General features: G+C 38.5%; 8 protein-coding genes across 15 annotated transcripts in view; 3 read left to right on the forward strand and 5 right to left on the reverse strand.

Moving 5' to 3' along the window:
- Nucleotides 1-2,043, reverse strand: part of slc17a6b (solute carrier family 17 member 6b) — a 22,095-nt gene extending 20,052 nt beyond the window's left edge. The window contains exon 1 of the mRNA XM_036584206.1: nt 1,298-2,043. Within this exon, the coding sequence (XP_036440099.1) occupies nt 1,298-1,383 (86 nt within the window). The 5' untranslated portion in view covers nt 1,384-2,043. The remainder of the gene's footprint in view (nt 1-1,297) is intronic.
- Nucleotides 2,044-4,085: 2,042 nt separating this feature from the next.
- On the reverse strand, nt 4,086-56,257 carry ano5b (anoctamin 5b). 5 transcript variants are annotated; one of them, XM_036584201.1, is made up of 21 exons: nt 55,965-56,257; nt 43,774-43,818; nt 40,838-40,896; nt 28,718-28,825; nt 27,018-27,086; nt 25,420-25,704; nt 24,213-24,332; nt 23,987-24,102; nt 21,812-21,946; nt 21,460-21,565; nt 19,719-19,779; nt 19,016-19,167; nt 18,051-18,125; nt 17,645-17,873; nt 17,288-17,460; nt 15,533-15,630; nt 13,132-13,262; nt 11,933-12,138; nt 11,099-11,298; nt 10,520-10,625; nt 4,086-7,479 (listed from the first exon to the last, which is right to left on the reverse strand). In XM_036584201.1, exons 1-21 carry the CDS (start codon nt 56,038-56,040, stop codon nt 7,249-7,251), a joined length of 2,781 nt encoding a protein of 926 aa, XP_036440094.1. In that variant the 5' UTR covers nt 56,041-56,257; the 3' UTR covers nt 4,086-7,248. The 5 variants fall into 5 exon arrangements, with proteins under 5 accessions (XP_036440094.1, XP_036440095.1, XP_036440097.1 ...); XM_036584202.1 differs by lacking the exon at nt 43,774-43,818 and having other exon boundaries at nt 7,082-7,479; XM_036584204.1 differs by lacking the exon at nt 43,774-43,818 and having other exon boundaries at nt 7,082-7,479; nt 40,838-40,926; nt 55,965-56,032.
- A 1,267-nt stretch (nt 56,258-57,524) lies between these two features.
- tssc4 (tumor suppressing subtransferable candidate 4) lies at nt 57,525-60,525 on the forward strand. Of its 2 annotated transcripts, none has more exons than XM_036584207.1 (4): nt 57,525-57,579; nt 58,640-58,783; nt 58,890-58,956; nt 59,246-60,525. In XM_036584207.1, exon 4 carries the CDS (start codon nt 59,280-59,282, stop codon nt 60,198-60,200), a length of 921 nt encoding a protein of 306 aa, XP_036440100.1. In that variant the 5' UTR covers nt 57,525-57,579; nt 58,640-58,783; nt 58,890-58,956; nt 59,246-59,279; the 3' UTR covers nt 60,201-60,525. The 2 variants fall into 2 exon arrangements, with proteins under 2 accessions (XP_036440100.1, XP_036440102.1); XM_036584209.1 differs by having other exon boundaries at nt 57,555-57,627.
- A 4,855-nt stretch (nt 60,526-65,380) lies between these two features.
- ano9b (anoctamin 9b) lies at nt 65,381-90,195 on the forward strand. The gene is made up of 24 exons (XM_036584210.1): nt 65,381-65,633; nt 70,833-70,904; nt 71,833-71,970; nt 73,149-73,288; nt 73,445-73,494; nt 74,883-74,941; nt 75,125-75,210; nt 75,424-75,558; nt 75,673-75,766; nt 77,139-77,199; nt 77,294-77,376; nt 78,674-78,778; nt 79,021-79,185; nt 80,482-80,518; nt 80,763-80,874; nt 82,320-82,377; nt 82,532-82,629; nt 83,172-83,368; nt 83,565-83,717; nt 86,303-86,450; nt 86,734-86,850; nt 87,871-87,964; nt 88,240-88,352; nt 88,450-90,195. Exons 1-24 carry the CDS (start codon nt 65,613-65,615, stop codon nt 88,490-88,492), a joined length of 2,379 nt encoding a protein of 792 aa, XP_036440103.1. The 5' UTR covers nt 65,381-65,612; the 3' UTR covers nt 88,493-90,195.
- A 7,032-nt stretch (nt 90,196-97,227) lies between these two features.
- pkp3b (plakophilin 3b) lies at nt 97,228-125,161 on the reverse strand. The gene is given in 14 exon segments (XM_036584211.1): nt 97,228-99,721; nt 101,792-101,860; nt 101,862-101,880; nt 102,859-103,054; nt 104,398-104,551; nt 105,216-105,398; nt 105,706-105,870; nt 106,144-106,261; nt 106,651-106,825; nt 108,927-109,131; nt 109,755-109,878; nt 111,022-111,689; nt 114,522-114,610; nt 124,713-125,161. Coding segments are annotated over 14 exon segments (2,406 nt in total). The 5' UTR covers nt 124,912-125,161; the 3' UTR covers nt 97,228-99,679.
- Nucleotides 125,162-128,382: 3,221 nt separating this feature from the next.
- cd81a (CD81 molecule a) lies at nt 128,383-170,782 on the reverse strand. Its single transcript, XM_036584213.1, has 8 exons — nt 170,594-170,782; nt 159,116-159,230; nt 136,245-136,342; nt 135,154-135,228; nt 133,877-133,993; nt 133,437-133,532; nt 132,898-132,981; nt 128,383-130,667 (listed from the first exon to the last, which is right to left on the reverse strand). Exons 1-8 carry the CDS (start codon nt 170,657-170,659, stop codon nt 130,605-130,607), a joined length of 714 nt encoding a protein of 237 aa, XP_036440106.1. The 5' UTR covers nt 170,660-170,782; the 3' UTR covers nt 128,383-130,604.
- A 7,570-nt stretch (nt 170,783-178,352) lies between these two features.
- kcnc1a (potassium voltage-gated channel, Shaw-related subfamily, member 1a) lies at nt 178,353-231,998 on the forward strand. 3 transcript variants are annotated; one of them, XM_036584215.1, is made up of 4 exons: nt 178,353-179,768; nt 211,924-212,854; nt 224,764-224,949; nt 230,852-231,998. In XM_036584215.1, exons 1-4 carry the CDS (start codon nt 179,202-179,204, stop codon nt 230,959-230,961), a joined length of 1,794 nt encoding a protein of 597 aa, XP_036440108.1. In that variant the 5' UTR covers nt 178,353-179,201; the 3' UTR covers nt 230,962-231,998. The 3 variants fall into 3 exon arrangements, with proteins under 3 accessions (XP_036440108.1, XP_036440109.1, XP_036440107.1); XM_036584216.1 differs by lacking the exon at nt 230,852-231,998 and adding an exon at nt 227,739-229,798; XM_036584214.1 differs by lacking the exon at nt 230,852-231,998 and adding an exon at nt 225,627-226,331.
- Nucleotides 231,999-247,674: 15,676 nt separating this feature from the next.
- Nucleotides 247,675-258,548, reverse strand: tph1b (tryptophan hydroxylase 1b). The gene is made up of 11 exons (XM_036583902.1): nt 258,395-258,548; nt 256,892-257,026; nt 256,284-256,467; nt 255,766-255,866; nt 254,893-254,960; nt 254,578-254,774; nt 254,009-254,144; nt 253,461-253,587; nt 252,310-252,405; nt 250,937-251,070; nt 247,675-249,047 (listed from the first exon to the last, which is right to left on the reverse strand). The coding sequence occupies exons 1-11, from the start codon at nt 258,482-258,484 to the stop codon at nt 248,873-248,875; spliced, it is 1,443 nt and encodes a 480-aa protein (XP_036439795.1). The 5' UTR covers nt 258,485-258,548; the 3' UTR covers nt 247,675-248,872.
- Between the last annotated feature and the right edge of the window lie 1,678 nt (nt 258,549-260,226).

Raw genomic sequence — 260,226 nt, forward strand, 5'->3', positions numbered from 1 at the left:
CAAGCAGCTCGATGATCCGAATTTCCAGCAAAAAGCGGGAAGATTAGATTAGCGGACGGCTGACTGTAAACGTGAGCGGGGGGTTTGGTGTATGCATGTGTTAAACAGTCGCACAAGCAGTTTATGTGTGCAGACAAACGAGTCTGTGTGATGAAACTGTTCAATCAAAAATATAACGATTATGAAACGAAATGTCGATCTTAAGACTCTTTAGGCTCTTTTCGTTCACGCCGCATTGCATCCTATTACATATTCTTACACTGGATGAATTATTAACAGAGAACAGTGATCCAGAGGAATGTTAGCGGTTTTCTAAACAGCTGGATCATCTCATGTTCATCGAAATGCGCTTCTGGTCTTACTAGCAATGTAATATATTCGAAGCAATAATAAAACAATTCAGACTGGAAACGAAAAAAAATGAAACTGTCTGAGAAGGCTGTTTCAGGGGAGATTCCTGAATGCTGGAGCAGTGGACGGTGGAGCGATGATCATCTACAGTTACTCAGTCGAAAAAAAAAGAAAAGAAAAACCCACACCGCTGTCTGTTTCAGGCTAAGGGGAAAAGTGGGAAATAAAACTGTAACATCTGGAGCAGAGGTGAAGTGATGAGGAGAGATGTTCTCACATGATGGTGATATTTTTTAGTGTGAATTATTTAAAGGCCCCTCTGGAGGGGCTCCAAGAAGACGCCACTCAGGGGGGTGTAGAATTTTTTCCATTTCTTCCATCAAACCATTACAGCTCAATCAGCAGTGTGGTTCTTCTACTTCTACTTGGATCTTCTAACTTAAATAAAAAACACTTAAAAAAGATGGTTCTTCAAGGGTTCTTTAGTAAAAACAGAGGTTCTATATGGAACCATGAACACTCAAAGAACCGTTTGCATGCTTAAATGGATTTTTGCATGGTGCTTCATTGATTGAGGATGTGTGGTATATGGTTCCTTTTAGAAACTGGTTCTATACAACAGCACCAAAAAGGTTTCTCCTATACATACATACTTGCATGTATACATATATATATATATATATATATATATACACACACACACACCACTACTTATATTATATATACTGTACTGTAAGAGATATGTGTGTCTGTGTGAAGAGGTGTCACTGTCTGTGACCGTCTTCTTTTCTTTTTAAACATGCTGCCATCCTCCTCCTTGTTTAAAGCTTATTACAGGACCAGCACTGAATAATACAGTAATAATACAGTAATAATACAGTATATTCAAGATTCGCTTGCTGTCTTTTTTTTTCTTCCTGAAACTGCATGCATTAGCTTGGCTTACTTGTACATGTGTCCCAGGGTCTTCCCCGCGAGCTGCTTCAGACCCTCCTTGTTGGGAGTAAAACCGGCCTCCTTCGGAGTATCCATGTTCAAATGTAATAATCCCTCGGCGCGTTTATGTTTGTTTTTTTATTTTTATTTAATATTTTTATTCTGTCGCTGTTACAGGAACGAGCTGGTCAGACATACCGGACAGAGCGCGAGCGCATGCGAGATGAAGGCAGACAGATGAGCACAAAAACCGACGAGGGTCTTCAGAAACAGACGGAGCGCGCGGAAAAAAACCGCCTACATATGAGAGAAATCAGAAGTGGTCTGGCCCTCTCCTCACACTGACGGAGAACGCGCTCTTCGTGCTCACTGCGAGAGTTCCCATCTCGGTGCACAGCCAGCGAAGCTCACTTCAAACACGAGAATGAAGGAATAATAAGTTTGTAAAATGAAGAAGTCTAAATCTAAAACCTTAAAACAAAAGCACTGTGAGTGACGGAACAAAAACGAAGGGGAGAAGTTTGCTTTTTGCTGATCGTGATGCTTCTCTGAAGGCTTTTCAGCACCAAGGTCAGCGACCAGCCTCGTGCTTCAGCGCAGCGGCGCGTGGTGCCGCTGCCCGCTAGGCGGACCCCCCCATTACTCGTCAATCTCGCAGACTGTCGGCTGGATGGGGAGGGGTCAGAGAGGGTGGGAGACACTCGCCAGAGGTTTGGGCTTCAGACATCGCCTGTTTGTATCAATGTGACATTAGAAAGAAAAATAAGACGCAAACTAATTGAGTTAACGCGCTCAGGACATCTGATATCACACAATATCAGCAGCGCGAGCGGCTCCGCTTTAAAGCTCATTGGTTGTTTTTATATAGTAAAGGCCACGCGAGCCTCCTGGGGGCGGTGCTATGGTAACCGAGCGAGGCGCGATCGAGATCATGCTTCTGTGAAGGCATAAAAATGTATTAATAATTCAGCGAGTCTCTCTCTCTCCTGCTTCTCTGCTATTCTGAAACTGCAGTACAGATTCTATCGATACGCGAAGGCTAACATGCACTGCATGTTTCTATTACACTGTCAATGTATCACATTTAAACGCTCGAAACAATGAATTAGGCGACTTTGTTTGACATGAGGCTTCAGCGTTAAGTACAAAACGTGTGCATGCTGTGCTCTCACAGTCTGAGTGCAGGAGCACTGATCCACACTATAGGCACAGCGAACAGGTAGTCGGACCTGCTATAAAGTGAACAAATGGCGCCATCTAGTGGCCAACAGACACGACACAACTCGCCACGTTAGTTCTCCAAACCTTTTTTATTATTTGGCACATTTCCACTGGAATGCAAATTAAGATTTTCCTCAGAAAGAAAAAAAAGAAAAAGTGTAGGTCTGTTTCAGAATGAGTCATGCAACTCAAACAACTGGGACACAGTGACACTCAACATTTAAGGGCAAGTAATCATTTATATTCTACTGATAAAAAAATGGTTAATAGCACCATAATTAAAGGGAAATGTCACCAACTTTTTAAACCTTCTGCATAATTAAATGGTTAAAAGTAAACACTCATTCAAAGTGGTTTGATATGAAATGCTCTGTTCTAGAGAAACAAATCTAAAGCCAGAATTGCTCACAGTATTGGTGAACAGAACCAGATACCTAAAGAGTTTAACACCTCTGAAAGCTCCCTCACAGGAAGATAAGTGAAATAATTATGAATATGCTACCTGATGCCTGAGATACTGGGTCTTCCTCAAATGCCTGAGTGTAAGCCTAGCGCTGTGTCCTTTGAAACAGCATTTGCTGCTCTGGGTGTCATTTGAGACAAAAAACTTTTTCTTTCCTTTTTCAGATTGTCCACTTTACCATTATCAACATATATATATATATATATATATATATATATATATATATATATATATATATATATATATATATATATACACACATAATACACATGTAGGTTCACTGATCATTTTGGACAGTAAATAAAATGGCTATTTTTTGTGCTGTAGACTTTTTAGTTGGTAAACTCTCCACAATGCACCATTTCACAACAAAACACTCTGAATCACTTTCTTTACTTCTCCACAATTGAATTGTGCAGAAATTTGGAAAACTGGTGGAATTTCCCTTTAATATACTCTATATGTCCAAAAGTGTGTAGACACCCACTCATCCAAAATACAGTCTGAAATCATGTACAATAGTGAGTTTGACTCCCCTTTGCTGCAGTAGCAGTCTCTACTGCTCTGAAAATGCTTAACACCAGTTTGAAAATTGCTGTGAGGATTTGACTATTCAGCCACAACAGCATTAGTGAGGTCAGGTACTACCCTGGATGATTAGTTCTGGGTCACAAATACCACCCCACCTCATCCCAAAGGTACTGGACAGAGCTCCATCACTCCAGAGAATGCTGTTCCATGGTAACCTTGGACTCATGTGTAGCTTCTCCAGAGTGTCCAGTTCCAGTTCTAAGCCATGTGTGCAGCAAATTCACCAATTAGAAAGGGTGTCTACAACCATTTGGACATGTGTATAAGCAAGTCTAATTACACAGGAGTAAACACATCTTTCAAGGCAAATGTAGACATGTGGTCCCAATTTTACACAGATAAATACAATACTGACAGCCCAAGTCAGTCATTTCTAATCATGGCCCTGTCATAGGATCGGAAAAAGCCTGAGATAAATATTTTTTGCTTACAAATTGAGTTTACACCACATCTTGTTTGAATTCTTCTACTTCTATAACTTAAATTGAGCTTAATATTTCAATAAAGGGTCAAAACAAATACATTAAGAAAATTCTTTTAAAGTCAGATAAGTCACCCTTCAGCAACAATACAAAAGGAACATATACCTTATGTTCAAAACAATACAGATATGACTGCCATACCATATATACAAAATAACAGATTCATATAAACATGATACATTTAATATACACAGAAATATGCAACTAGCAGAGCAAAAATTGCCAATATATTGGAACTGATATTGTCTCTCACAGATAAATGGCAAACTTAACAGTATACTCAGTGATTATGAAATGTACTGAAACACAATACAGTCTTATAGGCACAATACTAAAACACAGACTCTTTAGTGTTTGCCCTAGTCTCCCCAAGGCCTGTGAACAGATCATGGACTGATGGGTGATCTGCTGTACAGTCATATGCAAAAACAGGTCAAATGACGTTTTGTTGATTTTCTAAGTGAAAATACGTTAACACGTCTTTTACAGCAGCGGTCACCAACCCTGGTCCTGGAGATCTACCTTCCTGTGCACTGTAAATCGAACCACAATCTGCCCCACCTGCTTTTTGTTTATATATATATATATACACACACAAAAATGTGTACAGCTTGTTCCCTGTAGAGAGACATGGTACTTTTTTCACTTTAAAAAAAATCAACTAAACGTGTAATTTGACTGAGGGTGCATAAGATAAAACTAAAACTAAACTACGGAAGAATGAATAAACAAGAAACTACTACATGATCAGACGATTTAGACTGGGAGAGGGGAAAATGCAAATGCCTCTGGACCTGATGTTCAGAAATGCTTTAAGACCTGATGCTTTCTGTTCATACTGGACTGGTATAACAATATTAAATTGCTATTCAATAAATAAAAGTTATTCACAAGATTCAGAGTATATACCAGGACTGTATATACAGTATTGCACAAACGTTTTTGGCACATGAGAAAGTGAGATTTGAAAAGCTAATTGATTGGGCAGTAAGCATTTATTTGCTTGTAAAACCATATATTAGAATCAATATTGCTGTTGTCGAAACAAAACCTCGTATCTCCAAAATGGTAACTTTACAGGAGAGGGAAAAAACATACTTTTCTTTTAATGTTAGTCAATGCAACCAGACTTTTTCCCCCCAAGTAATTCTGGGCCATTTCTTTTGGTCCACTTATCATGAAATGTACACACAATGTAAATGACAACAGGCATTTTCAGATTATATCAAAAACTGACGAAACAACAAAAATGGAGAGACAAGGTTTTGTTCCGACAACAGCGATATACAACAAATCTATACAACGCCTGCGGGCATTAAAGAGAAATCTAGAAGCAAACATTGTTCTTCTAATCAACTCGGAAGTTGTCAACTACTTGTTCAAAAAAACTTACACACTTATTCTAATGTTATACTTACTGCAGAGATAAATAATTTTAAACAATTTACTTCAGTGCCTTGGACTTTTGCACAGTACTGTATCTCCTGTTCAATCTGAATGTAGTGCAATAGATAATGTTGAGTTTACTAAGACTTCCTGAACCAAGTTAGGCTGCATTCTCAGCCTCTTTTATGTCACCTGAGGATCAAATATCAATATCAATATCAAATATCCTGTAATCCTCATTGGTAGCACTTCACTGTAAGGCAGTGTTAAAAGGACTACATGACACCTGCATAAGCCCTTCATGACAACTGACGAACCTACATAAACATTTATAAACACTTTTTCCAATAGGTGTCGTGTCATAAAGCTTGCATTTGCCAACTTTAATGTGCAGTTGACAACAACTATTAATTTCATGTAACATTGATTTATTTCTGATATTAGGTTTTGTCAGACATTTTCTGGGGTGAAATGAACAATAAGCAAATTTAAAGATGATTCACACAATAGGTTACAAATTAGGACACTCCACTGATGTTGGAGGGATGAAATGCACAAAATATGTAGAAAAAAAAGGTAAACAGTTTATATGCTAGACTTGCTGTAGTCCAGCGGTCACCAACTCTGGTCCTGGAGAATTTAGTTCTAACCTCCATGTAAATATGCTGGTTATATGATGCCCTACCTGACACTAATGCACCTGATCCAGCCAATCAAGGACTTCTGAAGATGTTAATCAGCCGAAGCAGGCCTTGGTTGGAAATTAACTACGCAGGCGAAGGCAGATCTCCAGGACCAGGGTTGGTGATCACTGCTATAGTCAGTTCAAAGACAAATATGATAAAACACGCACTTCCAGTGTCACCATTGTGGCAGGAGTGTTTTGACTGACATTAGGTTTCTCTAGACGGGTTTCCACTGAAGTAAAGCTGATCTGAAATCAGGGTCTAGAGTGTGAGTGTTTCTCAACCTTAATACTGGAGGCCCACTGCCCTGCACATTTTAGTGCTTTTCCTGCCACTTTAACTCAATAATGGGCTGTTTATGAGCTGAATAATTGGATCGGGTGTGTTGCGAGCAGGGAGAACACTAAAAAGGTGTATGGCAGTGAGTCTCCAGGACCAGGGTTAAGAAACAATGGTCTAGAGGACTCTGTAGTTAAAAAGAGAGGAGTTGCAGTGTTGATGAGCCAACAGATGTCCAAAAATAGCTTACACTCATGCTCAGAACCTTTCTAATCAATCAGCTCTAGAACGAAGATAAAACAGGTCATGCAGCCTCTGTCTTGCTCTAATACCATTCAGTCAATTGGAACAATGCACTAAGACATCTCGGTTGCTTCTTCTGAAAAGGGAAACTGCAAAATAGCTGCAGATAAAAAAATTGAAAAAAGCTTAATTGTCTTTGAAGAGTCTTTAAAAGGTCACATGATCATACTTTCCTTTTGAACGCTGTTGGTTTATATGGCAAAATAATGAACAATTCGATTCATTCATCATTCAGAAGGATGTACTGTCCAAATGATGGCATTTGCCAAAAACCATGCCTGCCACAAAAGTCAGCATAGATCACTGCATGCTTAGGAGAGACGAGTCAGATAAGTGCACTGAGGATGAAAGTAAAGCACAGAAACCAGGAGAACCGCAGGATCCTGTGTTGCTCTCAGAGATGTTCCAGAGTTAAGTAGCGTTCCAAGAGAGGCCAGGCTAGATCTTTGCTTATTCATGCAGTACAACATGGTTCACTGTCTACAACTTCTTGATCTGCTTGTCAACCCAAGCAGGGGTAGACTGGGTGGGCCCAAAGCCTCAGAGCTCATTAGATACATTCGGACAGAACTTCATGCTTGTCTGGGCTGGAGGGAAGCAGCGAGGTCGTCTCTGTGGTTACGCAGAAGCTCTGGCTCAATTGCAGCTTCAGCTTCTCCACCTCATAGGTGTGCAGGTATTCCTGCACCAGGTAGCGTTCACGCTTTATCCGGGCCTTTACTTCTGACGGCACGTCAGGGATCAGCCACGCCACGAAGAACTTCACCACGAACACAACATGCTGGGAGGACCAAAACAATCAATGTAGCACTTCAGAATTAGCACACAAGCCTAATTTATGTGTCATTAACTACAAGTTAATCTACCCTGGAGAATGCCTTAGTTTTCTAAAACTGTCTTTTAAATGTATCGTGTGAATGACATATTATTTTACTGTTTTCTCAGTTTGTTCAAACCTGTTTTAACCTGTTTGGTTAAATTCTAAATTTGCACTTAAATATGTTATATGTGTGAGTAACAATTAGGGATGCGCTGAAATTACAGCTACTGAAACATTTTGCCCCAAAATGGTCAAAAGTGGCACAGTTTTTCATTTGAAAGAGAAAAAAAGGCAAACAATTTGGCCATAAAACATAAAAGATTAAGTAGGACTACCACAAAGTGTCAAGAATCTAAGACTTTCCAAATAATTTTAATAGTAATGGAAAAAAGAAACAATTGACAACATGTTCTTTTTCCTTTGCTGGTCAGTACAAGTGGGGGAAAACAATGGGGGGGGGGTGCTGTATGGAACTATTTCATGGTTTCTATGAGGGAACATCAGACAAGCAATTTATCATCTCTGCTCATATCGAATATCAAGAGGAGGTACATTGCTGTAGGTTTGACACCACTTGAAAAAATTCACAAATGACAGGCAAAATGCGACACATAACTAAAAATAATGGAATTCATTGCCTTGAATGACCAACCATTCTCTGTTGTTGAGGACATTGGATTTTGTGGCACACACACTGTAGCCAACATGTTTCATATTTCTACATCATTTTAGTAAAATAATTTTAAACTGTTCTTATTTACTATCAGTTCAGTTTCGTCTTATTGAAAGCAGATTTAATCGATAATATAAAGTGTATTTTTTATTACCTTATAGTTTTATGTTTAGTATTTTTGTTCAAAAGCAAAAATAAAATGGCAGGAAAAAAACAAACAAACAAACAAACAAAAACTCTTTCAGTTTTAGGTTTCTCATCTTTGGCCAGGTATGTCTTGAATTACAATTTTGGTTTCCTCCATCATTTTGGTGCATCACTAGTAACAATGGCATTTATATGAGACCACTGCGTCCTCCTGCTTACTAATAAAATATAATCTTGATGCAGAATTTTTAAATCAGATTTTTGTTTTTTCAGAAGTGGTGGATTTAAAAATGTCATAACTTGGTTACTGATTGAGATATTTTCATCATCACACAATATCAGTTATGAAGGTGTAATTGAAAATACTGAAAATATAATACATGCCTTGCAATTTGATAACACTGTTCAAATTAGTTCAAAATTTAGGAATTTCAAAATTTGAATAGAAATTAAAAGAAAAAATATAGCCGCAAGCGGCAATGAGCGGGTCCAAGCACACATAAGCCCAAGAAGCTCTCATGCACTTTGAGCCAAATAGGCCTAATAAGGCCTAACTCAGTTTGGGCCTTCGAGGCAGAGAGGCTGAAAAGAAGTCTGAGTTTATCAACAGGCCTTCATTTGTCATGAACAATGAGCAGAGGATTTTAAACCTAATATATGTTTACATTTCAATTTACTGATCTACAAAGGTTTGAAGGAATACATGAGTAATGGTAAAATTTCTGTCTTTTTTGTGTTTGCAAAGTATTTTGTTTCTCCATGTTAAAGCCTTTGATAAGCAGGACATAATGAGACCCAGTGCAATCATAAGAGTCCTTTTAGCAAAAAGGACCTTAGTGAAAGTAGGTCAGAATTGGTCCAAAGGTCTCCACATGTTATGAAAATTGATCAGGGACCTTCATCAAAGATGTTCACCAAGTTTTGTTCAGACTGACCTTTTGATCTTGGTATAATAATCTGTAGTCTTTGAATGAATAATTCAAAATACCAGAGAAAGAGTACAATTTATGACATAACATGTAATTACAAAGTTATTCAGATCAGTGAACTGAATCAGAAGACACCTCTTATTTATCCGTAGACTTTGTAGTATTGTTGGAACAACATTTTTAAAGATTTTAGATGTTTTTGAGTGCTAAAGCGCCCCCTATTGGCCAATCAGGATCAAATTTTGCAAGCCACATCAGAGTCTCAATTTACAGATATCTCTACAATTTTGAGATGATCGGACCAAAGACTGATGAGTTATAGCAATTAAAGCTAGCAATGCTATGGCCGCAATGATTAAGTCCTGGAGGGAGATGATAATGAGCAAAAAATTGAAAATGTGCTGGATAATTATTTACCTAGAGAGGCTACAGAGTATTTCTAGACCGGTTTTGAGAAGGCAGCTTAAAATTCCACGGACTAGTTCGAAAAGTGCTATTTTCAAACAATTAACAATTAAAAAACAACTATACACTTTTTTTAACAAACTTATAATGACAAAATGGTTTGGAACTCTGTGCTGCATGAGGTCATCTAAGTTATCTGACCAAAAATGACAATCTGTACAAGATTTTTTTCAGTAACAGCACCCCTCCAGGCGGAGCTTAATGGTCCAAATTACAAAGTTGTTTTGTTGGACCCAAGGAATCAGGAAAAAAATGTTTCTTGTCTGTCAAAAATCAGGGGAAGGAGTTAAAGGGCCAAACGCATTGTGTTGCGTAATAGCGCCCCCTTTAGGCCGATTGGGCTCATGTTGCGCGCCTGAGTAGCGGGAGGGACTACTACCTATTGACCTACTGATTAAGTTTCATGTCTCTAGGACTTACGGTTTGGTCTGGGCGATTTGTTTTATCGGAGAAAAAGTATAATAATAAGAAAAACTCTAACAAAAACAACTAATTATATATGTTGTTGCATACCAGTGAGATTAGAGCTTGGAGCAGGAGGCCTGGAGCTGGGAATGCAACATGCAACACTAAATGTGCTAGCTGATTACATTTATTGCTACCTCTGGATTTCAACCAATGCAACTACATTAGATGATATATTTAATAGAATGCAGCTGATATCGTCCCTCTCCACAATGCACATTACACACTGCATTACTGTGTATTGTGTCATGATGCACTGTTACACCTGTATTAACAGATTCAGAGTGGTTTGAACATATTGAATCAAACTTATTGTCCTTACCTCCATGATGATGATGAAGGCCATCTTGGCTGCAAGAATATGCCAGAACTGCATAGTGTGTGTGTATTGCCTCTCATGGCCTGGAGGGTAGCGGTAGTCTCGATATCTAAAACAGTTCACATGAAACTCAAATGTGATTGTTATGATGTTATTGCGATTACATACAGTCGTACGCAAAATTTTAAATATCTCCAGTTAAACTATATGCTTTGTTGATTTTCTAAATAAAAACAAGGTAACATCCAAAATAGGGAACAAAACTAGCAAAATATGGTATATTTCTGCATAGTTTAGGGTATGATTTATATTTATTTGCTGAGTTTAACACAGTGGAAAATAATGAAACATAAAATATAAAAAATGTCCCATAACTTTTGCACAGGCCACATTTCATGCTTCATTAAAAAATGTAATTATGCATTAAATTGTGCAGAAGTGTATTCTCTGTAGAGGACGTACTTATTTTCACTTATGAAAAGAAAAATGAATAAATAAATTAACTTTGTGCCCAAACCTTGCATACGATTGTAGTAAACGTCACACATGTACACACATACACAAGTACACATACACACTTACCTGCATGTTGTGATGTTGCTATTGAACCAGGCAGGGTGCTCCTCAATGTCTGTTATGTTTTGTATATGTAGCTCGTTGATTTCATACACTGAGAGGCTGTTGTTAATGTAGCCTTCCATGGTAGCCTTTTCACCAGGGTGGTAAGCATATAGATAGACCAGGCGAGGGATCATATCAGAGGTGAATGCCATGATGAAGGCCTGCAAGGAAAGACACAGTGCAACAACACTGCATGTTACCATAGAGCAAAGTTGGACAAGCTTTTCAGAGCACTGGCAAAAGTCTCATTTCATCCATATTAAAAAACTCTCTATTTAAAAATACTTTCTATTGAGTTGAATTTCAACTTGCAAAAATAATACTACACATTTTTTAAATATTTTTTTTCAATGTAATTTTAAAAAGATCTTTCTGAAGTAGAATTATTTAAAATAATCCTAAGTTTAATTTTTAACTAAAACATTTTCAGAACATGCTGGAACACTTTTTTATGTGACTGCTGAAACACACAGAGTTTAGTCTACAGGTGCATTAAAACTCCTTGTCCCAAATTCTAAAAATCGGTCTGTAACCTTAAGAACTTTCAATTCAGAGACACATATTTTATGCAATTAATTATTTTTAAGTTTTTGTGTTTTAATGAAAAACATCATGATTTTGTGTTATTAATTAACTTTAAAAAAACCAAAACAAAAATCAGATACATCACTATAATATATCAGATATCACTATAAACATAAGTTTTCTTCAACCTTTTATCATGAAATGACTGAGGATATTTTCTCAAACACTGCTGTATTGGCGTAAAAACACTTTTTTGGTTTTGCTACTCACATTTGTGACGACAGACAAGATAGCCACCACATTTAGGATGTCTTTCCAGGCCCCAATGTTGCGTGCCTTGGCTGCCACAGGCCGGCGGAATTGTGTGGTAAACTTCCACGCGTCCACCCTGACCTCCAGTATGTTGTTAAAGAGAGCAAGGAGTGGAGCCAGAGGGAATGAGGCCACAAACAGGGTGATGAAGCCAAACTGGATCACTGTTTAAAAAACAACAGAGAGGTCAGATGAAGGCTTAGCATTCTTAGACACACCCTCTACCCCAATTCTATGAGGAGCTATAAAACAGAGCAGGCCTAAAACATAAAGTCACTGTTTCCTATTTGTATTTTTACAGAATCGCTGAATGACAACACGTGTTAATACTAAGGATGGGCATTGTAACCATTTTTGCTGTTTAAGAATCCTCATGTTAAAAAGAATGCTATTTTAATAGCCCTATGAGAAACATAGATGTGCACAGCTTGTATAAGAGGTAACCCTTGTGATGTTTTACCGGCTGACTTAACAAGACAAGGTATATTGTCTTGTATATACCTTGTCAACTTACACTGTACAAATGTGTCATGTTTAATACATTTCCATATCTAGCAGTGTGTAGATGTTGCCATTTTGCTTAAGCTGAGATGCTGTTTGTAAACTCACATTCTCTGCACACTTAGTAGAGCTGGGCAGTAACGCCTAAACTGCTATACCTTGATACAGACACACCGTCATATTGCTATTCAGTTTTTACCAAATACATTTGACAGATAACAAGAATTACATCTACAATACAATGACCATAAAACAGCAGTGTTCCTGCTGCCTTTACACATTCCATCAGATTACTGTTCACAGTACGGTGTAAGGTTTACACTGGTGACATTTTAATAGAAAAAAAAAACAAACAAAATGTTTGAAAAACATATCGCATCATACCATGTGATACTGTGATATATTTGGAAACTGACACTATATCAACAGCACCCATTTCTAATGCTCAGTTTGAAAAATATTTAAAATATGACAAGACTATGAAGAATTCATTCTTTTTTTTTGTCAAAAGTAAAGGTATAATAAGATGAATTTGGATATCTGTACAGTTGCACAACCGTGCCCATCTTTAGTTAGCACATGAATACACATGTTTGGCTCAGTTACACAATGACTCAAACCCTCAAATCATTACAAAGTGTGACACAGAAACATACCCATCTCCAAGTACTCATAGAAGAGACCAAACTGGCTGAAGTTTTGCAAGTCATGGTCCTGCTCCCATCGGCTGTACCGGCCATCTGGATGGTTCCGTCCTTTCCTGCTGATCCACCAGTTCCTCAGTAATCTGCCATCAGAGAGATAGATCAGATTACGCTTTGTGTATGTCTTATATGAAAAGTAAGAATAACATTCTTCTAATGATTTTTGATGTTGGCAAAACATAACTGATGACATAATTTTATCATTATTGTGATAAAACAGTAGCTTTAGTGACAACATGGAGAATATCATTAGTAATTAGTGAACACTGACCAAATGCATGTTCTATCAAAAAGTAAGCATAATTAGGCCTGTCTGACTGGATTACAGTGGAGTACAATATATGAAATGTTCAAAAATCATTTCACCTAGAGTTTCTGATGGCCGTTTTTAAATGTGGCACTACTGGTGCATTGTGTCTCTGTGTCTAAATACTGTGATGCACAACGTGTATCATGAAAATGTTTTTAAGCATTGTGATATGATATTTTTGCCATAGCAGTCACCCATAACTTGCAACTGTTTCTATAGTTTTTATGAGTCATATGTCATTTCCGTGTTTTTTTTTTAGATCTCAAAATACAGGGTCCCAAAAAAATTTACATCATTTCGTAGTCTAATAACAGCCAATTCTCCCTCAAATGATCTGATTTTTTATGTTTTTTTTTTTTCAGGTTGAAAAATGGCGTTCACTAGAAATGAAAAGGCATTTTGTGTGTTAGAATATGCTCGAACACAGTCAAACAAGAGTGTGCAGCGTGCATTTTCAAGAAAATTCAATAAAAATGCACCAACTGGAAAGCAGATTTGGACATGGCACAAAAATTCAAAGAGGAAGGCTGTCTGTGCAGGGCAAAGGGATCCGGAAGACCACCAGTATCGGAAGACATTACATTTGTGAAGCTTTGTGAAATCGGTTATAAAATCTACATCCCTCTGAATTTCTTGTTTGAAATTTGAAAAATAAATCTTGTATTGTTCAACATGAAGCCTATTTAATTTCGTTTGCCTGGACATGTAGTTACTCAGATATTCACATCTCAAATGATTTTTTTGGGACACCCTGTATATCTCAAAACATGCCTAGCTGTTAGCTTCACTGATCCAAAACTTGTGGTTACAATTAAGGCTGACAATATTTATTGTCATCGTAATAAATTACAATACAAGAACACCTTCCAACTGCACGTTTGATTACAAAGAGAGAAAAATTTGTTCTGTTTAATTAAATTTAGTGCAGCAGTGTGTAAAACATTGAATTGCTTAGATTATTAGTTTTTGAATCATTTTTAAAATGTAGTACTACTTTATTGGTTCCAACTTAGCAAATGTCAGATAATATAAATATTGTGACATATATTGTTAAAACATCTAGAAATATTGTGATTAATTTTTTTTGCCATAACACCCAGCTCTACCTATAAGAACCAAAAATGTATTAACTGAATATTAACTGAACTTAATGTAATTCTGTATCATTACATTTATTTCCACAAACAGTAATTATAATGCATTTCCTGGCACTTAGAAAAGAACAGAAAACCAGCTGACTTGAAACTTATAATAGAACACAATGTGCAGTTGCAAAACTCAATGAATAACTTTTGAAATTCAAGACTGTATAACAAGAATGAACAATACTGGTGTTAGGATGAGACAGACATGAGAGGCTGTTTTACCAAAGCTGTTCTTATAAAGTTTAAAGCAACTAAAGTAAAAAAGCAATTACAGTTAATCTTGCTTTCCATACTGTTTTTAAATATTCATGGAAAAAAAAATAGAAATAGTCCCATTTCTCAACGAAGAAAAAATACAGATTTACATTTTATTTTTGTAAAACACTTTCATTAAGTTCTGACTAAATAATTCACCAAAGTGTTCTGCAACAATATGTGCAACGCAATGTTGAAAGTTAATGGTGAAAAAACTGACACTACAAAACTGGACTGCATGTTACTATAGTCACATGTCCCCTATAGCTACTTATTAGTAGGAGTACCAGGTAAATTGGCCGATGAGTACAGGCACAAGGTAGGTGTACCTAATAAACTGATCAATCAGTGTAGTGTCAACCTACTTTGCCATTACTAAACAAGAATGACTTAACCTGAGTAGGTTGCAGAGGGTGTGACTAAGAAGACAGAAACAGTGTGACTAGGCTAATCATCATAGCTATACTTTCATTTGTGCTATTCACACTGCACATGAACAAATTTTTACACATGCCAATTTATGCTTAATTATGTCAAGGACTATTGTCCATGGTAACTGACGGTATGCCACAGATGCAGCAGACAAACTTTAGGTTGAAAAATGCAGGACTATTCCTTTAAAAGCTGTTGTGAAGGCACTCACGGTAGCAGGGCCTCCTGGATGTTCCCCACCAGCTGCTTCCCTGTCATAACAATCACCAGCTGAGTGGTAAGCTCTATCAGGCAGCCCCCTGGAGCACACTGCAAGAGGACCACACACTTAGGTTAATGCTTACGCTGGCAACACTATGAGGAAATTCAAACTGGGATGTTTCTTGGCAAAGGCACCATATTTTAAATGAAACTGCTGATCAAATCTTGAGAGAACTGCTCATTTTTGACTGACCCTGTGACCCTGACTACCTGCAAGCTGATTTAGAGTATTTTGATTCTCTACTTATTAAGTGATCACATTTGACATTTAATTTGATTTGGCTTACACAACATCCACTTATCATAAATGCTTTCCTTTCATGTAAACCCCTCTTTCATTTAATCCAGTGTTGTTTGCAGGTCATGCCAGACACAGGTCAAGAACAATTTGATCAAGGGACAGTCCGCACAAGTTGCCAATAAGAGTGCATGGCCAAGGCAATTTCCATAAGATGTTTGTCCATTTGATATATTTTCCAGTCTAATGCTAGTGTTTAGAATATATAATACAGATATAAATTACAGAAATGCATATCAGTTAATGTCAAATACAATGTAATTTCATGTACAGTATCTAAAACGTCTTGCCTTATTGATTGTTTGACATCGTTTTCTAGTTTAATGTATCATCAGCCTTATTTTGTAGTAACACTGACCCAGAGAGACACTGCTGAAAAACTGCAACAATAGTTTTAAAGACTAGAGAAGTTTCAGTCTAAATGTCACAAAAACATTCTCACGCTAAACTGTATGATAACACCATTTGTAGTTAAAAAAAAAAAATCTTAAGTTCAGAGAGTGCCTTTTATTGCCATCCTTGCTCTGTGTTTTGGAGCAAATGTAGCACTCTTCCAAGTACATATTTGAAATGTAATAATATTTATTTTGTTCTTAATATGTTTGATGGTACTGAAATTACAATTAAAAACATATATAAACAAATTAGGCAATATTGTAAATGTCGCACAATTGCAACAATGGCCTTAAATTGTAGGCTTATGTTTTTTAAGCATTATCCACACAGTGGCACCATTCACTCCATTATGATCAAGGGGTCCAACTCCAGTTTGGTGGACCCTAGTCCTATACATTTTAACTATTTTCCACCTCAACACACCTGATTCATCTTATCAGGTAATTTTCCAGCTGTTTATGTGTTGGATCTGGTGTTTTGTGGCACAGAATACATGAGACCGCAGGGTTGTGTGTATGCTCCTCTATTATATTCACAGAATATAAAATCATACAACTTAAAATACTAATTTAACTTACTTTTTAGATTTAAATATGCCATATATATCTTTTCGAGTTACAGACTCACTAACAGCAGATTAAAGTCAAACTCAAACTCAAATTCAACTGTGAGAACCTCATACATCAGAACCTAAACCCATAGTTGCAATTTTAGAAAAAAAATCCTCCAAAATCCACCTCAAAAGCAAAACATTTTAAAGCATTATACTTTTTGAATGGCCAGTGAATAATAGGTAATAATGAGTAAAAAAAAGAAAAGTTTACAGTCCAGAGGCTTTATTTTTATAATCACGTTTTAAATCCACATTGCTGGATATTATTAGTAGGATATAGTTATGTTAGATATTTCTTTTAAAAATTACAAATGGTATTAACAGATGATATTTCTCCATAAGAAACAGTGTTTTCATCTCAAGATAATAGTGGCAAAGCACTGAAGAAATAATCTCACCTCCTCATTTCTTAGTTGACTCCCAAACATGTACGTGTAGTTGCCTGGGTAACCCACAAACTTGCCTTTAAAGAAGGCGACGTAGAAGCAGGAGGAGTAGTAGTTCACAAACTGAAACATGAACATTTTCATGGTCAGCTTGTTCTCATACTCCAAATGGGTTTTAGGAATCTCTGTTGGACAAATCAAACAGACATATTATAATATTAACAGATGTCTGACACTAATAACCTAAAATAATAATGAAAACGTGCAGAAGTTGTCTGTATATTAAGACAATTGATAATGAAACATAACATTCATCACAGGAGCCATGGTACACAATGTAAAACATGAAAATACCGTCGCTGACCATACCCATGTCTGTGATCCAGATAGCCACATGCTCATAAAGGAAGTTGAGAATGAGGATGATGACAAAGTTGATACAGGATGCAGTGACAGACGTGGCCAGCTGTGGGTTGATCAGGGACCCCACCAACTGGATCTTGCTGGTGGGGCTGTCCTTCATGAGGCGGGCGAAGGCTGCATACACTGCTAACCTGTACGCTATTACTCCCATGACACAGGCCACGATCAGACATATCTTAGGAACAAAGAAGCAAGTGAAGCAAGACAGCAGTTAGAACAATGGCTTTTTATGACGTCTGTGGGGTTTGGTGTTGGCAGCTGGGGTACACATGTAGATCATTTACTCTTTACTGAGGAAGAAGACATTATAGATTCTCATTCTTTTTGTTTTTCCAGGGTGTCAGTAACTTACCCAAAATAGCACTATAGCTCCAGACACAGAGAAGCGTGCACACTTGCTGGTGAAGGGCAAATATGGCTCCAGTTCCTGCCAATCAGAGTTTGTGTGTCATTAAGAAAACTATCACACAGGTACTGGCTATTCTCTATGCACTCAATACTAAAAACAGTTAAAGTGGAGTTCTACCGATTTTTCAAAAAGTGTGCATAAATAAATTGTTAACATAATGTAATAAACAAATCATTCACAGTGGTTTGATGCAAAATACTCCATTCTAGAGAAATCAAAACTGTTCGCAATGGTACTCATAGGAACCAGATGTTTGAAATGCTTAACACCTCTAAACGCAACCTGGCAGAAAGGTTTTAAACCAAATAGTTATGAATATATTGCCTGATGCCTGAATGGATATATGGATTTATTTTAATCCGTTCATGGTGGAAACTACATGCAGGGTGTTGTGATACAAAATAATACCCAAAAAAACCTTTTTAATTTACCACTATTTACCACTATTTTAACATCATCGTTACATATGCACTTTGAGAATACATGTCTGGGTTCACTGGTCACTTTGGAAAGTAAATAAAAAGGCTACATTTGCTTTGTAGACATCGAAAATGACTTTGTTTACATATCAATTTTGAAAAATTAAGTTATTCATTTCAATTTGCTATTATTATTATTATTATTTACATAATTATATGATTACACATTTTCTTCATGCAAACTATCTCCTCTTCTGCATTGGAACATAAAAGCAGTATTGATAAAAAGTTTTGAATCAGTGTTTTGTCTATTGTTGCAGGGAGCTATGACCAAGAAATAATGAATAGTGAAACCTTTTATTATCACTAAGGGTTCTAAGGGTTGGTAAAGTTTTAAAAAGCAAAACCCAAGCTACAGACACAAAATATTCTTATAATTAGCAACTACAAATAAGTGCTTTTGTAACTGAAAACACTACACTGCCACACCTGTGTGATGCGGTTGCGACGCTTGCTTGTGCACTTCAACTCGAACTCAGGTCTGATCTGAAGCTGCTGCTGCTCCTCTTCAAAATCCACCAGATCCCACTCATACTCCAGCCTGGCCTGCCTTCGCTTCCAGAATTCCAGAAACAGAGTCACTGCAAGACGGAAAGAGAATACAAAAGAAAAGACAAACAACAGCAAGAAAGAGAGAGGTAGATCAAGTGAGGGTGCGATTAGTGAAATTACAACCCATGACATAACTCAGTTGCTCTATGAAATACAAGTACAGAGCATCTCAAATATCCAAAACTAACAATAATAAACCAAATTTATTTTAATTGCTGTTGAACTTCCCAGCATTTCACCTGCAAAATAACTGCTTGTTTTTATTACTGGGAGAATGGGTACTCTGAACCCTCTAATTAAGAGTCTCATCACGCACTGCTTTAAAAATTACAATGACCTGCTACGCATGCTGTGCTTTAAAATGAAGCAATTACTCAAATTCATTTTGTTGTCCTATGAGAACAAAATAATCTGACAAACATTTATCAAATTATGTCTGCTTGATCCAACTCATTTAGAACCTGTTCTCCCGAGACCACAGGTTATTAAACAAGTCTGATATTTACAGTCTGTTGTAATGCTTTTTCACCATTAGGTGGAAGTGTTGAGCTAATTTTTGGTGTCATGAAGACAAACTCACCCCAGATTCCCATAAAAATGGCAAAAAACACAGTTCCTTCATTGTCAAACAGATGGGCTTGCTGGAGAAGTAAAAGAGAGAACATGTAAACACAAGGAAATGATACAGCGCCATGAAAGAGATAAGCTGATCAGGCCATGGAGAATAAAATCACGGTTCAAAAAGGCAAGACTGACTGTCATTGTCAATTAAAACAAGTCTGGTCCTTGTGACTGGGACTAATGACGTGTGCTAGGTTTGTGCCTGCAGCAGTGACTGATGTCTTATTTGACCTGCCGCAGAAGCATTTTCTGCTAGTTCCACTGACTGATAGAGAAGGACAATAATATGCAGATAGGTAAATACGGCATTGCAGCTACAAGGGGGCACACGTATGTTCCCAGAGACCTATGCTCAGCTCTTTTTATGATGCATTATATCTCAATAAGATACATTAAGGGAATCTATGCAAGGGTTCGTCATGGGTTCATCAAAAGTCATACACAGAACAACAAGGAGATTTTTTCAATTGGAATGCACTTGTCCTTCACAGCTAGCCAAGCCTCAATGAGCTAATTAGCTAATAAAGCAAACTTTGTAATTTATATCATATTTGAGAATGTCTGGCTTAAGTGTGATGCAATGCTCTTTTATTGTTGTTGCTAACTGCGTAACTTTTAGCAGAAGTTTAGCAGAATAAAGTAAGAGTTTGAATGGTATCAGGGACACCTCAAAGGAGAAATGGTTAGGGCAAGTTCACAAGGGCATGCAAGGCAAGTACTGAAATAGAGGGTAGATGTACAAAGAAAGGATGTGCTCAAAGATTTCACTGCTACCATAAGTGCCATCTTTGGTAATGTTTTGCAATGTTGCAATGAAGTACAACTAAAATAATAACTAAAAACATTTAAACAGTGCATATCACTGAATAGACTCTCTTTCTTGTTCATTGAAATGAGTTTAAACAAGGGGATTTATTTGAAAAAAGCACGTACATGAACACGGTTTCAGATTTTATTTAAGGAAATTACTCTTATTTTCATGTTTAGGAAATATTATTGAGGCAACATGGAAACATAAAGCTATTTCCCATGATAATTTCAATGAGGCAACATATGGGACCCTGGGAATATAGGGCTGCTTCAAAAATTACAAAGCCAGAACACAGGGCCTAAGGAACACAGGGCAGTTTCCTAAAAATGTCACTGTGAAAATAGAGAGCCTGGGAAATATAAGGCCATGGGAACAAAGTAATGCCCCTCCCCCACCCCCAAACAATCTAACACACTACCCCGAGCTAAAATGCTAACCCTAAACCTATACCTCAACTTATGTGGTAGCCACAAAATAATATTTAGCGCCAATCTAATACGCTAGCCCACAAGCTAATACGATAACCCCAATCTAACTTGCTGGCCATGAGCCATTACATTAACCATGAACTTTACTTCAGTTTGCTTTAAATTAACTTGAATTTGCTTTAAATTAACTTAGCTTTGCACAAATTTGAATAATGGCCTGGAAGTAATGCATAATTCTGGAAATATGTCTTCATTTTACTTGTTATAACTTTATTTTTTTACGAATTCTAAATATGTTTGTTTATTACTAGGTTTAAATAAAAGAATGTTTAATGTTTTCTCAGACTTTTGGACCTCAATGTATATAATATATAGGCCAGTTTCCAAAGCATGGACCATTGACTAGGCCTTGACTGGACCATTGACTAGGCATTGACAGGACTGTAAATGAGCTGACTCACCCAGGATGAAAGACATGTTGAGTTGAGCTTCCAGTATGTGCACTTCTTATCACACAGAGGACACATCACGATTTTCCCACCAATATTTGGGTTACAGATCTCCTTGCTGAACAACACGTGGGGGTTGACAGAGAAGAAAGGCAGATATCACATCACATTTGGAAAACTCTTATTTTTAAAACTGAAACAGCATCTAATTTGACCATGCAAAACAATACTGATCTTTTTTGTAGACCATTCTAAACATCGGACACAGGGCAATCAATGTGATCCAATGTGAATGAAGGTGAATGAAGGTGACAACTTTTTTAATCCCATGAGACATATAAAAAACAAACAGGACAGTGCAAACCTAGTGATGTTATCATCATAGCTGAGCAGGCCATAGACGAAGCAGATGACGCCCATCACAGCAGCAAAGAACAGCATCTCTGTGTAGAAGCCCAGCCAAGCAAAGTAGATGCCAATCTTCTCACCATAGTACTTCCTGTTTAAGGCATAACAGGAAATCACTTTCTCAACACTGTAGATGTACTGCAGCGGTAGTGACAGCTTACCAGCATGATTTGTTCATATCATGTTTTGTGCATGTTATGTACAAAGTGTAGACAAAATAATAGGAACAAAATATTATAATAGATTTAATTATGAAGTTTTGTACTTCTAACATTAGGTTATATCAGTCAACTGCCTGGGATACAAGCAGTTTCCCAAATGGCAGCCCTGCTGTAATTTCTCATAGTTTTTGCTGAGAACGAGTGACACGGGTGCTGATTCAATTCTGCGGTCATTTTTAAGGGTGTAGTTTTGTGGCATTCAGCAACTTTTCCTGCTAACTGTCTGTCTAAATCAGTCAGTGACATTCAACTCATTTGCCTGCATTTGTCTTTCTGGAACTCAGCTTATTTGTTTCACATTACTTTGAATTCAAAATGCTAAGTGTTAGCCCTCTTTTAGTAGGGAGGGAAAAATAATCAGATTTTTAATTAATCCATGATTCTCCCTGAATCAATTCACAAAATGTCATAAGCCCAGAGACATTAGATACTTTGGCACAGCCCAGGTTGCAGCTGGAAAGTAAATGCAGGATCTTTCTGATGTACACAATGTCATATGCAAAAGTTTTAACTCCCCTGGTCAAAATACAATTTATTGATTTTCTTTTTTTCTTTTTTTTTTATTTTCTAAGTGAAAATAAGTCAACACATCTCTACAGAGAACAAATTTCAGAATTTCTTTGCTGGGTTTATAAGGAAAAACTCAAATATAAAATATAAAATTCCATTACTTTTGTACAGATCATATTTAATGTTTTAATTTTTCTTGCAGTATGTAAAATTTAGCAAATACACAGTAACTGTGCAGTAAAATGTGCAGATTTGTTAATTTATATTTGTTTAGAAAGTCAAGAAAATGTGTAGTTTAACCAGGAGCACCCAAAAATTTGCATACAATGGCACGTTTGTAGTCAGGAATTGGTCAAACATTTTGTGTATATGAAATAAAAGACACAAAACTATAGTAAACATATCGTACGTAGGAATGCAATGCTTTGTTAACAAACCAGCTTGAAAGACGCTAACCAGCAAACAGGCTTATCCAGTAATATTCAAAGGTTGTCTTTAAGCTGTAATGTTTACTGAACTATTAAGTATGAAGTTATAGTTATAGCATTCAAGAAAAATAATAATGATAAAAAAGTGGTCTCCCAAAGTGTGGCACACCATATAAGGAAAATTCTCAGCATTTTCAGCACAGTTTAGATTCTTCATGGTTCAGCCAAGTTGTAAAAATATGAAAATGTAATACTTCCAACAGCCACCTATAGCTGAATTCCAGAGTGACTCCAGTATGAAGAAAAAACACCCCTTTTTTAAATGCGTAAAGCACGTGTACATATCTTTGGAAGTCACTCATTTACTCAAGTACAAAACATGTAGCAGTCTCCAGCAGAGAGTTACTGTTAGTGCACAGGACCCTTTTGTGTCCATCATTTAAAGTGAAGAAACAGCCACAAATGCATGTGTCTGCAATAACAACTTTCAAAATAATATGTGAAATAATTTTCAGAAAGTGTTGAGTTATTCAGTGTTATATTAATTAACATATGATTTTCATTCAAGCTTTTCAGTTCTTTTTATAATCGCATCTTGGAGCCCTGAACTGAAGTCGAATCAAGGTGCCTAGTGATTTCCATCCTGTACTACATTACATTAACTTTGTAACTTGTGTAGCTGACTTTATTGATTTAGTAACTTCAAAGTTTAAGTCCTTTTACATCTGGTGTTTGTTATTTTGGTTACTATCTGTCCTATCATATTCTCTTATGAGTTTAACTAGTCTCAAAAAGACACAGCTGAATTATTTGACTCACAAGATTTGACCAGAAGGAGAAATTTCATCCAAAGCTATTTCACATTAAAGCTTGAAATATTTGTGCAATCTTACATGCATATACTGTAAGTAAACTGTAAACTGTATTAGATGAGAGTTATAAAAGGCTGAGACAGTCCAAAGATTTTCCCACCTGATAAGGTTGAGTGGTTGCTCCTTGTAGAAGCAGAGAAAGCGAGCCCAGTGCTCATAGAGGTGATATCTCTCACTCTCACACTGAGTCTCCTTCGCTTTCTTCCAATAGCGACACTGCAGAACAAACCAGAATGATGAATATGCAGTGAAACATCTGAAAAAAAGACAATGGAAAGAAAATGAAAAGCACTCGAAAAAAGTGCATTTATAAAGGCATTTCTTACGTCATGGAGAGGGTAGGCAGAAGTGTAGGTGCCATTGCTCAGCAGTCTCTTAATTCCTGTCTTGTCTTTCTCTTTACGATCCTCCTTATAGTACGAACAGCGTGTGAGGATGTAATATACCTGAAAGGGAGATGCAAACCAAAAATTACACCGATAGATCTCCAGAAGGAGAACTTTCATCCAAAGCTATTTCACATTAAAGCCTGAAATATTGGCGCAAACCCGACTTAACCCAGAAGTAGTAATGATGTCAGGCTCAGACTTTTTGACTGAGTTTCTCATAACCAGTCTTCCTTAAGGAGTTATGACCAGTATTTATACTCAAACTTCACTTTTTCTCTTCACTTTAAACTACTTTTGTTACATTTTACTTTTTTGGTACCTAACTACTTTACTGATGAATAAATGTGTTAAAGTTCCCCTAAAGTCATAAAGTCACAGGCCTTCTTGCTAAGATAACGCTAGCTTCTAGTGCTAACATCTAGTGACGAGGCCGCCGAACCGTAGAGTTTGACACCGGTGGCATTGTTGTGGGACGTGAGGGCGAGGGCTGAGGCAATGGAAGCTCATGCTGCCCTTAATAAGAGCCAGTTGATGTTAATTTGAAATTGACAGTGCAGGCTCATGTTTGGGGCTCAGACGCTGGGCTTATGCTGCCTCTCACAGCTCTTGTTGGGATCTGTTACATCTTCCCATTACCATATTTTAATGTATTCATTATACGAATTACATTCAACATTCATTGTATCAAATCATTATATGCCATCCAAGAGCAGTTTACCATTAAAAAGGAAAAAAAAAAAAAACATTGTGTGCAGGGGGTCATTAAAATATAATTTAAATTACATGATTCGTTTTCAAATTTGGTATATCCATAATAACTATTGTTGCTACTTAAATTAGCACTCTCGCTAACATGGCATGGTCACTAGAAGGCACAAGTTATCCGGGCTCTTGGTAGTGGTTTGTTTTGGGTGGGGCCAGACAAAATTTTGCTGGGCTGAGGACCGATTAATACTCAAAACTCATGCTGCCCTTAATGAGAGCCAGTTGATGTTGATTTGAAATCGACAGTGCAGGCTCAAAACTCAGCACTGTGGTTTAAGCTCCAGTTTACATCAGGCTAGAAAAACATATACCAATTTCTGTATATCGAATTTGCCAATAATTGTGTCCATGTGATGATATTCAGTACACTGGAACTTACAATCCTGTTACGGGTTGAGGGTGGAAAGAAGGTTTCCTTGTCTTTAATGAGGAAGAAGTCAGCCTTGCTCTTGTCGAAAGGCGCAGTGAAGTAATCAGGGTCAGGCTTCATGATTTCTGAAGGCAGCCGGAAAGGCCGCGTGAGCCACTGTAGCGGGGCATCCCGACCTTTGGGAATGTCACTGGGCTTGAATGGCACCTTGATCTTCAGTACATCTGCGTAGGTGGCCAGCACCTCCCAGGGAGCATGGATCTTCAGATAGTATGTTTTCCGGTCATCCGACTCCTTCAGGAAAGAGATGCAGTGAACAAGGATGAGAAATGAAGTGCCTTAATGATGTGTCTGATGACCACATATGTCTGCATGATATGGACAAAATTCCATATTGCTACTAAATTGCTGGGTATTGTGAACTACCTTATTTAAGCAATAGAACACAAGAGGGAGCGCGTTATCACAAATAACATCATGGTTGTGATCATCTACAGTGAACCAAATCACAGCCATGATGTTATTCGTGATAACATGTGACCTCGGATGCTCTATTGCTTTTATACACTAGTTCTGCAAAACAGATAAACAACTGAAGCAAAGAAGCCCTGAATATTATATCAAATGGGCTTTTAAATTCTTTTTAAATTCTTCCACCCAAAAAAAGTATCATTAGCATCCTTTGGCGTTATAGACAGCGCAGTAAAGTGGGCTTTGTATTGGATATTCAACTTTATCTCTCTTTATTTCTGAAATAACATTCAAAAATGATCAGTGATCAAATGTTGCGCTCACTGATATCATAAACGTACATGAGACACCATTATAGTCCTATAATTAGTCCTATAACTTGAGCTTAAAAGCACTCAAAACATAGCAGTGTTGAAATATGTGTTCAAAAATGCATTGTTAAATATAAAAAAAAACAAAACATTTAAGCATTTACAAAGTGTGACGCTGCAAAAAAGTTCCTTAGAAACCCATTAATTTTGGACTCACTCAGAAGTGCCCTCTATCATTTGACAAAACTGAAAGACATTACTGAGAGGCAATTCTCCTCACTCTTTACTGTTATAACAAATAACAGCGTAGGTAGAATGCTTCTTGATCAAACAGATTGTGCGGTCGGGACTAACTGTTATACAATGTTCAGTAACATTTAAAAAGCGATATGTTGCAACACTGGTTTATATATTTGAATAGAGATGGCCAATATGGTAAAAATGTAACAGCAAGGATACCCAATGTATATCATGAAATTTACTTTTTCTAATATTTGATTAGACAGAAAAGCCCCAGCAGTGCCATCTACACTCTCTTTGTACTGAAACATGTAAATGTTCAATGTTTAAAAAAGCCTAGTGGTGTAATTTATCACAATAATGATAAAATATTATTTTGTCCACCACTACAATTGAATATATAAACATACAGCAATAATTTGTGAACTACAGCAGTCTAACCTTCTATGCATCAATGTGTAGAAAGTATCAGTGCTAGTATTTTGGGCATCTGAAGTCAAACATAAACACAAGTGAAGTGTAATGGCATGGCAGATTGTCTGCTTGCTCACTGACCCTTAGGGGCATCTTAGTTCATATTCTCACCGATTTATCCTCAGTCTCCAGCATCAGACCAGCTTTCTCAAGGTTGGCCTCGAATGCTCTTCTTCGCTCCTGCACAAATATGCACAAATACATACAGGAACATGAATCTTACACTGACTTCAATCACATAGTCCTTAATGTTAATCCAAACCCTAATCACTCTGGGGGAAATGTAATGCCTCTTTTAGTAAAGAACAAAAATACCAGATGAGCATGAAGTCACTCAAGTAACACATATTCCAGGTCTTGAAGCCTGTGAAAAGGCTCACATGACGAAATACGACTACACACAGCGCAAATTGTATAGAGGCCCTAGGAAATAAAGATCAGTAGTCTATTCCTGGAGCAGGCTAATGTAATAACACCACACAGCACACCCTTGACAAAGGCCGTTTCAAATTAAGAGTAACCAGACAAGCTGGTTTGCAGCAGCCACATACAGTGCGCAGCATCTCACAAGCAGGTTAGCCAAGGATTTCCAGTGCTGGATGTTGCCTGAACATGCCAGGCCACTAAACTGGAGGCACCTCTATATATTATGCAAGGGAGAAACAATATTTCAAAACAAGTCAGTCTTCATATCTCAAAACAAATATAGTGAGGTGACGAGATGGGATTTACGGTCATGAAATTAATCCTCTTTTTTTTTCCACACCACTAATCAGAGGTGAGCTTTCTAAAACCATAACAAAACAAAAGGTCACAGCAATTGATTACTGAGGTCCAGCTGTACGTATGTGAAAAGACTGAATGTGTTTTGGGATTGAATGGGATTACGTAAACCATTAGAGACAGGAAAATACAACCAACTTCTAAGACTGAACTTTGAAGGTGTGGAAAAATATCCCTGAAGATTTCTTTGAAAAACTGAAAGTAAGTATGCCAAAAAAAATGGAAGCTGTGATGAATATAACAAGGGTTTTTTTTTTTTTGCTTTTTCCTGATGCAGAAAGACGAACGACTTGTACTTAATGGCCGTTTTGACTGAAAATAAAATAAATGAAGGGTAGTCTCTGACTTTTGTACAGTACAGTACATGGTACATGAGCTGCGTGTTTAGACTTGTAGGTCAGTTGCTTACATAATACACAGAATCCTGTCATATCTGTGCCTGAAATCTAGTGCAAAAGAATTCTGACCCTGAGACTCACTGTCTTTGACAGATAATCTCAACATTACAAAGCTTTCAAGAAATTGTTCCCACATTCCCTGTGAAACTGGACTGTATCCACGGAAACTAGAGACTGTTTGACTTGGAGGTCAATCCAAGTAATCTCTGTTCTCCTGTTAGGGTGGTGTAGTCTCCACTGTGACATGGCAAGTCACATGAAGGCTGCTGACAGTTTCTCAACCCTGAGCACCACAAACCTCATCTTACATCATCAATTTAACCCACAGACAGAGCTAAGATCATCTGAGCATACAAGCTGCTAACATAGCAATGTGCATGCATGATGAAACAACAATCATTCTGCATTCACGTTATTCCAAACACGTGTTGCTGTTGATAACATTTTAAAAAGATGCTGTTCTTATTTGCAAATATGACATTTCCTACCCAAAATGTCATATTTCATCAAAGACATATTTATGTGCTGACACTATGAAATGAATCGCTCAGTTACAATGTGAATAGGTCAGGGTATTTTTTTAAGCAGGATTATGTATTTGTGGTTGTGTTTGCTGCATAAGGGACATACCGCTTTCTTGTCTCCATCCTTGTCATCGACGTAGGACAGGACAAAATCAATGCGACGCACGCCATCCTGGAAGTACACAGAATCCTTGCTCTGCTCCAGCTTATCAGTCTAAAGAGACACAGTAAGAGGAAAACCAGGTCAAAGGCAAACACATATGTTATACAAAAAAGAGATTCACCTGTTCGACACAAAGAAGAACATCATCTGGACTTCTCAACCATGTGAGAGAATCTCTACCTCAATATCTCTACAGCAAAATCATCAAGGTAACAGAAGCAGTGGCTTTACTTAACATAGACAAGTTCACAAGATTACAATAAGGGCATTTACACACTTGGCCCATTTCAGCAAGTGCTCTCAGACTGCTGAGTCATGTGTGAACATATCAAACAAATTCAGACCTCTCTAAACGCCCCCAAAAGTGAACTGAACTCAGATCACCTCTCAACATAGCCTCAGTATGTTAGCACACGTGTTTGTGGTTCACTTTGTGGTCCAACTGATTTGTATATTGTGAAAAGAAGCCATATTGCTTTATGTCTAAAGAACCTCAAGGCTTACCGTACAAACACAGCCACAGTCCTCCAGCGAGTAGCAGATACACACAAACTACTCGGGAGAATGACTGCCCGTGGGTTTGTGTGATCTCACAAAGAGCCTGCTGCGCTGGCATATTAATGCAATAAGTCACTAGAGGCCGTGAGGCTTTATCGTGGTTAAAGGATGATGCTAGGCACGCACACAATGAAACCCCCTGCCTGAACTGAAATCACACAGCTTCAAGTGGCTTATAGCTTATTAAAAAAATAGTATAATATACACTATAATAAACATGATGTTCAATAAAAAAATGCTCAGATCAAACATTATTTCATAAACAATGGTAATCATTTAAAAGGTCCACATTAGGGAATCAGATAAAAATTTGATGTAGTATGTAATCACTGTTAAAGTTTCAAAACATACAATTCACCTCCCAGTCCATACAGACCATTTATGGAAACCAGGCTGTAAAACACGGCCTGTTTCTGAGATGTCATGAGAACCAGCTCATTTGCATTTATCTGCCTATTCAGTCTACAGTAGTTTAGCTGCACCCATTCACATCGAAGTTCTAAGTGTGCACTATATAGGGCAGCCAATTGGAACAGAGACAATTTATCATATATCAGTCTTAAAGGCACAGTAACAAAAAGAGCATGTTTAATGAATTAAAATGAGTCTGTTAAAATGAATGACTAGTTTTGGCACACGAAGAAGAAAAATATATGATATGGGAGCTTTAATGTACCCAGTACCCAGGTGGGAAATTGGGGTATGAAGAACAAGTGGTTTGAGATGCTAGTGCTAAAGAGAACCAGAAAGAGAACAGAGCTGGTTCCCTTTCAGGTTCACTTCAACAGGACTGAGTTCGGTTTATTTAAATAAGAACTCTCAGAAAACACCCTAAAATCAGGATATACAATATCACTTCCACATTAATAACCGTACATAATAGGTCTTCAGCTGTTCAACCATCAGCAGCTTGATATATGTTTTTTTGAGTGCTGGTATTTGAAATGGGGGAAAAAAAAACTTTTTGTAATATTATGTTTGACAAAAAATAGTATAGATTCAAAGCTGCCCAAAAACTGACATTTTTAATTATTCATATTTTTAATGTGTATTAAGCCCATAAACAAACATTACTCATTACTGCTTTCTAAATGTGTTGTAGCACCAGTCAGACGTTACAACTTCTCTTGTTTTAGAAGGATCCATGATGTATCTCAATGAATGCATGTTCTGCTTTCTTTTACATGAACTGACCTTTACCCAACAGATAAAAATGCACCCAATTCATTTTCTGTTTGTTTCCATGTAACGATTGTGAAAGCTAACAACTACTGCAATAGCCACTTTCCACTCATCTGCACACATCATTCTTCTAGTGGAACTAGAAGCAAACAGTTAAATGATTCACTGCTCTGGCTGTTGAGCTGACATATTTCCTGTTGTTTGTTTCCTGTCACCACAATTTGATTTTGTTATATAATACAGTTTTTGTTTCAATTTTATATGATGCTAAGAAACCAGTACACACAGATCAGGTGAAACTCCATGGTGCCATTCTAATAATCTTAATTTTACAAAGTTGAATGTTCTAAAGAAATAAAAATAGAAACATTGAGATATTAATATAAAGCACTCTTGGGAACTATTTGTTTTTGATCTATTGGAAAAAGTATTGAATAGAAACCCCACCATATCATATTGAACTAAATAATGAATTTTTGAATCGACATGCTCCTACTAAGACATCTTTCAGTGGTGAAAGGCTGTGCGTGTGTGTGTGTGTGTGTGTGTGTGTGTGTTATCAGCTCCACTTACCATAGAGGTGCATTATGTAGTTCTACAATTACAGGCCCATCTGATGCTCTGCAAACTTTATTAGTCCCCTTTTACACAGAGCAGGTCTTACTTGTGAGCTGGATCATTCTCAGCACTGCAGTGATACTGATGTGGTGGTGGCGTGTTAGTCTGTGTTTTGCTGGGACGAGTGGATCAGACACAGCAATGCTGTTGGAGCTTTTTAAACAATGTCCACTCACTGTCCACTCTGTTAAGACATCTACCTTGTGGTCCACCCTGTACATGTAAAGTCAGATACAATAGCTCATCTGTTGCTGCACAGTTTGTGTTAGTCATCCTTTAGTCCTTCATCAGCTGTCTCAGGACGCTGCCCACAGGATGATTTTAGCTGGATATTTTTGGTTGATGGACTATTCTCGGTATAGAAGTGACTCTGAGATGCTTCAAAACTCCAGCAGTACTGCTATGTCTGATCCACTCATACCAGCACAACACACTAACACCACCATGTCAGTGTCACTTCAGTGCTGAGAATGATCCACCACCTAAATAATATATGCTTTGTGATGGTCCTGTGGGGGTCCTGACCATTGAAGAACAGGGTGAAAGGGGGCTATGCAGAGAAACAGTTGGACTACAGTCTGTGATTGCAGAACTACAAAGTGCACCCTAATGGTAAGGGGACCTAAAAATAAAGTTTTTATTAAAACCTGGTTTTAATAAAGTGGCTGATACTACATATATATTATATATATAGATATATATATATATATATATATATATATACACACACCACACCACACACACACACACACACACAACATATATATATATATATATATATATATATATATTATATATATATCATATATAACGATACTACAATAAGAGTAATCCCCAACCCTGTCACTTTTTTTTGGGTTTTTTGTTTAGCTTATTACCCAGCAACACACTTGTATTAGCATCAATTTTATCAGATACAGACACAGAAAAAACTGTTTGAACAGACACAGAATTTTTTTTATTCTGGTGTGCCCCTTCCAAACAAGGAAAAGAGGAGTAAAATATCTCATATCATCACCACGGCAACCATGCTCAGAGCAGCTTTAGTGGAGCTTTAGAGTCAAGAGCTGAAGACACACTGAACTATGAACACAAACAGATCAGTTACCCCTGCAAGGAAAAGCAAATATATGCAAACGGACAGTGAACGCACACGCAAACACAAATGAAAGCTAAACAAACTGTGCACACACAGTCACTGTGTCTCAAACATTAGCTAACCTTTAACCTCTGCGCTGAAAACAGTGAATGGCTATAGCATCATAATACTGAGAAATACTGTCTGTATCAACTAAGGATGATTTTTTTGAATATTTGAACAGTGATCAAAGCATTAAAAATTAAATTAGGATTAGATTTTTGATATGCAAATTAGCTCTTCTCTACTGTTATACATTCTCATATGGAAGAGCCATGAGATGTCTGAACTCTGTATTCCACCAGAGGGCAGAGTAGAGCCTACATCTTAGGTTTCAGTCAAAGTTTCTTATCTGTTCAGTACAAAGAAGGAAGCATACTACTGCAGCTTGCTAAAGGCCACTGCCAGAGATGTTAGTAAGGAGGAGACAGGTCACTGGGAACGATAAGCTTTAACTTAATCCCCTGATGTGTTTTTATCAGTTGGGTTGAGGAAAATACATGATTTCACATACATATTGTGACATGATGGATCTTACAAAAAACTAAACCTGGTGCTCTAACATGTTTACAGGGCAGTGGTGAGTAATGCTTGTTTATTTGAGCTTGAGCCTATAGCTCATCTGACCAACTGGACCCTTTGGCTTGTACTTTCATAGGTGCATGAAATGAGCTAAAAACCACTAAATTATTACAATTATTTTTATGGCAAAAACTGTCAGCTACAAAAATATGATTGTGATAGGCCTAGAGCAGATCATAAACCCAGCTGTGTGAGATAAACCACTGAAACACCACAGTGTCCTTAACTTCACACTGTGTGTAAATTTCCCACACAACACCACAAAACCAGATTTAACTTTAGGCCGTGTTTCTGTTTTGTGGTTATGTAACTGTACAACTAGGACATTTCTAAACATCAAAATGTGAGGGAAAAAAAATCCACGAAACACTGCCCTCCGTGTTACACAGCAAGTGCGTAAGTAACAGCAAACAGAGGAAACAGGACAGTTGTGATGCATGTCTGAGGAGAGTGTTCATTATAATATGAATTATGGGTTATTCATAATAAACACAAAACAGGAAGGACAGGTGGGCAGGCAAATCTGCAGCAGCTCGTGTTCAAACCATTTCTATTTGTGAAGAAGCCTTTATTGTGCCTGGATTATACAAAACACAAGCTATGTATTGTGGGTTATTTTCTTTAATTCACACATAAGATGGAGCCTTTGTTCTAGGCCAAAATTCCTCCACTCGCTCTCATATTTAGCTCACTAGTTAAAGAGTGAAGAAAAAAATGCTATTTTATACGAAGGCATCTACTTTGCCAGTGGAGCTAAACTGCGATAGGCTGAATAGGTGCATAGCACAAAAACACCAAATTAAAAAAGGCTGTTTTTGGCAGCTTAGTTTCCATGTATGGACTGCATCGACTGGGGAGTGAATGGTAAGTTTGAAACTTTAACAATGTTTACTTACACATTACACATACACATAGTTTACATACACACAAGGGTCGGAGGACCCTGGGTGTTAACTTTATATGCTGATGACCAATGTTCTCATTGGTCATCTCAAAAAAGGGACTGGATAAGGAGTGTGGTCACTGTTCAGTGTTCAAAGCACCAGCCAAGCAGGTCATTACACAGCAATGTTTAAGGTAATTCACATTGTGAGTAGCTTTTGTTTATAGTTTGCCACAGTTAAGATTATGCTAATTTCCAGTAGTGCTCTAATGGGAGGTTATGTTGGCACGGGGCTAACAGTGGGGTATATTTACATTTTATTGCAGTTCTCTACCTTAAACACAGATATCTGAAGCTTGTAACAGACATTCAAGTAACATATCATTGCTGTCCAAAGAAAAACATGCTCAATATGGTAACTTTACAGCAGAAGGCAAAAACCTTCTTTACTTGTAATGTAAAGATGCTTTATTTCAAGTCATTTTGCAGCATTTCTATTGGTCCATTCTTCACACAATTTGTATATAATTCAAAAGATACCTGCCGTGGCCAGATAAAGTGGAAAAATACAAATTGACAAAAACAGAGACACGTATGCTTTGATATTACAGTTTGGCTGTTGACTGATTCAGTAGAGATTTAAACTTATAGCCCATCTCTGAATATTACTGGAGCCTGTTAGCTTAGCTATATGCCCAGCTTACTCTTGTGAGGACACATTATGGTTCAATTTGCCCAAAGAGCATCATTCAAAACAGTCAGCTGAATCAGTCACTAACACAAGAATGTAATATTTGCAATGTATGACAGTAACATGTATGCAAGTCAGCAAAGAAAAATGCAGTTTTATTTACTAGGCCACCTTCCATGCTAATTAATTGTAAGAGAACTAATCCGCATTCTTTTAGAGAGCCACTTTAGCTCTCAGGTTTATTAGTGCGGGAGCACTAATTGATGGCTGCACAGCTCCAGTCACAAGACCACAGAGACAGAGTATTTCCAGCAATTATTCAGAAGCAAGCTTGTGAGGAAAGTGATTGTGTCCTGAGTGGGAAGGATGTGTAGAAGTCTTGTAAAATATATTTCACATTATAAATCGTGTAATTACGCTGCAACTAAACTAATCTGTTCTATGTAATTCATTACTGCAATTACAGGTCTACATTGTGAACTCTGCCTAGTAGGTGTACAAATTAAAGTGCATGCATTTCTAAAACAAGGAGTTTCCCAAACTGGAGTTAAATAGGCAAAGGGAAAAAGGGACTCCTAACAACCACATAAGACCTGACAGGCCACCAGATAAACAGTACAAGCTTTCATTTTGGAGAGACAGGAGAAAATCAAGCTCCACTCTTGTTTCAGATGTAAAAAAAAAAAATACACAGAAAGAATGTGCAACTGTCAAGAAGCCATTATTAAGAAAAAGGAAATTTGCAGATCAAACAAAGAAGCAGCTTGTTCTAAGAACAACGGACTGTCCAACCCACAGTCCAGACCTCAACATCACTGAATGCGTTTCAATGTAGGATTGCTTAGATTATGAGATTTCCAGTGTGTGAGAACCAAGACTGAACTTCTGCGTGAGAGTGAAAGCAAGTCTCCCAAAAATAATGGAAGCTGTAATTAAGGCGAAGAGTGGTCACACTAAACGCTGAAGAAAAAATGGAATTAAAAAAAAAAGTATATATGTGTGTGTGTGTGTGTGTGTGTGTGTGTGTGTGTGTGTGTGTGTTAAATATATGCCTTCTGCTTTCCCCACCGTCACTGAAACATGTAGTTAATGGCTGTTGTGACTGGTAATTGAAGGGTTACCTCTGAGTCTAGCACAGTACTGAATAAGCAGAGCAACTGCATTTAGGTTACGACACTGTTTCAGGCAGTTACAGAAAGACTGTAAAGGCTTCCTCTCATAAACACACACACACACACACACACACAAAAACCTCAGTATTCAGATACTAACTTGCTGTTAACACTGAGGGGGAATGTGAGAGAGCAGGAGCAGGTTAATTAAAAGTATATATATTATTTGCCAATCAGTCAAATGACATGTTTTGCTGGTTTTGTACAGTAATAGATCATCTACAGGGAAAAAAAAAAACTTTAAATAAGGCATTTTCTCTGCAAATTTTATTATTCTGTTTATTTGCCGAGTTTAACATATTGGAACAAAAATAAAACATAAAATACAAGATTTGTTGGGTTAAATGTGCAGAAGTGTGTTCTCTGTAGAGGATGTGTTAACTTGTTTTCACTTAGAAAATCAACAAAACGTCATATGACCTGGGGCACCCAAACTTTTGCATACAACTGTATACATGTTTTAGAACAATCCAGAAAGTTTTATTTTTTTAGGAAACTTCACTGTACAGAGGATGAATGTATTTTGGTTACAAAATTGTACAGTTTTTAATCGTAGTCTGGTGTATTATATTGGAAAAGCGCCATCTGCCTAATGCTACAACAACAACAACAACAACGATAATAATACAACATACACACATACAAGTCATTATAATAAAAAAAAAATAAAAAGCTACACATTCTAATATTTACTATGCAATTTAACATGACATTAAGAAATGTTAAACAGCACATTGTAATTCACATGTAATTCACGAACATACTTATTATTTATACCATAAATATTCTAGTCAAAATGCACATAAAGTCTGCATTTACAGTTCTCACTTACAGCCTAAACATGAATTCTGCTTCCATACCTCAGTGTGAGCTGGCATGTCGCTCATAAACACTCCTAAGCTGACCAGTTAAACAGAGAAGATCCAGGGCATTCATGCTGCGTGCTGTGTTAGCAGGACTCGAACTGAAAGCTGGCCTCACTCACACACTGCAGATAAGAGTTCAGCTAGTTTACTCCCCCTGAATAAGTCCTCTGTAAGAGCAATGAGCCGTTAGAGCCTTCAGCATTTCTCTCCTAGCTCTGAACCAGTGTTTCTTGGCCTTATGTCACTTCTGTAAAATTCTGTTTCACAAAGAACCAAGAAGGTGTACTTAAATGCCACATGAATTTCTTTTAGGTTTAATTCCTGTAAGTTAGAAATCCCAGGGTTTGACCTCTGAGAAGTAATGTCAAACAGACAGCCAGCTGCATTCTCTAACCACAGCAGTTATTTTTATCTTCATCCAGCTTCAACCAGCAATTCAGAGGAAAAACGTGCCAAGCATAGTCCTGCCATACATGACTCACTCACACAGCTCATCACACGAACAGTACTTCAGAAATCAAAATGAACTGAGGATACTGAAAAGTCTTTGGGAAAAAATTTTGTGTCAGAAAAATCTATCACCAATAGTCATACGCAAAAAATTTCAACACCCCAGCCGATTTTCTAAGTGAAAGTAAATTAACACATTTTTTTATTTTTCTGAAAAAAAACTTGTTAAAGTTATAAGACGTGCTTCAGCATGTACAGATTTTTGAATGAGGCACAAAACATGGCAGCCAATCAGAATGGAGACAATTTACATACATTAGTCTTAAAGGCAGAGTAACAAAAACAGCCTGTTTAATTCTAAGGGATAAAGTGAGGGTGAAAATTTGTCATGTAAGAATGAATTATGAGTATTTGGCACATAAAACCAAACATTATAAGTAGGTTAGATGCAAGAAAAATGTAAGACAAGGGCCATTTAAGACTAGATTTATTGCAAAAGTACACAAGTATGTTCATGAACTATCAAGCCCTTATCACAAGCCAGCCTGAGATCCTCCACCATATGAGAATAACTGGGGCAATCACTCTGCTCCACTTATCTGCTCACAACAAAGACAAGCTGCAGTTTCAGAACAAACCTCTGAGCAAGGCCTATCTCTACAGGGCAAACAATTACTGTAGTCAGAACATGAATATATGAAAGTGCTGAACATAGTTTAGAATAAAAATAATCTTAAAACCTTCAAAAATGCTGTGCCACTTTAAAACTACAGGTTTGTGATACTAGTTCCCTAATTTTGTGAAGACACAGCTTCATTAAAAATAACTTTACAATAATTTTAGATAGATATTTAGATAGATTCTAGTGAATAACACCTATAATTGCTAGCCTTTCTGAATATACTAGCATTAGACTGAGCATAGAGAAGGCCCTCATTATAGCACCGCTCATCCGACACGCCCTTGGTTTGTACTGCCAGGCTGATATCACAGTTTGTGCCTGTGTCTGTGAAGGGGTAAAGCACTTGCTCTCTAAATCATACCACTTCACACTAACTCAATGGCATTCTGTTACACATGGCACACTGGAATATTGTGGACATGACTTTCTTCGTGTGGCACATTATTATCAGTTTAGTAGTCCTTTATAAAGCTGTTCTGTTCAAAACACTATTGAGCCAGATTAGTTTTACAAGAAGAGGCTCTGTATTGTAATCTGAAAGGGATTTGACTGATGATTTATATGGCATAAAATACCTGTGCAGTGTTCCCAAAACTGCCAGATACACGGTTGCAGTGCCAATTGTGAATTTCTGTTAGAAATTCTTTTCAGTCTAGGATTAGGCTCAATCTGGGATTAACGATATGGTCCACAGAATATACAATAACAAGCATATGGCCAGCTTTATTACCTGGTTTTGTTATTATATTACCATGAGGTTAACAGGCATTTGGGATAGCAGAGCACAAACTAATGTAGGGTGAAGTTCCCCATATACAGAGTGATTAAAAAAAGATTCATCTGGTTTCAAAGTGCCATATTTTTCCAACCACGAGGCGCCTAGGAACCAATCACATATCAACTGAAAGAGGGGGTCATAGAGTTTCTGACTGTCACCTGAAGATGGCTCTCTTCAGTCTGTGAGGAGATGGTGACCCTTGAGCAGAAAGCATTTTGCGTTCTCTGCTTCAATAAGAGTGAATCTGTGACAACTGTGCAACGTGATTTTCATCGGCAGTGAACCTCCAACAGCTCAGAGCGTTCATTGTTGGTTCCACAACACTGAATGATCTCCAAAATTGCATTGAAAGAGCCGTGAGTACAGTGACACCCAACATGCTCAATGTGATGAATCAGACTATCACGTTGATAGTCCATACAGCTGGAGGAGGTTCATATTGAGCACCTGTAAAATGACATAATAAACTTTATGCTCACTTAAACCATTTAGAATTAACTGCATTGTTCTGTAATGATTTACAAGAGAAATAAATCATTCTGAAATCAGATTAATCTTTTTGAATCACCCTGCATATTCCAAATAGCTTTTAATTATTTAATTTTGAGTCAAAACAATGGAGAAAAAACATTTTTTAGGAGATATTTCTGGGGAGATTATACATTACATAATTCACTTGGATAAAGAAGGGGAAAGTCAAAGAAAATACTAAATACTACAAAAATACTAAATAAAACACTGTCACCATCAGATAAATAGTACTTTTCATCTTTGAGAGAAATTTCCAAATTCTCACAGCATCATACATAGTTGCATAGTTTGCACTCAACGCTTCTGGCTGAACTGTTGTTCACAAATAGTTGATGCTGGAATGCAGGAAAACAAAGGTCATGTTTAATTTAAAGCACAGATGTGCAGGTTGCCTGTATAAAAAATATTAATCTTTCTCAAATATTTGTAAAATTATTTAGCAAAAACAAAATGCGTTGTGCCCGCCCTCCCCTTCCCTAATATCACTGATAGACCTCTGGGTCCAGTGAATTACAGGTCATCCTGCGTAGGAATCCCTACGCATCAGAGTTGTAAAAGCTACAGACATTGCAGATTTGTAATGGATTAAAAGCTTGGATCTCATCAGTAATCACTTACAGTACCTCTCCAGGTAAAGGTAATCCAGCTTGAATAGGGCTTAAGATCATCACGATGATGGCAATAATAGAGTAATGGCTTTTAGATGTGCATGTAAAGAGCACTGAGTTATGCTGCTTGGCAGGCAGGGCCAATGATACGGTACTGATAATGTGACCAGCATTTTATATTTATATATACTCCAATATTTTTCTCCAAGCATATATACAAGGCTAATTTCAACCATAAACATGCAAAAATCGACTGAACTGACAAAGAATAGGAATCCACAGAAGGTGGTGTGAGCGTACAGAACAAGGAACCATTACATAATGTGTCCGTTCACCCCTGCCACCAAGGGAGCCATTAGCAACAGGAAGCTATAGCAGCTGATCTTTAACCTATAGAAAGCACTGCACTGAACTAAAAGTTGTCACACATATGGGTCATGAGAAAAATCGTAAATGTTTTCGAACTTGGGGGAGGGTGGAGGTGGGGGTATGGCTTGAAAGATGCCCTGGTGCTGTACTCGGCACAAACACTTCTGTATAAAAAATACTATTTAACCTTTAGAAGTCAGTGATTATCACCAGTTATTACAAAACCATGTGTGTAATTCAATATTAATAAAATAAAAACAAGCAAGGAAATTCTAAGTGTCAGAGGTGCAGACTGTAAACTTTTCATCAATATTACATTTATGTTGCAAGTAAGATGTACAAGCAGTGTGCAATCCTTCATCTGGCTTCTTCAGGCCTGGTAGACCACCAAAACTTTCTTCATCAGATAAACAGCACTTTAAGCTTTCATCCTTGAGAGTGAGGAGAAAAATAAAGCTCCACTCTTGTTTCAGATGTGAAAAAAAAACACAGCCGTTTCTGTCCATCCTTCCACTGTGAGAAGGCAACTTAATGCTATTGATGTGAAAGGATGCATAGCTGTCAAGAAGTCATTAATAAGAAAAAGAAATAAACAAAAAGAAAGAAAATTGCAAATCAACCAAAGAAGCTGCTGGTGTAAGTTGTCTTCTCACAGTGGAAGGATATTATATATATATATATATATATATATATATATATATATATATATGTATTATACACATATATATATATTTAGTTGTTGAGGCTTCTGTGTAATTTTCTTTTAAAAATGTTTTCTGCTTTTTTCCAGATGTTAAAAATGTATAACTTGTAATTAATGGCTGATTTGAGTGAACATTAAATAAACAAAACGTGGACAGATGGGGAACACCAACCAAATAAACAAACAAGCACAAACTCACAGCTATGAGAGTAGTTTGTCACAAAGGAAGTTGAAAATGAAGGAGGCACTTACCTCCTGATGGCCTGGCAGTGGTGTTCCCCTGTCTGAGCTGGAGAGCAGACCATTGTTGTCTGTGGAGGATAGAACCAATCAGAGCCTGACTTTACAAAACATTAGACAAAAAATAAAATAAAATAAAATAAAAAATAAACACACACACACACACACACAACACACACACACACAGACACACACACACACACAGACACACACACACACAGACACACACACACAGTATGGTGAGCCATCACTCATATGAACACTCATACACTTAACACCACAAAATGTGTCAAAATCATTCATTATAAATCAGTGTAGGAATGATGTGCCATATTTTATGTAACAAAAAGAACATCAAGTCTTTCACAGTCAATGGGTATAACAATGATGGAAAAAATGTTTCACTTCCCACACACAGCATCACAATCCTCTGAAACTGAAAGCTAAAAATGGCAATTCAACACTGAGTCACACAACTGAACTGATATTTAGCTGAATGCGAAACAAGAAACAGAGCAGATGGTACACATCTTAGCTTCTGTAGGTCATAGATCAAATATTCTTTGAATCCCTGAGGGGTCAGAGTCATAAGAATACAGATTCCCAGCCACAAAGAAAAATACAGGAACATTTAGTTGTGAGTGTGATTCTGGGTTAAATGTGGTCTGTATCTTTTCTTTGCTCTCTGAACTTCAAGAACACTGAGTACATTTTTTTAAGATGGAACAATACTACCTCTAATTGCATCCAGTATCACAGTATACTGTATTGTGTTGAATTGTATTGTACTGTATCTCTGTACTGTGACTAGCATATTACCTCCTGGCTAGTGTATTAGTTTGAGCCTAACATATTACCCTGTGGCTGAAGTGTTACAGAGCATATATTTTGTTTCAAATACTGTCTTTCAGTGTTTACCACACATATTTTAGTGCACCAAGGAATATGTACACCCATGAAAGTACATTTTAACTGTTTAAAAAATGATCAGGTTTCACAGGGGAAAAATAAAATCACACACATTCAAAGAAGACACAAAGACACACATTAAACCTCTAAATAATATAAAAAAAGTGACTGACATACCTACCTAGACTTGTAAATGAAACACTGTGAGTATTTATAATAGATGGAAAAAAAAAGTCCTGTTTAAATTTCAGGAAAAAGTAAGGACTTACCTTCGGCAATCATATATCAATGAAATCTACAGCACAAAACACTAGGGCTAAAATATTCTATAAATAAAATATATTATATATATATATATATATATATATATATATATATATATTATATATATATATTACTTAAAAACACAATTTGAAAGAGTGCACTTTCCAAATCAAAGGTGCCGTAATTTTAATCACAGCCTATACTATAAACAACTTTGTTTAGTGAGGAAATTTGGATGTACTTATCTTCTTGGGCATAAAACAGGCCTTATTTTACATAAAATAATCACAATAAAAATACTGGTCAGAAAAGTTAAACAATTTAGAGAAAATATAATTGCAGTCACAAAAAACACACAATCTCTTCTTTTTCTTGTTTTTACCAGTGTACTCTGTTTTCTATATGTATGGACATAAATACACCCACTATTCTCTGGTATCCCCTGGATTACCAATAACTAGTACTGACAGGTCAGAACTGTGAGAACACTGCCTAGAAAAACAGGACTTCCTGTGAGGAAGGGTGGACTGTCATACACACACGCAGAGATGAAAATTCAAATGAGGAAATTCACTGTCAAATACACACAGCACAGTAAGCATGCAGACCACAACATACACTCAATATAGACACTGCAAGCCTACATGAGGATCCACTCACTTTTTCATAGACACAGAATATACACACCATGTACACTGTGAGGGAAGTGTCACAGACCACGCAGCTCAATGGGCCCTCATTGCCAGTCAGTAAAGTGGTGTGGGAGTGGAGTACAGATGGCCTACGCCAGACCTTGACAGAGAGCTAGTTCGTATGCTACGGTAAAAACTTCAAACTGTTAAACGCACTGTGAAAAGCTGCAGAATAAAGCTCACAGTGTGTCTGCCCCAGCTGTCATTCTAACAACAAAATCTGACCGACTCCTTGAGGCAATATTGTAGCATAGGGGCAGGCCTAGTTACAGGCCAGGACAGCATGGCACACACATGCACACACACGCACACAAGAAGAATGGGGGAAGTTACGAGGAAACGGAAGAAAATTAAATAGACGACAATCAAACAATAGAATCTGAATGATAAGGAATTCTATAAAAAATTGGTACCAAAATCAATATCAATTTTAAGGAGCTACACAGTCCAATAACAATAATATTGCCTAATACATTTTTTATATGGTCAAAAACTACAGTTTTAGTTTGTACTTTACTGATATGATTGTCATTTGTCAACTGTGAAATGTAAGATATGATTAATATGATATTAACTGACACATTTCAAAAACTTATTTAAACATCAGAAACTGAAAACGCTAAATTATATAAATAACACAGTATGGGGGTGGAGTTTTATAGAATTATCTGGAATAAATTAAAGAATGGGGCTAAAGCAAAAGATGGAGAACACATGCACGCACACACGCACACTGTTGCTGTCGAAATAAAACCTTATATCTCCAAAATTAACTTTTGGAGGAAAAAAAAATCTTCTTAACTTACGGAAGTAAATGTAAAAAAGACTTACAGAGATTACATTAATAAATAAGAAGTTATTTTGGACCACTTATATTGGTCTACTTGATGACAAAAAATGGACATAAAAGGTTTTGTTCTGACATATATAAGAGAAAGAAGGGGGCTGAGTAAGTAAAGCACAAATAGAACAAAGCTGAGTGAAGCACAGGCCTGATCTTTAAGCGGACAAAAATCCAGAATGCAGATAACAACGCAGTGGATGGACAGACAAACGGCACATGGAGGCAGTTTCTGTCCATACCTGACAGAAAGGTCTTCCTGTAGCCTGTCAACACCGCATAACCATCTTAAACAGGGAGATATTGAGAAGTAGAGGGAAAAGAAATAGACAGAAATCACACACTGGGTGTTAAGATTGTAAATACAGAAAACTATGAAAAAAAAAACAATGTAAAAAGAAGTAGGCTATGGGAATAATTAACCCAAAAATCCACAGAGTCTACAACATTAGACAAACTTGACAAATGAAAAGGCCATGAGCCTTTTCTAAATGCCAGTTTGTACTCTGAGCTTTGGAGAACGGTTAGCAGCAGAAATGCCTCTTGTCGTGGGTGTCAGTTTTCCCTTGGTCATGGTGACATTACTGTAGGTGATGAATGCTGAGAAAAAAACGACACCTGCAACAGCTGGTTGCACAATACTGTGCCACACAAGGTCAGGCACAGTTTTGCACGCAATACCTGCCAGTACCATACTTACAGCTCAGTGTCTAAGCAAAGCTTTTCACTTGACGTTCATAAGCATTGTTGTTGTGATCACTTATTCCAGTTATAAATCTAATTTACAATACAGACCTGAAAAAGGGTTTTCAGTGAGCTCTTGTGGAGTTAGCTGCTGAACACAAGTGTTGAAACATAGTTCCTCCTAGAAGATTCTTCAGAATTTCTCACAGTGGCAATTCAATACAGACTGTAGGTTCAGATCCTATCACATGTAACTACTCTATTCAGTACAGGGCAAATTCTCAAACTGTGGAGAAAAGCATGACACAGAAGTTGTTTGTTATGATGAAATGAAAGGGTTCTACAAATCATGAGTTCATGTGGCTTACAGGTTAAAATGCTTCCTCGGGTATAAGTTTTGGTGTAACTGTTATACCACTATGTACAAACAGTGCAAACCAAACTAATGTTAGCACATTTAGCTGAATGGCTGTGCCAGGGATGTTTTAGTCATGTTTTAAATGGGGAAAAGTAGCAGACCCTTAATCATTTCCCACTGTCTAGTCAACTGCATTAGAAGTAGTTCACTTTTTCGAGGTAGCCGACATAAAGGAACAGCCATTTTTTTTTAGGGCTAGTCTTAGACTAACACAGACACCAGGCCGATTGCTACACTTCTTCTCGTACCACCTGAGAACTAAAACAAGCTGTGGACCAGCTGGTACTGACAGTGTGAATGACCGCAATATTTTCCAAAATCCAGCAGTACCTGATGGTCGGAGGCACGAGTGTACGGGACACACGTATGAGACAAATGGCTTGAGAAATTAGACAAAATTCAAGTTGCCTTCTTCTTCAAAATTCCTGTTCCACCTTAAATAAGGCAGCAGTTACATTCAGACGCCTGTATGATGGAACAGAATGGAAATTTCAAACAAAAATCTGCCAATAAGAAGCTCTACCTTGTACCACCAAGGGTTCGTCTACAGGCACAAAGTTAGCAAAACCATTTTAACTCAAGCCGCTTCTTTGAAAATCTACAAATTTCCGCTTATTGCTGTATTATTACTGTACTGCAAATGTACTGTGACAGACTGTACACAAAACCTAATACAGTAGATACATCCCACCATACCACCTCAGATATGTCACTCAAATAAGTAATAAAAACCAAAAATAGGTCTTTAACTTGGCCTAACTGTCAACTTGAGGACACACCCCAAAACCACACACACACCACTTCACTTCCACACTAACGATAAATATTTGTTTATAAGATTATTCAATCATAGAGGCAAAAATAGAAATGCTCAGTCACAAAAACTCCCCAGTGGGACTGTGTTTGTCAAAGACAGGAAGACTGTAAAAACAAAGACATCAGGCACATCAGGCACAAAACAAGGTCATGGGCCGGGCAGACCAAACTATTCAACTACAATCAAACAGGCATGTTTACACAGAGGTCATCTTTTCCAGTCTGAAATGCCTTAATGTGATGAATGAACATGATCAAAAAATAAATCTCTTTAAATGACAAAAGTATACTTGTATTATGAAACTAAGCAATGACATTAAGTCCAAAAAAAGTAATGCTGGAAACAACTTCATCTTCTCATTTCCACATGAATAAAACATATTACAGCAACACAATTCTTAAGTAAAATAAACTGACCAACAAATGTGTGTTGATGTAATATATCTTAGTCATGTGAAAGTTAAGCACAAATTTGATTTAGAGGTACAGCTGATCGAATGCCAGGTATCAGGCCAATATCAGGAGAAAATGCTGGACTGGATGTTGGACAGAAAAAAAGAATTAATCTGATCTAAACTTTTAACAAATCGCACCTGAATTACTACTTCCTGTGGGAAAGTGTTTAATCCCTTACATGGCGAGGGCCTGCCGGCAGTCCCAAAGTCGTATTGCACACTTCTATAACCTAAGAATAGCTCAGCTATTTTGCATCGAAGCCCCTGTATTTACCGGATAATAAGACTTAGTATGTAATAAGCCTGGGATGATAAGGGGTTAAGTAGTTTGAGCCTGACAGTGGACAATATGGGTGGGCAATAAGACAATATTTATATGATCAATTATGTCATATTATGAGACATTTTGCTTTTCTGAGCATATCACAGATACCACCAGTACTTAAAGAAAACCAACTGAATTGCATGTTTCATTAAAAAGAGAGCCTGTAATTAGACCTGTTCAGTTGGATTTATTGTAGTAGCACATGTAACGTTTAATAAAAATCCCAGCATTCATAGTTTTTGATAGGATTTTTTTTTACTTTGCATTACTGGTTTATTTTTGTCAAATTCAACCTATCAAACCTCAGAAAGGCTGAATATTATGAACAGGGCTTCACAATATATGACAACATTCATCAGTATCATCATAAATTAGGTCACAATATGCTTCCCTGAGCACATTTTTGTCATATCGCCCACCCCTACGTGCCAGCCTACTTTTTGATTGTTAGTAAATGAAGTGCTTTAATTACAATAGCTCATTTTAAAGTTCTGTAGTTCTCCAGGAAAAATATTAAAGAAAAAAATATCGGTATTGGCAGATGCTGAAGGTTTTAATATCAGTATTAGTGTCAGAAAAGGATGTGGTATCACACAATCTCTAATATGACTTAACTAAATTCAGTGCACTACCTTTTTCAGTGCAGGTCAGAGCCATGCAGACAACACTGAAAAAAAAGTTTCTTAGAAGTTGTTATAAATTTACATGACTTTATATCATATGTGTATGCTGGCTCAACATGAATTAACATCAATAATCAAAATAACTACTATGTGTAAGTACTTAATTTAACTTAATGTAACAATTCATTTGTGTGGAAACACTGTACATATTTGAATCATGTAAATTCAACAGGTTTTTTTCCAGTGTTAGTTGTTGCCATTCCACCTTCTGTCTCTCTCTCTTCCCTATCACGCAACAGCTATCAGCCTGCGAGGATGAGGGCTAACTTGTGCGGCCTGCTTCCTACTCTTTTTCCCCCCTTGTGTAATCCCATTATGTAATCCTCAGGTATTCTCAAGTCCCTTCAGTGAACATACCTTTCAGGTTGTTTGTGAACTACCACAACCACAGAAGTACAGGAATGCCCAGGCAGGACATCCCCCACACAGATCCACTGCAATATGACGCAAAACTCTTTGACTTGAAGCCTTTGGCTGCCTATCTATGTGTTATCTTATTCAGATCACAATCTCAGCTGCAGTGAAAAGTTACAGCCAGAACAAGCATAAAGGAAAAACGTTACTGCTACTCACCATTTACCGTTCTGTTAACAGAGAATTAGGAACTCTTTCCTCTTCTCCTGTTTTTTTCATTTGTTGTTTTTCCTTCCTCGTAATGTAACACTTATTTTGAGGCCAGTTACTTGACTGAGCTGCCCAACTATCAAACAGAAAACTTAATTCCTGAGCCCCGTTACCATAGTAACCCTTGCTCTGTCTACCCCCCCCCCACCACCCCCAATCTCTGGTATGTCTGCCATAACCTCAAAGGATGAAGCTACAGTGAGCAGTGAAATAATATATGCTGTTTGATATAATCTGGGTTACTTTCATGACTAACTTATGCATGTTGAGATGTTCTATTATATTTCGTCAGAGATACAGAAATACTCTAATAACTAATATAACTTTTGCAGGGTTTTTTGATGTTTATGCCACCTCACATCACTTTTAATAGCAAGTGAGACTCACTTTATACTTCCTCTTTTAATGAGATAGCAACTGAGCAACAATTAAGCTCATATAACTTGCCACTCTGAAGTTAAAGAACAGCAGCAACTGCATTATTCCAGACTTATTACTACTATTTACAATACGATGCAATGCAATGTCAATTCAACAAGGAAACTTTCAGCTGAATGCAATAGTGAGCAACTTTTTTTTTATGCACTTATTTGCAAAAATGTTTAAGAAGACAGAGGATTATCAAACAAATGATAAAAAATGAAGTATTTTAAGTACTTAAAATACTGACCAACTGCATGTTTCAACACAAAGACAGCATAATTAGGCATAATTAGTCCTGTTTAACTGGATGTAGTGCAGTGCAGTAGGTGAAATGTGAAACGGTTTTTTGCATTTCGCATGACCCACCCTATCAAACTACAGAACGCCAAAATTTTGTGTTACATAGTGCCACTATCAGGACAATCTTTTATTTCAATTTATTTAATTTTTTTTATTTTTTTATTTTTTTTTACATTTAAACATTTAAATTGCCAACTGCCCTTTACATTGTGTAAAATTACTTAAATAAAATTGTGTCACATTAATTGTGTTTCATTAAAGGTTTTTCCTTCTTCCATAAACTTACCATTTTGGAGATATAAGCTTTCAGCAATGATACCATATATCATGAAAATATCTAGTATCATGACGTTATATTTCTGCCATATCGACCACCCACACTTTTTATTACGCAATTAAGCAGTTGCTACGTGCTGTTTGTTGTTTTTTTATGTCCTCTATAATCAGATTGGATTAACAGTGCATGTGGTTGCTCTGTGTTCTAGAAATACTGATGCTGCCAATACTACACTCATGCCATAATTTATCATAATAACATATCATCTACCCATACAATGCCATACCAAAATAATGGCTGAAACACTGCAACATTCATTAATACTTTTTAATACTTGCTTCATAAAACATTTTAGGATGCAACAGTGTAGAAGCTGTACAGACACTCACACCCATTCTCAGAAGATGTCCTAGAAACCTAATAGGGCCTTACGAATGTCACTGTGTTGTCTTTTCCAAAGAGTGTCCCATACGGTCTGTTCTGATAAGAGAAACAGTCAACCCAAAGATAAACAGGGGAAATGGGTGACAAAGCACTCCACAGTCTGCCACTTCATTTATACTTTAGTAAGTGCCCTGCAGACCATTTAACAAACATTTATTGCCTGAAATGTCTTTAAATATAAAATAAGTTATATTTTCAACACTGAGTAGTATAATTATCAAAATCACTGTTACTCAGTTTTTTTTTCTAGGACAACATTAGGTCAAATTCAAGTGGAGTGTTATAAGGATAAAGAAAGAAAATGTCAAATGGAAATTTCCTCACTGAGAGAAAAATAAATCTAACTAGTCTATTTAAAAAGCACATTGAAAGTTCACCCCACGTTTAGTACACTGGCCATTATACACTAGTGATTTAATAACATCCTTTAAATAGATTTTTATGACAAAATTGTATTTAGGATAATTGTTGCCACAATTTGTTCATTGGTAAAGTAAATTATATCAACATTTTAGCATCACTTAAAACTCATGTAGTTCTTCCTAAGTCAACATCTCAAAAAAGCCATAGACTTCCAAGTACATCAAATTAGCCATTGTACCACAAACCATGAATATTGGGCAATGCAAATTCAATGTTTGTTTTGCTTTTTAAAAATGTTACTTTCTCTGAGAAACAGGATGTGTGTCAATAAAAGTTGGTCTACTATCAGAATAACCTCTACATTTAACACACTGTACACTGAGGTTACATAGTAAAGGTGTAATAAAGCCTTTGCTTTTCAAAATTTCTACTGGGCTATTCATCACAAAAGGTCCAGATAATGTAAATAATTTTAAAAATCCTGATAAAAAACAACATTTTCTTGTGACAGCAACAATACATATTCACCTGTATTACCTGTACTAGTCAGAACTACTTCACTGATCTCAACCACTTTTAAAATAATATCAGTTATGTAAACCACTTGTTGTAGTCTCTTAACACAGCAATTCAATGGATGCCCAGGATATATGGGACTATGAAAGTTTCAAGACAGAATATGTTATGTGCTACATGTTTCCATGAACAAAGACCTCCTAACAAAACACATATTCCTGATACGTTACTGATACAAAGCTACAGGCCAATGGTAAAATACAGATGTTACATAGATTATGCAATCAGTAATAAAGGAGTGATGTTTCTTCCCTATCATAGGCACTGCAGACTCATGCCTTTTCTCTAACAACTCTTAAAAACACCCTCATGCATGACAGTGCATGATTACTGGAAACAAAAAAAGACAGCAATGGCCACAGCATATAGCAGTGCCAGGTGATATTGAGAAAATTTAATAGCATATTTTTTCCATATCACAGCACAGTGAAATACATTTTTTTATTAACACTGCTTTAAAGACCCCCTGCAATCCAAAATGTGTTTAAATGGTTATGTCCTTTTGAATGGTTTATTATGATTATATAAACTGGTATTTGTATCAAATATGTTATTATAGCGCACATTTTTCCCAGTGAATACACAGGCTCTCTCAGTGCATCCAAAAAAAATTATTTGTTGGGCACTACATAGCAGCTTAATTTTGTACATTACAAATGAGCTTGAAACTATCATGATCTAATGTATTAAAATATGCTAATGAGAGGTTTACGATGTGTCGACCGGAAACTTACAGTTACAGAAAAAGCGCTAATGTAACAAACAAAGTGTGAGATGTTTGGACTGTGAAGTTAATAGTTTGCTAAAAATCAAAAAATGCTGGTGGTATTTAAAATTATGACAGTAACAAGTTCATATTTATCTGTCAAATATGGCATAGAACTGTCATACTACAGCTTTACACGGTGTCCTTGGGAACACCAAAGACTAACATTCGCTTAATGCCCAGGCCTTACAACGCTAGTTCAGTTCTAGCTCACTGAAGCTTCACTGATGCATCTTGTGAGCATAAAGACTCAAATCCTGTTCTTCAGTGGTCAGGACCCCCATGGACCCTCACCCTCACTATTTGGGTGGTGGATCATTCTCAGCACTGCAGTAACACTGATGTGGTGGTGGTGTGTTAGTGTGTGTTGCACTGGTCTGAGTGGATCAGACACAGCAGTGCTGCTGGAGTTTTTAAACACCTCAGTGTCACTGCTGGACTGAGAATAGTCCACCAACCAAAAATATCCAGCCAACAGCCTCCTGTGGGCAGCGTCCTGTGACCACTGATGAAGGACTAGAGGATGACCAACACAAACTGTGCAGCAGCAGATGAGCTACTGTCTCTGACTTTACATCTACAAGGTGGACTGACAAGGTAGGAGTGTCTAATAGAGTGGACAGTGAGTGGACACAGTGTTGAAAAACTCCAGCAGCACTGCTGTGTCTGATCCACTCAGACCAGCACAACACACACTAACACACCACCACCACGTCAGTGTTACTGCAGTGCTGAGAAATAGATGGACTACAGTCTGTAATTGTAAAACTACAAAGTGCACCTATATAGCAAGTAGAGCTGATAAAATGGACAATGAGCATAGAAACAAGGAGGTGGTCATAATGTTATGCCTGATCAGTGTACATAAAACTGTTGCTTGTCTCCAGTGCTGGTGTACCATTAAAAATGACTGGATATTTTGGCTGTTATTGTTAGGGATGGGCAGCAAGACAATAATTTGTCATGATAATGATAAAACATGTCACAATATGCTTTTCTGAGTGTATTGTGGATATAGTCAGTACTTAAAGAACACTGACTAACTATGTTTCATTACAAAGTGAGTATATTTAGGCCTGATTAATTGAATTTAGTGCAGTTTGTAAAACACAGAATAAAAGCCATCGCAGTATTATAGTATTTTTATATGTGGCACTACAGGCCCTATTTTTTCTGTTCCAACTTACTAAATCTCAGAAATGTCATGATGCATACTGTGTAAATACTTTGAAATATTGTGATCATTTTTTGCCATATTATTCATCCCTACTCATCATTCAACAAAAATTTAGGTCGTTTCCATAAAAGTACAACTTGCAAATGAAGCTAACAGTCTGATTAAAATTCCCTAGTTCAAAGACTCAGGACAGATTAGCCAGACCCCTAAACGTTATGGCAGAAGAAAAGATTCTAAATGTCCAAATCAATCAGTGATGTATGGGTTGGGCTTAGTTCACTTAAGATTAAATTACTCTAGCATTTCTGGCAGTGAAAATAAGACTTGGCTGAAGTTTTCCCTCACATAGCATTCTTCCTCTTCACTGCTGAGCAGGCATGTCCCAAATGCTGCACGTCTTCTCTGAGCTTCTTTCCAAATAGTCCTTATTCATCACACAACAAACACAAGGGGTACATACAGGGGAGCTGCAGAATGGTCTCAAACAGGTCTGTGCAACACACACATACGTTCACGTATCCATACAAACGTACATGTGTTTCTCACAGATTTCTCCTGGGCCCTGTTTAACAAACACCAATCAATTTGTCCCAGAGTTGGAACAACAGCTTCTCACAGCTCTGTTGCTGACTCATTTTAGCTTCGTACGGGTCACTAATGGGGTTGGCCACTTATTATGTGGTAATAAGAAGAAGAGAAATGCTCTGGAGGACTTAATAGCAGAGTGTTAGTCAGGGTGTCTCAGTACCATTAAAAGAAATGCCAGTGTAGGGTACTCTTTACAGTATGTACAGTAAATAGCATACAGCTTTATCCAAGACAGCAATCTTTAGACATGACATGTCTTTAAAGGGCCCATATCATGGAAAACTGAATTTAATAAACAATAATGGTAAATTTAAGGTCATACGTGAACTTCGTTTAACTTCCAAAATGTACCATTCATTCTCCAGTCCACATATGGAAATTAAATTGCAAATACAGCCTAATTTGAATTAGATGTTGTTGTGATGTCACAAAAACAAACATATTTACACAGATGCCCATTAATGAGCATACAGCAGCTTATCCAATGGTCAACACCAAAATTATAAGCAGTGCCTTACCTCAGACTGCCTTTCTGAATGTGGCACAACACACAGCATTTGCATACATATTTATGTTTACATATATTTACTAGACCCTGTGACTCAGAAGGCCAACTTCAGCCTCACTGTATCCTAACTAACATTTTTCCTAAAGTATAGTGCACATTTGGCTCCTATTTCGCTGTAAACCTGCTGTTGTCAAAGCTTTGCGGATTCGGTTCTGTTAGCCTCTGAGAGCTAATCTTAGCTTACACTACACCAATGTCTTTGGCAAGGACTGATACTTAAAGTAAGAAGCAGAACTACAAAAGTGATTGTATGTCAGCCCTTTTAGCCTTTCCAGTGCATTTAAAAGCCCATCCGTGAAGAAGGAGGACTGTTTTGTCCTGTTAGCTGCCACGGTTGCGTAGGCTCTGGTTATTTCAATGGTTACCGCCAGACCATTTATGGTGGAATGGGAAAATTCAAGAAGCCGGCAAGAAAGAAGCTGACTTCAGCTTCAGGAGTGGCAAGGCATGAAAACGGATGAGGATGTTGCTCCGTTTCTGTTTGACAGGTGGGTAATATTAACTTATTGTGCTGTTTCAAGGAATCGGTAGGTCAGTATTTTATTGTCCCATTTGCTAAGGTTTGCAGTTAGCTTCGCAGTAACAATTGTTGTGACAGTTTGCTAACCTATAGCCCCGCTAACGTTAGTTATATTACTTGCTGTGTTGTTGTTTGCTCTGACATTATATCATGGCCATTGTTCGTACAATGTTTGTAAAGGATTTTATGGCCACATAGATCTAAAAAAAAAAAAAAATTGTTTGCCTTGGCAACACGTGTCCATGAATTTAGAAGACAGAGCTTCTGAAGTGGTGTGTTTGTTTAACTGTTGAGAATCGCTTCTGTGACTTAAAATGTTGCATCCACACCCTGTCTTTGATCAGTATCGGTTACTGGCATCTGCTCCAAAAACACTGATCTCTATGTACGATATATATCATGTACTTACATATATGTTTTAAAGGCACAGTAACAAAAACACCTTGTTTAATTGTAAGGATTAAGAGAGACTGAAAAATGGTCAGGGAAAACTGACCATTATGACTAATATTGGTACCCAAATGTCATAAGTGGAACTCAGGGGGAAAACATAAAATGCAGGGAAAATGCAGGATATGGGCCCTTTAAACCAAAGTCTCTCCTGTTTCTGAACCCTACAGTCTCTGCCCTCTGTATCTGAGCCATCTTTATTTGATCCTCAGTATCCAAAGAATTATAAACATTCTCTCTCTCATGCAATGGAAATGACTGTACTCATGACTCACTGAGGTGTTTGATAAGGGAGCTGCCAGAATTCCACATCTGGTCGAACTGCACCATGTGGTGAAATTGATCAAAATTATGAAACGGCTGGTTGAAAAAGACTCCAGACTGGTCCCAGGGTCAATTCTGACACAGTCACGTCCCTAAGGGAATCAATGAGGTTTCTTCACAGAACATACAGTATGAACGCTGTTTCATTCCTTTAAATAGACCATGACCTCACTTGTAAAACACTCTCTCTGAAGACTGAATCTTGATTTACATTCTCCGATTATGGTTTGAGTGTAATTTAATCAAGGAAATACTGAACTGGATTGCACCTTCTGAGTGATGTAGTAGTATCTAACATAGCAGAAGACAGTGAGCACACTTATTGTACTTGCCTTTCCAATGATTTTGAAGAATATAGTCTAGAAAAAGAGGCATAACACAGACCTGGCAGAACACAGAAGCAGTCTTCTCTGTGAAACTCTTCTCCTGCCATTGTCAGCGTTTTTAATTTTGGTTCAAAGCATTACATTAAAGGGGAATTCCACCACTGAGATGTAAACAAAGTAATTGAGAGTGGTTTGATATAAATAGTTAACAGCTGAGACAATTAGACTGAGATTTCTTTACAATGGCAGTGATAGGAACCAGGGGTCATGATTTTATTTGCTATGCAAAAAGATCAGTGATCAGTTGATAATAGTAAAATAATGGTAAATCTGAAAAAAAAGCTTTCTGTAGGTACTATTTTGCCATGACCTGCATGTACCACTCTGTCATCAAAGTAGTGTTAAAAAGACATTTCAGGTCAACACGTCATGCCAAAACCACCTTAAAACAATGTCTCGGACATGAGATAACGTATTTGTAACCTTAGTGTTATACTTTTCTTTTAGAGGCATTAAATACTTGAAGAGACGTTTGGTTCCTTTCACCACAACTGCGTACAATTCTGACTCGGCAAGATTTTCTACAATGGAATATTTCACATCAAACCACTCTGAATAACTTCTTTTACATCTTGATGGTTAAATAATGCTGGAATTTTCCACAATCGGTGGCTTCAAGGGTTGCTTTAAACGCAATCCAGACACAACACACTGACAACGTACAGCCTTCCTTCTTTCTAGGCTTTTGTAAAACCATGAACAGCAGTCTGAATGAATGGGGAGCTAGTTTTAAAGGATAGACTAAACTTAGTCCCAGAGTAATACCCATAGCTAAATCATATGTAAGCCTAGTCCAAAACAACAAGCCACACAGATTAAACACAGTCCTGAACCAACATGGAAAATGTAAGGAAAGTTCAGTCCAAAACAACCAAAACAAAAGCCCAACCTGTAGTAGGAGACCGCTCCCCTGAGTAAACAGAGAACTTCCAGTCTGCATGGTTTGTGAGCTAGCCTAGCATGACCATCGGGTATTTTCAGTGGTTTACGCAGTAACACTTGAGTAACTTAAGTATTTTTAGTCCAGCTAATGAATCTATTAAAGGTCGTTTTATCTAAGGAAGCGTGAAAAGCAGAAGACTAACTTATCTGCTTCTTTTCTCTCTCTATTGATTCCACCATGAACCCCGACGTGTCACTGTCTCTCACCTTTCTAAGGTAAACATTATTCGCGCCAACACAAACCTGCTATTCGAGGTTCAGCCTACTTCACATTCAGTTTAACACCAAGTCTCAAAAACTAGTTTATCCGACAGCATTTTCTACCTTCTACATGAGCATCCGCCGTGTTGGTCATCTCTATGAGAGTCGCATCTTTCGTCTTTCCCGTTATCCTCCTCATCTTTACTCACAAACTCCGCCGAGCAGCGGCGGGATCCAGGAACGGCGGCGCTTTTCTTCTTCAGCAATAAATCTGGCGGAGCTCCAATCATTAAAGCTTCACTCCATGTTTTTTTAAGGCTCGTCCAGCCTTCTACACTCTCTGAGTAGGAAATCCTTCCGACAACCTCTGGTCGCCTCTGCCTGTGCGATCAAAATCGTAAAGCAGCAGCAGAGGCGATGTTAAAGGGGAGTGGCTAAGGCGTCTGTTACTTTACGTCGGCGTACATGGCTGGGATTGGGAGTTAGGGGAGATTTAATTGGACCAAATGGTCACAGCAACCTAAGAAAGGGGCGTCTTGTACTAAAACGACCTTGATTTTAAAGAGCCCGTGTTCTACGTTTATCTTGTTTTTTAATTATTTTTTCTCTGCGGTCCAGTTGTAACACTTGTGTGGGTTTATGTACAAAAAACTGTAAACGTAATTCATTCTCACATGACCATTTTCCAACCTCTCTTTATCCCTTCAATTGAAACAGGCTGGTTTTATTAGTTCGACTGATGTGAATAACCTCTGCTCTGATTGGCTGCCTTGTATTATGCCGTCCTTAACACACCTCATTGCTTCTGTCTGAACGGGCGGGGCTAAACTTCTGTAGGCCGAATAGGCGGATAAATGTGAATACATTGGTTTTCGTGACATCACAAAAATAATGAATTCAAAACGAGCTTAGTTTCCGTACATGGACTGTATGCTCTGGGTGGTGAATGTTACTTTTTGAAACTTTAATGATGTTTGCATACTACATTAAACACATGCACATATGTACTTATCACTATTAGAGGAACTCTAGTCCTTAGGCCTTTGCCGCTGATGGTTCCTGGGCCTCTGATAATACTACAGAGCTCTGGCGTATGAGCTGAGGAGGCCTGAAACAGATCTGCTTTGTTTATTTCCCAGTGCGCCTGTAGTCAAAGCCTAGTGTACAAGTGCTATCAGTCTTTCTTTGTTTTTCTATATACATTTCACAGTAATGTCTCTGAGCCTTAGGCCACTTTAGGCCTAAAATCTTCTAGATTTGACCATTCAAAGCACAAATCTAGTTAATATCCAGATCGTATCATTCAAATGAAAAAAGCAGGCAGACTACGTGCCTTGGAAAAACATGCACAGCAAGAAACTGATCACATTTTCTAAATGCACTTATAATTAGCTGGGAATTCAATTATATTCCAGTGCAGAAATTGGTCCAAATGGCCGTATAACATTTAAAAGTAGATGCTGTTCCGGATAAAATCGTTTAGCCTTTCCATCCCATCTGCTCAGTGTACCTCTTAAATCCAAAGCAGTCTTAAAAGCCGTCTTAATGAAGACTTAAGAAGTGATATCTGAGTAAAACAGCTGGAAGTGCTCTCTGGCTGGATCTACAGAACGGACAGTGTCTCCCCCTGCTGGATAGAAAACGCACTACGCGCGCATGAGGAGCGGATCCCCGCTCCGTACAGTAGAGAGCAGTATGCGCTTTTCTTGGCACGGAGAAGAAGAGGACGAAGGAGACGGTAAGCGGAGTTGTTACGTGCTCGAGAAATTTCTCGCCCAGTATTCGGGTAATGCAGGTTTATATACATAATTTGTCTATAAAGTGCGAGTTTTGCATGTTCTCTGGCAGTTCTGACTGCTGTGGTTGCCTCATTGTTTATCCAGACGTCGTTAGGTAGTAGACACTTAGCTAGCTTAGCTTAGCTAGCTGCTAGCCTACCGCTCTGCTAGGTGGGTTAACTAGCCAGTTATTTTGCATGTTGACTTAAAGCGGCAAAGTCCGCCATAAAACAGACATTTAATATGTTATGCATTATGTTGTGTAGGTTTATATTCCCTCAGTCTAATCAGTTGTATCGTGTTCGTGTTTTCGTCTCAATACCCGGCAGGCATTATGCAAATACGTCACACGCTCATTGGCTATCCCGGTGGAGCTATAAATAAATACATACGTGATGCTGGCTAGTATTATTAAGCACTGACCTTAAGTGGTCGTCAGAGCCTTTTCTTAAAGGAATAATTAAGCCAGTTAGCGAAATTAATTCAAAAAACATGCCCACAGGTATCCACGCCAAAGCATCTAGCTAAGTTGCTCTAAAAATTTAATTCCACTTTCAAGAGGTTTTCCCAGTCTTTGAAGGGGAATTCCACCAATTTCTAAAAATGTTTTTGTAATTCAGTGGCTGAGATATAAACAAAGTCATTCAGTGTGGTTTGATGAGAGATGGTTCATTTGTACATAACTTATGGAATCAGATTTCTTCACACTGGTGGTGATAGGAACACTTTAAACATTATGCAGAAATTTTGAAAAATCGGTTGAGTTACCCTTTAAACGTGTAAATTATGCTGATACTGCGGCACGGCCGTAAGAGACTTGTTGTCTGTTTACAACAGGTGTAGCGATGGTTATTTTTTTTTTATTATTTTGAGTGTTGCCCATGTGGCTCGGTAGTGTGTTAGTAACCAAAACATTATGCACATTGTGATTTTTTTAATTCTAGCTAGCATGCATGTGAACTAAGCGAGTAAAGATACTAACCCATAGTTTTGTTCCTTCTTCGTTGGTTCTTTTGACAGGTAACTCAGAGGACCGCATTATTTCCCAGAGGGACCCACCACAACTGAACGAAATGGCTGTGCTGAGGCTTAATGACTTTTCCCTGAAATGTTTAGTCTTTTCTGATCTGGAAATCTCGCAGAACCTGTGAGTCTTCAACCCCAGTAAGATACAAGCTTGCACACCAACATTACTGAAACCTTTCATGTCAAACCTTGAACTCACACAGTTTGTATGTTTGTTTGCTTGCTTGTTTATTTATTTACACAGAGTTAAGATACATCTGCTTGTTTCTCCGAATTCGTATAGAAAGTGCCTCTGGTGCCCCTGAGTAAAAGTAAGTGTTCCTGACTCTTTCATCCTGATTTCTAAATTGTGGTTTAGTTTAGGTATAATTTTGCCATAGAATTAAATACAGCTGTTTAATTAGACTTCATTATGTACTTTTGAAACATTCTGGTCAATATGGGTAGCTGTGATTCTAAAATGGCCATCATTCAGGAAAGCTAAGAGAAAACAGTGTGTTATATCACTATTATCCATTAAATGTTTTCTGCTATGTTGTGACATTCTTTCTAATTTTTATACTTTGTCCCCTTATTTGCTGTGGGATTTTTTGCTTTCAGCGCTGACCCTTGTTGACCCCCATACAACTACACTATGAGTAAGTCAAAGGGCCAGGATGATACTCTCAACAGCCTGTCCAATAGAGATGCCGTTGATGTGCCTGATGATCTCTCTCTGAGTGACTCAGACCCTGAAGAGTCTTTAGAGACCTTCAGCAGAAAGATTGAGGACTTGTCTTCTTCCTCTGAGGAAGAAGAGAATACTAAGCATGGTCACGCAGTCCCTCAAGAAAAGCCCACTTTTAGATTGAGTGGTGGGAGTTCTGGATTCACTGACCGCAGTAGAAGCATCTTTGATCAGCTGGATAGCGCTGCAAAGCTCACTTCAAATCAGTTAGCTGATGACAACGTCCTTGACGGCACGTTCGCTCGGCCTGCTCCACCATCACCACCACAGTCTGCTCAGAGGAAATTTGGAGGAACAAAGAAAGTTTCCTCAGCCAAGAGAATACCAGACTACCTGGCTCACCCTGAGCGCTGGACCTGCTACAGCCTGGACGATGTTCCTGAGACCAGCGATAAACAGAACAGCCAAGTGGCCCATGAGTTCATACGAGGGCTCCAGGAACGTAGGAGGTCCCTGGAGGCCACCGAAGAACCTTTCACCCCAGCCTTCAACCAGGACCACAGCAGTAGCTCTGAGCATAAGATCATCTTCACCAGACCTAGTCAAGCGTCCAAAGATGAAGGCAAAACTGCAAACAAGGTAGAGCGAGCTAAGAAGAGTGAGGTTGGTCTAGGCCACCTGGATGCTGGCCAGGAGGATGAAGAAGGGAGAAAGGTGGCCTCTCTTCATCACAAGTCCACATCTGTGGAAGAAGAGAAGAGGAAAAGGAAGAGGGCGCCAGAGGACGAAGGGGAGCAAGGAAAGGCGAGTAATGTTGCCTTCAACAGTGGAAAGAAGGTGAATCGCAAGAACTTCCGCAAGGTGGTTGAAGAAGAGGATGAGGACTAGATGTTAGTGTTCACGTCAGCAATATGTGCATACATGTCTGCCTGATGTCTTGTGCGAATATATTTAGATCTTATCCTGGATCCCTTAGATAGTTATAGTGCAAGGGAGCACTTATTCCAAAATAAAAACTCTTATGGTAGATCGAGCACTGATAATTTTGTTATTTGTTGATTATGAAAAATGATTGCAGTACCAGAGGTGAGAGTAAACTGCATTTTTGTGGATTTTTCATGGTGTTCATAGTTATATTGTAAAACTGTGAAGTACTGAGGATATGTCTCATTGTCTACAAACATTTCCTTAAATAAATTTGATTAATCTGAAATTCCTTCAGTCTGAAAACCAAAAGAAAACAATTTAGATTTGTCTTAACATTTGGATGGTGTTGAAATAAAACACCTTGCCTGATAAAGGATTTGCATGGCTGCCTGCCTGAGCTGCCACTTTGTAATGCATGTAAAGTAGGACTGTAATTTAACTCTCACTGCAGCTGGTTTAAGAGGAGATACCTATTTGTATAGGCTGCAGTGTTGTTTGTTACTACATTACAGCAGTCTTTACAGGTAATGACAGATTGGTTTTTGTAGCATACAGTATATTTCAGATAGGAGGATTTCTCAATTGGGCAGAGAACTTAAGCCAAAAGCACTGCCCAACAAGAGGAGCGCTAATGGTTGTTCCTGTTGGTCAGTCCTCACATTTGGCTTATGCTTTCGAACTGAGAAATCTTGTTTTATGAGACACCCCCTCAACATCTTGTGCAGAAGCGACACTGTAATTTCAAGAATGTGTCAGTATATTGTGAACAGGACAATTAGGAGCTATTTTCAGTGAACAAAATACAGCTTGCATGGTGCCAATTTCGATCTTTCACTCTACATCATCTGGAACAATGATGGCTGGTTCATCCAACAAAGTCCCTGCATACTTCAGACATATTCAAGAAGGTTTCTTCTTGTTCTTGTTCTTCTACTTCTGTTTCTTCTTCTTCTTTAGGCTTGTACTGTTTGCACTGAAGGAATGACTCTAATCCAGCTCACAAGTAATATAAGTCTACCCTCATCTTTTAGAGTGACATCTGTTCTATTAGCCTTGTGGCTTCCAAACTAAAGAAGCAAACTTTGGACATCTACCATATCTTCACTGATTAGTGACGAAAATGTGGGGAATATTCATATTTTTCAGAAAACTAATCTTTATTCACCAAGTACCAGGTGTACATTGAATTGTGTACAATGAATTGGTGTAGTTGTCAACATAAGATTAAATCCAATAAATATAGAAAGGGGTAAACTATGCAAACAAGAAATAGACAGAACACAAACAAACTGCAAGTAAAAGGATGTGCAATGGAAAGTAAGTACAGATACAAGCGAGTACTGCAGTACTAGGATGTGCTTGTATATCGCTGCTGTCAGAAGAAAACCTTTTATCTCCATTTTTGGGGGGTGGCGTGTGTTTTTGTTATTGAGTTCCTATTTGCTCTGCAGTCTGATTAATAGTCTGATGAACTTTCAAAGAAAAGTTTTTTTTTTTTTGTTTTTTCCCCCAAGTTATGAGGCCTCAGTGTTGCACTCTATACTGATAATGACCTGTATCAGACTCTACATTTGAAAGTGAGAACAATGAAAATGCCTCATTTTGAATTTTTGAATGTAATCTTAGGGAAAAACTGTCCCCTAAACAGACAAAATATAAATGTGGGTTAAATTTAGCATATAAGTTATTTTGTCTAACACTTAAGCAGCCACAAACAGTTCAACAAAAGAAGAACTCAGCATTAAGTGAGGGTAGTTATCATCTTGCTAATGCTAAACTAAAGAGTAAGCTAGCTACCAGAGATGAAAAACGTACAGAGAAATTATACTCAATGGAAAGGATTGTTACTTGATTAAATATGTAAGCATGGAACCAAAAATACCAATATTTAAAAAAGTGTATAAAAGTAAAATGTAAATGTTTTAACACATAATTCAGAATTTTCTCTTTTTTTTGGTGGTGTTACATTGTCAACTAAAGTACAGATCTTCTAAAACAATACATTATGCTGCTTAAGTATTTTCCACCCCAGGGACACAGCAAAGGGGTGGCCAGAATTGTACAGTTATGCAAAGAGAGACAGTCGGCCATCATTAATAAAGCAGTCAACACAAAATGTTCTGCCTACTTTGTGTGATGTGTGAATTGTGAATGTTTACACTTTACTCTGAATATCTGTCATCAGCGCAGTTACTGATTAGTCATAAGAGTCGAATGATGCTGCAGTTGGTAATCAGCTTGTCATTGCTCTGATAGACAACTGAGCAAACAGATGAGTGAATTTGCTTAAAGAAACAGCTAACACTGGACTACATTAGGGAGGCAGAGCTAAAGCACCAAAATCAATTTTTACATCAATTTTAAACCAATGACACAGTGTTCAGCAGTGAACATGATCCAAGCATTATTTTTCACTAAATCTTAGGAAAATCTGTTTCACTTACGATTGAGTTCATAACAGAAGCACAGAAGAATGTTGTTAACTGTTAAGTAGTTTGCCACCCCACCAAAATACAGAAGTCCAGAGAGGCCAATTCATAAGACTTAATTATGATCTCAAGATGACAGAAACTCCTGCAAATCCGAAACGTTGCCTCTGACTTTTAAATGAGACAGAGTGACTCACAGCCGTGCATGAACTGTGTGATTTTTTTCTTCTCCTGGCTCAGTAATGCTAATTTAGATGCATTAACTAGCTAGCTAGTGCGTCTAGCAGGGGTGTAACAGGGACATAGTGAGAAGGTTTACAATTGGGTGGCCATGTTAGACTCAGTGATTTTGACACAAATGTCCAGCGAGACCATGAGGTAGTTATAATTTTCTGGACTGTTATCTTGAGATCATGACTTAATTGTCTTGTGATGTCACAATAACAAAAGTTGTTTACTTGAGATCACAAGATTAAAAAAAAAGTTGTTTTCCTAAGATCACAACTTACTTGTCTTGCCATCTCAAGATAAGTTATGATCTCAAGAAAACAACTTTTGTTAGAGAAACACTGTTTTTGCGCTTCGTTACAGAAGTCCAGAGTGGCCATGAGGTACTCGGTTTGAGGTAATAATTTTCTGGATTGTTAACTGGAGATCATGATATAACTCTCTTGTGATAACAATCCAGAAAATTATAGCAACAGCTCATGACCTCTCTGGACTTTCAAACTTCTGCAAGTCACTCTGTCTCATTTAAAAGTCAGAGGTGTTGGGTCAATTTCGAAGGAATTTTTTGGACCACATCATAGTGTTAACGTGTTAATGGGTGCGTTTACACGCACTTAACAATCTGATAACTGCAGAAAATTAGATTTTGTCAGTAATTTGTTCAACATGTTTACATGCACTTGAGTAGTCAGATAATGGGAAAACCCCAGGTTTCTATGAGGCAGTAATCGGATTTCTGTTTTGTAACCCACCGATAAACTCACAGAAGAAGACATGGCATAAACTTAATATAAAACTCTTTTTTTTTAAAAAATATCGTCAATTTAGCAGAAAATATGCACATATATCATCTAGAAGATGAAGATCATTTAAATTCATTTCATCAAGCATGTAGTTGGTTTCAGTGTCGCTTAAAAAGTGTTTTGTTGCCGTCTCGTGGGTGCTCCTTTAAATGCTGCTTGCTGTTTTCACACATTCACAGACTGAGAAAAATGAAAGAAATCAGAGTGAGGGTATACATACACTGAAAAACCCCAATACTGAGGTAAAATCCAGCTCTCTTTATCGGATTTCTAAAAATCCAATAACGCCCTTAATTTGATTCAAGGAATCGGAGTGTGCTGTTTACATGACCACTTCCAATTATGATCAGATTATTAAGTCTATGTAAATGCACGCATTGTCACACACAGAGGTTCAAAAAGAAAGTCTCAAATGCAAAATCAACATTAAAATGATGTAGTTATGATTATTTAACATCCTTGGAAGACATGTCCTTCACCAAGTTTTGAATGAGTTTCGAGCTTCAGTTTTCTGAAGCAAAATCTATGTTACAAAATGTTCTTCTGCACGTTGTGTGCCATTATACATGTCTTCCAAAGGGGTCTCCACATGCCCAAATCTTACATTGTGTAGCTTTAAGGTAAAGTTTGCCTCTGTGGAACAAGCATTTTGGCAAAGATTCTCAAGACCCCAGCCACACCCCCTCCCTCCACAGCTTTACTCCCCTATTTCTATGCAAAATCAGTGTTGATAGTGCCCCACCCTGATGGTGTAGGATTATCCCTGACATGAATATTGTGATGTTTTCCTTGTTCCAACACACATGACAAACAGTCAGTCCTATTTGGAAGCCTGTTTCCAACAGTGGGAAAAAAAATAAAATAAAATAAAATATATATATATATATATATATATATATATATATATATATATATATATATATATATATATATATATATATATATATAGCCATTTAGTAAGTCATAATAATGAGAAGGTTTTCCATAATAATGACTTAACATCTCATAATTATGACATAGTGTCTCATTGTTATGGCTTGCTATCTCAAAATAATGAGAACCTATCTCAATGATAAGAAAATGCTCATTATAATGGGATTAAGTAATTTTTATGAGATAGAATCTCATTATTATGAGATAGCAAGTCATAATAATCAGATGCTATGTCATAATTATGAGATACTAAGTTATAAATATGGAAACCATTCTCATTATTATGACTTACTGTCTCATATTAATGAGATTCTGTTTCATAATTATGACTTAGTATCTCATAATTTTGACTTGCTATCTCAAAATAATGAGATTCTATCTCATAATGAAAATAAAGAAAATGCTCTTATTATTATGAGATAGTAACTATGAGCTATGAGCTAAAATCTCGTTGTTATGAGATAGCAAATCATAACAATGAGATGATATGTTATTTTGACTTACTAAATGGCTATGTAGTTTTCTCCAGTAGCAGCAATGGGCTTCCATAGACCCTTCATAGAATCTAGTGGGAAAAGATGTATGGAAAACACTAAAATATGCAGGGTGTGGGGTGACCGGAGTCGGAAACCACTTGTCTTCAAATATAGGTTCAATATATGTGGACTGGTGAATCTGTTCGACCGATTCAGTTATTGAAGAGAGTCGATTCAAAAGACCAATTCACTCACGAGTCTGACATCTCCTGGCCAGCAACAGGTAGGCGTTTGCATACCTTTGCGCATGGGATTCCCGCGGGGAGAGGCGGAAGTGGACGGCTCCTCAACCTGTTCGCCTACTGAAGCCGCTCAGTTCTTTTAGGCTTGTTCCTGCGTGTGATTTGACCAGTGATGTCGAGGACAGTGCTGGAGTGAAACCAGCGTCTCAGTGTCCGATCGTCACGCCTGGACTGGAGCGGAGCGAGTCTCTCACAGCTCACCATGTTCTTCAAAGAGCGCGAGGTAAGAGAACGCGCGAGACACAAGCTTGTTTTCGTTGCCTCCCTCAGGTTTGAGTTCCCGAGTAGTCGGCATTTCTGTGAAGAGGGATGCGGTGGTCGAAACGCATCTTTGACCCCCAGCTCACTCGCTGCAGGGAGACTCGAGTGAGAAAGGCGCGAGACTCGAGCCGCCGCTTCTCCACCTGTAGCGCTACAGTTTCACTGGAGAACGACCGGAGACGAGTATCGGCTTAATGCGGTGTCGATTGACCGAACTGCTCAGACGCCATCGGTTCTCTGGAGGACACTTTGCTCAGAGTTGCCAGTCAGTTATTCTCAACGGAATATTAGAGAGATTATCTCGTATAACTGAGTGTTTCTTCTACCCGTGAGGGTGAAGTAATCTCAGGTCCTCAGGCGTGACGTAGTGATACCTGAAGCAGTCTTCTAGGCTGGTTTATGGCTTGTTGGCTCGCTGGCAAACATGTTTGTTCCATTTTACCTGGCTGAGTTATGTGCTGTTGTGGTATGATAATGGCCTCTTTTCTATACAGGATGGCAAACTTTAGGTCAGCATATGTATTGCTTATGTTGCAATTACTCTATTGTCATCTTATATCAATATCAGTTTGTGCAGATGTGCTTTAGTAATAATAATAATAATAATAATAATAATTAATAACAACAATAATACTAGTACTGCTACTACTAGACACATAATGCATAAATAATGTAGTTTACTAAAAAATAATAATATATTGTTTATGTTCTAACTTTACATTGGCTATTTATTTATTTATTTATTTATTTATTCGCATTATACTGCCATTTGTGTGTTGTGTTGGCTGTTTTTCATTAGTGGGCGTTTCTATGGGCACTTTGGCTGTCCAGATGATTTGAAAATAGACGTCAACAAAACATAATTTTATTTATCAGAGTCTGTAATACATATAGTGAGCTACCTTTGCGGGCAAAAGTTCAGGCACCCCCTGGTCAAATTCCGTATAGTAGGTGTAGAAGTGAAAACAAACACATCCTCCACAGAGAACACACATTTTATGGTGCGCTTACTGTTAATTTGCTGAATTTGAACATATTAGAGTGAAAAATAAAACTTAAAATGTGCTTTGTGCAAAAATTCTGGCATATTTAATACCCCAATAATTAAAACCCCAATATGTTAAATTCAGCATATAAATATGAATTGTGCTCAGAAAATTGAGATATGTAAGTCTGTTCTCTATAGAGGATGTGTTAACCTTCATTTTCACTTTATAAAAAAGTAATTTGACCAAAGATATATAATTTTTAAGTTTTAAATCTGAATTTGAGTATACCTTTACAGCCAATGGAATTTGTCTTTCCAACACTGGGCTATGGCGGTAAGGACATTTTCACTACTTTTGGGCATGGTCTGTCACATTAGCTGTGGCAGATGACTTCTAATATATTTAAATTTAAGAGGAATATGGAGTTGTGACAGATCAGGGCAGTATTTATTTAAATATATTTAGATGTATCATTTATACAGTACAGTTTCAGTTTAAAAATATGGCATTTTGTAAGTCTGTATCTGAGGTGTAAATTAGAATTAAGAAAAATGATGATGTTACACAGCTTAATAGTGAACCTAACAGAGTGGGTTATTGATTGATGCTGTTTGTAAACAATGTAAACAATGCAACTATATTTGATGCCATAATTAATGGAATGCCTGTTCTCCACAACACACACTGTCACAGCGACATCACAGTGTTGCAATGCATTATTACTCCACTATCAGTCATGTCTTTCTATGCATTGAAAGATTGAAATAACAGGTGTGGGTCAGCTGTACTAAAACTGACCCCAATTGACCCAAAATATGCTTCATACATTACATTAACTAATTACATTGAGCATTTTTATGTGAAAATGTGTTGCGACACTAATAAAACATGTCTGGGCTTCTTGTTAAACATGTGAACATGCATCCAAATGTCCACGACCAGTTGCAAAGATCTTAAGTAATTAGGTGATCCAGTGGTAAAATATATTTGTAGGCAAGTACAAGTCCTAAACCCCACTCACTGGGAAATGTTATTAAAAAGCTTATTGTTCAGTTTTTGAAGCCTGTCAATAATATTGTTTTAGGTAGGCTACTGCGACAACAGACCGTTGTGTGCTCCCAAGAGATTGCCTGACCATCCTTTGCGTCAATTGGTGCTCTGCGTTTTATGTATTTTATGTGTTTTGTGTGTTTTCACCTTAAACATGAGTACTGCTATACATCCAGACATGCAATAGTTGGGTCAATAACATGACATGCATTTTTGTGTCCAAATCCATTACTTTCCTATGAAATGATTTAATAAATCCATATTACAACATTATTCATATTCATATACACATAACATTATTCTACAAGATCTTCTTCATGTGAATACATTTTCAGATCTTCGTAATACAATAAAGTTACACATAAAAAACCCATTACCACCAATTTATATAAATTTAGAATAACATTTTTGAACATGGTCTATGATGCATTTCAGAATGTTTCTGTTCATATTCAGATTGTGTTTGAATCCTTTAAAATCATAATATGTGGCAAAATAGGGCAAGTTTAAAAGTATTAGTCTAAGTGCAAAACTTTTGTATGTAAATTCAGATTTCTGACAACTGACAACAAAGGACTTTTATTCTGAAATGAGCTTAAGAAATTGTAGGTAAGTATTGCATAATTAAGAAGATCCCAAGTAATCTTCAGGGTGCAGTGCCATAGCTGGGAGACCATTTGAGATCAAGGACAATTATTCATACAAGTGTCCAAGCACAAAGACTAGTTTATACACATTCTCAGTTCTTTAGAATACATCAGTTGTAATGAATGTGTGGTTGCACTACCTGACATTTTCAAGGTGGTAAAACTGATTATTATCATTATTTAAAAATTATGAATTTGTACCAGTTTAAACTATGAAACATATATCAGTTCATTAAATATATTCTAGCAGGTACAATGCACATTCTAACAAAAAATGCACATTGTGTCCTTTTTAAAGTTTAGATGTAGAATTTCTGAAAATATAATTTCAAAATCCTTTATTTGTCATTGGCCCAGTTATTACCAACATAGCAGAAATTGTTTATCTTGCCTGGGGAGAAATGAGAGAAAAATCCATCACTTCAGTGTTGGTGAAACTGGTTATGCTTTTGAGTCGTGGTTAAACTGATCCAGTTTGCCAAGTCAGGTGGTGTGACCCAAGCAAAACAACAAAACAAAAAAAAAGTTACAATAATGTTTTATTTATTTGTATAAAAGCAGAATAACCTTGAGGTCAAGGACAATAGTTCATATATGTGTCAAAGTTCAAAGACTAGTTTATACATGTTTTCAGTAGTCATAAATAACTTTAAAATGTAAGATTGTTAATGAATGTGTGGTTGCACCACCTGGCTTTTTTTATTTGAATTCATAAAAATATCATTTTGAAATATCTTCTTTGTCATTGACCTAGTTGCTACCAACACAGCAGAAAATAGGTGTCTTGCCTGGGGCTGTTTTTTTTTCTTCTCTGGTTAGGGAAATTAAAGAAAATCAGGTGAAGACTGACTCGGTGCTGGTTAGACAGGTTATGTTTAGAGAATTTTGTGTCACTCAGAGTTTCTGTGTTACGGTTTCATAAGGAAGAAGAGACAAGCAGACAAGGTTTTAGACGTACTCCCTCTCTCTCTGTCTTTCGCTGTCTATCTCTTTCTCTGTATAACAGACTCAAGCACGTGCTTTCAGCGTGAACAGCATTTCTCAGAGGAATCCCTGTTATAGGGTCATGTCTGGGCCTGTATTTATGTTACACCAGTGGCGGCATAATCATTCTTCTTCCGTCACTGTAGATCTTACAATCTTTCTCACCTTATAGTCTCAGGTGTTACAGTGTACAGGCAAAGGTTAACATCATCTGCCGTCACCTCTACCTTCACCTTGGTTAATATAAAGCACTGTAGTTCAGGTCTTTCACTCACTGATCGGTTGGATGTTTTAATGTGGTCATTATCATTTCAAAGAACCAAAAGAGCCACGCCTATGTGTTCAGACAACGCGCACAAAAATGGTTGGCAGTATCAGTTTGCAACTGTCACATAATGACAAGTCTCTCTCACTTAGCAAGGCTGAGCATTTGCCTATCTATAAGGGGGAGAGCAATTCACACGCGTATCACATATGTTTGCATGTAACGCACTGTATTTGCGTGAAGCGCTCTTATTTTACTCTTATCAGATTTAAAGAACAACCGAGTTGATTTTCCTTTTATGTACAGTGGACACAAAAAGTATCTGGACACTTAGGTTGTTTCATAAAATATTGAACAAAATGATATTTATTTGTGAAAAAAACACTTTTAGCACAACATCAAACTGATGGTGGACACTTGTGTGTGGAGAAGACCTGGAGAAGAATTCCATGAGCATGTCTTTAAATATTGTGATGTGATTTTGGCCATATCGCTCACCCCTACTTGGTCTGTTCAAAATAAATGCCACTTGATTTGACATTTTTGTTACCTAATACAGTAAACTTAATACATAAAGAATGGCACAAATGTCCAAATACAGACTTTTGTATGTACTGTATTTTTTAATCACAAACCTGAAAGCAGAATCCTCTTATTTTTTTCCCCGTTTCTAGACCAGCAAGGAGGAGAAAGTAGTCATTTGCATTATAATTATACTAAAGTAGTTTTATGGTCACCAAATGGAGAGCGAGGCAATTTTGTGCGCAATAAAACAGTTAAATTTGATTAGCATGGCCATTAAAAGCACGTCCTACTGACTGTTGTGGATGAGTGTGGTTAGAAACAGAAAGCTCGAATAATGACTTCTCTGTCTTCACTGTTTTATGAACGTGTCATCAGAGTAATATTGCTACTTGAATAAAACATTGTAGTCATAAAAAAGAAAAAAATGGAACTTTGTATCTCTGAAATGGAAACGTAAACATGTTTTCAACCTGTGCATCTGTTAGTGTGACCTAAAAATACATAAATAAAAAACTATTGTTTGCTTTTGAAGAGTTCTGTTGATCAATTTGTTTTGAAATGTTTAAAAAATGAAGGCAGTGTTTTCAGATTGTGTAAAAATTAAAAAAGATTAGTACTTCTTTCTCTAAAGCTTTTATGACACTCTTATCAAAATTATAAAAAATTAGACAAGTGTTTAATTGGCTTTCAATGTGCCATAGGATGAGTTGGAGCTGCGGGTGAGGAGCAAGGAGAGCATGGATAATGGCAGAGAGGCCTTGCTACCAGCAACGGTAAGAAACAAACTACTAGACAGAAATTGTTTTTCTTCATGTGCATGAAATTGCAATCTTTTAAATGCCTTGCAAAGTACAGGTGGGTAATAATACTAGTAGAACTGATCATTCTGGTGCATCATTCTAGGTGGCTGGGTCCCTGAAGAGGTCTGGACTAAAAAATGTGCTTTGATGTGCAGTTTAAAAAGCTCAAAGTAGCAAGTTTAAATGAATATTACCAAATAGCAAATAGCTTGAGAGCTTAAGACTGAATTTTGCATCCCTAGAATCTTGGAGGCCCTTCCCCACCTCTGCTTGCTCCCCTGATGTTGGGCCACAAGTGATGTAGTCTGTACTTTTACTATATTGACATAGTTAACATTTTTCATTGTGACTGCTGCTCATAGAAAAGCACACATGAAAAGCAAAGTTAAGTCCAGAAGCCAAGAAAAGAATAAGAGGGGAAAGGAAATACTGCAAATAATATGTCTGCTTCTATATTTGCTCAGGGCCCAAAATGTAAATGCAAACACTTTGGTTAGACTGACAGTGTTTTTAATGCTACCACACAATCATATGATTCTCATAAGACTCACAGTCAGCTGTGAACCGAGATTTCCCCCCAACATGCACTGTACATGACACTGTCACCACTTCCCTTATTTTAGTTACGTTTTTTGTCAGCAGCCAAAGCCACTTGCACCTATGCATAGAGATAAATTAACCATACAGTCACATTTCAAGAATGTGACCAGACATGGGTGAACCAGCTGCGGCATAGAAATGATACTAAATAAATTCCACAAGCCACAGATGAAGATAACGACTTGATGATAATGACCTTTTTGTATTTTCATCAGTAATTTATGAATATTCACATCAATACAGTACGCCAGGCAGATATGAGGTCTTGTGTCCACTGTTTTCCTTGTTGCTTTTTTTTCAGAGCACCTCTAATAAGCCTGTGGTTCGATCATTTGACTGCATCCTGGTCGCACATATAATTGAAGATGAGGGAGATCAGAAATTCAAGAAGCAGGAGGCCTACATCAACATGCTGAAATCAAAGAACCTAAAAGTGTCGGTGAGTTTTTGGTCATTTTAGCTACAGGTGACAAAAAGTGCATTCCATTAAAGGAGCACTGAGCTTACATAATTAAACTCATTAAGCTATTACATTAATAAAGGATTAAATGTAGTTGTTCAAATTAACAAAATAACCAATTAAAATGTACATTTTTGATGAATTGGCAGTACTTAATTTGCAGAAAGATAATGCATATTTTATATTGTTGTACTGGTCTGTCTTATAGACACAACGATTAATATTGATTTTGGGTCACATAGTGTGTGTGTGTGTGTGTGTGTGTGTGTGTATATACATATATATTTTTTTAAATAGGTCTTTGGAGCCTCTTTCTTTAAGCTCTGTAGTAATAATCAATGATTAATGTAATTGAAAGAAATATATGTGTTGAGCTGCTAGTGAGCAATGATGAGTTAAAGGGGAGGGGTGAGAGCCCACTGATGTGAAAACAGCTCATATCTCTCCGTACCATGCGCCCATCCCCTGGGCCCCAATGACAGCCACGAGAGCCAGCGAGAAGGTGGGGCCCGAATCCCGAACACCAGGAAGCGATTCCCAAACTCCGCCTTCAAGCCTCTCATGGCTGTCATTGCTGTCGTCTCAGCTTTGCTGGCTGACATCCTGCCGTCACTTGCATCCCTCGGCGATGTTTGGGATTCAGGCCCCACCTTCCCACTGGCTCTTGCGCCCATCATTAAGGCCCAGGGGTCGGGCGCAGGGTGCACTAACCAAGAAGACAGCTGTGCCAAGATAAAACAGACAACACAACTGCAGCTTTCCTGATGTCAGAAAATCATGCACAGTTTGCTAACAGTTTTGTAAATCATTCACATGTCCATCGAAACATATTCCGTCAACATTATTGAGGGAAAAAATGCACACTTCAGTTGAGGGTCCTCCAAACAAAACAGTCAGAAATTGCATTTTATGGCCACTGTGAAAAAGCGTTAAGGCTTTCTGTGTGTCTGTTTTTTCCATGAAAGTATTTCAGAACCTTTAAGGCTCTGCTTGATTTGTTATTGTCCAGTTAAACGTACTTGCATGACCTTCAAAGTAATCCATTGGATTAATAATGTAATCTACAGTGACAGCCCTGCACTAGAGCATTTAGTATTTATCACATTGTTGCCCATAATTTGTGCGCTTGTCCTCACTCTGTGTTGCATTTATAACAGCAAATCATCCACGAAAACAAGGTATTCTATGGTGTCCGTGCCCCTGAGGAGATCTTTGAGAAGTATAAGTATCTGCTGAAGGTGTCTGATTCTTGTAACTGGGTCTCCAAACAGAAAGACTGTGTCCCAGATACCATCAGGTGAGCAAGGATCTCTGTCCATACTTTTGCTGTATTCCCTTAGTCTAGTTTTATGTATTTTTTTAAAATATTTTAAAAATACACAAGCATTCACTTCATACAGGTGTTGAATGTTATCTGTATGCTATCTCATCATATTGATTTCAATTTCTGCAGAATCAGGATTGTCCATTTCATCTTGCACCACACATTCATTGGGACAGGAGGTGAGTGAACCCCCCACCACTGCTTATTTCCAATGCCATGCTGTTTCGTTCTTTATATGATACACAAACGCACTGCCCTGACACTGACACTCTCTCTTGAGTTTTCACTTGAAACCAAGCAGCAGCTAAATGAAGAGTGCACTTAATACTGTATAATGTACCTAAAGCCCCAATCAAGGGTGCATATAATTTCTTACTTGAGAGTATCTTTGAGTATAGCAATAGAAAACCCTGCAAAGGTTCATGCATATGTAACATATCTATTCTTATATTGCTGTGGTTTGAAGCCAACTGTTATTGTTCCTATGCCAAAACTAGGGTCTCCACAATGTTAATAGATCTAATTCTGTCTTGCCTAAACGTTTTTGTTTTTTTTGTGTTTTTATTTTTTAAAAAAAGCTGCCCTTTGAGTTGTGTGAACATTTTAGTACATAGTCCAAAATTATTTAGAAGAAAATCTTGTTATATTGTTGTATAGTGAAGGTAAACTATGTCTTTACATTTCCTAAAATTACCATTTCAGAGATTTTCTTTTGACACTGACTATATACATTCAGCATCAAGAAAAAAGCAGAAAAATATATTTAACAGAAATTTACACAGAAACCTACTTCTTCAACATTAAACTACATTGAATACAGGTAGTACAAAGAAAAATTGGTGACAAAACAGCAGTTTTTAAGGCCGGTGTTCAAAAAAATATTAAAAGATATAGAGAAAGTGGGACTCCAAACATCCATGCAAGACCCAGTAGACCACCAAAGCTGTCACCAGTACCAAGAGTACTTAAAGCTTTCATCTTTGAGAAACAGGAGAAAATCAAGCTCCACTCTTGCTTTCCGTTGCTGTTAAGAAGGTGAGAAAAAGAAAATAGACAAAAACATTGGATCATTAAAGGCAGAAAATTCAACCAACTTCTAAGATTGAACTGAGGTGTGGAAATGGAAAAAAATTGAAAGCAAGAACGAGGCTTCTGTATAGCTTCTGTTAAATGTATGTTTTCAGCTTTTTTTCCTGATGCTGAAAAATGAATAACTTGTACTTAATAGCTGTTTTGATGGAAAATTAAATAGATGAAGTGTGATCTCTGACCTTTGCACAGTACTGTATAATTTTATATTAATTTGGGAAGCTTAAGAGGAATTATTTCAGTTACGGATTTCGTCAAGTCTTACCTACATATGAACCTGCTGAAACAGATATTTTGAACACCATAATAACATTTTTAGGTTTTGGTAAATATAACAGGACCAAATAAGACATGGCAACCCTATATTGGCAGCAATGTCTCTAGTTTCAGAACACGAACATAAAACCATCTTTAGAACTCAGCAGAGATCTGGTGGTGCTGGAGTCCCCAAGTTAACGACGTTTTCTTTATTCTCCAGAGGGCCTGAGGGATCTTGTGAGGCAAGATGTATTTGAAACCTTGTTTTGTCTCCATGAGGTAAACCTTTGTTGGTTTGTTTGTTTGTCTGTCTTTTTGTTAACTGGCATGTTTTAATCTTAATTAACTCTGGAGATGGGACTGATGACCACTGCCTTTTTTCCGTTGGTATTTTGTCTCAATCCTTTATTGATTTATTTGAATGGAACATATTATTATTCATTTTCTTTTTTGGCATCTTAGAAGAGGCAGCAGAAATATCTGAAGAAAAGGTGGGCAAACTGGGGGGCTTTAAGACATGTCATTAACCAACCTGTCAACGATATCAGGTAAAGGTGTGGTCTGTTGCCCTTCTTAGCAATACCCCCACCCTATATCTCACTCACAAATGTTCTCACAGAATGTGTTTTGGAGAAGTGTTTTTTTTTGTTTGTTTGTTTGTTTGTTGTTGTTGTTGTTTTTTTTTAAGGAAAATGTGTGTCCCACTTCTGTTCCTATTGTACATATTATATGGTCTTGCTAAGTGTATGTATTTGTTTTAGGGAGTATTTTGGTGAGAAGGTGGCGTTATATTTTCTGTGGCTGGGCTGGTACACACGCCTGCTGATCCCTGCAGCACTCATCGGCGTGATTGTGTTTCTTTATGGCTTGGCCTTCTTCAATACAAACCCCCTCATGTGAGTGACTCAAAATGATTTCAGCTATGTGCATGTCTAAGAATGCAATTGGTTCTAAATTGACAGAGGTTAAATGTTGTGTCTTTTTCCTGGTTCTTATTTTGGCACCTGCAGAAAGGAAGTCTGCGAGTCCAACGTCACAATGTGCCCAAGATGTTACAAACATTGTCAGATGTGGAAACTGTCTGACACTTGTGCTTACGCCAAGGTAAGAGAATAATATAACCTAATGTGCATTACAAACTAAATAGTTATGTTTCTATAATCTGAAATATTAATATACACACACACATCATGAATGCACACATCAGCTGAACTCCTGTTTTATTGCACCAAGTTATTAAAAACCATTGCACTGTTCAGGGAATAATTATTGGCCGTTAAGTTGCTTAGCAACAAACTACTTTGCTTGGCAGAAGAATTTTTATTGTGATTATCTTTAATTATAAATTTATACAACACTGTGCAAATATCAGAGGCCACCCATATTAAATTTCCAGTCAAAACGAAAGTTATTCTTTTTTCCGAAGATATTTCTGAGGATATTTCTGAGGAGAAGGGAAAAGTCAAAGGAAAATAAATAAAAAATAAAAAAGGATATGATTAATAAAGATATAGAGAAATTGGGACTCATAGCCAAGCAAGACCTGGTAGACACCAAAACTGTCACCATCAGATAAACAGTTCTTAAAGCTTTCTTATTTGGGAGAGAGGAGAAGATCGAGCTCCACTCTTGCTTCAGTTCTGAAAAATTCAAAGGTGTTTCTGTCCATCCTTCCATGTGAGAAGACAACTCAACACTATGAGTCTGAAAAGATGTGTAGCTGAGCAGAAGCTGTTACTGAGAAAAATAAATAGACAAACAAGAAAAAAAACTCCAAAAATATCCATGCAAATTTCTTTGAAAAACTGTAAGCAAGTCTCCCAAAAAGAGAAAAGGGTACACTAAATACTGAAAATCTGATATGGAGTTATTGAGTCATTTTCTGTTAAACATATGTTTTGTGATTTTTCACTGAAGCTGACAAATTCATGATTTGAACTGTTTTGACTGGACACTAAATAAATAATAAATAATGCCAAATAAATGTTCTCTGACTTTTGCACAATATTGTGTATCATATTTTGTTTTTTAAAAGCAATAAGTCACTCAGTGTTGTGCATTACAGTGGTTTAGTGGTTTAGCATGGATTTACTTTGTACCTAACATCCCTTAATTGTGGGATTACCTCTTCTGCACCTCACTTACCTGCCTTACTACCCCACTTATCTGACTGTTACCTCACTTATCCCCTTTTTTGCTACTATACATCTTTTTATTGCTGCTGCACTCTGCACTTTAACGTAAGACACTTACTTTGCACAATGCAAGGTTTACAGGTGTGAGTGTGTGTAACCAAAGCCAAATTCCTTGTATGTGTAAGCATACCTGGCCAATAAAGCTTGATTCTGATTCTGATTCTGAAAAAGCAGTGTAATTCAGGCCTTGTGTCAGGCCTTATTGCTTTATCAACGCCTGTTGAATGAAGATCTTTGAAGATCATTGAAGATCTTTATGTAATGTCACTCATATTGTTCAGGTGAGCCATCTGTTTGACAATGAAGGAACTGTGGCCTTTGCGATGTTCATGGCTGTTTGGGGTACGTGATATTCCACACCTGTGTTCTTCCATTCTCTCTAAAGCAAATATTTGCAGACTGTATGAGATGGTTAACGATGAATTGTTTAAAATAGCCACGCTGTTCCTGGAGCTGTGGAAGAGGCATCGATCCTTACACGTCTCAAAGTGGAACGTTTTTGACTGGAATGAGGATGAGGTGGTGTATTTATTTATTTATTCATTTAAATCAATTCATTACTGTACTGAAATAAATGCATTAAACTTACTTCATCTAAATGTGAACATAATTTCCACATGAATGACATAAAAACTGTTTTGTTTTTCAGTGGACTTACTTTTGGCAGTAACTGAATCCAGTGTATTTTATTCATGTATAAATGGTGTACATATTTGAATGTATTAAATTCAATGCAAGGATTTTGAGCAGTAGCAACAATGTTACATGAAAGCAGTCAGCTATCAAAATCCAATGTTATTCCTGCTCTAACACATCTGGTTCATTTTACTCATTTTACTCAAAAGCTGATTTTTAAGTAATTTAATATAATTTAATTTAATGTAAAATTTATTTGAATTTAGTATAAAGTGCAAACACTGGAAGGGATACAATCTGAAACCTCAAATCCTTTGTAAAGTGGCCATCTACCCCCCTTAACCTGTTACCATCACACCCAACCACCTCACATCTAGCCGAACTGAATTTGCAACTAGAAAGGCTTTGTTAAAAAAAAATCCACCTCTTTTATTGTTTTATTGTTGGGTGCAGTGTGATAGCTTCTGACTGAGTATACACACACATTCAGAACAGAGTCCAGACAACTATAGACTTATTATAAGGGATGAATTTCGACCAAAAACAGTAGAAAACACACTTTTTGTTTTTGGCCCAAAGAGAAGAAGGCAGAAATTTTTATCCAAAAATAGCAAAAGATTTAATAGGTCTACAGTTAAGTGTCAGAATCTAATCATTAACAAATAATGCTAATGATAATGAAAAAGATAATGAGAAACAGACACGTTCAAATAGTTTACGCAGCAGTGAAACGCCCAAACATGCTCTGTTCTATATAGACTTTATCTTACATGATTTTTACCATTAACTGATTTAATGAAATTCTTTAATGGAAATCACATAATACTGACACAGAGTCTTTAATAACTCAGTGTTTTTTTGTTTTTTTTTTTGGGGGGGCGTATTAAAAATGAACCTCTCATTTTGAAAAGTGATACTGCAAATATGTGCGTTTGTTAGAACCTGCTGAGGTTTATGGCTGTATGGATTTCAGTTTTAGATGAACCATGAAGTATTACATTTATATAACATTTTACAACTTTTAGTTTGGATTATTATTTAGCAAGCTCTTTAAAATTAGTCCTCTACCTCGAAACAAAAATCGACACATTTTTTAGCTTTATTAGATCATGTTCTTTACATTTTAAAATAAGAGATAAGCAGTATATGCCAGTAATTAGCTGCTTTGTTGTGTCCACAGGAGGAACTGATCCTGGAGATTATAAACGACCCACACTGTAAACCCAAAGACTTTAATCACTCATACTTGCACAACATTGTTGTTCTACTTCTGGTCACACTGGTGGTAAGAGAATGAATTTGTGATATTACATGAACAGTTGATTTTGTTTATGAAAATGTGAAAGAGTGATGAGTAAGTGTGTGTGGGTGAGCTACTGATAAATGGAGAGTAATAAATCAGTCACCCTTCATCATGTAACCTATAAGCCTTTGTTCAAATCTAGTTTCTTTCCCTCTTTCTACTGCACTGGCAATTACTGATTGTAGCAAATTTGTAAATGTATCTCTGTCTGTCACCGTGTGTAGCTGGTGGTGATCATAGGCCTGACCCATGCTCTGGTCATCTGCCGGCTTGTGTCTACAATGCTTCTGTCAGAGTGCTCCTGGGAGTTCCTACAAGAAAATGCCAGTGTTTTAGCAATGATACTAGGGGCAGTTCTGCACTACTTCACCATACTGATCATGACTAAGGTAAGTAAAGCCAGCAGGGACCATATTCACCAAGGCAGCAGCAGTGCCTCATTTTTCACAGTGATTTATTTTAAAGAATGTGTTTACATGTAACAGTACGCACATTTTCAGGTTCTACATGCTTTGCAATTCTGAGGTCAAGATTCGTGAGTTTGTTAAAAATGTCTTGATTCTATGGAGCTCTAATTATATACAGTATTGTGCAAAGGTCAGAGACCGCCTTTCATTTATTTAATTTCCAGTCGAAAAAGCCAGTAAGTACAAGTGATTCATTTTCAAGAGATATGTCTGAAGAAATAAAATAATCCACTTGCATAAGGAAGAGGGATGTCAAAGGAAAATAAATTAAAAAACAGGAGTACTGGAGTTCAAAAATTATTAAAAGATATAGAGAAAATGGGACAAACAAGTCTTGGTGGACCACCAAAACTTGTCACTGTCAGATAAACAGCACTCAAAGATTTCAACTTTGAGAGTTAGGAAAAATTCAAACTCCAACAAATCCATTTTTCCACGGTGCAAGCTAACTCTATGTTTTACGCTATGCATCTGAAAGGATGTGTGGCTGTCAAGAAGCCCTTTCTGAGAAAAGGAAATCAAAGAAAAAGAAGATCAAAGAAGTTATTGGTGTTCTCAAAACAATGGACTGACCACCCCAGAGTCCAGACCCCAACATTACTGAATGTGTTTTGTATTACTTGGGAGAAGCAGACCAAATTCTAAGACTGAAGTCTCCTGCAAAGAATAGAAGCTCTAATAAAGGCAAATAGTAGGTATGCTGAATACTGAAAAAAAATTGTTATAGAGATTACTAATGTTTGGTACGATGTTATACTTTGTTATACTTATTTGTCTGTGTAATTTTGTGTTAAATGTAAGTTCATTATTTAAAACCATTTAGGTTAGCAGTGAGTGCATCTATGCTTGTACAATCACCATATATCATTAGAATAAATACAAATAAACATAAATACAGTAAAAAAAAAGTAACAAGAATTTCCCTTTTTAAAAATGTAGTTGATGTCCTGAGTTACTTAAAAGAACAAAATTTGGTTCCCGATTTCTCCTTGATGCCCCCAGACATCATATGGATTTATAAATTTCATCAGCAGCACACTTAACGTAATGAGAGACACTTTACTCTGATATGATCATTTGTGGTTTCCACGAATGATGTCAAATGAGAAACCCTTTGAAGAGACAGCATGTCGGTGATAGTGTATGAAATCATTACACCTTTTAGTATAATGACAGTAGAGTGCTGTTTAACTTTGTCTCATTCTTACCTCTTTTCAGGTGAACAGGTTTGTGGCCTTGAAGCTGTGTTCTATTGGTACGTACAAAGAATGAAGAAATCACTCATATATTACACTTGAACTACACCTGTCCTGTGTTTAGCAGAGGATTGTTTTTTGTAGTGTAATCTGCTCTCAGGTACTAGGTGAGCAGGTTCGCTTGATAAGATGTTACTATATTTGAACACTGTGCAACACTTAGCATTCTCTGTTGTTTCTCTAGTATGCATTAGTAATCTGGAATGGCATTTTGTTTTGCTTTTTGTTTGTTTGACCCTACAGAAAAGACTCGCTCGTTTGCAGCCACTGAGAGGAGCTTCACAGTGAAGATGTTCACCTTCCAGTTTTTCACTCTCTTCTCCTCTCTTATCTATGTGGCGTTCTTCCTGGGCAGGTGAAGAATGTCTGATTTCATGTATTAATTAATAATCAGATTACTAATTAATTAGCAGATTTATCAGAGTTGCCAGTGTCTGAATTGTTTCTAGAAATTGTGAATGTGCAGTAGACAGTAGAGTAAATGAAGTCAATTTGATTTTGAATACTTGATTTTAAATCATTCCTTCATTGTATGCTTATATATGGGCAGAAGGCAGGATACACCCTGGACAGGTCGCCAGTCCATCTCAGGGATATATATATATATATATATATATATATATATGCGCCTGGGATCCCAATACTTTGTTGCACCAATACTATATCGGTATCGGCGCCGATACTGGAACTTAAACACAGTATCGGTGTCGGTGATGGGATATGATACCTATGACTGACACCACGAAGCAATTTTATGGCAAGCCAAAAGGATCAGAATTTGTCAAGGATTTGACAGCGCATAAAGCATGCGCTATGTTTAATCTAGAGCGGTGGTTATAAGTGGTCTCATAAGCAAAAATGAACTGAATTTACATCCCCCTAGGAGGTTCAGCCCTGGCTTCAGGGGTAGGGTTATACGGAGAGTTGGTTTGCCAAGTTCGAAACTCAGTGATAGCCAGGAGAATTTTTTATTGCTTCCACTGACTTGATTCCTCCTGTGGAGCTACGCTGCACCTGCTGAAGTCCACACTAACAAACTATGTGTCTGTCAAAACAGAAACAACATCAAGTAAAAAAGCACAGATTTAGTCTCTTTGCCTTGTCGTCTAGTGTGAGCACCCTCACGACAAAAATACAAGAAATTCTGCGACAAACTGACGTGAGGTTTTTGATGCTCTCTGTTTTAGAAATCTGTTAAGATTTTAGAAGTTGTGTAGTATACGTCCAGCTTAAGTTGTTAAACATGGTTCTTTTTACTAATTATATAGCAGTAAATACTAAATATATACAGTTTATAGACAAAAATAAGTTTTCTTAAGAAACAAGTAAATGCCATCTAGACAAGCTAAGTGTGTTTTATTTGTAACACAGAACATAGATTTTTAAAAAATAAAATATGTAAAAAAATATAGTTCTATAAACATCAGGACTTATAGGTTAGTGAGTTTAGATGGAGTTAGTGACAGTACTCGGTATTGGCCAGTACTTAAGGATCAGGTATCGCTATTGGCAACGGAAGGGGAAAAAGTGGTATCAGTGCATCTCTAATATTAACATAATGCTTTATTGAACATTAATAGAATCAATTATAATAATCGAAATCAATTACAATCTATCCCAAATTTGATTTCTTCATACAAGATGCATTACAACATCAGTGCAGTTGAATCAGCACCTTCATATCAATGCATCGTGTTGCACTAATGCATTTATTCACGCCTACCAGTATATGATCTGGCCGTTGTTTATGTGACAGACAGCACTGCATGTACTTCTAAGTAAGCACTTGTTTTTGTTCAGGATTAATGGCTACCCAGGAAACTATGTGAAAATAGCAGATAAATGGAGACTGGAGGAGGTAAGATTTATATATTTTATGTATGTAAAATAAGTAAGTTTCTCTCCTGTATAAAATATATGTTGGTATGTTGTAGATTATAGTTGTCCCTGACATATGTGCACCAATAGTATATCTGACTCTGCTTGTGGCTGAAGTAATTTATCTGTTCCAGTGCCACCCCAGCGGCTGCCTTACTGACCTCTTCATCCAAATGGCCATCATTCTGGCCCTCAAACAAACCCTCAGCAACATTTTTGAGTTCGCTGGGCCGTAAGTGCATTAATTAACAATTATTTGCTTAACTGAATTCCTGGAAACATGCAGTGACCTGCTGTATAGCAACATATTGTGTGGAAAATGCAAATGCAAATTGGCAGTGTGTCATGCAGTACATTGTTACAACATTCTTAGTATTTGTGGTAACACTTTACTACACTGTAACCCTGCTACATAACATTGACATATCCATGCCATAAACATGTCATGTAGATGTCATAACCGGTCATGAGTTATGACTGATTACGTCTATGTATGTAATATAACAGTGTATATAACTAAAGAACTCTAGAGCAGAAATTAGCATGTGACATCAAACATTATGTCATGACAATTGCTAATGACGACTTATGACAGCATATGACATCTATCTCAGATGTTTATGGCATGGTTATGTCAATCTTACACTGCAAGGTTCAAGTAAAGTGTTACCTTATTGGTTGTCATTATTCACAATTTATATAGAAATGTGGGAATTGATCAGTTTTACTTCTTAGATTTAACTTCCTCTCTTATTCCACCCAATTTCACCCTAGTTGGCTTAAGCTTTGTGTGAAGCGAACAGCATTTAATAAGCAGCTCAGGAAGTGCGGGAACTGTTACCGGAAGGCGTGTCGAGAGGACGGTGCTGAAATCGAGCCATGTGACATCTGCAATCTCCGTGATTGGCTGAGGAACTACCATCTCAATACTGTTAATGCCTTCAGCCTGTTTAATGAATTCCTGGAAATGGGTGGGTGTGTTTGAACAGCACTCTACAGTCTTTCTAGTTTTCTATCTTCTGTAACCCATTTATACAGAGGTCACCTTCAGCTTCTAAAAAAAACACCTGCTCAGCCCTTCTGTGAACAATCTAGATTATGTTGTTTGGTCTACGTTTTGGGCTGAGCTCTACTTTGCACTCATAATGCTTTCTCTTCTCTCTGCAGTGATACAGTTCAGTTTCACCACCATCTTTGTGGCCGCTTTTCCCCTGGCTCCATTACTGGCATTGATTAACAACATATTTGAGATCCGACTAGATGCCATCAAGATGCTGCGTCTGGAGCGACGTCTAGTGCCAAAGAAAACTAATGATATTGGTGAGCCATGATTGTATGCCTGCACATACAGTATCCAGTTAAGAGATGCAATCATTGAAATATTTGAAGAAATTGATTGTTGACAATCATGTATGTATGAAATATATGGTATAAGTTAAAATGTATTATATTCCACTTTTATCTCATTGAAACCAGTACAGAAATTATGTTAACAAGCTAACTATTTTGAAAAAAAATGCTGATTTGTCCAAGTTTCAAATGGGCTAGAAAATGTGACAGTATGATGAATAGGTATATTATACTATGAAACAGCAGTGCTTGAATGTAAGCATGTTGCCTAAGGGTGCATTGTTAAACCGTTCAGGCACACATACAGAATTTCTTTCAGAGTACCAGATTTGTTGATAAGAACAAGTTACAAACCTTTATACTAAAATAGTATATAGTCTCTCATTTTGGGTGAGAATTTTTAGGTTCAGGGTCAAAGGTCATTTCTGAGGTGGTTTCTCTGAGTAACCGCTGTGCACTAAGTGGCACGCTGACTATGTCATTAACATTTTTCATGTAATACTCAGCTTGCTCTCTGATTTCATTGTTTTGTTTTAATTTTTGTGCCAAAGATAAAATCAGTTCTTTGTCTGGCTGATGCACAGCCCAACGTTGCATTCTGTGCACATCCATTTTGTGCAATGCAAACCCTTCTTAGTGCTGCACTCGGCACATCGTCTTGATGTGCTTTACACAGGAAGATGAGTAGCTTCAGATTTGTGCTTCTCCCTTGACATGTATGGTTTGTAGTGTGGGAACTGTGCTCTTCTGTCAGCTGACAGTCTTCAGTCTTTATTAGAATTATTAGAATTAGTCTTGGCCTTCACTAAACCTGTTACCACATAGCAATGGAGGTCCCTCAAGGTCATCTTGTCATTCGGAAACTGCTTGCTCTACAGAATGTGTGCATTTACAACTGGGTCATTGCCCTGGTCACTTTCACTACCTCTGTCGTTTTTATTTCCCTGGATTCCATAACTGCCCTGATCTCCCCAATAATCCTTTTGACTGCTCTCACTCTCACTACATTAAGAATCTGATGGAATGGCCTCTAGCAACAGTCTTACTACCTCCTCAGCACTCATTTTTGTTTTTCCATGATGTGCACTATGATATAAAATATAAATCAAATTAGCTCTGTGAAATATCTCTAGTTTTGAATAAACAAACAATTAAACACAATGTTCTACTATAGGCACAACGTCTTTCACCATTTCTCCATGTGATTATGTGTTTGCCCTAAATGCACTGTGGTTACTGTGGGAAACCAATTTTTAGCCATGTGACCATCTACTTCACTTATATTCACAGTGGTTACTAGGCAAAACCACCACATTTTAGCCTTATAAAATCAATATGTTAGTTATTTTAATTGTTATTTTGTAAATTCTCATTCTATAGCATGTTATCTACAATTAAAAACTACAACCATACATGCAAAACCAACTTGGATCACCTGGTAAGCAGTTTTGGACAGGCTCCTCCAGCAACCACGCAAACCCAGCTTTGCAGAAAAACTACAGTTCTTACATCACTTCCTGTGTGCTACTTTTTTAACTGTCAAGAACAACATTAAAAATTTTCAGAAAATGTGAAGGTTCCCTATTTAAACACTAATGCAAATTGAAAAAACAAAGTGGCTTCTCACAGTGACCACTGTGCCTCAAGAGAGGCTGCTTTTACACTAACCAGGCTGACTACTCTAGCTGATGTTAACCTGGTCCAGAAAGAGTGGAAATATATTTCTCTGACAAAGTAGCATGAACCACGTCGTCCTCTGAAAGGAAGAGACCTTGTGAAGATGAGTGGTCCTTAACAGCATCCAGCATTGTACCAGATAGCGTTAGCTCATTAGGTCCTCTGAAGAGGCAGCTTCTATTACTCATCCGATACAAAAACCTAATGATTTCCATTGGTTATTTTTGAATAATAAAACGTTCAAAATTAAACTACACTACTGTCATCTAAAAAGTAAGCCTACAGCCATGGAAAAGACTTGAGAGCATCGATAAAGAATGTAAATTGCATGTAAATAGACCACTGAAATCGGGATAAGCCCAAACAAGGAACTCTGGGTGTAAGCCGCTCTTCTCTGTTTGAAAACTTAATGGTGCCATCACGCTGTGGGGTAAACACAATGTCACATAAGCCGGTATATTTTGTGCTACATACATTTCCCCTTCAATTACACTGGATCCTCTGAATTAAGAGGTTGTTAAAGAGTTGAAATGTGAAAATTGCTACATCAGTGCTGCAAGCAAACTAACACTCCTTTATGTTGAATTTACATTGCTTAAAGTAGACCTAAATCTGTCCTTCAGCACTGTTATATAACATCACCAGCTACTCAAATTGTAGGCTACTACTGCCATATATAAAAAGCTTACTGGTTTGCATGTGGTATTTTGATGAAGTTGCCAGTCATGTTATGTCAATTCAATGCGCAGCAGTGTTAGATGGTTAGGGGGAAACGTAACTCACCATGTAATTTCATTTCACTAACTGTGTAGTTACATTTCAGTAGGTGTTGCAAATTCATTCAGACTTTGCTGATATTGTCTTGTGTGTTTGTTCAGGTGTGTGGACCAAAATATTAGAGGCGATTGGGGTGATGGCCGTCATTGCTAATGGACTAGTGATCGGCATCTCTTCTGAATTTGTCCCCCGCCTGGTTTACCGCTACCGTTACGGACCATGTGCCTATGGGTCATCCACTGACCTGCAGTCAGTACCCATTCATTGACCTATTTCTGCTTTTGTTTTTGCTGCCATCTGCTGACACTCCTCACAATATGTCATTAAATGTACAGTGCTTCTATTTAATCTGCAATAGGATGATTGGAATGGATATGTAAAACAAACCCCATAAAGTGTTCTTAGCTGAGTTTACCTTTAAAAGATAAAAGGCTAATTTGGCTTCTTATCAAAGCCAGAACGTGACCATTGTTGCTGACTGTCTCCAGTTGTGTTTAAGAGAGCTGTTGAGTAATTTAGCTATTTCTATCAGGTGTATGGCTGGCTACATTAACTACACCCTCAGCACTGCATATATGTCAGATGAAAAAGTGCGGCAAGACTTCGAAGATCAGATGACGTTAAATGGGTTCAATGTCACTCAGTGCAGGTAGGAGTCTGCATAAATGAATGTGGGGTTACTTCTGTAAATGAATGGGGTTACTTGCATAAATGAATGGGGTTACTTCTTTTACATGAACAGATAAAACTGTTAAATGATGTGTTAAATCATGCATGTGCCATATTTCACTGTCTGAGACAAATTAGTTACATTTCACTCATCTTTTCCCAGTAACTGCAAAGGCCAATAAAACCTGTGTCCACATTAAAGGAATATTCTCATGTTTTTCAACAGAATCTCTATCTGCTACAACTGTAGCATCCTATCCAAGCCAGTTTAACACAGATAGCCCTTTGAAAAGAACAGAAAACCTATTGACCCGAAAGCTGAATTTTGAGGGGTAGTGCCCCCAGTGCTAACACAAAAAGCCACAGTAGTGAAAGTGTACAGAACAGTGTGATAATAGCCACAATAGTGAAATTGCCTGTAAAGGGGAATTCCACTGGATTTTCAGAATTTCTATATAATTCAGCGGTTGTAAAGTAAACAAAGTCATTCAGAGTGGTTCGATGTGAATGATTCAATGCATAGAAATGTACCAACTCTTTTTAAAGTGATGGTGACAGGAACCAGAAGTGGAGATCTCTACAACAGCAATATAGCCATGTTATTTACTGTCCAAAAGGACTGGTGAACCTATATGTGTCTTCTGAATGTTTATGTGAAGCTGATAATAGTAAAATAGTAGGGAATTTTTAAAAGAATTTTTTATGGACTATTTTGCCTTACAACACTCTGCATGTACCGTATATATATACTTTTTAAAAGTACACTTTAAACCAAAACCTTTAAAACTGTTGTAAAACAATGCCTCAGTCCCAATGTCGATGTCAAGGTTTAGTTTAAGTTGGTGCCCATGGCTACAGATGTGGCAGACAAAAAATCGGTTGAAAAATGCCTGATTGTTCTTCTAATGGACTAAGGATATAATGTTACAATGGAATTAGCACTAGGTGAAGAAGAGCTTGCTTGCTTGGCTTCTATAAATACACTTTTGTCATTCTCCAGCTACAAGGACTACCGCAGTGAGGAGGACCACAGTTACACCTCACAGTACTGGCTCATACTGGCTGCCCGGTTTGCCTTTGTTATCTTGTTTGAGGTATGTCAGTTAGACTTGTGAATGCCAGTGTGTGGTTTTCTCAGTGTTCCTGCTGGTGGTCTTTTTCATTATACTATGTGTTTTTTTCTTTTTCACACACTTGAGTCACACAAATAATGCCAGTAATGAATGAAAGCTAGAAGGGGTCTGCTAGCATTATCCAAATGGGATCATGCGAAACGTTCCCTGCTAGCTTTTATTCAACACTTTGAATCCCTTAAATTTGAAAATATTGTGGCTGATCAGTACAAGTCATTACTCTGTCTCCTCTACAGCATGTTGTGGTGATATGCAAGTTCATCGTTGCCTGGTTTGTGCCTGATAACCCCATCCGAGTGAAGAACGTCAGGCTACATGATAAACTGCGCAGGCTGAAAGAGGAACTGTGGTGAGCACTTGAAGTAGTGTTATTTGGGACTTTTCTTACTTGTATTGTTTTCTTTCTGCCATGACATTTAATGGATGTTTCCCTTTTATTGTTTTAGGGAAATGAGTGCGAGATATGACAGCAGGTCCACAGATGTTTAATCAATGAAGGACTAATTTGACAGCTCTCAAACTCAAGCATGGACTGTATATACACAGAGACTGGGTGTGTCCAGACAAGTGATGGGGCGATGAGAGAAGTGAATTTAAGCCATAAATTACAGCTTGACTGGACGTTGGAACGTTTTGGCCATGTTTTGTCATTTCTATTCGTATATTGACTTGTTTTACATTTGAACTTTTACAGTGTGGTTTAAAAAAAATTTCAGATCCTTTTAAGACATTTTAAAATTATTATTATTTTAAGGCCACAGTGAAGGTTGGCTTTTTTTCTTCTTTTCGCTGGACACTCAATAATGAACTTTAGGTGCAGTAATTTGGAGTTTAAAGGGGAGCAGACGGGGCTACTGTGGCTGCTTCATGTATGCTTTGTGGCCTGCTATGGCTTGCACAGTGATTTGATAGGTTTATAGGAGATATTCACGTGTTTGTTTTCACTGCTCCTTGTGAAGCGATGGTATCTCAAGCTGAAGACTTCCATTCTCTTTGAATAATCTTCCTCGTATTTTGTTCCTGTAAGCAAGTGCAGACGCTTTGATGTCTGTCATTGCCTGCACAGTGGGAAGATCACCTCTTCATTCGATGGACAGATGCTAAGCTCGTCAACACTGGTAAAGTTGGTCTGGAACTATTCCGTTGAGGATGCTGTGCATATTGCCTCCACATGGTGGCAGTAAGGCAGCATTAAAGACTAAGAGACCAGCAATGGATTTCTTTTCTTCATGCTTTGTGTAATGTGCCATGCTAGTGCCTTACTGGATCTCAGCTCAGTTTGCCATTTACAGTTTTACTTTTTACTCTGGAAGTGTCGTTTTATTGTGCACACATGAAGGGACATTGAGCTTGTTTAAGTGGAATTAAATAACGGTTGTACTGTATGGCTGTATTACAAGAACTGTGAAAATGTAAAATCTTCTGTTCTGTTGCATTGACAGGTTTCCATGCAGACCTGCACATAGCCTTGTTCTTACAATGTTTTGGTTGTGATTTACAATCAGATTTAAGGCAGTCTTTATAGCTATTCATTTGAAATAGTTCATAAGATTACTTAAATCCTTTTAAAAATTTTACAGAGAAATCATTTAATATATGGTATTTCAAGCGATGATATCATTTTCCTATTATATAATACTCTCAGCTATACATGCAGTATACATTCTTTTTTATATCTGCTTATAATACAGTGTGTAAAAGCATTATGTAATGTGGAAAGGTAAATCAGTATGTAAAAGTTTGCTTGTTGCATGGGAATTTTGTCTTAAAGTCAACCTGAAATCAAAACAGCTCCATAGAATCAAAAAGGGTTCTTTGAGCTGAAAAGCAATTTGGTTTCCCCAAAGAGCCATTCAGTGGAGGGTTTGGTAACACTTTACTGTAGGGCAACGTTCATAAGGCTACATAACAACCCTATAAGCCTTTCATGACAATATAGCCATTTAATAACGCTTTTTCCAATGAGTGTCACTTGTTATAACACTTGCTGAGGTGAAATTGTCCTCTTGGAATTATGAGCTTCTATCTGACATTTTTGTCAAAATTGAGTTAGTCATATATTCTTATTCTGTGACAACATCTAAACATTATGTGAGGTGTTATTTTTTTAAGTTGTATACATTTTTGGACTCATTATCTAGAAAACAAAAAAGGTCTTAATTACAACATAAACTAATAATTAATAATAAATAATTACAATGGGCTCTTAATTACAACATAAACATTAATTTCATTCATTTATCCATCTCTTCTTTTTCTTCTTTCTCCCAAATGAAGACATTTTGGTGCATGAGAGTCACATTTCTGATACAAAAAACCTCATACTGCCTCTATACTGACCTGCTACACTTACTTGCTGAGACAGTTTGTTACAGTAGCTGGTTGCTGTCTAACCTAAAGGAAACTTAAACTAATGGTTCCTACCTAAAATTGACCTATCTGCATTTGACCTGTTCCAAAAACACTCATTAACAGATTTGATAGGATTTTGATTATGTACATTTAGAATAAATTTATCTTGTCTGTCATTTTCATTCATCCACGTATCAGCTTTGCAATTGGAATGCAAAATCTTTGAAGCTCAGTATCTCGAAACTGCTCAGAACGCCGACAGAACATTATAATTCCAAGGGGACGATATGACATTGAAACTGACAAAAGCAGCCTTAGAAATGCTTATGTTGGTTTATGTAAGTTGCCTTACATAAACCAGTAGCCTTACGAACAGATGGAAAATGTGTAATGATTTCCGATTCATGTTGACTTTAAAACCTCAGCCCAGGAAATAACTATTTTACTGTGATGCTGATTGTAATGTGCAAGTCACACACTTACATTGGTTGTGTTTCAATGCAACTTAGTTGTTTGTAAAGCTTTGTATCAGCTGGAAAATATTTCTAAAATATTTTTGATATTATCATCTCGCTCTGTATATGCAGATGCAGAACTGTGTATCCACATTAAAGGGTTTACATCAAAGGATTTGCACAATAAAGCTATGAACCCCTTTACTTTCCACTCTCCACAAGGTGTCAGTGTTACTGCAGTTGTGCATAAACAGTGTTTTCCCCAAACAGGCAAGAAATATTTGTGTCCTGCTGTTGAATTCCATGGTTACTGCTGGATTGGGTGTTACTCCTTTGTCACTTGAAACACTGTTTCCCTTTAGAACATTTGAACAAAGAACGCAGCAAAAAATGTTCTTTCACACGCTCCCAATGCAGGTTATTAAAGTTTATTAGGTCTGAATCACTCTCAGTGTCCCTGCCAAACACAGCTCAGCTCAGCTCTACAACAGTGTTAATCCAGATTCCAACCAATCGCAATTAAAAGGTTTTAATAGTGTAATCCTACTATGTATTCTAGCTATGTGCTGTACTGTGCAGAAGTCAGAGAGAACTCTCCTTTTTTTTTAGTTTACACTGAAAATGGCCATAAAGTAGATGTTATTCAGCTTTCAGGATATATTTCTTAGGAGATTAGATACAAAATAATCCACCCACAGATAGAAATGGAAAATCAAAGGAAAATAAGTGAAAAAACACGTTTCCAAACTTGGAGTTCAAAAATTTATTAAAAGATATAGAGGAAATAGGACTCATAGCAACCATGCAAGACCTAGTAGACCACCAAAACTGCTACCATCAGATAAACAGCACTTAAAGGTCTCATCTTTGAGAAAGAGGAGAAAATCAAGCTCCACTCTTTCTGAAAAAATCCACAGGTGTTTTTGTCCATCCATCCACTGTGAAAAGACAACTCAACGCTAAAAAAGAAAAATGGCAAATCAAACGAAGACGCTGCTGAAGTTCTCAGAACAAGGGATTGAGTCCAGAGTCCAGACCTCATTGAGTGTGTTTGGGATTACAAGAAAAAGCAGAAAACTTCTAAGACTGAACTTTGGAGGCATGAAAAATATCCCTGCAGAATTCTTTAAAAAACTGAAAGCAAGTGTCCCAAAAAGAATGGAAGCTGTAATAAAGATGTGTGGAAACACTAAATGATAAAACATGAGTTGTTCTTTGTAATTTGACAGTTAAAATGAAAAATGATTAACTTGTTCTTAAAGGCCATTTTTACTTGAAATTAAATAAATGAAGGTTGATCTCTGACTTTTGCACAGTAAGACAGTTTCACTACCTCTGCATCTTGCTGTGGGTGAAATGAGAATGAGTCAGGCAAGCATTACACCCTGATTACAAATGCATGTATAAGTTTATACACTTATGTGCAGATTACATTGTATGTATAGTATGTGTGTTAGGTGTGCATTTTATATCAAGCAGCACGACAACTGAGATTTTTCTTCTACTGTTTCTTTAACTGTTACGAAACTGTATAACTAGGACCAGAGAAGGCACAGAGTACTTTATTTATTTATTTTTCGTTTCTTTTTTTCCCTTGCTGGAGCACATATTTCTAGATGTGGTGCTTGTGGGGCTTTTTCACTGAGACAAACATACTTGGCGAGCTCCACACAAACCAAATACTCAGCAAAACAGTTTTAGTGTTGACTGGAGAAGCTTATTTTCAGTAGTTTGTGTAAAACGTCTCCAACACGTAATAGTCTCTCATTAAAAAGCTCAGTGGTCACTTTTTTCTACCCACCTAGTCTAACCATCTTCTAAAAAGGCATGTGCCAAAAAGGATTCTTTGGAGCAATCACACTTCTGGTTCCCTAAAGAGCCCTTGAATGTATCATTCTTTATAGAACAATTTTTGTAAATGAGATGTGTTGAGTATGTCTTTAAAGTTTAAAGAACACATACAATCTTAAATTAAAGATGCCAAAAATGGTTCTTTGTCCAGTGCAGTTGAAGTACCACTTTTGGTTTCCTTAGGAACCTTTCAATGGATGGTTCTTAGGCGGATCATTTTTGTAAATGAGATAGGAACAACTCTTAAATTGGTAAAGAACCTTTGCATTGTGTGAAGGTTCTCAAACCATTAAAAGGGTTATTCTCACCCTTAAATCCCTTCAGAGGAGTGTGATTAAATATTCCACACCAATTTGTGGTTTTTGCTTGAACCGCATGTCCAAGTCAATGTCTTTGGGGTCAGGTGATGACCTTTTCTGAAGTAATCTCAACTCCTAAACTCAGCCTGACTGCCTGCGTTAACTGACCTCATAATGGAATTTGGGGGTTTTGATTTACATCTTGTAAACCCGTGTTTTGTCTCCAACGCAGTTCTATAAATTGCTCCCATGTACCCATTTCAACTTCATTCACTTAAGCTACACTCAGTTTAACAGCCTTTGTCTGAAGGACCATAAACTTTCCTTAAAACAACTGGACTTCTGTTCAACACTGCAAGTTTGAGCACTTACTCTACATATCCAAAAGTTTGTACACTGTTAGAAATAAAGGTTCTGTGCAGGTACATTTTTGATTCATCACAATACAACCAATGTAAATGTACCCTCAAAGGTACTACAGTGATTTTAAGGTCTAATTGTGAACTTTAAATAAGCTTTTCCGTGTGAAAAAGTATTTGTACCTTTTCTTAACCTACTGTTTTAAAACAGAACAATGAAAAGCCTGGAGACGAGATGAGGTGTGTGGAGTCAGTACGACTCAGAAAATATAATTTCAATGGATTATGGTAGTTATGTTCCCTGACCAAAGGTTCTTAGATGTACCCTTGAGGCTACCACCCCAGTGACAAGAGGGGTACTACCCCAGTGATAGTTCTGTACCTTTTTTTCTGAGAGTGCAGACAGCTGCTCATCCAATGTTTCTTCTGAAATAAGGGTATTAATACGTAGTTTCCCCTTCCTTTGCTGCAGTAACAGCTTCTTCTCTTCTGGAAAAGCTTTAGACATGATGTTGGAACATTGCTGTCAGGACTTGATTGAATTCAGCCACAACAGCATTATTAAGGTCAGGTACTGATGTTGTATGATTAGTTCTGGATCACTCCAACACATCCCAAAAAGGTACTGGATGGAGTGCCATCACTTCAGAGAATGCAGCTCCACTGCTCCACAGCCCAATGCGGGGGGGCTTTATACCCCTTTAGCTGATGTTTGCCATCGTGCATGGGCACCTTAGGCTCATGTGCAGCTGCTCCAGAGTGTCCCATTGTATTGATCAGTGCTTCTCTATGGAGATTATATAAAACACGTGTGCAACTAATTGCCTGACTCTGCAGTGGGTGCACCATAAAGTAGCTGAACTCACTCATTAGAATGGATGTCTGGATACTTCAGAACATATCATGTACTATGTACGCTCTAAATTGTGTAAATGTGTGTAGGCCAAGTCCAAGTCCTGCAGAAAATCCAGTTTTCTTGTTTTAACTTTGCTTTAACCTGTAAAAAATCTTGGTGTCATGATAGACCCTGATCTGTCCTTCAACACACATATAACTAAAATTACTAGAACAGCCTTCCTGCATCTCTGCAATATTGCTAAATTAAGAAATGCATTATCTCAACAGGATGCAGAAAAGTTAATTCATGCATTTACTTCAAGGCTAGACTACTGTAATGCCCTGCTGTCTGGATGTCCCAGCAAAAGCCTTAACAAGCTTCAGCTAGTCCAGAACGCTGCAGCCAGAGTCCTCACAAGAACCATAAAGTTTGACCATATCAGCCCAGTTCTATCAACCTTACACTGGTTACCAGTTAAATTTTGCATTGACTATAAAATTCTATTACTAACCTTTAAAGCTCTAAACGGACTCGCCCCTCAGTACCTGAGTGAACTTCTCTCCCACTATGAACCATCACACCTACTTGGATCACAAGGTGCTGGTTTACTATTAGTACCTAGAATAAATAAAGTTACATTAGGGGGAGAGCTTTCTCATACAAAGCCCCCCGGCTTTGGAATAATCTTTGCTGTTAATGTTCGGGACTCAGACACAGCCTCAGTGTTTAGGTCTAAGCTAAAAACTTGCTTGTATAGTCAAGCCTTTGGTAATTAGTTTTCCCTGTCAAATCCAGACCTGACGGAGTCTCTGCTGCTCTGTTAATACTGTAATCTGTCATCAGTCACTCATTACAGAACTAACTCTCTGTGTTTTCCTTTCTTTGCCGAGTTGAACAGCTACCCATCCTGTCTGATGCTGTTGCCTCGCCTGCCTTGATCGGGTGCCCACTGCTCGCCAGCCCTCTGGACCTGCTTGACCACCATTGAGCTTCATGCTGAACAACGCTGTGCAAACCTCACCGGGGTCAACCAGAGGAGGATGGGTTCCTCTTCTTAACCAAATGTTTAGCACAGTAGCAAACTGAATAAAAAACTGAAGAATTCTGTAAAGCACTTTTTTCTTTCTTCTTCTTCTTCTTCTTTAACAATGCTGTCAATGAACTCAGGAGCACAGAAAAGAATTTTGGATGCAAATCTGCAGAAGTCTGCAAAGAAACTGCTCAAACGATAATCTGAAACACACCAGCTGCCTTTTGAAAGAATACTTCGCCAAAAAGGAAATGACAGTCTTGGAATGGCCTGTTAAAAATAAATGCCTATTTCCTCATAGAAACACAAAGCACAAATGCTCAAATACTTGTTGCAGTATTAGGCTTTTCAGTACAGATGCTACACAAGGCTACAGTATGCCAGTGAGCCTTTTAATGAATCAAAAATGTATGCATTTAATGCATCTTGGTCTAAAATATGCATGGAATTGTTTAATCATGTCAGATTGATGATGGACTACTTTGATTTGAATGTATATATACTTGCTGTGTGGTATCTTTGTCCATACTGCCCAGTGCTATGTATATTCTGAGGGTCTGAAAATGAATTTTGACAGTAATATTGTCAGTTATTAAGAGATAAACAAAGTTTCCAGCTAATGTACTCAAGCCTGTGACAGTATATTTCTGATTAAGATCTACAGCCCTCTTCTCTGTCCACATCTTGTTTTTTCTTTTTTTTTAATGGCCTGCAAGTGATAGAATAATAAGCATGGGGATGAGGTCAGGCCAAACCCTTAGGTCAGCATTTTTTCGTTTGGAAAACTAACTTGTACAGGGCTGTTTTCCTCAAATCATTCCCTCTCCTGAGGTTTCTTGTAGCTTATCAAAACACCCCAGTCTTTCAGCCTTTAGCCTAAAAAAGCATGTATACACATAACACAGAGACCAAGCAGAGGGAAGTCCTTTGGGTCAGTGAACTGTCTGATAGGATAAATGTGTATCCCGTCAACCTTTACAAACTCCCTACTGCGTTTAAGAAACACCGCCACAGACAATGCACTCACAACAAAGAGGCTGATACCAGAAAAAGGCCGAGCTCGCTGACCCACCCATGCACTGCCCTCAAAGTCCCAATCAACATAATGAGAAACAGTAGAGATCTTATTTTGGAGTCGCTGCATAAAGTTGGGTTTACAGTTTAAAACGTTACGCAACTGAGCTGGACTTTGTTGCCTGAGCATATATCTGGACAAATTTCTCAAACTGATCAAAAGATATGGATAAAAAGAATTATTATATTTCCTATTAAACTCTCTTTAAGGTTCCTTAGCTCGCCACGCAAGCAGGTCCCTTACGGGAGCCTCCCGAAACCCTTCTAAAAAGAGTGGTTCTCTAAAGACAGCTGACATATGATGCTTGTTGGAAGACAGAAAGGTGGTTAAAGGTTCCTGCAAGAGCTTGTTGACTTTCAAGGGTTTCCACCAGTAACCCTGTTACATTGGGCAGTTTTGAGACATTGTGATTCATTGTTCAATGTCAAAACATTTAACAGAAAATTACACAGAAGCCTCAACAACTAAGTAAAATATCTGTAAAAAGCAAGAAACAAAGAAAGTAAGAAATCTGCAGGGATATTTTCCACGTTCAATCTTAGAAGTTGATTGCATTTCTGCATCTCTCACACACATTCAGTTATGTTGAGGTCTGGACTCTAGCGTGGCCAGGCCATTATTCTGAGAACGCCAGCAGGTTGTTTTTTTTTTTTTTCTCAGTAAGGGCTTCTGGACAGCTACACATACTTTCAGACCCACAGTGTTGTCTTCTCACAGTGGAAGGATGGACAGAAACATCTGTGGATGTTTTCAGATTGAGTGGAGCTTGATTTTCTCCTCTCTCTCAAAGATGAGAGCTTAAGCACTGTTCATCTGATGATGACAGCTTGGGTGGTCTACCAGGTCTTGCACGGTTGTTAGGATTCCCTCTGTATCTTTTACTTTAGATGTTTTTTTGGAAATACCTGTTTTTTCACTTGACTTTCCCCTTCCCTATATTGGACTATAAACCAATTCCAATGCAATGTGATGCAAAATACTTTTTCATTTATTTGTTTCAATGAATAATATTGCTTGATTTTAGTCTGTGTGTTATTCAAGCCACAGAACCTCTCCAGTCTGAAAATACTTCTTCACATCAGTCAATCTGTTCTGCTACAGATGCTAATGCTATGCTATAGTAGCGGAAGTTATTGTAATCTGGGAAAAAAAAAAAATGTCTTTTATAACAAAAAAAAAGTGTTTTACACTCAAAATGTCTTTGATTAATATGTAACAACCACAAAAGCCCGCAGGATGTTACATGAAAAGCAAAGCTCATGGATCAAGCATTAAAAGTAAATAAGCTTCATTTTGTCTTCTATTTAGTTGTGTTGATTCACAATGTCTCTCCCCTCAGTGCAGGACTGTACTAGGAGGGTAAAGGGCACCAGATCTTTTTTTAAACGCTAGTCACACATTGCCAAGCTCCCCAACACGACTGGAAGAAAATCCTAACCGCGTGACTAGGTGAGTGCCCTACAGGACGTCACTCCACAAAGGGGAGAGAGAGACTGCAAGCGTACCATCCAATTTCTCCCCAACTTCAACATAGCTTCAGGGCATAAAATCATAGTCGGTACATCTGCACAAATGGGATTCAATCCCAGACATAAAACACACGACTTCTTGGAGACAGTGTAAGAAACAAATATAAAAATACATATCTTACATGTTTCTTATACAAATCCTCACTTCCAGACTCCGTTTTAGCAGAAATGTGCCTCAAAGCAATGATCTTTTAAATATTATTCAACTCTATAAAAGCCATTTTTCAAAATACGGTGGAACCCGAGTTTGTTGAATAAATGGTGGGACACAGTAAGGGGCTTTAACATTTTGTTGCATGTCTTCCTTCTCTGGGAGACTAAACCATACTAAACAGCACTGTGCAAAAAATTAGAGACCACCTTCAGTCAAATCCATCATTAAGTTATTCATTTTTCAGAGTCAGGAAAAGAATCAGAAAACATATTTAACAGAAAACGACACAGAGGCCTCAACAACTAACTACATTACCAAATTATGCAGTGTCCACCCTTTGCCTTTATTATAGCTTCTATTCTTTTCATGAAAAAATCTGCAAGGGTATTTTTTCACACCTTTAAAGTTCAGTTATAGAAGATAACTGCGGCTCATTTAACTAACTCCAAACACATTCAATGTTGTGGAGGATGAGCTGAATTTTGAAAGAGTTCAATTTTCAAATCACGACAAGTGCAATTTTTATTATATGTTACATTCTCAACAATGTTGTCTTAAGTTTTAAGTGGGGAAAATTCAACCTAATAACACTGAGCTTGTAAGCTGCCTGTAGATGATTTGGACTAATCAGAAGCAACTAAACACCCGTGTAAAACCAATACTAACTGGCAGTCTGGCACACTCGCCAGAAAAGGTCAAAAATTATGTGACCAAGTGAATATGCTGGTATTCTTGGCCAAGAAGTCAGACTTGTTTCATAGAAAACAATTGTTTACCGCAATTGCAGCACTGGTCATAATACAATGCTGAGACCTGGGGTGGTCAGTGCACTGTTATGAGAATATCTGCAGCTTCTTTGTTCTTTTTCATCTATTTCCTTTTCTCAGTAACAGCTTCCTGACAGCTACACATCCTTTCAGACTCATAGTTTTGAGTTGTCTTCTTACAGTGGAAGGATGAACAGAAACACCTGTTTTTTTTCAGGTACGAACCAAGAGAGAGTGGAGCTTGATTTTCTCTCAAAAATAAAAGCTTTAAGTGCTGTTTATCTGATGGTGGTTTTGGTGGTCTACCAGGCCTTGCATGGTTGTTAGGAGTCCCATTTTCTCTGTATCTTTTAACTCCATCCAGGAGCAAACTCCTGCTTTTTACACTTATTTTGCTTTGACTTCTACCCTTCTTTATGCAAGTGCATTATCTTATATCTTACAGAAATGTCTCCTGAAAAATGAACAACTTATATTTAGTAGGCATCATTTTAAGTAAATGAATGGTTTTTGCACAGTACTGTACATGCATTCATACACACCTTCATTTAGGTCTATTGATTTAAACTTGTGCAACATGACATCTTCTATTTGTGGCATTGCCATGCTGCAATGTAGTGATGGATGGGTGTGTTTAACTTGAGTCAGTAAAAGCATTTATGACCGTTAACAGTTTGCGCTGTCCTATCACTTGAGCTAAGGCACATAATTCCCTATTTGAGATGGCGCTGATCCAAAATATCCATCCAGTTGCACTCCCATGAAAAAAAAAGCCGTCTTCCTAGAAATCCACAGCAATCAAATTTAGAAAAGTGGCTGAAACCAAAAGCACTCAAGTCAGCCCCCTTCAGCCTTCATTCCTTCCGAGTCGTCGGGATGTTCCTCATTTCACTGAACTCAAGTGGATTGCTGGGTTGTTCATGTTAAGTTTCTTTTCCTTTTCGTTCTTCTAATGAGATGAGATGTCTCAAATAGCTGTGTCGGTGAAGTCTCGCCTCGTGAACCCTTTCTGCAAAAAGGAAATGAACATGAAGGGAGAGTGAGAAAGTACTGCATGTGACAATTTAACGTCTCTAGTTTAATCTAAGACACACCCCACTTATTATCATATATGTGGAAATGTTGCATGGGGAAAACAAGAAACAGGTAACTGGCTAAACATGCGCTAGAATTGAAAGACTGGAAAATAAAGAAAAGAAGAATTAAAAATAATAAGCGCATCATAAAAAATATCTTGGTATTTACACATTTATCATTATTTATTTTTTATTATCAGCTATGTGTGACTTACTTTTTAACAGTTTTTGCTTTCAGTTGTACAGGTGTATGTGAAAGTTTGAAAACTCCAGGTCAAATTACATGTTGTGCAGATTTTCTAAGTGAAAGTCATCACAGTCTCTACAGGGAACACACTTAAATAGGGTATTTTTCTGCAAATTTAGTGCACAATTACTGTTTATTTGCTGAATTTAACACATTAGAAAAACAATAAAACATGAATCATGACTTGTGCAAAAGTTATGGCACATTTGAGATTTCCTGCTTTATTTTCTCCATTTAAACTCAGAAAATAAACAGAAATTATGCACTAAAATTTGCAAAAAAAAGGCCATATTTAAGTTTACTCCCTGCAGAGAATTTGTTAACTTACTTTCAATTAGAAAAATCAACAAAACATACAATATAACTCAAGTTCAAACTTTTACATATGACTCTAAATTTGATTTAGGAAGCCCATTCGTGACATCAGTCATTTTTGGAATTCCATAGTTTAATGTCCATTACTCCAGTAAAATATCTGCAACAAACAGCAGCCAGTATTAATCCAGGCATTCACTTCAACAAGGGAACTCATAGAGTTAAAATGACATGTGGCTTATCTTTAACTGTGTCTCACCAGCATGCTTCTTTATCATCAGCCCATGAAGCCCCTATCACATTGAAGGATGACATTACACAACACTGAGACGAAAGGTGTTGGCTGCTGATGAAGTGTACAGATACTGCCTCAGCACTGATATGCAGTGACTGGGTGTAACAATGACTGGCAACTCCCTGCATTCCAGTGTCACATTCCACACAGAGCACCTATCTAACCAAGGCCATTATGTGCCAGATCACACGGTTTAGAAAACTTAGCTACAGAGTATGGGGGGGAAACTGCTCAGTGCAACATTTATGTATTTTTTTCTACTGTAAAGTTATAATTTGTTCTCACAATGACAAAATGTTCTTTCTTCAGTATTCTTCCATAAAGAGGACAACGTTTTTGTCAGAATATCTTCTATAACGTTTATGTTTGTTTATATGTCCAAAAAAAGATAGCTGCAACAGTTATTTTTTACCAAAATAAATAAAAAAATCAAATCACAAAATGTTAAAACAAACAGAAAATGGAAAGTTAAAATCTATAATAAATTACGTAGGGACACTTCAGTGAGTCAACAGAGCCATATTTTATGAACTACTTGTGTAAACTTGCTTCTTTGGTTTGTACGGTGTGTTTGAAAAGGGAAAGCTGCTACAGGTTAATCAGTAACAAGTCCGAGGCAAATATCTGACCAGCTGAGGAACAGGCTGATATGCCTCGCAGGAACTAAGAGATGAGCAAAGGGACAAAATGAAAACCACCTGGCCAAGGTAGAAATATGACAATAACCATAAAAACATCAGTCAACATGTGCACTACGGAATTCTAGTTTAATAATATTTTGTCAAAGATTTTAGCATATAAATACTGTTACTTGTGTTTAAATCAATGTTTAGCATTATGTCACCAATTCACAGATGAAGATGCATGTGTTTTTAATAAAGTGTCCTCATATCTGCAACACGTACGCCCTCCATCTCTGGGCTTCAGTTGTCAAAGCACATTAGATCACATGGAGTAACAGGCCATTGGCTCCAGATGTAACATTCAGGACCCCTTGCATTAAAAAAGGTATTATGCAGAAAATCTTTTACAATACTATTCATGTTATGAATAGTGCCGACATGAATATGCTGACATTGTATGACAATTTATTTTCACTGGCAACTTCTGTGCAGGCTGAATCCAAGACCCAGTGTTCAGTCTCACCTGCTTGTAGTCTTTGTGGAGCTTGCTGTACTGAAACATGTTGCCCAGCACCGTAGACGCCGCCTTAGCCCGCTTTCAGCTTCGCTGGACTGGGGCACAAAAGGAAGTTAGAAACATGAGAAGCACTGGCAGGACAATACACGGTACCATTCAGCTAAATAATGAATAAGTCACGCAACACGACAGTGTAAATCTAATGGCTACGTATTTTAGATATGTAAACGTGTACATGTTTTGTTGATTTTCTAAGTGAACATAAGGACACATCCTCTACAAAGAACACACTTATGTACATCCTGCACAACATGCTTAATGCACAATTAAACAAAACAATGCTGTTTATTTGCTGAATGTAACATAAAATTTGAAAAATAAATAAACAAAAAAAATAAAATAAAATAAAATGCCACAAAAGTTATGGCACATTTTAAATATTCATATTTTTCCCACTATGATAATTTAGCAAATGACTAGAAACTGTGCACTAAAATATACAGATAAATTCCATATTTAAGACTGGAGGTATTACAACTTTTGCATACAGATTAAACATAGATAGTACCGATCCGATACTGGATATCAACATTGGGCTGATATCAGCAAAAAACATTAATATAAAACATCTAGTCCGAAACATCACTATGGTTCATGTAATGTTGCTTGCTGTATATTTGTTCCTGTGAGGTAGTAGACTGTTTGAGCAGTTAAAGCATGGCAGCCTACTTTTAGATGCTGACGTTAAGTGACGTACTTCAATTACACTTAGCTAATTTTAAAAGCGCAGTAGTTTTAAATATTGAACCAGTATGGTTTCAAGAAAAAGTGGTTTTGTGCAGTCTCGTATATATTGGAATGGAGAAATGACTCCAGCAGAGTGCAAAATATAAAGGAGCTGAATTCCACACACAGTCTAAACATGGCTCTATCCAGAAAAACTTCATAAATAAAAAACTAGGCTACATTTATTTCCAAAGACATCTGCAGAAGACTACCAAAGTGGAAAATGTACTACTCTCTAAGCCTAGAAAAGCAGAGAAGCTTAGTCTCCCAGCGAACAGTAAATCTACCTATTGTCATGTGATGTCTTGATTCCAACCAGCTTTGGCAATCCATCAAAGAAGGTGATGTCTCTTGCAGCCAGCGAGCTCGCGATGACCAGGTTGTTGAGAACACCACAGATGTTGACCACTATGTCAGTAGAGGGCTCTTTTTGAAGCCCGTCACTAGGCAGCCTGGTCACTAGGATATTCACCACTTTGGTAGCTACAGAATGGGAAGAAAAAACGAAAACAAGAGATGAATGACCATGGGGTCAGCTGTAACACTGAGGGGTCCTGGAGAAAGATAAAACAGAATGTAGAGAGGATAATACAGAAAGGGGAGTGGGCAGATGGAATAATTTAGTGAAGTTTAGTGCAAAAAAGTGAAAAAAAAACAAACAAACAAAAAAAAAAAGAACAGTGCACACCATTATGTCAAAGAACTTGTTTTAGAAAGAATGAAACAGGGTGGGACATGAAATAGTAAGTAAGAAAGGAAAGAAAAGATTCCAAAGATGACTTCATTTAGTGTGATAGCCATTTGCTTATGCAATAAAAATTGCAGCATACAGTTTTGTGTGGGTAGAAAACTGACTTTGGCTGATTGTTTAAGAAGCTTTGTAATAAGCACATTGCAGAACAATGAGTAACCAAACAAACCCCTCATCAAAACCTTAAAAACTGCTCTTCAGAATGTTAAACAGATGCAAAACTGGACTGTTCACTAAGATCATGCTAACAGCGAGATACAAGCACACTTTGTGTTACAGAGAACATCCCCAGAGGTTCTATGTTTATTTACTGGACATCACGATGTGTGAGGTGCAGATCTAGAGGCTGATAGCAATAAACCAAAAAGCAGAGTCCCTAAAACCGCATTAAATGAGGTGAAATCACTGTAATGTGGCCTCTTGTGGCTTAATTATTAAAAAAAAAAAAACAGTACTGATATTATATAGCAATGAACAGCACTGCACAAAAGTCAGAGACCACCTGTACATTTATTTATTTTCCATGGACTGATGAGTCTAAATTTGTAACTGGATTGCTGGATTGTGCGAAGCAGTAAATAAATGCAACCAACTTCTAACACTGAACTTTGGAGTTGTTTACAAGAAGTGTGGAAAAAATATCTTTGCAGTATGCCGAGAAGGATAACTGTAGACGCAAACAGTGGATTTGATATTATATTCATAGGCTTGTGTGTAATTTACAGTTATATATATTTTCTACTTTTTTACTGATCCTGAAAAATAAGTAACTTGTACTTAATGGCTGTTTAAAGTCTCTGAATTTTGTGCTGTACTTTGCCAAGCAACACAATGATCAAAGCCCATGAAGCATTAATACAGAATTCAACTGTCTCATATAATATAAAATCTGAAATATTTTACAACTGTGTGAGTCACAAATGTGACTCAGCCAATCAGATTTTAGAAGGAGGTATGTACATTTTATAATCTCCACTTTACAAAGACTGCCTCAAATTCTCCTCGGTTTTGCTATAAGTAGGTCTGAAACAAAGTCTCAGGGAATTAACACAGCCATTTGTGCTCCGGCACTGACCCATATCAGCCTTGTTCTTGGTGTGGCGGGATAGGTTCCTCAACAGGCCGGTGAGAGAGCGCAGCTCCGCGTCGGTGGGGGTCCTCAAATGGTCCAAAACCACAGGCAGCATCCGCTCCTGCTCTAGTGCAACACGACTCAATACGGAAGCCCACTGAGAGAGAGAGAGAGAGAGAGAGAGAGAGAGAGAGAGAGAGAGAGAGAGAGAGAGAGAGAGAGACATGAATGTGGATTAATGGGGGATCATGGGAGAAAAGAAACAGATGCAAAGAAAAGGGAGATATAAAAGAAATATTTACATCATAACTGAGTGAGAAGGACAGACTGAGATGGGAAAGAAGCCACCAAGATAACAGCAAAAGTGAAATGTAGAGGAGGAGGGGCCTGTAAAATGTCTGTCAAAAGCCTCTGGCGTGGCAGAGTGGGGAACACTCACCACTTCCAGGGCTGTATTCACCATAATTTAGGCCTATGCCTGTGCTAAAAAGGCATGCTGAAATTACACTGTAAATAACCACTGGAAATAAACCACTGTTCCTCCACTGACTTTACGTAGAGTATATGTCTGCCATAAAATATGTGCAGCTTTGGATTGGTGATCACTAATGACAACAGCTAGAACAGCAGTTATTACTGGGAATAAGCTCTTCACAATCCACAAGATCTTAGAGCTTCCACTACATTTATCTTCAATCATTAACATTTAAAACAGCTATCTGATGACAACATAAATATGACAACATATAGCTTTAATTAGTATCTGGGACACTGGCGTTAGATGATCAGTCAAAGTGTGTGGGTTAGAGATGCCTTTTTACCCGGCCTTCCCCTGCTGTTATGTTCTGTAAAGCCCCGGCCGCAGCCTCGCGGGTGGCGGTGTTTGTATCGCAGTTTTGCAGTATGCGATTGTACAGGCCCACAATGTGAGGATGCCACAGCCACTCTGCCCCCTTCGGCACTCGCGCCACCTCGGTAAATGTAGACAGCTCCTGGTTCCTCTGCTGCAGGGCAGAAACAACCACAGGGAACAACAAATCACCAAAAGACTACAACAAATCTTAATACACTACATTTCCCAGAATGCATCAAATGAGGATAGCCATGTAAGTGTCATGTAGCTTTATAAACACTGCCCCACAGCTGTGACGTAAATGATATAAATAAATAAACAAATAAATAAATATTAATTGAATGATATGTTTGCACCTCTGCAAAACTTGATTTCAGACTTTAATAAAGCAGCAGGGCTAAAACATTTTGATTATAGTCAATAAAAATAAATAAATAGGGATCATGGATGTGACTTACATCCTTTGTCTTCTTCCCCTGTAGAGTGAAGCAACCGATGGCGTCACTATGGCGTGTGGCCTGAGCTCGAGTAGGGCCCTCCAAGCGTAGCTGCACTGATGGGGGGATCTCAGTGTACAGCTGGTAGGACAGGTTCCTCAACACACAAACACAGTTTTCTACACCCTAGATTAGACCAGAGAAAGAGAGTCATTCAAAATACAGTGACAGTTAAATATATACCTTCATTTGATATTTTTCTTGTTTTTTTCTTTCACCGTAAGTTATGCTTTTGAGAAATGTAGAATTTTATTTGTTATTTACTACTGTTTTTTTTTTTTATTAGAAATTTATACTTCAGGGTCGATTTCTGTCTTTTGTGCAAATAGAGGTGACACTTGTAGGTCAAGAAGTTCTGCTACTGTGCTTGGGTCAGGCATTTTGTTTCTCAGGACTGACCTTGTCTTCAGGTTTGCCTTCCTGCAGAGAGTTCTGGATGTACCCCACCAGAGAGTCCACCAGCCCACGAATCTCCCTCATCTGCTGTCTGGTCCTTCCATTCACTGAGCTCAAGTTTCTACAATGGAATGCGTGAATCAAAACAAGAGTTAATGGCTGAGATAAAGATGGTTCTCTCGCCCTGTATACAGTAAATAGTTTGGCTATGCAAAGTATGGGAGGGGTTGTGTTTTCCAAGTAAAATGTGCACTGCAATTTATCTATTATAATACAAATGAACTGATAATTCATGCTTTTTTTATACTGTGACTGTCTCTTTCATTGTCTACATCTTTTTTTTATTTTCCTGTTTTAAAGAATTAGAATTAAATCAGAATAAAAGAGATAGAATAAAAAATTGTTACAATCAATCAAATTCAAAGTCACCATTTTAGAGTTGTTGTATATATACTTGTGTGTGTGTGTGTGTGTGTGTGTGTGTGTGTGTGTATGTGTGTGTGTGTGTACCTGAGGCAGCCTGTAGTGTTGTAGAATATATCCGCTTCTGATGGGCTCTGCTGGATAACTCCAGAATCTCCTCCTCCAGACAAAGGAATCAGCACTCTCTCAGTCAGTTCCACTAAACTCTCTCTCGCCAACCGCTCCTTCAAACTGTCCTTAGATGACAAGTTCCACAGAATGCCTACAAACAAAAAGACATGGAGAGAAAAAGGAAGGAAAAAAGACAAACAGAAGGAAAGAAAAACAAACAAAAATAACAACAGAAAAAAAACAAACAGAAAAAATATAAGAAAGAAAGCAAGAAAGAATACAAAACAAAGACAGACAGAAAAACAAACAGAAAGAAACAAATAAGACAAAGACAAATGAAAGAAATTATTAAACAAAGAAAATAAAGAAAAAAAAAGTCAACAATAATATATTAAAACTCTAATTTGAAATACTAAATTCACACTGTTGGCCTCTTGACTTGTGATCTGTGGGGTAATAAAGTGGATCTTCACACTGACTAGTTTAGAAAACGGGTCATAAAATTTCACTAAGAGACCTGGCAACCGAGGAGAGACAACCAAAGAATTTCAGCTGTTGTTTATTGTGTTTTTGTGGGTGGGGGGATAGTGGGGGGGGGGTCAGGCAGTGCACCGCAGCACAAAAGAGGCCTCTGGGAGGGTAATGGCCACGGTCTCACAGGATTTCAAAGTCCAGAGAACAGCTTGACCATTCTCTCTCTTGCTCTCTCTCTCTCTCTGTCTCTCTCTCTCTCTCAGGATACACTCACCGCTCTATTTACCCCAAATTCACCTGTGGTAGCTGCCAGTTCTGCTCACGTCAATGTGACTAAAACATTCACTGCACTTAGCTTTAGTAACTAGACCTTTTTAATGAGTAGGTCATCCACTTTCTAAGTAGCTTGACTGACAAAACAAGTTATAACTTGATTAACAATGACAGTCTTATCCTTTATACTGGAATGCACTGTGCTAACTTAGCTGGCACTTACTGCATGGACCCAAACCTAATCGGAACCCTAGTTTCAAAGGTTGGAGTCCACAAGAGCACAGCTGGCAGTGCTCCCATTAGATGGGAAGGATGCCCTAGTCCTGTTTATATGTCGCCACTGTCAGAACAAAACCTTATTTCTGCAACCCTGTTTTCAAAATAGTTGTGATGCTGTGCAAAATGCAAACAAAATACATACAAAATGCAAACAAAAACAGAATGCAATTACGTGCAAAAGATTTAAACCATATATTTAATTGAAAATAGTACAAAGACGACATATCAAATGTTAAAATTGAAAAATGTGATTGCTTTTTGAAAAATATATGCACATATTGAATTTGATGCCAGCAACGTTTAAAAAAAGGTTGGCACAGGGGCATGTTTGCCACTGTGTTGCATCACCTCTTATTTTAACAACAGTTGTATTTGTCATTTCATAATGAGCCGAATGTTTTCAATGGTGACAGACTAGTTTAGCACCCGGACTCTTAATACAAAGCCGTGCTGTTGTAATACATGCAGAATGTGGTCTGACATTGTCTTGCTGAAATAAGCATGGCCTTCCATGAAAAAGATTGGATGGCAGCATATGTTGCTCCAAAACCTGCACATATTGTTCAGCATTAATGGTGCCTTCACAGATGTGCAAGTCACCCATGCCACGTGCACTTGTGCACCCCCATAACATCACGGATGCTGGCTTTTGAACTGTGTGCTGATAACAAGCCGGATTATCCCTCCTATCCCTCGTTAGCCCAGAGGACATAGTGTCCATGATTTCCAGAAAGAATTTCAAATTTTGATTTGTCGGACCACAGGACACTTTTCCACTTTGCTCAGTCCATCTTAAATAAGCTTAGGCCCAGAGAAGGCAGCGACATTTCAGGATTCTGTTTATATATGGTTTCTTCTTTGCATGGTAGGGTTTAACGTGCATTTATGGATGCAGTTTTAACATTTTATATTACGGCTGTCAGAATAAAACCTTGTATCTCCAAAATGAAAATGTTACAGGAGAAGGAAAAAAATAGACTTTACTTTTAATGCAAGTCAGTTGAACCAGACTTTTTTCCATGTTTTTTTGGGGCATTTCTTCTGGTTCATTCCTCATGAAATTTACACACAATGTATAGAGCAAAGGGCATTTTCAAATTATTTAAACAATGGAAAAATGTTTTCAATTAAAATATAGGGTTAGAGGGGATAGTGGGTGCAACAGGAATTTAGAAACAAGCAGAATTTATGTCTGAATCTTTTAGCATGAATACAGTATGTTATACCTGTAACGTTCTTGCGGAGTTCATCGTCTGGCTCTTTCAATGCGCTGACCAGTTTGGTGATGCCGCCTGCTTCGATAAGTGCTGTCTTGTTTTCCATGTTCTCGTAGATGAGGTTGCGTGTGGCTCCCGTTGCATAACGCTGCACTTCCTGGTTTTCACTGCTGAACAGCTGCACCAGCGCAGGGATACCCTTCAGTGTACGTACCTGTTCAAGAGTACCAGTGAAACATATAAGCCTTAAACCCAACCTCAGCGTATCATTCATCTTTACCCTAATCTTAATTTTTCATTCCATCTACAGTATCATAACCTTGCTCCTATAGGTTTTCAGTTTAAGGTGTCTACTTTGCCAGTATAAGCCACCTGAGGTGGAGTTTAGCTTAACATGGCAACCTATTCAGATATCTGCAGGCTAAATGAAAAGCTTTGCCCTGTTTGTGCCAACATGTCCACTCAAGCGGAATATGCCTCTCCCCAGGACCTGTGGATTATGATTAGGGACAGTGGGATAACATTCCATGCACCTAGCTTTGATCTAGTCTACAGTTCAAAAAGTAAAAGCAAAGGTAAACACACATACATACATGCACACACGCAGACACATACCTACATACATACAGGCTATATATATATATATATATATATATTAAAAAGGACTAGTCTATCTGGAGGCCTTGTGACAAAAGGTCACAAACAACTTCATGTATTGCCCTTACGTTACAAAACAGCACATATCACAGCTCTATGAATTATGGGTGTGGTTCTGTGCTGGTTAATGGTCAACAGTGTCAGAAGGTTCTAAAACGATATGATAAAAAGTTTGTTTACCAGGTCTTTGGCCTCGACGCTATGGTAACACTGATGCTGGATGTAGGCTGCTCCCAACATTTGCATGGAAACATCTGAGGAGCTGAGATAGCTCACTGCAGTTGGCATGTCCAGGCTATGGATTCTGCTCAAGGGCCAGAGAAGGAACAGCAAAAATAAGGTCATGGTTAAGTATAGTGCAGCATCACAAAACGCAAGTCAGACTGCCTACTGTTGACCAATATTATTTGGCAATGGGATTCAAGTTAAATGTTTACAAATGCTTACATGCCTCAAGACTGACTTGAAGCTTGTACGCTTGTTATTGGTTACAACCTTGTAAGCTTGTAAGATGCTGTACGTTCTTGAATGATAGGGATGTACCAACACAGGATTTCTGGGCCAATAACAACAAGCAATAGTTAAGGCCTGACTGCTGATACCAGTTAAAGTAACTTAGGATGCACAATGATATTGTAATAATATCAGTATTGGGTGATACTTGCTTAAATTATTGGCACCAGACAGATGTTATATTTGACTGAAATCTCCAACTGATATTTGAAAAAGCAGCATACTTAAGTGGTGATGATAAAGATTTGCATTTTATTCATTTCACCGCATTTTTAAACCTAGTGCTCCATAGCGCTAAACTGGGATGTAGTCCCAATTTCGCATCAGCATCAGCAGATATGAATGTGAAAAACATTGTCTATTGGCATCGGCCCACAAGGCCCATATTGGTGGATCCCTAAAAATAACCAAGCATTTTTTTTCATTTTACAATATTATCTATATCAATGCTGTCATACAAACAAACAAACAAAAAACAAGTATCTCCACTTTTTTACAGTTTCAACAAAGCAGCTGCCCTTTTTACTGTGAGAAAAAATTTGATAATGATTGGACCCATAAAAATGTTCAAAAAATACCTTGGAATAAAATCTTTCTTCTTCTGTTTTCTTTGGACAATAAGGATATATAAAGAGCAGTGAGCATAAAACTGGCTTAAACTTCTTTTAAAAATGTACATAACGTAACATAGCTAGAATGATAATACTAACAAAACCTTCCCGTTTATCTGTGATATGTTAGCCACAGATATACTGTGCACCCCCTTTGGATAAGCTATGCCAGAATTACATGAATAGTCGTACAATGGACAAAAACAACTGCTGGCAGCCACTAATTAGAATTACATAATTTGCATAATGCCAATTAGGGGTTTGGCTAGTTAGCATGCAATTTTGATTCAATTAGGTCAATAGCATACAGCCCATTCCCTCACCCTCCATGAATGTCACTGCCCGTTCCATCAGCTCCTGCGTCGCACACGTCCACCCCTCGACCCACACTCTTTAGGCTATGCACAGATCCGGCTCGCCTCATGGTGCTCTGGTAGTGCCCTCCGGCCATCGCACTGCTGCCGCCAGAGGGCACTTGCTGCCACTGCATGGAGCTGTTGTTCAGCCTCTGGTTCTGCAGCTGCCGGTTGTTCATACGGGTGATGGTACGATGGGCGGGGCCTTTAAAGGAATACTGCTGAGCAAGCTCCGCCTCCCTCCCCCTGTTGATCCCCTCCCGTGCTAGCGTACCGCTAAGAGTGCGTATCATTGGAGACGCACTGGGCAAAGTGCTGTGGCCATAGTAAGACTGATGCTCTGTGGAGGCCATACCCTCCTGAGTCATCCAGTTGGCCATAGGAGAGGGCTGTCGTGGCAGTGATTGAAGGCCTAGTAATGCTGCTTCTTGCTCCGCCCTGATGATCTCCCTGGACTCACCAGTGTGCGTCTGGCCTGCGTAATGGCCACCAACATATGTGTCATCGTAGAATGCATATGGGCGGCCCACAACAGCAGGCATGGGGACACCGTGGCTGATCCTGCTGCGCTGTGTGCCCACCTCCACAGCTGAGCGGGAGCTGAATCCTCCAGCATACTGTGACAGCCGTGGATTCTGTGGTAAGAGCAAGACAGTCCAGTGATGAGACAATGGACAATTAACCTTTAAAAGGTGTAAGCTTTTCTCCAACCTTTCAAAAACTGCATGTTTAATGTTCTATCCATGCTCCATTCTTTTGTAGTAATCACTGAAAAGATTGGACAAGCTTTAAAGAACATTGGCAAAAATAACATTCAACCAAATGTTGAATGTTACTGTATCATAAAACCTTTTTTGTCAAAATAGCTACATTTAGATTGTGTTATCACAATTACAAATCATATTTAACTTGCATGCATGTTAAAGTTCATACTGTTAGGACAAATCAAGTGTAGTTTTGTAACTGAGCAAACATTAGCATGGTGGTCAAGTTCACCATTATGGTTTCCTAGTTTATCACAACCTAGTTTCAGTTAGCAACAACATGGCCCAACAAAATACATGGCACAGTCCATAGCAGTGTAGCATTTTAAATGGAAACTCAACCTTATGTAGCAACTCTAAACAAACATCGCTAAAGTTTCTCATTAGGCTGAATGAGATTTTTGTTGTTCTGTAAAGTTTGTCCAACACTGCAACAGTTCCTAAGAAAGAACGCTTTTGATGGCAGAGCACTGAAAGGCCAATTAACAACGTACTGTTTATTTGTGTTAACTTCTGCAAAGGGAACTGGCTAAGAAACAAAATGAACTGATAAACTGAACTGAACTACATGTGAAGTCACTGAGTTTGTCTAATGTTCTGAGTGTGCATGTAGGCCAAACTAACACATAACACCGACACAGTTTGTGTAATCTTAAAACATCTTTGCATTAAACACCTGGACACCTACCTGTGCTAGTGGTACTACCTGGGGTCTTCTGGCCTAAAACTAGCATTTGTTATTTGTTATGTTATGCACTATTGTGTACGGCAGCACTGCATCCCACAGTTTCACTGGCTTGACAGAAGTAATGGATGGATTTCATCCATCCATCCGAGTTCCCTCACTACAATACCCAGAATGCATTTGGAAATCCCTTTGGGCCACAACAAATCCTGACTACTAGCCACTGATCTAGATGCTAATAAATCTGTGGTGTTAGCTAGGATTAGTTATACAGCACCAGCCTCAACTGGTTGCCAAATTTTTTTTCTTTGTAAAAGCTGGGGCGAGGGGGAGGGGGGAAACCACCTCCATGTATCCACCCCAAAGAACTTGCAGTTTTTTAAAATTTACTTCCACTTTCAAGATACCTCATCAGAAGGGCTTTTCCCTAGTTTTTAAGCCATGAAATCTCACTTCAGAGATTACAGTACCACAGTAAGAGGCAAATAGGCATGCTTATACCAAATCTACCACTTTTTTTTAATTCTGGCTATTCTGGCTTTCCTGGTAACATAAACTGTGTCATCCGTACCTAAATACACTACGTGTGTAGGCTCTCAAAAATGGTTTTGAGAGCCTACATACCTCATTAGCTACCTGGCACTTCTATCTAACTTAAATCTACTGACTGTCATAACAGTTTAAAACTGTCAAAACACTTAATCCATCATAAAAAAAGTAAAAAATTAAATAAAGTATACTTTGTTATATTTTGATAATGTGCCACTTATCTGTAACAAAGACAAAGTGGGCCATAAGTTTTACTTAATAATCATTACTGTAACAAGAGTAAAACTGGTTGACACACTACACACGCTTGTTTTCTCATTATTGTCTCTGTTTTAGCTTGCTCTGACTCCACGCTGGCACATCTCCCTGCTTTTCTGCTATCACAGCAGGAGTTAGCAAGGCCTCCTCTTGGCCGTTTAACTCATGAGGTCATGAGTTGGGAATGTTCCAGATGCACCCTGAGCTCTGCCCCTGAAGCCCACTGGAGCTGGACTTCACCTCCTAAACTTGGCTGTGGCAGGAGAACGTCAAATACTACACTTGCATGAGGCAGAGGTGCAGCCCTGAAATGTGTCACTGTTAAGAGATTGTGGAGCTTGCCATCCAGCTAACAAATGCCCACTCCTAAATTAAGGCTTTTGGCTGAGGCCTGTGTTCAGGATGTTACAGAGACTAAGTGGGGTTGACTGACGGACAGAGGTTAAGCTCAGCCACTGAATAAAATGAAGATAAAATGGAGATTTCCAACTAAACATTCTTTTTTCCTAGGACAAATTGTATTTGACTAAGCCATATTTGAAGCCACTGTAAAATACTCAATGTACTTAAATACAATATGATCACACAAATCTGAATTCGATATTGATGCAACAAGTAATTAAAAATTATTACGTTGCTCGGCAACCGTAATCCATTTCCATTAATGAAATATATTGCTTGGTGTAAGAACTGTTATTTGTGATTACTACTAATAATAAATGAAGTTATTTATTGAACACAACCTATGAAAGCTCTTTTATCACTTAATTAAACAGACCACTTTTGTTACTGCACCTTTAAGATTGATATATGTATATGACCTCTGTTCTGATCAGCTGCAGAGAACACTCCTTATAACTTCAGAGAAAACAGGCGGGACTAAACTGCTGTAGATTGAATAGACAAATACATGTAAATGTGTCGGTTGTTTTTGTGATGTCACAATATCAATTATATCAAAACAGATTGTTTTCCATTATATGGGCCCCCTTAAAGCCATACAACATGAGAGGCTGAGTATTACAGTGATTTTACCAAAATTATGGTGGATTTCGACGACTAACAACAGCCTTTAGCCATGAAAAGTCACTGTAATGTGCAGTCTCTTATGGCTTATTGCTTTAGTTTGACCAGCTTTTAAGACTCAATAGTAACATAAGGAAGTTGTAACTGGAAAAATAAGGAGCTTTTGGTTGTGATGTAACACTTACTATTACTCTGCTGCCATTGTACATGAGCGACTTGGAGGTGAATCCAGTGCCTGGGCTCTGGTATCTCATCGTGGGCGAGCCATCATATTCTAGAATAGGAATACAATGAAAAAAACATCAAAGGAGTTTTTACTTCATCTTCTGTTCATTACATGCTCATGTTTTTTTTCCCTATTTGGCCAAAAGAACTGGACTAAGCCTGAATGACATATGACCCTGAAGGAAACTTGATGCTAGTCTGGCTTGCAACTCCTTCATTAAGTCCCTGCAGTAATGCAAACAGATCAGGTTTTCCATCAACCCATGTGGATCCACAACCCTCTGAGCTGTGAATAGTTAATTAGATGTCCACATTCAGCAAGAATGTAGACAACGTCATAGTTAAGACCCCAGGAACCTCACAAAGGGAGCTGGTGAAGTGCTCTCATGCTTGAAGCAAAGGTTTGTCAAAATAACAGCCATATTACAAAGAAACCTGGCTTTTTGTCATATTTTAATCAGTTGGGTTGTAAATAGTTACATTTCCTCAGTTCTAGTACTGTGCAAAAGTCTTACGCAACTAAGAAAATTGTCTACAACTATTTATCTTTGTTGGAAGTTCCAGTTTTTACATTGTGTAACTTTAGAATAAATGAACATTCAGTTGTATGCGAGTGTTTGAACACCCCTGGTTAAATTACATGTTTTGTTGATTTTCTAAGTGAAAATAAGTTGACACAACAGATGTAAATACAGCATTTTTCTGCATATTTTAGTGCACAATGTCTATTTATTTGTTTAAAATATTTTTAGAACATAATATCTAAGTGGAAAATAACTTTTTACACAGGCCACGGTTTAGGTTATATTTTTTCCTCAATACGTTCATCAAATAAACAGTATTTGTGCATTAAAAAGAGGAGAAGTGTGTTCTCTGTAGAGAATGTGTCAACTTATTTCACTTAGAAAATCAACAAAACATGTAATTTGACCAGGGCACCTCAACTTTTGCATAAGACAGTAAATACAGTAAAATATAAGAATTTCTTGTTTTCAGTGAAGCTATTGATATCTTGGTCATAAGAATACAGTTAAAGAAACACAGGTTTGGTTCCTGACTTTTTGCTGCTCTCCAGCCTTCACAATTCCATCAGCGGTAAACCTGATTTAATTTAATGAAAGGCTAGATTAGCCAACACACTGACTTACAAATAAATGCAATTGTCTGTCCAGAAACATAGCCTTTTCTATAATTTTCTCAGATGCCTAAGACTTTCAAATGACAGTACTTCTGCTCATGTATAATTATGAGTAAACTCCTTTGTTACTTTTCTTTTTTGAGTGTGTTTGTGTTCAATTGCATTATCTTCCGTTGGTGACAGTATCTGGACTACTCTGCGATTGGCCTCTGACATTTGAGGTTTGTGATTTTTAGTGAAGCAAATGAGAAGAATAGCACCTAACAATCTTCAGTTCCCATGCTAATAAGATGCTGATTGAAGTTCCACTACAGTTATTATAGATATTCAGTACTTAAAGTTAGACTACGTAGGTTTTGGGGATTTGGAAACGCAGAGGAACACTTTGTAACACTGGTTGGCTTTGGACCCCTTCCCTGATGTCATCATACAACCTGTTTCCAAAAACTTTGGGACGATGTGCAATATGTAAATAAAAATAGAATGTAATGATATGCACATCATGGAAAGCCCATATTTAATTGAAAGTAGTACAAATACAACAGTGAACCCCTCCTCAACTTTACTTCTGAAAGCCTGGGAGTCTCTTTTTATACCCAATCATGTTACTGACCTGTTACCAATTAACCTTCAGTTGTTATCTATTTATTTATTTTTTGCATCACACAACTTTACCAGTGGGCATACAGCTTCAATTTCAATATCTGATATGTTGTCTTTGCACTACATTCAATTATATATAGGTTTTAAATGATTTGCACATCACTGCATTTTGTTTTTATTTACATTTTGCACAGCATCCCAACATTTTTGGAAACGGGGTCTTTATCAGTATGTTGATTTAGCACCTAAACATTGAACCAGACCTTCTTTTTGAGCCTGTGTGTGGACATAAAAATGTAGAGTGGTCTGAAACTCCCACGAAATCTGACCAAATACCCCTTATGCTTAAAAGACCATTTCAGGCTTTACAGCATGTTTTATCTCATGACTAATAAAGCTACTTCTTTCAATTTTAACGAAAAAAAAATCTACTCTTGTACTTCCACTCAGGCTGTTTTTGGAAAGGTACTAACTTATTTGAGCCATATTTCACCAAAGTTGGTATGGGTTTCATCTACTCTGCCAATTTCTGTTTATAAGGCCTCTTTTGTTAGTCTTCCTCACTCCCTTCACTCTCTCACATTTTTATCTCTCCTCCTATGTGTGTTTATCTTTTTTCCCTGTCTCCTCTTTTATTTTGCCACTTACTCACATCTCCTATATAAAAAAAAAAAAAAACAAAACAATTCCAGTGGTTGACTCCAGCAAATGGCTGAAGCCACAAACCATGGTGTGTACGGGAAAATGCTGGCATTCAGCTAAAGGCTTACAGAGGCTGCAAACAAAAGGCAGGGAAGTGATCCAGGTCCCTAATTACTCAGTCGAGAAAAGTACAAGCAGACAAAAAAGATCAAGAAGCGTTGCAGGAATGAAAGATTACTGAGTGGGAGAAAGGATGAAGTCAACTATGCACGAAAGAGTACTGAAGACTAGCCAGCAATGAGTGAGTGAAAGCACAAACTGCTCAATGGTTTTGCTGACTTTGGCTGTACGCAGCATTACAGTGTTTGAAAGCAGACAGAAGGGGAACCAGTAACCCCCTCTTCTCAATAAATCCGGTTATTCCCAGATCCTGCGCTAATCTACACAGTAAAATTTTGAGGATGATTATGTGCGTTTGGCCTTTTTTTCCACAGTGATTCCGACACAGACTAGTTTCCTCTGAGACTGAGCATGGTGGTGCTGCAGTTCTGAGTCTTCATAAAGTATGTTTTTTATGATGGCTTTATCTTTAGTTTTCTTTTGAAGATAAATTACACTCGCTATTTGCCAACAGTCTGAAAGTAACCCTTATCTCAGATCCTCCTCCACAGATTTCACACAGTAAAAATTTTCTCACACAGACATAAATGATTCACTTGTATCATTAAAAAAGTTAAAGTTAAAAATACTTATGGCAAAACTATCTTTGCAGCATGCTTACCTCACCCTTAATCAGTCTCTAGGGAGTGTTGCTACTGTATTTGCTATTTTATCAGAACACATCTAATAATTTAATTTTCCAGCTTTGTTTACATTTGCTACATGGGAAATTCCACTTAATGAAACAATGGAATTTCCCTTTAACCACATGGACTTCCAACGTCAGGAACCCTTTCCTGCATATGTCAGGAAGTTTCCTGCATATCCAGATGGGGTAACAATAATGAATAATGATGTAAGTAAGCTGAACTGCATGAGGGTCCCTATTAAACCAGTTTAAACTACTTCAGGCCCAAAGCCAGAATAATCTGCTGTTACTGGATTGAGGTGAGGGCTGTCACATAAATAACTGTGATTCAGGTTTTCATGGTCTTTTCTTGTTTGCAACTACCAAAATACAAACCTAATGTCGCCAAATTGGCTGATGTGCCATCTTATAACTAGCTATGTTTACTTAGTAGCTAACATTGGTTGTTGGCTAGACAGACTTACGTGTCGAGTTAAGCAAAGTTACATCCTCTTCATGAAAGAGAATATAAGCAAACACACACTTATTCTGCCAGCCTACATGCTAAAAACATTAGATTTAGCTACATAGCTAACAAACAGGGGTGTAACAATTCTCCAAATCCACGGTTCAATTCAGACCTTTTTTTTGTAGTGTGAATAAGAAAAAAAGGGGGTCTGTGTTTTATCAAATTAACAACAATATGGAAGGCTAAAGAGAACATTAAAGAATATATAGCTTGCCCTAACTTTAAATAGAATTATAATTTCATGATTTATGTGCTATTGTGTGAACTTTAAAATAAAAAATGAGCTTTGTTAGCAGTGGGTTTGGGTGGTGGGAGGGGATATCGCAGTTCAGTCTTCCCAGACTGTGGATGTTTATATTGTGGTTTCGGTCTCTGAGAATCTGTGGTTTCAGAATTGTTACAACCCAGCTAACAAATAAACAAAGATTTTCCAGCACTTTCCTCTAAACATGTTAGAAGTTACATTCTTTTGGTTTTCATAAGCCCCATATGTCTCAGTGAATGCATTTACTGCTTTCTTTTACTTTCATTTATTTGCCTCAACCCAACAAACTCAATTCACATTTTGTTTGCTCCAGCATATTATGACTGAGATATCTGTCTGGCTGTGAAAAATACCTGCAGTCAGCTTAATCAATTACGATCATCTCAAATAATTGTGACAGGCCAACTGGATGCAGTAAAATCAAAAGGAATTCGAAATCATGCGCTGCTGAAGTTATCAGTGAGCATAAAGATCCTTCACTGCCTATTGTTAGCTTTATTTCTCTGCCAGCGGCTCTTAAGTGCACTGGAACATCACGTCTCCTTCAAGACTTATTAGGAAGATAAGGTCGGCTGGTAGATTCTACCTTTTATTAAATGCTAAATCCCCAAGACGAGGCTAAGGCATAGGACATGGGTCTGCTCTGAGGGAGCTTTCTACTCAAATTGAAACATCTGGTCCTCCTCAAAATGCCTTTGCATGACCAGGGCACACTGATTTGAAGTTTACGAGCAGCTCATCTCCTTCTGTTTCTCAGTCCACCAAAGTGGAAGCCCTTCAGCTGGACTAATCTCTACAATCAGTGCTAGGGTGTGCAATAGTCTCTCACATTCTTGGACGGATCTGGAATATTTCAAACACTGCGTTTTCAGTCAAGCGATACTATACAGTAACAATGCCATCACAGTTACAATGCACTTTTCAAAAAAAAAGGTGACCAAAGGGTTTAATGCCATAGAGGAACTACTTTGGTTCCTTAAGAACCTTTTGATGTATGGTTCTTTAATGAACCATGTTTGTGCAAGGGTGACAAACATCCATAGAATGGAAAAGATTTTTCCTGAACTGTACTCCAAGCCAGGTACCACTTAGGAATTGTTATTTTTGAAAGCATATATGAGTGTTGCAAAAAGTTCGACTGCAGTTCATTTACCAGTAATTCTTGAGAGCGAGTATCATTCTGCGATTTTGAAAACAGTTCTGATCTACACTCCATCTGTTGGAGTTACTACGACTTCCACATGCCTGAGTGGTTGGACTGAATGTTCTCAACAGACTTTCAGATTCAGATCAGGCCCAGAACGCTGCTGAATGTCAACAGGGAGTTCCTTACTGCACTTGCGAAAAGCACTATCCAAATGAGCCAAAGAGTAATTAAGAGCAACACAACGAGAAATTCTCTGGAAGTTGCGCTAGTAAAGCTAGAAATTGAATTATAAATCCTACTGACAGCTAAATAACAAAGTCTCAAAGTAGCAGCTGCCTGATGAATGTAAGCGTTCACTGCCTCATACCAGACCCTTCTGTATCACAGCATGCCTATTCAGACAGCTCACACAGCCTAACACCACACACTTTTCTGCTCAAGCCTCACTCTAAAATAGAAGTCCAGCATGCTTCACTGATAACACGCTTCGGATGATGTGGCAGCAATCTCACCAAGGCAGGAGTTTTTGATTCAGGAGAACTACCCACCAAACACGTCATGCTAAGCCTATTTCTGGGAAAAAGGATAACTATGACTAGAACACAGTTCTACAAGCAAAAACAAAGGCAAAAGATGATTCAAAAAACAAAGCTTTCTTCCTGAAAATGTGATTCCTGTCTTTTTTTGTGCAACATTTCCTTTGGTCTGATTTTATGCAGAGGTTGCACCAATACGGGATTGGCGGGGGATTCTGATATCCAATATTTTTCATATACAAAGCAAATTTATAAATATATACAAAATGTAGAAACTGGGACTATATTCACTAATTAGCATTACAGACAAATAAACTTTGTCATATGAAGGGGGAACTTGTGTGTCAGCATTTCGCTACTACAGACTAATGTCACTCTAAAGGCAGTTTGGGCTTCAAAATTGGTGCTGCAGCCGCTTTCGGTGCAACAGTTTTCATGTGTAGAGGGTTACAAATGCAGCGTTTCATGAACATTCTGTTCTTCCAAAGTACAATAAGAACATTATCGAATATTGATTTGAAATATGGTTAAGCAGGCAGTATGAGGATATTTTATCAATATCCTGATGAATTTTGTTAGCATGATTTTAAGAGCATATTTCTTACATGATACATGATACTAGGGTATTTTTGAAATATATTGCGATGTTACTTACTACTTCTTACTACTGTTAAAGTCAACACTACCCAGAACTAGCTATAATGAAATATCATGATATGAAGAACTATTTTTGGAAATAAATCTGAAATCCAGAACAATATTGCAACTTAGGCTATTGATCTGATGAAGAGTATCACAGTTTTACTACATGCTTGTGGACACTATCAGTGCAGTACTGCAAAACAGATATTGAGTTGAGCTTTTCCAGCCTAATTTGTGCTCTTCCTGAGAACTGACTACACCGGATAACAACACTGAACCATTGTTTTGCTATCCGGTGTCGCCCAGAGGAGGATGGGGTCCCCTTTTGAGTCTCTCAAGGTTTCTTCCTCTTGCGCTTAGGGAGGTTTTCCTTGCCACTGGCTTGTTCATGGGGGCTTGGACATGGATTTCTCTGTAGAGCTTCTTTGCAATAATGCCTGTTGTAAAAAGTGCTATATAAACAAACTTTGACTTGACTTGACTAACTGATTTAAGTCCTACAGACCAGCAGCAATGTTCTAAATCTACAAGTCTAAAGCATTGTTCTGCTTTTGTGGTCTTGAGAAAAGCTGAGATAAATGTCAGGAAATGGGGTCAAAGGTCAAATGCCTATCATTCCTTTAGCTACTAGACCCTAAAAAGCTATACTCAACACTGATAAATGTATCTACTTACACAGAGGTAAATCTCCCACAAACACTTATCAGTTGCTTTGTCTTCTGCTGCAGCAGGTAAAGGTGCACACTGTGTGTGTGTGTGTGAAGGAGGAGCGTCATCAATGGGTCAGGAGTGACCTAATTTCCATGTTTGAGCCAGAAAGAGGTAAGCGATACCTGATACCTGTCCAATAGGTGCCACACACACACACACACACAATACTCTGTGACCTAATACACTGAATTAGTGTCCTGCGTAACCCATTTTAAACATTTCCATTCGTACAGCTCTAAAGAAACAATCCTGACTCAACATGTTTTCTAATAATAAATAAAACTAATCTAAAAAATAAAGTACTGTGCAAAAGTCAGAGACCACCCTTCCTTTATTCCATTTCCAGTCAAAACATCCATTAACTACAAGTTATTATTATTCAGCTACAGGAAAAAAAGCAGAAAATAAATAAAAAACAGAAAATTACCCAGAAGCCTCAATAACTAAACATAATATATTTGATTTCAGTATTTAGTATGTCCACGCTTGGCCTTTATTATAGCTTCCATTCCGTCCATGAGACTTGCTTTCATGAGAGTTTTTTTTTTCACACCTCCAAAGTTCAGTCTTAGTAGTTGGTTGCATTAGTTTCTCACAATCCAAGTAATCCCAAACACACTCAGCGATGTTGAGGTCTGGGTCCTGGCATGGGCAGTCCATTGTTTTCCAAACATTACAGCTTCTTTATTTGATAAGTTAACAAGTAAATGTAGTCTAGTATTAGTAGACTTAGTTCAGTATTTTTGTCTACTTCATTTACTAAGTAAGAGTTTTTTGACAGCTTCAGTCCTTTAAGACTCATAGAATTGAGTTGTCTTCTCACAGTGGAAGGAAGGACAGAAATACCTGTGGAATTTTTCAGATCTGAAGCAGCTTGATTTTCTCCTCTCTCTCAAAGATGAAAGCTATCGATGCTGTTTATCTGATGGTGAGAGTTTTGATAGTCTATCAGGCCTTGTCTGATTGTCCCATAGTTTATATATCTTTTAATGCTAATACTAATAATAATTTCAGTTTTAGAAACTCATTTCACTCATTTTCCTTTACAATTCCCATCCTTATGTAACCGTATCTTATTTCCAATCTCATCAGAAGTGTATCCTGAAAAATGAATAACCTGAGGACCGTTTTAACTGCAAATGAAATAATTGAAGGATGCTCTCTGAATTTTGCAGTGTTGTACATCCTGAGAAAAATTATCAGAAAGTGCTTTACACTAAATAACTGGGTCTCTAAGCCAAACAAACTGTGGAAACTTCCCTTCTGAAGCTTAAATGGGCTGTATGTTATCACCACACTGGGCTCTACACACCCATAAAACATGACGATATTTTCCCAACAGGCTCAATAATCACACATTTAGATGCTTCCTTCTCCAAACAAAACTACTGAAGTCTACTGGGAGCTGCAATTGCGGAAGCAAATAATTATTCGTACAAAAAGCTTTGCAATAACCATCTTGTAATCACATTAAGAACTTATAAGCATGGTTATCTGCACTCGTGATAGCTGGTTTGTGCATTCAGAGCTCCATCTATGAAAAGAAAATGCCATCATATTCTTACATACTTTATGATTAGGAATGTGTAAACAGATGACCACTAGCCACAGAGAAAAGCAGCTAAACTAGTAGTGTCAAGGCAAAGTAGTAAGGCTGCAAACCATGGCTTCTCTCCAACACTGTCTGGTATTTCCTGATGTTCTGGATTAAATATCAAGTAGACCTCATCACCTAAAAGGACTCTCACCTGCTTTCCCACATTCTCTTTGTGTCTGAAACCTTTCCTCAAATATATGTACAGCAAACAATGCAGCCTGTGATACAATGGAAATATTATAGCATATGGACACAGGAAAAGTGTCTTGTTTACATAGCTGATATGTCTGATATATAGAGACACTACCTGCCTGTACTAATCCAATACATATCCTCCTACATATTGGAGCTTTGAATGCTGCAGAGGTGCATGGGTGTGTTATGAGTGCAATATAATAATAACCTTGATGATAAATTAACATCCAATGTCATGGTGATGGTCAACATACATAAAAGCTTCTACACTTTCACCACCAAATTTCTGCTACAGTTTACTACGTTCCTCTTTATTCTTTTGTAGAAATCTAGAAAAAGTGTTAAACAGCTTTGTAAAGACTCAAACATGAAATGATACAATTGTGAGGAGTTTTTCTGTGCATTAAAACTGTCTTAATTCTTGATTTTCAAACCTGAGATTTCAACTTCAACATGCAGCAAAAGCAGAAGTACAATACAAGATCTGTGCTGAGTCTGACACCAAACACTAAAGGAATGGTTCAGCGAAAAATCATCAACTGTTCACTTACACTAGATGTGGTCGATCAGCCAAGACACGTTTGGTGTCCAAATTTTGCTTCTTTAGTTTAGAGCTGGAGCAAATGTGCATAAATACATGTCCAACATTTCAGCTACACGGTGAGGTTTGGTTCATTTTTATAGCTTACAGTAAGTCACCCTGTGCTCAAAGCTACAGTCTGTGGAAGCTTAATGAAGACATGGATGCAGTTTAAGCGAGCTGAGATAACTTTTGGGATATGTTAACTGAAAACATTTGGGTGACTATTGACTTCTAGTGTTTGTCAGCAACATTGGTTTTGTAGCTCAAGCACTAAACTAAATAGGCAAACTCTGGACACCAAACATGTCTTGGCTCATTATCTACATTTGGTGTAAGCTGGAAAATGACCAAATTTGATTTTTTGCTTAACTATTTATTTAATTACAACTTTGTGAAACTTTCATTTTACTTTCATGTTTTTCAGTTTTAAAAGTGAAAGACCCCAAATAAAACAGGTGTTGAAGACAAAGTTTTATATTTTGATAAACTGTAAAAAAAAAAATCATTTTTGAAAATGTTTTTGCATTTATATTATTACAAGGCAACTGGTGGTCATCAATGAGCGTAAAATCAGATGAAATAGGGGGGCATAAATGGGTTAAGGGTCAGTCAAACAGTTTAATCATTGCTAGTCCAATCGTATGTTGTCTAACAATATTGGGCCAATAAAGCGTAATAAAATGTAGTGTCCAGGATATAATGATATTATGATGAGCTGCAGCTGAACTGACAGATTTTCGCCTGTATCTACACATGTGGTCCCCCGTGTTTCATACCTGTGCTGGGGGACTGAGCTCCAGCTAGGCGCGGTATGGACGCAGCCTTTTCGGCCAACCGCTGCTGGACCTGCTGCTGAACCCGCCTGGCTCTGGTCAGCTGATCCGCGCCGAGCTGCTGGTCGGACGGCACTGCGTAAGTGGTGACCGACGTGGGGGGCTGTAAGGCGGAGAAAAAGAGGCCCTCAGTGGCGCTCATCGTTTAACTGGTGAAACTCGCTACACTCCAGCAATGAGCGGGTCCAAAATACTCCTCAGCAACAAAAGGAAAAACACCTCAAAAAACGAGTCCGTTGAGCAAAAACTGTTTTCGTCGGTAAGAAAAACGAGCAGCAAAGAAAAACTGGGCTAACTTAATAAAGCTACACTGAAACAAACTCGAGCTGAAAGCAGCGAGCTCCTCGTTCACGTCTGCAGCTCTGGTTATTGCCATCAACAGCACAGAGACAATAAGGACTGTGGGCGGGGCTTGAGGTGGAGTGTGGGCGTGACCTCCGCCCTCCATAGACTCATCTCAAACTGAGATAACTTTTTACACAATACAGTTATTCAGTAACGGAAGCGTTTCATACTTACGTGAACTGCGATGACTGTCCTCAGTAGACTAACGTAAGCTAACCTTAACAACACACTTAGGAGAACATTTTAGAACTTAGAACTATGTTCACAGCAGCCTAGTTTCTTAGCACCCACCATTACAGAACACTTGCTTCTCTTTTCTTCTCTTCTTGAGTCTAAGAACGAAACTTTCTTCTCCTTTTTCCGCGCTCCTTTCTCCAGTTTTTCGCTGCTTAGTCTCTCTTGCTTTGTGTCTGAGCTGGCTGATTTGTCAAAGGGGTGAGAATAGCCGAAACTTATAAAGTCAGAGACACTCCACCCAGCAGAGCCTTACCTCACATCCCCTTCAAATCCTTCTATTATTAATCCCAGAACATAAGGGGAGGGGGGGCAGAAATACGTCAAAAAAAGGAGTCAAACTCTGCAGAAAAACTCCACCCCAAGGTGGGGATGGGAAAACGTGGAAAGTTAGCCAAAAATGCTGCAACAAGCTAAGAGTCATATCACTGTAATGTTTCAACGCTTAATGTAGTGTTTTCCCCCAGTCGTTCAGGCACCCTTCAACTTCAAAACTGTCTTCCATTAAATGTCCTTCATTCCCAACAGTTCTGAGGCTTTATCTGTTCCAAAGCAGAAGAAAGAAGCCTTTGTTCAGGATAAAGGGCCGCTAAGTGGACCCCATACTCAACTGTGAGGTCAGACACACCCTGCACATCAGTGCAGCAAGTCACTGAAGCAGTGACCATTCACCATTCTCTACAAACCCTTTTGTATTATTCATAACCATGAGAACTTGTTTCATAAGAATCAGTCTCATTGGAGTTCATTTTAGGGCCAAAGTTTGCCTCAGAGCACGCTCTTCTCTGGAAATGAAACGTGCATTCTCAGCAGAGATGGATAAAGCAGCCAAACGCTCTGCTCAACTGAAAGTATTCTTTCTTCATCGAAATACAGTCTCAAGTAGAACTAAAAGTAGCCTAGCTAAAAAAAAGTGAGGAGGAAAAATATATCAGGTCATAAATCCCAATAAAAGTTCCCAATAAAACTTCAGTGGATTTCAGTTTACTACATTAAGCATCTCTCAGCATAGGAACCAGTGATTTTAGGTGCAGTTCTTCTGTTTTTGGGATTGTTTCGTGGCAAATAAAATTATAAAGCTCCAAAGTGAGCAACAGCAAAGAAGTGCAAGTGCCGAACAGAACAAAATTAATACCACCGCCAAAACAACTATGAGCTAAATGTGAATGACAAACTGAGACAAAATGTTTAAGTATAAATAAACATATCATTTGAAGTACAAATTCACCACAATTGTACTTAAGTACATACAATTAAGTAAACATAAACAGATACTACCAACCTCTGATATCAGTAAAATGTTTTAAAAGCTCAGAATATATTAACCTAATGGCCAAAGCCTCAGTAACTTCAGATGTTGATAGATCCTCTTTGAGTTACTGTTTTTGGACTTCATTTGAAATACTTCTAGTCATAACCGCTCAAAATAATACACTAAAACAGAATTCCATATATTCTCAATGTGGTGTGATGTAAAATGCATTTATTTTGCATTGAGAATATATAAATATATATATATATGAGTGTAGTATTTCTTTACAGTGGTGGTGACAGAAACCAGGGCTCATGATAATACAGCTCTATTCAACATGACCAGTGTACCTACAAGTCCTGTTTTTCTAGTAATAATGATAAAATAATGATAAAATAGTGCTAAATCTAGAATGTATATGTATGTGTGTGTATATAGACACCAATCAGGCATAACATTATGATCACCTCCTTGTTTCTACACTCATTGTCCATTTTATCAGCTCCACTTACTATATAGGTGCATTTTGTAGTTCTACAATTACAGACTGTAGTCCGTCTGTTTCTCTGCATACTTTGTTAGCCCCCTTTTACCCTGTTCTTCAGTGGTCAGGACCCCCATGGACCCTCACAGAGCAGGTACTATTTGGGTGGTGGATCATTCTCAGCACTGCAGTAACACTGATTTGGTGATGGTGGTGTGTTAGTGTCTGTTGCGCTGGTCTGAGTGGATCAGACACAGCAGTGCTGCTGGAGTTTTTAAACACCTCAGTGTCACTGCTGGACTGAGAATAGTCCACCAACCAAAAATATCTAGCCAACAGCGTCCTGTGGGCAGCGACCAACACAAACTGTGCAGCAGCAGATGAGCCATCATCTCTGGCTATACATCTACAAGGTGGACTGACAAGGTAGGAGTGTCTTGTGTTTAAAAACTTGAGCAGCACTGCTGTCTGATCCACTCATCCCAGCACAACACACACTAACATGCACACTCCTATTTCATCATTATTGCCAAAAAAATGGAAGACACTGATCATGTTGGCTAGCACTGTTTATTTTGTCTTACAATGCCCTGTACATACCGCTCCACTATGAATGCTGTTAAAAAAGTTTTAGGCCGAAGCCTTATCTCAAAGCTAACGTACAATGTCTAAAGCATCAGACAGCATATTCATAACCATTCTGTGTAATAGCATTCTTTGAGGTAGCTTTTAAAGGCATTAAAAGCTTTTGCTGTCTGGTCAACATCACCACCACTGTGAACAATTCTGACTGGGCAAGTTTCTCTAGATCAGAGCATTTCACATCAGTTCACTCTGAAAGACTGTTCACATCTTAATGATTTGATTATGCTGATTTTTTTTAAAAACTCTGTGGAATTCCCCTTTAAGACATTATCGGACAGTTTTCCAGACAGAAATTAAGCCCCAGTATATTTTCCTTTGGACAATCAGAAATCAAAATGCTGTGTAGTCTAGGAAGTGGCCTAATTCTTGCCCAGGAAACTGGCCCCATGAGTCAGTTTCCATACAAAGATAAAGCCTTGAATGAAAACTGTACAATGAAAGTAAAATGTAGTAGAGGACTAGACTTAATACCTGTCTGGGAAACCAGCCCAAAAACACAAAATGTAAACTGTCTGATTTTGTCATATTTCATCTTATTTTCTCCTGTTTTGTTGTGAAAATATATTTCATTCTTAGTCCAGGCTTTACACATCCTAGCAGGATATAGTTATTTCAGCAGACACACACACAAAAAAAATGACACAACAAATGCATTATTTGTAAAATACATTTAATCCCTAAGTATTTGGGCAACAAAACCGAACCAAAAACTATAACTGGTGAGTCAGAGCAGAGATTTGAGTAAGAGTTGTCAGGTTGGGTCCTGCTGAATAGAAAAGCAAGGTCTTTAAATGCAAAAGAGCATTATGAATCCATAGTTTCAGTTCATGTAATTCACAACTGTTACTGGGGATCCAAAAAGACTGGCACGCTTTAACTGAAATCTCTGCTCATCCTTTCTCTTATTTTGACAAAGTACCAGGAAAAAAAAAAGATATCACAATAAAAGGCATACATTGCCTTTACATAGTCATTAGTACAATAATATATAGCTGTACATATTACAAGACACTTTTCAGCATATCAGCATAGGCATTATGTGTTAACAAGACAGAGGTTGCAGATTGCATTTAGGAAAACACAAAATGTGTGGTGTGTGCATGTGTTGGTTTAAGTGAGATGTGGTCAATTGAATTGTCAACTGAGTGCATGATCATCAAATAGTGAATACCATTTAGGTGCATTTTCCCCAAAGTGATACTGGAAGAGTTTCCCAAAAACAACGAAGAGTTAAGATCACCAGCTAACAAAAGTGGCTTTTATAGTGTTGATGCTATCATGCTCTTGGGAAACTAAGCCAATAAATGTCATTTGGGTGACACCTAGTGGACAGCAGAGGTATTACAGCAGCTGCCGCCACCAGGAGTGGCAGTGAGGTTTTGAGTCAGAGCTCGTCAAAACATCTTCCGATCCTGAATGAACTACAGCAGTGGTCACCAACCACTAGACCATTTCCAAAGGACTCTACTGTCAACACATCATACGCACACTCACACATCAGAGCCTTACAGTATTCTCAGTAGAGTGATTTGTGACACATTACAGCTATGACATTACATTGTCAAGCAACTCCTAGCATTAGATTTGGTAAAGAAGCATCATTATCAGGATTTTGAAAAAAAAGAAAACAAAAAAACAAAACAAAAACAAAAAAACATAATAATAAAAAAAAACTATCACCTTTCATTTTTTTTCTAAAGCATAGCATTCCAGCGAATGGCTAGAGAAGATAGTGTACGATATACGAGTAGGAAATTCCACTAGGAATCAACAGGACATTCTAAATATGCAGTCTTGAGTTTTTTACGGGTTAGAACATTCGGTCAATAAGGCTGGGAGGTGTGTATAAGACCTTGCTATGGCTTGGGTTAGTCAGAGCGTGGGGATGGCCTGCGTTCAGAAGGCAGGGGAAAGCTAAGCATGGGATTCTGCAGGTTTCCAACCACCCTCTGTGAAGAGCATGCAGGGAAATATCGGTAAGGGAGCATTAGAGGACATGTAAAGACTTCCTTTCATCTAAAAGACTCCATTCATTAGTGAAGATCTCAGAACATGGGCATGCTTGCAATGGCTATGGGGCTGGCAGGTGGCTGGCCCATATCAGATGGCCCAGAGGAAGCCAAGGCTACACTGCATTAAGTACTGAGGCTAACACCAAGGTACGAGCAAGACATTTTCATTTCCAGTATGTTTCATGTTCTGACCTTCTTTCTCTTTTTCTTGCTAACACTGGTTCTCAGTGATAGACTTCAAACAGACAAGCGTATATTTGGAAAAGGAGGTCTCTTTAGTACAATATCCATGCTGGAAAGTCATATAGGGCTGCAAATATATACAGTTTTTTTTTTTTTTTACATATACATATGAAAAGAATAAAAGAAACTGCAATAGTAATACACCTAACTGTTAATACAGGAAGACTACAGAAATCAGGATAGGATTTACATATCCAATGAGTTTATAATAGTGTGGGTGCACGTGTGTGTATATATATATATATATATATATATATATATATATATATATATATATATATATATATATATATATATATGTATGTGTGTGTGTGTGCATGCAATTACTGACTGTCACCATCTGCCATTGTGTACGTGGTCAAGGTTGCCATTAAGTAGCTGGCAATGAGAGAACACAGCCTACACAACTGCAGATGGGGACATTTATAATCTGGATCACGGTATCATAGCAACAAAACACACTAGGGAAATAAAATCATATTTGTTCCATAAAACAAACTGACTACATTAGGAAAATTATGGTAGATACAAAATTAAATCAGGAGTATAGCTTCCCTTCACTTCATTGGCTGGTGTCTTCAGACGCCACACCCCCACCGCCCCTTCTGCCCCACGCGCTTTCAATACACAGGGCTGTTTCGGATTCCGCAGCAGAGCACCATGCTGAAGATCATCTCAAAGATCTTTCAGAAGAGAACAAAAGACAAAACATTATTAGCATAGAGAAAAAAGTGGAGGGAAAACGAAGTATAGTTCACAGACACGAACACACAGAACACTGATTGTAGACAAGGTAAATGTATCTAATAAAGTGGCCAGAGTCAATTTTATCAGCACCACTTACCACATATCTGCTTTTCGTAGTTCAACAATTACAGATTGTAGTCCATCTGTTTCTGTGCATAATTTGTTTTACCCCCAAAAGACCATCACTGAGCAGGTATTATTCGAGTGGTGACCCTTCTCAGCACTGCAGTGCTGCTAGAAACACTGTACACTTACTGTCCACTCTTTCAGACGCATCTACCTTGCTAGTCCACCTTGAAGAGCCAGCAGCTCATCTGTTGCTCATAGTTCGTCAGTGGTCACAGGATGCTGCCCACAATTTCTATTTATTTGTTTCCCAATAAGTTAAATGCAGGAAACACATGCTCTCTGCAGACTATGTGTTAACTTAAATTCATTTATTTTGAGAACATAAAAAGCTTTTGCATACAACTGTATGATAACACATTCTGATAAACGGACAATGAGCATAAACACAAGGCATTTATACCAATTAAAGTGACCAGTAAGTGTTTATTTTTGGTTAATTTAAAGGACAAAAAAGGTACAGGTTAAACTGTTAGCCCCAGAGAACTAAAATCCAACCATCCATCCATCCATCATCTAAACCGCTTATCCTTCTGGGTCGCGGTGGGGTGCTGGAGCCTATCCCAGCTGTCATCGGGTGGAAGGCAGGATACACCCTGGACAGGTCGCCAGTCCATCGCAGGTACTGCAACTAAAATCCATTGCTTTCTAATTATTTTATTGTTTATCTTTTGGATACACAATATGCATGTTCAAAAGAAGCCCTATAAAAATCTTTCCAACGTTTGCATGTACTTCCCCAGAATTTCTTTCCTTTCAATGAGAAGTGGATGGTCCTAATCTCAAAAATTACAAGGCTGATGTCTCTTGCTCCTCCCACATCTGTTATCAAAACCATAAATTCCTAACAACTGGAAGCCAGCTAGCAAGCAAAAGCTAACCTAGAAAGTACTGTGTACTGTGACACTTTCATCACCACTCGTAAATGCGAGCTATTCAGCAGCAGAAGTACGGTCTCATTCACAAAAGGAAGGCAGCATGAGCAGAATAAGAGTCTTCACAAGAGAGGTGCCAACCACCAGTGTTAATCAGAGTATTAGGGCCCTGCCACATCAAACTGACTGCCGGCCTTCAAAGCTCGTTGTGGTTTACTTTCACAGTTTTTCCAGAGTGCAAATTTTCACTGTCAGCCTTTGTTGATGCTAGTTCCTCCTCATCAGCTTGGTGTGTCTGGGCCCTTTTGACACACCTATGCGGTTCTCAGCCAGCTCTGCTCAGCAAATTTAGCTGGTTCTTGAAAAAGAAACATGTTTCTATCTTGTTTCGTCATCTTTACATAGAGAGCCACCGCATCTTTTCGAACTGCCGCTCTCGCAATGTCATTGGACAGCCGAACATGGAGGAAAGCAGCAATCACCAGATCTGTTATGTCAGCTAAAAGACGCCTGGTCTGACTAGCAATACTTTTTTTTTTTTGGAGTGAGTGAAGGTGCGTCCTACGCAGTCAATTTTGGTATCATAATGAAATGTTCAAAAAACCCAAAACCATAAACAGCATGTTTCTTTTTTGCCATTTTCCCCACAATTTAGTCATGTCCATTTCTACCCACTAGCTAGGTCTCCCGCAGTCACAGGATACTACCAGTACCACTAGGGTGAAGGCTAGCATGTGTTTCCTCTGAGTCATGTGAAGCCTCTGCATCTTTTCCAGCTGCCACCAACGCAACATTATGGGACAGTTCAACACACGTGGTGAACACTGACTGCCAAATCTGTTACGTCAGCTTACAGACGTGACTTGCATCACACTGAAGGGAAAGGGAAGAACATTATTCCCACCCAGACAGAGTGAGATTCCTGGACACGGATGGCTGTGGTATCACCAGGGACTGAACTCGTGATGTCGTGATTGGTATGTTTCAAAACAATGTTCACATACGCCAAGCGTTTTTATTTAAAGAAAGAAAGAAAAGTACAAAAAATTTAGATTTCCATTATATGGACCCTTCAATATTCTTACTATATTTCCTGGCTAAACTCTATTGCAAAGGAACCCACTTTATTATGAGCCTGTAATGCACAATCAAATCATTCACTTACCATGATGACAGCAACAACCAAGGCAGCGATGCCAATCAGGTAGATCTTCTCATTGAAGAGTGTTTTGATTTGGGTGTGACAGTTCTGTGAAGGAGCAAAAACACAGATATGAACACCTCAGTCAATGTCTGTCACAAGAGTGTTCCCTGAAACCTAAACAGTACATCAAACAATACAACAAAAATGTCTTTTTTTGTGATCAATTTTAATTTTTCATTTAAAGAAATGCCAAACAATCCACCCTTCCCATCCTCCAGCATAAGCACATTAAGCAAGCAAAAGCCACTTCACTTTGATTATTCAACACAAAAAAAGTCATTCCTAATGATAATGACCATATGCCAGTAAGCAAATCATTTATGCCCACTCTGTTACAGTATCAGTTCAATATACTGACCAGAAAGTCATTTAAGATATGAACCTGAAATACATGTTTCCCACCATCATACACAAAATACAAAAAGTACCAAATTTTGCCAGTTTGAGAAAGGCCTGAATTCTGAACTGGGAATCACCGATAAGACATATGGAAGGCTTACAGGATGAAAATCCAGAAGATGATCCTTTTTAGGGCATAGACTGGTCATCCAGCTAGTCAAAAGTGCGGTGCTTCCATCCTTGCCACAGCATTGTAGCTGAAAGACACAGAATGCACATTTTATATAGGTGGAGATTAAGGTTGAAAGAAAGAAAGAAAGAAAACAACAACATTAAAAGTGAGGAAACGGAATAAGAAGAGGGTCATCAGTCACATCACAGGTTGGAGTGTAAAGCAACAATGTGGGGTCTTTTTGACGTGAGATCACAGTTAACTCGCTATCTAAAAGGTAAGATTTTCTAATACAAAAAACTTGGAAATCTTACTTCTTGACTTTTTTTGCTTACAACCAATTAATGTTATAAACTAACTTCTACCTTAAATATGTATAATAAAATAATAATAAAAACATTTTTAAAGCCATTTATAAGGTGCACTTACAGTTTCATGGAAGACCTTCAGCACAGCATCTGTAGCCTGCTTCTTCTCCTCATTGAGAGTCCCTACAGCACCTTTGTCATACACAGAGTCGTAGAAGCTGATCAGTTCTCTAGAAATCTGAAATAAACAGAATCACAGCTCAGAGGAGCACTGAAGTGACTGTGCAAAGTGCAGCCGGGTCTGTCGGTTGAGTCCGCAAGCTCCTGCATATGTGCCTAGTACCACTGGCATAAAGACACTGTGTGGAACGGACACGTATGTATCTGTGCTTGTTAAAGCAGTAAGTTTGTTAATGGGTCCACTTTATGTATATGGGTATAACTTCCCTCACCTTTTTAAATAAAGGAGTTTGAAACAGTATGTAAATATTGTTAAAGTTTCATGTACCATCCACTCCCCTGGCTGTACCGTCCATACATTAAAACTAAGCTGCAAAAACAGCCTGTTATAATTCATTATTTCTCTGACGTCATAAAAACCAATTCAATTAGATTACAGTCATATGCAAAGGTTTGGGCACCACTGGTCAAATTACATGTGTAGTTGATTTTCTTCTCTAAGTGAAAATAAAGTACATATCCTCTAGAGTAAACACACTTGTGTACATGCAGTTTAGCCCCGCTCACTCACATTAAAGTTCTAAAGAAGTGTTTCAGCTCTGAGTGCTTTTCGAATGAGGCACAACACGGGGCAGCCAATCAGAACTGGTCATTTACATATATCAGTCATAAAGGCAGAGTTTAAAAAAAAAAAAAAATAGCCTGTTTCAATTTTAAGGAATAAAGAGACGTCATGTTAATATCATCGATATGTTTAAATACACAAATGTTTAGTAAATTTAGTTTATGATTAATACAATAAACAATTCTTCCACCAAGGAACGTAGTCTGTCAACAGTACGCTATGGCTCACTCATCATTCCGGATAGGAAACATAATGGCAATATTTGGGTTGTAGATATTGTGACCCCTGGTTCCAATCTGAGTTGGTTAGTTTTTCTATAATGAACCAACTCACATCAAGCCACTTTCAATGACCTATTTATTTAAAATACAATGATTGAATTATGTATAAATAAATAGGAACTCCCCTCTCATTTTATAAAAAATGTGGCACATTAATACAGAATTATGGACTCGTCATGTGTGTCTATGGAGTATTTTACAATTGCTTCGAACCAGGCTCAGCCAATCAAATTTTAGAACCAGAACTGTTTTTTATAGAATGCGGTTCACCGTGTTTATATGTGAGTGAGCAAGTCTGTGTTTCCTCCTCACCTTGTCTTTGTGGATAAATCCCCAGATACCAGCAGCAACCTCACAGGCGAACAGGATGACCAGGCAAGCGAAGAACTAGGCAAGGAAGAGAAGTCGTTGATAAATGACTCACAAACGTGCGCCTTTGCTTTTTTAATGTGAAAAACGCTTTGTAATTTAACATGCTGGGTTTTATTTAAACATCAAATCAAGAATTGTGCAAAGTGAAGGTTCAATTAGGCTCGTCACAATTACTACAAAATCGCCTGATGCCATTATGTGAGCTGATCACAAATGTTGAAGCTGGCCACTATAGCTATAGCTACCACAATCATATATGTTTACATCACAACAAACATGTTTTCATCAACTGGACTGGGACAAATTTATGTACTTGAAAGAAAGCAGAAAAAAATGCATTATTGAGACACCCGATGGGTCTTTTCAAAACAACAAAACTTCTAACCTACGACTATTCGCTATAACACCTTTAGAGGGCAGTGGTGCACAATGATTGAGCTTGTGCCAATCAGTCCACATTATGCTTGTACTTTAATAATCGCATTAAAAAAACGTCGGGATGAATGATATCAGAATCACATCAGTATGGGCAGATAAACAAATATTTTATCAGACAGATGTTTACATTTGAACAATCTTTTAAACTGATATTTGACATATTTATTTTGTTCCAAAAGAGCAGAATGTTCAGGTGATGTTGGATTTCTGTGCTATCAGTTTCATTAATCTTACTTCATTTGTAACCCTCTACAGTCAAATCTTATATCCTCTGTGATGCAAATCTAGGTAGACGTAGTCCCAAATTATACATTTCAAAAATATTTATGTATCAGCAGTTTTGTACAAGAAAAATGTCGGATATGGGCATTGGCCCATAGTTCTCACATCAGTGTATTCCTAAAAAAAGCTAAATTGTTTACTGTAATTATTTATATTTCAATTAACTGTCAGCTAAAACGTGATGATTAAGACAGACTTAGTTCAAAATAACTCGGCATTCTGCAATCGTCAAAAGTCTTACATTGTAAAACATGGGAGACACTGAGATGACTAAGCAAATTTGCTGTGCTCTGATTGGACGAGTGACTCACAGTTCCGAGCAGGCACTGAGATTCCTGGATGGCACCATAGCAACCGAGGAACCCAACAAACATCATCACAGCACCAACTGCTATCAGGATGTAGACACCTAAGGGGAGGTGGGGGTGGGAGGGGGAAAAACACAGTAAATGTGACTCACCAATTCAAAATATTTGTTGTAATATCAAAATCTCATAATTCCATATTTTTTTTTCCACCATTGCTTTTAATTTGTTCACATCATTAATCTTCTCCTATAAATTCAGCATTTTGGATATATGCAAGGTTTTATTATTATTATTATTATTATTATTATTATTATTATTATTATTATTATTCTATAAATCTTTATCCTTTTTCTGGCCCAAAGACACACATAATCTCTCAGAAGAATATGATGATCTAATAAAGCATGGACAGTGTAGTACTCCATTGCAGCCACCAGGTGTCAGTGTTTGAGCAATTTTTATTTTCACAATGGTAATTCTCTATAAAGTAAGATGAGAGGAAAACTCCTGGTTTGGTAAGCATATTAACCTTACCACGCTTCACTTTCCATTCTCTCACCTATCAAAAATAAAAAAAATCCTTGGATTGCACTAGTCATCTTTATGTAACAAGTGACTTGTTCGTCAGAGAAAAGGCAGCAGATGTGTGGTAGCTATGGAAAAAAACGAAAGTGCCAAAGGAAAGGACGTGAAGGGGAACAGAACAAAAAAAAAAACCAAAAAAACCACAAGAAAACCCCATCAAATTAAAGCTCCCCTCCCAACATCTCCTCGCCTGTTTACATCTTGCAGAGGCCCTGACTGGCCCACTGCTGTAACCATGGTAACCGTGCCAGGGCAGAGGCCTTGTTGAGCAGGGGAGGGAGGGAGGGAGAGACAGAGACAGAGACAGAGAGAGAGAGAGAGAGAGAGAGAGAGAGAGAGAGAGAGAGAAAGAGGGAGAGAGAGAGAGAGAGAGAGAGAGAGAGAGAAAAAGAGAGAGAGAGAGAGAGAGAGGAGAAATAATGCAAAACCCTCATAACAACACAACAACGCCAAAAAAAGATCCACCACATGCATGTGACTCAGTTTGGGCTAAAAAAGACCCAAGGGAATGTGAATGGTTTCCTCTACATAAACCAATCAAGCCCTGCACTGCTTTATTTCCATCGTGAACACAACTCCCTACCCTAACAACTTTTGAAAACAGAATCCAAGCTGTCACTATGACTACACTCTTTATAAGGGTCCTACGTTGTCATTTTACTGTTCTGTATCCGCAAAATCATGCAAGAACAATCTAAACTTTAGACTGAGGCTCAATCAACATTCAGAGCTGGACAAAAGCAAAGCTAAGCAGCTTGTAATTCAATTTCTACAATGAATGGGCCAATAGAAATGGTGTACAATTACATGAAATAAAATCTTGTTACATTACATCTTAATATACATTTCCTTGTGCAACAAAATTGCCATTTCAGAGATTTTTACGCTATTGGGAAACGCCAGATGCCCTTTCCATTTTGCAAACATTTCATGACAAATAGCCCAGAATTACTTGTAAAAAAAAAAAATCATTTCACATTAACGTACAATAATTTTTCCTGTCAGAAGATTACAGGATCATTTGTTTTATTTCTAAAAATATTTGTCGTGTTTCAAGTCATTTTATCTAATGAAACCTATTCTGTTGAAAAAAGCAACGTGTGCCTTGTGTCATTAAACCAGCAAATTCATCTGCCAATAGGATAAGAACAATGGGCCTCATTTACCAACCGTTCTTAAGAAGAAATTTCTTAAAATCCACTTATGCAGTTTTCATGAAGATTCTGACATTCACCAATGTTTTCTTATTTTGAATTTGCTCTTAGCTAAGAACAGAATGTACACACACACACACACACACACACACACACTAACACAAAGTTGTGAACAACTCTGGTTTAAGAACACATCATGAATCTGATGTAGTCTTTTTCTTAGGACCTTTCTCAAGAACACATTTAAGAAAGCAGGATTATGGTGAAGGAGGCCCAATTTCTCCACACTGCATTACTTAAAACAAATAAAAAGTTGAGAAATAAGTTAATCTTGTAATATTTGTACAACAATCTTACATTCAGAAATACTAAACATATCGCCGAGATTTAAGATGTTTTCACTTGCCAGAACATTTTTTGCAGTCTACATACTGAAAGTGCTCATCCTAAACTAGGCTATTGATGTTCTAGCACTTCAGCAATATCTGCAAAATAAATCAGCTCATAATGGAAGCATGAAGTGTTTAGGCTGACAACTGCTCTTTGTCTCCACATCATGTTTCTACCACTCCCCTAATCTCATACCCCCATATGTAACTCATACAGCTTCAGATTACAAGAGAAAGTAATGCGGTGGAATACATGATGCATGTTGAGACACTCTCCCTTATCAGTGTCATTTTCTCGTGTCAATTTATTCCTCTCATCTTTGTTTTTCTTTTCTTTGCTCTTTTTACTTTCAGTCTCTCTCTCCTCTTTGGCGTCTAATCCATCACCGACTGTCATCCCTGCCTGTGCAAATGTCTGTATCTCGTCTCTGCTAACAGTAATTCATCTCCCGAGGTTAATTCGATTCTGGCTCTCTGGAGCATCTGGGTTTGAAAAGGTCCTGAAACGTCCCGCTGATGTTCGCTGGCTCTCCCGGCAGCACGGGAGGGTCTTTAGAAATCGATGGTGGGGTCTGGAGATTGTGCGAGTTTAATTGTGGCGGCTATTGGGCCCAGAGGACAGAAATGGGCAAGCGCAGCCGTGACTGGCATACTGATCAACTGGACAATGCAGGCCAGTTACTTTCACACTCTCTCTCTCTCTCTCCATCAGTTTCACTTTGGCTGCTCCTGATCTCTCTCACTCTCTCTCAGTTTCTCCCTGCCTGCTCTTGTTCATTCTCTCTCAATCGTTGCCACGCATTCAACTGAGCTACAATCTCCCATTTATGTCCACATCAGACTGCTCTCAAAGCAAGAAGCTCGCCATTGACTTGCACTCATGCTCCGTCCCAATTCTATAAGGCTCTGGTTAACTATTAGCCTGTGCCAGAGGAGGGTCGTAACGAGGTACATTTACTTAGTTACATGTAATCAAGTCAAATACTGATGAATTGGTATTTTCCTGAGTGTACATGCGCGATTAAAAGGTTGGAATCACTTGTTATATTAGGAATCCAATAAAACAAACGCAATAAAAGGTTAAGAAATAACAGAATCAAGTCATACAACATAGATTTAAATCTTATAAACTGGACACTGAAAGGTATTTTAGGATATTTTACGTGTATCGTAATTATATATTTACAGTTATGTATCTCAAGATTTGATCACTAATTTTCAAATCCGAGGCAATCTAGATGCTAAATTAACAACCCTGTTTTTAAATAAAATTGAAAACAGAATGCAATGATGTGCAAATCATTTAATTCTTAAGTTGACTTGAAAACAGTACAAACATAAATGTTGAAACTGAGAAATTTGATATTTTGAAAAATATATGCTCATTTTGAATTCGATGCCAGCAACATTTCAAAAAAGTTGGGACAGTGTCATGTTTACTACTGTGTTGCACCACCTCTTCTTTAAACAACACTCTGTAAGCATTTTTAAAAGGAGACCAGTTACTTTAGTTTTGAAAGTGAAATGTTTTTCCATTCTTGCTTGATATAGGATTTCAGCTGCTCAACAGCAGTTTGGAGTCTGCACTTTTGCATTTGTTGTTTCATAATGAGCCAAATGATGTCAATGGTGACAGGTCTGGACTGCAGGTAGGCCAGTTTAGCACCCAGACTCTATATTAGAAAAGCCATGCTGTTGTAATGCGTGCAGAATATGGTCTGGCATTGTCTTGCTGAAATAAGCAAGCCCTGCCCTGAAAAAGACGTCATCTGGATGGCAGCATATGTTGCTCCAAAACCTGTATATATCGTTCAACATTAATGGTGCCTTCACAGTGTGCATTTCTAGATGTAGAAACGAACTGCATTCACAGACAGTGGTTTACAGCATCTAAAACTTATATATTTTTTATATTTTCCTATTTCTTGCTAATTATTTGCAAATGATCAAGTTGCAAAAGACTATCAAACCACTTTGGCCTCAGATGTTACTCAAAATTCCAAACTGATTAGTTGATGCAAAAAGTTTGAACTTTAATTTGAACATTTTGAAAAAGGATTGGAAAATATTAAACATTTTGAAGATTTTGGACTCTGAATAGCACAGAAAGAAGTTCTGCTGCAGAAACCTTTTCACATCCACTTCTTATCTTTTTTTTTGTTTGTTTGTTTTTTTTTTGAAGGCAACTTTAACCCAGTAAAAAGGAGACCTGCAAATTAGTAAAATGCACAACAACAGAATTCAGGTGCATCCTGCACTGGGGATGTGTTTATAATGCAAAACAGTTGCGCGTATGCAGTGATGCCCAGCCCCCTGTCCTTGCAAAGTCTGTGTTTGTGTTGGAATTGAGGGGGGTTGGGGGGTTAAGACTTAATGTGTTAAGGCAAAGGAAGTTCTCATGCCAAATGCAGGTGCTATTCTCATTTAATTCAGGGAGCAGATGCTGGACCTAAGCATTAGCGCGAGAGAGAGAGAGAGACAGAGAGAGAGAGAGAGAGAGAGAGAGAGAAAATATATCTTACTGATTAACAAGTCACACATTACAGCATTGCTACATTAGTCAGCAAGAGAGAGAGAGAGAGAGAGAGAGAGAGAGAGAGAGAGAGAGGGAGGGAGAAGGAGGTAGAAGCAGGGCGTGGCACATAGTGGGAAGGCTAGAAGAAAACAAAGTATGGAAAAAAAAGGAGACTAATGAAATAAACCCCCCCAAGAACCATTACTGCTGAAGAGACCAGGACAGTGTGACATGAAAATAAAGGCATAAAAAAAGAAAACAGAAGGAACGGGGAGCATGCAAAGGAATGAGAATGAGGTACTGAAAAAGGGAAAAGAGAGTGCAGAGAAAGTGTGCGAGCAAGAGAGAGACAGAGCAAGAGAGAACAAAAGTAGACAGCACACAGACTTTAAACACAAACAGATGGGCTGGAGCTGAACCTCAGTGGAAAGTAATGTGAAGCAGAGAGAGAGAGAGAGAGAGAGAGAGAGAGAGAGAGAGAGAGAGAGAGAGAGAGAGAGAGAGAGAGAGAGAGAGAGAGAGAGAGATATTGTAGGAAATTTTTTTTTAACCAGTGGAAGAATGGAGGAGGGGGCTGAGAGGATTTTTTCCTCTGGTCTTTTTAACGGCACAGGCTGCACTTTTCTTTTCCCAGTCGTGACACCCAGTGCTGGTGAATCTACAGCCACAAACAATTTCTGTTATATTTAGACTATTGTGCACTGAGTGAAAAGAAACAGACATGCCTCACCAATGGGCTTCCTGCCTCAGTGTGCCTAGGACTACTGAGAACAGCTGGGGAGTCCGTCGCATAGGAAGCGTCCCCTTTTCTCACCTAAAGACACTTATATTCAGGCTGTATCCTCTGCTGACTGCACGCCTGCAGTCCTCGGCCTTGCTGGGTATAATTTAGCCTTAATGACGCTCATTTCCTGTTTGCTTTGTTTTTCTTTCCTTTGTCCTCTCTATTGCAGAGAACACTCGGGCTCCAAAGCTCCCAAAGCTCCCATCTCTGGCAGAGTGGGACATTAATGTAGATGATGTCCACTCGCTTCAGTCACTTTCTTCACAAGTATGGACACAAACACGTACACGCATTTCACTACAGTCATCTGCTGAAGAAAGTTTGTCTGTAAAGAATTTGAAAAGAGTGAGAGAGTGAGAATGAAAGTGTGAAAGAAAGTACATGCAAGTGAAAAGAACAAGAGAAAGAAGGAAAAAAGTTTGAGAAAATTTGAGAAAGAGTAAGAAAGAAAGAAAGAAAAGAAAAAAAAAGAGAGAAAAATGAGAAAACCTGTGAGAGAGAGAGAGAGAATGAGAAAAAAACAAGAGTGAAAGAAAGACAAAAGAGGGAGATGAGACAGTGACCTATGGAAACAGAAGAGACAGACCCGAGGAGAGAGAGAGAGAGAGAGAGAGAGAGAGAGAGAGAGAGAGACCCGAGAGAGCGAGCGAGACCCGAGAGAGCGAGCGAGAGAGAGAGAGACGGGAGGAGACTTTTGACTTTTAACCCCCTTTTATTGAAGCATTATTAATCAAAAGATTTCACATCCTATAGCAAAGAGCTAATACTTATATTAATAATAATGAGGATCCCCAAAGAAAAATCACCCATTCACAAAGATTCACCAATGAAATGATCACACCCGAATCACTGACAGATACAATACTTTTTCTCAAAACACAGCACACCACTTTCTCAAAACAGGAAATGTTGTGAGTGCTTTGGTAAAAGACAAATTCAACTCTAATGCGCGATTCCACCAGAGCTTGGAACAATTTTAAAACATCCACCTCCTGCCCTTCAGACATCATCCTGAAGGACTTCCATACTGATAACTTAGCTTGTCTCACTAAAAAATTAGCCAAGGTACATTTATAACGCTGAGCTTTAGAGTATTTATAGCGAAAAATAGTCCAGGTGAACAGAAACCCCAGCCCTCTGAGCGCTCTGTCCAGGAGCTCGAACAGAGGAATCAGTCTTTGACAGTCGGAAAAAGCATGAAAAACAGTATCAAGATTATTACAGAAAATGCAAAGTGGTTGAACAGCAGGGTTAAATTTTGACGCCATGGGTATAGCACAGTGAAGAATCCTCCACTGGAGGTCTCCTGAACATTTGGGCAAGGGGCTTTTGTACAGACACAGCACACACGCACACACACGCATACACACGAGAGAGAGAGAGAGAGAGAGAGAGAGAGAGAGAGAGAGAGAGAGAGAGAGAGAGAGAGAGAGAGAGCTTATGTATGTTTGTGCTGAACAGCCCTGACCTTTGACTTCCAAGTCCAACTCCCTTCCAGATGATAATAAATTGAAACTCTTTATATTATTCCAAGTGGGTCACATGCTGGTCCTGATGAGTAAGCATTACAGGGGTGACACTCTGCCCCTGCTTTGGTATGCTGGGGAACTCCAGGGCTGGGCAGTGAGAAACTTCTAAGCTAAACTCCATTCTGCATAGTGCACAAGGTGCACTACCAAAATGGTAGCACTACATAAAAAAACCTTTAAGTAAAGGTTATTCAATCCCAAAAGGGGAATTCCACAGATTTTTCCAATTTTCTGCATAATTAAACTGTTAAGGTGTAAACAAATTCATTCAGAGTGGTTTGATGTGAACCATTCTAGGATAGAATTGCTCTAAAAATATTACAAGAAAAAAAAAGAAAGAAAATCAACAGTCCAACTAATAATCAAAATAAGATAAAGCATAAATGATACCCAATGAGCTACTTGTTACTCTGCAATTTATGCAGTTATATACAGGTTGTTGTTATTAACAGGCTCTTTATAATAGGTCTAAAACTCTCTTTATAAAATATGCATTCAGTACTCTAGAAGTACTGACGATGCCCACAATATATCTAGACAAAGGCATATAAAGAAATGTTAACATATCATCACACTGACCATTCCTACAGTTAGAAAATGAATTCTCACCAGGTAGGGAATCGTATAAGTGCTGAACTACCATCATGAATCAGAATAAATCAAATGAAATCAGTGGGTGTTTGTGAAAGACGTTCACTTGGATTGAGCAGATCAATCGATCCCATTCAGCAGCTGTCAAACAGGTGTGGTCTTTCAGTCTGCCTGGCAGGCGGCCACAAAGACACTTTCCCTTTCACTACCTTTAAAACCTCTGTTAGGCTTTTAAAAGAGAAACGCCTTCTAAAGACCATGTCCTGCATTGATGGCCTGCAGGGATGGACTTTTAAAATAATAGTGTTCAAATATGTTGCAAGAGATATTATTCACTGCTAACTGAAAAGCCATTTGAGACTTTCAGCTGAAACTTATCTTTCAGATCTTTATATCTCTGTCAGTTGCACAGTCACTTGCAAGTCTCTGGCATGAGATGTCAGATATTAAAAGCACTCACATAAGACCACAGAGTTAATTCTGTTCATCAGTTCAGTCTGCCATCTACACCGTGAATTCAAATCATGTTAAATACCAGCCAGGTGCATCAACGTGTCTATATTCACCTTCTGTCCTGTAAACCATCACACAAAACACACATATCATCACTGTTCCCAAAAAAGCCCTCCTCCATTTTTTCTGCAACATTTGAGCACAGTAGCTGTCCTTTACAAAATCTCAAGATGAATGGACAAGTAGAAATGGTCAGAAATGACTTAGAATAAAACCTTATTACATTGGTCTTACATTTAATGTAAAAAAACAATTTTGTCATTTTCTGTGAAGTTACCATTTGGGAGATCCTTTTTTTTGGACAGTGACTCTGTGGCTCACCTCTCATTTCAGCTGTACCCACACAGGGGTTTCCACTATTCTGTCCCCTAGACACACACACAGAGTACTGCGCAGAAGTCAGAGACCATACCAGGAGATATTTCTAGGGAGATTAGATATACAATGCATAAGGAAGGGGAAAGTCAAAGGAAAATAGGTGAAAGAAATGAGATGTTCCAAAGCTGAAATTTTTAAAAAGATATAGAGAAAAAGGGACTCCGAACAACCGTACAAGAACTGGTAGACCACCAAAACAGTCACCATCAGATAAACAGTACTTAGAGCTCTCATCTTTAAGAGATGGAGAAAATCATGCTCCACTCTTGCTTCAGATCTGATGCAAATCCACAGGTCCATCCTTTCACTGTGAGAAAACAACTCAGTGCTGTGAGCCTGAAAGAATGTGTAGCTGACAAGAAGACCTTACAGTGAAAAGGAAAGACAAAAATTTAAAATTAGCTAGCTGTATTACAGTAGTTATCCTGGACCTTGGTGCTGCAGTGGAGAAGAATGGGGTTTGTTCCATGTCAGAAAAGTGCTTCTGTACATAAAGTACTTTTCATAGTTTTGCTCCTCATCCATCTCCATCAACAACAGTCTCTGTAGGGTAGTGACAGAATCTCACCCAAGAATAATCTGAAGAGCTTTCTCTTAAATTTTCTACCTTCTTTGAGTCTTTAGATTAGCTGGTTGAGCTGTAGTTCAATTATCCTTTAAAGCCGATTTTGAAAATAATGTTCTTTGGTGACTCGCACTTTATGCTTGAATAGACTATCATGTATGGAGAAAGCCTACAACTTACATACTCAGTGTATGAAAACACTTGGTTCAACTGTCCTTCTATGTGAAATGCAGCCACTACAGACAGCTCTGTCTATAGACAATCATCAGTAAAGCTGTTTAATTTAAAACAACATGCTGTTCACCTGAGTACTGAGCAAACACGCAGAGAAACTGAGCTACAGCAGCTCGGCTAGCCATACTATGGACTGAAACTAAAACCAGCAGGACAACATGATCTACAGCCTATTTAACAAAATCATTGTAATGTTTACACTCTGTAATTCTACACAGTTGGCATTTACAGACTTCGGTAGCGCGCTTTTTTTTTTGAGTATAAGTAAATTAGCACGGTATCAGGCCGACACCAGATACCTGTATCTGCATTGATGCACTCTTACTTGAAATATGAGAATCCAAACAACAACAACAACAACAACAACAACAACAACAACAACAACAACAACAACAACAACAACAACAACAACAACAACAACAACAACAACAACAACAACAAACTTCTAAGACTGAACTTTGGAGGTGTGGAAAAATACTCAAAACAAGTCTCCTGAAATGAATGGAAATTGTAATAAGGCAAAAGGTGGACACTACATACTGAAAAACACAAGATATATTTTGTTGTTGATGCTTCTGTGCAATTTTCTGTTAAATATGTTCTGCTTTGTTGTACTTTGTACTTATCTAGCATTATGACTGGAAATTAAATAAATAAAAAGGTAGAGCTGGGCGATATGGCCAAAAATGTTATCACGATAAACAAAATTTATATTGTTCGATATCGATACATATCGCGATAAATGTCAAATCACTATTTCTTTCTATCCGAGCGCTGTAACAGCGCTGTAGTTGTGAGGATTGTGATTTAACGCTGCTAAAGCTGGTTAGGATGTACAGAAAGAGGTGAGTTCGCTGTAGGACAGTATAGTTACACCACTGACCTCGTCACTCACACTCGGTCACAGGAGAACAGATCGCCGGTCGCTCCGCTCAAACAGGGAATGTAGCTATAACTCCGTATTTCAGCCGTTGCTAAAGACTCATCTCGTGGCCCCCTCCCTCTCTAATCATGTCGAAAAAACTCGGAAGTGCGCCCTCTCCTGGCGACAGCACAGTAGTGTCGCTTTCCTTGCAGTAGAAAACGCCACCAAGGCTTTCGCTGATCGTGGAAGTGTGAAAATGGTGTATTATATAGAACATTTATCGAACATGTCGTATCGCTCTATCGAGGAAAAGTTATATCGCGATAATTATCGTTATCGTTTTATCGCCCAGCCCTAAATAAAGGGTGGTCTCTGATGTTTGCACAGTACTGTATACATTTTTACCATATTTTAACATGTATTTGCTAATACTTTGGATACATTTTGCAACACTCATCTTCATGCTGATCATAGTGTCTTCCTTGGTATGAAGAGCAGGTTTGCATAAACAATTTGCCTTCCCTTTCCAAACTATTGTTCAGAGAACATATTGAAAATGTTTTGGTGTAAAGGTGACTTACATACCTGAAGGTTTGAGCGCTGATCAGATCTAACATCACAAGAAGATAAAATGTGTGGGCTTTGGCACTATTCCCAACATGGCACTTTTGGCAGTTGCTGCAAGATTCGGTAAGACCTAAACAGCATTCTATATAATATGTTGAGTTCTTATATCAGTGGGCAGTGGAACTCCATCAGCATGTTTTGCCTCTACTTGTTCGTGCTTTCTCATATCAGACTGCCACCTGGACCAGTGTCATTTGAGTTGAGTCTGAGCAACAGCATGAGCACCTCTATCTTATGTCCTACTCATACATGTATAGGCATGTACACGATGCACAGAAGAGTGATGGAAGAACGTTACATTTGTTCTTCAAGCAGGAATTTACTGGAAGGGTATTTAACCACACAGAATGAGTGTGCACATGTGGGTGTGTGCGTGTGGGTTTGGTGTGCTCATGGAGTTCAGTTTGGTAACGCTAAAACCTCGAACTCTGACACAGGAAATGACCAGCATCACTGTATGATTCTTTTTGTTCCTTCCTGTGCAAGTTTTCCTGTCTTGCAAAAAAATTGTGACAGTGCTACAAGACAAAATGTCCTTAAACAGATATTAGAAAACAATGAAAAATGAAAACGTCTAAAGAAGTCTTTAAAGGATGCATTATTGACATGACATGCATTTTTTATGTCCAAATCCATTATTATTCTCTAAAATAAATTAACAGATGAATGACATGGCACATTATTCTACAATACCTCCTATATATGAACAGATTTTCATCAAAATTCATTTAGGTATGTATGCATCCCAAAGTCTTGACATGTCAAGCAGTGCAAATGACCTTAAAAAGGGTAATTTAGCTAAAAGAATAGATTTTTTTTATGCTTAAAACCTTTGAAATCATCATGTTGCAAAACAGAGCACCTTAAGTATTCATGCCTAAACTTTTTTCGTAAATTCTAATTTCCTCAGATGTCATGTGGTACAAATGACAACAAAGGGTGTTTATTCTGACAAGCTTTAAAGAAAGAGTGGACAGGATACTGCATCATAAAGAAGACCTTAAGTGACATTCATGGTGCAATGCCATGGTGCAAGTATTTACAAAAGAAAAGAAAAGAGTCATTTTTGACTCATGGTTAGGCTGGTTTAGTTTGCCAATCAGGTAGTGTGACACACACGCACACACACACACACACACACACACACACACACAGAGGTAGATAGAGTAGCATAAAACTACTGTTACATTGAAATGAGAACTCAAGCAGAAGTAAGTGGCCTATCTATCTATATCTATCTATCTATCTATATATCTATATATATATATATATATATATATATATATATATATATATATATATATATATATATAAAAGCTTGAGTACAAGCTTGAGTTCCCTACAGAGCTATAGTTTAACTTCACACTACATTAAACATTTTTTAGACACTATTCTTGTCTTGTTAGGACTTTCTAGTCTAAAATAAAATGCTTAAGCTTAAAAACGGACACTGTGAGCCAGGTGTTGTTGAACCAACAGAAAGGAATATAATTAAACCCCCAATCAATCAATCAATCAATCAATAGAAACTCAATGTGGAAGGTCTAAATGGAAATGAAAGCATACTACATTCTTCACAAATATATTTGACCTTATGTAGAAGTATTATCATTTGAAAATACTCATAAGTACAAATCAATCAATTTAATTTTACTGAAGTATGCATCAGTGAGTAAATGTGACTAGTAACTCCTCCCCTGTGCTATAGATGTGGGAGTCTTCTGAAGGAACACGAGATCTTGCTTGCGGCTGTGACTAAGGGATGTTCCACTGTCTCTGATCCCACACATGCGTCAGTTCATCCAGTGAAACATACTGACTCACACTAGGTTACATTTGTTTTGGAACGTTCACATTTGGTCTGCCTGTTTTAAAATCACAGTGTTCCAGTACAGGCAGGTAAAGCATGTTAAATAGAGCTGCACATGTGGCTTTGGAACTCCTGTCTAGCAGTTTGAAGTTTCTCCAGCAGCTTTCAAAACCAGGGGTTAAAAAACTTTTAACACAAGATAGAGTTACTCAGTTTTCTGTATGTGATTTCCATGAAAGAATTTCACTATATCTATTAATAATAAAAAGTCTGAAAACTGAAGACTGTACAGAACACAGCTGTTGCGAACTGTGCTTGAGTGTTTCACCGTTATCTGCTGCTGCTCAAAGTGTTTGAACATGTATGTGCAGAGAGCAAAGAAAACAAATCACTATCTCATTTTACTATTTAACAAAGAATTTAAACTTTCATTGCAGACCTATTTAATCCTTTACCTTGTTGGCCAAAATTTTCAGCCTTTCTTTCTCTTCCCTGACCGAAAATTTTGTGCATCCCTAATATAGATGTAATGTCTAAAAACATTTGGGAGTTTAGACAAATTATAAGCTAGCAGGCTACATGGAACTGAAAGATACCGCTGCTAACCGATTAAAGAGATTTCAAATGAACATTTCTGTTCCCAAACACTTTCACAACTATATTTTTGCTTGTGTTTTTTGTCCTCAGAAAACACCATCTGTTTCTGGTTCCTATATTTGCACTTCAAAGTGGTTCGAAACCTTACTCAGAATGACATTGGTTCATGATATGACTAAAATGAAGGGGAAATCCAAAACTGTTGGGTTTAGGCAGACTACAGATCTAGGGTTTGCAAACTCTACTTTAATGCATTGACAAATTAAAAAACTTAAAACGTAGAAAAGTGAAAGCAAGTAGATCCAACCACCGCATGAACATTGCATTTGCTTATACTCGTCAGATCAGTGGCCTCAACTTGAACTCAAAAGCAAACTATTAATAAAATGTTTTGTTTTCTTTTTTGGTTTAGATTAAGTGAACTGAACCACAGGTGTGATCACACCTTTTGCACACTGCATTAGCATGTGCTCTACACTGCATACTGCACATTTACACTCCCTGCCCTGCAACTCTAGCTGCATGCTCCGAGCTGCGAAACCAGATCAAATGCCAAGCAATCATATTTCAGGGTTTAGTGAAAGCTCACACAGAGCTGTACGTTCTAGCTCTGTACATTATGTTTTACTGTCCTGCTGTTCTGTGGTATAAGAAAGCATGTGTGTTTTGTACTTGCAATGCAAGAAATAGCATTATTGCAAAGCAATAAGTCTCACCAACATTTGAAGTTTAGCTCTTAAATGAACTCAAATGTACGTTTTGGGATATAGTTCAAATTTATGTAAAATTAATAATATGAATAAACATAACATTACTATGAAAGCATAGGGACTTTAATTGCTAAACAAAATATTAATTTATGAATGGGGATGAGGTAATGCTATTGACTGTGCTTAAAATTGATTTTGTACACAGTAAAGCAAACAAATGCAGGAAAATTCCTGCCTTACGCTTAAGAACCCCATTAGTATGAAAAATGAATTCTGTCTCTTGCAAAAGGTTCTTGCCTCTGCTGGGCCCAGGCATTAACAAAGCAGGACCACTCAAGTAATTTGGTTTCTATGGATATATTACTCTCCTCCCATTAGGGATAATTGAGTCACCCCAACCCACCTCGATTCCTCTAGCACTCTGCTCGCTGCATTCTCCAGCCAAGGCTAACCACATACACCGCAGAGCTGGTGTGTGTTTTTCACTAACGAAAATCTCCGTTTTGAGGGTACAATGGAGAAAGTCACAGTCTAAACAATAGGAAACAATGGCATAGCCATGAATGTAGTCATAACACACCTGCTGGAAAGATGCTCGGGTGCGTGTGTGTTCACATTAACTCACTATCTGCCTCACTGTAGATCTTGTTCTGTCTACATCACATAGTATGCAAAGGAGTTCCTGACCACTGCTTCAAGACTCTGTCAGTGCCAGGGCATGCACAAAATTTAAACACCAGGTGGGGGGGGGGAACAAACAAACACTTATTTAACTGAAGATTACACAAAAGCTAAAGCAGTACTTTAGTGTTTACTATGTGCATTTATTACAGCTTCCATTCTTTTCAGACTTGCTTTCAGTCTTTCACAGAAAACTGCAGGAATATTTTTCCACTCCTCTAAAGTTCAGTCTTAGAAGTTGGTTGCATTTTCTGTCTCTTACAATTAATTCCAATTCCAAATTTAGAGACATCAGTCCATAAGATCTTACTCCATATCTTACAGTGCAAACATTATCCTTTATTTTCTTTTCTCTTCTCATAAGTGACACGCACGCACACGCACACACGCACACACACGCACACACACACGCACAATTAACATACAATATATTGTGCAGCTTGGGAGCCAGAGGGAGTTTAGGATTCTTATGAAAACCAAAGTACCCAACAAAAAACCCTCAAAAGGGCCTGAGCCCACCTACCAGAACGCCCACCCAGGCTGAGAGCTCAGTTTCATTTGTTTCCTCTTTAAACAATTTTATGACATTCTATGCTGCTCAAAGTGGTGGCAATAAAGGCTAAACTGGAGAAAGATGGATAAACAAAGTAACTTGTCTCCATTTTTTTTTTTACCCCTTAAACAATAAGGAGGGTCCACACTTCAATTGCTTACTCTCATAATCACATAATTTATGTATTACTTTCACAGCCGCTACTGAATAATTCATACACTGCAAATAATAATGCAGTGAGCTGACGTGACTGATGTTGTCATTTCCACATTCATACAATATACTGCATCTTCAATTTTGTCCTACACTTTGATTACTTTTGGTAATTATGTGATGTATATTTTACAAGATGGAAAGATGTGGAAAGATGTAAATATGTACACAGTTCAATCAATGCATTACATTTTTTTCTGTGAGGTACACTGCTACAAAACAAGAGACATGATCACATCTTCACTTAGTAACTAAGTTTTATTAAACTTTAAATAATAGGTTATGGTGGTGGTGACAGAAACCAGACGTTTGAGACTTTTAATGCCTCTAAAAGCTCCCTCACAAAATGTATTACATGAACCGGTTCTGAATACTCTGCCTGATGGCTGAGACTATTGTTTTACGAGAAGGCTTTGGCCTAAAGCATATGTTTTAAACATATTCATGGAAGAGAGACACATGCAGCGTGCTCTAAGGCAAAAAAGTTCCCATAAAGGACTATCATTATTAACCATTATTAAGCAACCATTCCATATAAAACTTGTTCTTCGCTGATTGTTTTGTACAGCAAATAAAATGGCTGTATTTGCGTTGTAGGCCCCTGGTTGCTATCAAAATCATTGTAAAGAAATGTGAGTCAGTTTCTCTAGAATGTATCATTTCACATCAAATACTGACTTTTGTTTACATTTCAGTCATCTCAGGAACTTATGCAGAAATCTTGGATAAAATAGTGGAATTTCCCTTTAAGACTAATAAATGAATAATAAGCCTAGACTTTAAGGGGTTAAAAGATCTGTTGAAGTAGTTGAGAAAAACAACTGTCCCGGCCCCGCACCTGTTTCAACTTCAAACGGCTTAACGGCAGCTGCTCCTGCCATCGTAACGCATGCCCTCTCGCACTCCCATGATAGGAGAAGTAGGCTGGACTGCGGTGCATGACCATTTCTGCAAAGGACCATCTGTTACCTCGTCTGGCTTATATCAGCACTCATGATAGTAACGAACCATGTTTGTCTTGCGTGACAAATGAATCGGATTGTTGTAGCAGTGAAAATGTTTGGACAGTGTTGATGCTGTTGATGCTATAGGGGAACCAATAATAACAGTTTTATTTACACTTACTTTATTAGTACCATTTATTCACACTTCAGGCAGGATGCTTTGCTGTTTTTTTAAAAGCAAATTCTACTGATTTTTCAAAAGTCCAGATAAAACAGTCACTGAGAAGTAAACAAGTCATTCAGAGTGGTTTGATGTGAAATGTTTACTGACTTGGATGTCTTTACAGTGGTGGTAATGGGAACCAGGGGTTGTGAGTCTATGGTATAACAGATTTAAAACCACACACACTAAACATTTTGCTTCACAACACTCTACATGTACTTCTCCACCATGAATGTATTTTTAAAAAGTTTCAGACGAACATCTTTTCAAAACAATTTCTAAAGCATCACGCATAACCATCCATTACCATTTAACAGTTTCTGAACCATCCATTACCAATTAACATAGTTTCATACGTCTGGTTCCCAAACTATTCAGACTTAGTAAGTTTCTCCGGAATAGAGCATTTCACAATAAACCACTGTGGATGGCTTTGTTTAACCCCTTAAAATCCCAAGCTTAATACACACTAAGGCTTATTATTCAGTAACTACAGGGACTTCAATGCAAACTGGCTGAGCTATTTTTAGGTTACAGAAGGGTGTAATGAAAATTTGGGGCCTAGCCATTTAAAGGGGTTAAATTTGAATGATTTTATTATGCAACGAGTTTGAAGAGGAAAAAAAAACAAAAAAACAAAAAAACACTCCTTTAATGGAGTTTGTGGCTCAGAATATGCATTTATTAACTATTTCATGTTCACCAAAAGCATAAAATCAAGCAAAAGAATGCAATCTTTTGTATAATTCAGAGGTCTTTTCTGGAAACTGATCTAATACAAGTAGACACTGTGATGCTTACGCTTATTTTGTGTGTTTTCCCCCCATCAACACTGGAAGTTGTGTAATCAACTGATTGCATTCTGTTGTACTTTAACAGTAAGAGGTTTTGAAATGGTATATCCTAACTGTAATTGCCCTCCTCATTCGTTTGTGCAATCAGTTTGTGACGAAATTACAGTTTTTCGAAATAAAGGTGAGTTGCTTATTCAGACAGTGCAATTATGTCTGATTTGCTCACCCACAAAAGTGACTTCTGGCTGTGCTTCTGCCCTGGAACCCTACTCAATGCTCTTTACTTGACAGGCCTAACTTACACAGAGATTATCTCGCTTTACAGGCCATAAGGAGCAGAGATGGGTGTGTTCAGTTGTTGGGTGATAGCCCATTTCTCTGCACTAAGTGTGGAATGGTTCTTATGTCTGCATTAAGATCTATATCCTCACAGATCTCTGTAGAATGCTACCACACAATGAATCTTACTGCACTCCACCCACTGCAACAAGAGCCAGAAAGCGCCCAAGAATGTCTAAATGCATTCTGAATTTTCCATTAAAAGGAATTTTCCAGCATTTTTCAGCCTGATCTCTATCTGCTCAATCAGTATCATACAACGGATTACCATGGACATTAGTTCCAGTGCATTTCTTTGTACTTAGAAAAGAACAGAAAACCTGTTTCCTGAAAACACGCTTATGATAGAAGCCAATGGGAAGCAGGTGAATTTCATAAAGAAAAGCTTCTGCTAAACACAATGTATAGTTTGTTCTTTCAGAGAGGAGACTGGTTTTCCAAAGGGAACAATCTGTGGTAAGACATTACATGTAGGGATGCACCAACATGGGCAGATCCAGTATTTTCTACAACGTACATACAGTGAGGTCCTAAAGGCTGAGACCATGTTAAAAATCTAGGATTTTTTTTCATTTAAACATGCAAATAAAACAAAGTTTTAGAAAAGCAAAAATGAAAAAGAAACATTAAAAGACTCATATAATTTTTCTAGGTCACTATTCAAACTTAAGTAAATTCGTGACATTAACCATGTCAGATTTTTTTTTCCTATCCTGTCCAACGATGGCTCCAGATGACTCTCGCATTGATTTGATCTTCTCATCAGACGCTTAATTAAAGATTCTACTTTTCACTCAAATTGGTATACTGTTAATATAATTTGTAATGAAATAAAATGCCCAAAATTTAAAAAGAGCACACGTTTCACAAGTGGTCCGAGACTTTTGGACCCCACTGTATCTGTCTACACAGATGACTATACATAATCATTTAGAAAATGTAGAAATTGGGACATTTCTATTTGTATAGGGTTACAAATGCAGGAAAATAAATAAAATGGAGACAGTTACCCAGAATCACCTAAAGATTCTGCTGGTCTGGAGCACAAGAAACGCATAATCAAGTATTGGTACACAGCAGATATGTCTTAAGCAATACCTGCTGATACAGATACAGAGCAAAGGTAACTCAAACTGCTTTTTAAAAATTTGAAATTCGGTAAAAACTTCATAAGAAGAGCACTGAGAAGACTGAGAAGATTCTCAGCAAAATCTGAAACATGCGAGTACTTCATGTGACAAATGCAAAACTTTGTTCCAAATGCTGTAGCTGTATGCAGGAGATGTTTGATTCTGTTCCCTCTGAAGACAAACGTGATTTTGTTGCAATGCACTTGTTTATGGTATTCTCCCTGTATTTGCTGCATTAGTCAGTGTGGCAAACAGGCTTTGCTATGTGTGGAACTTCTGTGAGACTTCAGCTGTTCCCAGACATCAGCATGGCCACCCGCAGGGCTCCACAATGGCCAGTGTGTCCCGGTGACTCCCCTCCCGCACCCTAGAGGTCAAGAGGTCAAGGCCCTGTTAAACTACTATGCAGATATTGGGGTTATGGTTGGGCTGTGGCCTCAGTGGTTGATTTCTCTATGAATGGTTGGTATAAATGGAAACTAATGTGAGCACTTCTATCTTCTTCCTACCAAAGACCTACGCCGATGCACAGCAGGGCCTCATCAATAGATCAGCTAGCTAATAGTCAACACTGAGGTCCTGCAGATTAAATGGTAATTGGTAAAAATCCCTCCAGAAATTGCTTGTTTTCAGCTGTTCATTTCTATCACAGCAACACAAGCCGAACCGACCACTTTTAACACAAAAACCTGCTAAATGTATTTAAGTCTAAGCTTTAGCATAAGTGTAATGTTATATATTAAATTAAAACAAACTATAAAAAGTAAAAGGTAAAGCTGAAAAATAAAGGCTAATTAACAGAACAACAAAAGCACCACCCATGCTAAAATATTTATTTAATATTTAATTTTTTTCCCAGGCCTATGAAGTTCCATTTTGGAGACACAAGTGGTGATATGCACATGTTGGTTTTTGTGACAAAAAAAAAAAACAAAAAAAAAAGTTATTGTAGCTTAGTTTCCATCTATGAACCGTATGGACTGGGGAGCGGTAATACGTTGTAAAACTTTTGTAAAGTTTTCATTTTGGAAATATGACGTTTTGGTCTGACAGTGATGACGTGTTGATTTTTGTTTTAAAACTATACCAATGCTTTTGTTATGTTGTATGTAGATTCAAAAAAGCCAGAAAAGGTTTGTTTCTCCTTGATATGGACCCTTTAAAATTTGTTTGTTTTGTTCACCATGAATTTGCATCGCGCAGGCTGTACCGCACAGACACAGACACATTTACAGACTCATGACACATACAGTCAGGCATATCCCTGAATGTTCAGGAAATACCATGAATGACTCAATGGGAATTTAACATTTTCCAAAGCTTAGGAGAAGTCCCTCTTCCTTAACTCCCCCTTTTTCAGCAAACAGACCTGGCAAAAAAATATCCCTCCTCCAAACGTGCACAATAGAGATGATTCAGGACGCTGAAAATAGAGGGCTTCAGCTTTCAACCAGCGCTTTTCATTGAGAGTAAAGAAGAGGCGATGGAAAGAGAGAAAACACATAGACTCTCTGTGATTAAAGCTCTCAGTTGGTTTCTTTCCTGCTGCCGTTAGCACACTGCTTTAGCCACACGGCTAAAATTTACAAGACTTGGTTTCACATTTGGATGAGCATGAGGCACAAGTTTTCCACACGGCAGGAAATGTAATCATGCTAGAAAACTTCACGCCAAGATTCCGCAAGGGAAAGGGCAATAGAGTGTGTGTGTGTGTGTGTGTGGGGTGGAGGACATAAAGTAAATGAAAATACCTGAGAATTACTTTAAAAGACTTTTCCCCTCCTAACAGCTCCCCAGTGCTGAGGTGTGACTGAACAAGTTGATGTTAGTGGGCAAATGTTCACTAGTCAAAAAAGTGAACGAGAAAAAAAAGCACGTCTCAATTTGTTATTGTGACAGTCAAGGAAGAAACTGTTCACTGGAACAGTCAGACACTGAAAACACATGATGCCTGTAAGACACTTCTCACTTTCTCTCAAAGAGTGAGATCTTATGATCTACTGCTTTCCACAAAACATTAAACGACGGGCATTAACTACAATTACTTTATTCTGAAAGATTTCTTAAAAGCAGTGGAATTTGTTACAGTCATGTGAGTGGACACAAAAAGCTTCATTAGTATGCATTAATTACTACTGCGAGCTGTAGTTTTTTTTACTGCTTTTGTTAGTTTGCTGCTTGTTGAGCTGTCCATAGGTCTAACACAAGCACCGTCCAGTGTAGTCCAAGGAAAGCAAAAGTGATCATATAGCAATATTTATCTGCTCTTCAGGAATATTGTCAACACTTAAATTAGGCCTGTACAAGTTATTTTAGAGCAGTCCAATATATGTACTTTTTGGTAGTACTTTATGTGGCATTACTGGCTCTTTTGGTCTCTTCCAACTTGTCAAACCTGAGAAAAACTAAATATTCTAAATATTGCAATGCACATTGTATATCAAGAAAATGTCTTGAAGTATCGTGATACTTGCCACATTGCCAACCCCTAGCTGACAGTATCCTCCAGTGTTAACATTACTGATTATATTGCCATCAACAGTCAATTATACTTGTTAATGATTCTTGAGATTCTTTGTACTTTGGTGGTAAATTCACCATGGCATTAGATGGAAACAGCAATTTTAGTTTTATCAAGAGAGCCATCTGGGAGGGATGTGTATTTGAACTTGAGCAACTGAAGCTTAATCCATCACTGAAGTTGCAGTGGTGAGCAATTATAAATTAGCCAAGACACATATGGTTCAAAAGGTCAAACTAGTAAATGTACCAGTAAATGAAAAAAATTGTGTAAGTGCATTATAAACACTGATTTTGACTGCTATTATATATTAAAAATACTCAGTGAATAACAAAAGCTCAAACCCTTCTCACCAAAGCATTCAAATCATATAACTTTTAAACATTTTCAGAAACGTATGTGTTTACTTCGAAACAAGTCGATACAAGACAGTCATCTAGTAGCACTAAGTCAAGTGGCTTCCTCAAATTAAATGAGCGGTAGGAATAAAAAACACTGCTAAATTAACTGTGCTTTATGAGAACAAGGCAATGTACAGCTGTCTTGTTGACATGCTATTCTGACCACTTGTTCCTCCCTGCTGTTAAGCAGATACAAGGTGCAACTGAATAAACAAATATTTTCCAACAGCTGAAAGGTCAGCTTTAATTATTAATGGACACATGATGTCCAGTAGTGTTGACTCACTGGAAAAAGACTGACATCCATCAGTTTGCACAAGCTAATGGAGAAATTCGGTGTGTAACTTAATCTGTAATAAGCCGTATCCATCAGGAAACCTTTAAGACCTTCTTTTTCAGAGTGAAGTGAATTGCAGGAGTTCTTGGTTTGGCCTTTAAGTTCTGAATTCGGTAGGGGCTGGGCAACTCAACGTAATGGGCGGTCTCTAATGTCATTGCCAGATGATCCACTGTGCTGTGCCTGAACAAGAGAATGTTGGCCCCACATCAAAAGGTGTTTCTAACTTAATGTTCACATGACGTCTGGCAGAGTTTTAACTGTACTCAACTTTCAAGCATGGATAGTAGGTTAATGGGAGTCTGATCATGTTCATCTGGCTTGGAAATGCAAAGCTGACACAAAAAGAAGGACCGAAAACTGTGAGTAAAGTCAAAGTTTTCACATACTGTGTAATGGGTTCCCTGAAAAGTAATAAACTATGTGACTATAAACTATAAATTGTTGATATTATACTGATCTCCAGGGCCAGTAACAATAACAAATCTGGTTGGTGGAAGAGCATGGAAAAACCGGAGGGGGAGGCGGAATATTAAGGGAATAGTTCAGCCAGGAATGCTAATGTTGCGAACGGTGAAGGAAGTTGAACAGTCAGCAATTTGCCCTATGTAATAATAATACTAATAATACTACTACTAATCATTATTATTATTATTATTATTATTATTATTATTATTATTATCATCATCATCATCACCACTATGTGCAGTCAAGTTGGTTCTGACTCCTAGACACCGTTTCTCCAGAACATTCTGACTTCTGTTCGGAAATGACATCATGGTAATTGGTAATTAGTAGTTTCCATTCGTTGTTAGCCATGTTGGCATATTTGGTTGAGCTTCTCTTTTAAAATGCTTCAGCCTATTGATGAGAATAATATTAGAATGCTTACTGATATAGAAGGTGCTGGGTGCCTCTGTCTCTTCATACTTCAGGGTCAAGAGGGTGCTGGTCTTTGCATCATGACGGAGCCAAAGAGACACACCCAGGATTACACATCCGGCCAACTGAGTGGACAGAAACAGAGAGAAAAAGTCAGATGATGAGTCTTAATTTCATACAGCCACTCTTTGACCTTTTACGTGTGAACACGTTCAAAGTTCAAGGTCACACTTCGTGTCCGCCTATAGAAGAGGAACCAGAAACCTACAAAATTTCGAATGCAACTTTATTACTCTTCTCTGACTTATTTTTTTCCGTTACTTAGAGGAAGTGTTGTGCTGGTGTCTGTCTGTCAGCAAATTCAAGCGACCCAGTGATCCTCATGTTCTTATCTCTAGCTCCTTCTGGAGTTTGCTTACACTCTTCAACAAAGGCTTGGGGGGCCTCGTACACATGGAGTCAAAAAACATCCATGCATGTGAAACCACCAGCACATATCCGTCAAGCGTTCTCTGCAGCTATCCGGTTCAAGACTCTCTTTATTTCTATTAGTGAGACTGAAAATAGCCCAATTCTGCTCAGAGAAGCACAGACACAAAAGGGCAAACTCAGAGGGCAGGATGTTCCTACAGCTCCGTAGACAGAGAAGGATTGGGGAAAAATTATAAAATAAGAGGTCAGAGGCTCTTGGGCTTGACCATTTAACAATGAGTGGTATTGTATGGGTGGGGGCTGCTAGAAGCGGGAAAGGGGCCTCTGTTTACAGATAAATCACTGTCCAATCAGACGCGGGCCGTGCGCAGCCGGGGCAGCTGGACCTCGTCAGGAGCGGACAGACGCTGTGGAGGAATGCAGGACACAAATAAGGGAGACGCAGAGACAGCCCAGTACCAAGAGGGATCTAGCTGCGCGAGTGAGGGAACATCCAAACATACCACTCACAGAAGAGTACTGGGAATATGGAGAGGAGCAGAGGTTTAAAGCAGGAATTCTGTGCTCTGATCTGAGCTCTCAATCATTGGCTGAGGAAACGAAAACACGCATGAAACTAGCATGAAAATGTTTTCACTGATACTGACACCAGTTTTAAAAGAAGCTAGAAATTCTGATAACATCAGCTGATATGTTCAAAAATTAAACCGATTCCAACAGTTTTAGTTAACAGTGTTTTACTTACTGATATGACTGTCAGCTATAAACTGTGAATTGTGACATGTCCAATCATTTCTTAAACTCAAATATACAGCAGAAAGGTTAAAGTCATTTATATGAATAGCAAATATTGTAGGGCCAGGGGCAGAGCATCCCACCATTTTTAGCAACTTTTTTGGATTCTGCCAATTAGATATAAAAAAGCGAAGGGAACTGAAAGAATATCTTTCATTAGATATAACGTTTACTATTTTTAACGTTTTCCATTTTCTTTACAATTAAATAGGCTGTTCATTAGCATGCTTTTAAGATGCTTTGATTGCTTTTATTTATTGGCAGTCCTGTATTGTCCCAGGCTGAAACACTCCTTATAACTTTCAATGTAAATGGGCATCGCCAAATGGCTGTAGGCTGAATAGAGGGATATACAGTCATCTACAAATATTTAAACATCCACTGGCAAATTACCCATTTTGTTGATTTTCTAAGTGAAAATAAGTTAACACACATATGGCATTTTTTTTGTCAATTTTAGTGCACAATTTCTATTTATTTTAGTTTATACATATTGGGAAATATTAAAAATGTGCCATAACGTCTGCACAGAACACACTTCATGCCCCCCCGCAAAAATGTTCAATTCAGCAAATAAACAATAAAGTGCAATTCTCTGCTAACTTACATTCACTTAGAAAAATCAACAAATGTGCCATTTGACAAGGAATGGCCAAACTTTTGCATATGATTTTGTGATATCAACGACTCAAAACAGCTTATTTTCCATATATGGACTGTATGGACTGGGGAGTTAACAGTCTAGTAGAGTTGTACAACAGCCGTTGATTCATTTAGAGAAATACATTTCACTGTATTACAAACTCTGGTGGAGCCTTAAAATCAGCCGCCCCTACATGAAATATTTTTTGACTTTCTTTCTGCCCCCTATCATAAGATCTCATCAATCTCCATCCCCTTTCTCATACACACACATACATACACACCCTCACACCAACTCTACATCTGTGAACAGCTGCAGAACGGAACGTATCCACCCACAGGTCAAACCCAAGGGATTTTCCTCACTTCACGGTGTGGCTCTCTCATGCCATATAAACACTGCTGTGGGAAGGCCAGGAATTTTCTTCTTTTTCCGTTTTTCAAAGCTACTAACTGATTATAACACCTGCTAAAATGACAAGAAATCAGTTTTGTTGCAGATACATGTATAAAACTACTCTAACTCTAACTCTAGTATCATAAACAGTAGGTTTCAAACAATTAGTAGAAAGCTGTAAAACTTAAGGGGCCTGTACCATGGAACACCAAACGTTCCTCAATTTTGAGTTTAATGTTGTGTGTAAACCCTGTTAAAGTTTCAAAACATACCTTTCACTCTTCAGTCCATATACAGACACTAAACTGAAAAAAAACAGCCCATTTTAAATTCAGTGTTTTTGTGAGGTCATGAAAACTAACATTTACATACATTGATCAATTTTGCCGACAGTGATTTAGCCCCACTCATTCGCATTGACGTTTAAAGGAGTGTTTTAGCCTGAAATGCTTTTTGAATGAAGGCAGCCAGTCAGAACAGAGATCATTTACATATATCAGTCTTAAAGGCACAGTAACAAAAACAGCATGTTTAATTCCAAGACACAAAATGGAAGTTCGAAAATGGTCACGCAAAATTAAATTATGGCCGTTTTTGGTACCAAAAAAAAAACAAAACAAAACAAAAAAAAAAACCACAAACATTACAAGTAAGACTTCCAATCCAGAATGCATCATATTTGAAAAGCAGTGACCAAATTTAGCTGACCAAAGAGCTATTCATAATAATTTTGTGACATGTTTTCTTGCTGTTCTCAAAATACTCTGAACTGTGAATGAACCATCAGTTTAGGCTTTCGTGTCTAGTTTACAACATTCAAATTTACACTAAGATTTTACTGAATAAGGTTTATTATTATGGCATGATTACAAACTTCTGAATGTCTCTAGAACAAGCACCAAACAGTCGCAGGCATTTTGCTGTCATATAAAAACCTCACAATTTATTTTCCTGTTTGTAAACTGTTCACACCATTTTAAAAACACTGTCCTTTACATTGTGTGACCATTTCATGATGAACAGTCCATTAGGAATGGTCCAAAGTTAATTGCAATAAAATCTTTCCATTTTCCATTATTTCCTTCTCCTATAAAAGTTGTCATTTCAGAGACATTTTTCTTGTTATGACATAAAAAAATGTGTTACTGTGTGGGTTATGTTATGTGTGCTTCTTCATTTGGCTAGTGTCAGCATCAGCCTAAGCATAGCTGCAGAAAAGTAACCAAATTCTGAATCAACAAAAGCTTTCCCTCAGTGGACACTGGATGTGTCTGGGAAGAGTTTCACCAGAAAAAAAAACCCCAAAAGAATCAGAGACCAACCCGATTCATGCCTGTAATCTGAACTGTTGCCATGCCAGATCGTGGCCCCAGGAGAGGTATAAAGTTCAACCACTCCTCTAAGGGTTTGTGGGTGTCTGACTAAGTGTCTGTGGGACTGATATAGAGTCTCTCTCTCTCCACTCCACCCCTCTCTCTTTAGGCCGCCTGAGCCCATTCCAGAGCTCAGGCAGCCCGTTGCTTAGCGATCGGGTAAACACAAGCACTGCCAAAGGGTGAGGCTGGAATCACAGCGCATCGCTGTGCAGCTTTCACAAAACTCATCTTCAGCAACTCACTCTGCTAGCCCGCAATGACTCGGCCATGCGCCTGAGGTTAAATCATTGGTGTTTCCCCCAAAACTGAAACAGGGGTTTCCCCAGAGTTCGCCTCAGGTTGAGTGTTACAGGTCTGAAGCGAAGCCCAGGCGTATCCAGTCAACAGTGTTTACAGGTTCAAAAATAACACAAAAAAGTACACATACAAATTAAAAGCTGAAAAAGCATGGGGAACTCTCACTACATTAGGAGTACCCAAGAGCCACCGCTGCTTAGTCAGACAGCCATTTCTGGAACATTCCGTCACTCCCCTCCAGCTGTCTCTTGTCCTGGTATAGGCTGTAGCTTCTCAAATGTCTACTGTACATTATCTCTGGCCAACACAACACACCACAACCCACTCACATGCACGTGCATGAGCTTAAGCTACCTCATGACTGTATAACTAACTTTGAATGTCTACATAAAAATAAGGAGTAAAAAGTATTGTCTTTATAAAAACAGCTGAGTAAAAGTCATATTAAATTTCAATAATAATCAGAATAAAGTACTAAACCTACAGTAACAAAGTACAATTACTTATAGGCCTGTGCAGTTTACAGTATCCTCTTATTCAGATAAGTAAAGGAAAGTACTTGCGGTAAATGGTTAAAGTAAGTTTGGGGTAGACCATCACTAATGATCTGTCCCAACCTCAGAAGCTGAAGCCAGCACAGTGATAACATCCGAGTTGAAGCCTAATCTTTGTCAAGTAAAACATACAATAAACATACAGCTCAGTGAAAGTTGTGGTTGTAGCATCATTATCTCTTGTTTGGGATGTCCTATACATTGATGTAATAGTAAGCATCTTTGGGTTCTTGAAAAGTCTTTATAAGTATCATGTTATTCTTATTTTTATTACTATCATATTCAATTTGGCCACGACTTCCGAATGTCATATGCAGTTTACCATTCATGCCGTGTAGGGCTGGGCGATAAAGCGATAACGATAATTGTCGCAATTTAACTTTTCCGCGATAGAGCAATAAGGCATGTTCGACAAATGTTCTATATAATACACCGTTCTCACACGTCCACGTTCTAGCGAAAGCCCTGGTGGCTTTTCTACTGCAAGGAAAGCGACACTACTGTGCTGTCGCCAGGAGAGGGCGCACTTCCGAGTTTTTCTACATGATTAGAGAGGGAGGGGGCCACGAGTAAGATGAGTCTTTCACAACGGCTGAAACGTGGAGTTTTACATTCCCTGTTTGAGTGGAGCGACCGGCGATCTGTGCTCCTGTGACCGAGTGTGAGTGACGAGATTAGTGGCGTAACTGTACTGACCTACAGCGAACTCACCTCTTTCCTTACATCCTAACCAGCTTTAGCAGCGTTTAATCACAATCCTCACTGTCACAGCGTTCAGTCATATTTAAGTATTAGTGCATTCCCAAGCAACGAAAGTTAAAGAAAGAAGTGAGTTCATGTAAATTACAGCCCTGACTTAAACGAAAGCAAACTGAGGACGCTGTGAGGCATTGGAGAGCGGTAGAGCGCTATCTTTCTATGGTAGCTGCTTTTAGCAGCTGGCTAACTTGAAGCAGCGCTCCGTCACTCTTACAGCACGGAGAATTGATGATACTGTAGATCAAACACGACACAAAAGCACCGCTTTCAGTTTAAACATACCTAAAAGGAGGACTCCGTTTGTCTGGTGTTGATATTTTGCGGTTCACCCCTTAAACTACTACGATAGTATAGAGAAATCCAGGTGTCGCTAGCTGGTGTCTGAATACTGTGATGTCATTTGTAACCAGATAGCCTAGCACTCGTCACCAGACAGCTGAAAATAATCTGTTTTTCTTTCTTTGTGACTATTATGAAATTATGACTATTACAAAATAGCCATGCTTTTCCAGCTGGTAAAAACAGCTCACCAGAAACTTTCTCCCACTCTCCCATGACAGATTTGTGAAATGTTCCACTGTTTGGTGAGTGTTTGTCGTGTTCCGACCATAAAGGATAGTTTAAAACAGCAATTAACCACCCAGGAGCAAAAATCAGCCTTCAAACTTGAAAGACATAATGATTTGACATTTATCGCAGTATGTATCGATATTGAACGATATGAATTTTGTTTATCGTGATAACATTTTTGGCCATATCGCCCAGCTCTAATGCCGTGGTCTCTGTAGCCACTTCGCTTAACCCAGAGTTCTTTCCAGGCCCCAAAGTTGTTTTGCGTGACGTATGAAACCTGATGCTGTGATCTGAGAATGTACTACAATGCATGTCATTTTTCTTTGGGCAAGATATCTGCTTCAAGCACTGAGCATGTTTAACCAGTGCAGCTCAACAGCTGTGTCTTTACAACAACTTAATCCATTCTAGGCACAATAAAATGGTATTAATGGATATTACATAACTCAGCATGTTTAAAAGTTAAGTGTCTTGCTTTGGTTTGCTTGAAATAAATCAATTGAAAAACTTTTTTTGGAAACCTGCGTAAACATAAACTTAAGGTTGGTTACAGGACTACCTTGCAAATTGAGTTAACTGAACTTGAAATAAGTCGACAGAGCATACAACACATTCTTGTGATGTTAACTTACTTTTAGAAGTTCAAATAATGCAAAAATTTAAGGCAGTCTGGTAACAAATTCAGTTAAAACACTATTTTTTAAACAGTGTAAATGGGTTTTTATCATCACTTGGCGCTATTATTGTAGGTAACTCTTAACAATCCTAACCCTACCTACCCAGCAAGTCTTACAAATCAGTTTTTGAAATTGTGTTTGATTAAAAATGAATAAAATGGAAAGAGTACTGTTTACGGGAGATCCCAGTTGTGGTCTTCTATTCAATTCCATAAAAAAAAATCTAGTAGCCTGACATAGGTGGAAAGAACCTGGTCAGTTAGATCAAAACTCCGGCTCTGGGAACATGTATGTAATCGGATGCCATCCCCCACCTTCCCAGCTCAAATCACTGTTTTGCAGATACTTCCGCTTGGACTGCCACTGTTTTTATTTTGTCTAAGTGCCCCAGTGCATGCCTCTTATGGAGTCTTTTAAATATTTTGAAGTTTGTCTTCCTGGGAGGGGTACCAATTCAGAATTTCCAACACAAAATGGTTTAATTAGTGCACGATAACAGAATCTGGAGTAGCATTCTTTTAAATGTAAAAACAACTTGGTGTTTCGTCACAAGAGTCTCTTTCCCAAAGCTGACAGTGCTCTTATCATGTCAGTCTCATATCCTTGGACATGGTGCAGTAAAATGATGTTACCATGATCAAAGAGGTCCTTGAAGGGACTTTTATGATCCCAGCTCCAGAGCACTGTGGAACTGTCTAATATCCAATAAAACGGCACAGAAGCAGTGAATGGACAAGTGGTATTGCCAGGGCAATGTCTTGTTAATGGTAAACCGCAAAGTTATGAGATTGCTTATGAATTATTTAAAGCATCTTCTAAATAAGGGGTTCTAACAAGAACATATAATACAAAATCAGATGATTTAGCTCAATCTCTAATTACTCTAAGTGGTGGTTGGGTGAATGGATGTACACAATGGCTTTTTCCGATTAGGTGTGGCACTCTGAAGTGATCTGCTTCCCACAAAGTTTCCCTTGAGTGCAAGAGAAAGTCTTACGTGTAAGCTCTTTTCCCTTAATCTGCATAGGAGATTGAAGAGGCATTTCCTTAGCCTGATTGGTGAAACCTGCTAAAGCCAAGTTTTAAACCCAACAGTCTGAAGAACTTTAAGGTCATAATATTCCAGATTTCCTTCTGCGAGTCGAGACATAATTTCTTTATACATTAACCACTACATGTATTAGTTAATGTCCTATCATGCATATCACTGCAGTCATATTAAAACATCATAATTCAAGCTGACCTTTTCTTTGAACGTAGGCCTTTCACAATTATGATCTCAGTTATTTGAGCTGGCTGCAATATTTTAAGCTCAATGCAATTGTTTCCACATAGACACTACCCTCTCACAATCCTATATTAACCTTGCAATGAACGTATTTTAATTGGCTGCACTTTTTAATCAGCAAACTCATGTAAATATCAGAAAGCAGAAAACTCAGACATGCCACGGCATCACAAAAACAACTGTATTTCTAAATTCTGTCTTGGCCGTATAGCACCTTTAGAGCAGTGCAGCGAGTACTGTTTGTTTATTTGAGCTCAAGCTGATTCTGTCTTCAACTGGGAGCTACTGAGTATCAACAGCTAGGATGGAAGATAGCTAATCAGTAAATCTGGCCATTTTAGGATCGTACTTTAAATCAATTTAATTGTTTTTCGAAGAGATATTTACATTGTTAATGACAGTTATTTATGTGCCAATTATCGTGAGCTAAAAGTTCATGATCACAGAACTGCTTATTGGTTTACATCAGTTGCAAGTCAACGGCAAAATATTGAGTAATTGTTTTTTCACCCCCTCACTAATCAGACAAAATCAGGAGCAAAATGACACCAATAAATATATGAGTATATTATATTTAACCCCATGCAAGCAAAACCACTCCAAAAGTGCTGCGAGCCATTATCGCATGTCAGCATTATGCTAATACTCTTGGTGTCTTGTTTGCGCTCAGTGGCTATGCAAAAAGCCTCATTTGCTTCACCTAATAGCAATGGGAAGTCGAGGCTGTGTTTGGCCCATCTAGAGCTGCACTGGAGGCGTTCAAATAAGAGGGCGTTGTTATGGTGCAACCTCCCGCTTCTTGCCAAGATGAACACCATTATATCTTAAATGTCTACTAGGGTGAGAACCAGGGATCTCTGGCTTAAACTTTGGCTGCTAGTGAGACTGGCAGTCAAGGATAAAATACCTTACAGCCAATTCCTATTTCCAGTCATGCTTTTGCCGACCCTTTCGTTTTCTAGAAGAGTAGAACTAATAAGCTAATGGCAATCTTCAAATGATTGTTAAATCAAACAGTCTGCATGTCTGCCAATGGTAAGATATGCCTTGTCATGAAAACATTTACAAGTATGCCTATCTGAAAAAATAAGCCTTGAGTTTGCATACACAGCAAAGTAAATGAAAATAAGTCCACATCCTCTTTAGAGAACACATTTTAATGACTTATTTTGTGTATGTTAGATTAACATACTGAGGGGAAAAACATAAAATGAGGCCTGTGAAAAAGTTGACATCTAATATGCTGTTTTATTTCTTTCCAAAATTAAACTAAAAACATAAATATGCATTGTGCACTAAAATTAGCAGAACAATGCCATAGTCAAGTTTGTTCTCTGTAGAGGATGTGCTGACTTTTCAACTGGGAAATCAACAAAATGTCATTTGACTAGTATGACAACTGCATGTTCATATATAACATATAATCACATATATTATAGTGCAACATATCAACCAGTGTTAAAGTATTATGCCAATTTCATGCTGTCCCATGATTGATATTACCAGATTGAGGTCCCACTATTTGCCCAAATACAGCCACTGACAAACAGTCCAACCCCAGAACAAATATAACATGAATCTGAACACTACTATTAGTAGTAGAAGCAGAAATAGGATCAATTGTCATGATCTCACATTGTTATTGTCTGAAGACTCAAAAATATTGTGACGTTAATTCAAGTTCATATTGCCCATCCCCACTTTCTTGTATATCCACTTAATTCTGGGAAGCCGTGCCTATGGCCCCCGCCAAGGGGGTCTTATTCGACAGACCCCTCCTGGACTCCTCCTGTTCCCTGTTAGAGCCTTGGTGGTTATTTCTACCCCGTGACTAAGTGATATGGGGTTGTAGAATGCCTGGCACGTCAACACTGGGGCCCAACGCACTGTGACCGTGATTCCAGTCAGACATCTATTTGCCTGCCAGCTCAAATTTACTCTTACAATTTCAGGTGCACTTTTACAGCCAGGCTGACCTTGTCCTCCATATGTTTGTGTTGCAACACAGACTAGATTTCAACACTTCCTTTTTGTGTTTTTTTTGCTGTTTGTTTAATAAAGTCTGACTGGATGCACTTTAAATGAATTATTCAAGATGCCTCTGAGAAAGAGCAGCTATATCGGCTAAAATACATCTGGCCACCTGTTGGGCATATGAATTGATTAGTAAACTGGGTGAGGTCTTATGCTAATGGATGAAAACAAATTAGTTTTGAAGGAGAAAATCCATCAACATCTTACAACTGTTGGGCACAATCACACACCATCATGTGTAATTATAATGATGTGGTGCATGTATGAAGTCTGAGAGGCTATCCAAAACCATAAGTCTCTAAATCTCTCCTCATTCCCGACATACTTTCAAGAAGACGAAACATGTGGTCGATGGCTTGTTTGCAGTTTCTTCTCAACTTAGCATTTTTTTTTTATGTACATGGTTTTCTTGCCACAGGTCAGCCAAGATAAGTAGTCCTTATATAAACATATTTTAGTCCTATATATAAACATAGGTTCAGTGAAGAATTCAGAAAGACAGAGTTACGCACTACGCCTAATGTTTGAGTGGAAAAATCACCTCAACATTTGTGGTCTTTCTGGGTTTAGTCAGTTTCCACAGGCCTATTAGTGACTCATGTGCTTTTTAAAGGGAAAACTTCTGCAGAGGCATCAATCAAATTAATGTGAACCTGAAGGAGGAGCTGGGGCTGACCAAAAGCAGTAAAAAGCACAGGTTTCAGTCAGCTCAATACAAACTAGAGCGAAAGGAGATGGTTTAGCATTTCAACTTAACCACGTTAACCACACTGTGCCGTACTCGAAACCTCTAAACTACTGAAAGCACTCTGCATATTACACTGCAGATGTGTTCGCACAGACTGTGGTAACTTGGACTCAACATGAGTTTAACAGGGTGGGTTTTACCACTCCACCATTTCCTCAACTCTTCGAACAGGAGGGGCCATGAGAGTCTAAGGGGGCTTTCGTCAGGAGGACATCTGATCAAGCCAGGCCAGATTTGTCCGATCCAATTTAAAGCCTTTGCCAAAATCCCAAGAGAACAAAACTTTACTGGGAAAATGTGTTTCCTATCCAGCCACTCGGAGCGTCTGTCTGCAACTAGTGTGGTCATGTGTAAAATCTTTCTTAGCACTGAAGCTGAAGGCAGCTTTGTGTTCGAATTTCCCCGTTCCACCTTAAAAGGTGCAGCAGTTACATTCTGGTGCCATTTAAGGTGGAACGGAAAAATTCGACAAAGATGCGAATATCAAACCGACTTCAGCCTCGGTGGACGCTGCCGAGGAGCAAAACGGCGAGCAGAAGATCAGTGGCGTCCATCGTACATTGTTACGGCTCAACCACTCTCTCCAAGTCCGTTATCTTGTCTCCACTCAGAAGCAGAAGTAAACAGTAGCTATTTACGCCTCCATTGTATTGTTTTCAATCTCAGCCTCATGGGCTCTCTGTTCTCTAAATCCGATTATACACCGTGTAGTTCAAAAACAAAAGCCAGTCACACGAACTCTATGGACATCTTGCAGTTTAGCTACAATCACGCAAAATCGCTCTACATCATCGCTGCCCCGCACATAACACATAACCCAACAATCCTTATGATAAACAGGGCCAATGGCGGTCTAACGGCAGCTTTAATGGCCGAAGCAAGACACGGGCTCATCACGGAATGAATGGCCACTCACCCAGAAGATGAAGTTGAAGAAGAAGAGCATGTATTTGATGCATTTCGTGCAGCCTTCCACGCCCATGTTGTCTTCTGTTTATGTGTGCGGCTCCTTTTAGTGCGAGACTGGGACAGTGCAGACAGACTGAAGGTCCTGCAGAACTAACCGAGGCTGCTGAGCTACTGTGGGGCTTTTGTGTGATCGTCGAGCTGCGACGACGTCAAACGGGCAACGCCCAATTCTCCACCCGCCCCAGAGAGCAAGACAGCCCAGCAGCAGCGCTGGCCTGTTTGCGCACAGCCTTGCACTTTGTTCAGGTGCTGTTTCTCACCATGTCTTTGCAAATGGGACCACTTTAGCCATTGAAAAGAAAAAAAATAACAAACAAAACCTTCAGTTCCCCAGATTAGCTTTTAGCCTTGGGTTCCTCTTTGGGTGAAGTGCAGTCTGTTCGCAAGAGAAGTGAATCCTCCTTTTGCATGAGGCCTGTTTTCTACAAGACACGAAACGAACACAAGAAAACTTCATTTGAAAAGTTGTAAAAGGATTTCATAAGTATATGTATTTCTTGCTAGAATACAGTGAAATCAATTAACGCAGGCTTTTAAACGCCATTTATTCATCTCACGAAAAATTGGTAACAAGAGTTGCAGAAAATGGTGTACATTTCAGACGAAACAGCTCGTAGTATCTGATTTGACAAGCTGAGCTGGGAAAATACCATTTTCTAAAGGTTAAGCACTTACTTTGATTAATGCTTTTCAAAGAAAAAAGTACATTTTCAAAGCCTTTGAGGCCTTAAAGGAACCCTTCCCAGACAGTGTCAGCAAACAGCAATAAAGAAGCACTATAGACGAGACTCCCTCCCAACATTCAAAAGGAATTCCACAGATTTTTCAACATTGCTGCACAAATAAATCGTTACGATGTAAACCAAGCCGTTCAGAGTGGTCTGATGCAAAATGTTCTGTTCTAAAAAAACTTACCAAGTCAGATTTGTTGGCAGTGCTGGTGATGGGAACCAGACGTCTGAAGAGTTTAATGCTTTAAAAAGCTACATTGCTGAAAGCTATTACACAAAATAGGGTGTGCTTCCTGAGTCATTGTTTTATGATAGTTTGGAGATGCAGTTTTGAGCTAAAACACATTTTTAAGATCATCCATGGCAGAGAGATATATGCATGACATGGTAAGGCAAAATAGTACTTAAAGAAAATGCTCTTTTTTCCAGATTTACCATTTTGTACCGTTATCGACAAAAACCTAAAATGCATTGGTTCACCAGTCATTTTGACAGCAAATGGAATGGTTCCATTAGCATTGTGGACATCAATTTGAGGGGCTTTCCTATTCTGTATGATATGTGCGTATGGGCACTTCATGGTTCTCATACAAACATGTCCATTTCTCATTACTTACAGGCTTTATGAGTTGCTTTGACACGTTTACACTGATGTCTGGTCAGAGTAAAATGGGCAGTTATCACCTGTTTAAAATCTCCACAGCAGTTAGTGTATTTGCATGGTGTAAAGATACTGGTGGAAACGGTGGGAGTCTTCCTTTTCCCTAGTCTACTACAGTCACTTTATAAAGCATCTAGACTTTACTTGAGTAGTTCTTTTTTTAGTTCTTCTTTTTTTTTTTTGCATTATTTTTTATATATTTGTAAAGGCAAATTTAGCTCCAAAATTTAGTATTTTTCTGCATTGCATATAGTTGTGTGTGGCATGTAATTTATGTGAGAATAATTGGAAATATTTATTATAAGCTAACAATGTATCTTATGGATTTTTAAAACTGAGACTAGATTTCATTTTTCATTTCATATGGATTTCAATTATATAAAGAGCATGTAATGTGATGCGGGAGTATCAGAGTTTGAAGTAGACAGAATAGATGATGTTTTCAGTGCAGGTCTTTTCCTATAACTACCGCATGCCGCCCTCTAGTGGCTATGAGCAGATATTAGAAGATTAGACCATATAGCGATGGTTTATAACTCCCTCTAGTGGTGAAGCAGCGCAGCGGCTCTATAGAAGAGCTGTATGCTGTATCCACAGAGGCCAAAGTCTCCGCCCTGATCATAGAGGCGGGCAGAAGTCTCACTTGTGAGACTACGGTGGTCATAACTCTCCACCTCTCTGGTATGACTGTGATGTAACAGATGTTACACCGTGTTGCTTGCAGGGATGCAGACCATCAGCATACTTAAAGGGGAACTCCACCAATATTTCAAAATTTCTGCGTAATTAAATGTTTAACATGTCAACATAATCATTCAGATAGTTTTGATGTAAAAAGCTTCGTTCTAGAGAAACTTACCGAGTCAGAATTGTTTACAGTGGTGGTGATAGGAACCAGGTGTCCACCTCTAAAAGCTCCCTCACAGGAAGTTCATGGTTTTGAATACACAGCCTGATGTGTGAGACATTGTTTTATGGTAGTTTTGTTTTGGCCTAAAATATATTTTTATATATTTATTTTATTTCATTCATGGTGGAAGGATACATGGTGGGCGTTATAAGGCAAAATAGTCCCAAAAGAGAGTTTTTTTTAGATTTTTAAAATAATTTTCAAGTCATTATTACATATAAAAACTCAGAAAACACATGTTCAGTGGTGGTGTGGATAGTAAATAAAATGTATATTTTTGCATCATAGTTAACAGGTCCCCTAGTTCCACCATCACTGTAAAGAAATCAGTAAGTTTCTCTACAAAGTAACCATTTTATATATACAAAAATAAAAATAAAAAAATATAGGTGAAGTTTTCCTTTAAAGAAGCTGAAGCAGATGGCAAATCAAGCAATTAGACAGTGGCAAAATATCCAGTAAATATTTTATCAAAGGCAGGTATTGTTGTATACTACCAGTATAATATCAGTACACTATTCTGATTATTTTCATCCCCTGAAACGATTCAGTAGCCTGTCTGAAATATTTATTAATAATAATAATATTTATTATTTATGTTAGCATGAGGGCTATACATCTGCATTTTGAACTATTTTAAACTTTACTTTAAAATTTCAAAACACAAAATTGACAGGACTACTTCTAAAGAAAGTAGTACAGCTTTACTCTCTGTTCTGATTGGCTAGCAGAATTGTCCCACCTGTGATGGCCCAACTGAATCCTGTAATCTGCTTGGCCAGTTGAATTGTGTGATAGGCTGTAACTTGATTGGCTGAATCCAGCAAGCTTTTTGATGCAGGTTTGAGCCCCAGTGATGCTAGAACCATCCATGGCTGGGAGTCCAAGAAAGCATAATTGGCCTCACTCTCTCTGGGTGGGTAGAATGCCTCGCTCTCCCTCCATTACTCAGTGGGCCATGTGTTAGCTAATGTAGATTAATTGGCAGGTAGAGTTCACCAAGTCACAAACCTCAGCCATGCTGGAACAGAAAAGGGCCCTCCTTAAACTGTTCCCACAAAGTTGGAAGCATACAACTGTCCAGAATGTCTTGGTATGCTGAAGCATTAAGATTTCCCTTCAGTGGACCTAAGGGGCCTAGATCAACCCCTGAAAAACATCCCCATAGCATTATCCCAACTCCACCAAACTTTATACTTAGCACAATGCAGTCAGGCAGGTAAAGTTCTCCTGGCATTCGCCAAACTAAGACTTGTCTGTCAGACTGCCAGACAGAGAAGCGTGATTCATTCCTCCACTCCACTCCAATGCGTTTCCTCTGCTCCAGAATCCAGTAACGGCATGCTTTACTCCACCCCCTTCCACCATTTGGCATTGTATATTTTGATCTTAGGCTTGCGTGTAGCTGCACAGCCATGGAAACCCATTTCATGAAGCTCCAGATCTGCAGTTCTTTTGCTGATGTTGCTTCCAGAGGCAACGTGGAACTTGTTAGTGAGTGATTCAACGGAGGGTAGACACTGTGCGTTTCCGCACTCACCAGCCCCACTCTGTGAGTTTGTGTAGTCTACCACTTCGTGGCTGAGCTGTTGTTACTCCTAGGTGCTTCCATTTCACAATAATAGCACTTACAGTTGACAGGGGCAAATCTAGCAGGACAGAAATTACAGTGCCACATTTAAAGTCACTGAGTTCATCAGTACGAGCCATTTTACTGCCAGTGTTTGTCTATCAAGACTGCAAGGCTATGTGCTTAATTTTATCCACTTATTAGCAATGGAATGTAACTGAAACACCTGAACTCAATAATTACGAGGTGTGTCCCAATACTTGTCTGTATAGTGTATCTGGTCTTGGCACTGACTAAACTGGAGGAAAATAAATAAATAAATTAAGCACCTAAATGGGGTTTGAATATGCCACCCACTCCCTTTCTCTGCTGGATGGAGTTGGATCCAAATCCAGGTCCTCCCTTCATGTTCCCACCAGTCCAAGGGTGTAGTTGAACCTGTTTCATCCTTTCCTATGTCATCAGACTGTTGCTAGCAGACTATATATTAAAACTGTTACAGAATGGTATGCTTAGGTATTTAAAGTATTTAGCAGAAGCCTGTACTCCTCAAATCTGAATTATGCACCCAGTGAGCCCTTCCAGTCTATTCCATCCCTAAAATATAGGCCTACATCTATGTGGCTATTGGCCCTTTTTAGCATCACAAGTTCATGAATCCTTACCGTTTATCAATGTTTGGTAAATCTGTTGGTCTGATAAATTTTGTAAATGCTTGACTGTAATAAATGTTAATAACAGGCTAAATTTTAAGATGTGATATGCAATGAATGTTGTGTGGCATCAGCTTTAAGACACAGATTTATGCGTTATGATCCTGTAGGATTTTTTTTCCATCAATTGTTGTAGTTATGCTGGTCTTAGGCCTGTTTGGGCAGTTCAAAAACATATATATGTCGAGTAAGAAACCCGGCCCCATATTCAGCCCTTGCAGAGGCATTTCTCTATGACATGCAAAAGGACATGCCTGCCATGCACCTCTATTAGCAAATGATTTTTGGCTGTCTCCATGAAAGTAATCTAATTAATCTGTAGCAATTAGATACATGTATGCAGTTTATGCAGTATTAATAATCATATCTCTGTTGTCAGAAGAAAACCTCATATCTCCAAAATAGTAACTTTACAGGAAAAGAAAAAAAACTACTTTACTTTTAATGTAAGCCAATGGGACCAGACTTTTTTCTAATTCATGGAAAAAAGGGTCGTTTCTTTTGGTCCATTTTTCATTAAATTTACATACAATGTAAAGAGCAACAGACATTTTCAAATTATGTCAAAAATTGAAAAACATCAAAAATGGAGATATGAGGTCTTCTTCTGACAGGAGCGATGTATTCTAAATAATCACAGACAAAGCACAATAAAAGCATCTCTTCTGTGATGCCATCACCAAGAAATTGAGGTTATAGCCCTGCTGATGTGGAAAATGGGTCAGAAAATGGTCACAACACTCATAGACAAGTTGCTTTGAAAAGTAGGCCACCAAGATTTCTCCAAGATTTCGTGTTTCATTCCTCATGTTTCCACAAGACGGTGCTGTCGTGCCATAGCAAGGTAAACATACATATAGTGTGGACCAGTGTTTTTTTTCAGTGTTCAATCTGCTGGACTTTTTACTTTGTCTTTGAGTTAATGTTGTTCTTTTCTTTTAAATAATATTTCTCAAGCAATTCACATAAAACCTCATCATACAGTCTCAACTGAAGGGCTTTCTCACATTAGACATGCAGTCAGCACGTTTTGTGGGGGTCTATTGGATACTAATATAGATCTAACAGTCATTACAAGGCTTACTTGTTTGCTGTGGGTGACTTCCAGATCCACTGTAGTACACTACAGTTAATGAGTTTCTGACAATAAACATCATTGGGGCTGATGAAAACATAAAACTTCATAATGGCTTCCTAAACAGACAATGGGGTAATCAACTCACGCCCATTATTATTCCCCCTCTGATTACCACTGGTTTACAAATGATGAAATGATGAAAGTTTAAACAAGTAACAATGTAGAAAAGAGCTGTGTCCTAACAACAGTGTTAAGATAATACACTGTTACAAGATAAAACTGCAGTCTGTATGTCTATTAGAAATACCAGTTGTCAGTGAATCATAAACTATTTGTACTGCAATCCACACACAGTCTAGTGTGTTTAACACATCTAAGCCACAAAACAATGAAAGCATCAAACTAAACATAGAGCTTGCTGAAAATACTGCTTAACCCCTTAAAATCCCAACCTCAATACAATACAGGTACAACATTCAAGTATAAACTGAACAAGATAGCATAGTGAAAACAAGTAAGCCTTTAACCAAGATTTAAATGAGGATATAGAGTTACACTACTTTCTACTGTAGTCCATCTGCTTCTCTGCATACTTTGTTACCCCCTTTTACCCTGTTCTTCAGTGGTCAGGACCCCCATGGATCCTCACAGAGCAGGTGCTATTTGGGTGGTGGATCATTCTCAGCACTGCAGTAACACTGACGTGGTGGTGGCGTGTTAGTGTGTGTTGTGCTGGTCTGAGTCGATCAGACACAGCAGTGCTGCTGGAGTTTTTTTTAACACCTCAGTGTCACTGCTGGACTGAGAATAGTCCACCAACCAAAAATATCCAATCAACAGCATCCTGTGGGCAGCGTCCTGTGACCACGGATGAAGGACTAGAGGATGACCAACACAGACTGTGCAGCAGCAGATGAGCTATCGTCTCTGACTTTACACCTACAAGGTGGACTGACAAGGTAGGGGTGTCTAATAGAGTGGACAGTGAGTGGACACAGTGTTTAAAAACTCCAGCAGCACTGCTGTGTCTGATCCTGTCAGACCAGCACAACACACACTAACACACAACCACCACATCAGTGTTACTGCAGTGCTGAGAATGATCCACCACTCAAATAGTACCTGCTCTGTGAGGGTCCATGGGGGTCCTGACCACTGAAGAACAGGGTAAAAGAGGGCTAATAAAGTATGCAGAGAAACAGATGGACTACAGTCTGTAATTGTAGAACTACAAAGTGCACCTATACAGTAAGTGGAGCTGATAAAATGGAGCGTAGAAAGAAGGAGGTGGTCATAATGTTATGCCTGATCGGTATGTGTGTGTATATATATATATATATATATATATATATATATATATATATATATATATATATAGTCTTGTAACGCCCTGCACCTCTCCATCAAGACTGTGTATTTTTAGCAGCGCATTTTTACCATTTCATGTAGTAAAATTATGTTTATTGCCTATAAAAGATACCTCACAGAAGGATATTATATGAAATATTGTTAACTGTGTTTAATGTCTGTAAAAGATACCTCACAGAAGGATATTATATGAAATATTGTTAACTGTGTTTAATGTCTGTAAAAGATACCTCACAGAAAGTTATAACCATTCCATGTAACCTTTTTACGAGGTAGCTTTTACAGGCGTTAAACAGTTCAGACGTCTGGTTCCCATCACCACCACTGTCAACAATTCTGACTCTGCAAATATCTCTACAATGAAGCATTTCACATCAAACCACTCTGGGCGACTTCATTCACAATTTAACAAAATAATTTTGCAGAAATCTTACAGAATCGTTCGAATTCCCTTTTAACCACTTAACAGATGGAGACGTAGTTGGAGACCGACGAGACAGAGGAATGTTTTAGGGATGCGGGTGCACATCGTGACCATGCTCGTTCCCGTGCGGAGCTGTCTGCGGTGCTGAAATCCTCCAAATTTCTAATCCATTAAGTCATTGCGCCTGCGCGTCGGTTTAACGCGGTGACTGCCTTCGCTCCTCTTGTGCTGGAGAGACAGAGACGAGGACAAAAACGGGGAGTAAAGAATTTTTCTCTCGCCAATACAAGACTAACACTGACCTCAACAGTGGATTTCTCGCGCGTTCAGATGTTTCTGAGGGGACAAGAAGATGGAAAGGACACATTTTCTCCACCATTCAGTTTGAGGACTCGCTACAATCGAGAGGTAACAGACCAACTGCTGGTGTGGTAACTGTTGCCTGCGTTTGGTAGCAGATCCTCGAATAATCACCTGATACGTTTGGCTGCGCCCAGATGTAATCCTCACGGATAGATCCCCCCACCATAGATCACCCAAACCTGAGGAGGGAACGGCTGTGGACAGGATTGGTGCATGTGGCTGGGCTCTGAGGCTGGAGAAGAGGAGAGACAATCAGAGACTGTGCACACAGGGTGTGAGAAGAAGAGAGGAGAGGAAGGGGAGCGCGCAATCCCTCACACCACATCGACTTTAGAGCTGATCTCCAGCGACCCTCCATCCTCTTCTTCACTACAGCACCTCTGCGGGGTCTGTGAATGAGGAGCAGGATGATTCTGGAGCGCCTGCTTTTTCGTGCGTTCGTGGGAGGCTAGCGTTTTGGGGAGCCTACTGGTTTCTCCATTCGGGGGTCTCTCAATAAGCCATAATAATAAGCTATGTGTAATTCAAGCTAATTGTATTTGTTTCTTTTTTCTTTCTTTTTTTTCTTTTTTTTTCGGAGTTGCAACAGATAGCACCCAAAACGGTCTCTGTCATTTGGCTGTGCTTGCACTTCAACTCGTTCCACGGTCGCGCGCGTGCGAGCGTGCACCAGCGTCGCGAACTCAGCGCTGGTATCACCCGGACCTTGGCCGAGACATGCCTGAGCGAGCGACGCGATGGTCCAAGGCGACGAGAAAGACCGCGTTGTGATTAACGTGGGCGGCATCCGGCACCAGACGTACCGCAGCACCCTGCGCACTCTCCCGGGGACGCGCCTGGCCTGGCTCGCGGAGCCCGATGCGCACAGCCACTTCGACTACGACGCCCAGATCGACGAGTTCTTCTTCGACCGGCACCCAGGCGTCTTCGCGCACATCCTCAACTACTATAGGACGGGCAAGCTGCACTGCCCCGCGGACGTGTGCGGGCCGCTCTACGAGGAGGAGCTCGCCTTCTGGGGCATCGACGAGACGGACGTGGAGCCGTGCTGCTGGATGACTTACCGGCAGCACCGCGAGGCCGAGGAGGCCCTGGACAGCTTCGGCGGGGGACCCGCCGAGATGGGCAACGACGACACAGAAGGGGACCTGGGTGACCCGGGCGACGGCGACGAGGAACTGGAAATGACCAAGAGGTTGGCCCTGGGGGACGCACCTGACGGCAAAGCGGGGGGCTTGTGGCAACGCTGGCAGCGGCGCGTCTGGGCACTCTTTGAGGACCCCTATTCTTCTAAATATGCAAGGGTGAGTGAGAAAAGATCTAACTTCATTTACAGTGCGCTTTCATAAAGCTTTTCTATAAATGTGAGACTGAAAAAAAACGCTTTGGTGTTGTTTCAGTTGGAATTAAAGCACAGTTCTTGGCAAAAGAAGCAGTTAGGATGAAGTGTTCACATAACATTTCTTAGTGCGTTCACCTATATAAACTTAAAGCATCATTTTGTCCACTTCAGTTCAGCTAAATTGGATAATTTTTAGCCATGAGCAATGATGCATAGATACACAGGGCCAAACAAACTGCCTCCACAGCCATGTGTTCTCCAAACAAAGCGTAGAGCATCCACGCGTTAGCTGCTGCAGTGGTGTTATGAAACAGCAGTTTATCAGACACAACCCTGACATGATACGTGCGCAACTGGTTGTCTCGTGCCATGCTGTTATGCCTTAGCACGTTGCAATATGCCTGGCTGAACTGTTGTTGTGAGCTATCCATCAGGCTTCCAGCGATTACACACATTCACCCTGGGAGAACATGCAATCTGGCCTGGCGTCGTGTTGCATTGATCCACAGCTTCCTTGCCTACAGTGCACCGCTGTGCAACCTGCCGTGGTGAGCTGGCTCCCCATGCTTGCGTGCTCGTACACAAATTAATCTCTCCGGGAGTTAGATTAAAGAGAATGCATCAGGAGGAGAAGAAGTCCTTTCCTTTATTTATGCGCCTGTGCTGCTGCCAGCGGTGACACACATGGAGCTGACGCATAACGCATCAATGGGCCCAACGTTTCATACACTCTTAAACATAAAGGTTCCCAAATGGCTGACACGTACGGCTCTCTAGTGAAATTCCACCAATTTTTAAAACTGTCTGCATAAATAAATGGTTAATTTGTAAACAAAGTCGGTGAGAGTGGTTTGATGTGCAACGCTTCTTTCTAGAGAAACTTACCGAGACACAGGGCTGGTGATAGAAAGCAGATGTCTGAAGTGTTTACTGCTTCCAAAAGCTCCCTCACAGAACAGTCACTGCATGAAATGGTTACAAATACGTCGCCTAATGCCAGAGACATTGTTTTAAAAACATTTTGAGGAACAATTTTGTCCCAAAACTTATCCATTCATGATGGAGGGACACGAGGGATATGGTTGTTATAATACAAAATAGTCCCCGAAGAAAGCTTACTTCAGATTAATACACACACACACACACACACACACACACACACACACACACACACACACACACACATCATCTAAACCGCTTATCCTTCTGGGATGTGGTGGGTCGCTGGAGCCTATCCCAGCTGTCATTGGGCGGAAGGCAGGATACACCCTGGACAGGTCGCCAGTCCATCACAGGACCTTCAGATTAATACGTGTAGGTTAACTTTTTTTTGCTATTTTGTGCTGCTGATAGGAACCAGACGTCTGAGACATGTTTACTGCTTCCAAAAGCTCGATCGCAGAAAGTTATTGCATGAAATGGTTACAAATATGTTGCCTAATGCCAGAGACATGGTTTTATGATTGTTTTGAGAAACAGTTTTGGCCCAAAACATATCTATTCATGGTGGAGAGACAGATGTTGATGTTATAAGGCAAAATAGTCCCCAAAGAAAGCTTACTTCAGATTAATACACGTAGGTTCACTTTTTTTGTGGATAGCAAATAAACTATGTTCAGATATCCAGAGATGTAGCCAAGGGGTGGCCAGGCATGGCCAGTGCAACCCTAAACTTAAGCATGGCCACCTTCTGGTCACCCCAGCTGTGGAAAGTGAGACAGTCAGCCATCATCAAAACAGCATCAGTTATGCTTACAGGGAAGATCTGGGGCAGAGTAGTTACCAATCAGTTATAAGAGTCTAATGATACTGCATTTAATAATTAGCGTAACATGCTATGATGGGTGAATTTGCTAACCGAACAGGCGAGTGAATGTTGGGTCCCTTCAGCAGTGCTGCTCTGTGAGCTTCATTATGAAGTAGCCTATGCGATGATGAGTTAACTACCAAAAATTAGTCAACTAGTCAATTTGTTTTACAGTTGAATATGCGCATGTGTTATACACTACCTTATACAGTGCTGTCTAGATGTTTTTCTGATCATTAGACTCATGTATACCTTGTAGCAAGTGAGGCCTAAATTAATAACTTCTATGGTCTGTCTATTATAAATGTTTTTCTTTATGTTATGCACCGAATAAAGTGATTTAATTTAATTTACTTGAGAGAGCATCACTTTTTGTGTAATTTTAATACAGTAATGCTATTTTATTTTATTTTTTCTTAGCTCTGTGCCACCCCCATACAATCTCTGGGTCTTACCTGGCCACCCCATTCTAAAAGTTACTACACCCTGACCATATTCGTTTTTGTAAATTTGCACAAACCTCTAGTTCCTTTCACCACTGCAAGAAACTTGATTCGGTTTTTCTATGCGTGAGGTTTGTCTACTCATACTGAACCAGTCTGAATGATTCTGCTTCCATATCAACCACTGAATTATGCAGAAAGTTTGAGAAATTAGAAATTCCCCTTTAATCTATATAGAACCATTACGTTATGTGGAGCTTCTTCAAACTTTAAAAAGATTCTTCACATTTAAACATCTCACAGCTTGTTTACAAAAATAGTTATCTAAAAACAAATGGTTCTCAAAAGTGGTTCTCCTGTGGCATTGCTCTAAATAACTCTTTTGAGCACCTTTATTTTAAAGGGGCAACTGTTTGGGTCTTCTTTGAGATACAGAACTTGAGATTATAAAGAATTAAATATACTTGATCTAACAAAAGTCTAGGAAAAGCACAAATGGTGCTTCTAGAAATGGTTGTCAGATATTTCCAGATATTTGGTCAGTGGGGTCAATTTTTGCATGACCTGTTCAACTAGGTTTGTTGAACTGCTTAAATGGTAAGACTTCTATTATATACTTATAGAGCTTAAGAATAAGTTTGCAGTCCATGTAGTTGCTGAATAATAAGCTTAAGGAAGTAATAAGCCTGTGATTTTAAAGAGTTAACATAGTGAGCAAACTAAAAGTAGCACATGCTCATATGATATGAATTCATATGATATGAACCGCATGGTTTGCTCTGCCATCTCAAGAAGAGAAACACACTGGCGGAGTGCAATACCTGATCAATACCTTGGGTGTTCTTTCAAGTTGTAAATTGCTTCTCTACAAGAGGACAAGGGGCAGCGCCAAGTCTTGACCATTAAATTGTAAATCATCTGCTACTTTTGGAAAAAAACTATTAAATAGTGATTTATTTAGCCCTCATTTAAGCAGTCAGTCTAATTTAAATCAGATTCTTTTTTACAGGGCCTTGGAATTAATGTTTAATCAAAGAAGTCAGAAGACTCATGACAAAGAGTGAATAAAACCAACAGAAGTTCTAAAGCCTAAAGGCCACGTAGTTTTTTGTGTCAAGAAAGCTTCAAACTGGTGCACTGTAACATGCACCTTATCAGCTTTAGTGTGCAGCAGTGGCTTTTAGGAAGAAACTAGACTCATAAGTGCTTTCAAAGTCTGGACATTCGTTGAACACAGCACTGCACTATAAACACTTAATGCATCTATAAAATCAGACCTGTACAATGCAATAGGCCCATCATTTCATAAATTGTTAAATGCATTTGAACTGACAAAAGTCCAGCAAAGCACAGTTTATGTAAGAAGGCCGCTTCTCCAGACCAGCTTATAGAAGATAGCAGTGCTGTTTTCACCAGAATGGGTAACTGATAGGAGGTTGGTAATGTAGTGATGCACAGTGTTAATAGCTGGTGACAGGATGGAGGCTGAAAGATGATGAATCAGCTGCAGAGAACATGATAAGAGTGAGTGTGGCTGAGAAAATGCAACAAAATGTGATTAAAGATGATCGATGGAGTTGAATAAAGCCACTTGATAACAGTTCAGTTTTTAATGTGGTGCAATTTGCCAGATGGAGATTAAGCCTGGTTACATTGTCTATATAAATATTTATTTATTTATTTATTTTTTGAGAAAGTGAACTTTTCCAGTGCTGCTGTCCAGTAAACCACTTCTAAAAGACTTACCTTGCAATTACTAATGCTTTGTCCTTTTATGCCATCTTTTTAAGCAATGAACCTCGGCCTTTTTTGTGGTGGCTCCTCCAAATATAGAAACTGCATGCTCACTGAATTTTTTGGGTTTTGTCCCTTAAAGTGATTAGAGGACAAGAATAGCCTACTATGATTTAAGTATTGTAAAGTTGTCTCTATGTTCTGCTTGATCAGCGTGCAGTTCTTGAATCAGATCTGCACTCTTCAGCTTCAAAGAGTTCTCATTATCAGTGAATCAGGCATGAGACGAAGGGCTGGCGTGACGCTCCGTGCATCTGAATTAAACGAAACGTGAGTCATATGACTGAATGGATTACTATCTAAACAACCAAACCCGGCATCCATGTCTACAGTGCCCCATGCACAGCCACGTGAGGGGCTTCGGAGGCCCAGGGAAAAGGGAGAGAGTTGCTGTAGCATGCTCATCTAGCAGCTGTTTGTGTTGGTCTCCCACAGGCACCTGATATATTCATGTCCTTGGCAGACGAGATGCTGCTTTTCCCCCCGTGTATGTCTTGGGAATACGTTTCTATGGCAACGGTTTCAGAGCTCAAATGAAACTGATTAATGCTGCTCTTTCTTGCGAGGTGCCAGAAAACGTGACAAACTTCGCCTGAGCTTTCGGTATTCTGTGACTGCGCGGCCGCGGAGAGTGAGTAATTTTCACTTCCACTACATCTTGCTGAAAGCCATCAATTTACCAGAAATGCAATCTGCAAAATGATGGTGCGTCCAATTGTCGTTGAAGCCCTTGTTGTCTGGAGTTTACATGACAGGGACATTGATATGTCTCTGTTATCTACAGTAAATATTCAAAAAAATACGTCTCAAATGTACTTTGTGCGTGGTATACAAAGTGTTAACGATCATGAATTATCCACAAGCCTTACAGGAGTGTAATTACAGTCTAACTCACAGCTCTAGGAAATTAACTGCCCCCAAATTTCCAAAGGTTCAGCTTGAATGTCATAGGTTACCCATATCAGGGATATTTCTAAGACAGCATTTTATTATTATATCACCCATAATAAGACACATGCTGTCTCTACAAGATGTGAAGAAATTAATCCATGCTTTCAGAACTACTGCACATGCTACTGGCTGCTCTGCTTTCTCTCTAAATAGGCTCCAGCTAGTTCACAATGCAGCAGTCCATGCGTCAGGACAGGAATCTTTGAGCATATTACTCCAGACTTATTCAGCTAACTCTCGCTTCCTGTTAAGTTCCTCATTGACTACAAGTTCTCGCCTATGCCGGTTCTTGCTCTTGATGGCCTAACTCCGGCATATCTTACTGATCTGTTGAAGCATTACAGACCAGTTGGTTCAACTGAGGCATGCTTACTGCAAACGCCTAAGTTGTCTTATAGCTCAGTTGGTGGAAGTTGTTTTGTTATATAGATCCTAATCTCTGGAATAGTATTCCAGAAGATACTATAGAGGCAAGCTCAATAAGGGTTTATAAATACAGTTTCTAAACATGTTTTGTTCAGCGTAGCATACATTTAGTACTACAGCTTATTTTCTTCCGTTGTTTTCATTTAGAGCATAGTATTTTTATCTTTCCAATGTTTCACTTATATTCCTGGGTAAAGCATTTTTGAGATTTTGTAACTAAAATGAAATTATTATCATTATTATTATAGTCAGTAGTAGTAGTAGTAGTAGTAGTAGTAGTAGTGGTAGTAGTAATAGTTGTAACAGTAGTAGTAGTAGTAGTACTAGCAGTAATAGTGGTAGTAGTAGTAGTAGTAGTAGTAGTAGTGGTAGTAGTAGTAGTATTAAATACAAGATAAAGGGCAAAGTTAGCCTGTAGATTCACTCTGAAAATATTGAGATTATTAAGGTTCCTTGGACATAAGGCTCTTTGTGTGGGAGTTCTTTTAAACTTACACTTGCACACCTTGTTTAAAACTATGGTTATCAAGAACCATCTGAAAAGTTTTCCAGGGACCCAAAAGTGGTTCTTTTATGACATCCCTCCTGAGAAGCCTCTTTGGTACCTTAAGGTTTGGGACACAGTCTAAGAAATTAGTGTTCTTGTCAGATCATTTAAAAATATATTTGTGTAAGATTCATCACTCTACAAATGAAAACATGAACTTTGTCTCCAGCACCTACCATCTATGAGCAATTCAGTGGAAAACAGCATGAGTGCAAATGTTACAACTGACCCCATAGTTGGTGCTCGTTGGAAGAGATTGAGATGGTAGCTGTAGTGTACCATTCTGGTAAATGTAATAACAATTCTATGTTGTTTGAACCAGATGATCTTTCCAACCAAAATTAAAAACATATATGATTTAAAATAAACATGATTGGTGAAAAGAAACTGAAAATTTTTTTAAACAAAAAATCAAATCAAATCTGCACAATAACATCATTTTAAATTTAAATAAATTTAAATGTATTTAAATAAATTAAATGAATTAATTAATTTTTTTTATTTACATGACATCTGTAGTACATTTTGGATAAAGCTGTGCATAAAATCTTTGAATTTATATGGAGGGATATGCCATTCTTTCAGTATTTACTTTTGGAGGCTTAGTTGAAACACTGCATAACAGCTAACCCTGCCATGTTGAGGCTGCACTTTAGCCTGACCTGCTCTTGCTGTGAGTTACTTACATGTTTTAAAAGCGTGCATATGAATTTTCGATGTCAAATCTATTTCATACTAAAAAAAAAGTTACTTGCATGGTACAAAAACTTCATGGGGAATCGTGTGAAATATCTGTCCAATAGTAGTGAAAATTTGCAGATGACTTTGCTGTGGAAATATGAGAAGATGACCAAAAGCATGTTCTTTTTAAAACAGCTTAACTACTTAAAAACCTTACATTTTGTCCCATGTTAGGTTGTGCCCTGCTCCCCTCTACCAATTACTGCGTCTGTGAATTCCATTCAGTACTCATGACTAACAAAAAAACAAAACTGCAGTGTGTTGGTGGTTTCTCATAGAGAATGTAACATCATCTATGATTGGTAAAGCAGAATTTGGACTTCAGACTTCTTTGAATATTTTTTTGATTTAGTATGGAACTCTGGCCAGTTTTAGCCATAAAAACAGTGCACCTTTTAAATATCACATCATTCTTGTAACTAATTCAGTTCTAACCTTAGCCAGAATATCACCTTTGCAAACTAGAAGACTTCAATTACTCCCCTCATCAATTCCTGTCAATACGGCTCTTGTTTTTCCCTTCTCCCATGTGGGTCTCTGGGCTATTACATGCACCAGTGGCCCTTCCCCAGGTCAGAATGAGAAAGCTATTTGTTATTAATGTGCTGGTCGATACGCAAGTGCACCTGTCTGCTTGACCATGGGTGAGTAAATTGGCACATGTCCAAGATTCAGCTCCAGCCAGTCCCTGGGATTGACCCACCATGCTGAGCTTATCATGACTGGGTATATCCACTAAAGGGACAGATTCTTTGAACTGCCCTACAGTGCTGCATGAGCAGTAGATTGAAAACAAGCTGGTCGGCTTCTTCTTGAAGCTTGAAATGTTGTCAGATTTCTGGAAGAAATCAGGTCTTTGTACGTTCACTTCTTGCTTGGTCATGGTTTTGCCTTTTTTAGCAGTTCAGTAACAACTTGCTGACAACATATATACAGTCATATGCAAGGGTTTGGTCAAATTACATGTTTTGTTGATTATTTTAAGTGAAAATAAGTACACAACTTCTAAAGAGAACATATTTCTGAACATTTTAGCACACAGTTGTTTATTTGCTATTACTGTTTATTTGCAGAATTTAACATATTGAAAAGAAAAATAAAATAAAACATAAACTGTGGTCTGTGAAAATATATGGCACATTTTATATTTCATATTTTGTATTTTCCAATATATTAAATACTGCAAATAAACTAGTTCCCTGTAGATGTGTTACTTAATTTCACTTAAAAAATCAACAAAATTTAGTTTTTCCGAGACTAAACTTTTGCATACCTCTGTAGATAGATGAATGGATGGATGGATGGATGGATGGACAGATGGATGGATAGCTACGTAGCTAGCTAGATAGATAGATAGATAGATAGATAGATAGATAGATAGATAGAGAGACAGATTGACTGATTGGTTGATTCTTGACAACCTCACTATTTAGTGAATGTAGTTACTTATGTCCATAGAAAAGCACTGGCAATAAAACAACACCATAGCAATAGAACATAGCAATAAAATGTTCTGGAGCAGCCATGCAGGAGCCCCTTTGAATGGAGCACCATTCAATATCCAATACAATTGAGATGAGCTGGAGTGCCATTTGTAATCCAGAACTAATCATCCAACATCAGTAGCTGACCTCACTAATGCTCTTGTGGCCGTATGCAGTCAGATCCAAACAGCAATGTTCCAACAAAGCATAAAGTCTTTTCAGAAGAGTGGAGGCTGTCACTGCAGGGGAGTGAACTCTCTAATAATACCCTTGATTTCAGAAGAAAGCCTGGATAAGCAGGTATCTACAAACCTTTGGATGTATCCTATAGATAGAGAGATCAATAGATAACTTAAGAAGAATTGATTAGCCTAACCAGTTATTAGATTCGTACTACTAATATTGGCCTGGCTCCAAGAGGTTTACTCATGTGGCTTAAGACTTCTGCACAGCACTGCAACATAATTCTAAACCACACAGTGAAAAGTGTTGTGGCCTTTTTGTAATGTTTTTGGCTATCATCAGCATCGTGGGATGCTACAGTTTGTTTATTGCTGATGTTGTTGTTCTTGTTGTTGTAGTTATTCCTGCAGAGCAGTATACTTCACCCCAGGTATAGTGCACTCTTGTACCTGCAGTGAAGGAAATTTCGCACATTATCACCTCCGTCCTCAGCGGACTCTGGCTCTGGCTCTGACCCTTTAACTTGCTGTTCCCCCTGCTCAGAAGCACAGTGCAGGCAGCACAGTAACTTCCCCTGTGGAGCTCACCATGCCTGCACTCAATCACTCACTCCGCGGTGGAGCTGTTCCCAAAGCAACTGGCTGGCACATCCTGTAAACAAACCAATTATGAAGTGAAGAATTCTTACTTAGCAAAACTTCTGGAACCTTAAAGAACCTCCACATAATGTAACAATTCTATATCAATATCAGGGGCTTTCCTAGAATCTTTATAATGTGTGGAGTTTCTTTAAAAAGGCTATTTTAAATTTTAGAAAATGGTTCGTTAAAGAACCATGACATGAAAGGCGGATATTTAGGAACCAAAAATAGTTCTTCTATGGCTTTGGTTCTTCTTCATTTTTTAAAAAAAGCTGCCACAAAGGGTTCTTTGTGCGATGTCACAGAAGAACCTCTTTTGGCTCCCTAAAAAGCCATGTTTGCAAAAAATATTTGCCAGTGTAAAAGTTTTAAAAACTCTAATAGTGTAAAGGTACAAATTCTTGGTTCTTGTGTTCTTCCTAGAACCTCTGCTCTCATTTTTTTAAACTTTAAACTCTTGTTGCTCGTGTTTCATTTACATACAATTCAAAGGATTTCGCACCCTTATTTTCAAGAGTGTGACTGTTTGTATCTTCTATGCAATGTGGAACATGAGATCATATAGAACTACATGTGCATGATCTAGACAGGTGACGGAAAATATTGATGCTGAGAGCAGGAATAAAAAGTAAACACATCAGGTGTCAGGGTGGAGTTTAGATAATAAACAGATGGCAGAATCATACAAAATGCCAGAGAGAGAGAGAGAGAGAGAGAGAGAGAGTGAGTGAGAGACAGATAGACACAGGGAGAGGTGGGGTAGAATTTCAGCTGGAGTTAACATGTGAATGGCAGCCAAATCTGAAGGATGCTTGGAAGGCCCAGGCTCATCAGATTGCTCTTGGTTGCCATAGAGACTACAGAGGGGGTTGAGGAGCTGTGAAGGGGAGGAGACCCATCAGTGCAGAAATCACAAGTAAACAGTACAAAGTGCTGATCCAAAACGCAATCACAGAACACAGTTTGTTGAATAAAAATCTTGCTGTCATCACAATGAGCTTATATGGTTTATCGTCATGTCGGAAATGCAGCATTCAAGTGATAGAAGAGAATCTAGAGAGTCTAGAATGTCTCATGGGATATTAAACAACAAAGCATTGCTTTCATAAGAATACTAAAACTGAGTCTGTTCCATACTGTTCCTTTAAATATGAATATTGCTTATGAGACATCTCTTTCCTTTGGCAATGCTTTAAGACCTAATTTAGTTCCAGTGTTCCAACTATGAGGTGATAACAGCATAACACGGACAGCTTGTTTGCTGTTTATAGCCAACTGGGTGACATAACAAGGAAAACATTCTGAATGCTGGTATTCATTGATTTGCAGACAGATTTTTTTTATGCAGGAAGACTTTAGAGGCAGGGTTAAGATGGAGAAGAGTATATCTTTTCAGTGGCAAACTGTGACTGATAAAGCCAGGCATTCAGTTCAGGTCATGAATGTCAAAACTGAAAAATGAGGGAAAAATTCCTCTGTAGTAATACTATTTTTCTGCTAGCACCCCTGTGGGATTATAGTAGTATGTTAGTGCTATGCTATGTTAGTGCTATACAGCTGTTTATATGAATATTTTTTGGCCCTTCTATATTAAACATGGACATTTGAAGTTTGTAAAAGACATCCATGTGTTTTCGCTTGTAACAGACAATATAATGTATATTTTACCATGCAGCAGTTTTACAGTAGCTCCTTCAGTAAAGAGCCCTAGAACAGAGCTGCCACTGCTGTTTTCATTTCTAACGTCTGACTTAAGTGCATTCCAGCTTCCACTCGTATTCACAGTCAGTGATGTATCTAGGACTTCCAGAAGACTGACACCTTTTCTCATAAAATTGGTCCCATCTATTGGAAATCAAAACATGGTTTGTTGACATGACTGTCAGTTCCTAATTATGTTAGTGGTCAATCTGATACATTTGGCCATCACTTCAGCTCCTGAAGGCCTTACCAATGGGAGCAATAGCTGTATCTACCTAGATACCACCTACCTAGATCAGTTCAGTTTGGACAGTTCAAGAATTGAACCCTTTTGTTTCCAACCAAAACTTAACAATGAAATAAACATGCTGATTTTATTAAATACAAAGGAAATAAACATTACAGATCAAATGTTTGTATTTTTTTAGTTCACAGAACTCATTAGGCTTCTCCTGTCAGCTTTTATTAAAAGACAAATTTCTTTCTTCTTCTGTAAGGTTACCGTTTCAAAGATATGAGGTTTTGTTACGATCACGATATGCATGCAGGTTTGTTTAATGCATCGGCAGATCGAATTGTTGTTTGTCCCATTATTTGCATTTATTTAGAGCAATTTTTTGTCTGTTTGTCTTGTGACAGTCTGTTTTGTTCCCCTTTCTGGCACTCCTCCACCCCCACCCCCGATTCCTCCCTCCTCTCCTCCTGTTTCAGTGAGTAATTATTATACTGTCTGCGGTGTCTCCTTTTGTACTAGTAGGCTTCCATTCAGTTTATAGCAACTGATCACTTGAACACAGTGCTGTCAGACAGACAAAAAGAGGCGTGGTCAGTGGATGTGTCCTGAAACAATACAGCAAATCGCACATACGGCTTGGCATTTAGGCTGCCCATCTCGCTATAAGTGGCTAATGAGATTTGTGTGGCCGCATAAGACACGGATTGCATGGAATAACAAGGATTCTCTCGCTCTCTGAATACTGAACAGATTCCGTCCCTGGAGGGAGCTCTGAGCGATTAGCATTAATTAGGCTGCAGTGGCAGAGCAAAGCCCAGGCCCTGTTAATTAATGGAGAAAGATAGGGAGGAGTCCCATTACTTAGCCTGCATGCTAGCTAATCTTCTGTCTGTTTCGCTGACAGGGATCTTGTCGCCAAGGGGCTGAGAGTTGATGTGATAGGCTATACTTTTATAATTCTCACAAAAAAACAATACAGGTTCATAAAGACAGATTTATATGAACCAATGTTACATCAGAGTCAATCAAGTTATACGGTCAATGCCTGAATTTGCTGTAAAACTGATCTGTCCATGCTTTGCCCACGAATGCATTCTTCCATAGCAACTGTTGTGAGGTTGGACAAACGTTCCAGAATTCACATTCACCCAAATGAAAGTGTAGCACACTTTGTCTAGAGTCGCTACATAACAGTGAGTTTCCACTTTAAAATGTTACACTGCCGAGTTGGATGTTGTTGTAGCTAGGTTGTCTTGGAACAACATTAGCATCCAGTCTATTCTAACAGTGATCTGTTCTAACATTTTTCCTATGCAAACACAAAGAATCATTTAAAATTAATAATGCACTCTAATGTTAGGTATTTGGGCAAAAGTGTGTAATACACTACACTCTTAAAAAATGCAGTTCTTCAAGGGTTCTTTAGTACAGAAAATGGTTCTATATAGAACCACATACAATCAAAGGACCCTTTGCATAATTAAAGGGTTCTTTGCATCATGAAAGCGTTCCTCAGATCGATGGAAAATGTGCATGAGTGTGCTATAGATGGTTCTCTTTAGAACCTTTTTGAAAAAGGTTATATATGTCACCCAAAAGGGTTCTTCTATTGTTACAAGCTTGACATCATAACAATAGAAAAACTTCAGAAAGGTTCTATATAGAACAATCTACAGCTCATTTTTCATCAATCTGAAGAACGCTTTCATGACATAAAGAACCTTTTAATCATGCAAATGGTTCTTTGAGTGTTCATGATTTTATATAGAACCATTATTATCTTTACTAAAGTACATTTGAATAACCATGTTTTAAGAGTGTATAATTACTTTATTTAGTTGAGTGAGACATTTGCTAGTGTTTCATAAAGCTTGTTCAATCTTGTAAGGGTTGCAAAGACAATGCATTTGTGAAAAGACAGACAGTTTTTCCACAATGCTAATGTTGGATTGAATACACAAAAAACATGGGTGGAACATGGAAAAGTCAGTTACCATGGTGACCCCTCCTTTATTTTATCTCTGATTTAGCTCTGTAAATTTATACATTGATTTATTGGTTGAGAAGCATTTTTAAAAATTCTAACAGTTCTTGAAAATAGAAGGCATCACACACTTAACTTCTTTCACAGAATATCTTGTATTTTTTCTTGTGAGGTCTTGCAGACCAGACCATAAAGCATAGAGAGGGTATCACACACATAATAATAAGTTTAACACTCAAAACCCAAATCTCTTCCATTGTCACTTAATACAAACAAACTTTACCAGACTTGTTATACATAAAGTTGTTGAGAAACTCTGATATCAAAGTGTGAGCTGGAGAAATGTTGGCAGCTGAAATTGTAAAGAGAGTGACTTGATGTGTGGGTCTGTATGTTATAAGCATTATAAACATTATGAAGAGTCTTATTTGCCAGTGTTAAACAAGCAGCTCCTATGTCTCTGAAATCCGCTGCACATGTGGCGTGCATACACATCTCTTTCCCCCCTAGCTCTCTCATTGGCTGTTGCCTGAATCACTTCTTGAGCTACGTAGCTTACCATTTCACTCTATGGGACTCATCAACATTTTCGGTTCAAACATGTTTGAGAATATCAGAAAGCCACTGATCACTGGTGCTTGATCAGCTCCCAACATGAAAATTTACTTCAGATTGTGAAAATTTGTCAGAAGGGGCAGATCGGGTTAAAATCAGCCTAAAAGTTGTATAGTGTAGACCTGGCTTTATTTGTGATGACAGCACAGTTTTTTTAACAGTAACTGATTTGTACTCCTGAGTACTGGTTGCTAAGAAATGACTCACTGGATTCTGCAGCTAACCATTACTAAGTTTTTACTATAGAGCATACAAGAACGTAAAACAGATACGTCCGATAATGTGATCTGTAGTCTGTTCTAAAGAATAGTGTGACAGCAGGCCTACATCAAATTCTGAACCTATATATATATATGTATATATATATATATATATATATATATATATATATACATATATACATATATATATATATATATATATATATATATATATACATATATACTATGATATGTGTGTGTGTGTGTGTGTGTGTATGTATGTGTATATATATATATATATATATATATATATATATATACACACACGTATATGTGCTGGGCTTAGCCTGCTCTTTTTGCACCTTTACTTACCATTGTGCCATCTGTTTGGTTTTCTGTTACAAAGCCATTGCAGACAAAACTGCACGCCTAATAAGGTCTATGTCTGATATGCAACAAGGCATATACAGACACACACACACACACACACAGTAACATCTTACAGTTCATTTGCTGCCATGAACTCTGTAGGAGTTAATTTAGTGCACCACTGCAGTTTTGACTGTGCATACATACAAACACACACGCATAAACCATTCATTTATTGAAAACAAAGGCTTGATCTGATTCATAGCCCACTCATAAACCACATTATGCATGCAGACACATCCATGCCTACAGAAACCTACACAACATGCTGCACTCCTCTTTTCCCTTCGGCCTGCCTCGGTTGATAAACTGCAAAGCAGAGCAGACAGGCCCCCCCTCCCTTTCCACAACACCCCCCCAAATCTCCCTAATCCTGCCACAGCACCCCCTCGTTTCCCCCAGTTCTGTCTCAGAGTGGTAAGTGGAGCAGGACACCCCCTTAAAAAGCACTAGGGCAGCGCCTCCAGAGAGAAAGCAGCTGTGAATAGCCCTGGCAGAGCCCAGCCAGGAGCATGGGTGTCAGACGCACAAACTGGGGCACCCATGGAGGCTAAGGCCGGTGGAGTTTGTTTAAAGGATATAGCCTGGGGAATAGCTCGGGTGGGGTTGGGCTGCGATAGAAGCATCCTACGACTGGAGACTTGATAAGCTTTAAGCTGTTCTGAAGTGATATTTCTGGTTCACAGTTACATAAAATACCTCACACTTTGGTGTCACCTTAGGTTCCCTGAAGAACCTTTTAATGGATGTTTTTTTAAAGTAACACACCAATCTAATGTTATTAGATTGGTGTGTTCCTGTTTTTCAATCTAATCTCTATGTGCCACGGTCCTTAGCATTTGATTGCTTACCAAAGATAATAGTCTTGACAGTGTGACTCACTTATAACAAGTGAGTGACAAGTTTCATGGATTATTCTTCTATATCTCTCCAGAGAACCTTTTGAGCATCTTTATTTCTAAGAATGTATTATACATCGTGATCATTAACCTATTTTACCCTATTTTATTACCCTATTTTAACGTGTCATTAGTGATACATTCAGAGACTTTGGAAATCTCCTTTTTAATTAGTTGAAATCTGCCCCCAAAGTAATTGAGTCATGTGCATATCTACATCAGGCATAGTAAAATGGATCAGCATGTGAACCCTCAGGATCTTCTAGGCCTTCAGAGAATGTTAAATAATATCTGTGAAATAAAGATAACATCTGTAATTTTATTTTATTTTTAATTCATTCATTCATTTATTTTTTGCAATAGATTCATCTTTCTTGTTGTATTCAAACTTTGCAAGTACTGTAGTAATATTCTTATTCCACAGTTAAGTTTTGGAATGGAAAATTAACCTACCAGGAATATTATCACTGTTATGGGTACATACAGCCAAGTTACTTCTGCCATTGGTTAGGCTTCCAGGAACTTACAGGCCTAAAACATCAGCTTAACCACTAAGATAAATAGGAACCAACAGTGGAATCAATCATGTTTTGATTTCCAATGGAATTACCAATTTTATGAGGAAAAAACTCACTTAATGCTTACTGGAAGTCCCAGTGCGTGTCAGTCAGATTTTATAAATGGAAAAAAGTGGCAGCTCTGATTGACAAAGTCACCGTAAAATTGCCACAAGGTTATATGCATGTTAATATGTCTGTTATTAGCTTGAAATGAACCATGCAAGGTATTTTACAAGCTTCAAATGTCAGTGTTTAATCTAGGAGAACCAAAAATGTTAATGTAAATTGCTTTTAGCTTAGCACTAACATATTTCATGATTCACTACTGGTGGGATTGGAGCGTTCTGTAAGCTGCTGGGTTTCTGTGTGCTGTTGTGTGGCACAAACAAATGGAAAATCTACAAAGCTTTGCTAGATCATGTTCCTTACACCTGAAAATAAATATGACAACAGCACTGAGAGTCACATAATTAAAGGAAAAAAATAGATTAAGACTCAAAAATGGACGTTTTTTGCTTCTGCGTTTAAATGATAAATGTTATTCAAAACTGCACCCCCCCCAACATACAAAGATAATAAGTAAGTGAGGTAATGCAGGCTGTGAATACTTGCCTGAATCTGTTTATTAACTCTGGGAATCAAATGTATTAGCACATTATTAAGGATTTGAAGTTAAGGTCGCATTACAAAGTTAAGGTTGCTCAGATATTCAAGCCACAACACAACTGAAGTTCCTCTGGAAGTTGAATTCTAATGGGAGATCCCAGAATAGAACAATGCAAGCAGCTCTTACAACAAAGCACGATTTTAGTGCTGGAGGCAGGAAGTGCTTCTGGAGAGGGATGGAAAAGAGGCTGTGCTTGGGGGACAAATCACGCTCAGCATGTATGTTCCTGTGGAAGCTGCAGGAGAAGGCTGCATTTCTCATTTAGACAAACTCTAATGTATGGTGTAATGAGTATGCAACGTGCTCCTTTTACAGGCTCAACTGGATCTGCAGACAAAAGAGTTGTTGCTATGCAGAGTTGTCGTGGTAACTGGTTCCTCGTCTCATGGCCACCAAAACACAGCCAATGGAGTAACATGAAACCAGACACACAGTCAGATATCAGCTTCTGCTAAAATGCAAATACTCTGTATTGTACATATTTGCCCTGTCATTGGCCTAAAACCAGAAATGATGGAGTGGTATACGTATGATTGGACAGCGTAAAGGTGTACACTTAATGAATATGTACACAGGTGGAATCATTGCAGCTGGATATGAGGAGTAGATTTGACCAATTATTGAAATTAGGCAACTGCCTGTTAGTTTCTATTGTAAGTGTGGTTTGAGTTGACAGTTTTTCTCTTCTTTTTTCATGTGCAGAGAAATGAATCAAAATTATTTACTATAGCAATGAACTGTTTCACGCAAATGTATCAGATAGAAATTAAGTTGAAAATCTTTGGCATATTTCTTTAACACCTTCTGACTTTCTGTTATTGCTGACATACAGCAAAACTGCAGTGATCTTTTCCCATGGAAGGTGAATATGAGTTCTCTAGTATTACTGCTGCTGTGAAAGGTCTGCCATGGGAGCTCTAGTGTGCCTGTAAGTGTACTAATTTTGGGCTTGTGTAGGTGCTGTGTACATTTAGAGTATGTGGGCAGTATAAGTCTATAGGTACAGTGCCGCATGACAAATGTGTGAAAGACCTGAAATTGTGGAATTCTGTTGTTGTTTTACTACATGACATGTTAATTGTGATGCAAGCATTAATTGATTGTATTTATCAGTAGCAATAGACAAACCTGGAAACCCTTAAAACCCATAAAAATGTCCATTAAAGCAAGAGCATGACTCCAGAATGCTAATGGAGTGAAAGGAGCTGATATATTGAATGGAAGTAAATGGCTAAAAAATATACTTAATCTCTTAAATGGCAGGGGCCACCAGCAAGCCCAAAGTTTTATTACACACTTCTAAGAGTAGCTAGCACAAAGAATAGCTTAGCCAGTTTGCAGTGAAGTCCCTGTAGTTACTGAATAATAAGACTTAGTATGTAATAAACAAGGGATTTTAAGCAGTTAAGCATGATTCTAGTTGTTTATGAGGGAACTTTGTTTAGTTTTGGAGAGTAGAAAGATGCACTGCATTAAAAAAACTACCTGTATCCACAGATAGATTGTTAATTTATTTAATTTTTGTAACTTGTGGATTGTTCATAATGTTGGTATTCATGCCCTTATTTAACATTTGTAAATATATATTAAAAAATTCATATACATGTTTTTGTTTGTAGTTTTTACTGATGAATGACATTCACGTGAAGAACCCAAGCATGTCCTGAGTCACTCTTTTAGCTGCTATGGAGCTGAGAGACGGACACAAACAGAGACAGTATGCTACCTAACCCATTAACTGATTTTCATAAAATGGGAATGTCAATAAAACTGTACAAATTTGGTGTAAATTATTGAAATTACTCACAGAGTCATCAATCTTGAACCCTATTGACATTTTCTCACTCATGATGGAATTGAATTCGGATTACTAAGCTGGCAATGGAATATGAACTTAGCTATCCATTGAGCAAAGCAGCTAAACGGACTATGAAAATTACATTGCTACATAAAGATTTTTATAGATTTACATCTTGAGCTCACTTCTGCATCATCACAAAAAGAGCAAAAATCCAAACTGATTCATCTGATTCACTCTTTTTAAAAGCTCAATTACTGTTTATTATATCTATCTATCTACATATATATATATATATATATATATATATATATATATATATATATATATATATACACATAGTGGACATATGTATGACCCCACGTCCTAAAAACAAAGGTGTGTGATGACGCAGATGCAGTATCTGCGTTGGTGGAGGAGGTGACCATGGTTTCCTGCTGGTCCACAGTGGGTACAGTGCTGTTACACATGGCCAGGGCAACTGCTCCACACATGTCCATGCCAGGCCACTAGGGGCTTTGACATGCGTGCCAAGCTCATGTGATATGTGGAGTCCCACACTGCCCCAGGCCTGCCTAAGGTCTTATTTACAATACTTGAATTGGGGGGGGGGTGATGTTAATATGAGACAGTCTTTGTTGTTTTATAAAATGCCTTGATTAATTTACTTTAATCTGTTTGAGTAAACACACAGATACTTAAGTATGCTTCTACTTACTTATGTGCGTAGAAACAGGGGAATCCCCAGATCAACTAAAACCATGTTTTCAAGAGTGCTGTTCAAGCAACGTTATTGGCCGTGGCTAGCACATAATCAGTTCATGAGCAAGTACTAATTCAGTGATAATTGAGAGGTGGCAAAATCACAGTGTTGTGCCCCCAACTCAGAAATGTGGGCAATGTGGGTGCAAACTCACGCTGAGACTAGAACCACATGATTTTCACAGCTCCTCCTGCCAGCCAGCCACAAAGACCTTCTTGGATGCCAGGAATGCATGTTTGCCCACAAGTGAATCAAACAGCCATGCTTTGATGCCTCTTTGTGTTTTATCTTCTCAGATGTCTTAGGGGCACCTGTGCTGATGGCCACATACTTAGAGAGCAGCGGATGGGAGAGCATCATTAGAGCTTTATGGCACTTTAATGAGCACTGCTGTCCAGTGTATGAAAGCACTGAGAGAGCGAGCAAGAGAGAGAGAGAGAGAGTGAGAGAGAGAGAGGGAAGTTGAGCTTGGGCTTCCATAAAAAATGACAGCGGATGAAGGGTGGGTCCAGAAAAGACTGAGCATAAATATTGCATGTTCCTTTTGGAGGTAATCAAAGAAAACAGACAGAATATAATGTGTTCTTGTGGTGCAATAAGCCTACACATGATAACATGTTTTGACCGCACTGACCATAGCTAATTAATCATTTCAATCTGTTTTTTTTTTTATTTCATTTTTTAAGTAGCTGCCATTTACATTTTGAGTTAGAGACAGTAGCTCATCTCTTGCTGCACAGTTTATGTTGGTCATCCTGTAGTCCTTCATCAGTGGTCACAGGACGCTGCCCAAAGGACGCTGTTGGCTAGATATGTTGGTTGGTGGACTATTTTCAGTCCAGCAGTGACAATGAAGTGTTTAAAATCTCCAGCAACACTGCTGTGTCTGATCCACTCGTACCAGCGCAACACACACTAACACACCACCAACACGTCAGTGCCAACGCAGTGCTGAGAATGGTCCACCACTCAAATCATACCTGCTTTGTGGTCCAATTAATCATGTCCAGTCCTGGAGGGCTGGATTTCTGCACAGATTGGTGAGTTTTCTACTCGAGCTTACTGATTCAACTCATCAGTTAATTAACAGGTTTAGTTAGTATGCTAGAGCAGGGAAATGACCATAATGTGCAGGACTCTGATCCCCTCCCCCACCGATGTAAAAGGTAGCTATCATTCTCAAATGATGTAAAACAAACAAACAAATAAGTAATGAGAAAAATGGCATTACAAGATTTTGAGATGACAATGATGATTTATATAAAATAAAAATGTAACGCTACTTCAACTCTCTTTATACTATATCTTTTATATCTACTTTTACAGTATATCGAAGGCTGTTCTCTGAGTGGCCACTATCCTTTCTTCATTAACGTGCTGTCAGTGGGGACTTTTGCTTGGATAAGATAAAGCTAACTGAGGGCTCACTCTGCATTAAGAAAATAATTATGGCCAATGTACAGATGCATTATGGCAGTCCTTTCTGTGCACATGCCATCTCCGCTGACCAGCCAGGCCGAGTAATGCAAGGCTAGAGTGGAATACGTTTATGAATTATTGCAAACCAATGCAGCTTGGGCACGCAGATTCAGTATCATGTATTCAAATATTCTCATACATAAAGTGCTGTAGAAAGCATCTGGTTAAACTGCTACTGTCTTTTGTTTGCCTGTTACATCCAACACACCTTTTTTCAAGAGTTTAATACCTTGGAATCCCTGCAGTTACTACTGAATTGGAGTCCCTGTAGTTACTGAATAATAAGCCTTAGTATGAAATAAGCCTGGGCTTTTAAGGGGTTAAACAAAGAAACTTTTAACATGAATAATTTAGGTGCATGTGCACAATTTGAACACAGAGCAGAACTGGACTTTCCAGTAGTCTAAACACACTGATAGCACACATAAGATAGTCTGAAGAAAGTAAGTGGAAAGTCGACATCTTAATGGCAGAGAAACAAAACTGCTGATAGTGAAAGACAGGTGCTAGTGTCCTCATCTACCATCTAGAGTCGGCCAGCACTGAATGTTATCAGACTTCCAGAGTTCACACTGAAGCCTCCTTGCATGCTCTATTTTGAAACAGTGTAACGTCAGCCAGGACAGTGACGTCTGGGAGAAAACTATAGAACATCAGAAATAGAACATTCTGTTACTCTGAAAGAAACTCCTGCCTGAAGCACAATATCAACACTAGAATAGAGTCGTTAGAAAGGATGTGTTCTTGATGTGGATTAAATATTCTTGTTTCATATTTCACACTCAGTAGCTGATTCTCTTAGCTCTACTGCACTTCTGTCTTGTAACGGCACTTTGTCATTCTAATTTTATTTTTATTTTGATTTTTAATTTTAATGATTCTTCTCTTTTAAGCTCTATTGTTTTAATTATGTTTTAATCATGTTTCTGATTTCTATTCTCCTTTAATTTTTACATTTTTACTTTTTAAATTATAATTTGAATTATCTTTGTATTTTATCATTTGTAAAGCACTTTGAATGACTGCAGTGTATAAAAGGTGCCGTATACATATTGCACCTTTCAACCTCCCAACTTTGTATCTCCATTCGTTTTTCAGTTTTTTAACATAATTGAAGATTGCTGTTGCCTTTTACATTGTGTGTAAATTTCATGATAAATGGACCAAAACTCCTCCTTCTGTAAAGTTTGGAGATACAAGGTTTTGTTCTGACAAGAGCAATACATACACACACACACACACACACACACACATATATATATATATATATATATTCAATTCCACACAGTGATGTTCACACAGAGTCAGAGATATTCTTCTGTTACTGTTTGCTTTGCTGGCCATGCTGTGTCACTTTATGCAGTTGCAGCCATGCACGCTTAAGGGGCAGGTTGTTCTCTAGAGCGGTAGCACCACTAGCTTCATGTACAATACACATTCTGGGGATGTTTTAACTTGCAAAGGCTGCAAACAGTGTGAAAAAGCTGCAGAAATGTGCAGCTTTGCTGGTGGCAATCAAGATGTCATTATCAAATTTCTGTGGTTTACTCTTATTTTCAGCTCTTTTTATGGCTTTAGTGTTGTGGGTCACCAGTTGAAACCGCAATGGTAGATGACCCTTCAGTAGCAATTAAAGATTTTTCATAGAACTGAATATCCAAGCCAAGAACCATTCAGAAATCATGAGTGTACTTTACTACATTTGCATCAGAGTGAATGCAGAAAGCAGAATTGCTCTTGGCCTTCTACTACTGTTCCTTAGCGTGGTCCATGAGTAGGATTTTATTACCAATCAGGTGTGTCTGACTACTTACTAAACCCCCTCAACCCCATCGCACCCTCCCTTTTGCCTTTCCCACCCGCCACCACCGCCCAAGCAGTCTCATTTCACTCCCCTCCAAAGAGAATCATGACCCATGACATTTATGAAAGGCCAGCACTGGTCTCCAATGGCCAGATCTCTGACCCCTCTCTGGCAGCCCTGTAGCCCCAGGGACATTGGCTCATGTGTGGAGGATCCCTACAGAGTGAGTCTGATGGCAGTATTAGCACTGTAGGCCATGCCTTAAAGGACAGGCATCAAACAGTACCTTTGTCGGGGGTGCTGTCAGTAGTTTCCACAGCCACAGCCCTTTGATGCCTCTTCGTGCTTGTCCACCAATAGAGAAGAAACATCATTTTCAACTTGCGCAGACACAGAAACACAACCAAGTACAGTCAGGCACTCTCAATGGGTCTAAAACATACAGCTACAGCCGCACAGACAGAGCCCCAAATGTGGGTGCAACGCAACGTTGGGTTACATAAGAGAACGTGACAGGCTTTCATCTCCAGGAAGCGAGGTAGAACGAGAGAAAGAGGTGGAGAAAGAGAGAGGTGATGTAAGGGAGAAAGGGGGAGGCTGCTGTGCTATTTTTGAGACACTTGAGCAAGGTTCTCTCTCTCTCTCTCTCTCTGTCTCTGTCTCTGTCTCTCTCCCTTGCACTGTCTCTCTGTCTGTCTCTCTTGCTGCAAACCTTGCAAAACAGCACAGCTCAGGCACAAAGGCCACTTAACACAGTGCACTAATGACAACTCAACTGTTTTTATCTTTATTTCTAAAATTATCGTTACCATTAAATGCTGCCCGTAGCCTTAAAAGAGTTCATATCATGGCAAACTGAATTTTCTTTGCATTTTTGAAAACATGTTGTTAAACAGTTAAAACATACTGTTCATACTACAGTCCATATGTCCCATATACAGAAACTTTGCTGCCAAAATGGCCCATTTTGAGTTCCTTGATTTTGTGATGTCACAAAAACCAACACAGTTTAACTCCACTGCATTTAAGTTATAAGCATTGTTTCAGCCAGTCAGAGCAGAGACCATTAACATACAGTATGCAAGTCTTAAAGGCACAGAAACAGATTTAACACTACACAGAAAAAAGGGTACTGTCTAGGTATATTTTAGCATCCCAAGATACAAATAGTGTAAATAATCACTAGGATTTAAACATTAGCTAATAATTTCTAACCTACCATATTCAGACATGCAAACTTTCAAGCAGTGAAAAAGGTGATGTTCAGAAACCAACCCTCTATAGGGGATTTTGAGGCAGGTCCCATGAAAATGAAGCATTCTGATATACCCTGAGAATAAAATACAGGGAAAGATGTAATTGTGGTAAAATGATTCAGTTCATTGAGTTCATGTCAAAAACTGTACAGCTTTCAAGATATTTTGACTTATTTGTTAAAAAACTATTGCACACCATATCAAGGTCAAAAGATCAGTGTGTACGAAACATTGGCAAACATATGCTTTTGCCTTTTTCTTAACAATTATTATAAAAACACCCCCAACATTCCTGTTCTACCAGCTAACAGACCTGTAATAACTGCATAAAGTGTGTTGTGATTGGACCCCAGTTATTGCCAGTTGGAGTTTAATTTGTAGGCGGTCATTTAGCTCTAAGCAGACAGTTCACATAAATTAATGTTTCCTACATCAATTTCAGACAAAAGCAAAGTGGTAGCTGTTTGCCTTTGTTACAAACAATGATAATGTGCACATATTAATATGTTGCACTGCCATTCAAAAGCTGCTGAAGAAAGAAATCATATATATGAAAGCGAAACTTCACTACTTTCTTGAAACTTTGTATGTATATACAAAAAGGTGAATTTCACAGGAAGTTTGCATATCAAAAAGTGGTATGCATGTAGGTGTTGAGTAACAGTAAAGGGGCACTTAAGATCAGATTTTTACTAGGGTCAGTGGTCCTGTGGCCCCACCCCTAAATCCATCTATGCTGACGACCACAGTGACAGTGTTTGTACCCTGAAAGGTTTCTTTTTTTTGAAAGTGCAAGTATGGTGGCCAACACGACCCATTGCACAGTACAATTAAAAAACAGGTTGCAAACTCATAAAGATGCTGCAAACTCCAAAACGCTTTCATCAATATATCTACACCTGAACTACGTTTCAGAAATGCACTAAAAACTCAGAAAACACATGCAACTTCAGGAATGCTGCAAAGCCAGTCACAACACTATGAAAGTGAGGCACAACAGAATGGAAATATATCAAGAAGACTCTCAAAGGTGATGAAATACCTGTGCTGGAAAATCACTGACAGAAGTTCATAGGACCACCAACTCAAAGTTCATGATTAACTTGGCTGGCTAGTTGGTGTTTTCTGAGTTTGCAGAGCATCTATGAATTTGCAGCTTGTCATGTGAAAATGAATTATGAAAGGTTTTGGCACATTAACCCCACATTAGTGGAAATCAGGGAAAAAATGCAATACATTGTAGGATTCAGACAGGAACATCAGACAGGAAGTCAGCGCACATGTTACATTACATTACAGTAATTTTTATGCTTGCCTTATTGCTGTGAGAGTGTGTGTGTGTCCATACCATTGATTTCCATTAGCCCATTTCATGCAGATAAGACAATATCAGTGCCTGATTCACAATGCTACAATGCTATAATGCAACTGGAAGTCTGCATAAGGTTGGCCACTCAAGTGGTGGAAATACTCAAAGGTATAACATTACTAATCTCTGCTTCATCCCCTTCAGATTTAAGAGCCTAATTGCAGTGAACGTTCTTAAATGCATTGACTTTATTGTGCTACAGATAGAGCTTTTATCCTAAAACACAATGACTATAGACATTAGGCAGCTACTGACTTTGCTCATAAGCGCAGAAAGTTTCAGCTAGAACCCGGCAAGCTTAAAATCTCAGCAATAATAACTCACTCCTTTTGTCTGCTGAGTATTTTTAATTTTCAGTGTTGAGAATTGAAGCTTGGAAGCCACATTGTGTGTAATGGTACATATAAAAAAGTGAGTTTTTCATTTTTTACAGATGTGATCCATTCGTTGTGGTAGAATTTCTAAAAATTGCTGATCGTAGCTAAAGAATCACATAAACAATTATGAAAAAATATAGCTCTACAATAAAGTTTGCTGCAATTCATTCATTAATTGATTTGTTGCCTTTATAGTATAAATGAATGAATTTTAGAGTAAAGTGGTAACCATGACTATTACCACTAGGCTGCCTGTTTGGGCCATGAATGTTAAAAATGAGGAAAAAAAACACCTTTAAAGTTATGCTAACATCCCTATGAGCTTTCTTACAATATGTTAGAACTAAGCTAACAGTGATGCACTTGAACAAAGTTGGCCGTTCTAGGTTAAACATAGACATTTGAAGCTTGTAAAAGACATTCAATATGATTCCTTTGAACAGATATTAGCATATATTGCCCTGCATGTTGTGGTTTTACAGTGATTCATTTAACAAAGAGCCCAAAGAGGTGCTCCCTTACTGATTTCTAACTGACAGAAACCTAATGATGCAGCTACTCCTTGTATTTGTAGTCAATGACATATAAAAAAATATTTAATAGTATCCCCATGCTTGTTGTTTTTAGGCTATTTATGCATTAATTCAATGCATTCATTTATCCAATCATGCTTTAATTTCCAAAGGACAGTACCAAATTTGTAAGAAATTAGCCTTATTCTATTAGCTTAGTACTCCTCTGTGTGATTTTTAACTTTCCTTTGTACTACTGAACTGTTTAGTCTGTTAGCACAAGTGCTACAATGTGACCAGCCTGAACTGAAAGTTTGACAGACATAGCAACAATAACTAATGGAGGCAGGGTTTTCTCAGAATTTTGCAAATGTCATTAATTTCGCCCTATTTGCCAAAAGCTTAAAATCTGTATTTGTTGTTATATGAAAGAATACTATTGTGAACTTTCACATCTTACGTAAGTGGCAGTCACTAGTTTGTCCCTATTAGATCATGTATATGTTAGTTATGAAGACAGTGAGAGGTGAGCTGTGGTCTTGGTACACTTAGATTAGCCTGTGAGATGGGGGGTGTACGCAGAGTGTTTTGTCTCGCTGTAAGATTCCATGCGTGGGACTTGCGTGGGGGTTTGCACAAGGCCTGTACGAGGCTGTGTTCACCTGTAGAGCACACAAGGACACACTGAGGAAAAAAATAATAATAACTTGCTACACTTGATGAAAAAAAGAGTGAAAATGAAATTATTTACTCTAGAAATCATTTCCAGTTCTACAGTAAGTTATGCTGTAATTGTAAAGGAGTAGCGCTCAGGAGTGATCGTTTTGCTGTCTTTTAAGCAAACGAAAATTATACCTGACCTTTTTTCCTTTATTACTTTATGTCCTTGGTAATGTTAAGCACAATTCATCATATAATATCGTTTAAAAAATACAATTTCTGTTTTCTCGTAATCTTCCATCAAAATCTTTCGAGTTTTGATTACATCACTGTGCATCAGCAGTTGGGGAAAATAATATTAATCGATAATATGTTTCACCTCCCCATCCCATCACCCCACCCATCATTAAGTGAAATGGTCAGAGACCCTCCCTGATACCATATTTCACTCTGAAATATGTCATGGAGTGGAAGGGAGAACGGTCATTATTTCCAATTCGCTTTAAAAATGCTGAAAGTTCTGTTGTCATACAGTACCATTGCAAGATGAATTTGAGAGTAAGAAAGGTTGGAAACGTCTGTAAGGATTGACGTCATGGGCTGAATCAGTTGATTTCTTCATATTTCACACCGATCAGATCAGATTGATGTCGTTACTCTTGAGAGCTCATTATGTCAGTCACTTGGAGACAGTTTCCCATAGCAATGATGCTTGCTGCTCGTGACGAGAGACACAGAGAGAGAGAGAGAGAGAGAGAGAGAGAGAGAGACAGAGAGAGAGAGAGAGAGAGAGAGAGAGAGAGAGAGAGAGAGAGAGAGACTCAAAGCCCTATCTATCTGTTTCTGAATTTCTCCAAATCTATCTGTCCATTGTTGGCAATCAACCCCTTAAGACCAACCTTATTAATCAGTCATTAAGCTCTTAAGGCCAAAGCAAAAAAGTGGCTATTTCCGCTGTTTAATCTACTCTTCTCTGTTAATAACACGATGTCTCAATGCTGTTGTGGCATCTGTTTGATATGCAAAGAACATCATCTAACAGGCAAACACTGGATTTTTTTTATTATTTGTGTCACGAACTTGCTTCTTGATCAAGCAAATACATGCATAACAGGAATATAACTCACAGCTCAGACACCTTTTGTCATTACTCTGATTAAGCCAGTCTATAATAAGTGCTAACCGATGCAAATTTGATTCTGAATGTATTTGTTTGCTGGCTTGGAAACAACAATGGATCCAAAAATAAAGGCTGCTTTGGGCTTCTTTTAGACAGTGATATACTGTAGCATTCAGAATGTTACACTTCCACAAGCTGGTCTATTTTGCCATGTCGAACATGGTCATGCACAAGTTGAAACTACTCTGGTGGCAGTGTTACCAAAGACTCTGAATGTATCATGACATGTTAGGTTTAATATGACTGATAGAAAACCCTTTTATTTAAAAACTACTATGAATTATTCAGTACTAAGTTTAAAATTGTCATGTAAGTTGTTCAGTTTTGAGAGTGAAGAGTGGAAATCTGAAACAATTTGCTTACGAGGTTAAAACAGATATGACTGCTGACTGACGTACGTAAAATACCAAAGTTTTACAGTAAGTCAGTATGTAATGGTTGTATACAGTATAGCCAGCAAATGTTAGCCAGCAGCTCTACAGGCTTTAAATGATGAAGCAGAAAAGACATAAAACAATTTCTTTCCCAATCATATGGTGGAATTCTACAGGGAAAATATGAAGAAAAATATTTTTTACAATTTCCTTCAAATCCCTGTGATTTTTCTGAATTATTTATATTAAGATGTAACCCAATCAGAACGGAGAGAGAGAGAGAGAGAGAGCACATTCCTCTTGTTTTGTGAGATAGTTCCAGTCCTCTGGTGCTGAAGGCTGCTACAGATGGTACATTTGTGCTGCAATTTCATCAGACTCATTACTGCACATTGTAGAAAGGCCTGCAGCTTGCAAAGCATTCAGCTCCAATTATGCCTGCCAATAGCCATCTCTGGCTTTGGGATCCATATTTATAGCCACTGCCTGTCGTCAGATAGTGTGTTTAAATGTTTACGCATTTGGATGCTTGTTTGTTTGTCAACTAGATACATGCATGTATCACATACATGAAATACAGGCCCACAGTATACCAACCCTTTATTGCTTCATTGTGCACTGAGCATTTTCTGCTTGTTCAATAATTTATAGCCCTCCCACATGTCACTTTTAGGCATCTCTGCTCTTTGGGATCTAATAGCTACGCAGAAAGTGGTGCAGTTTGTTGTGCAAGGTCTTTCGACCAGCTGTAATTTATTTATTTATAAATTTACAATCTCAGTATAGTACTGATAACTGTTCTATTTGAGGCCTTTGCTGCTAAAATTTCTGTGACAAAGTTTCTAGATACTAAATAGAGAAACAAATACCCTTATTTACTTCATTTTAAAAACCCTGTATTTTAAAAAGCCATTCATGGAGAAGAGGTACATTCAGGCCATTGTAAGACAAAATAGTACATAAAGAAAACTTACTTTTTCAAGTTTACTGCTATTTTACCATTATCAACATTACATATAAATCTCAGAGGACACATGTAGGTTCACTGGTCAAATGGATAGCAAATAAAATGGCTATTTGCATTATAGATATTGACTCCTGGTTCCTATCACCACCACTGTAAAGGAAAACCGGCAGTAAGCTTCTCTACAGTGCACTTTGATTTCACATCAAACCGTTCTCAATTACTTTGTTTACGTCTCAGTGATTGAATTTTGCAGAAATTGTGATAATTGTTGGAATTTCCCTTTAACATAGGGGACACATCATTTTACTTGACCTATCCATTTTATATTGTTTATTTCGTGAGTTTCTTAAGGTTCGTTCTGATGTCCAGTATACAATAGTGCAAGCATAAATGCCTGCAACAGCATAAGCATTAATACATCACCAGTGTGCTGTGTCCTTCCTTGACAAGTTCAGGAGCTCAGGGAATAAGTAGTAAATCAGTGCGTCCTACACTGCTAGACTGTGTGCACACCATGGGTATGCAGCGATGAGGTAATGTTTGTGCTGAACTTCTTGTACTTTTAACTTGCTCAACTAAACTTTTCACACTGACATCTACTCTACCTTAAGCAGTACTTGACCACACCTCAGGTCTACACCAACATCACACCACTCTTCCTCCTCACGTGTGCACTGTGACTCAGGATAGGGATCTTTAGTATTGTAGTGGTGTTAAGTGGAGTTACACAACATCCATTACCCACCTCTGGCTGCCAGACTAATCTTTATAGCCCCATTCAAAATCCTCTGAGCGCAAGAGTGGAGTGCATAGTCACCAGAGAAAACATGCTGCCTTTATTTACAGTCTGAAGCTAAAGGATTATAACCACTAGAGGAAAGATGGTCTGTTCTCCCGAATCATAGCCTGCCTTAATAAAAATGAACAAAAAGACAATGGAAACTTGTCTTTAACTCATTAAATTTCCAGACTTATGACATCCTACGGCTGACTATTCAGTAATTTATTGAAACATAATACATAATGATTGAGCTTAAATTTAAGTTAACTTGTTCATAAGTTATAAGTTGTAGGAATAAGGATTGGAGGCTTGGACCTTCCATTGTCAGCAAAATGTTTACACTATTTTCCACTTATCCCAGATGAGATCGATCAGCCTAGATTATAAGGCAGAGTTATAAGGCTAATGTTGCTAACAAACACTAGAAGTCAGTAATCACCCAAATCTTTTCTGCAAATATATCAGTCTCTATCAATACTCAATACTATCTATACTCTTAACCCACTCAAACTGCATCCAGGTTTTCATTAAAGTCACTTACTGTGAACTATGAATTATGAAAATGCAAAACCTCATACTGAAGATCTGTTTTTAAATAGAAATAACAGAAATTGCAAACATAATCTATCCATATGTGCCATGTGGCATGGGTGCACGTAATGGGAAATCAGAACACTGCACAGCATTCATGTAGGCCTGGATGTGGTTTGAGCAGGTTGAGAGAAGTTCTGGGGATGTCTTTACAGAAAAGATTTGGATAACTTTATTTTTTGCATGTGTAAACAATGTTAGCATCGTAGCTCAAGCACTAAACTAAAGAAGCAAAACTTGGACACCAAACATGTCTTGGCTGATCGACTACATCTGGGGTAAGCCAAAAGTTTTGTAAAAAATTGATTTTTTCTCATAACCATTCCGACGAAGATGATCTTGCACTGAAAATAGGGGAGAAACTTTTAGTGAGACAAAATGTAGTGAATCTTTTTGTCCAAAAATATTCCATGGCCATTGGCACTGCTACATTTAATGCTTTGTGCAGTGTTCTTTCCCAGGAGTCTTCTCTTATAATTTTACATGAGGTGAAAAAACACATATAATGGATTTGAGGACATTCCTCCATGCAAAATATTTGGTCCTTGCTTGTGGGCTCTTCTATTCAAGATACTTCACAAGTTAGGACTAGAGTTTTACAAATTTGCCTCAATGAATAATAAGATAAAGCTAATACATTTTTATGACCTTTTTCACTTTCTGGGGGTTGGTACTAATTCTGGAGAGCACTGTAGTTAAAAGATCTGCACTACAGACTACAAGACTAGAAGAAATGTAGCTTTTTCATCTCTTGCGGAAATCTGACCTCAGGGTATGTAGGGGCAGTGTAGTACTCTCAAATGTGCTCCATTAGAGCTGCATCTGGCACCCTGGAAGCTCAGCTGGACTAGTTATATGTGCATTTCACTTTTTGATGCTGTGAGTTATTGGAGAGAGTTGAAAGTACAGACAGCTAGACTTGCAAAATGCAGTATCAAAGGGAAAGATGATCAAAGATTAGTGCACCAGACCTTGCAAAATGATTGCTAATTCTTGGGTTATGTTTATGTGTTTTGGTCTTTTGGTCAAGGCCCGATCTAGCCCACCTCCAGTGTCATGAACCAACTTTACTGTAGATTTCAATTTGCTTCTAACTATATGCTTAGCAAAAAAAAGCCCATGTGAATCCGAACTCATAATTTGTTTTCATTGTGTAACAAGACTTTTTTAAAGTGAAGCATAAAATCAGAGAGGACCTCTGAGCTAGCTGAGTATTTTCTCACGGTGATAGGGTGAGGGTTTGGGGTGGTGGAAGGGGGAGGTGAAACATGATATTACTGGTTAATTGAGCAAGGCTCTATCTGGCTACCTCGGTTGCTGGCTTTGTTTAAATAGCAGTGAGTGGTGCAGCGTCTTTTTTTAACCATCTTCAAAATCAAAATAACTTTTTGGTCAACTCTTTTTAGTCAGCAGGGGAGTCACACCATGATTTTTAAGCTGTTCAAAATCACTTTATATAGCACACACCATGCCTCAGCCATGCCTGCTTTACCACCAGTGCAGTATCTCTGGACAGCTAGCATTTATTCTCAGTATAAACATAACTGAGAATATGCTAGCTAGAAATACAGAGAAGTAGGAAATGTTTTTGGACTGCAACAAAGACCAGTACTGTCTCAAATTGAGAGAGTTTTCCAAGCTGTGCCAAATTACAATCACAATTATTCTGGTGTGCAGAGCTGGCAATTGTGTGCTACTAGTGACAAGCTAGAATTCCACCTGAAAGAGTGGGAGAGTTTATAAAAGTGGTAAATGTTGTCAGTTATTTAAATGAATTTCCTGGTTTTGAACACTTTAATTGTAAAATGTATCAAATATTAATGAATACTTGTTGCAGTGTCTTGTCAAAATTAATAAAATCTCTCTTTTTCTCTTTCTCTCTGTCTCTCTGTCCTCCAGTGGGTGGCATTTGCCTCTCTGTTCTTCATCCTGGTGTCTATAACCACATTCTGCCTGGAGACACACGAGGCCTTCAACCCCATCATCAACCGCACGGACATTGACCCCCTGGACAACAGCACGCGGATCTACCAGGAGACGGAGACTGAGGTGTATCTGACCTACATCGAGGGTGTGTGCGTGGTGTGGTTCACCTTTGAGTTTCTCATGCGCATCACCTTCTGTCCCGACAAAAAAAAGTTTATCAAGAATGCGCTCAACATCATCGACTTTGTGGCCATCCTGCCTTTCTACCTGGAGGTAGGCCTGAGCGGTCTGTCCTCCAAAGAGGCTAAGGATGTGCTAGGGTTCCTGCGGGTGGTCCGATTCGTGCGGATCCTCCGGATTTTCAAGTTGACGCGCCATTTCGTAGGCTTGCGGGTCCTGGGCCACACCCTGCGGGCCAGCACCAATGAGTTCCTCCTCCTCATCATCTTCCTGGCCCTGGGCGTGCTCATCTTCGCCACCATGATCTACTATGCCGAACGAATCGGCGCCAAACCGAACGACCCACGGGCCAGCGAGCACACGCACTTCAAGAACATCCCCATCGGCTTCTGGTGGGCTGTGGTCACCATGACTACACTTGGCTACGGAGACATGTACCCGCAGACATGGTCGGGCATGCTGGTGGGCGCGCTGTGTGCTCTGGCTGGTGTGTTGACCATCGCCATGCCCGTGCCAGTCATCGTCAATAACTTTGGAATGTACTACTCACTGGCCATGGCGAAGCAGAAGCTACCAAAGAAAAAGAACAAGCATATCCCGCGTGCCCCACAGTTGGGCTCCCCCAATTTCTGTAAGTCGGGCATGAACTCGCCCCACCACAGTACGCAGAGCGACACATGCCCGCTGGCCGCCCAGGATGAGGTTTTAGAAATGAACCGAGCAGGTAGGAAACCCTTCAGAGGCATGTCCATCTGAATGAATGAAAAAAACGAGACTAAGCTAAACAATAGCCTGAAAATGAGACTGAACCCTCTTGTTCCTTCCCTTCCGCCTCACCGAGTGTCTTCACTGTCCTCTCAGCTTTGACGCCTGCTGTCACACTTGTGGCCTGAATGCAACATTTCTCACTTGCTCAATCAACTAAGCAACACCAACCCCCAGAAGCATTACAACAAAACAGCCATTCAGCATTCTTCCATTCTTTCCGTGCACATACACAAACACACATACTGGGTGTCACTGCAAGCTAAAGGTGGATATTTTTCCACTGGCACATTTGAAGGTGAACTGTGTTCCTAAAGAGAAAGCATAGCACACTCATTTGACTCAAGCATGGACCCATGCTAAGGTGGTCTAATTGGGTTTGTGTCATACTTAGCATGGCTTCTTTGTTTTTTTTCGGTATGGTATGGTGTGAGATATGGATATATATATATATATATTATATATATATAATATATATATATATATATATATATGGTCCATTTTGTCAATACAGTGTCATTAATGTCTCTCCATCATCCATAATAGTATTGAAAATTAATGTATATCTCTTTGTCACACATACTGGCCTTTTCTTTTCTCTGCTGTCTTTCTTACTAGGGTAATCAAAGGTCATTGACTTCAAAGAGAGATAACTATCCAGCTGTGCGTTGGATACTTTATGCTGGAGACGATACCTATGTAGATTCATGTTTGGAGTTTGTAGCAATGAGGGAAGTAAAACTATCATAGAATCTTTGGTAAGCAAAGTTGTCAAAACTATGTGTTCTTATTGAATACATGCAGTATTGTGTTTTTAATTAGTGTTTAGACTGTGTTATCTGTTCATAGGGATAGAAAAAAGTACAGAGAGACTATACTTAAGTAAAAGTATGGGTATTGGCTCAAAGACTTACTCACTTAAAAGTGGAAGTACGGAGCAAAAAATATATTTTAGTGACAGTTGAAAAGTATCAACATTTCAACAAAACTAAGTACATACAAAAAGAGTAAGAATATGTGGATTTGTTTGTTTTTATGTTCTTTTATATTAACGCGACTTTCATGCTAGGCACAAGCTGTGTAACCCTGATTAGTGTATCTGCAATGGAGCAATGAATGTGCAATACTGGCTCTTGAACTAATATGAATTACCATAGTTATGGATAGTTTTAAATTTTCGTTAAAAAATAAAAAATAAGACGAACTTGACTGGCAAGAGCATATTTTAGAAACTCATTGTACTTTGAAGGTCTGAATGAAAATGTGAGCAGTAAGGAGTATATTTTTTGTAATTGTAATTGAGTAAAAGTACAAGTATTTCACTTCAGTAAGACTGAAGTCCAGTACAAATCTACCAAAATAATACTTAAGTAAGACAAGACAAGTTTATTTAAGCACATATTCAAAGGCAATTCAAAGTGTTTTACTCAGGACTGGATGATATGAGCTCAAATTTATATGACAGTGTTTTCTACTGTTCTGACCAATGCAGTGCGGTCAGCAAAGTAGAACATGTTGCCAGTCCATTCAAGTGGCTGGCTGCAAGTGGCATGTGATGAATGACTCACTTTGTCCATGCCCATGCTGCCATGCTGCAGTATGCGTAAAAGCTGCAGTGATTAATGTAGGAGCGTCTGCAAGTGGTTCCCAAAAGTGCTGTTACTGCTTTTGGTCTGAAATGAGCCTTTGTTGCGTTTTTAAGAGCTATTTAAGTCAAAGTCAAGTCAAAGTTCATTTATATAGTGCTTTTTTACAACAGGTGTTGTCACAAAGCAGCTTTACAGAAAATTACAGCTGTTCAAATTTGTGTTTAGTTTGTCTCAGTGGCGGGACTGTTTCTGTTTTGACATTTTTGGCCTTATCATGATATCCTCAATATGGCAAAAACATATTATGAGACAATGTCATACTGGTATCTCCCACTCCCACTTTACATAAAAAGCGAATAAAAACAGCATAAAATTTAAAGAAAAAAAGCCGGCTGTGGTGTAGAGTAGCTCAGGAAGCTAGTTCAGGAACCATGTAGCCACAATGTAGTGTCGCTCTGGCAACTGGCCTGGGAAGCCTCATAGCAGTGGTGTTGGGTCTTTCAAGCGGTCAGCCCAGAAAGCCTCATAACTGTGGGATAGAGTAGCTCAGGTAGCTGGCCCAGGATGCCTTTAGCCGTGATGTAGTACCATTTGGGCAACCAGCCCTAGAAGCCTTGTAGCTGTGATGTAGAGTTGCTTTGGTGGCTGGTGGCCTCTAAGCCATCTCAGTCAATATGGTGGCAACCTTCTAAACATACAGACAAACAATACAAAGCAGTGTAAAAACAAAACAAATGACATGGATATAAAGCCATTTTGCACCAGTATACTTACACCAGAACACACACGCACAGAAACACCAAAAGTACAATTGCCTAAATATTTTCCACCCCTGTCTGTACTTACTAATCTTATGCACATGGCTGGGTGACCAGACCAGGTGACCAGGGTCCTTTCAGTCAGGAGCTTACATGATCTCCTTTTGTCTGTGTTGCTTTCCTCCGGGTGTTCCAGTTTCCTCCCACAGTCCAAAGACAAGCATTCAGGCCAGTTGGAGATACTAAATTGACCATAGGTGTGAGTGTGTGTGTGAGTGTGTAGGTCTGCGTGTCCGCCTTGTGATGAACTGGCGACCTGTCCAGGGTGCTTCCTGCCTTCCACTCATTGGGTGTTGGGATAGGCTCCAGCACCCCCTGCGACCAGGAGCATAAGTGGCTTAGATGATGAGTGAGTGAGTGAGTGAGTGAGTGAGTGAGTGAGTAGTCGTCACGCAAACATCGCTTTTCACTGTCTTATTTGGAGATGATTTTTTTGTTTAGAACCTTACACATTTGTTTTAGTAGCATCTTTGTGAAAAGGTGACTGACCAGCAGGAGGGACATTACCGCTGTGTTGCGTTCTTACATGAATAACATGAGTGGCTTACAGTTAAAGTAAGTGCAGATAAGTGCCTTCATTGCCAGTACTCAGAGATTGTCTAGAGAGAGAGAGAGAGAGAGAGAGAGAGAGAGAGATAGACTTGGCATTGCGTGATCCTGATCATACTCAGAGTGAGAATTGTTTCATTAGTGTGTAATTGAGAGTGGCTCTTTCGCTGCCATTTCTTCTGTCTAGAGGGGATTTCCCCACGCCTGGGCTGGAGAGCTCATTATGCTGCGCATATATGCGTAAAAACAGCCCTACTGTACACACACACATGCACAATGGTACACCTGTGCTCACAAACGCCAACTCCCTCCAATTCACATGCACCTGGGTACACACATACACACAAACCTACACACATTAACGACTGGATTTACATTTTGTTGCTATCATATCAAACTCTATTTTTATACATATAAACTTGAAGCTGCCTTGTACATTTGCTACATGAGCAACTAGACGACTCACTGTACAGTCATTTTGACCCTGTATTTTAGATTAATTTAATCAAATAAAATATTTCCCATGTAACTTATCAGAGTATCAAACCTTAACCTCTAAATATCAACTTGTGAAAATAATACTAATTTTATTAACTAATATTTTTGATTGTTTTAAAGATCTTAAAGTTCAATTTTTAAATAAAAAAAAAGATTTTTAAATGATCAAAAAATGCTTCACGTCACTCCCGAAAAACAAAGAGTTTCAGTCCATAGGCGGAGCCTTGTTTTAGCCACACCCCTGCATTTTGGAGCAGGAAGTGAGACTGCAACCCTGCCCCTAATTATGTATTGGCATTATACCTATAAATGGCACATTTTAACATGTGTGGTCTCATTTATCAACCTGTAACTGCACCAAAAAAGTGATTGGATCCAAACTGTGCCTGTCAGGGGCAGATTGTGCCTGTTAGCCAGTGAAATACATGTACATGTGCCAGTCTCTGAATTTTACTGCTGGATATGCCTATCTATACATTAATACATAATGCATATTATAGCACAGAAAAAAAGTAATAGACTGAATTTACTTTATTCAAGTGTGTACATTACTTCCACACAATCAAAAACACAGTTATACAGTTTCATCTTTCAGTTGATGTAATATATTGTATTCATGTGGTAGTCCTTTCAGTGCATTAACTTGGTGTGTGTTTTCAGTATTTACTTCTCATTTGTTGAAATAATTTGGTTTAGGTAATCAGAAAAGGAGGGATCCTGACAGAATGAGGTGTAGATGGTATTATATGAGGTGTAAATTGTATTATAATGAAAGGACTGTGTTGTAGGTCCTGAACTGAGTGAACTCACCATTCAATGAATAAGGATGTTGCTATTGGCAAGGAAAGGAGATAGCAATGAGTCATAAAGGAGCAAGAGTATGTCTGTAAGGGGGACATATGGACTGAGAAAGAGAGGTCATGTCATATTAGGACAACATAAGAAAGCCTCTTGAGCAGCATGGGCTGTACGTTATGACATTTCATTCTAGTTCAGTCAGTTTGACGGCTTTGAGTCGTAGTATATATTCCTTAATCAGGGATGTGGCATGAGATAGAAAAGGAATGGAAGTTTTCAACTTTTTCCCCACCGTCTCCCGCTTCCATTTGATCTCTTGTTTATTTCACTCTACTGCGTCTGTGTTTCCTTTAATGCTGTGCTGGAGCATGTTGCCATGGCGACAGTGTCCAAGCAACCACGCAATAGGAATCAGACCCTGCACTGAGCCGCAGTCATTCACTCCACTTGCACGACTCCTGTGCCATTCACACGGCACTGCAGAACACGCTGACGAACAAAGCAAAACAAAGGCGTTCACATGCTTTCAGATTCAGCTGATTGACTGAAAACAGTCTAACTCAATACAACAACTTTCATTTCTATGCATATATTCAAATATTACTTGGCACATCGTTGAGCATGAAGTATTCATGAAGTGCATTAGACCTTTTTGCTCTGGTGCAGTGCACAATAGTATAGCCTTGAAACCCATTACATTGTACAAGATGCTCTCAGTCTGTCTGATGGTTTCAGCCGTGGCTTTTTCAAGCACTGCCGAGAATTCCAGTCCATCTGTAAATGACACAAGGCAGAGAAGCCTAATTAATCAGTTCGAGCCGCTTGACTCTGGGCACGGGACCGTGAGAAATAGGAGCGCGACGGACAGATGGCATCTGTTAGATTGGCACTAAACAGGAAAACATGCAGCACACACAGAACCAATGCATGCACACACATATACAATGATGCATTGAATGTACTTGATTCAAGTATGCATGCCTTTTCCACATGAATATATTACATTGAAGATCCCATATCCTTTATTGCTATTATTACATTTCCATTGATTTCATTTCTACATGACTGTTTCCAGCACCTTTTTATCCCGTAGAATTAAAAAGGCAGTTTTTGTTAGGAAGAGTTCAGCCAACTCCTTTTCCAACTCTCTAAAGCACTCTTCTGTTCATTCCAACACATTCTTCTAGCTTGACCATCGCTTTTTTAAACCACATGTTGAAATTAAAAAACCCTTTGTTTGGTTGCCCTCAAAAAGCTCCATTCACTATCTACAGCTGACCAATCAGTATGAAGGATGCCCACTCTATAATCACTCCTGCAACATGGAGGAAAAGTTAGTTTTGGCCCTTTTTTGTGATTTGTTATAGAAATAATACCTGCATTTTCTGTTTATTATTATATATGTCCATTTTGAAATGTCACTGTTTTGTGTTCTTTCAAAAATCATCTCGTTTCATCACTTATCAAATGTGTTAACCTGCCCTCAAAGTAGGCCATTCTGTTTCTTTTTAAGAAAAAGATGCGATGTGCCTTTTGTGTAAAAAGGTGTCATGTGAACACCCCTTACTGTACCTTTAGGACTGATATATGTAAACTACCTCTGTTCTGATGGGCTGCCCTGTATTGTGCATCATTCAAAATGCAGTCCAAGCTGAAACAGTACTTATAACTTCAGTGTGAATGGGTGGAACTGCTGTTGGCTGAATAATCAGAGGAATGAAATTCACTGGTTTGTGATAAAGATAGTGGATTCCAAACTGAAAATGAGGTTTTCCATGATAACAGTCATTGCCAAAAGCAAGGAAACTGAAACCGTGTTGATGTGATATGTTTTTCATGTGGAAATGATTTGAATCAAGTAAATTTTTCAGTGTACACACATGCACTTTGATATGCAAACGTGCAACATGCAAAATATGTACAAACAGTTCCTCAAGTACATACACACAAACACATTCCCCTGCAGGCTGTGGAGCGAGTGATAGAGGGAGAGAGTTTAGAGTAAGAGTAAATAATTGATGCTGAGAACAGTCCGCCTTTCTGCTGCAGATGCTGTCTCACAGTGCGCACACACACACACACACACACACACACACACAAACATGCACACATACTGTGATGAAGATTCGATACGTCATCGCTCCCCCATAGGCAGCACTTATGTTCATGTCACTGCCCCGTGGTGTTCTCTAATTCTGTGGCTTCTTGGGGAAAAGGAATTACATAACGTTTGAACATACACACTGCCATATACAGAGCGATGGTCCTTAGTGAATACACATTCACCCTCCCTGCAATTCTGTATGTTCCAGTGAGAAGTGTGAGAACACACTCATGCACCTGCATTGTAACATCAGTATCTTTATTTGCTTCTAATAAGCAGCATAAAAACATACTGAAACAAGCAGAGGATTCTCTATAAAACATGGGTGCAAAGGGGCTGGAAAGCCATTCTGGTCATAAAAGTCAGGATGGAGAAGTGTTCCAGCTCAGATTTCAAAAACTGATCGTTTTTCAGTAAAACATTCAGTTGTTTTACACTGAACTGAAGTGGTGTTGAATGTACACCAAGTACAACCTACAGCCCGTTTAGCCAATAGAAAGTTGTGTTACAAACATTTGTCCAATCAGAACTTTTTGTCCATGGTGTTTAGGTAGATACAGCCAAGCTAGCTCTCCCATTGGTTAGGAACTGAAAGCAGAATCACCCAGCCATGTTGTGATTTGCAGTGAGTGGGACCAATCTTCCTCGATAAGTCACTGACTGTGAATAAGAGTGGTAGCCTGAAGAATGCGTTTTACTCAGTTGTTAAAAATGGAAAACAGCAGCAGCTCTATGCCAGGACTCTTTACTGAAAGAGTCTCTGTAAAACCGCTATAAGGTAAAATTTTATGTTCATGTCTGTGGGAAGCTTCAAATAAAACATAAAATGTCTTTTACAAGTTTTAAATGTTCACATTTAAACTAAAACATTCAAAAATGTTTATGTGATGTAGCTTATCAGTAACATACTACTATTCAACAGGGACTTTTTCTTTCCTTGTTTTGACATTAATGGCTCAAACTAAGAGTCTAGCTCTAATGGTCACCACTGGTAACTTACAATATAGTTTACTATGTAATTACATAACTACATTACAATGTGGTTTTGTAGCAAAATGCACTAATAACTCTAACTATAAGATCTGTAAGTGTTAACAAAGTCTTATGCAAACGAAAAATTAGTTGATCACAACTCTGTCATCATCAGGGTCCACATGTTAGATCACAGTAAAGGCTGTCTGCCGGTAAGGATGAGCGAAGAATGATGAAAAAGCCTTGTGTTCTGATTGTGCTTCTGTGTGACAGCTCGGTGCAAAAATAGCCGAGCGGAAGTAGGGCAGCCCCAGTAAAGCCCCGGTAGAGCCGCTCTCTGCCACAGCCTTACTTTAGTCACCCCGTTTTCATATGTAAATAAAGTTTTTGCTGTGCAGTGGGACTAAGTGCTCTGCTTCTTTTTGCACTCATTCATAAGGAATGCATCAGAAGCATACCACAGATAAACACTCATGTGGAGCCCCAAATGTGCATAGAGTTGCTCATGTGAACTTTGGCATGCAACGTAATACATGTTCATTTTGAAGAGCAGAATGAAAAACATATTCTTTACATTTTTGCTACATTTTTGTCTCAGATTGGCATCAAAAGACTCAAACCAGTGACATAGCTAGAATTACATTTGAGGGGGACTGCAGGGGTGTCCAATCTTATCCACAAAGGGCCGGTGTGGCTGCAGGTTTTCATTCCAAACAAGCAGAAGCACACCTGATTCCACTTGTTTAATCAGTTGGTCTCAGGCTTCAAACAATTGATCATGTGCTCCTGCTTTGTTGGAATGAAAATCACCAGCCGCCCTGGCCCTTTGTGGATAAGATTGGTCACCCCTGGCTTACAGGTTGGAAGGGACCAGCTAGCAAACATTAAGGCCCAGAGACATCAGTATGCACCAGTTAGGCAGCCTTATTATGGCTAAAAACATTTTTAAACATTACATACAACACATGATTATTTACCCCACATTAAACTAGTTAACATTAATTTTTATTACAACTGACAGAATACCACAGCAGGTATTGGTTGATCAACACTAGGTGTAGATGTGTAGGACGAATGGCTTTTTCACAGTATTGAACTTTGACCTCAGTCAGTTACTGCTAATCACAAGCTAGGTAAGTAGTAAGTGGACTGTAGCTTATAGGTACTAGTATGTAGCCTATAGAAACTAGCACAGTAGCTTATAGGAACTAGTAAGTAGTCTGTAGAGACTAGCACAGTAGCCTATAGGAACTAGCACAGTAGCCTATAGGAACTAGCACAGTAGCTTATAGGAACTAGTAAGTAGTCTGTAGAGACTAGCACAGTAGCCTATAGGAACTAGCACAGTAGCTTATAGGAACTAGTAAGTAGTCTGTAGAGACTAGCACAGTAGCCTATAGCAACCAGCACAGTAGCCTATAGGAACTAGCACAGTAGCTTATAGGAACTAGTAAGTAGTCTGTAGAGACTAGCACAGTAGCCTATAGCAACCAGCACAGTAGCCTATAGGAACTAGCACAGTAGCTTATAGGAACTAGCACAGTAGCTTAACTAATAGGTAGCCTATAGGATCTAGCACAGTGGCTTATAGGAAGTAGTAAGTAGCCTATAGAAACTAGCACAGCTTAGCTAAGTTTTAACTATTAAGCAAAACAATAAAGCAGGTGGAAAATAGTGGAAAATAGTCATGAGAATGCAAGTGTATTTGGGAATGACAACCTTACATTTTATTTTTTCCCTAAGTGTCAGAGAACTGTTCTTTTTTTTTACAGTCATAAACAGGGGGAACCTGACTTTCAAATGGGAGGGCCTAAGCCCCCTCAGCACCCCTGTAGCTACGCCCCTGATTCTAACTGATTTACATACAGTACATAAATGCCATTCATTGTGTAATGAATATGAATGTAATTCATTGTGTAACTATGTAATTAAATATAAGATTATGTCTTTAAATAGTTTAGCAAATATAATGTCTTGACTCTATATATATCAGTAGCATCACAATAGATTACACGTCAGAGAATATATATATTTATATATATATATTGTAAAATTCCAAAGGCAGTAATGATGACGGAGGAGGGGACACAAAGTAGAAAGCAAGTGACAGGAACAATAACAATAAACGAGTGCGAGGAATGCCTTTATTCATTGAGCTATTCTAAAGATTGTGACTCATCCCCCTCTTGCCTCCTTCCTCCTCATCCCTCCAACCCAGAAGGTTTGCGTCAGTTCTCAGCACTTCCTCTAAGTGTGTGTGTGTGTGTGTGTGTGTGGGGCCTATGAGCCCATCTACTCACACGCACATGCACACAAACATGTGTGTGTCTATCTGTGTGTGTGCGTGTACAGACATGTGGCTGCTGAGGGATCTGAGCTGTTGTAGGTAATGTGAGCAGGTGCTTTGGGAGAGGAAGTGAAGGCCATACTGCTCAGGGGGAATAGACTCTGGAGGTTCGCAGATGGATATACAGTTCTGTGTAAAAATCAACCCTGTAAAAAATACCCCCCTTCATTTATTTTATTTCCAGTAAAAATCAGCCATGAAGTACAGATTTATTTATTCTTCAGTGTCAAGAAAATAAGCAGAAAACATTGAGTTAACAGAAAATTACACAGAAGCCTCAACAACTAAATATAGTATCAGATTGTCCTTATTACAGATTCCATTATTTTCTGGAGACTTGCTTTCAGTTTTTAAAAGAAATCTACAGGAATATTTTTCCAAAGCTCCAAAGTTCAGTCTTAGATGTTTGCATTTTCTACTACTCATGATCCAAGCAATCCTTAGCACATTCAGTAGGTCTGGACTTTGTGGTGGTCAGTCTATTCTGAGAACACCAGCAGCTTCTTTGTTTGATTTGCAGATTTTCTTATTTTATGTTTGTTTCCTTTTCTCGGCTTCTTGACAGCTACACATGCTTTCAGATTCATAGTGTTGTCTTCTCACAGTGGAAGGATGGACAGAAACACCTGTGGATTTCAGATCTGAAGCAAGAGTGGAGCTTGATTTTCTCTCTCAAAAATGATGGCTTTAAGTACTGTTTATCTGATTGTGGTAGTTTTGGTGGTCTACCATGTCTTTCATGGTAGCTAGGAGTCCCATTTTCCCTACATTTTTTAATCATTAACTTATTTTTTTAATTCCAGTTTTGGAAACAGTTTTTCCCCTTTTTTATTATCGTGTTCCTTGCCACTGTAAAACGGCCCAAAAACTTGCATGAAATTAAACTTTAATTGGGAAATGTTCTACATTTTTTGCATCCCTTATAAAAAACAGGTTGTTCATTGTCCCTTTAAAACTGATACATGGAAATGACCTCTCTTCTGATTGACTGCCCTACATTGTGCCTCATTCAAAAATTCAGCTTCAGTGGACTTAAATACTATAGTCTGAAAGGGCAGTGATATGTAAATGTGTTCATGGTTATGACTTCACAACCGTGAACATTAGTAATCTCTTTTCTTTCCAAAAATCAAGGCCCATTTAAAGTGGTACATTTTGAGAACAGGTGTACTATAGGTGACAGTAACAGGGTTTAGACATTAATGCTATTGTTGTCCAATGGAAAACTCAGCAGAGTCACCACAACATGGCTTGCAGAACAGCCTTTCTCCCAAGGAGCTTTTTGGCAGCGTTCTGACGTTTTACCAGTGTGATCGATGAGGCATAAATTCGCCACAGTGAGCTGAAGCCTCTGGGTGCCAAAGAGTGCACAGGTGAACAGGCTGGTTGCCATGCAGCATTTCTATATATTCCACTACGGTCTGAAGCTCCAACACCGTGCTGCTCCTCTATATTTAGCCCTTATCCAACGCTGCTCACTGCTAGCTAATCAAATGTGGCCATGCAAATTCTCATTTGTCTTTGTAATTAATGCACTTACATTTTTCTGTGCCTCTCTTTGTAATAACAGATTTGATTGTATGTTGCTTGAGATCTGAATGGTAAATTCATTAAATAGGAAACTTTGTGAAACCATGAGCTGTATGAGCATAAGGATGAGTAATTGGCCTGCAAAGTTATTTCTTTAGTAATCTTCACCAGGTTTACTTCACCAACACCGTACAGTACAGTATATTTATATATTGAGAAATTTTGCAAGTCATGGAGCAACTATGAATGATGTAGATGAGATTTACAGAGATTAGATTAGCATTTTTAGTCCCAGAGGAAGAAGGAAAGTCAGTTGTGTGACCTTTTTGGCTCACTTAGTGCCAACTCTTAAACATAGATGGAAAGGTGAAGCCATTTGTCAGTGTTGCTATGAAGGCCCAACGTAATTTATCCAGCCATGGAATGAGTGTGCTATCCTGATGCAGTTCACCACTTTTTGCAAACATAAAAAAAAAAAAGTGCATACAAATAAATTTCCTTATTACGCATACAAATTCATCTCCTCCTACAAAACACATTCTTCAACCCTACAGAGGGCGCTGTCCCCTCTTCATTCACCTCCTAACCCCTGCTATGAGGCATGCAACCAGCCGAACGTAGCCGTGCGCCTGCATTCTCTCACATGTGCTTGTGTGTTCGAAGATCCCAAAGTGAACGGCGAGGCGGCCAAGGCGGCGCTGGCCAACGAAGACTGTCCACACATAGACCAGGCCATTTCCCCCGAGGACGGCCAGATCTTTAGCCCCTGCGAACCGCGGGGGGACACCCCGTGTTTCCTTCTGAACATGGCTGGCCGACCCACACACACGGGCACCAGAGTGAGGAAGGGTACGTAACAGCTAACCTCAGCCACAGCTTCACATACATACCAACATACAGGCTTAAAATCACATATAATACACAAGCAGAGCGCACCCAGAGAGACAGTGAGCTGAAAAGATAAAAGGCCTAACAAGTAAGAGTACTGCATTCCAACAACACCGTGCAAATCTGCATTTCAGCAAGATTTTCTCCTGTAGAACTTAGTCAGCGTTCTACTAACGGGATTTGAGCTTTTATTTTGTTCATCATAATTTCGCCAACATTAATCTTACTTGAACTCGGCCATCTTTCAAACATGCCTGTCTAGATAACAAAAGAAGGTCTTTTTTCAGTTCTTACATTTAATTTTCATCGATTCCATTAGATACTAATGGATAAGAGACACCACCTTGCGCTTTCAGAGTACATTCCTCCAACCCACTCCTCTTTTCTGAACATACAATGAGTTTTTCTCTTAACGCCACGTTGCATTATCTTCAAGCTCACACTGACACATACAGCTGCCTCCTGGGGGCCAACCTTAATCTTCCCTTTTTTTCTGTTTTTTCTTTGTCGTTTGTTTGTTTTTTACTCGTTATCTCTTCCACTTGCCCGTCCGTTCGTCCGTGTATGTGTGTGTTTTTCCCTCCATCTCTCCACACCCCCACCCCACCCCATCCTCTGGGTGCCTGTTTGGCCCGTAGCCGGAACGTTCTCAGGGAGGTCAGGGGGGGAGCCGGCCGGTCCGATGCTCGGCCCGCAAGGCTACCCGCTGCTGCAGCTAGGCTGGACACACAGCCAGGATGATGGCCATGCCAGAGTAACCACCTGATTTCCAGTCCACTTTAAACTCATATAGCAAAGTGTGCAAGCCTTTTAGGACCGCATTAGCAACTAAGAGACCCTTCACTCCCTGAAGCTTGAGAGATCCACCATCTACAGCATTTCCATAATTGTAAAGCAGTGTAAGGAAACGTGCACGTGCCAGCACATTCATTCACCCACAGCCATCCAAAATATACCCTAAATTCTTTAGGTGGAAGTGAGCATAGATAAGCTTTCAGTTGAGAGAGTGCGACAAAGCAACAAGAAACAGGTGGTCATAAAACATTTCAGCCAATATCCCTTAGACCTAGTCCAGAGATGGCCCTATGTCTGTGTGTCATTGTTCTAAACGAATTATGTCACCATCTCTAGGCCTATTAATGTGTTGCACCAGAGCATCATCAGTAGCCAAGCAATAGCACTGTCTCTCTGTGTAACATGATGTCTTGCTCTGTGTGAGCATGCTCTGTTTAATTACATGTTCCCACTGTCAGAAGCAACACAAGGACAGTCAACATCCACACATAGCACACAGTGCACCTACACACATGCTGTGTATTTCTGTATTTCTGTGTTGGTGTGTTGTTTTGATTGTGTTTGTAATTGTGAGAGCTTTTTTTTCTGTGTGACGGTGTGAGTGTTCATATGTAGCCTATATGTGAGAGTGAGTGAGACTGTGACCATATGTGTATGGGTGTGTGAGTGGATGCTACTGTAAGGTGAATTATGTACTTTTCTGTGTTGCTCAATGTGATGCATGCTTTAGGCCACTCTCTGGGCCTTCCAGCATGTTTTGTCCTGCAACTGGGGCTGGTATTGGCTAGGAGAGTGAGGTCTAGAAGCGAGTATTCTAAGGGAGAACTCATACCATAACAAGTTAGATCATATTTATACTTTGGAATTGACAGAAAAACCTAGTTAAGAGTTGAGTTGACATGAATGGAAATTTGATCTTACAGTAGCCTTGATGACAGCTTTCCTGGGTCTGTGTTCACAGTGTCAGAACCCACTCATCCAATTAATTGAAACAGAGGTTGAAGAAGTTTGAATCATAGTGATCCAAAGAGCATAATTGGCCCTACTCCACCTGAGGGGAAAGATGATCTTATTTTCCTCTCCTTCAGTCTTACAGGGCGATGTTTGCCAAATCTTGGGCATCTCTTGGCTCACGTAACAGAAGTGGGCAGTTAGCGCTCTCCTCCGAGTGTGTTTATCTGTCTGTGACATTGCGTGATTGGTGGCTGGTTTCATGTGTCTCAGATGAAACATGTGTTACTAGTCACCCTCCCAGCCTGGCAGCATCATGTGATACAGAAAGACCTAGCTATCAGGTGATAATAAGCACTGACTAAATTAGATAAATGTTTGAGGGGAAATGTGATATAGTACCAACACTGCTTCACAAAATGTGCACCAATGTTCCTGGACAGCTGTTGTCAAGACCCCTATGTAATGGATTGTCCAACTGTAGTGGCAGACTTAACTAGGACCATCTGTCTTTCCTGAAGTATAAATAAACATCCCTGTCAAGGGAGAATATGACAAGCCTGCTAAGATTTCAGTATAAAAAACGTTGCCTCAGGTATACTAGACCTAGAGAGACACTTGATTATTCCAAGCCAATATAACATATTGCAAAGAACATGCTGTTTGAAGGAAGTGTACAGCTTTAGAGTGGCCTTAAAACTAAAATTGTCAGCTTTATTGTAGCATCTCTGCATAATCTACAGCTGACCTGGGCAGACGCAATGCTCTTCACTGGTGATCCTTTCCCCTACCCGATACCAGCCCAAAGCAACCTTTCCTCTGTGCATGTATGTGCTCCCTTTAACCGCATGAAAACCTGACACCCTTTAAAATGACCCATAGCTGCTGACAACAACTTGTCCAAACATAAAGACACAAAACAATCCAGAAAAGAAAGAAAAGCAAAACATGAAGCCTCTGTATCTCAGACTGCCATCTGCCCGTCTCTCTCCACCCAAACCAAGGTTACCAAAAGTCCCGGAGCATGGGCACCATAGTGGCGTCGGTATCCGCTGGGTCCCGCGGCCGCCCTGCTCTCCTGCAGCGCTCCCATTCGCCCATTCCCTCCATCCTCTAGGGAATGAATGGTGGAGTGGTAGGGAGCACTCTCCCTGGGTCAATCCTACTCCTAGAGTCCCATAAACCCTTCCTTGCTACTCCCATCCTGTCCTGCAGTGTTGATCTGCTCTGTCCGCCTCTCTGGTCATCACCCCAAGGAGTTATGCTGCTGTCCCCAGCTTCTCCCCCTTGTCTCAATGGCTCTTTGTCACTGCTGTTTGTCTTGTCTTTGCCTTCAGGCTTATGCAGAGCCATTAGAGAGAAAGCTAACGTCAAAAGAATGTTCAGAAGTTCTCAGGGAAAGTGTAGGCCAGGTTATTGTACCCTATTGTCCATCATTTGACTCAGTTACAGAGTTTACATCTGAGATTAAACACATGCCTGAGGTTCTGTCTGATCCTCCCTCTTTATAGTAATTTTTTGCACTGTGGCCCTCTTTTGTTCACCAGCAGACACACATGCATATCCATGCAAACCTACACGCACTCAGCTAGCCGAACCTCTACAAGAAATCTTTTGAATGTAGTCAGTCAGCGGCAACCTGTAGCTTCCTCCAGTCCCACAAGCCAAGATTAAAGCCCAAGATGTTTTCCTAGACATCCTGCACCTCTTCTTTTCGTTTTGTTTCTTGATCCAACCTACTCTGGCCAACCTACCCTGCTGCAACCCCCCATGCCCCCCATCTTTATTCTCCTTTACCTGCAAAATGGGTCATCAGATATGTCCCATCCAAAGGTACCTGGTAGCAAGGCCCCTCAGAAACGTCTCCTGCATGCCAGAGACTTCCGTTCTCCTCTCTCTGCTATCCCCAGCAACTGTCTCTCTCTATTCTTTCCTTCTTTCTGTATGTCCCTGTCCATTGCTCTTTCTCTCTACTCTATTTTTTTGTAATCTGGATTGTGAAAGAAACCGATGCTGTTCTTTCTGCCATAAACCCACGTCCGTGAGAAGTCTCTTCACATTGTTGTTCCTCCACCTCCTCCTGCTCATTGTCTAAGATGAGTTGAATGACCAAGGCCCAGTGGCAGGATGACCTTCAGCAACCCCACCTCCCCTGTATTCTCTACCGCAGATCCCTGTAAAGAGGAGACTGTCCTAGTTAAGTATATGCAGTCAGAAGTGCTCCGCGTGACCTGAGAGGGACCACAGCGACTCAGGGAGGGGAACTGACCCTAGAGTTTCCCCCTCTCCAGCGTTTCTTGGCTCTACAATGGCTTGAGAGCTTTGAGGTCGCTTTCCAAAGGAGAGATGACATATAGAGAGAGAGAGAGACAGAGAGACAGATAGAGAGAGAGACAGGACAATGGATATTGGTAGTGGAACAAACGATTTTTCTTCACAAAGAACGAGTTTCTGCATGATGATCCCTCGAAGGCACAAGGAGTCTCATTGACAAGGACTCTTTTTTAAAAGGACTAAAGGTGTGGACAGTGTATCAACACCGAAGGCATCGTACAATCTGTTGACAGGCTTGACAAGAGTTGGAATAAGCTTAATAATCAATGGTTCATTATAGCCACTAACCATACTAATGATATTACCTACAATGTCCTTGGTGACAAGTGTAGAAGACTCTTAACAGTACATTTTAGCATGAGTTGCATGGTGGTATATAAAAAAGAAGAAAAAAAAAAAGAAAAATGCTTACCGCTGTTATGAATATCTGTATGAAAAAAAAAGATATATTTTCTTTCAGAAGTTCTTCACTTTTGCATACATTTCATGTAGCCATGATTACAAGATGTTCAAAGACAGTGTACTTCTCCTTAGCAGCAAAATCCTTCACGTTTTTCTTCCAAATTTTCATTTGTGCTACCAACCACATGTGAACCAGCTCTGGTCATATTGACCTCAAATTCTGAATGAGAGACAAGTGACTGCTGAGGAAGACGGTAAAAAAAAAAACAAACAAAAAACATGTTAGCAAGCTTTCTATGTGGTAAATTCAACTTTTTCATCTTGTTTCTGTTTGGCATGCTTGTGATACTGGATCTTATTGAGCGAAAAAAAAAAGAATTCAGAGCAAATTTAGTTGATATTTTTCTGTTTTATGCTATAATTATTGGTGAATAGATCCTGTGGAGAGCTATAGTGAGCAACTGTTTATTTCACATATTAAGTACAGACTTTTGACAGTGTTATTTTTGAAAAATAAAGACAAAAATGACAAAAATGGCATCATGTTAAAAAGAAGGAGTCAAGATGTGTTTTACACATCTTTTCTCTCATATCTTTTTTCTTTTAGGTACAAAAATGACTAAAATAATAAAAAAAGAAGACAAATGTATATTTACGAGAGAAGAGCACTGTATGCAATTTAGAACTTGGGGGGGGGGGATCAGATGCATGCACAATGTTATGCAACAAAAGTCGATAGATACAAGAGAAAAATGATTACGATTCTAGCATGAAATAAATTTTGTATGAAACCTGTTAGTAGAGTTTGATTTTTCATTGAATGGAAAGGAATGTGTTGGTTATGTTTATTTTTTATTTGTTTGTTTGTTTGTTTTTCTCTGTTTCTCTCCTGGTATGTGGCAACACTCTCTTTGGCCTGGTGTTCAAAAGGGCAAAAAGAGGTCAATCAAAAGGTCATTGAAAGGAGTGAAAAGAAGAAAACAAGAAAATGGGCTTCCCAGTGGAGTCAGCATGTTCAACTGCGCCAAATGAAAATGAACTAAATGCATGAAAATGAACTAAACCATTAACATTTTCAGGGAACAGCGGGTGTACACGCATGGTTTGAACGTCGCAGCTTTAACTTGGGAAACAATGAACATCTGTTCAGCACAATGTTGTATGCATCAGCATGGGAGACACACATGGTCAAAAGTGTATGCTTTACCATGCTGTGTCGAACAAAGCGCATCAGCCTGACCCTCTGGTCTCCTTTCATCTTTCCTCCTGCCTTCATCCCCTTTCCTTTTCTCTTTTCAAGTACCATCCACCACTTCGCTCACTTGTCTGTGTGTGCGGGTAATAACTGTTGTGTTGTCTCTTTTCTTTCCCCTGTCTGTAGAGGCTCAGCGGCACGGCCGGAGCAGGGAGCCCGCAGACTCTGTTTGTGTCATGAACCGTGGTGTTCCGACCACTCTGTGCATGGCTCACAACGCTCCTCCCCCCACCTGATAACTTTGTGTGTTTATTGTAACTTAGATGGGTGGCTAAAATTGGGAAGCAGTTTATCATGCAGTTCACTCCTTTTTCCACACATAGAACCTTCTAGGAAGAAAACTCTGCTGTGTTTGTCGCATTTCTTATTGTTGACTGTTCTACTTGTGACGTGAGCAAGGATGGAGTGTGTATTTGACTGCATGAGTCTTTAGATTTGTGTGAATATCTGTGTTGTGAACAGGCTTTTTTGTGTCTGCTTGTGGTTTCCATTGAAAGTGTGGAGCGATGTTTCATTCAGTTCCTCTGTCAGAGCTACCCGCTATCCCACCTCTATTTGTCAATCACAACTTGAACCATTCATGAAGCTGCCTTTTCTGATAGATGTTTAAAGTGTTGCTCTTACTGTTATTGCCACACATGAGTTGCCTTTTTTTGCAGTTTGCACATTCTAGCCGATATGTTCCTTTAAGCCTGGAAAAGACTGTTGGAAATTTTGAAAAAGAATGCAACTTAGAAATTTTACATGCCATATAAGATTATACTAGTTTACCTGAACCTGCATCAATTCTAAAGACACTAAAATCAGTGAAAACAAGACCTCACCTTGTTGTGTAAGTGAATGCAAGGTAAAATCTATTTTATTCTTGCATGTGTTTTATATCGTAGGATAGCAAATCAACTATTTAAAACTGTACTTCTTTAAATACTGCAGCAAAGATGGTTGAATTCTTCAAAATCATCCTACCGGTCAACTTTTGAGACAAATATGCAGTCTGTAATGTATCTTAACAACATGGTTTGTTGAAAGCTACACTGCCACTGCTTTCAAAACACCACTTAGTATTATCTGAGATTGAATATCAGCTACATATTGGAAATGCATGTGGTTTCAGAGCACAATCAGACAAGAACCTGAATTATGTAAGGAAGAATTGATAACACTTTATTTGAAGGCTGCCAACATAGATATTTTGTAACTCATAAGTATTGAAAAGCATATTTGTAAAGTGATATTGGAGTATTTATGTACAGCTTATGCCAGAAATTGCAATGTGGCAGATGTTTTATGAAATAAATGACTTTGTATTAACATAAGGGACCTTAAACTAAACTATAGTTAAGAACATGTCAGTGATGTCAACATGAACAACTGATTCTGTCTCCTAAAATAATAGTCAGAAATAATATAAAAACTCCAATAAGTAACAGTACATTTACTTTTGTTACTTAAAAACATTCAGGTAGGACACTTCTTACTTGCTATATATATATAACAAAATATGAATGAAAATGATCAAGTTAGTTCAGAGGCATCAACATCCTCCACCAAACTGATATATGGAGCTCCTTACTTGGGAGTGATACTTCCCAACAATGTCAAAAATGGAGCAAATTTCTGCCACTTTCATTTAATGCCCCTTATGTCAATATAATGTACTTCATAAAACATTTTATGTCATCATGCGATTACTGACATAAACCTTTCATACATATTTGTGAATTGCTTTATAAATACATTATTCAATGCTTATGCATGTGTTATGGAGTTCTGGTGTAGCCTGTTACAGAAAAATGTTAGAAAATGACCAGTTATAGTCTAGATGGGTTTATGAAAGATTTTCTCCTCTAAATAGAAATTATAAAGGCAGTTTGTGGGGCTACAAATAAGTGATTTTCAGTATTTGCAGCAGTTATCCTAAAGTACTAAGGTGGTTCTTGCCTTTCTTTTGCAATACAGTCATCAATAGACTAACTGCCATGCAATACATAAACACAAATCTAACCTACTAAACTCTTGAGCATATTAATTCAAGACCAGGATATTATCTAGAGATAGATTATTATTTACACCTACATGCATACACACATGCATTAAAAAAATGAAAAATCAAAATCTGTTAATATTATGCTTGTATGTGCCTATGAGTTGCTGTTTTCTTGTCCTATGTTAGGTACCTGGAATCCATTCAGTGGATTGAGAACAAATCTATCTATTATACTGTAAATGAAAGCAAACAGCACGATTTGCAAATATATGATAAGTTATTGACATACCTCAGCTCAACACTTTATAATGAATGTGGTGAATTGAAAAGATGCCTTGTACAGTGTAAATCAGCATGACACTTCACTTTTCTTACACTGATTTTTGAATTGAAGTGATTCTGAAGCATTTGCCTTAATAATGCTTCAAAGCCTCAGTCAGAAATTGCCACAATTGGCGGAACTATTTTAACACTTTTTGGATGTCATGAACAAGCATGTCTCTGTTTGTACAGTCAGTGTTCATCTGGAAGTGCACTGCTGTTTAGGCAGTTCCTGACTGGGGCTTTAAAAAGTATCTTATGGAGATGGAGCAATAGAAGAAACCTGCAGCAGAGCTAATAAAGGCTACTTTTCAAATAGGCTCTTTACTGCAGACGTTTTTAATATTTTTTGTTACATTTTATGATTTCAATAAAGAGACACTATGAAACAATATGAAGAAACAAGAATAAAACATTTCAGTCATTCCATGGTGTGTAGTTGTTTTTAAATTTTTCTTGTTTATTCTTGTTTATTTCGTTGGTTATTTGTAATGTTGCTCTCCACAGGGTGCTGCTTATTTCTTTTTTTCCCTCTATTTATTTATTGATTTATTTATTCATTTATTTGTTATTTTCACCTTTAAAATATGGACTGCATTATCTGTAGAGGAGTAAAAGTTCACTGTTTGTTTTATATATCACAAGTTCTCTTATTCACCTTGCTGTTAGATGTGCATGTGTGCATGCGTTCTTTATTCCTTGTTCTATTGCTGAGCTTTGATCTGTTCAGACGCTATGGCAACCCAGATACCTAATACAGTTACCATAGCAACGCAAGCGTGTGATCTGCTCTCAAGGGCGGCCTGTTTCTCCCATGCCTCTGTGCTGCATGGTTGTAGCGTTCTGAATCTCTCTCTCTCTATCTCTCTCTGTCTCTCTCTCTGTCTCTCTCACTCACACATGCAGCTTATATGCCAGCTGTTTCACTCTGCAAAGCACTCCCCATTTCTTCCTCACCAACAGAGACTGGACCTGTTAAGTGCTACAGTTATATTACTGCACCATGTTCTTTAATATAATTAAGCCCTGATGTTTATAGTGAATCAAAATCATAATGCATTTTTCTTCTGTATTGTGACATAGCTCCTTGTGAAACACAATATCAGGGAGGGTCTCTGAGTTAGCTGAGTGTTTCACTTGATAAGTGGGAGTGATAGGAGAGGCAGGTGAAACATCATATTTCACCTCCTCTGAGAAGACTTTATTATGTTTTTTCCCTTTACATTGTTTGTAAACACTTTGTGTATTTTTTTTATGATATAATCATCATGGTTGTTGTTTTTAAAGTTTGCAAGTATTGCACTAATACTCTTATTTCAGTGTCAGGCTTTTGCTGGAAACAAAAAGGTTACAAGCTTGAAACATCCAATGGAATATTGTCCAATCAGATTTATTTTCTCTGTGGTATCTATGTAGATAAAACCAAGTGAGGTCACCAGTTGGTGCTTCAGGGGCTTAAATTAAGGCCTAACCTGTCAGATTAACTACTAACATAATTAGAAACTAAGAATGGAATCAACCAATCACAATTTGATTTACAATGAGTAGGACCAGTTTTTTGAGAAAAAATTAATAGTGATATCCTGATCAATGTGTTTCAGTCAGGTGTTAGAAATAGTAAACTGCAGTCTTGTGCCAGGGCTGTCTACTGAGTCACTATTAAAGTACATACTAGAATGGCCAAAAATGTTCATGTGAATTGATTCTAGCTAACATACTACTAGAATCCCATAGGGGCGCCAGCAGAAATTAGCATTACTGGGCTCCCGAGTGGCGCAACCGTCTAAGCGTTGGCCCTATCATCAGGAGATCACGAGTTCGATCCCTGGTAATGCTACAGCCATCTGTACCCGGGAGTCCAAGAGAGCACAATTGGCCTCGCTCTCTCTGGGTGGGTAGGATGGCCCCTCCTTCTCCCCCCATCACTCAGCGCAGGCGTTTGTTAGCTGACGTAACAGATCTGACGGTTGGCACTTTCCTCCGAGCGCGTTCGGCTGTCCGGTGACGTTGCGTCAGCGGCAGTTCGAAAAGAAGCGGTGGTTGGCTTCACAGGTCTCGGAGGAAGCCTGTGTTAGCCTTCACACTCCTAGCGTTGATAGCATCGTGTGATTGGGGGAGTCCTAACTAGCGGGTGGAATTGAAGACGACTAAATTGGGGAGAAAAATCGGGTAAAGAAATTAGCATTACTGTAGAGGTGTTTTTCCCTTGTTTTTGACTGTTTGGCTCAAACTGAAGGTCTAAACTAGAACCACTGAAACCATATTATTGTGTGGGTGTTGGTGGGAAAACAAATAGACTCTGTTCATTCCTCCATTAATTCAAAGTAAATAAACATTATTGAGTACGCTTGAAACCATGTAGGAACCAATAGGAAAAAAAGGCAATTAGTCATAGCTAACATGAACCAGCCAGAATGACATGACTATATTATCTAGTCTCCTGTGATGAGCAAAAAACTGAACTGCTTTAATGCAGTAGCTGGTAGCTGAGGCTTCCATGCATGCATTTGTGTGTATGTGTGTTTGTGTGTGTGTGTGCCTTATTTGTAAGTATGTCACAAAAACTACATTTGTAAAACTAATTCACATATTAGCAAGGTAGTAGAACCCTTTTACCCTCTATGGATGATGTACTATTATGTCAGCTTTGCATTGCCTTCTGAACTCACCTGATTTGTTCTGTTGCCATGGTAACAGAGCAAAGCACCCCCCCCCTCCCAATACACATATACACACCACACACAAAATAGACTTACAAGTCTCTCCAGGATGGCTTCAGTCCAGGTAAAGAAACAAACACCCACAGCCCTAAATCTAGAACATGGGCTCTCCTGTGCCTCAGCAGTGCAGCACTGCGTTTTTAATCTGCAGCATTAGCAGCTCCACGGCCATACATTCTACTTCTTTCTCCAGTTTTCTCTACACATGTCTGATAGCAGCAATCATAGAGGGAGAGAGGTGCCTGCAGTTTTTTGTAATAATAGGTGATCATATATATATATATAATCATGTAAGGCCTTGTTCTTTATCTGTTCCTTCTGATTCAATTCGTGAACATAGTGAATCATTATCTGTTCTACTTATTGTTGGTAGCACCCCAGGTAAGAGATTCAATACCATTTAATTGGGAATTACATTTGTTTTTCAAAAATTGTGCATAATTTAGTGGTTTTCAGTCATCAATGGATTTTAAAAAAACATATAAAGCAATGTTTCAGGCAACAGGCAGCATTTTTATAATGATTTCATACAATAACTTTCTGTGAGGTAGCTATTAAACACTTTGGACTTCTGGTTCCCATCACTACTGTAATGAACAATTCTGTCTCTGTATGTTTTTCTAGGATAGAGCATTTCACATCAAACCATTCTGAGTGACTTTGTTTACATGAATCTGGGTTAATTTATATTGTTATAGTTTATGCAGCAAATTCAAAGCTGCTGAACCAACGGTAAGTGGGACAGGTGAGAGGGGTCTCAGCTGAATACAGTTGGTTGGGAAAGCCCCTGGACCGTGATGGTGTCTTGCTCTGCAGATGAGACCAAAGACAGAGTTTAGCCCAATTCACACACACACAGCAAAGGAAGACAACAGAGTTTTAGAATATTGTACACAGTAGATCTAAACAATGCCATCTCTACACTTTTAGCAAAAAGGGTTCTATATAGTACCAAAAAAGGGTTCTTTGGCTTGTAACAATAGTGGAACCCTTTTTGCTGTTTTATAGAATCTTTTATAAAAAGTGTAAAGAACTAAAGAACCCTTAAGAACCATCTTATTAAGAGTGTAGAATGGAGCATTGCACAGCATGTCACTAAATCCTACTCTCATAGATATAAATGTGAATTATCACATAGCTTACTCTTATAACTTTTAAAGCAATGGAATAAAATTTGTTGTTGCAGGAAAGTGTAGAACATCTTGGCGTTTGCTTTATATCTGCCTTTTTGATAATACATCTACAATATGTCCATGGACTTTTATTTTGTTAAACAATTCACAAAGAGGGAGTACCTGTATAGCGGCCAAGTGACCTCTCTTCGCTGTGCAATGATGTTATCAGCTGTCTGGGTCTCTAATAAGTACAGTGGAGCTTGAAAGTTTGTGAACCCTTTAGAAGCTTCTATATTTCTGCATAAATTTGACCTAAAACTTTTTTTCACACAAGTACTATTAGTAGATAAAGAGAACCAAATTAAACAAACAAGACAAAAATATTACACTTGGTCATTTATTTATTGAGGAAAATGATCCAATATTACAAATCTGTGAGTGGCAAAACTATATGAACCTTTAGGATTAGTAGATAATTTGAAGGTGAAATAAGAGTCAGGTTGTTTCAGTCAATGGGATGGCAATCAGGTGTGAGTGACCACCCTGTTTTAAGTCAAACTGAACCTGTTTAGCTTTTTCCAAATTCTAGTCGCTGGGAGAAACTGCTCTAAAACTAGAGAGTTTGACTGATGAAACTGCATCTCATCAGATAAGTGTGGACTGGGCTTTACAGTCACAGAAGGAGACAGAAATAGAGATCTAAACTTCTTCAGAGGTACACGACATGGCCAGTTCTTGGCTCCTCTCACCCTGGCCCACAGGAGAAGTTAAAGGATAAGTAGAGCCCTGTACTCATACTGATGAAGGTTATTCTAAAGGTCACTGAGCATGAGCGCTGGGCCCACTCAGGGCCTTGTGGCTCGCTTACAGTCACTTCATCTTTCCCTGCTGTCATAGCAGCGACCCAGGATGGAAGAGCCGGCCCTGAAATTTTAATGCACGGCAATTAAGCCTTCACAATCGCTTAAGTGGGTTGGTGCACTGGCAATGGAGACGGAGGAGCTGTGGGACAAGGATGGGGGGGTGAGAGGAGGAAGGGGAGTGAAAGGGAAGTAGAGGTTAAGGAGAGATAAAGGAGACATGAAGGAGAAAGATGCAGAATGGAAGACGCAAAGCAGCCTTTTCTTCATTTTATGTCTTGAAAGGAGACAATATTGGGGCAATTCTTTGTAAGGCGTTCTTTGTACTCTTAAAAGAAAGGTGCCAAAAAAGGTTCTTTGGAGTGCTGCAATGGAAGAACCTCTTTTGGCTAAAGAAGCTGTCAGTGGATGGTTCTTAACAGAACCATCTTTGCAAATGAGATGTTCAAATGTGAAAAACCCTTTTTTAAAGCTTGAACAATTTCCACTTAAATGTTCATCCTACCATATGTCCAAGCTAGAAATCCATTCTAAACCTTTGCTTTCAGATTACTAGGTACTGTATGAGTGTATTTTAAGTATGACATGTTCATTTAGCTCATTTGGTGAGCACTGCATATTGCAAATGGTTCGTGCAAATGGTTTTTCATTGTCTCCAGCTATAAAAGCGCACGCAAATCATTTTAATGGTCCAATTAAGCCCACTTCTGTATTCACAATAATCTTCCCCTATGATTTATTTCTAATCCTACAAATGTTTTTTCTAGTGCCGCATTCAAGTCCTCTCAGAATTGCTGGAATTATGAGCTTCCACTTGGGAAAAAAACTATTCCTGCGTCACTGCAGAACTGCATGTTGCAGCCTCAAGCCAAAAAATGTAACTCAGTTGAGGGGATGCAGCTCTCAATAAAGACATGGAGAAAAGAGTTGTCTAACATTGTTTTTTTAGGAAATATACTATATGTCCAAAAGTTTGAGGACACCTGCTTGTCCAACATCTCTTCTGAAGCTAATGGTATTAATAGAGAGTTTGTCCTACTTTTCTATGATAATAGTCTCTACTATCCTGGAAGACTATGTTGGAGCATTGCTGTAAGGATTTGATTGCATTCAGCTGCAAGAGCATTAGTGAGGTCAGATCCTGATGTTGGCGCATCACTCCAACTCATCCCAAAAGTCCTGAAAGGAGTTCCATCAATCCAGAGAACACAGTTCCAGTCCTCCACAGCCCAGTGCTGGGGAGCTTTATACCCTACTACATTGTGGAACCAATGTACACATTTGAATCAAGTAAAGTTAGAGAACTTTTATTTTCAGAGTAGCCAACACTTGACATCAGGCAAGGTTTTCCTATAGAGATGATGCAAGCTAGAAGGTGTATAGCAAGGGTCATCAATTCTGGTCCTGGAGGATTGAAGTCCATCCCAGTTACAACCAGCAGGGGACCTACAAACAAATTAAACCTGGTAATTAGGCCCTCCTGAATCAGAATTGATGAGTCTTGGTATAGACAATATATCCATTGCTATTAATCACCTCTCTAGACTTTAAAGACATTGGTGTGAGTTTTTTTTTCTTTATCCTTTAGTGTTTAATTGTTTCCAGGTTTTGGAGATTCATAAAGAAAGAAGATATGCTTTAGGAGATTATTGATCATCCATGTTCTAAAACAACTGTATGTAAGTTTGAACTGAACATCTGAACATGAGCCCAGCATCATCCGGTCAAGGGTAAACACGGTCAACTGACTCATATTAATGTATAATGTATGATAAGGTAACTTGAGTATATGGGTTATGCAGAGAATCCATAACTGCCACTCAGTAGAATGGAGGGGGTAAAGGAATGGAAGGGAAGAACAAGGACAGATCAATAATGAGTTCTAGTAGTGGGACGCTGGCTGTGAAATACATCAATCCTACAGAGACAGACAGAGAGTAGAACACACACACACACATGCACAGACACACAGTCACATTATCTTGTTCATTATTCCAACTCCCCAAGTACTAAGACCTTCTTACTGTCATTGCTCTCTCAGAACTACTCTGTCTCTTATTCTTTTTCTCTCATTTGTCTATTAGTGTATATCCTACTTCATAGCCCCACCCCCAACACGTATGTGTTTTCAGGGGTCTGTAACTGCAGACATGTCTCACCTGTAATCAAAAAAAGTCTCTTTTGTATTCATATTTTTAGAGCCTATAGCTGATATTCTCTGCCCTAACCCATCCTCCCACTGTACAAATACATTAACCAGAGGGGGCACAGTCCACTTTACCACAACTTACTTAGAAAAGATTCTTTAGATGTATTAATGGCCAACATCAATGGTAAACATTTGGTAAATTGTTGTCATAGTGATTTGTACTGTTCATTGCTTTGGCTATCTCTAATGAATAGGCAAATCTGCAAAAAAGAAGTCTTCAGTCTTGAAATAAATTAGCTAGCTTTACAAAAAAAATCCTAATATTCCATGACAACAGCAACCAAAAAGGAAAAAAAGCAGCTGTTGGTTGTTTTATTTGCAGTCAGGCTAATGTTAGATAGCTGTTAGCTGCTACTGCTACCTTCTAGGCAGTTATCCAGTCTACAGTTCACCAGCTTTTAAGTGAGCAAGTGCTAGATTTCATAAATCCATATGGACAATAAACCTTAAAGAACAACTACATGTTAAAATGATCATACCTTGTTTTATTTTCCTAACAAGTTTATACCGGTTGAACTTGAAAATGGCATCACTGTTGAGCTGTGTTTAGTCTTACTAGTCAAATTTCAGATGTTCGGGGTACAAATGAGCTATCAGCTGCATTCATCCCGTAAATCCAAACTGAAAAACAACCGGATTTGAGGTGGCCAGTCAAATTTCAGGTGACCCCCTGAATCCACCCCTGGTCAAAGCCCTTAGGAATAGTTCAATATTTCTATATAGCACATATAGTCGCTGACTTTTCAAAAGATTGTAATTACTTGTTTTATAACTATTTCAAACTGTCATCTGCCTTTTATCTGCATTATGCAGGTTATGATAAATGTACCTAAAAATGCCTTAAAATTACTAACATTAACATCAAAGTTAAAATGTTTTTTTTTATCCGTCTCCTATTAAGTTCCTTTTTCGGAGGTACAAATTTTAAGACAGTGACAATATGCTAGGATGTGTCCATTATACATCAAACACCAACTTCAGTCAAAGCATTCACCAAGCCAATACTTGTGGCAGGAGATTGGGACATATTATTACATTTAATTTTATCATATCATATCATACTGTTACTTGTGCATATTCACTAATGGTGTGATAATCAGTTGCACAATCCATCTCCCTGATCGTTTCCAGCCTTTCAAGCTTTTCCTCATTAGGGCAGAAGTGATGGGGCAGTAAATCGAGCCGTTTCTCCTGCATGGCCTGCAGCCTCCCTGAGGGCTTGCAGTGTTTCCGCTGCTGGGAGAGGCTGGTCATTTTCAGGAAGCAGGCTCAAATAGCTACACGCAGCCAACTGACCCTGCATAGTTGGTTAAACAGTTGTACGTTTACAAGTTGGATAAATACTTGGTGCAAAGAAGCCACTGGACTCACTCCTAGAAATAAAGATGCCAAAAAGTGTTCTTTGAAGAACAGTGTTTGGTTCCCTAACAAACATTTCAACTGATGGTCTTTAAAAACAGTGAAACCACTCAGTTAGTAGGTTCTGTAAGAAACCAAGCTAGCTGGCATTGCTCCAAAGAATCATTTTTGGCACCTTTATTTTAAGAGTGTTATTTATCTCTGTCATCCTATTAAATGTAAAATTATGTTTTGTGAAAACAATTTAACGCATACTCTACAGAGGACAAGCTTATATATGGCAATGTAAATGTAAATATCAGTGAACAATTTATGTTGGTTTGCTGAATTTAACATATTAGCACAAAATAAAACATAATTTATAAAACAACCTCAGAAGGCACAGATAAATATGACCTCTGGGTCGCTTTTTTAGCTAGATCAGTGTGTTCTCCCATGGGGCATGTAAGTGCTATCCACTTAACACTAGCTTCAGGGCAGCACTCCCCTCAACAGTAGCATGTACAGAAAAGCTAGACAGAGCTACTCCTAAGCCCTATTCCAGCTAAATCCGCTTTACAGATTCAGAGACATTGATTACTCATCAGATCCATAGTTTTAATCCAGTATGAATCTGCAGTCGCATAGTCTGGGAGAAATAATTACCTTAACAAACATACAAATAATGCAATAACAAATACTGCTGATTGACACAGCTGTGCTTAGTGATGTTATTGCTATTTAATGTCATGTTTGGTGTGAACCTCTGAACTTTGACATTTCAAGCCTTCAGTTTCTATTATTATAAAGGCATTTTGGGGATAATTACACATACTTTATTATGATTATTTATAATTTACATCACATAACCTCCCCTAGAACAGTGCTTTAGCTGACATAATACTAGGGCCCCATGTACATGTAAATTGTATTAAAACCTAAGCTTTAGCCTGAAGATCACATGTAATAACACACACACACACACACACACAAATTCAGCGAAGGGGGCTTTTGAAAAATATGAAAAATAAGAACTAATTCATACAAACCATTATGACAAATTATTCTAGAAAACTCCACCCTATAATAGGGTGGAGCCCTACAATACAATATTGTGTACCAATTTGAACATTCCTACTGTTTATTTAAGTAGTATGTATTATTTATTAAATATTTCTTTATGTAGTATTTATTTAAGACATTTCAGAACTGAAATAACTGTAAAACTCACTATGATATCAGTCAGTATTTCACCATTTAATTAAAACAACTCAAGTTTATGTATGTTTTGGCAGTTTAAGATTATATCAGCTGATATTATCAGTTATTAGAATTTTTAGCTCCTTAAAATGGACGTTGGTATTGGTAACAATACATTAACACAGGTCAGATCTTAATGAAAACCTGGGCTGTAAGAAAGCACATTCAGTACTGCAAATGCTAAAGCCACTGCTATGCTAACATCACTGCTTGGTAGGTGCTCCGTTGCAGTTAGGGTTTAAATCCCACTGGTGATGACTCTGCTTCCTGTGGGGCTCTTGTTCCTCTTGTTCCTCAGGGCACTGCAGCCTGTAGGGCAATGGTGAAGCCGTGTAGTTTAGAGATTAAGATGAGTCTACTTCCTGTGTGTATTTGGTTCCTCTGTCTCAGGAGCACCATTCACTGTAAAAGACATTACCAGGTAAAATTAAGTAAAACTAAATTAACATCTGAAGTTGTAGTTAATTACAGCAGATTTCAACATTAATATTTAACATCTACTTTAATATTATGTTAAAGGAACTTGCATGTTTTAGAAAAAATCTGGCTAATAACACAAAATTTACTTAGTTACCTAGTAGAACTGCATCTAATGAAGTGCAAAGCTACGATCTGTCTTTTTAGAGGGCCTATATCATGGAAAACTGAATTTTCTCTCTTTTATAGATAAAAGAGTTTGGTCTAGTATGTAAACATTGTTAACATGTAACATTGTTAACATTTAACATTGTTAACGTTAATTTACACTGAGGTTATAAGGAGTGATTCAGCCTGGACTGTTTTTTGAATGAAGTGCAGGGCAGCCAATCAGAACAGAGCTGTCTTAAATGCATGTTAATAAAAGCAGCCTGTTTAATTCAAAATGAGATTCAAAATGAGAGTCAAATGGCATGTTTTGTTGATTTTTTGAAGAACAGACTTCTGCACATTTAAATGCACAATAATGGTTTACTTGCTGAATGTAACATATTGGAGTCTGCCGATTGTGTACAAAGGGTTCTTTGAGTGTGTATGGTTCTATATAGAACCATTTTCTTTACTAAAGAACCATTGAAAAACCATATCACAAAAGTGATATTTTTAAGCGACATCTTTCATCAAAACGGTGCGAAACAGTGTGCACTGGGCTTTGAGGTAGGTTTTCTTTTGTTTGATGGGTCAGCAGAGACATGTATATAAACCTGGCCATATTAAAAAGGGAGTACACACAATGAATTCTAACAAAGTCCTCTACAAATGCGGCCACTGCAGCTTGGTGTATGCAACAATAAATAATTAAATAATTAAAAGACGTGTTTGTCGTAGGTATTTTATTGTAAAGTAAGTATCAGCTACGCTGTTAGAAATAAAGGTTCTGTGCAGGTACATTTTTCATGCATCAAGGTACAAACAATGTAAATGTACCATCAAAGGTACAACAGTGGTTTTAATGTCCAATCGTGTTCCTTAAATAAGTTTTTCCAGGTGAAAAGTATGTATTTGTACCTTTTCACAACCTAATGTTTTAAATCAGAACAATAAAAGTCTGGAGACGAGACGGGGTGTGTGGAGTCAATACAACTTAAAAAATATCATTTCAATGGATTATAGTACAAATATGCTCCCTGACTAAAGGTACAGAGATGTACCCTTGAGAGTACCACCTAAGTAACAAGAGGGGTCCTGCCCCAGTGACAGTTCATACCTTTTTTTTTCTGAGAGTGTAGAAGGATACCAAGAATGGCCGTCTTAGCTGCCATAGTTGCAATGTTTGCCCAACACTGAGTGCTAAGCGCACCACCATTTCTGTTTAAATAAACATTTTTCCATGTGTTGTCAGGCAAACAAATCAAGGACCAAACAGAAGAATTTCAAACAAGAAAAACAGCTCTGCGTTCAGGAAGCAACAACACAGACTTCCAAAGGCACAAGGCCAAATGAAGGAGTATATGAAGGGGTGGTAATCAGACCTAGGAGTTAGTCACAGGTGTGTGCAGTAATGAAGGGGTGGAGCAAGGAAGGAGCCAGAGTGGAGCAGGAGCTGGAATGAGCCATTTCTGTCTGGGAAGGTCCAAAGAGTCTCTACAGATGAAAGGAGACATTGTGGCTTTAATTTTGTTCTCTGTAGAGAATGTCTTAACTTGTTTTCACTTAGAAAGTCAACAAATTATTATTATTTATGAGAAGTGTCCAAACTTTTGCAGATGACTGTGAACCCATGCACTATGTATGGAAAAAAATAAATACAGTGAAAATGTGAGCAGGCTGAACATATTTTACAGTGTTTTCTTTATGGAGCATTGACTAAGCGCTCTGTTCGTTTGAGCTATATGGCAAAGTCATCTGTGTTGGAACTGGAAGGTCACCTTCAACCACACACCTGTTAGTGGAGGATCAATGTGACATTACCCCATACATCAGGCCTGACCTGGAGAGGGACACTTTATGAGCCTCCTTTAAGGGCTTTTATGGGTCCCGTGATTTCCATGTAATGCACACATGAGCACACATGCACAGCCAAAGCACCACTGTCAAATGAATCACCCTTATTGACTCTCCACTCACCCCTCCACCTGCACTCGGCTCATCCATCCGCTGCCGGGAACTCATAAAAGCAGACAGGCCACATAAATAGTGAATGCAAAGGCGTGTGTGTGTGTTTTTGAAATGTCATTCAATCTAAATGCACATGAAATGTCATTCTGCTCTGCAAATGCATTCTCTCACATTCACAGTGACTAGGCTTTAGCATCACCTTCACTGCGTCAGAATTCCTACTAGACGGCTACATAGAGATTCAAATCACCATGCAGCTCTTCTCCTTTTTGAAATATGACTCACAAATAAATGCACCATTCATATTCGTTGAAAACAGGTGCTGAGTCATGAGTAAAGCACTGCACATTCTGGTAAAGCAGCATCTCAAATGGTTCCTATCCTCGCCTTTGTTTTTCCTTTTGTTGTACCATACTGCCCTCTGCTGGTCAAATAAATACACTACAACCTGAGAGGGACATTTGCTACACAGTAGTGATAGCCAGTACTTAGTCGTATGCAAGCGTTTGGGTGCCCCCAGTCAAATTACATGTTTTAAAACATCCTCAACAGAAACACACTTCTGCACATTTTAATGCGCAATTACCATTTATTTGCTAAACTTAAAATATTTTGAAAAAATAAAACATAAAATGTAGCCTGTGCAAACGTTGTGGAGCAGTACGTGGGACCCCACTGTAATGGTTAGACTTCTTCTTATTAGGGTTCAAGCATGCAATGCATTGAACCCAACTGTAATTATTATTATTATTGAATTTTCTCTGCAATAATAATAATAATTATTATTATTATATGCAAAAATTGAATCGCCCAGACCAAACTGACCAAAGTCCTCGAGACAGAAAACTTAGTCAATAGGTAGTAGTCCCTCCATTCCCTCCCACTACTCAGGTGCATGATATGAGCCCTTTACTTGTCTCCTGTATGCCAAGAAGCCCCCTTAGGGGTTAATTGGCCCTTAATAAGACATGTCAAAAATTGTAAAATTTGTAATCTATTTTTGAATTCTTTGTTAAAATCTTTTGCATGCAATACAAATGTCAAAAGATCAGTAAATATGAACTTTTAACATATTTAATGTTTAAAGGCCACTTCGCATAGTTTGTCGCATATGAAGGCCTGTTGATAAATCCTGACTTCCTTTCACTTTTTATGCTCTCTCTGTAAATGAGGCCCAAACTGCATTAGGCCTTGTTAAACTTCACTGGCCCAAATTGCACCGAACGGTTAGTGCTTACAAGGTCTTATTGAGCTATAAGAACTAAGATTTAATTTTTTTTATGTTAAATTCAGCAAATAAATAGAAATTGTTCATTACAGTTTGCCCAGATTAGATATGCTAACTTATTGTCACTTAGAACATCAGTATTAACATCAACATTAATTAGTTTGATGTGGCTTTGTACCAATATAAAAAAAGTAATATCCCGATCACTCTTTTATTTCTTCAATTTTTCGTTGAAAAGTTATTGAATTTTCAGCATCAGAAAAGCAAGAAATACATATATATATATATATATATATATATATATATATATATATATATATACACATTAGAAAGTTACACAAAAGCCAATTAAGTGTAATATCAAATTTGTGCACTCTTTACTTTTGCGCACCCTAGTACCACTTTATCTCTGCCATCTGCAGCAAGTTGCAGCTGTGTCCTCCCAAATAAAGATGTTCCCAAAGAAATCGCAGACATTATGTTCCCCTTCACATTTATTTCTCATGTGCATCTAAAATTGTTTAGATTACATTAGATAAAGATAGATAGACAGATTCCATAGATAGACAGTCCTTCCATTGTGAGCAGACAACTCAGCACTATGAGTCTGAAAGGACGTGTAGCTGTCAAGAACAGATAACTGAGATAGGCAAATAGAACATTTGCTCTAAAATAACATAACTGGACATCTGAGATGTGATGTAATGTTTTATTGACTGATGGGTCTAAATTTACTGATCATACAAAGAAGCTGCTTTCACAAAACAATGAACTGGTCACTGCAGAGTCAACATCAGTGAATGTATCTGAGATCACTTGCAACCAAGTTCTAAGACTGAACTTTGGAGGTGTGGAAAAACATTCCCTCAATTTTTTTTGAAAAACTAACAGCAAGTCTCTTGAAAAGAATGGAAGGCATAAATGGAAAGGGTGGATCTGTGTAATTTTCTGTTAAATGTATGTTTTCTGCTTTTTTCCTGACACTGAAATATTAGTTATTTGGATTTAATGACTATTTTGACTGAGCATTGAATGAATGAAAGAGTGGTCTCTGACTTTTTCAGTGTTCCGAATGTCATTTTTAATAGCAATAACATGCTAGTGTTTGTACATTTTGCGGATTGCTGTCTTGAAAATACAACAATCTCTGGACAGTGTTTCTGACAGTCTTAATGGGCATCATGTATTTGATTATGTATATCATGTATTCTTTGGATTATTTATTTATTTATTTACTTGATACACTATCAAGAGTATCCTCACTACTCTAGATAGCGCATCGAGTGTGACAGAACAGCACCATGACTTTATGAAGGTGCAAACATCAAATAAAGCACGAGAACAGGACGCAACGGCTTAATGAGAGCTTGTGAAAGCAGAGCTAAAAAATCTCTGGTTAAAGTGCAACTTGTTTGATGGAAGCCAGGCATTGCAATGCAAACAAACCTAATCCATAAAGGCTTTCAAGTGATTTTATTTCATTTTAATATTGTCCTTAACATAATTATGTAAGCTGAATGATTGCTCTCCAATAATATATCAATACTTTTTTTTTTTATAATTTTTCTCACTTCATTAAGGACATCAGGGTTCACTGTATCATACTGGAATGCATTTAGCAATACATATTCACAAATACATGAGAATGGGCTCTTTAAGGAAATCTTTTGAGTGACAGAGGCATCCTGAAAAAAGAATAATCATATCTTTTCATCCAAATACAATAAATTATTACTTTAAAAATGCACAGTTCTATGATTGATAGATAAAATGAGATGACCAAAAGGTGTTAGGCTTCCACAATCAAAATTTTTGCATAATTAAATGGATAATATGTAAACAGTCATTCAGAATGGCTGGATGTGAAATGCTCTGCTCTAGAGGAATGTACCCAGTCAGAATTGCTCCCCGTGAACGTGATAGGAAACCAGATATCTGAAGCATTTAATGTCTCTAAAAGCTACCTCACATGAAGTTGTTACATGAAATGGTTATGAATACCCTGCTTGGTGAGATTGTTTTATGATTTTATAATGGTGAATTTCTCTAGAACTAAGCTTCTCACATCAAACCACTCTGTTTGCATCTCAACCACTAAATTATGCAGTAATTGTGAAAAGATCAGTGAAATTTCCTTTTAATGGCCTCTACTGATGATGACTGTTAGCCACACAGATAAATGTGCAGTTTACTGGAGAGTATTTATTAGCACTAAATTGTGTAGTGCTGGGACTAGCAGTATTTAACCCCTTAAAACTCCAGGCTTGGCACATAATAATTATTATTATGTAACTACCTGGACTACAATGCAATCTGTCTGAGTTATTCTTAAGTTATGGAAATTTATAGTAAAACTTTGGACTAGCCTCCTGGTCATTTAAGGGGTTAATCAGCATTGATTTTCTGATTCAGTACCTAAATAATGCTTTCGAATCATGGCAGTGATTAGTAATGATAACTGTATTTAAACAGCAGTGAATGATTTTGGTATTTACATACAGCAGTGCTAAAAGATTTAATGGCGTTTAGTAGTTAGGTTGAGAATGTCAGACTGCAGTCCAGTGTGTGATGGTGTCAGATGCCCAGGTGTTTGTTGAGTCGATGTAGTGCGTCTCCCACAATGTCCAGCTCATGTCGGAGCTCCTCCACTACACTGTTGATGCTGGGCATGTCCTTCAGCACACATACGCTCTGTGTGTATGGGTTGTAGCGCACGGTAAACGGGCGCCGGATCGTCTTAGCAAACTCCCTGTAGAAGGAAGGGCATGGGTGTCATACTGGTGCGGATTAAAGAGCATATTACAACATTGCAACACTGACTAGTACACTTATTTAGTATCTTCAGTTTCATTGTTCTGATATTTGCTCTTCTACTTTATGGTTAAAAAATTCCACATTTGACATGTGCCTCTTTCACTAATTTTATTTATTTATTCACTTATTTATTTAGGTTGGAAAGCTTGCCTTTTTTCAAACAACATGGAAGTCTATTGAATTAATTGTGGTTTACATAAATTTATCAGATTTTTCTAGAGACTTTTCCAACTTTCCATCTGTTACAGTGAACCCTGTCTATGGCCTCAGTTGTAACATTTGCACTCATGTCACTTTCAGCTTAATTTTAACAAAAAAATGAGTGCTGGAACAAAGATTTTTTTCCATTTGAAGCAGAGATACACTGACCGGCCACTTCATTAAGTACCCCTCCATATATCTACACTCATTGTCCATTTTATCAGCTCCACTTACAATATAGGTGCATTTTGTAGTTCTAAAATTACAGACTGTAGTCCGTCTGTTTCTCAGCATACTTTGTTAGCCCACTTTTAGCGTGTTCTTCAACGGTCAAGACCCTCACAGGACCACCACTGAGCAGGTATTATTTGGGTAGTGGATCATTCTCAGCACTGCAGTGACACTGATGTAGTGGTCGTGTGTTAGGATGTGTTGCGCTGGTACAAGTGGATCAGATACAGCAGTGTGGCTGCAGTTTTTGAACACTGTATCCATTCACTGACTACTCTATTAGACACTCCTACCTTGTCAGTCCACCTTGTAGATGTAAAGTCAGAGACGATAGCTCATCTGTTGCTGCACAGTTTGTATTGGTAATCCCCCATCCTTCATCAGTGGTCACAGGACGCTGTTGGCTGGATATTTTTGGTTGGTGGACTATTCTTATTCCGACAGTGACACTGAGGTGTTTAAAAACCCAGCAGCACTGCTGTGTCTGATCCACTCGTACCAGCGCAACACACACTAACACGCCACCACCACGTCAGTGTCACTGAAGTGGTAAAAATTATGCACCACCTAAATACTATGTGCTCTGTGGTGGTCCTGTGAGGGTCCTGACCATTAAAGAACAGAGTACAAGGTGGCTAACAAAGTGTGCAGAGAAATTTAAACAGTTTAGATATAGTTTTTTTGATGTTTTATCCAATATTTTTACTTTTTATGGAAAGAGAAGTTATTAATTGATAAATAATATATTGTGATAGTAAATTTAACTGCCTCATGATTACATTTTCACTTTTCAAATATATCATAGATGTTTATTTTATTAAAATCTTATTGATGTTATAGAGCCTTCTTGATCTTTACGGAATCAGGCACAGCTCTACAGCTCTCTTCATCAGTCGGGTCACATCTAAAATGTTTACAGATTATTTTATACCTACAACAAAATTTATTTCATTGAAAAATGTGAATTCATTGAAAGTAGTGATTCCAAACCTTTGAACGGTAGTGTATGTATCTCCTTTAAAAGCTCTTTGGATCCATTTTATTCAGGATTTTTTAATGTTCATTTAGAGTGCAAACACACTGCACTGTGGGCACAGGGCAAAACAGTGCAGCCAAAACCAAAAAAGTGCTCTGTACAGCAGTTCTGCATGATTGGTTGGTTTAGCTCCCCTGTGAATATGGCATCTATGGTAATGCAATGGAAGAGTTTTATGGTCATAACTAAAACCTGCAGCCTCCTTCAGGAGAAGAGTGGAATAACAGTGTAGATTTATTCTCAGCATCTCAGTCTGAAACTACAACTAAAACTAAATTCAATTCTGGAGGACAGATGGTTTTCATATCCTCTAAAAGCACTTTGAGTTCTAACATATAACAAAAATATTAGTTTACCTCATTCTCATCTTGGCCTCCTCAAAGCTCTCAGACATGAAGTAGACCTCCTGAAAGGTAGTGATCAGACACTCCTGCCTGCATGTGACTTTGGGCTCAAAAGGCAGGATTTTGGCACTTCCAGAGAGCGCATGCTGGAATAGAAAATACACTCACACTCACAGAAATGCACCACTCTAAACTGTATTTTTTGGTTATGTTTATGTTATTTAATGTTAATATGGCTCTTAGGCCCGATCCCATTTCACTCCTTGCCCTTACCACTTAGCCCTTAGCTTTACGCGTTCACGTCTAAGGTTAGGGTGTCCCAATTTTTGTAGAGATAGAGGGGTAGGGCGAAGTGTTAGGGCTATATGGCCCTCTAAACGGAGGTTTTTCAGAGGCACACTAAACGGAGTGTTATGTGAAAAAAAGAAAAACCGGCAAGATGGCTGCGCGAGCGACCAAAGAAACCATTAATTTTCTCCATTAAAAAATTACGATAACCATTGTAGTATCTTAGTTCAATGTCGTTTCAATGTATTATGGTCGTTTTCTTCGTAACAAGCATAAAAAATCGCTAAAAGTATGCTAATGTCTGGGTAGCTAGCTAGCTAACTTTCCCGTTCCACCTTAAATAGTCCAGCAGTGCTGACGACTGAAGCGCCAGAATGTAACTGCTGCACCATTTAAGGTGAAACGGGGAAATTCGAACAAGAACCTGGTGAATAGCTGACTTCAGCTTCGTATCACCAAAGAATAAGCGGTGGGCGATAATAAATAATTGTCTTACACCCCCTCTTTGAAAGCATATGATGCCCTAAATGTAACTAAAGCCCCGCGGCGACGTTGGTGAACTTGTCCCTTTTCTGCTATCACTGAAGTCGGGCCGGGTCGCCTAGAGAGCACCGCTAGTAGCCTGTTAATGAAGCGATGTATTTTTTGAGGGTTGTCCCATTTCGTAGAAGATTTTAACCACTACGCTTTGTAACTCCGTTCCAAGCCGTTAGGGTGACACTCGAAAACATGTGGTAGGGGTTAAAAGAAGAAATGGGATTGGGCCTTAGAGTCAAAGAAAAGTGTAATTCTGTCACTGTCATAAAACTTAATATCTCCAAAATGGTAACATTATTAAAAGAGGAAGTAATATTCTCAGTGATTTGGATTGTCTCTATTGGTTTACTCATCAAGAAATTTTCACACAATGTAGGATAGGACGGTTTGTGTTTTCCAAAAAATAAATAAATAAATAAATAAACAAAACAGAAAAAAGGGAGATATGAAGTTCAGATATGACAGTGACAATGTGTTGCATGCTGTCATAATCTCATTTGGTTTTGCTTCTGCTATACACCTGCAGTCTATTAAATGTGAAGCTGTATTTGTTATTTTACCTGAAGTTCGCTGATAGAGGAGAGAAGTCCAGCCCCGTATGCTCTGAGTTTACCCTCTTGTTTACACAGGCCAAATTCCACTGTAAAGAAGTAGCACTGAAAACAAACATACAAGAAAATATTATACTTTACTCAAGGACTCACTCTCTCAGGCCTATAATTAAATGTAAGGACACAAAAAGCTCTGATTTTTGTTGTCGAGTAGACTACATAACTGGTGTAAAATGACATGGTAGACCTTATCTGACCCATAAAGCCCTGTTTAAAATGACATAATAGTTAGTGCTTGACCCATACGGTGTATGTGGGGCAAAAATATTTATATATTTTATAATACACGTCTTCTCATTCTCATAACTACCTCTCATAACTAGCAGTTATTGAACAATTTATGGTAGTAACTGAATATGAAAGGAGCATTCCAGCTTAAAGCTAGAGTTTAATATGTTATTTGCTGTGTAATGTATAATTCTGTAGGGTGGCATTACATCCCTCATTCTTATCAGTTTGACAGAATTAACAGCAATACCCACCATGAACTATGCAAATATGGGAACTATGCAACTGGGAATACCTGCAGTGCCAACCAATCTTGACTGCTAGCTACTGATCTATGGGCTATACTGCCAAGCTAGCATTAGTCTAACTCTTATGATAACTTTATCCTCCTACCTTCACCTCTTATTTAGCACAAAACTGTACCAGAAACCTTTGTTTTTAATGTTTTCAGACAGTAAAACTGAGCATCTAGATAGCCAAGCTACCTTATCTCCATTATAATGATGTGAATGATCTAGAGAAAGTTGCTACAATTATTTTGCAATAAGATATACTGCTTGCTAACAGCAGTTATAGCTTTCTGCCTGCCTTCTGGTTTCACCAGCAAAACACTTCTCAAAATGGCTTGTCCCCAAAAATCCATCCAAAAGCAGTTGTAGATTTTCACATGTTCCTTTTACCTCAACAGAAGGGAGCTTTCCAAGTTTTTAGACTGGGACTGCTCTAGACACTACTATCTGCTATGGGAGGAATGTTTATAACTGACGTAGTGACAGTTAGGTTTTTCATATTGTCCAGAGTGTTCTTATGATTAATTCCTAAGTAATAAGCCTGGAATTGAAAGGGTTAATCACTCATCTGAGTGTACCTACAGTTGCCAGTTTCTGCACAGCATCATCAGATGCCCCCAGAGAAGCCAGACCTAACTCCTGAGAGAACTGAGCAAAGCTGGGCTCTGCCAGCAGTGGCACATGACCCAGCAGCTCATGACACGTGTCCCTGGAACACAAACACATTCATATATACACTAAAAAGAGCAATAGGGAATTAGCTGATGGTCATGCTTCAGCAAAAACTATTACAAATGTATTATATGGAAAAATATACTTAATTATATGTCATAAAGCCTATATTTCTAAAGCTCCACAATAATATACTATATTTTTTGAAAGATAACTTGACTTAAATGAGAAAACCTCTATAGGAAACATAAAAAACACTGAGTGAATGAAGTATACAGTGTCAAAAGCCCAAATTTAATATACTGGCCCAAATGAAGCAAACAATAGGACCGATGACAGCTGTTTGTTAAAGTATAAACTAAACGCTGTTGAGGCAAACAGCAGGTGACAATGTATTTGTTGTTGACACCAAGGACAAGCCGCTAATGTTTAGAGTTGATGTACACTTGAGTACTTACGGCTCAGGTGTGTAGAGAGGGGCTGAACTGTGGCGAACATACTGAGTACAGTGGAACACTCTGAAGGCCAGTCCAGCCAGGAAATCACGAGGAGACAAGTATCCAGCTACTGGACGGATTGTAAAACCTGTTCGCTCTAAAACACACAATCACATACACAGATATACCAACATCAACAACACACACCGATATACTCTTATTTCTGCCATCTATAGATATTGATATATGCGATTTGTCCACTGTATGTCTTATGTGTCTATGTATAAAAATGAATAATGTGCTAAAACAGCACACCTTATGTACAGCTTTTTAATGGAGAAAATATTTACATTTGTGGGTTTCTTTGCTCACCCATCTTGCTGTTTTTTTCTCATAACACTCCACAGTTTGGAGTGTGCCTCTGAAAAACCTCCATTTGGAGGGCCAGGTAGCCCTAACACGTTCCCCTACCCCTCTATCTCAACAAAAATCAGGACACCCTACCCCTAGGTGTGAACACACAAAACGGAGGAGTAAGGGCAAAATGGTATGCAGAGTCAGCGCTGGTGCAGCAGTGGGTGCAGTCTCACCCTTGAGGAAGCGCGACACGTCCTCCAGCTGAGGGATGTTGTCCTCTCTGTATCCGCAGTGCTGGGAGAGCAGAGGCAGGTTGCGCAGGTACTCCCTGCATGCGTGCGAGGGGTACAGCTTATTCAGCTCCCTAAACACCACCCCCCACGTCCTCACTTCTTCCTCCGTGAACTCCACACGCGGAATCGGGTCTCCACTGAGAGAGAGAGATCAATGTGAGAGAGAAAGAGACGGTGGACTTTCTACCATGTGTAACACGTAATGTGAGGTTCTTTTAGAAAAACAAGAAATATATGAAACTTTGGGAAACATACTGCTTATAGTTCATTGCAAGGTCAGCGAAATATTTCCTTCTCTTCCGGTACACATTGTCTTTGAATCCCTGGAGGAAAGAAGAGGCAAAGAGAGGATATTATTACAATACTGTCCAGAATTTGGAATCACATATTATATTGAAAATATGTCATTCTAATAAGCTGCAATAATAACTCATACCAGACAGCAAAAGATATTTTTAGATGGATGTTTTATACAACATTTCATACACTTTAGATACAACATTAGATACGTCAGTTGATAGACTTGATGGTGATGGTCGACAGTGGTAGACTTGATTTTTATTTTTTTATTTTTTGAAAAAATAGGTATTCTGGATATTCAGTTTTCTCTGTTATTATGGATTCATCTACAGCTTGTCGACAGTAGTGCATGTCGCATATAGAGAAACTTAACACAGCAACCCTATCATTATATTTCATTTAAAGGGCACATATCATGGAAATTATGCTGCAAAAACAGCTTGTATTCAATTGACTGTTTCTGTGACGTCGCAAAAGCTAATTCATATGCAAATATCTGCCTATTCCGTCTACAGCAGTTTAGCCCTGTACATTCACGCTGAAATTATGAGTGTTTTAGCTCGTACTGCTTTATGAATGAGGTACAATACAGGGCAGCCAATCTGAACAGAGATTATTTACATATATACCAGTCTTAAAGGCGCAGTAAAAACAGCTGGTTTAATTCTAAGGTATGAGGTTGGACAATGAAACTGAAACTGTTTCTAGCACATAAAAACACACAAAGGCTAAGTGGACCTCTGAATACAAGAAAAGTGTAAGATCCAGGTGCTTTAAAAAAGGAAGCAGGGATTAAAAGAGGAATGTGTAGGGGACAGGAGCACTCACAGGATGATCAGCGTCCAGGGCGGAGCCGTACATCAGAACACGGTTAGCACACTTGTCAAGATCAGAAATCTTCCTGGGGAACCAGCGTTCTTCAGAAAAATCTACAATATCAAAGAGATATGCATTGTGTCAGTCTGACTGCTTCATACAGCACCTGCATTAATACATCTTAGTACGAGTGGGCAATACAATGATATGCTATCTCAGTAATCTTTCTAGAGTATATGGTGGGTAGCATGAGTACGTCTAGAACACTGAAGAGCTGCATATCATGAAAAACACAGATTTAGACCAGTTATAGATTTTTGAATTTTTTATAGCCATTTTGAATTGTGATACTATAGTGATGTTGATATATTTTGTCTGTTCCAACTTGTTCACCTCAGAAAAACAAAATACTGTGATGCATATTGTGTATCACAAAGATACTTTCAAATATTATGATGTTACATTTTTGCCACTTTGCTCTTTCATCTCGCAAAAAGATGCCAGGAATGTTCTGGAGGAGGGTACTTTACCATCTTCAGCAGAGCAGAGCTTTTCAGGTGAGTCCATGGTGACACCGCTAGTTTGCTTTTTCAGCAACTGGATGATTTCCTTCAGGGTCTCTCGCTCACTGTCACAGTCCACCAACACTTCCAGCTCCGAGTTACTCCTCCTGGACTTGCGCGACTCAATGTGCAAAAGGTTGACCTGGTTTTCCTGTTGGTAAACGTAGAATGGACAGGGAATCATTTCAGCATACACTCTTGTAATTAACATAAACCTTTTCAGGAACACAGTTAACTATGGAGATCTTTTAACATTAAAATTGACATAACATCTTTGTCTAAATCTAAAGGTTAAAGTTAAAGACTGCGTTGGAAGCTGCTGAGATTTGTCATTTTGACATCTTTCACTAAAATCATGATTTGGGTACAAAAATTAAAGTCAACTTGTATCATGTCTCTGGTCATATTAATCACAGTGCATCATAACATACGAATTAAAAGACAAAATTCTTATTTGATGACCTGTTTACATAGTTCTGATTATAACACTGCACATCAGCAGGAGGGGAAATACATGTTAACCAATGATTATAATTTCCAATTCACATTGACTTTAAGGTCATGCACAGACCTACCTGAAAAAGTTTTAAAGCTTTTACAAGGTTACCAACTTCATTCTTCAGGGAAAAGATAATCGCTGCATGTTCTCTCTTGGAGGGCAGGATCTTGTCTTGGTGCTCATCAGCATTGTTAAATGTCGATTTGTTCAACTTTAAATAAAAGAGCAGAACATTTATGGTTATTCTCAAAGGACAGATGAAGAAAATCTGGCAGCTGTCAGTGGCGGACCATCACACTTTAGTAAGATAGTGTACTGCTGAATGTGAATCTTCATTATTATTGAGGAAATAACACAATATATAATGCATAAAATGTAAAACACAACAAAATTATTGGGTACTAACATATGAGCACTTATTCTGGGGGGGTGGGGAGTGGATACTGAAAGTCTTAAACAATGAATATGTGTTTATAAGTCAAGCTTTTCTTGAACTTGTTTGAGTAAGTGAGTTCAGCACCGTGCACCGGACAGCAGCTTTAGACTCTAATGCGTGGTCTATAGATGATCCACTCCACAGTCATTGCATATGCTTTCATTTTAATTGGAATACTAAGGCAAGGGACTTTTTGTCAAAGAGCCGAGATAAGGATCTTTCTGAATCTTCTGTTTTGAAAAGAGCCTGCAGGCTGTTCTGCTGAGATGGTGTATTTGTTTATATTTAACTTTTAATGGCTGTGGGTGGAGTATGAAGCTGCAGTATTAGTACAGTAGGTGCAGAATAATTGTAATAGGCACAGTATGTAAAGTAAGTGCAATTTGATTAAAAGTAGAAAAGTTTGCAAAAAAAGTTCAAGTATGCAACCACTGGAATATACAATAATAATACAAATCTCAACAATAATACAATAATACAAATCTCCCCACACATAAAATCGTACCAGCGCAACACAAACTAACACAACATGCACACTAATATGCCACCATCACATCACATCAGTGTCACTGCAGTGCTGATCCACCACCCATATAATACCTGCTCTGTGGCAGCCCTGTGGGGGTCCTGACCACTGAAGAACAGGGTAAAAGGGGGCTAACAAAGTATGCAGAGAAACAGATAGACTACAGTACTGTGCACCTATATAGTAAGTGGAGCTGATAAAATGGACAATGAGTGTGGATACAGGGGATGTGTACTTAATGAAGTGGCCGGTTCGTGTAGAAGAAGTAGTAGTAGTAGTGATAGTAGTAGTAGAACAAATCTCCCCACACATAAAACCATGTTTTTAAATATTATTTTTGTTTAAAGCCAGTTGTTATTATTATGATGTGAATAATAATTTTAAGTGGCTGTGAGTGGAGTATGAAGGTGCAGAGCAATTATAATAGGTACAGTATGTAAAGTAAGTGCAATTTGAGTAAAAGAAGAAGAGTATGTTAAAAAGTATGCAACTGTTTTGGTGCTAATAATAATAATAATAATAATAATAATAATAATAATAATGTATTATTTGCATTGCCTTTTAAAGCTTTTCAGATAGATAACTATGAATAATATTAAGAAAAATATTTGACTAACCTCATTGTTGAGCTGCTTCTCCTCATAATACTTGTTGATGGAGTCAAAAGAGCGTCCTCGACGCGGTCCGTCAGTCTTATTGGAGAACATGCCCCCGCAGTGCGAGCTACTCTTTATATACGGGTGTCTGAACCCTCACACTGCTCTTTCTGCCTTCACCGCGCGCAGAAAATGTGTTTCTCCTGCAGCTCGCGGCGCTGCGCTATTTATCAGGCGCGCTCCCCGAAGTGGGGGCTGGGCGCCCACCCTGCATTGGTCAGAGAGCAGCAAAGAGAAAATGGAAAACAGTGATCAGGGGACGTCACAGAGCAGCCTGATTATTCTGAGACATTATTATTATAATTCTGTACTGAGGGTAATAAAAGCTTTCTTTTACAATAAACCTTTAAGGTTTTAATGCTTGAAAGTGGTTCAGCTTTCAGACAGCAGCATTGAAAAGCTGACGCAGGCCAAACTTCACATCCAGCAAAGTTGCGCGCTTGTACTTCGTTTGCGTTCTTGATATTTTTGAACTATTGCGTCATCAACATAACGTTGTTCTACTATTCAACTCTATTTAACGTCGCTCACTGCCTGAAAAGATGTCAGTGCTCTGTAGAGCTCTGAGCACGTGTCGTCGTTTTTATATCATCATGGCTATGACATCACATTCATGAACACCTTTCCACCTTACACCTTACAGCAGTTTAGCCTGCCCATTCATGTGGACGTGATAAATGTTTCGAAAGTGTTTGATAGGTTTAAAATTGGTCATGTAAAGATGAGTTATGCTCTTGATACTTAAAAAACAGGTGATTTCATTGTTCATTTTATCAGCTCCACTTACCAAATAGATGCACTTTGTAGTTCTACGGTTACAGACTGTAGTCCATCTGTTTCTCTGCATACTTTGTTAGCCCCCTTTCACCCTATTCCTTAATGGTCAGGACCCCCATAGAGCAGGTATTAGCCTGTGTGGTGGTGGATCATTCTCAGCACTGCAGTGACAGCAGTGCTGCTGGAATTTTTAAACACTGTGTCCACTTACTGTTCAATCTATTAGACACTCCAACCTTGTTGGTCACCCTTGTAGATAACTGGTCACAGGACATTGCCCACAGGACGCTGTTGGCTGGATATTTTGGTTGGTGGACTGGAGTCCAGCAGTGAAGCTGAGGTGTTTAAAAAACTCCAGCAGCACTGCTGTCTGATCCACTCATACCAGCGTGACACACACTAACACAACATGCACACTAATATGCCACCACCACATCAGTGTCACTGCAGTGCTGAGAATGATCCACCACCCATATAATACCTGCTCTGTGGCGGTCCTGTGGGGGTCCTGATGACTGAAGAACAGGGTAAAAGGGGGCTAACAAAATATGCAGAGAAACAGATAGACTAAAGTCTGTAATTGTAGAACTACAAAGTGCACCTATATTGTAAGTGGAGCTGATAAAATGGACAATGAGTGTGGATACAGGGGAGGTGTAATTAATGATAATTAATGAAGTGACCGGTCAGTGTAGAAACAGCAATGCAAGTCTTGCTGGAAAACAGTCTAATACATTTGCATGTTTTGTAGATTTGCTACATCCTCTACAGCGAACAAGCAAAAATTGTATTATTTGGCAAATTTAGTGCCCAATTTCTATTTATTTGCTGAGAATTTTTCCCTAATATATTCAATCCAGCAAATGAACAGTAATTGTGCATTAAAAAGCAGAAGTGTTCTCTGTACATGATGTGCACTTATTTTCACTTGGAAATTCAACAAATCATGCAGTTTGACCAATAGCACCCCACCCACAATTTTGCAAATGACTGCTTTTTTAAAAGTATGAAACTGT

The sequence above is a fragment of the Colossoma macropomum genome, unplaced genomic scaffold (assembly GCF_904425465.1).
Source record: "Colossoma macropomum unplaced genomic scaffold, Colossoma_macropomum, whole genome shotgun sequence".
NCBI classification, from domain to species: Eukaryota; Metazoa; Chordata; class Actinopteri; order Characiformes; family Serrasalmidae; genus Colossoma; species Colossoma macropomum.

Bases quoted from the DNA above. Each gene is read 5' to 3' on its own strand.
- tssc4 (XM_036584207.1), top strand. From the start codon at position 59,280: ATGAGTAAGTCAAAGGGCCAGGATGATACTCTCAACAGCCTGTCCAAT.
- kcnc1a (XM_036584214.1), top strand. From the start codon at position 179,202: ATGGTCCAAGGCGACGAGAAAGACCGCGTTGTGATTAACGTGGGCGGC. The intron at 212,855-224,763 runs GTAGGAAACCCT...GTGTGTTCGAAG, and splicing joins TTTAGAAATGAACCGAGCAG to ATCCCAAAGTGAACGGCGAG. The intron at 224,950-225,626 runs GTACGTAACAGC...TTTGGCCCGTAG, and splicing joins GGGCACCAGAGTGAGGAAGG to CCGGAACGTTCTCAGGGAGG.
- ano5b (XM_036584201.1), bottom strand. From the start codon at position 56,040: ATGAGGAGGATAACGGGAAAGACGAAAGATGCGACTCTCATAGAGATG. The intron at 28,826-40,837 runs GTAAGTGCCTCC...GTGTCTCTTTAG, and splicing joins CACTGCCAGGCCATCAGGAG to ACTGATAAGCTGGAGCAGAG. The intron at 27,087-28,717 runs GTATGTCCCTTA...ATATTTGTGCAG, and splicing joins AGGATGGAGACAAGAAAGCG to GAGCGAAGAAGAGCATTCGA.
- ano9b (XM_036584210.1), top strand. From the start codon at position 65,613: ATGTTCTTCAAAGAGCGCGAG. The intron at 71,971-73,148 runs GTGAGTTTTTGG...CATTTATAACAG, and splicing joins CAAAGAACCTAAAAGTGTCG to CAAATCATCCACGAAAACAA. The intron at 87,965-88,239 runs GTATGTCAGTTA...TCTCCTCTACAG, and splicing joins CCTTTGTTATCTTGTTTGAG to CATGTTGTGGTGATATGCAA.
- tph1b (XM_036583902.1), bottom strand. From the start codon at position 258,484: ATGTTCTCCAATAAGACTGACGGACCGCGTCGAGGACGCTCTTTTGAC. The intron at 257,027-258,394 runs GTTAGTCAAATA...TTTTATTTAAAG, and splicing joins AGAAGCAGCTCAACAATGAG to TTGAACAAATCGACATTTAA. The intron at 249,048-250,936 runs GTAAACTAATAT...TTCCTTCTACAG, and splicing joins GAGGCCAAGATGAGAATGAG to GGAGTTTGCTAAGACGATCC.
- cd81a (XM_036584213.1), bottom strand. From the start codon at position 170,659: ATGGGCGTGGAAGGCTGCACGAAATGCATCAAATACATGCTCTTCTTC. The intron at 159,231-170,593 runs GTGAGTGGCCAT...CTGTCCACTCAG, and splicing joins TCTTCAACTTCATCTTCTGG to TTGGCCGGATGTGTAATCCT. The intron at 136,343-159,115 runs GTAAGCATTCTA...ACCTCCCCTTAG, and splicing joins ACCCAGCACCTTCTATATCA to GTGTCTACATCCTGATAGCA.